Below are 288,358 nucleotides of genomic sequence, written 5' to 3'. Positions count from 1 at the left end.
TATATGTTTCTCATGTATTAAGTGCAGCCAAATTCGATTTATTCCTCACATGCACAACAATACAAAATTCTACCCACGACAATTGGACATTGCATTGTAGAATTGATCCAATCAGTTAAGTAAACACCACAACAAATGAACCAAACATTAACTGAGCACCACATTGCACAATATAACATACTCCTAATAGAAGATCAGACAGTTAACCAAACAGTTAACTACAGCCAATTGTAGCAATTGTATTTGTTTCTCATGTATTTACTACAGCCAAATTCAATTTATTCCTCACATGGTATACAATAACAGAATGCACCCACAATATTGAACATCGCATTGCAGAATTGAACTAAACAGTTAACTAAACACCACAACACAAATGAACCAAACGTTAACTAAGCACCACATTGCACAATGTATAACCAAACCAAACATGCTTGACAACTTGGAAATATAGCAATTGTATTCGTTTCTCATGTATTTTGTAAAGATAAATTCGATTTATTTCTCACATGGAAGATAATACAAAACGGCAGCCTGAAGAATTGAACATCACATTTGCAGAATTGAACCAAACAGTTAACTGAAGACGACAACTAATTAACAAAACAATTAATAAGTGAGCACCACATTGCATGACATATAGAACATATACACTAGAGCAACAGATTGCATGGTAAAATTAGATAGCACAATTCACTAGAATTTGTGAAGGAAAGGCGGGAGCAGCACAGGCAACGGGTAAACCAAGCATGCTTAACCGGCGTAGCTAGCAAATGGCAAGGTGCTCCTCCAAGATCTGGGGGTCGGCACGAATGGCAGCCATCGCGACCTCATCCGCGCGTGCGGCCGCGATTTGCTTCTCCGCTGCCAAATGCTCCTTGAGATCCTGGCTATACTACATGCACCATGGCTTAGGGCGGCACTTATTTGGTGGAGGGGTCGGTGATTTGGGTGGAAGGTGTCGCGTTCGCGCCGGCGGTCGGGGCATGTGGGATGTGGAAGGAGGAGGAGGATGGGGTCGGGTGTGGATTACTTGCCTGGATAGACGAGGCCGAGCAGCGTGAAGGAGGGTCGCCGGCGAGGAGGCAGCGACGCTGCAAGCAAGGAGTGAAGGTTTCAACTTGGAAAGTAAGGCGGAAAGAGGGGAAATGTGGCTTTTGGTAAGGGGGAGGGGCGGGGAGGTAGATATTTCCACGGAAGCCGAAAACTTGAAATCGCTTCAGCCAAAAAACTGGCGTGCAAAGTGTCATCAGACACGGTCCCTTATTCAGAACTGTGTATGTTATGTGGACATCACAAACGATTCAGATAGCTTAACCCGTGTGTGATGAGTTTGAACGTCAAAAGTTTTGGTTCGAATTTCCATGGTTAAAGTGGTCATCCACGTCATTGCATAATTTGGGTACACAAAGGAGACTACAGCACACCCACACTTCTTAATCGAGCAAGTTCAGCAATAAAACAGAGCTAGCTGACCTAAACATTACTCTAACAAATTAAAGACCGGTGCTCTTAATTAAACAAAACAAAGAGTACCACTACGGCTGGTGCTCGTCGATCTCCGCTGCCGCCTCCATGTCCAGCGCACGCCCGACGGTCTCCTAGGGAAGGGGCTCCATGGCATCCATCGCACCATACTCGACAAGCATCTCGCCATCCGCGTCCGCCATCTCTTTGGAAAAGGCCACCACGAGCTGGGTGTGGGCGGACATGATCTAGGCTTGGACGGGCTCCGTCGTCTCAAGGTATGCGGCGGAGGAACGGACGGCTGCTCGAACGCTCTCAGCGATTGCCAGCTCTTCGGCCGTGGGTTGCCGACCTTTGTCGGAGAAGCTTCATTAAATTTGTGCGGTGACCGCCAGGAGCTGGGCATGGGCGGCCTCGACATGGTCGTGGGCGGCCTCCATCAGGGCTAAGGCCGCCGCTGCGGAACGGGCAGCTGCTGTGTCGCTCTCGCAAGTTGCTATCCCTGAGGCAGATGTTGCTGCCGCCACCTAAGAAGCAACAACGGCCGTTTGGGCTGCCTTTGCCGCCCGGTCGCACATTGTGGCCGCGCTCATGCACCTTATTAGCACGCGCATGGCGGCTGCGGCCGCGCTCTCTTCGGAGTGGGCCACCGAAGTTGCCCTCACGATGCGGGTCCACGTGCCCATCTTACACCGGTGATGATTGAACAATGAAATGATATTTGGGGAGCGAGCTAGTGTGCTTGAGACGCCGGTTTTGGACTGTAGCCGACGCACCTTCTCACGTAAGCCATAGGCGTACTATACACCGACGGTGCTCCAAGATATTTTGTACTACACCTCACACAGTTGGAGATAATAAACTGTGTGGGATCTACTTGATTTGAATTACAAAATGGGGTCACAGTGGCAATGGATGCTGTTTGAATTGCCAGACCTTTTATCTGCAGTGAACATGCAACTATATGTGTGTCGTAAAAGAATTGGAATTATTCAGGGTTCGTTTGAACATTTTATACATTAAATTGGTTTTCTAGCCATTTCAGGTGCACAATTCAAAATTAAACTAAATGCACATGCTCTAGTGCATATAAATTGGTTGAAAAATCAAATATGTGCCCTTGGGTGCATGCTTAGGTCCCATGCAAGAAATGGGAATGAATTTCAAACACCAGGGCACCATTGATTGCCGGCAAAACATTGAGATGCCTGGTTTTTAAATTCTAGTAAATCCAAAACTTGTCTGAAATTCATGAAACTTGGAATACTATCATGGAGCGGCATCAACATGTCGTGGTAAGTTTTTTGTCACATTTGGGGCATGTTTGGGTATATGCTTCTCACAAACCGGAGCTTCTCACAACAAGCATGATGGTTTTCGGTAGAGAACGTCCCACCTTTGGGGACGAAACGATATCCATTGCCTCTTTGTAAGTGCATCTAGTGCCCCTTAGTGATTTTGGTGTGTTGAAGACCTATAGGTTAAGGGACTGATGCGTTTGTGAGTGTACACAGGTCTATAAGTCTATGAGGAGTTTGATATTTACAGAGAAAGTCGACCCCTAAAAATGAATGTCTTCAACTGAAGACTTTGGATTTCTGAAGACTTTGAAAGTGAAGAAATTGGTGTGACCATGAAGACTTTATATTCATACGAGGAACATGAAGCGTGAAGACTTTTGTTTTCGTAGTTTCTTTTTCTCTTTTTTGAAGTCATAGGAAACACCATACTGCTAAAGGGGGTCGAGGAAAAACTAAGGAAAAGTTTCCATGTGATGCTCATCTCAAATCCTACACCTACCAATCCCTTCAAGTGAAGCCATTGGAAATCTCATGCAGTTCAGTCAATTTCTTCAGTGACAGAGACGAAGTTCTTCTGGTCTATGAGGAATTTGTTCTGAATGAGGAGTTAGGAATTCGCCAGTGTGGATTGCCTACAAGTGAGGAACATGATAGCCCTGAGGAATTTGATAGTCAAATTTCCGACCGTTGTTGTGCTATGCGCTAGCTGTCCCAAAATATCTTATCCACCTAACGGTCATATCATGGAAGGGCATGTATGTCTTATCATGTCGGGCTGCTCCCTAGGCTATAAATAGCCGCCCCCTACAACCACTAGCTGGTTGGCTGCTTCGAGAGAAACTGACACTTGTCATTGAGAGCATCCCATCCTTCGAGGACTTTGAGCGAAAATCATCAAGTGAGGAAAACCCAAACCCAAACACCTACAAACCCAAAGTGATTGAGCATCACTGAAGAGATTGTTCCTGCGTGGATCCGATGCTTGTTACCTTTGAAGACTGTGCATCTTCCAGACGGTTAGGCGTCATGGTCTAGAGCATCCAAGAGGAAATTGTGGATCGCCGAGTGACCGAGTTTGTGAAGGTTTGGAAGTCACATGAAGACTTACCACGAGTGATTGGGCGAGGTCTGTGTGACCTTAGCTCAAGGAGAATACAGTGAGGACTGTGTTTCCTCAGGTTTAAATACCTAGCCTCTCCAACCAGACGTACAACTGTCATAGCAGTTGGAACTGGTCTACCAAATCATTGTCTTCTCCGAGCTAACTGGTTCTATTTCCTCAACCCTTCCATCTCCTCATTACTGTGTTGTGTGCTTGTTCCTATCTGTTTAGACTTTGTCAATTTCCTCAGTTCAATTTCTTCAGTCTGTTTGTCTTCATCCTGTTTTATCCTGTGCTTACGCTTTCTGTACTCTGTGTCTGTTTTCATTTCATCATGATGTCCATGTTTATGTTATGTCATGTGTGCATTTGAGTACTTATTCCACTGCAAGTAGTTCTTCGCTTAGGAATTTCCTCACCCTGAAATTCCTCAATGAAGAATTCATAAAAATTGCCTATTCACCCCCCTCTAGTCGACTTAACGCACTTTCAATTGGTATCAGAGCTTGGTACTCCCTTGTTCTGTGTGATTTTGGTTTAACCGCCTGGAGTTTTAGTTATGTCGACCGCAGGAACGAAGACTGTGTCATGCCCCATCTTTGACGGTCATAATTATCCCAAGTGGAAGGCCGTGATGAAGAAGCGACTCATGGCAATGAACAGCGAGCTATGGACCGTCACTGAGATTGGTCTTACCGATCTGTGCAAGATGGCGGAAGCTGATGACATTTGCAAGTACACTCTTCTCAACCTCACGGTGAAGGACATCATCTGCTCCTGTCTGTCTCAAAATCAGTTCAGTAACATTATGCTTCTCAGCCATGCGAAGCTTATCTGGGACCGACTCTCTGAGGTCTATGAAGGTCATAGATCTGACCGTGATCCCTGGTTTGAGGATTTCATGGTATCGCGCAAGGCTATGATTTTGAGCTAGAATCATCATCCTCTACACCGTGCCTTATGGCAAAAAGTGCCAAGGTAACTGAATGCTACCTGTCTGAGTCAAGCGATGATGAACCTGGTGACGAATTTGGACCCAGCTACACCAAACTTGCTTCCCTTTCCACTAAACAGCAAAGAGCTCTGGAAACAGTTCAAAATATGCTTAATGAGAGTGATGATATGTTGGGTGAAGAAATGGATCGCACTAAAACTTTGACTGGAAATCTTCAGAGACTTCAGTCCAAGTTTGATAATCTTCAAAGTCATCATAACACTCTCTTATCTGATCATGAGAAGCTTTCTTATGAATTTCTTCAAAGAAAGCAAGATCTTGAGTTGCTAAGGGAGAGTTATGAAGATCTTCAGAAGGAGCGTGATTCATTACTAGATCAACAAATCAGCGCTGCTCAGGAAGAATTTATTCCTCCATGTTTGAAGTGCATTGAACATGAATCTGCTAATTCTTCAACTGAATGTTCAAATGCTTCTACTGCTACAAATTCTTCACCTGTCTCTGCTATCACTAATTTCTCATCTGAGGATATTGCTAGTATCACTGACAATGCAGGGCTGAAGGAATTGTATATGACAGGTGTCGGTGTCAAAACCGGCGCATCTCGGGTAGGGGGTCCCGAACTGTGCGTCTGAGGATCGAAGGTAACAGGAGACGGGGACACGATGTTTACCTAGGTTCGGGCCCTCTTGATGGAGGTAACACCCTACTTCCTGCTTGATTATCTTGGATGAATATGGGGTTACAAGAGTTGATCTACCTCGAGATCGTAATGGCTAAACCCTAGATGTCTAGCCTGTATGATTATGATTGCCTCTACGGACTAAACCCTCCGGTTTATATAGACACCGGAGGGACCTAGGGTTTTATAGAGTCGGTTTACAGAGAAAGGAATCTTCATATCCGAACGCCAAGCTTGCCTTCCACGCAAAGGAGAGTCCCATCCGGACACGGGAAGAAGTCTTCTATGTTGTATCCTCATGGCCCATTAGTCCAGCCCACGTCACATAGCCCGGACGCCCGAGGACCCCTTAATCCAGGACTCCCTCAGTAGCCCCTGAACCAGGCTTCAATGACGATGTGCCCGGCACGCAGATTGTCTTCGGCATTGCAAGGCGGGTTCCTCCTCCGAATATTTCAAAGTAGTCCTTGAACACAGAAAACGTGTCCGGCTCTGCAAAACAGGCACCACACACAACCACAGAGAGTATAATATTTAACAAGTCCCATCTACTGACAACTTTTGTAGCGAGACCTTACGTCCCTGCCCGGTTATTATTTCGAATCGTTTTTGTTAGCTTGCCGCTCCGCGTTTCGAGTTGCGGTTTTCATTGGCACATCTTGTCGAAGCAGAGATTGTGTCCCCTTATCGCGGGATTCTCATCAACACGGGTGTGGGTAATCCAAACGCACCGTCTGCATGACCCTTGGGGAATAGGCGAGTTTTAAGGCGAGTGGGGAGACGCTTGACATTCGCGGCCTTTATAAGAGGATAAAGATCCATTCTTTCACCCACGCCTTCTGCCTCTCTACCCATCCGTTCTCGAGCTCCAACGCCCAAGCTTCCATCCTTTCCGCCCCCAAAAGCACTCCGACCATGTTCGGATCTAGAGCGCAGGGCAAGTGGATGGCCTCCTCCGTTACGGAGGAGAACATCACGGAGCTCCGTGAAGCGGGTACTTGGCCCATGAAATCGCCCACCACCTTCCGGCCAAGGGGCAGATCATCCCCACCCCGGAGCCCCACGAGAGGGTGGTATTCATCCCCCACTTCATCCGCGGGTTAGGACTTCCCCTCCACCCCTTCGTCCGCGGACTCATGTTCTACTATGGGCTAGATTTCCATGATCTAGCCCCAAACTCTTTCCTCAACATCTCGGCATTCATTGTCGTGTGCGAGGCCTTCCTCCGCATCCCACCCCACTTCGGATTATGGCTAAAAAAATTCAATGTGAAGCCGAAAGTGGTGGATGGTCAGCATGCAGAGTGCGGAGGTGCCATGGTGAGCAAACTGTCCAACGTCACATGGCCCATAGGCACCTTTGTGGAGACCTTGAAGGGGTGGCAACAACAGTGGTTCTACGTCACAGAGCCCCATGACACCATCTGGGCCGCGGCTCCCAAATTCTAGTCCGGGCCCCCAATGCGGCTTACCTCCTAGCTAGAAAAGGGCCTGGACTGGGCGTCATCGGACGAAGTGTCAGCGCTGCAGATGCGCATCAAGAGAATGGTGGACAAGAATATCAAGCTTGTCAATGTGATCCAGGTGATGCTTTTTCGCCGGATCTTTCCTTGCCAAAGCCGGACTTGCCATCTGTGGGAGTTCGATCTGTCCAAGCACCAGACCTTGGAACGATTCTTCAGCTCCATGCGCGAAGGTATCTGGAAGGTGCTTTTCAAGGCCAATCAGACATGGCCGAAGATGACCGAGGACCGCGGATATAACCTGACTCAACCAGCCAGTTCGGTAAGTTTTTCATGCTTCAAGGTGTACCTCTACCTGTGCATTCAAGGAAGATGTCTAAGCTTCTCCACTTGTCTTTTCAGGGCAGGATAAAGAAGGCGGAGCGGATTCAGTGTCCGGCTCCGCTGCCTGAAAACCCAGCTATCCCACTTCTGACGAAGATGCTTGTTCGGGCGCCATACCAGGCGCCGGAGAAGAAGGCCAAGAAGAAACACGATGACAGTCAGTTTTCGGCTTTCTCTACTGAGGTGTTTGTCCGGATGAACCAGAAACACAATCGCAGTAGTTCTCCCTTTACTACCCTAGCCGATAAGACGGAATGTAAGGTAGCAAGCACAGGAGCCAGGCAACCCAACTATTGACCAAAGACATGATTCGGAGCCGATGCATATAATGCTATATTCGGGGCGCCGATTTATACTGTAAAAAGCGCTCGGACTTGTTGCAAACGTATGGGGCGCAATAGAGCCCCTGGCGAGTTAAGTCGTACCAAAGTGTACGGGTGCCAAAAAGTAGTGAAATATAATGAAGGAATAAGCCAGTGCCACATATGTTGGGCCGCAAACTGTTTCCATTATAATCCGATTGATACATCAAAGCATATTTGTACAAGTAATGTGATAAGCAACAAGGCTATTTGACGTGCCGATACCAAGGAGAAGCTGCGTGCGGGTCCTAAAAACAGGCAAAGTGATCGTCAAGAAGATCACCTAGATATTCGGCTACATGTCTATGCAGCTTGCTTCCTTGGTATGTTTATCCTTTGAAAGGTTCGACGATCAGGCCGTCATGAGGGGCCTGTGAAAAACAAACCTGAAAAGGATAGAAAGAAAAAAGGGAAAGTATGAGTGCCCAGATAAGGTCGAACCGTAATCAAGTTATGCCTCCGTCTTTGCCCATTGTATTTTTAGTGCGTAATTATGTACGCGCGGTACGTATGCTGCAATTCAGTCAGGACTAAGACAGAGGCCGAATTGCTAGTCGAACTCCTGACGAGCTGGACTGTCGTGCTGTGGAGTAGTCCGGACTCGTTTAAAACTGTCCGGGGCTTGGCCGCCGAATTGATGTTTTGCTTGATAAGGCCGCCCTGTACTTCTGCTGCCAGGGCCACGGTGTGCTCCTCGGTACGAAGGGAGCGTTCCATGTTTCCATTGACTGTTATGACACCGCGTGGTCCGGGCATCTTAAGTTTGAGGTAGGCATAGTGTGGCATCGCATTGAAGCGAGCGAATGCGGTTCGTCCAAGCAGTGCGTGATAGCCACTGCGGAAGGGGCCGATGTCGAAGATCAAGTCTTCACTTCGGAAGTTGTCCGGCGATCCGAAGACGACTTCCAATGTGATTGAGCCCGTGCAGCGGGCCTCTACACCTGGTATTACTCCTTTGAAGGTAGTTTTTGTGGGCTTGATCCTTGATGGATCGATGCCCATCTTGCGGACTGTGTCCTGATAGAGCAGGTTAAGGCTACTACCACCGTCCATGAGGACTTGCCTGAGGTGAAATCCATCAATGATTGGGTCGAGGACCAGTAAGGCTGAGCCGCCGTGACGGATACTGGTCGGATGGTCCCTGTGATCGAAAGTGATCGGGCAGGATGACCATGGATTGAAGTTTGGGGCGACTGGCTCTATCGCATAGACGTCCCTGAGCGCACGTTTGTGCTCCCTCTTGGGGATATGGGCAACGTATATCATGTTCACCGTTTTGACTTGGGGCGGGGGGATTTCTTCTGTCCCCCTGTGTTCGGTGGACAGGGCTCCTCGTCATCGTCCTCACTTGGTGACCCCTTCTCCTTGTTCTCGGTATTTAACTTACCGACTTGTTTAAAGACCCAACAACTTCTGTTGGTATGATTGGCGGCTTTATCGGGGGTGCTGTGGATCTGACATGGTCGATCGAGTATTCGGTCCAAGATGGATGAGCTCGGATTGTTTCTTTTAAATGGCTTCTTCCGCTGACTGGACTTGGAGCCACTGAATCCGGCATTGACCGCCGTGTCATCGGTATTGTCACCGTTGTTCCGACGCTTATGCCTGTTGCGTCGGTGCTTGCCGTTGCTAGTTCTGGCTTCAGAGGTGCCAGGTTCACTTGCATTATTGCTGCTACGGGCTTGCCAACTATCTTCGCCCGCGCAAAAGCAGGTCATAAGTGCCGTGAGGGCTGCCATGGACTTCGACTTTTCCTGGCCAAGGTGCCGGGTGAGCCATTCGTCGCGAATGCTATGTTTAAAGGCCGCTAGGGCTTCGGCATCCGGATAGTCGACGATCTGGTTCTTTTTAATTAGGAACCTGGTCCAAAATTTCCTGGCCGACTCGCCGGGTTGTTGAACGATGTGACTTAAGTCATCGGCATCTGAAGGCGTCCTCCAAGTCCTCCCAGCTGCCAATGGAGTTTTCTGGCAGATTGTTTAACCAGTGCCGAGCTGGTCCTTTGAGCTTTAGCGGGAGGTATTTGATGGCATGAAGATCATCACCGCGAGCCATATGAATATGGAGAAGAAAGTCCTCAATCCATACTGCGGGATCTGTTGTTCCATCATATGATTCTATATTCATGGGTTTAAACCCTTCTGGGAATTCATGCTCCATTACTTCGTCAGTGAAGCAGAGGGGGTGTGCGGCGCCTCTATATCAGGCCAAATCACAACGCAGCTCGGATGGAGTCCGTCTGCGGTTTTCGGCCCGAGCGTGATGATGCTTGTCGCGCCCGGCTAGATAGCCGTCCTCGCGCGTGGGAGCACGCCCCCGCGATCCATAAATCGATCTGGTCTGACCTGCTCGATTCTCCAAGTCTTGTCTTAGGTCGTATGTATATCCCCAAGCTGTTATGTCTCTGCTTTTACGGCGAGGTAGTATGGGCTGGTGTTCGGCTTGATTTGCCGTTTTGTCACGGCCACGCGGTGGCCGCTCGGCCGCGTTACGTGCTGATGGTATGGGCTCTAGCGCCTCGTCGTCAAATTGAGGTAGCAGCTTATGCTTCGGGTAACTCTTGGTTGGGCGCTTGAGGCCATATTCCTCGGCTGCTAGGACATTAGTCCACCTGTCATTGAGCAGATCTTGGTCAGCTTGAAGCTGCTGCTGTTACCCTCAGGAGGTGTATCCTCAACTGGATTTTTCTCGTTATCGCCGTTACCCTCTTTGGGTGTATCCACCATGTACACGTCATACGAAGAGGTGGCCGTCCAGCCTCATGTAAACGGCGGGTTTTGGGCCTGCTCTTCTCCGGCATTGTCGTCCATACCGTCGATGTCTTCGGAGTCGTAATCGAGCATGTCAGTTAAGTCCTCGATAGTGGCTGTGAAGTGGGTGGTGGGTGGGATGTAAAATTCCCCTCTCTCAGCCCCTAGTCTGGGCTGGGCGTAGTTCAGACGTTGCCCCTCTGTAATGACGAGGGATCGCATTAAGTCTAGAGCCTCGCTTAAAGGCGAGGTTTGGCCAGGGAGAAAAGAGTCTGTGGAGTACGGTGGGAAGAGAACTCCTTGGCCGAGCTCACACAATGCTGACTCCGAGGGTTCGGAGCCAGTGTTCAGAGAAGAGTCTGGCTTCATGATGATTGCCGGTGGCGCTGCTTCCTCCGGCTCTCCCGTACCAGGCTTGATAGCCACAGAGAGTCTGGCGGGCTCAGGAATCCCGCCTTCGGACCTGGTGATGTGCTCCGGATCTAAGGCTAGAGCGGAGGTTGGGGTCGCGAACAGTTGGAAGATCAAGTCTCCTCGGATATCAGCGACATAATCCAGATTTCCAAAACTAATCTGGTGACCTGGGGCGTAGATGTCGATCTGCTCTAGATGGCCAAGCGAGTTGGCCCGCAGTGCGAAGCCGCCGAACACAAAGATCTGGCCGGGGAGAAAGATCTCCCTCAGGGCAGCATTGTTGTAGATGACTGATGGAGCCATTGAACCTTCTAGCGATGACACAACGGAACTCTCAATGAAAGCACCAATGTCGGTGTCAAAAGCGGCGGATCTTGAGTAGGGGGTCCGAACTGTGCGTCTGAGGATTGAAGGTAACAGGAGACAGGGACACGATGTTTACCCAGGTTCGGGCCCTCTTGATGGAGGTAACACCCTACTTCCTGCTTGATTATCTTGGATGAATATGGGGTTACAAGAGTTGATCTACCTCAAGATCGTAATGGCTAAACCCTAGATGTCTAGCCTGTATGATTATGATTGCCTCTACAGACTAAACCCTCCGGTTTATATAGACACTGGAGGGACCTAGGGTTGTATAGAGTCGGTTTACAGAGAAAGGAATCTTCATATCTGAACGCCAAGCTTGCCGTCCACGCAAAGGTGAGTCCCATCCGGACACGGGAAGAAGTCTTCTATCTTGTATCCTCATGGCCCATTAGTCCGGCCCACGTCACATAGCCCGGACGCCCGAGGACCCCTTAATCCAGGACTCCCTCAACGGGCATGTACAAAAGCCTCAAAGGGCATCAGGCTCTTTGTGATGTGCTTAAAAAGCAGATCCTCAACAGGAACCCTAGGAAAGAGGGTATTGCCTTTGAGAGGAAACTCAATGCTGATCGAACATACTGGAAGCCTAAGCAGTATCCCAAAACCTCATGGGTTGCTGCAAAGGGACCTCCAGTAGATCCATCTACTTTATCTGGCTTTACATGTGAAGCTTCTCATCCTTCTGATGAGTCATTTGACTCCAACTATAAGCTGTTCAAAACTCAGAATGATGAAGTATTTGCTAGATATATTGGCACTAACTGCAGGAACGGTTCTCCTATGAAGAAAATCTGGGTTCCCAAAAGGTGCCTTGAAAGTCTTCAGGTGAATGTCATCATGACACCACCTGTGAAGAATAGGAACCCCAGATCAAATTCTTCATATGGATCCAAGTCCTCACACGGACCAAATTCCTCACGTGGATCAAATTCCTCAAAAGGATCAAAATCCTCATATGAACATCATCGTGCTAACACTTCTGTTTCGCAGGGAAGAGCTAAGGGCTATGAATATGAGCATTATTCTTCTAACCATTATGTTCATAAGTCCTCGAAGAATTTCTCTTCTTATTCATATGCTTACCCTAACTCCTCTTATGTGAAACGAAGTGGACTGGCTTCTATGCCACCTTTCTCTTATGGAGCTCGTAGAATGATGAACTCTTTGCCACCCCTTCAGATGTGGGTGGTGAAGAAAAAGAACTAATATCTTATGCAGGGTCAGGTCTCCAAACGTACTTAAACGTCTGAGGAATTTGCTGGAGACCTGAATATGCTTGAAAGGACGCAAGCTAATCATGAAGAAATGAACTTTCATTTCTCACGTCCTCATACTGCTTTATCTGTTCTATTCTTGATGAAATTGATCTGATGAAACTGATGTCATATTCTTCACTGATGAAGTATATGAGTTCGTAAGTTGAACTAATTCATCTGCAGGATGATCAACCCAAAGCCACCGAGTGGGTCCTCAATAGTGGATGTACAAACCACATTACTGGTGACAAGAATCTATTGATGGATGCTCCCTTATCTCCATCACATCTGAAGCATATCACCTACGCTGACAAAGGAAAAAGCAAGGTATTGGGTCTAGGTAAGGTTGCGATCTCAAAGGATCGACACATGGACAAAGTCATGCTTGTTGAGTCCTTAGGATTCAACCTCATGTCAGTCTCAATGCTTTGTGATCTAGATATGGTTGTTATCTTTGGCAAGTCGTTGTGTTGTGATCATGGAAGCTGACCATTCCAAAGTCTTCGAAGGCTTTAGGAGAAGAGATCTGTATATTGTTGATTTCTCTACAGGACCACAACCAGCTATATGTCTACTTGCAAAAGCTTCGGAAGGCTGGCTATGGCATCGATGACTTGGTCATGCTGGTATGAGGAACTTGTACACACTCGCGAAGAAGAAGCATGTCATTGGCATTGAGAATGTCAAATTCCTCAAGGATCACTTGTGCGGAGCCTGTGAAGCTGGAAAGATGACCAAGGCCAAGCATCCAGCGAAGACCATCATGACTACCACTCGTCCATTTGAATTGCTTCACATGGATCTCTTTGGTCCTAACCATTATTCTGCATTCACCAATGAAGCATCTCTATATGGATTTGTTATTGTTGATGATTACTCTCGTTACACATGGGTACATATCGTCACTTACAAACGTGAAGTGCAGGAAGTCTTCAAACGATTTTCCTCGAGGGATTGAACCAACTTTGGTGTGAAGATCAAGCCCATCAGAAGTGACAATGGAACTGAGTTCAAGAATACTGGTCTTGATGACTATCTTGATGAACTTGGTATTACTCATGAGTTATCTGCTCCTTATACTCCTCAGCAAAATGGCGTCGTGGAGTGCAAGAACATGACTCTTGTTGAGATGGCTCGCACTATGCTTGATGAATACAAGACACCTCGTCATTTCTGCACTGAGGCAATTGATACTGCATGCCACATCATCAATAGGATGAACAGTCACCTGAGGAAATCATCAAGTTCAAGGCTACTGAAGATGTTATTCCCACCGAAGAATCTGCTGAAGAAATCATTCCAGATCATGAAGAACATCATGCTGGTGCACCTGAAGAAAATGGTTCTGAATAAAATGCTGATCCAATTCCTCGTCGCCAATCAGCTCATCCTCGTGTTGCAAATGAAGTGCAGATTGAGAAAATCATCAGCGACATTAACGCACTAGGTCCTCTCACACGCTCAAAAACTTCACATTTGTCTAACTTTTGTGGGCACTTTGCTTTCGTCTCTATCACAGAGCCCACTAAGGTAGATGAAGCATTTCTAGAGCCTAAGTGGATTCAAGCTGTGCAAGAGGAATTACATCAGTTCAAGCTCAACAACGTCTGGGAACTTGTCAAGCGACCAGACCCTCACAAGCACAATATCATCGGCACAAAGAGGATCTACCGCAACAAGCAAGATGAAAATGGCCTTGTGGTGAGGAATAAGGCACGGCTTGTAGCTCAAGGCTACACATAGGTTGAAGGAATTGATTTCGATGAAAATTTTGCACCTGTTGCTAGACTTGAGGCTATTCGCATATTACTTGCTTATGCTAACCATCATAATATCATCTTATATCAAATGGATGTGAAAAGTGCATTCCTCAATGGGAAGCTTGAGGAAGAAGTATATGTTGCTCAACCCCTAGGTTTTGAAGATCCAAAGCATCATGACAAAGTCTTCAGACTCAATAAGGCCCTCTATGGCCTCAAGCAGGCCCCTCGGGCATGGTATGATAGTTTGAAGGAATTCCTCATGAAGAAAGGCTTCAAACCCGGTTCACTTGACACAACTCTTTTCACCAAAACTTATGATGATGAACTATTCGTGTGTCAAATATATGTTGATGATATCATCTTTGGCTTACTGACCAATGTTACAGTGATGAATTTGCCTATATGATGAGTGAATAATATCAAATGTCTATGATGGGAGAATTGAAATTCTTCTTAGGTCTTCAGATTCGTCAACAGTGCAATGGCATATTCATATCTCAGGAGAAATACCTCAAGGATGTATTGAGGAAATTTGGCATGCAATATTGCAAAGGCGTCAAAATCCCTATGCCCACAAATGGCCATCTATGCACTGATGAAAATGGTATTGACTTAGATCAAAAGGTATACCGCTCCATGATTGGTTCATTATTGTATTTATGTGCATCTAGGCCGGATATTATGCTTAGTGTTTGCATGTGTGCCCGCTTTCAAGCTACACCGATGGAAACACACCATAAGGCTGTGAAGCATATTCTTCGATATCTAGCTCACACTCCAACACTTGGATTATGGTATCCCAAGGGCTCGGTTTTTCATCTCATTGGATATTCAGACTCTGACTATGTTGGTGATCGTGTGGACCGCAAGTCAACATCAGGCACATGCCATTTCCTCAGACGATCCTTAGTCTATTGGTCCTCGAAGAAACAGAACTGCGTATCACTCTCTACTGCTGAAGCTAAGTACATTTGTCAGGACCGGTTTTTCGAGATATTAATTTCCCAGAAAATGACCCTTGTGCTCACCAGCCCCAGGATTACTGTTAGCTGATGAGGCACCAACTTGATACAGAAATTCCAAGCAAAATACAAAATATGTAGTACAAGACCATTGTGGCCTCTGAGTACAACAATTGGTTTCTAGTGGTTGATGGCGGAAGCGGTTTGTGGTTCATCTGCGTCTATGGAACTCCATTTCCCACAGGAACAGCTAACCAGGTTAATTCCTATCTTCCCGAGACTGCTATCATCATTGCGTAGGTTCCGGGGCTGTCATCGCAACGCTCCTCTCCATGCAAGAAATCTGGCCAAGACAATAGCCAGGGACAAGCCAGTGAGTACTTTTGAATGTACTCGCAAACATTATGAACACGGGTACAATATAACAAAGGATAATCATGCTCCGAAATATTCTATGATCATAACGTCAGTCACGAAATAAGCAAAATCCATGATGCACGCATGCAAGTTGTTCATATAAAATATGAACATGCGATACGGGAGTAGAAATAGAATGCACCGATCGAGTGTCTGAAGCGACGCCTCGAAAGGATAATAAGATAAATCATGCCTCAGTCGGGCGTCTGAGCGACACCACATAAAGGGCTTATAAATAATAGAAATAACAAGCATGCCACAGTCGGGCGTCTGAGCGACACCACATAAAGGGCTTATGAATAATTTAAATAACAAGCATGCCACAGTCGGGCGTCTGAGCGACACCACATAAAGGGCTTATAAATAATTTAAATAACAAGCATGCCACAGTCGGGCGTCTGAGCGACACCACATAAAGGGCTTATATAAGAATAAACACAGTGAATATCCAGGAGGTAGAACCGTACCAAGGATACTCAATAATTCAAATAATGTAAATGGTTAGTCCATAATAAAAGTGATCATAATCATCATGAGTCACTAGTCATAATCAATGTTCTGGTTTAGCAGTTTTTTTTTCCGAAGACCGACACTAAGACTGATACTTGACCCATCTCAGACTGTAGTCCTTACCCATGGACACGGCTATACGAATAGGTTCAACCTCTTCAGAGGGTGTACTCTTATCCACGAGTAACGGATTTCTTTAGTCCATCGGGACTAATTCCGCCGACGGTCTTTTAATTGAAAACACACCTATCCGCACACACCAGCCTAACTTACCGGTGTCTGGAATCACCCACGACACATGTCAAGCAAAACTCTAAGTGGGGAGGCTACAACCTCGATTAGCATGGGATCACAAAATTTATAACGCGCGCAAACTAGGGAAGCCACTCCCCTCGGCTACAACCGGAAACACCCATGCCCCCGGACCAGGTGGCATGCCTACCGGATGCCTCCGGTATCTTCCACCATGGCCTCTTTGTACGGTGTGTGCTTGGAGGGGTTGACAACTTACTGAACCGTACCCTACCTGCGGCAGGGACAAGTGGTAGCACGAAACAAGTATGGGGTTTACTAGAACGAGACTCGATCTACGGTCGACTCAGGAGGTTCAAGTATTCCCTGTATGATTAGCATAACAATTATATTTCAACTAACAGACAGAATCACCGCTCATCATACCTCATCATGCTATACCGGACACACTCGTCTCGACGAGGAACTAGGGACAAGCTCGTGTCTACCCAAGACAACGACTTTCCCGGCTTCCTTCCGGTATGCATGAAAAGCTCACGAGGATGATCACTATCACCGGCATATCCATTTCTAACAGCAAAGAATCTCATTATGCACTCACGCGTATGATCGTATCGTCACATAAAATAACGAATGCTCCATGTCAAGGTGGTGTTGTAACCGTACCAAACAACACACAAAAATATTATGCCAGGGTTCAGAATGCTTGCCTTCAAGAGTATGCAAGAGGGAGTGCACTTTTTGAAAGTTTCCCTTCTTCTTCAAAATCCTATTTTATGAAAATTTAAATTAACACATAGTTTTAAAACAGTACAAAAAAGTTGTTTGGAAAATTTTCAAATAAATACTAAAATAAACTAGACAGAATTTGAGAAAGGTAGGAAAAGGAAACTCATTTGGAGTTATATTTAAAAAGTTACAGCCAGTCAAAGTTTCAGTCAAATCTGTTTTTAACAAAAATTCAGAAAAAGAAAACGGTTCGGGGAGTAATACATTTTCGAACAGGAGGAAACGTACTCTGGGTTTTACGCTTTCACTTAAAACAACGTGGGCCGGCTCGAGGTCACTGACAGTGGGTCCACGGGGCCCACTGGTCAGGTTTGACCAGTCGCCTTTCCCTCCTCTTCCTCTGCCCGAGCGGAGGCGGGACTCCGGCGATCGCCGTCGACGAACGGCGCCTCCCCGCGGGGTCCTGAGGGCGGGGATGGATCCGCCAGTCCAGGGCGGTCCTCCCGGTGGTTGCTAGGCAGGTGGGGACAGAGGGAGCTGCCGGCGGCGAGCTTCGTGGCGGAGAGGGCTTCGGGTGGATTTGGGGGCCGGGGCTATGGTGGTTCCCGATCAAGTCTGAGAGGTGGGGTGGCTCCGCAAGATCGAGGGGGTTCGGACGGTGGTGCTGGCTGGGCTAGGGAGGCTCTGCTCGCGGCGCACAGCACCTGAGCATGGCGGCGGCCGAGCTGACCGGAGGTGGGGAAGACGGCCTCTCCCCATCGATTGACGGCTATGCGGGCATCAGAGGGATGGCCTGTGGTTGCCTGGGGGTTTGGAGGAGCTCGGGGGTTCCTTTTATAGGCGGTCGAGGTCGGTTCCCGCGGCGGCCGTGGATAAGAACGCCGGCGACCGCCGTTCTGTAGCTACAGGGCGACGTGGCGGCGACGAGCGCTTGCCGACGAGTTGCGGATGAGCACGAGCTGTTCCAGGGGGTAGCTGGCGCGCACGGGTGGCTTGGGCGGCGGCGTCCATGGCAGAGGCGCACTGTGGAAGGCGGCGTGCCGCCAAGAGGGCCCTGGCGGCGGCGCTGTAGGGCGCCAGGGCGGCTTGGAGTGTTCTCGCGAGTGGGCGAGGCCGGGGCGCGGCCCTGCGGGCGAGCAAAGGCCAGGGGCGCGACGCGGCGGCTCGGCTGCGCGCGCGTGCAAAACGTGCGCTCGGGGCATGCCCAGAGCACGCACGCTACGTGCTCGACAGAAAGCCAGGGTGGGCTAGAGTGCTTGAGCGAGGTTGGCAATTAACAGGACCATGCTAGAGTTTGCAAGGGGGTTAATGGACATGGTGGTTAGGTCAGGGGATCAAGTTCACAATGCAGACTAATAATCATGCCAAATCTGTCCATGCACTCAAGGTGTTCGACAGAATGCTAAGTGCATCTAGGCAACTCTTGGAGTGGCCAAAAACTCCAGACCAGTGTCTCTTTAGATGTAGGTGGTGGTTGCAAGGTTAGTTTGGCAAAACTAGAAACTAGTTAGTGCAAGTTTTTGGGAAAACCATTTTTGGGCAGAAACTAAAGGCTATTATTGCATGGACTAAAAATACTCCAATGGGTCCAATCTCCTGGACTTAAGGGTTTGGTAGAGTGGTCAATAAGAAGGATAAATCCCAAGGCAACAAGAGTAAGATAGAATAGGGTTGCAGTACAAATCACCAAACTGGACCAGAATGAAGATGAGGATGATTTTCTCAAATTTTTCAAAGAACAACAATGGGTTTTTGCCTAAAGTTGAATTATATGCATCTACTGACATCTCCAAACACTTGGAAGAATTTTTAAAGGAATATTTAAATAGGTTGTAGTGCAAAAGTACCTACTGGACCAGATTTGAAAAGTTGATGTAGAGCTCAAAATCTCCAATAACCAAAAGATATTTTTGCATAAAAGTGATGTGGAAACATCACATGACATCCCCAAAATTTGGTGAAAATTTTCAAGAATTTTCTGAAAGGGTTGTAGTGCAAATAGAGCTCTGAGACTCATGACAAATCCCTTTTAAGGAAATAAAGCTCAGAAGAAATAATTATGCAAACAACTCCACTGATAACAGAAATGTTTTCATGAGAGGGTATATAAGTCCAATAATATTTTTTTGGAAGGTTTTCACTTGGGGTAAAAATCCACAATTATCAAAGAAAAGAGAGGTTCTGAAATCAAGAAAGAAAAAAAAACCAGAAAGTAAAAATTTTAATCTCCTGGCAAAATTTTAATTAATAAAATAAGGTCAAAATTTTGGGGTGTTACAACATTGCGGCTGGTTCGTGCCGTGCTCAATTGCTATGGATGAAGAAAACCCTCAAGGACTACGGCATCAATGTGAAGAATGTGCCACTCTATTGTGACAATAAGAGTTCCATCAAGATTGCTCATAACCCAGTTCAGCACTCGAAGACAAAGCACATTCAGATTCTTCATCATTTTCTTCGTGATCATGTGTTGAAGGGCGACATCTCTATTCAGCACGTGAAGCCTGAAGAACAGCTAGCCGATATCTTCACAAAGCCCTTGGATGAGAAGAGATTTAGCAAGTTGTGGTGTGAGCTAAATATCTTAGAATCTTCGAGTGTCCTTTGAAAAGGACACACATCCTAACATTTATGCAAAATTGATGACTTAGATGTGCAACACACGAAGTAACTGTTTTTTATTCAATCAATGAAGACTAACACTCTAAGTGTGAAGAAATTAATGAAGAATTTGATTCTTAGAGCCCTACGACAATTGTACGCGGTGTCTGAAATCAGCATTCTTATACGGTGGGGCACGCCACCAACAAAAGTTGAAAATCTTCAATTTGAGTTTTTTTATTTTGAATTTCCTCAGTTGTTCAATTTCTTCAACTTTGCATTGTCTTCACTATTTCCGTCATTGTTCTTCATTGGCTATATATATATATATATATATATATATGAGTTTATGTCCTCTGCAGCATTCACTTATTGCTATCTCTTCAAGTTGTTTTTTTAAGTGAATGTGATCGGACCCTTCCCCCTCTATGCTAAACTCAACCCAGTCTGTTCACAAATTCTTCTTGCGTTCTATTTGAAACCCGTTCAAAATCTTCACTGTGTCCTTGTCAGCTGAAGAATTTGCGAACGAAACCTTAAATATTCTAATCTGAATTTTTGGCTTTTGCCGCTCAAACCATTCCACATTCCATGATATATTATTTGATTCACCCACGATCTCACACGATCTCCACCTCTCTGTACGTGGGTGACACATGTCGCACGATTGAGAAGGGTCTGGGGCACGTTCGTCCATTTTCCTCGGGCGAGCGGTTTTTCACCTCGGCTATAAATACCCCTCACCCTCCTCAGACTGTTTTTTACTCTGCTCAACCTCACTCCCTCGCTCGAGCTCTCAAAACCTAGCGCCGCCGCTACTTCCATCGTCGCCAGTGAGGAAGAGCCTCGCTGCCTCGACCTTGTCACCGTCGTACTCGCGCCGGCCGCGGATTTCTTCACTCCGCCGCCGCCGTAGCTGTCTTCCTCTGCCAAGTTAGGGCGTGGAAGATTTGAACCGACGAGCTTCAAATCTACTATTCATAGTTCTTCGTGTTCTTCGTCAAGGGTAATTAAAAGTTACTTTTACTGCCCTTGTTGATTCCTTTGATTTCTACATATCTTCAAAAGGTGTTTATTCTTCAACCTTCACACTCTAAACACCTCACACAAACATCAGTTCTTGATCTGTTTCCCTAAGCTACATTTTTCTTCAAGATTCCTCATTTGTGTGGATTTTCAATCTATACAACTCTGGAACCTAAGTCAAAGAATGCTTAGTGAAATTCCTCAAGAGACATCTAGTCAAATTCCTCAAACTTGTTCTATTTGCAAAAACTTCTGAGAACGCATATGACCTCTCCAAATTCTTCGCACCTATACTCTGTTCACAGGTACACATGTCCGCTGCTGAATCACTAGGTTCTCAACAACTTAACTCATTTGCAGCGTTCCTCGAAGAAAAGTTGCATACCTCTTTAGAGAATTCTGTTGTTCAGATTCCTCAGCTGAAGAAAATGGCTGACGGCAAGAAACCTCAGAAGGGAGGGAAGAAACCTGAAGTCAACACTGCGTTTGAGATTCCAGATGACATCTATGTAGGGTACTGCACTCCTCCTCATGAAACGAAGAATGAGCGCGAAGTGCGCATTCAGAAGATAGAGAGGAGATGGGCCAGAGAATGGAGGGAATATTGTTATGTCACTCCAAAGTACATGAAGAAATTCGCTGTACACCCTCCATGCCCAAGACCTCCACTGGCACCTGGCCAAGAAGCTGATCCCTCAAGCATCAGACGTGGTGAAGAATTTCCCGCTAAATGGGCCAAGCGTCAAGCTAAACTGGCCAAAATGGCAAAAGAGGCAGTGAAGAAATTCAATGAAGATTCTGCTGCTGCCACTACTAAGGCCTCTACTAGCAAGCCTAAGAAGGCTATGCCCAAGAAGCCCGCTCACAAGCCCAGTGCTTCTGCTTCAATGCCCTCACGACCAAGCACCTCAGCAATGCCCTCACGACCCAGTTCTGCAAAGCCCTCACGGCCAATTCCCCAGGCTGCTTCAGTTCCTCAAGTTGCAAAGTCCTCAGCTCCTCCGGCAAAGTCCTCAGCACCTGTGCATCTTGCCTCGTGTCAAAGGACCTCACGCAAATCAATTGCCTCAGGAGCCTCTACAAGTTGTTCAGATCCTCCAAATTCCTCAACAGGCCCTACTTTGCTGAAGACCAAGGCCACTACTGGACGAGGCTCTAGACCAAGTCCTCACAAGAAGCAGGTTGACTTTCAAGTACCGTCCGGTGAAGACGAAGCTGATGATGAGGAACTTGCCGAAATCATTAGAGATAGACAGCAGAGGGCCGCTAGAGCCAAAGGAAGTGAAGTTCCTCTCTTACTAGATCCAAAATTGATCCTTGAGTACATTGATCTCTAGCACAAGGACCCCAACACACCTGTTTCTGACTTCAAGCTGACTCCTGGACAAAGTCACATGCTGATCGCCTTCATTGGCGAAGAAAAATGGAAGTTTGAGAAGGCCAGGCAGCTGAAGAAAGCTCAATACAGAAAGGAGCGCTTTCTGAAGAAAAATGTTGTCAACATGACAACTGATGAACTCATTGCTATACAAAATAAGATCAAAGGACTCAGTGAAGAATTCAACGTCTACCGCACTGATTGGCTAGGAGCCAAGGTCAGATTTGTCAAGTTGGCTAAAGGATTCACCACCAATGTTGCAGCCCCAACGCAACATGAATCTCCTCAGGCTGAAGCAACTGCTCAGCCGACTAAAGAACATACCAGCATCGCTGATGAAAATCAGGCTGCTGATGAAACTGCTAGTACCAGGGCTGATGACTCTATTCCAGTCGCTGATGAAACTGCCAGGGCAACCACTAGTGTTGCGCCTGAGGATCAAGCCAGGCCAGCTGAAGCTTCAACCACTGTGCCTGAAGAAACTGACCAAGCCAGGGCAACTGCATCAGTTGTGCCTGAAGTAACTGCACCAATTTCCTCTGCTCCTCCTGCACCCACACCAAGTCTAGTTCTTCCTTCTGCATTAGACGTGAAGAAAAGAAAGGCTGCGGAGCGAGCAGCAGTGAAGAAAAGGAAAGCATCAGCTTCATCAGATTCTTCAGCCCCAAAGAAGATGAAGACATTGACAAGCTCTTTTAAGAATCCCATTGATGCTGTTCCTGTCTCCAGTATGCCATCAAAGGAACTCGTTCCTTTTGGTGAAGATTATGAGATCCAAAGCGGATCGGATGAAGTCATTCCTTCTTCTGCTTCTTCAGAGCAGTTGGACGAAGAAATTGAAGTGGATAATATACCTTCAACTCCAGTCATCTCATCACCTATGCCTCAGTTCACAGCTGAAGAGGCGGGCATTGAAGAATTAAGTGAAGTAGATGAAGACGTGGACATTGGGAGCACCACGCCTGTGATGAATGATGACTTTTGGGAAAGTCAGCACCCCAACTCTCCTTTGTTCACGCCACTGCAACAAATCCCTCAGTCCCCAGTGCACACTAAAGTTCAAATGGGCTCTGAAGAACCTCGAACCACTCCGTCCATTCCTGAAGAAATTCCAGCCACAAGTGATGATGAAAATGCTACTGAAGAAATGAAGACCCAGGATGCAACTGAAGCTGAAACTGAAATTCCTTAGCCTGTGGTTCCTGAGAATGTGATTCCTGAGGCTGTGATGCTATTGACTGATACTCCTCAGCCCAAGCCGAAGAATCCCTTCTCTAAGAAGCAAACCTTCAAGGCTGATGACTTCTTCCACGAGCATGTGTTCTTCAGAGATTACAACCCACATGACTCTGCTCGTCTTAGAAGGAAGCGTTTTTGGACTGCCAGCCAAGCAAACTTCTATTCTTCACTGCTTTTTGATAAGGACAAAGTCTTCGACCATGAACATATTCCTCACGTGGACATGGAATCACTGCCTTGCTTCACGCCAGTCCTGAGTGTTCTTCACGATGCTAGACTACTCAACTTCTGCACAGATATATGTGATTGGAATGAAGAACTAATTCTTTAGTTCTATGCAACACTGCACATTACAGGAAATGCTGCAGATGTGAACTCTTGGGTGTTGGATTGGATGACAGAGAATACTCACTTCAAAGCACCGGCCTCTGAATTGCTTCATGCCCTGCCTGTCAGTCCTCCCCTTGAAGGTGCACGTTGTGTATATCATGAACATGAACTTACTTACCACTATATGCAAGTGTTGGTGAAGCCGCTGAAGCCGAGTCAAGCCCCAAGGACCAAATTCCTCGTGAAGGAATTGCAGTATGTGCCATGGACTGTCTATCGCATCTTGACCAAGACTTTGAGTCCAATGAAGGGCCACGACTCTAATGAAGAAGAGGTCATTGGTATCATGAAGAATCTGCTATTCAACATCATTGATGGCGTTCCTGTCAACTACCATGATTTCTTCATGAGGACTCTGGCCAATGTTGCATTATCTCCATTTGAATCGAAGCCTTATGCTCCCTAGATTATGAGATTCCTCAGATCAAGGTCTTCAATCAATTACAAGGCTAATACACTCAACCATGGCAGCTACTTACCCCCCATTGAAGTCCTCAAGCGGACATTTTCCTCAGCTGATGAAAAGGGCAAGTCCGTTGCTGTTATTGATGAAGGCATTCGTCCATTGGATGGTCAGTTCCTCAAAGCCGCATCTTACTCCACCAATGATGACTCTGCCACTCATGACTCTACCGCCAATGCTTCAAAGCAAAATCCTCAAGGCACAACTCCCAGAGTGATGACTGATCGTGAGCTTCTCCTCAGTCCTCACTAGAAGGTCGATCGCAACCACAAATGGGTTAAGCGTCAATTTGGTTCTATTCTTCACAACATGACTGCTACACACAATGCAGTGAAGAAGAACCACTTCTACCTCCATGAAGTATTCAATCACACCTGGGCTATTATGTCTCATCTTTATGGTGAAGAAGATCTGAAGCAAATAGGTTTCAAGCAGGACTTTGACTGGTCTCAACCACCAGCGAAGAAATTCAAGAAAGTCAAAGTTCCTTCCTTGGTGGCCAGCTCATATTCTTCATCGCGTGACATTGATGACATGAAGATTTGGACGACACTGCGGCAGGCCCTACTATAACAACCGACCCCAACAACGCTGGCACTCCTCCATCAACATGATATTCTTTAGGGGCGTTAGTCCTCATTTTTTGTCTCTTTTGGTCATTCGATGACAAAGGGGGAGAAATTTGAGTTAGTCTTCAAGCGGGTCTATATATGGGCGTTTTTTTGCTAAGTTACAACTCTCGTTCTTTTGAAGACTTTGTTGGATTGAGTTGTAAACTTAAACCCGATGGTGGTCTGATACTTTCACTATAATCTTCTGCATGCTATTTCCTCATATATGTTAATGCACGCATGCTGAATCACATCAGTCACAATATTTCATCATGCATTTCAAATTCTTCATATCATATGTTAAATGCCTATACGAATTACAAGATATAGGGGGAGATCTCCATGATTCTACTCTTCAAATGTGCATTGCTTCAAAAGCAAATTCCTCACTATGCACATCTTCAGGGGGAGTTCTTCTATATCTTGCAATAAAATTCCTCAATTTGTGTATTTACACTTCATATGTTTATCCCCGTTGAAAACTTAACCTATATTGTCATCAATCACCAAAAAGGGGGAGATTGTAAGTGCATCTAGTGCCCCTTAGTGATTTTGGTGTATTGAAGACCTATAGGTTAAGGGACTGATGCATTTGTGAGTGTACACATGTCTATAAGTCTATGAGGAGTTTGATATTTACAGAGAAAGTCGACCCCTAAAAATGAATGTCTTCAACTGAAGACTTTGGATTTCTGAAGACTTTCTGAAGACTTTGAAAGTGAAGAAATTGGTGTGACCATGAAGACTTGATATTCATACAAGGAACATGAAGCGTGAAGACTTTTGTTTTCATAGTTTCTTTTTCTCTTTTTGAAGTCATAGGAAACACCATACTGCTAAAGGGGGTTGAGGAAAAACTAAGGAAAAGTTTCCATGTGATGCTCATCTCAAATCCTACACCAACCAATCCCTTAGAGCGAAGCCATTGGAAATCTCATGCAGTTCAGTCAATTTCTTCAGTGACAGAGACGAAGTTCTTCTGGTCTCTGAGGAATTTGATTTGACCGAGGAGTTAGGAATTCGCCAGTGCGGATTGCCTACAAGTCAAGAACATGATAGCCCTGAGGATTTTGATAGTCAAATTTCCGACCGTTGCTGTGCTATGGGACAGCTATCTTATCCACCTAACGGTCATATCATTGAAGGGCATTTATGTCTTATCATGTCGGGCTGCTCCCTAGGCTATAAATAGCCCCCCTACTACCACTAGCTGGTTGGCTACTCCGAGAGAAACTGACACTTGTCATTGAGAGCATCCCATCCTTCGAGGACTTTGAGCGAAAATCATCAAGTGAGGAAAACCCAAACCCAAACACCTACAAACCCAAAGTGATTGAGCATCACTGAAGAGATTGATCCTGCGTGGATCCGATGCTTGTTACCTTTGAAGACTGTGCATCTTCCAGACGGTTAGGCGTCATGGTCTAGAGCATCCAAGAGGTAATGGTGGATCGCCGAGTGACCGAGTTTGTGAAGGTTTGGAAGTCACCTGAAGACTTACCACGAGTGATTGGGCGAGGTTTGTGTGACCTTAGCTCAAGGAGAATACGGTGAGGACTGTGTGTCCGGGACTGTGTGTCCTTAGGTTTAAATACCCAGCCACTCTAACCAGACGTACAACTGTCACAGCAGTTGGAACTGGTCTACCAAATCATTGTCTTCTCCGAGCTAACTAGTTCTATTTCCTCAACCCTTCCATTTCCTCATTACTATGTTGTGTGCTTGTTCGTATTTGTTTGAAGACTTTCTCAATTTCCTCAGTTCAATTTCTTCAGTCTGTTTGTCTTCATCCTGTTTTATCATGTGCTTACGCTTTCTATACTCTATGTCTGTTTTCATTTCATCATGATGTCCATGTTTATGTTATGTCATGTGTGCATCTGAGTACTTATTCCGCTGCAAGTAGTTCTTCGCTTAGGAATTTCCTCACCCTAAAATTCCTGAGTGAAGAATTCATAAAAATCTCCTATTCACCACCCTCTAGTTGACTTAACGCACTTTCACTCTTATTGCTTTCAAATTTTTTCTCGTGTCAACATAGAACAACAGGAGTGTTGTGTGAATTTTTTTGATTTTTCGGGGTTTGTTTGGACATTTTTATGCATTAACTGAGTTTTCAATGCATTTATGTGCATAATTCAAATTTGAACTACATGCAGTTGCTCCAGTGCATATAAATTGGTTGAAAAATGAAATATGTGTCCTTGGGTGCATGCTTAGTTCCCATGCAAGAAATGGGAATGAATTTCAAACACTAGGGCACCGTTGATTGCCGGCAAAACATTGAGATGCATGGTTTTTAAATTCTAGTAAATGCAAAACTCGTCTGAAATTCATGAAACTTGGCATGCTATCATGGAGCGGCATCAACATGCCGTGGTAAATTTTTGTCCCATTTGGGGCAGGTTTGGGTATATTCTTCTCACAAAACGGAGCTTCTCACAACAAGCATGATGGTTTTCGGTAGGGTACGTCCCACCTTTGGGGACGAAACGATATCCATTGCCTCTTATTGCTTTCAATTTTTTTCTCGTGTCAACATAGAACAACAGGAGTGTTGTGTGATTTTTTGTGATTTTTTGGGGTTCGTTTGGACATTTTTATGCATTAACTGAGTTTTCAATGCATTTATGTGCATAATCCAAATTTGAACTACATGCACATGCTCCGGTGCATATAAATTGGTTGAAAAATCAAATCTGTGCCCTTGGGTGCATGCTTAGTTCTCATGCAAGAAATGGGAATGAATTTCAAACACCAGGGCACCGTTGATTGCCGGCAAAACATTGATATGCCTGGTTTTTAAATTCTAGTAAATCCAAAACTCGTCTGAAATTCATGAAACTTGGCATGCTATCATGGAGCGGCATCAACTTGCCGTGGTAAATTTTTTGTCCCATTTGGGGCAGGTTTGGGTATATGCTTCTAACAAACCAGAGCTTCTCACAACAAGCATGATGGTTTTCGGTAGGGAATGTCCCACCTTTGGGGACGAAACGATATCCATTGCCTCTTATTTCTTTCAAATTTTTTCTCGTGTCAACATAGAACAGCAGGAGTGTTGTGTGAATTTTTGTGATTTTTTTGGGTTCGTTTGGACATTTTTATGCATTAACTAAGTTTTCAATGCATTTATGTGCATAATTCAAATTTGAACTACATGCACATGCTCTGGTGCATATAAATTGGTTGAAAAATCAAATCTGTGCCCTTGGGTGCATGCTTAGGTCCCATCCAAGAAATGGGAATGAATTTCAAACACCAGGGCGCCGTTGATTGCCGGCCAAACATTGAGGTGCCTGGTTTGTAAATTCTAGTAAATCCAAAACTCGTGTGAAATTCATGAAACTTGGCATGCTATCATGGAGCAGCATCAACATGCCATGGTAAATTTTTTGTCCCATTTGGGGCGGGTTTGGGTATATGCTTCTCACAAACCGGAGCTTCTCACAACAAGCATGATGGTTTTGGTGGGGAACGTCCCACCTATGGGGATGAAACGATATCCGTTGCCTCTTATTGCTTTCAAATTTTTTCTCATGTCAACATAGAACAATAGGAGTGTTGTGTGAATTTTTGTGATTTTTTGGGGTTCGTTTGGACATTTTTATGCATTAACTGAGTTTTCAATGCATTTATGTGCATAACTCAAATTTGAACTACATGCACATGCTCCAGTGCATATAAATTGGTTGAAAAATCAAATCTGTGTCCTTGGTTTCATGCTTAGGTCCCAAGCAAGAAATGGGAATGAATTTCAAACACCAGGGCATCGTTGATTGCAGGCAAAACATTGAGATGCATGGTTTTTAAATTCTAGTAAATCCAAAACTCGTCTGAAATTCATGAAACTTGGCATGCTATCATGGAGAGGCATCAACATGCCGTGGTAAATTTTTTGTCCCATTTAGGGCAGGTTTGGGTATATGCTTCTCACAAACCGGAGCTTCTCACAACAAGCATGATGGTTTTCGGTAGGGAACGTCCCGCCTTTGGGGACTAAACGATATCCATTGCCTCTTATTGCTTACAAATTTTTTTCTCGTGTCAACATAGAACAACAGGAGTGTTGTGTGAATTTTTGTGATTTTTCGGGGTTCGTTTGGACATTTTTATGCATTAACTGAGTTTTTAATGCATTTATGTGCATAATTCAAATTTGAACTACATGCAGTTGCTCCAGTGCATATAAATTGGTTGAAAAATGAAATATGTGTCCTTGGGTGCATGCTTAGTTCCCATGCAAGAAATGGGAATGAATTTCAAACACTAGGGCACCGTTGATTGCCGACAAAACATTGAGATGCATGGTTTTTAAATTCTAGTAAATCCAAAACTCATCTGAAATTCATGAAACTTGGCATGCTATCAGGGAATGGCACCCGACATGCTGTGTCATTTCTCGTGTCCATTTTGAGAGAAGGCGCACTTGAATAATGACAGCCAACAAAGGCATTTAAAAAAATAGGTGCCACTTTAATATGTCAAACGTTTGTAGAATCAAAACCGTGTGCGTTCTGTTAACCATTCACGTGACGCCGCGTGTCTTGGTTTTACTGGCTGTAGGAGGTGCCGTGCGGACAGCTGCTTGACCTTGACTGAACGGGAGGCGTGCGAGCGCCGTCCGGTGCGCAGGCTGACAGAGAGGCGTGCAAGCTATCCTCGAATGTGCAGGCTCACCAGGAAGCGTGCGAGCTGTACACTGCGCAGGCTCACTAGGAAGCGAGCCCTTTGACTTCCATGGCCGCCCGCCTTGCTCACATCCTCTCCATTAATGGCACCCAAGACGCAGTTTAATTTTCTTTTTAAATATAAAATACTCATCGCAAACATTTTAGTTAGAACACCCGTATGCAAACCGACAACTTCCCCAGGAAGCCAAGAGAAAATGTGCCGAGCAGGATTTCTGCAGCTCTTGATCGCAAACCTCTTAGATAGAACACCCGTATGCAAAGTGAGAGCAGCGCAGGATTTGTGCATCCCTTCAACGCAAACGGTTGTTTTGGATGACCCGTGTGCAACCACGTACAAACAATTTGGTAAGATTTGTCAATCCTTGTAACAGTGCGGTTTGTCAAAATATGAAGCTAAAAATGACTTACAGTATCTAATTTTGCAACTAAAATTCAGTAATTAAGCATAGATTTCATTCATAGATTATGCAGTCGTTCTTAATTTATACAAACAGTTCAACTCGACAGCTGAACCGACCAAACTTTTCCCTAATTGTTGCCAACCACGTACTGAAATAGCTAGTTCAACTATATATACTAGCTAATTTTAAGTACGTTGTATAGTTCCACCACATCTATAGTCAGATGAACTGAACAATAGTAGTACTGCGGAGGGGCTTTGTACTACTTCCGGCCGCCTCTCCTCTGCCGAGCGCGCTCAGTAAGAGGCGGAGGAGGAGGAGCCTACCGACGAGCTGGGCAACCGCAATGCGGTGCCTGCCACTGTTGCAGCTTCAGCGACGCTCACCTCGAACGCCCTCTGCCGCTCCAGACGACCCCTCTCGAAGCGGTGGTTCTCCTCGTAGATCTCCTTATTCCTTGCCTCTGAGGCGGCGTGTGCCGCGGCCACGGCGGCGGTATGGCTCTTTGCGTGCTCGACGAGGTGCTCCTCCTCCTCCCGCAGGAACTCAGTGTAGCGCGAAAGGTCGCTGACGCACGTGCGGGCATCCACCTCCGCCTCCCGCCTTCGGGCGACGGTCGCGGAGCGGGTGATGACCCCGACGGTTGATGGTGGGCTGGCAGCCACGGCAGCCGACGACGAGGTGGCGGCCACGACCACCACCTCCCGCCTTCGGGCCATGGTAGCGGAGCGGGCGATGGCCCTGGCTTTCGACGGTGGTGTGGCGGCAACGGCGGCCGGCAACAGCTGCCGACGGGCACCGGCGGCGGAGCATGTGGTGGGTGTTCCGCGCACACCCAACAGGGACGCCACGCGCACTACACTACACCGTGGACTGCGCCGCCGCAGCGGTGTAGCCTCCCAGCTGGAGCTGTCCTCTGATGACGGAGGAGTGGCTGAGCGATGACGATGGACCTGTGCCATTGGTGATTATGGGAGAAGCAGACGAGATAAGCTACAGGGAGGGAGGGGAAAATGCGACGCAGGACTCGCCGACCGTGAGGGTTTTTATAGCAGGCCGGTAAGCATTGGGATTTTGGGGGATTTCACCGAGTCGGGCAGGAAGCTTGCGCAGGAACTTGCGAGGTTGCGTGGGAACAGGCTCACCGATGATTCAGTGGCGCCACCATTTGGCCAAAAGAATGCCCCCGCGCGCCGCGCAAGCTTGCGCTGTAAGCCGTCTGCGGCAGCGGGGTGACAAGACGTGCGAGAGGAGGACGAAAGGCCACATACCCATATGGTTAATAAAAAACGTTTGCGATTTTATTACCTACTATACCACCATCCTGGTTTATAAGTATGATTTAACTAATAAAATATGAATGCATGTCGCCAAAGATTATATAGTTGGATTTGTATTTGAACATAGTTTCCAATTATATAATTTTTAGAACATGCATTAACATTTTGTTGGTTAAATTTGAGGGCAAAGTATGGCACAGAATATAAAGGAGACTATAAACTAGACGGAGGTGGTAGCACACGGCCGCTCTCTACGCAGCAACGCAACTGTCGGCCGACTTGTAGGCGACCATTTCCTGCGTGTTCAACGGCTCTATGCGTGTGGTTGCTTGCGGTTCAGGCGGCCGCGGCGTGCTCTGCTCTCGCGTCCCTCCGGGTGCTCTGCCCTCGTCCCTCCACGCGCGCTGCCAGTGTTTGGGGCCAGCGCACGATTACGCACGTTCATGTGCAAGCGGTTTCGCCGGGCGTGGTGCGATGATGCAGTTACCCGTTGCAAAAACTGCCATGCCGACGCGCCGAGAATCCACGCCGCCGGGCCCCCTTTTATTCCTGTGGCCATTTACCTTCATCTCTCGTCTCACACGACACAATAAGCACACCCACGAGGACACATACAGAGAGGACATCCAGCGGTTCCAATGGCGCTCCCGTGGCTCCAATGGTGCTCCCAGCGGCCGCCGATGACAACGGCGGGCAGTACGCATCACATAGTGGACACCCACGTGAGGGGGATGGCCCTCTCGGTGGTGTACACGAATGATCCGGTCTCGGTGGAGAGCTCCATCCAAACTATGGAGCAGTTCCTTGCCGAGGACAAGTACCGAGTGGTCGGCTTCGACCTCGAGTACACCATCGGTCATGCCGGGCACGATCCGAAGGTTGCCGTCGCCCAGTTGGGCGTGCGACATGACGTCCTCGTCTACCACTACCACCTTGCCACAAGGCATTGCTAGCATTTCTCCAGGTTTATCAACAGCTCCGACTATAGTTTCGCTACGGTGGACACCACCAACGATCTAAAAGCGCTCAAGGTTTCGGACTTGAAATGCCCGAATCTTGTCAACATCCAGTATCACTACAAGGTCTGGGGCAGCGACAAAAACAAACTGAACTCCCTGGTTGACCTCGCCTTGGCCATCATCGACCCATACTACGCGAAGATGAAGGAAAAGAGCAATAAGGACAAGAACGCCTGGCACAGTGTGTGGCATGAGAGACTGGATGAGCAACATGTCAAGTACGCGGCCATGGACGCGTACACGAGCTACGAGATGTACAGGCGGATGGTTGACATCAGGAACTGTCTTCTTCCTGACCCAGACGAGGGATCGAGCCACATAGCAGTGGCGGGAGCGTCACAAGAAGTAGATGACTAGACGATCGTTCCTCCTACTTTAGAATGCATGCAATTGTTTATTGAGGTGTGTGCGAATGATCTGTATAGCCACTTATGTAATTAGATGTTTATTTCAGTTATATATATACATGTTATTCTACTATAGACAGAGCAATTCACATGGCTTATTAGCAGCAATCGTCTGTGTTATTATTGGTCTTCGCACACATTTCTGATTACGGACCTGTTTGCCGCGTATCACACACATCTTGTTCAGTTGAACCGTTTCCATTGTGTTGCCTAATCACACACAGTTCATCCCAGTGAACCGTATGTTGTATATCGCACACGCCTTCATCTGGTTGCCCATTTCTTTTGTTCCTCCTCATCGCAAACAGTTAATTGAGCTGAACCGTATGCCCTGCATCGCACATGCAACTAAATTCTGAACCGTGTTTGATGCATCTGTCATCGCAAACATTTTGCACCTTTTTGATGGTTTTTTTACACCACCGTTTGCGATTATGGCATCGCACACAGTTTCGTCGAAGGGTCTCTGATCGTAGTGTCACGTTTGGCCCATCCTGCAGTAGTGACCAGCGTTCGGGAGCCGCAGTCGTTGCCATTGAATCCTTGAATCGATCTGAAGAACCTGACATCAAATCTCGCCATTGCGTACGCGCAATGAGAAACCCTAACCTCGCAGCTCCGAGGAGCTGGCAGGAATCTTCGCCAGAGCACCGTCTAATTCGTCCCGACGAACAAACTTGAGGAGGTTCGGAGCCCGAAAGACTGACTCGAAGAAGAAGCGCCACCATCCATCCGAGCGCCGCCCTTGTGAGAACCAAAACCCTACCTATCTAAGCTGAGGCACTAGGAATACCCTCCCTGTCACCGGCCGCCGGAGCGGCAGGCAGAGGGGAGGAGAATCCACGGGCCCTCCGGCGAAGATCGAAGGGAAGAAGGCTTTCGCTAGTCACCTTGCGAGAGTGGAAAGAAAAAGCTTCTATACTCCAAAAGAGTATTCGTACACCAAAAGAGTAATATTTACCCACCTAACAAGGAATTATTCCGTATACATACACATTTTATTTCATTCTATCTATTTAAGGATTTCACTTGGGGTTAAAAATGAATTTGCCATTTTATCTAGTTATTCTTAGAGTTTATTTTGCAAATATATAGTTGTGTTCAATACCTTTCTTGTAAGATTTTGTTATTTTTATTAAGTATTTCATGTCGAGTTTGTATGGAAACCAAATCACTATATTTTTTTATTCCAATTTTTATATTATATAATGTAGTTCTATTATTGATTCATCTAATAATAGTTTCCAGTATTACAAATGAATTTGAATCTAGCTATTTATAAATCTTGCATGGAGTTCATTATAAAATCAAAATGTTCAACTTTTATCTTATTCTGCATTTCATATATAAAGTATAGTATCCCTCTGTTTCAAAATAAATGTTGTGGTTTTATTTCAAACATTCAAATTTAAATTAAAACCATGCCACTTATTTTAGAATGGAGGAATTATTAATTTTTTGGTCTATAAAATTTATATACGACTGGATGAATGTGTGTGTTTCACCCGGTGAAAAAAAAAGAATGTGTATGTTTGAGCCTCGCTTTGTTTAGGGTGCTCCTATATGGTGCCTTCAGCGCCGGCTAGACGGACTGGAGCCCACGCACCCGTGAACTGATTGGCCCGGATTGCCTCGTTCGCTGTCCCACATCACCTGGTTCGCTCGATCGCAGTTGATTGGTTGACTCGTCAAACATTGACATGTTGATCTTAGGTATGGGAATCGTACTAGTTGGTTGTGAATTTGGGCTACTAATGTGAACATATAACAATGCCAGGCTTGTGTGTCTGGTGTGCACAACATGATCCTTATTTCTGTGTGCTCATTGTTTATAAGTTACTAGTAGCTCCTTATTTCTCTTCGCTCACTGTTTACAAGTAATCAATCACTAGCTAGCCTACTAATGCGCTCCTGTAAATTTTAGTTGCGACGCAAGATCCAAAGTTGACCGTTTTTTAATAAAAATGCCTACCTCTGAAGAAACTGACATGATGTTTTGAAGAAAATGCATGCGAATCTGAAGAAACTGCTAGCAAAAACGTTCGCAAATGCCTTATCTGCCAGCGAACGTTCATCAATTATTGCGATCCTCTATCCGACCGACTCCATCCTACGCGAATAATTTCGTAATAATTATACCTAGAAAACCTCTATGAAATATAAATCCATCAATATAGTTTTTATAGTATATGCTTTATAATATTTTAGTCAAATAGATGGTCAAAATTGGACCCAAAATATGAGGGAAAAATCTTAGCCTCACCCGACCGATCACGCGTGCCGCGTCCGCCGGCTCTGCGTCCGTTCGATCCTCTATCGATCGGACGAATGAGGGCGTCCCCGCTTCCGCGTCACGCGCGTCCGTTTTCTGAAACAGAGCCATTGTTTCAGGACAACATTTCTGCAACTCGCACTCCGTCGTCTCGTGTCTCTAGGAGGGCGACGCTTATGTATTTGGGAGGGCGGCGGGGCGACGGGGCGACCGGGCATATCCAGCGCGGTGGCGATGACAACGGGCTCGTCAGTGGCTGGCGTCGACTCCAGCAGGTATGGATCTAAGATCCCCCGTCCCCTTTCCCCCGCATTGCTGGCGATACTGTAGGCGTTCATGGCGGTTCTCCCTGGGGCATATCCAACGAGATGATGACGATGACGTGACTAGGAGGGAGACGGCTGGTTTGTTTGAGAGTGGTCGCCGGTGTAGGTAGTTCGGCGGCATTGCAGGTCGCCGGTGTAGTTAGGTTTACAGGATTTGGATGTGCTGCAGGATTATTTACAATTTTTTTGCAGATAAACATGCTTTGCCAGGGCACATTTGAGCCCCATGTGAGCAGAGTTTGTGCTTTTGCTATTTTTGTTCCAATCAATGTTAGTTTTTTGTAGATATGTTGTTCAATTTTACCGAGTTTCAGTTCGTTTTTTAGGTGTGCTTTTGCAAATTTCCTGCACTGGTTATGTCATGCAGAGTGACTTAAAGCTGCAGGAGCTCATAGTTTCTGTAGGAATCCCTGTGAGTTTTCTCTGAAGCTCATAGCTTATGATAAACTTAAAGTTGCAGGATCCCACTGTGTTAATTTTTGAATAGCTCATAGTTTATGTAGCTCATTTCTACCTTTTTTGTAGCTCATGCTTGTTAGGTCATTTTTGTCGCAGCTCATATGTTGTGAATTTTAGCTGTAGTTTTCAGCAGAGGGAATGTTGCTAGACTTGCTCATAGCTCTTTTTTTGTTGCATTTCCTGTAGCTTTTTAGAGGTTATATGTTTCTGAGTAAGGATTGTTGTAAATAGCTTTCGTTTTCTGAAATTAGGTGCTGCTTGAATTAGCCTGAATTTTGCATCATGTCTAAAATTTTCCAATAATCTTAGTACTTTTTTCATTTTCTTTTTAGATCACTAGAGATGCATGCTCATAGCATCCTGTTTTTTTCATTTTTGTCTTTTTTTCGCAGCATGCCCATCTACCAAACACGATGGTCGGCAAAGCGGCTACGCGGCATAGCCAATGCCATCAAAGGGAAGAAGAGAGATGTAATAAGCAAGTCCAGCTTCGGGGATTTGCTATAGATCTCTCCGTTGGTTCCTCCTCCTGAAGGGCTTCTTGATTTCATAGTTATGAGTATTGACACTAAGAGTCGTGTGCTCAAGTATGTAATATCTCCTCCCGCTCTTTCTCTCTGTTGCACAACACCTTTTTTTCTCACAACATCTTCTGATGTTTGTTTAATTTTTGTGAATTGCAGGATTACTGACAACAAGGAGATCCACTTTTCAAGAGACATGGTTAAGAAGATATTTAATGTACCAGTTGTTAGCAGACCGGCAGAGTTTGGGAAGAGGGGGAAAGCTGATTTCCGCGATGTTTATCTAGATGGTGAGAGGGCTCTGATAGCCGCCACATTAACTGTTATATCAAAAGTAGATGACGATGATGTTGCAACCATTGAGAGATCATGGGCATTACTGTGCCTCACATTGGTTCTAGCTCCTGGTACAGGAAACATGGTACCCCTAGAATATCTCTACACCCAACGAGATATGAGTGTGGTCCATGAGTTCGAGTGGGATGAGCACATCCTTTATGATATGATGAAAGAAGTAAAAAAATACTAGGATAAGAGGAATGAGGGTAAAGGAAAGTTTCTCATTGGTGGATATCTACCAATGCTTCCGATATAGTTCTTCATTCCCGTAACATTCAACTCATCTTTTTCGGGACAACAACCCTTTTTTTCTAGGTGCTTATGATTTCTTCTTTTTTCATTTTGCAGATAATTTACATGGACCACCTTGATGTGCCAATAGGATGCTTAGTTGATCACACCATCAACTACTCGCTGCCTAGAGCTTGTTTTGTTCAAGAAATGGACTTTTATGCTGTTGTTGCAGCTGACACCCTTGATGATGGTTTTGGGAAGCGTCCTGTAAGTTATTCAAACTGAACACACTGCTATTTTTGGTTTTATCTAGAAGAACTTTCGTCCGTTGCATTTTTCTTCATTCTTTTTGTGCATTTTTCTCTTGTTGTTGAAATGCAGTTCAGGACCAGTACATCGTACGCAGTAGTTGAGTTCATGTCATATATAGATCAGTATCATCAGGGAACTGTCAGTGGCAATTGACACAGATGAGTTACCGGAAATCATTGACGAAGTTGTCGGAGAGGCTGTTGTTGTGGACGTAACACACACATCAGATGTGCCGAATAGCTCCCACACGCAGGCAAAGGTACATCTGGGAGCAAATGCGGGTTCTCAAGGTCCACCCCACGCTGGTAGTGAGGGTACCAACAGTAGTGCAGAGCATGTGCATGAACCGCTCCAGCTTATACGGGCAGTGGTGACGATGTGTGCGGCTCTTTGGAGGAGTGGTTGCACGCATTGCCAACAATCGAGGAGCTAGAGGTTGGCTCTTTTTATTTTTCTGCATCCCTTCTTGAATGCCATGTCAAAAACAACCCCCACTAGCATCTAACGCCCCTGTTTCCATGCATTTTTGTAGCTCCCCCACATATGCAAGTCATATACAACAAGCACAAAGAGCTCCATGCTAGAGATCTCAATGCTGCATTCAGCTCATTTGGGAGGGTCTTGCAGGGCATGTACTGCAAGCATATGGGACTAATGCTGTCTGAGGCACACAAAGCTGAACGCGGGATTCACGAGCAGAGAGATGAAGGCGAACATATCACTTTTAGTGTACCAGCAGGAGTTTCTGCCGCAGGCAGGTTTCCGGAGCAGCCCGCCAGTGTACCATTGCCGAAGCAGCCCATGAATGTACCATCTCCGCAATAGCACAAGCAACCGGATGGGGCAAAGCAAAGTGATCAAGCAGCGGAAGTTGGTCAAAACAATGATGCCCCACCAAAGACGAGTGAACACACAAATGGAAATGATCAAAGCAAAGGCAATGATCAGAGCAATGACAAGGGATAAGATTTATGCAGCAAGGTAAACATCACTGAACCGAAGTACCCTCGCAGCCCAAGCTTCACATACGTGAACCTGACAAGGAGGCTAGGGACACTTGAAGATGGGCCTTCCTTTGGTTTGTTCGAACCCGGGAGTGATGATGACCTACTGTTCCAGGAAGTTCCTCAAGCTCGCACCTCCCCTGCAAGATCACCTGTTCCAGATTTGGACCCATATTTGGCGATTCGCGTGAGGAGCCCTCTCTTTGATGAATCTTCGGCTACTTCAACTGGACCAGTTTTTATGTGTCTCCCCTCGCAACATATCCCCCAATTTCCACAAGCCCTGCAGGTTTGTACTCTCATCTCCGCTAACTTTTGTGCTTTCGTCATCAAGTCATGTTTTTCTTTTTCTGCAGAAACTTTTGTCATTGCTCCAAACCATTGTTCTCATTTTCATTTGTTTGTTTCCTTCTCATTTTTGTGGGGCAGAAGCATGTGTTGATGAGACGAGAGAGGAGGTGGTGATTGAATTCAGCAGCGGGCACAACCGTGATGTGAAGAAGGAATCACTTAAGAGAGCTGCAAAATCGCCAGAAAATCCACCCAAGTTGAAGAAGATCAAGATTGATGCAACAGACGATGCGATATACAAGCAATATTGTTGCACCAATTAGCACATTAGGGACCCACCTGAAGGCGAGCCACCGTAAGTGCTTTTTTTCCTTTTTGTATCATGATTTTTTTGTTCTATCAATTTGTTTACCTCTGACCGAGCCACTATTTTTTGCAACATGCAGCCCTCCATTCATCAGGATAGGTGGTTTTGATGTTTCTTTCAAGCATTTCAGTAGCGGGATCAAAAAGCATGCACATTTGAACAATGAGGTTATGTCACTATACATTGAAAGTTTCAATATCGAGCACATGTATAGCTCAAGCAAGCCTAAAAAGTTTGCATTCTCGCCGCATACATCTGTGGGTCAACTACCTTTTTTTCCCTTTTATCACTTGAGTTTCTGCCCGCAACATTCAGTTCTAATCAATAGTTTTTGTTTTTATACAATAGACTAAGCTTGCTGTGGAGCCAGGTTCGTTTCAGACACGTTCTTGCATCAAAGATTTTGAGAGGGCCTGTGACAGGAACAACATTGCGAATTGTGATCAAGTAAAACGCCTATTCTTGCATTAAAGCTATCTTTTAGTGCAACATGATATGGGTTTCTGATTTTTTATGTTAATTTCTACAGCTCTTCTTCACCATTGTCAAGGACGGACACCGGGCAGTTGTGGTTGCAAACTTGAAGCAAAAACAATTCAATGTTTTCGATTCCAGGAGTCACGACCCTGACTATGTCAGCATTCCCGAGGAGCCACGTTGCAATCTGGTATCGGCACTGCACTCTTTTTCCATCTCTATTTAGATTGTTCTTTTTTCTTTTTGTATCATTTTTTATGTTGCGGTACCAATCAAAAGATGCCACTGTGTCATCTTTTCTTATATATGTGTCTTTTTTCTGATATCAAATGTGCAGATAGCAAACTTTAAAACTCTGGTCAGAGAACGAAACCCATGGAAGCATGGCCTTGATAAGTTCATCTGTTTCATCCTAGATGGGTATCCGCAACAATCTACAACGTATTATTTTCTTTTTCTTTCTTTTATGTGTCCATCCAGAGACCTTTACATTTGTTTTTCTTCAGGGAGCAAACCTCATATACCGTTTTTGTATTTTCTGGTGGTAGGTTAGATTGTGGGTTCTTTGTTATTCTATACATGGAGAATCTGACTGCGAGGGGGATGAAGCCATTCAACACAGTATGACCCATTCTATGCAACACTACTAGTTATATATCATGTGTATAATTTTTTTCAGGATTTGTTTATGCAACAGCAGTAGCGGACCATATTCTATTTTGCTAACACCATTTCTCCCTGCTCATCATGTGTGTGTTCTTTCTGCTTTTCTATGCTCAGGATACGAGGTCATTGCTCAATTTTCGGACCTTTGTTGCAGCAAAGCTTTTCAAGCACCCGCAAAACACTCTCAACTCGGCAGAAGAGTTCCAGGCCCTTTTGAGAAGCTCATAGACAATGTCAATTAGAAACAAGACCTTTGCTAGTTTGTTTAGGCTTTATCTCGGTCCATCTTTTTCTTGTTGTGACCGAAACAACATGTTGCTTTCTAAATCGTTTCTGTAACCGAAGATCAGCTACTTGATATTACCTATGACCCTCTCTAGTAGTCTATGGAACCCAAAACTGGGAGCATTTTGTCATGCTGGGACATGTGCCTTTTTTCTTGTCTTTTTTCTCTTGTATGATGGAGTATCATGCATGCTGAGACTACAGTGTAAAGTGGAGATAGTTGTTCAGATATGATATTGGAATGACTACCCTTTTTATCAGTCTTTTGTTTCCTGCTCACTGGTATACATTTTTTGTGAACATGGAAACCTCCCATAAATGCCCCAGTAACATCATCTTTTTTATGTCGAGTCGGAAACATGTTGGTGCCAGGTTCCACAATCAAACCATTTTTTGATTGAAGCAAATTTTTTGTGTAATACATATGGTCAACCAATGAGCTTGTATGTCTCTAGTCCAGGCACACAATAACAATCTAAGAGTTCTTTTTCTGTTTTTTTGCGTAACACAGGGTTTCAAGTTTCATGTAGAACTAAAATACATCATGTTTCATATAGAACTCGAATCACAAGTTTCATATAGAAATCGAATCACAAGTTCCATATAGAACTCGAATCATAGATTTTATATAGAACTAAAAAATAACGTATACATGTACCTCAATCACAAGTTTCATATAGAACTCGAACACATCATCAAGTTTGCAAAAAAAGAACTTATACATGTATCTCAAACACATGAATGCAGTTTCAAATGAAAAGGTTAAGTTGCGATGCTCTTGGGCATCATCAAAGGAGCTTTTTTTAGCAAGAGCTTCTACCTTGTTTCTCTCATCATTTTTTTCTAGAGGTTCACTTGCGATGATTGGGCAGTATTTGGACCATTTCCCATCACAGCTCTTAAATACACACAAGCTGGGACTACATGGCCAACCTCAGAAAAAACTGGCATATAGGGGGTGCTGCCGCAGCCTCCATTGCAGCTCTTAGGGGCCCACATGTCTGAATATTGTGACCTTTTTCGTGGCAGTGCTTATAGCGGACAGTCCTTTTTTCAACTCTCGGTTTTCTTGCTGCCGTTGGCTTCTTCTCTTGTTGTTTCGCCTTCTTTTTTATACATCATCTCGCTGCTCTACCAATGTCTTCTTTCTCTTCTCTCTTTTAGTTGGTCGACCTTTCTTTGGGACATGGGCTGGGTTTTATAGCATCTCCGAGTTAGGCTGTGGTAGGTCATCATTCAATGTTCCCGTTGTGACAACATGTGGCATTGATGGTTGACTGTTCTGCGTTGCTTGTTGTTCTGGCGGTCCTCCTCTTTTTGCCGTTGCTATGGTAGGCTCAATAACTTTTATTGCTTCATCTAATATCTTGTATGCATCATCATTGCAACATGCATCAGAGGCGAGCCATGTCAACCTTCGACACAAGGAGTTGTATTTCAGCGTGTTTGTCAAGGGGTGCCCAAAGTCCAGCAATCGCCTAGTTCTGGCAATGCTTTTTGTTGCTGCTTCAGACCACCTTTCCAACAAGTATTGTTGTGGAATAACTTGCACATTGAGGTGCACCATCACCCTTATTATGTGGGCGCAAACTAGGCCATTCATCTCAAAGTAGTGGCAACTACATTGAAACACCCCTTCATCCATCATAACACGCACAGAAAAGAGCTTTGGGTTCTCATATAAGCTTGATGCTAGATTGAACAGGAGGCCTTGCCCTTGGTACTCAGTGTCTTGGTTGATAATGTAGCCGGTAGACGCAGTCACTTGTTCTGGAACTTGCCAAAGACGTTGCGTATGTAGTACCAGCAACTTGATGCTCAATGTTGTATCTGCAACATCACAAAAGGAAGCAAAGGTCACAAAACAAATCATGACAAAACATTTTCTTGGATTTTTTGCTTCGGTATAGTGAAGCTGTTCTACCGAGAGTATAGTGGAGGAGCAGTCATTTCACCAGTGAAGCCAACATTGTCCTCACGATCAAGCACTGTTTCCAGGCACATTTCATACTGTTGCACAAACCTCCATACAGAATCAGCTGGACCAATCATTGTCTTGAAATATGAGTTGAGCCCCTCAGACCTGCTTGTCGTGCTTGTGAACGGGAAGAAATTGTTCTTGAAGTACGCTGGAGCCCACATATGTCTTGTTCACCACATGTTCCTCAAGTGTTTGTTTTCAGCAACTTCGAAACAATGAACATGTGCTGCCATGTTTCCTCAAATTCTTCAACCATTTCTGAGTTGTTGATACGAGTGTAAAACACATCTGCAAATGCCTCATCTCTGCTCAGCAACCTCCCCAACTTAGAATGCGCATTGCTAAACACATGAAACTTGCAACACCTATGGCAAGTATTTGGGAGCACCTGCTCTATAGCTGTTGCCATTGCTTGGTCCTGGTCAGTCATTATGTTCTTTGGATGCTCATTGTCCATTGCAACCATCCACGGCTCAAAGACCCACTTAAATGTTTCAATAGTCTCATCTGGCAACAAGGGACATCCGAGTGAAATGGTTTGGAGGTGCTTGTTGATACCAACTATAGGACCAAAGGGCATGTTGTATCTGTTGGTGCAGAAAGTTGTGTCAAAGAACACACAATCTTTATATTCGGGTACAACGCCCTTGCTCTCCCATCAACCCAAAAGAACTCAGTCACAGAGTTCGTGGTAGGATCTTTTTGCTTCGCAAAGAAAAACTCTGGATTCTCGGCCTTCCTCCTCTCAAAGTACTTCATTGTCATATCCATGTCTTGCGATGTTATCACTTCCCGGAGCTTTGCACGTTCATTCGCAACATCCCTCTTCACATATGGCAGTATCCTGGGGTCACCTCCATGTATCCTACCAAGGAAACTCATGCAATTTGAATTTGATAGGTTGATATCATGCAACTGAAGGAAATATGCCCTAGAGGCAATAATAAAGTTGTTATTTTATATTTCCTTATTCATGATAAATGTTTATATTCATGCTGGAATTGTATTGATCGGAAACCTAAATACATGTGTGAATACATAGACAAACATTGTGTCCCTAGTGATCCTCTACTTGACTAGCTCATTGATCAAAGATGGTTAAGGTTTCCTGACCATGGACATGAGTTGTCATTTGATAACGGGATCACATCATTAGGAGAATGATGTGATGGACACGACCCATCCGTTAGCCTAGCATATTGATCGTTCAGTTTTATTGCTATTGCTTTCTTCATGTCATATACATATTCCTTTGACTATGAGATTATGCAACCCCCGAATACCGGATGAATACCTTGTGTGCTATCAAACGTCACAACGTAACTGGGTGATTTTAAAGATTCTCTACAAGTATCTCCGAAAGTGTTTGTTGGGTTGGCATAGATCGAGATTAGGATTTGTCACTCCGAGTACCGGAGAGGTATCTTTGGGCCCTCTCGATAATGCACATCATAAGAAGCCTTGCAAGAAAAGTGACTAATGAGTTTGTTGCAGGATGATGCATTGCGGAACGAGTAAAGAGACTTGCCGGTAATGAGATTGAACTAGGTATGAAGATACCGACGATTGAATCTCGGGCAAGCATACCGATGGAAAAAGGGAATAACGTATGTTGTCATAACGGTTCGACCGATAAAGATCTTTGTAGAATATGTAGGAGCCAATATGAGCATCTAGGTTCCGCTATTGGTTATTGACCGGAGAGGTGTCTCGGTCATGTCTACATAGTTCTCGAACACGTAGGGTCCGCACGCTTAACATTCGATGACGATATTGTATTATATGAGTTATGTGATTTGGTGTCCGGATGTTGTTCGGAGTCCCGGGTGAGATCATGGACATGACGAGGAGTCTCGAAATGGTCGATAGGTAAATATTGATATATAGGATGATAGTATTCGGACACCGGAAGTGTTCCGGAGTGTATCGGGTATTTATCGGAGTACCGGGGGGCGGGGGGTTACCGGAACCCCCGGGGGAAAGATATGGGCCATAAGAGGGGGGCACACCATCCCACAAAGGGGTGGCGCCCCCTTCCATGGATGGAGGCCGAGTTGGGGAAGGGAAAGAGGGTGTTCGGCCCCCCTTTCCTTATCTCCTTCCTCTTCCCTTTCCCCCCTCAGGCAATTATGGAAGGGGGGAGGCCGAATTGGGGAGGACCCGAAGTAGGATTCCTCCTACTTGGGGTGCACCCTTGCTGCATGGGGAGGGGGCGCCTAGAACACACAACATCAATTGTTAGCCGTGTGTGGCGCCCCCCTCCACAGTTTACGCCTCCGGTCATATCTTCGTAGTACTTAGGCGAAGCCCTGCGCGGATTGATACGTCTCCAACATATCTATATTTTTTATTGTTCCATGCTGTTATATTATCAATCTTGGATTTTTATAATCATTTTATAGTCATTTTATATCATTTTTTGGTACTAACCTATTGACATATTGCCAAGTGCAGTTGTTGTTTTCTGCATGTTTTTTAGATCGCAGGAAATCAATACCAAACGGAGTCCTAATGCAACGAAACTTTACAGAGATTTTTTATGGACCAGAAGACATCTAATGGGCCAAGGCAGCGCCTGGGGGTGCTCCGAGACAAGCACAACCCAGCAGGGCATGCCAGTAGGCCCAGGCGCGCCCTGGTGGGTTGTGCCCACCTCTGGTGCCCCCCAGACCGCCTCTGCTCTATAAATACCCCAATATTCCAGAAACCCTAGGGGAGTCGACGAAAATCAATTCCAGCCGCCGCAGAGTCCAGAATCACCAGATCCAATCTAGACACCATCACGGAGGGGTTCACCACTTCCATTGGTGCCTCTCCGATGATGCGTGAGTAGTTCTTTGTAGACCTTTGGGTCCGTAGTTAGTAGCTAGATGGCTTCCTCTCTCTCGCTGAATTCTCAATACAATGGTCTCTTGGAGATCCATATGATGTAACTCTTTTTGCGGTGTGTTTGTTGGGATCGGATGAACTTTGAGTTTATGATCAGATCTATCTTTTATATCCATGAAAGTTATTTGATTTTCTTTGATCTCTTATATGCATGATTGCTTATAGCCTTGTATTTCTTCTCCGATATTTGGGTTTTGTTTGGCCAACTTGATCTATTCATCTTGCAATGGGAAGAGGTGCTTTGTAGTGGGTTCGATCTTACGGTGCTTGATCCCGGTGACAGAAGGGGAACCGGCACGTATGTATCGTTGCTACTAAGGATAAAATGATGGGGTCTATCTCTACATAGATAGATCTTGTCTACATCATGTCATCATTCTTATTGCATTACTTCGTTTCTCCATGAACTCAATACACTAGATGCATGCTGGATAGCGGTCGATGTGTGGAGTAATAGTAGTCGATGCAGGCAGGAGTCGGTCTACTAATATTGGACGTGATGCCTATGTAATGATCATTGCCTGGATATCGTCATGATTATTTGAAGTTCTATCAATTGCCCAACAGTAATTTGTTTACCCGCCGTTTGCTATTTTTCTCGAGAGAAGCCACTAGTGAAACCTACGCCCCCAGGTCTCTTCCTCATATTATTTGCCTTTGCGATCTATTTTCCTTTGCTTTTATTTTCGGATCTATTAAACCAAAAATACAAAAATACCTTGCTGCGGTTTATTGTCTTTTATTTTATTTGGCGTTCGATATATCAATCTACTACAATTTTATTCACGTCCGTTTGCCTATCTTGAGGCACTGCTACCCGAAAGGGATTGACAACCCCTTTTACACGTCGGGTTGCGAGTATTTGTTATTTGTGTGCAGAGGTTGTTTACGTTGTGTTGCTTGGTTCCCCTACTGGTTCGATAACCTTGGTCTCATAACTGAGGGAAATACCTACCGCCGCTGTGCTGCATCATCCCTTCCTCTTTGGGGAAATACCGACGTAGCTTCAAGCCGCATTAAAAGGAATTTCTAGCGTCGTTGCCGGGGAGGAACTTCAACATATACCATGTTCCTAATCACAAATCTCATCTCCTCGCAATTTACATCATTTGCCATTTGCCTCTCGTTTTCCTCTCCCGCACTTCACAAAAAATTGCCGTTTTATTCGCCCTCTTTTTCGTTTCCCGTTTTCTTGTCGGATCTGTGTTTGAGTGCAATCTTGTTGCGTAGTCATCATGACTCAAGAGAACACCAAGTTGTGTGATTTCTCAAATACCAACAAGAATGATTTTTGTAACATCCCAAAATTCTAAATTTTGGAATGTTATATTAAATAGATAGTTTTGATAGTTTGTTTGATTGTTGTGTGAATGGTTGACGGAAATTGAGTGAAATTCAAAACTTTTTGAAAGTTAAATGAGAGGGAATAAAAGGACTTTCCCAAACTTCCATTTTTGCATTTTGATCTCCATGAATTCAAATTCTTTTCAAATACAAAACCCCGGAGAGAAGATGACATGACTTCTTCCATTTATTGAAATGAAAAGGGTTTCTGAAAACATTTGAATTTCATTTGAAATATTTCAAATTCAGAAACTTTAAGCAACTCAATGATTTTCATGAGAGAAGATAAAATGACTTCTTCAAAACATATGAAATATGAGTTGGAAGTTTAAAAGGATCAAATTCAAAGTCCTTTTGGAAATTATTTTCAATTTGGAGTTATTTGGGTTTTATTCAAATTATTTTTCTCCAAAAATAAAATATATGGAAATTAGGGTAAAATGATTCCCTACATCAGAAAACTGGAGAGAAATTAATTTGAATTTATTTTGGTAATTTTAAAATGATTTTTATTGGGTATTTATTAGAGAAGAAGCACTCTTTGCTTTATTAGAATTTTTGTGGATTTTATTTGACGTTAGTAAAATGTTCAGGTTGTATAAAATCTTTTTCTGAAAATTTCGATATATTATATGCCTATACAATATTCGTATTTCTTTTGTTTTATTAGTTTTTGTTTGACTTTGTTTAAAAAAATGTTGATTAAAAAAAATTAGGCCGAAGCCGACCGAGCCAGGCCGGCCCAGCCAAGCCACTCGCCCGCGCGCGCGCGCCGCAGCAGGCCGCGGCCCGCCTCCCGGTCGTCCCCGACCCTCGGTCGGAGACCAACTCCAGCAGGCCACCGCCGCCGCTGTCGTGTCCTCGCCGGACTTCTCCACCGCCTTGCCTCACCCCTCCTCCAAGTCTTCTCCTCCTCCCCTCCTATATAAACGGAGCACCCCGGCCCCGTTTCCCTCAAAAACCGAAGCCCAGAGCCCCGCAGCTGCGCTGCGCCCTCGCCGGAGTTAGCCGCCGCACCGCTCCGCCCCGCCACTCCTAGCCCCCACCGACCCCACTAACCTCACCGCCGCGCCGCGCCGCACGCCCCAGTGCTCTCGCCCACCGCCGTGCACCAGAGCCGCCGCCGCCATCTCCTACGTCGCCGGTGAACCCCGCCGCTGCGGTATGCCTCGCCTCTCCCCCTCACCATCCGATCCACGATCTACGGCTAGGAATTAGATCAAGGTTAGTTTTTTTATTTCCGAAACATTTTTTTAGTTAATGAACGTTCATTCGTTTAGGATTGGTAGTGAACGTTTTCATTATATATGCCTCTGTAGCGAACGTTCGTTCGATAGGATTTTTCTTTTTCTTTCAATTTTCGGCCAGGGACCTATCTGTGAATTCTTTTCTTGCAGTTTAGTTCCTGATCTTCAATCTATCACACCTTTTTACTCGTTGGTCCAAATCCAACGAAACCAATGCCCACTTCTTTGTCTTGATCTCCTCTATCCATTAAAACAACTTAAACATGTTTTTGAAAGTTTTAAAATTTGAATTCAAACAGATTTGTATTTGAACTTCGTTTGATCGTAACTTGAGTTTTATAACTCCGATTTAGTTGATTCTTTTTTGCAAATCGAAGCTCTTGACCTAAACTTTCTGATAAGGCCAAATTCATATAATTTTGGTACTGTTAGAAATAGTTTTCTGTTGTAAGAGTTATTTGCTTGGTTTTGAAGTTTTCCGAATTGTTTTCTTCGTTTTTTCCGATCTTTCGAGTGATTGCTTATGTGTGATTGCTAGTGCGTGCTCACGATAGATTGACCGGAGTGTGACGAGTAGAACTATCAAGAGTTTTGAGTGCGAACCATCTTCATCAACAGTACATGAAAGTTCACACTTTGATCATATCCCTTTATACCTAGTTTTTATGCATTAGTTTCACCCTCAAAATTGCATGAGTAGGATTGATAACATGTGGTTATTGGGAAGTAGTTGATAAGGTAGGAACCTATTGCCCTGCATTCAAACCTTGGGAGTGACTTCTATGCTATGCTTATATTGCCATGCTATGCTCGTAGACGTGGATTGGGTTTGAGTGTATTCCATGCCAGATGTGATATTGTTTAATTAATGGTTCAACTTAAGGTGGCAACTTTAATACACATCTGGGTGGAGTGCTTGTGGGCACCTGGAGAATCCAGTGTTGTCCTAGGATATCCGGGAGGACCCGTGTGATCATCCTACGGCCCGCCACCTAGGCTCAAAGGGATCATAAGGTTATTCATGCTAGAAACTTCCGTGTGCAGCCACAAGCTATTATGGGCTCTAGCATAGTTGAGTATGTTGCGTGAAGCTCTTGAAGAGGTAGACTAGCAGATGTAGTGGCCTGTAGGTGGTACTGTGTATCAAGAGTAGAGAGTTAATGCTTCTGAAAGACCGTTCTCGGTCATCCGTTTCTCAAACACCCTGTAGTGCGAGAAATCCAACGGAGGAGATCGAGTCTTGTGGGGAAAAGTGCGCAAACCTCTGCAGAGTGTACAAACTAATCATGATTAGCCATGTCCCCGGTTATGGACAATCTTGAGTATCTGGTTCTTGGATTATCATGTTGATCTCAACACTCTATTTAATGAATTTGATTGGGTTAATGATTATTATTTTGGGATTGAGTTGGAGGAACCTTCTCAATATTTATCAACCAACTTTGTAGTTAAATAAAATATATTCCTTTGATGTAGGAAAAAATTGGCTTTTCGCAAAAAATATTATAACCATAGAGCTTTTCCACCAGCCATATATGCATGTAGTGATAGTTATTACTCATTATTTCACCTATGGTGTGAATTTGCCAGTACATTCAATGTACTGACCCTTTGTGGCTGCAGCATCTCATGTTGCAGGGTTTCTTACGACGAGTAAGTGATACGTTAGGGTTACGATTTCTACACTCAACTTTACCGTTCGTGTTGATGGGAATCCACAACCTTGTCGTTACTTCCGCTATTTGGATTGAGGTAATAGTATTTACGTTACTTTATACATGTGATTTGCCTCTGTTATAAATCCTCGAGTACTGTGTGTGTCCGCATACCGATCTGGGGATGACACTTAAGCACAGAGACTTGACCGTCTGAGGTCGGGTCGCTACAAGATGGTATCAGAGCACATGTTGACTGTAGGACGTGACCCTAGGAACTGGCAAGCCCATAGGAAAAGATTTTCTCTACAACTTTCTTTTCAAAAGGATCTTTTACCTCTCTTCTCTCCTGAGCTTATTCAAATATTCCCTTTTTGTGAGACTATACTCCTTTTCGCCTTTTGACCACACGAAGATTCGACTGATGAGACCACTCCAAGAAGTACAAGATATCTGACAACTAAGACCACTTCAGAATGAAGAGGATTTTTCCTAGCATTATAATGATGGAAACTACAACGGTTGAAGACTCTGAAGACTAGGAGAATTGAAGGCTCTGTAGAATTTCCAGATTTGTATGACCTAGTAAAGCTACCCTTATGGAACTTGGCAGACTATGGAAGCTATCAATATCCGAGATCAAGGTGTATCGGAGAAAGATCGGAACATGGAGCATTAGAATTCAAAGTTTTGTCAAGAAAACCCTAAGGCAGGAGATATCAACTATGGAATGATAGCTCATGGAAAGGACAAGAGCAGAAACACGGTTATCCATGATGTTATCACCCGCTTATGCTATTGCCACCGTGCTGAGTTAAGCATGCATTTCTTTGGAAGGAGTGGATGACAAGAAGGTTGATGGAGCCCCTATCAGCAAGCCGAAGTTTTAAACCTTAGTTGGTGTATCGCCAGGATCTGGAGTGTTACATCAAGAAGTTAAGATGGATCTGCATGAAGCCATATTTGACAAGGAAGCATTTCGTGAAGAACTTAGGACCTAGAAGCTGAAAGTAGCCAAGCTGGAGGAGCAAAACCTCAAGATACCGGAGATTCGTCAGGAACTAAAGAACAGTAGGACCGTGGTTCATGCCAAGGATGTTGAAACCCAGAAGTTTGGAACGCAACTCCAGAACATTAAAGGACGTCATGAGAGACTTCACGTTAACAGAGTTGATCTAGCAAAAGAACTTGAGAAGGACAAGCACGATCGGAAGAAGCCATCGGAGACATGAACAAGACTTGAAGAGTTTGGTGATTTTGAAGATTTATTGACCATTAGAAGACCAAACTCCTGTTATATACCTACGTTAGATGCGACGATTGTGAGCTGTCATTTGTTTGACGTTTTTCCGACAACCACAAAATAAAATCTGTCTTTTCAAAACCATTGTTTGCATTGTGTGTATGCTCTCTCTATCTCTCTTATCTCACCCCAAACCCATGGACCCAATAGAGGATGAATGGAGATGAGCTTTTATTTTCTAGACCAATGAGTCAATTGGAGACGGACCGATGGATTCAGAACATGGAGGGTCACATGGAGAATAACCCTATAGCCGTAAAGGATATGACCCAGCATGCTCTTCAGTGCTTTGAAAGAGGTGCTGCTACTTGGTGGAGGATGTACCAAACCATAAATGGATGGCAAGGAGTAACCACTTGGAAAGAATTTAAGTCGAATTTACCAAAGTCTCGGGTTGTGTCCCAGAAATTGAAGCCTTATAGAAGTGATATGAAGAAGCCTTGTGCATGCAAGATTTGTGGAGAAATAGGACACACCCATGAGGAACACAATGACGGATGCCCTAATTGTGAAGGAAGTCACCCAACTGAAGAATGCCCAACTAGGCAGATTACTTGTTTCTTGTGTGAATGGACTACCACTACAAAAAAAAGACACATCCGTGACATTTTGCGCCGAACGAAAAAAATTCTGTCATACATATGACACTTCTATGACGATAATTGTGACAAAACCCGGTATGATCATAGATGTGGTGGGCTCCTACTTCTATGACAAAAAATCATGACAGAAAATGGGCTTTTCGTCTTGGGCGGGCCGGAGACGCAGCTGCATGACATTCTTTGGGTTGTCCATGACGGAAAAAACCGTGGTAGAAGCGAGGGCGAGGAAAATTTCGGGGAGTTCCCGGTTATGGTGGGAGGTCGGGGGCCGAGCGATGCGCGTTTCTCTCGTACACGTATGCGTGTGTGTGCGAGGCGTTGGCTCTAAATGAACCCGAGCGAGGCGTTGGGCTCTAACTGAACCCGAGCGATTGCACTGCAGGCTACGCGTTACTGAACCCGAGCGATCGATGGATGGTTGTTAACTGAACCCGATCGAGGGATTCCTTCGCTACTGCTGCTAACTGAAGCCGATCGATACTGCCTCTAGGATGAACAGTGAGCGTTGTGGGGGGGGGGGTTGGATGAACAGTGAGCGATGGCGTTGCCTCTGGATGAACAGGACCCCGTGGTGTGGTGGAGGGCTGGATGAACAGTAGATGGTGGAGGGGTGCCCGTGGAGGGGTGGTTGAACAGGACCCCGTGGTGTGGAGGGCTGGATGAACAGTAGACGGTGGAGGGGTGCCCGTGGAGGGGTGGTTGAACAGTAGCCGGTGGAGTAGCGCGCGGTGGAGGCCTGATGAACAGGAGCCCGTGGAGGCTGGAGGAGGTCGACGGTAGCCCGTGGAGGCTGGAGGAGGTCGACGGTGGAGATGAACAGTATCCCGTGGAGTCCCGTTTTGCGGCACGCCACACTCCTCCCGATGAACAGGACCCCCGTTTCGATCGTACGAGGTCCATTTCGTCCGTTTTGCGGTACGCCACACCCCTCCCGATCAACAGGACCCCCGTTTCGACCGTAGGAGGTCCGTTTCGTCCGTTTTGCGGTACACCACACCCCTCCCGATCAACAGGACCCCCATTTGGACCGTAGGAGGTCCGTTTCCTCCGTTTTGCGGTACGCCACACCCCTCCCGATCAACAGGACCCCCGTTTCGACCGTAGGAGGTCCATTTCCACCGTTTTGCGGTACGCCACACTCCTCCCGATCAATAGGACCACCGTTTCGACCATAGGAGGTCCGTTTCCTCCGTTTCGCGGTACGCCACACCCCTCCCCATGAACACGACGCATTCCGTTGCCTCCCCATGAACACGACGACGACGCTGTTTCTCCGTTCCGACCCAGCCATGTACACGAGCCCTGGCCGTACGTATGCGCGAGTAGGCGTTCGAGACCCCGCCCGTATGTACACATACGTGGCGTTATTTTCTTTCTTGCACCCTGGCCGCTGTACGTACGTGTACATGCTACGTGCGCGCCTCTACTACGACACGTACGCGCCTCTACTACGACACGTGCGCGCCTCTACATGCACCAGTATATATGTACGTACACGTTCGCGACCAGAATGACAATGCTACGTACGCTTCGACCAGGTGGGTCCCGACTGTCAGGCACTTCCTTGCGTGCGAAGATGTAGCTGGTGGGTCCCAGCAGTCAGCTGGGCGAATCGTTTGTTTTTTGCCCGGACGCACTTCCTTGCGTGCGAAGGTGTAGCTGGTGGGTCCCAGCAGTCAGGGGGGAAATGTTTTTTTCGTGAAATATGGTGGCCCGTCCGGTGGGTCCCCGCTGTCAGGTGGAGGAATAATTATTTTGCGCGTAATAAGGAGGCACTTCCTTGCTGCGGCCCTGGACCCAGCTGTCAGCGTCTCCACGCACAGTACTCTTCCGATGGAAGTCGGTCGTTGACCACATTGACCACGCCGCGCCGAGAGCACCACGGCGGTGGACGACGGCGAGGCCTAGGAAGGGGACGACACGGAGGCAGGGAAGACTCGGCAGTTGTTTCCCACACGGAGGGGAGTACGACTGTACGAGGGTTTGCTGGTTCGTCTGCCGTTGCCGGAGAATAATAGCAGGTGTGGGTGAGTAGAGGGATGGCTAGGCCAGCGATGGGAGTACGGTGGGGCGGTGAGGCCTACGTGGCAGCATAGTCGGCCGCGGGGAGGAGGGAGCAGGCAGTCCCGCCGGCGATTGTTTGAGCGGCTGGAGCAGGAAGAGCAGAGATTGAAGAAGCACGACGGCCGTTGGATGGACATCCAACAGTCAGTGCTTGTGCGTCAACCTTTTTTAGGAAAGCCTCAAATCCGTGGAAAACAACATACAACCCATCTGCCATTATTTCTAATAATTTACAGCCCATTTGCTAATTCTTAAGGTTTTTTTGGAGCCCATATTCTTTTTGTTAGCATTACAGCCCATATTGTGGCCACGGTTAAAAAATTATATGAAATTTTGCATATTTCGGTGCGGTCCGAACTGTTTTTAATCCCAAAATTTTGACTCACATTCAAACTGATTTAAAAAATAAATGTATATCAATATAAAATCCAACAAATTCTCCACGCATAAAAATTAATGTAATTTAAAATCTTGAAATGAAAAAAAAGATATTTGAAACTAATTGCCGGTTTGATGTGTTTTAAAAATGTACAGCCCATTTCTCATTACTGATGGGCCATTTTCTCGGCCAGCCGAATGAAAGCTCTCCTCGTCTTGAAAGATTTGCAGCCCAACAGGCCTGACAAAGCGACTTACTTGGCAAATCACAAAAAAACTAGGCTGTGGCCGTGGACCCAGCTGTCAGCCTCTCCACGTACAGTACTCTTCCGATGGAAGTCGTTCCTTGACCACGTTGACCACGCCGCGCGGAGAGCACCACGGCGGTGGACGACGGCGAGGCCTAGGAAGGGGACGACGCGGAGCCGGGGAAGACGCGACAGTGGAAGCCTGCGCAGAGAGGAGTACGAGGGTTCATAGGTTCGGCTGTGGTGTGAGGCTGCCGTCGCCGCAGGGCCTGGCCAGCGGTGGGAATAGTAGGGGGTGGTGAGGCCTCTGTGGCAGCACAGCCGGCCACGGGAGGCAGGAGCATGCGGCACGACCAGCGCTGCTTTGGGCGGCTGGAGCAAGAAGACCAGAGGTTGAAGAAGCACTACGAACGTTGGATGGACATCGTACGGTCACTTGAGCTAGAATCGTTCATATTGACTAAGTTGACAAAGCCCTTTGTCCCCGTCAATTTAGTAGGCCCACAAGTCAGCCTCCCACCAAGGTGGATCCCAGCTAGCCGGGGGAGTATTCATTTTTTTGTGCGTAATAAGGAGGCACTTCCGGTGGGTCCGAGCTAACAGCGGGGGGAACGTTTTTTTCGTGAAATACGGTGGCCCGTCCGATGGGTCCCAGCAGTCAGGGGGAAATGATTTTTTTTGCAAAATACTGGTGGCCCGTCCGGTGGGTCCCCGCTGTCAGGTGGAGGAATAATCATTTTCCGCATAATAAGGAGGCACTTCCTTCCGGCTACCGTGGACCCAGCTGTCAGCCTCTCCACATACAGTACTCTTCCGATGGAAGTCGGTCGTTAACCACATTGACCATGCCGCGCCGAGAGCACCACGGCGGTGGACGACGGCGAGGCCTAGGAAGGGGACGACGCGGAGCCGGGCAAGACGCGGCAGTGGATGCCCACACGGAGAGGAGTACGAGCGTTCACTGGTTCGGCTGCGGTGTGAGGCCGTCGTCGCCGCAGAATAACAGGGGGTGTGGGTGAGTGGAGGGATGGCCTGGCCAGCGGTGGGAGTAGTAGGGGCGGTGAGGCCTCCGCGGCAGCACAGCCAGCCACGGGAGGCAGGAGCAGGCGGCACGACCGGCGCTGCTTTGGGCGGCTGGAGCAAGAAGACCGGAGGTTGAAGAAGCACAACGGCCATTGGATGGACATCGTACGGTCACTGCAGCTAGAATCGTTTATATTGACTAAGTTGACAAAGCCCTTGGTACGTCAACTTTCTTTTGAATGCATGCTGATCAACTTAGTAGGCCCACAGGTCAGCTTCCGAAACGGTGCGCCCCAGATGTCAGGGGGAGGAATCATTTTTTGGGCGGGTGAAGCTAGAATATCTGAGATTGAAGAAGAAGCACGGCATCCGTTGGATGGACATCCAACGGCCACTGCTGCTAGAACCGTGTGTTGACTATAAGTTGACAAAGCCTTGCATACGCGTCAACTCTGTTTTTTTAGGGGACGTGTCAACTTAGTAAGGCCAGAAGTGTGTGGCAGAGAACTTATCGCCCATTTGAGATTTGTAAGAATGTGTAGCCCATTTTTGAATTCTAATGGAATTTACTACAGCCCACTTACAGTTTGTTAAAAGTACAGCCCATTTCAACCAACCGTTCAAAACAGAATTCAATAAAAATTTCCCACATTTTGATGGGATCCAAAATATTTTTATCCCGAAATTTCTAGTCAGATTAAATACAATTTCAATATAAATTTATATTACGTAAAAATCCAACGAAACATTGCGCTCGCAACAATTAATGAAATTAAAATTTTCAATATCCAAAATAATATTTTATAAAGTAATCACGTGTTTGGTGCATTTTTTTATAGTTACTGCCCAGTTTTTATAATTGCAACCCATTTATTATTTCTTAAAGCCCATTTTCTTGTTAAGCCTAATGCATCCCTCCTAGGAAAGATTTGCAGCCCAGCGGGGCGGAGAATAACAACTTGACCTTGCCTGGGTATTCCTAAAAAAAAGTATAGCTGGGCTAGCCATTTTCAGCTTGAAAAAAAATTAATATCTAGGCTGGATATCTGGCCTGGGCTAGACGGGCCACAGCCCGCCCAGTTAATACCTGCAGCGATGTTTTCGTTGTTGTTCAGAGGAGAAAAATTAATATCTGGGCTAAACATCGAAAAACTCTGCAGTGCTCACACCTCAAAAACACAAATACTGCTCGAGCTGCTTGGTCCCAGCTGTCGGCCGCTTCTTGTGCAATTCTCTCGTTTATTGACTACTACATAGGTTGACAATGGTGTGGGACCGTGATGTCAGGAAACCAGGAGGAAGCAAAATAAATTATAGTTTATATATATATATATATAATAAGAAGGCACTTGCGTACGTGAGGCTATGGACCTCGTGGGTCCCCATTGTCATCCTCTCCAAGTAAAGTCATCTCCTCGCCTGCGCGCGCTTTCCGGCCGAAACAGTCAGCGCCGCCCGCCCCACTTCCCGGTGCAGGCGATTGCTCCGCCTTCAAACGACACAAGTGCCGTCCGTCCGTCCATCTGCCGCCCACATTAATGATACACGGTTGCCGAGGCGGCTACTCCGGCGCCACACGTCCGTCCCTCCGCCCGCCCACCATTGCTACATAAACTGCTGCGCTGGCCATAGCCGCAGTCATCCGCATCCGTTCCCTTTCTCCTATCCACACCACTACTGCCCACCATGGCTTCCTCGCTCTCTAGCGCTCTTCGGGACGGGCGGACGACGGACCACAAGGAGATGGCAGTCATTGCTGCCGACCGGCTGGCCGACAGGCCGCCGGAGGACGACGACGTCCCAATGGAGAACATGGTAGTCGACGATCCGGCGCCAACCCCCTCCTCCGCGCCATCCGCGCCGGTGCATTGCACCATGACCATCGGCGAGGCCCGTGCCCAATATATGGACAGGGTGAGGCAGATGCGTGAGGAGCAGTTTTGGGAGGCGCAGGCCGACGCCACCTACAACCACCATCTCCTCCAGGAGCACCTGCAGGCGGAGGAGCAGATCGCCGCGGAGCGGGCGGAGCAGGAGGCGCTGCTCGACTCTTACCGCTCCGCCCGCAAGGGCTGCCTCGAGTGCTGGCGGTACCGCATGCGGGTGGCGGAGGCTCCGGCCGCCTACAAAGAGGCTAGCAAAGAGGGCGATGAAGCGGGCGAGGCGCTGTTTGGCGAGACCGAGGACGAGGCAGAGGACAATGCCGGCTCTGACGAGTCCCCGCTCCGCTGGCGTCGATGAGGCCCTGCTCCGCCGAGGCCCCGCGGCGCCAACAACGAGGCAGAGGACACCGCTGGCTCCGCCGAGGCCCCGCCCCGCCAACAACGAGGCAGAGGACATCGCCGGCTCAGCCGAGGCCCCACCCTGCCGGCAACGTGGTGGAGGATTTCCACCGCTCAGCTGAGGCGCCGCCCGCCGGCAACGAGACAGAGGACATCACCGGCTCCGCCGAGGCCCCGCCCCGCTGCCAACGAGGCCGCGCCACACAGAAAACGAGGAAGAGTAGAACATGGTAGGTCACCGCCGCTCGGGTCCAAGTAAGGCCACCGCTGCTACCCTCCGGTTGAAGCCAAGCTAGGCGGGTTGACCGTTGACGGCCGGTTAGCTTCTTGGCGGCGACGTGGAGTCGGAGAGCTGCGCTGGAGAAGAACGCTGCTTCTACTTAACTGCTGGTGCAGTTGGCTGACTGACACGTGGGCCCAATAGGCCACATGTCAGTTACGCAACTGCACCTGCTGTTAAGTCACTGAAGGTTCTGTTCGGCTCAGCAGGACACAGGTGGGTAGCTTCGGTTAATTAATTATACCTCTAGCACACCCCTTTTTAGTTGAAGAATGTATGAAATGTAATGATATCCGGCATGTTTATATGAAATCCGACCGTGTATGAATGACTTTATTTTGATTAGTTCGAATTCCTGTATCATTGGCATTGGACGAACATGCAAAACAATACGTACTAGCATTATTCCCAGGGTGATCACCTCGTTTGCAGCAGTGTCAGATGTACTCCCTCCGGTCCTTTCTAGTCTGCATACAAGTTTTGTCTGCAGTCAAAGTATCTCTACTTTGACCAATCTTATACAAAAAGTATGCACTTTCACAATGTGCGAAGTAAAAAGGAACAGAAGGAGTACAAATAGTTTGAGTAGCTTTTTAGCGTTTCTGTACATTGCAATCAAACACACAGGCCTGGCAATTCATAGAGAACATTCAAAACAATCGATGATTATGCATCTCAGCTACTCACATGTCAGAGACAATATTTACTTCACAACTAAAGAATAAGGAAAAAATTGATCGACGCTGCTGACAGCAAAGGGCGTCCCATTCGAAAATATCAAACGCATGTCTTGCTAAAATCAATGAGCAAAATTTGACAAGGTTGTCCCATTCCAAAATATCAAATGCCTACGATTGTGGAATGGGCAGGGTTTGCCATCAGTTCGGACATTGACATGGCACCTCGTGCTAGATAAACCAGTTGTTCTTTTTGTGCAGTTCCACCAAAATCAACCAAATTCGCGCGTAGCTTGTATCATTTCGCCCTTATATGTTGCAACGCCTTGAACTTATTGGCACCTCCTTTCTTGTGGTGGAAATGAATGATTCGATGTATTCATGAACATTTTGTGCAGTTCCCATTGAAATCAAGCTGAGCACCCCTGTTTGCACAAATACAAAAAAGTGATTAGTATAAAGCAAACTGTACTATGAATTGACAGTTTCAACAGGCACATACATGGTCCATGTAGAGCACACTTTTAGAAAAATGGAACTCACCAGAAAGAATCCTAGAACAACATTGTACTCACGCATCACAGCAAAAAAATGGAGATTTGTCAGTCCTTCTGAGTTGAAGTTAGTTTGGTCTTGTGGGGAGTAATGTAACCATCCTTCAACTGCTCCTTGTGAAATATCCTTATCTTACCTCAATGGGATATTACGGTGCACATACAGATTGGAAGTCTTGTCTCCATTTGTGCAGTTCACTAAAATCAAGCAACATTATCGTACAAGTAGCACAGCATATGAAAGCACACTGCAGAATCATGTGAAAGAAGGCTAGTACTGACCTCTCATGATGCGGAATTCAAACAACTCACAAGAAGAAGATCTGAACCAAATTCGCCTTAACGGATTGGAAGTAAGATCTCCTCTTGTGCAGTTCCACTAAGATCAAGCAATCAAGCAACGTTGTTGGTGTGACATTTTGGTTGAACTGCACAAAACACTCTTAAAACAAAAGTGTTTTGTGCAGTGCAACAAAAGGTCACAATGGCAACGAGGTGAAGTAGATAACCCTGTTTACACAGAGGTGCAAAGGAAACAATTAGTGATCAATAACGGTGGATGACACAGAAGCCAACAAAAAGAAGCATCTACCTTATCTAAATGGGAAAGAAAGCAAGACAGTAGCATTTGTCAAACGGTGGCATTGATTAATATTAACATAGAGATTATATTAACAATAAAATTCGTTAAACATGTAATTTGCTTTTAACTGTGGCATTGCATCAATTTTCCAGCGGCATTATTAGAGGGTGTTTGTTTACAGGGACATTTTGGTGTAGGGACTAAAAAACTCCGTGTCAGTCCCATCTAAACCAAACAGGAGGGACTTTTAGGGACTAAAAGTGGGCATTTTGGACTAAAGAAAGAAGACCCCGAGGGAGTCTTTTTGGGACTTTTTCCAACAGTTGCCCCTGCCACGCATCGCACCTTGTCTCTATTAGTTCATTACTATGGGTAACATGGTCTTTTAGCATGTCATTTAATAACCTCTAGTCCATGTTTAGTCCCTGGAACCAAGCAGGTAGGGACTAGGGAGTTTTTAACCAAACAGGGCCTTAGATTATCAACAGCTAATGAGTTGCACGGGACAGTGGACGCACCAGCACCATGTGCATCTACCGATGTACTGTGGTCATGCACAGTCTGTTGCAACAAAGAACAAACAACCAAGGAGCATATTTGTGTTGGTCCTAGTTTTGTTATCTTTAGACACCTTTCCCTATGTGAGCGCAGCAAATCTAGTCCTGCTCAAACTCTACAGCCTTGTCCCTTCCTTTCCTTTTTGAACCACATCCTAGATTTATGCGATACAACTTTCCCCACAACTTTCCCCCATTCCTTTCCTCTTTGAACCATGTCCTAGATTCATGCTATACAAGTTTCCCCCTTCATTTACTCTTTGAACCACGTCCTAGATTCATGCTATATACAACTTTTCCCACTACTTTCCCCCACTCCTTTCCTCTTTGAACCACGTCCTAGATTCATGGTATACATGCCGCTAGAGCAATGCATGTGGAGTAAGTAAATTATACCTTAAGGTTCTTGTGGCGTGGTTCGGTGGGCGACGGGACGACGGTGAAGAAGAAGGGGTCGGAGGCCCTCCCGCGCCGCCGCTGGGTGGAAAGTGAACAGCTGCGCCGGTAGTCCCTCGCCGACGGCGACAACGTTAAGCCTCCTTCCCTTCCCGGCGGACGGATCCTGCCGGCTCTTTGAGCAGCAGTGAGGGGAGAGAGAGGCCAATGAAGTCTTGTTTAGATCTGGAGAGGGCGAGAGAGTGTGAAGAGAGTAACTACAAGCGCTGAGGCTCCAACGGGAGAGGGCGAGAGAGTGTGAAGAGTGCAACTACAAGCGCTGAGGCTCCAGCGTGTATATATATACTGGAGAGAGAGTGTGAAGCATGCAAACCCTAGAAAACATTTTGACCAGTCAAAGAATCCTCCTGGCACAAATTATGCTCAAGTGTAGTTATCGAACCCGAGACCTCAAGTTTGATGAACGATCAGGCTAACCAGCTACACAACCCTCCCGTTATGTTCAACGAGAGGGAAATAACCTTTTGTACATTCCTGCATTCGTGTGACAAGCATGCCGTGTTTTTTTTGTGTGTGTGGGAGTCATTGGGATTTCAATCATAATCGTGTCATGTGGCTTTGGTGGTAAGACTATCCACAGTGGTGCAGAAATAATGCAGCCTTAGTCACCTTACCTCTCTCCACGTAGTACGTTGGGTCCCACCAGTCAAAGGGTGAAACAAACAAATTAATAAGAAAAATTAAAAGCGCCAGCGGTGTATCTTACCTCACACATCTCGCTTCTGCTCGGGAACACTGTCCAATTGATCCCTCTGTTCGCTCACGTACTATTTTAAGTGAATCCTTATTATAACATGCACACAAATTTTGGGCACTTGTATTCGACTTAAGTCAGTGTGCCACCGTATCTTGTATACTTACTACTCCCTCCGTCTAGGTGTAATAAGTCACGTTAGAAGGTGCAACATGACCAAAGTGCGTGTGTGTGTGTGTGTGTGTGTGTTTAACAGCATGTGTGTGTTAGAGAGAGCGACAGATCGACCTACTCCTACAGAGAGATGTTGTGTAGTGTACGATTTTAGCCGCGATAGTCGGTGCATCCTCTCGTTTTCGGGCGTGTCCGGTAGGGACATGCGGACAGCTGCCACGCCCGCTCCTGACCAGCCTGGCCCACCCCAAGCCCCTCCATCGCCCACGCGCGCTTCCCGCCCGAAACGGTCAGCGCCGCTCCAAAGAATCGGTGCCGCATTCATGCCCGGGCAGAGCGGACGCGACCTCTCACTGGCGCAAGAGTGATGGTTGCTTCATCCGTCCAACTTACTGCTGGGTCTATGTGATTTGACAACTCATTGGTCTTTATTACTGAGGTGGTAGGACTGCTGGATGTCCCACGCTTTCGGCGAAAGGAGGTACTACTACTAGATTACAATTTTCTCCATTCTTACAGCGGAGGCGTGCAAGAGCAGTGAAAACACGCAGGCTTAGTGATTACATGGCCCACCTCACACTATCACCGTGCGACACCTAACTCTTTACATAGTACTCCCTCCGTTCCTAAATATTACTAGATGAGTCCCCGCGCGTTGCCGCGGAACAGTGGTATATCTCTCTGCGCAAAATTATCGATTTCATAGAACTAAAAAAACTCTATAACCGCATGACAAATGTGGTAGCCAAACTAAATAAACTCCCATCATCATTTAGGTCATCCCATGTAAGGAAAAAAGATCAGCCAACTCCTACTGCATAATGGGATTATATTTTTCTTTTTGACATGTTAATGGGACTTAAAAGCTCACTTACATGCATGCTACCGGTGCATGCTTGCATGCAGACATGTTGATGTGATTTAAAACCCACTCACATGCATGTGCCACGGTATTTCTGCATGCTTGCATGTGGCTTAGTGCGGAGCCTCTCAACGTCTAGATCAGACGGCTATTATGGAATGATTTACTTCATCTAACGGCTACATCAATTTTGATGATGTGGCTCAAGGAGAGGATAGAGAATTCCTAGTAGTGGGGGCTAGCTATTACTAGTAGATAAGTCTTTGTAGAGATTCCACTACATACGGAACAAAATGAATGAATCTACACTTAAAATGCATCTATATACATCCACATGTGGTTCATGGTGAAATCTCTACAAAGACTTATACAATTTGTACAACGGATCTACACTTAAAATGAATGAATCTACACTTTAGGAACGGAGGAAGTACTAGTATAGTACGTACTGTAATTTATCAGCGAGATAAATTTGTACAATGCTATGAAGCTTCCAGCTTCTGTTACATGTATCTTGCGTCCAAGGTTGCCCGTTGCAACATTTCATCAAATACAGAGGAGACTAACATGCATGCTATTGCATCTCAATGATTGACAGATCATAGCAAATATGTACTCCCTCCGTTCCAAAATAAGTGTCTCAACTTTGTGCAAACTTTAGTACAAAGTTGTACTACTACTAAAGTTGACACTTATTTTGGAACAGAGGCAACTAAAGAAAAAAACGATCCATGCAGTCCCTAGCCCTTGAACCGTGAACCTTGACCAGGCTTCAATTTGCTGGCAACGTTCGAGCTTCCTAATAAATGAAGTTTGCAACCTTTTGACCATCGGATCATTTTGTGCAGTTTCACCAAAATCGAGATGAGCATCCCTGTGGCAAAGAAATTGAAGAAGCGTGATTAGAATAAGATTACTGGGACTAGTTGATGAGACATAAACTCATCACAAATACAGTATGTAGAAGCCAGTAGAGGTATGTGCGGGGCAAAGAAGTAGAGAAATATCCACAGGGAGTGATGTGGGCAGCTGGAGCAGTGGTGCAAGCCGGCTGTAAAGGGAGCTGTACCTGAGGGACGTAGCACAACCTTGAGGAGGGCGGCGGGAGGCGGCAACTGCCCACGTCGCGGCAGTGAGCAAGGAACGAAGGCAACCTCACCGGCTTTGTGAGAAAGAACGGCGGGGACCCCTGATCGGGACGTGCCGACAGTGGGTTTTCGCCGTCGGCGACGGCCACCGCATCTACACTAAGCATCCACCCCTTCCCCAAGCGGACATGATCCGCCGGGATGTTAGAGATGTGGCCACAGTCGTTTTGTGCGAGAGAGTGTGAAGAGAGCAACACCAGCAAGCAACCGTGTAGGCTGGCCTGTCCTGACTATGTATATAGTGGAGCAGTTTCCTTTTCTCTCCATATGAACCTATCATATTGCGTACGTGCCACTGAAGAAAAAAAAACTTTATTTATAAATGACGCGGCACCTACTACTCGTTCTCCTATAACCTTGTGCTTGGCATCTCCAAAATATTAACCTTGCGATTGGCTCTTCGCCTCTTCGGGAAGTCGAGCAATAATGGTAGTGCAGTACATATCGTTCTGGCTATATGAGACCGAATGAATTGCTGCACGTCCACCACGTGGGCGAGGGTCGAGGGGCGAGGGAGAGTGCTACATACGGAGCAAAATGATTGAATCTACACTCTAAAATACGTCTATATACATCAGTGTTTGGAGTATGTACTAGTAGTTCATATTGAAATCTACTAAATGACATATATATTCCAAACAATATGATATAATCTCTATAACCAAGGTAGTAGGGACGAGGAGTAAACGGAGGGAGTAGTAAATTTATCTCCTCGTCCTGCGAGCCACCGCGCGCATGGGCGAGGGAGCGGGCTTAAGGCGGAGCAAGCTTCACCTCATCCTGCGAGCCACCGCGCCCGTGGGCGGGGCAGACGGCGTACTAAGAAAGCTTCTCCTTGTTCTGCGAGTTGACGGGACACATCAAAAGTACTCCAGTGTATAGAGCCTTGCCTCTAAGGTAGGCCCCACATGGTTTGCCTCTTTTTTTAACATAACACGTCAAGTCGCAATTTGTTTGTTCACCCGTGGTAGACGATCCGCCCTCCACCAAGTGGACATCCAGTACACGTGCCAAATTACCACGTGGGCTGCCTTTTTGTACAGAAATGAGCTCCACCGTGTACCGCGAGGGTGTGGTTGGGAAAGAGACGGGAGTACATGCGCCGTGCATCCACCTCTTCTCTTCGTGCACGTCCCCCACCTACGTGGGTGTGTGTGAGAGATACAAACCGCGTTCGTGAGTGTTTTTTGTTTTGGGGTGGGGGATGGGGTGGGGGGTTGATTTCGTGAATTATTTGTGGGAATATGTGTCGATGACATCTCAAACAAAATTTTGCATGCAATGTGTGTGAAATGGAGGCCTATCCATATCATACATAGAGGGTCGGGCAATCCACGAGAAGAGAGGGAGGGGTCATAGCTATCGGTAGAGTCGAAGAGAGGATCAAGTGGGTGGGTGCGAGATCGATGAAGAGAGCCATCGAAATTGTGTGTGTGTGCAAGTCAAAGATATAGGGCGACTGGCCTACCGGAATGTTAGAGGGCACATGTCAAGTTTGTGTGTGGCAGGGAGACATGACTAGAGCGCTCGATGTATCGGTGTGTGTGGGGGGAGGGGGTGGGGGAGGGGTAGGCAGAGGCCTAACTATAGAGGTAGAACGACTCATATATGTGTTGAGAAGGAGAGACCCAGCTATGTCTTGAGGGAGATCGGTCGACATCCATACATAACTGAAGGACGCGAAATATGATGGGAAAGAGAGAGAGAGAGGAGAGAGGGAGGGAGGGAGAGGGGTAGAGTGCTGGATGGGTGATGGAGTTGCTTCTCGAAGATGGTGGGAGAGGCCTACTAGACAAACTGAGGGTGGAACTGCAATGTTATCAATAAGAGTGGGGATGTGTTTCTGTGTGTGCCTGTGCGTGATAGATCTGTCGGGACGCATCCATGGATGCTGAAGGGGAACCATGTGTTTGGTAAGCAAAACTAACTAGATCGGTAGATCAATTGTTGTTTGTCGGAGGAAGAGAGAGACACAACTAATGAGGTAGATCGATTGACGTGTGGGTAAAAACGAGTTATAAGGACCTAGCTAGCTATATGTATAGCGAGAGATTGGTCGGTGTACGTCCATTTGTTAGAGGAAAATAAGGCCCAACGAGACGGATAGACAGAGAGAATGGAGCTAGGAGGTGGTGCGAGAGGCCCAACTACTAGCTAGATAGGGGGAGGAGTGTGCGGTTGTGAGATCGATTAAAAGAGGGACGAGAGTTTACACGTGTGTCTGACCGTATGAGAGTCACGAGGCAAGGACACATAAAGGAGGAGATTGAAGGTGTGTGTGTATGTTGTAGGCATGCATCGCTGGAGAGGTTTATCGATCGGTGTGTGTCGGAAAGGAGTTGTGGAGACTCTGGGAGAATGACCTAAAGAAAAAAATGAATGTGCCCGGTGGATAGAATGCCGAGGGAGGGGGAGGGCGAGGAGGGCGTGTGCATGCACGAGAGAAAGTTAGTGGTAGCTACAAAGGTTAGAGGATTGTGTGGGTGCAAGAGACTAACAAAGATCATAATTTGATATGAAAGCGGATTCATATATTTGAATAGGAGATCATAGTGTTTTAAACATTGCATGCATGAATATAGCGGTGATACACGTGCTGTGCACATGTTATACCATAATGTGATAATGCATGGCGTTTGCAACTCACAGCTAAATGCCGAACAATCTAAACCATACTATACATCAAACAATCTCACATTTTATTTGAATTTGTGATAATGTGCGGCGTTTGCAGCTTACAACTAAATATCGAACAATCTAAACAATACTATATATCGAACATTCTCACATTTTATTTGAATTTGTGGTAATGTGTGGTGTTTGCAACTCACATCTAAATACTTGTAGGCGTAGGGGGCGGGGCACCATACATAATGTGATAAACACATTATACATATGAGACATGGTTTAGATTATGAAGATCTAGCTAGAGCTAGAAATGTAATGTGATTTGAAATCAAAATAAAGTGGATTCAAAAAATCTAGTTCGAGTTCATATAGTACACATAGTTCATATGTAACTCGAGACTAATCATGTGGTGTGCTGTGAAGATAATACACAAACGATTGTTTAACTTGACAATAATGATGATTGTAGATCTTATTAAAACAGAGAAATGAATTCAAATGCTTTGACTTCACAAAAATCATTACTGTAGATCTTATTCAAATAGAGAAACAAATTCAAATTTAGTTCATATTGAAGCGGTAGTATATACGTTTGGAATGCACTAAAACGTTCATTTGAGTAGTAGGTTGCATGCATTATACACGTAGCGAAATATTTTAATTGAACATAACATGAATTCAAAGTTTTGAATGACATTTGTAGTGCGCATTGATTTGGTACAGTACACGTTAGGCTTGTCCGGAAATTTCAACCCGCGCCTTGTTAGCCCGAAATATTTAAGATATATCTTTGTCTCGTTGTGCTCCGACAACTCCCTCCATCTCAACCCGCGCCTTGCTATTCCGAAACTACAACACGCGCGAAAACTCCTACCTCCTGTGAAATCCCGACACGCGAAATGCCCGTGCTACCCCTGAACCGAAAGAACCGCCTCAAATCGGTGGGGGTACTTTCGTAACTTACCCCATATTTCTGACAAGTGCGTCTCTAAGCCATGGTTCCCCAATGCCATCCCATCCGCCCACCCATTCGTACACCGAGGCCGCGAAAACCCGCGACGAAACCCCACACCCTGCTCCGTCCGCCACCCAGCCGGAGCCTCTTCCCCGACAACGTCGTCCACAACAACACCTCGACGCCCCTCATCCACCGTACCGGATGAGGATCCGTCGTCGATCTCATCGTCCCGCCGGTTCAGCCACCCCGTCCTCCACCTCCAAGGAGCTGCCCCGACGTCCCACTCGTCTTTCACGCCACCTCCATTCCCACACCGCCGTCTTCACATGCACCACCGAAAGAGCATCATCATCACCGTTTCCTCGGATGAAGCTGCGGCCTAATCGGTGCCACCAAAGAGGTTGTACACTAATCGCTGCATTTTCTTATCGATTCAATCTCACGGTGCTGCCGGCGCTCGGTCCCGAGCCGACACGGCGTGGCTCCATCACGGCGGCGTCGCCGGCGACTTCCTCTATGGCGTCGCTCCCTCGGCGGCGACGTCCACATCAGTAGGAGCTGTTGCTGCTTTAGCTCTCGCTCGCGCTGCTGCTCTGCTCTTGCTCTCGGTCCCCTGCCTGGTCTGCTCTTGCTATTGCTCTTGCTCGCCCTGCTGCTCTCGCTCTGGCTCTTGCTTGCGATGCTGCTTCGATTTAGCTACACTTCAGTCGACTGAATCAACTTGGTCAGTCGATTTTCAGGGGGTGGGGGGGGGGGGGGGCTCGCCGGGGTGAAGGAAGAACCAGCCGCAGCGGGGAGGGGGGCTCGCCGGAGAGGTACCCCACTATCTATCTTAGGGTTCAGGATGGGGGCGGTGGTCGACGGCGGTGGCGGGGCGTTGGCGGGGCGGTGGCGTCGGGATCGCCGGAGAAAAACCTCGGCACGGGGGGGCCTAGAGGGATGGCCGGGGCGGCGGCGGACCGGCGGTGGGGAGTGTTTTCGGGGCGGGCGGGGTGGCGCACCGCCGGCCGCGGGGGGCTTCTGTTTGGCCGGTGGTGGCTGGCGGCTCAGGGGGGTGGAGGTTGAAGATGAACCGCAGGCCCTTGATTTCGTATCCAACGGCTGCAAAATCGATTGACCAGAGCTGAAAAAGTCAGTCGACCGACGTGTAGCCTCACCTTGGTAGTGCGTTCAGTTTCGACAGCAAAATTCAGTTTCGACAACAAAATTCAGTTTCGACAGTTAAGTTCAGTTTCGACAGTTAAGTTCAGTTTCGACAGTTAAGTTCAGAGATGAGCGGCTGATGTATTTTACATCTAGCACTTTGTGGTTATGTATTTTACGTCATGTATTGGAGATGCTATTAGAATTCCACTCAGGTTAACGTTGTTCGTTGTCTCTCTTGTCCTGCTTCAACCTCGGCGTCGTACAACTCACCGGAGCTGCTCCAACGACAAAACCCTCCATCACAGCGGAGCAGTACCTCGGGCTCCATCTCCAGACGCCTAAGATCTTCTTCCCCTCCTCCGACAGCAAAGTCAGCTGGAGCATCCTCACCGGCCAACCCAATCATGCTGAGATCGACATGGCTTCGCCAAAGAGGTTGTACACTTGTTGCATCTCTTTTTTACTCTACATGTTATATATACTGTCCATTGAGCACACAGATTTGTTCCTTTAGTGTCTCCTTGAAAGAAAAAATGTAGGAATTTTAATTTTCACTTGTCCTCCTTTTCAAATTCCTATTCATGAAGCACAAGACTAAGAGATAGTAGCATAATAGCATTATAACTGTACATTTTCTTGTGGTTTGACTTAATCTCACCATGCTTCTTTGCATCCTGTGATCTTCCAATTGTTGTGAATCAAACACCCAGATTGGCAGAAATCATGTGTTTTTAAATTCTCTGTGTTTGCACGTGCATTCCTATCCTATTCCTGTCTATTTCCTATCCCTGCATTGTTGGAATCCTCAAATTCAAACGAGCCCTTACAGAATTACTTCTCTTACAGATAGTTGTCAAAGAAAACCTTGCGTGGTTTGTCCCGCTCCTGCTGCGCCGTCATCCACCCCAGCTCAGCTGCTCCAACGACAGAAGGGTCCAGCACAGCAGGGATCCGGCATCCAGACTGTCTTTCGCCGCCCCAGATCTTCTTCCCCGCCGCTGGCAGCCATGAAAACTGCATTACCATCATCAACCGAGCACATGACCTCGAGGACTACACGGGTCCGCAAGAGAGGTCGCACTCTTTTGTGTCTGCTTACGTTATGCATCGCTTAATATTACATGCTACTTTATCGTCCTGTTCACCGATTAGACTCTGAGTCAGCTCCAAACTAATGGTCAAACTTGAGTTTTTAAATGGTTGTGGGGTACATATCGGGGCCGCTATCAATAGTATCTATCTACTATCTGGTTAATCTCCGGTGTCTACTATGAGTTTCATGTTGGGTGGGAAAAAAACAGTAAAGAAGCCATTATCTCTATTTTTTAACTGAAACCATTATCTGCCTGCTATTATTGGTTTTGGGTCTATCCACAGGTTGCTACCATCACTCTGGATTTCTGCATGCACTCCTTACATAATCTCACTATGTTTTATTCCTATGCATGATAGTTATTGTAAACAATGGAACTGAACATGTAGAGCAAAAGAGACGAGCCTTGCGTGGCAATAAAATTTCATGCAGACATCGCTCCATGGTAGGCGCAAAGGCAGCCCCCCTCCACGCATTTCGGATTGTAATCGAGAGGAAGATATCTGTTCTTAGGGGGATTCAGAAGGAGAAGACAACTCCTATTTACCCCCTGAGGTCTTCGCTCTAACTTGGCACGCTGATGTTGGTTATATCATGCATATGGTGTCTTGCATTGCTTACTTTATACATCAAATATGTCATCTGCTTAGTTTAGACATCCTTCGTGCGAATGCCATCTGTTTAGTTTATTCATCGTTTATGTGAATTATGCAACACCATCTTGTTTAGCCAGGCATCATATATGTGAATTTTGCAATGCCATCCTGCTTAGCCAGTCATCTTATATGTAAATTATATCAGGCCATCCTTTTTTTCCGTTACATATTACATTTGTCAAGAATGTTAGTACATTCAACTACTCTTCGTGTGCATCAGCCATTTGACACGGTGATGGCAAATTCTGGAGTGAAAACAAGGTCTTCCGAGCAGTCCATGCTATCTGACGAAGCGCATATCTCGCTGGTTACGGATAGCTCCTCAGAGGAGGATTCAGAGACAGATGACCAGTCCTATTCCCCCCGAGGTGTATGCTCTAACTTGGCAGGGTTATGTTGCTCATATCATGCGTATGGTGTCTCGCATTGCTATGTCATTTGATTAGTTTAGACATGCTTTGTGTGAATGCCACCTGTTAAGTGTCTAATTACCATATATGTGGATTATGCATTGCCATCTTGTTGCAAGACATTATATATGTGAATTATACAATGCTATCTTGTTGCAAAGGCATTATATATGTGAATTATGCAATGCCATGCTGTTTAGCCAATCATCATGTATGTGAATTATATCATGCTATCATTTTTTTGTATTACGTGTTCCATTTGTCGACAACGTTTGTATATTCAACTACTCTTCCTGTGCATCAGCCATTTGAAGCGGTGATGGAAGTATCTGGAGTGAAAACAAGGTATTCAGAGCAGACAATGCTACCTGCTGAAGCAGACATCTTGCTGGTTACAGAGAGCTCCTCAGAGGAGGATTCAGAGACTGATGACCAGTCCTATTTCCCCCTGAGGTCTATGCTCAAAACTTGGCAGGGTTATATTACCCATGTCATGCATGTTGTCTTGCATTGCTTAGTTTTTACATCATATATGGATTGCCATCTGCTTACTTGCTTACTATATAAATCATATATTTGAATTATATCATGCCATCATGTTTACATAGTACATACACATCATCTATCTGAATTATGGCATGGCAACCCATTTAATAAAGACATCATATAGTTATATCATCTCATCCTGTTTAGTGTTTACAGTCCTCATATTTTGAATTATGGCATTCTATCCATGAATGCATGTGAATTATGGCATGCCAACCTATTTAATAAACACATTATATAGTTATGTCATGTCATCCTGTTTACATAGTCTCATATTTTGAATTATGTCTTTCCATCTTTTTTAGTTAGCCATCATAATGTGAAATTGTGTCATGCTATCCTGTTTAGTTAGCCATCATATATGTGAAATTGTGTCATGCTATCCTGTTTGGTTAGACAACATAGATATGAATTATTTCATGCCCTCTTTTATTCCCCACTATCCATTGCACCTGTCTATCATACAATGTCTATACTTTCAATTACTTTTCTTGTTTATCAGCCATTTGAATTGGAGAGCGTGATGGCAGTATCTAAGGGAGTAACAACACGGTCTTCAGAAAAGATAGTGCTACCAGTTGATGCAGATAGAACCACGGTTGTACTTGCCCAAGGACCAGATCCACCACACATAACCTGGACTCTCGCAGATTGTACCCCTACCAAGTTGGACAGAGAACCAGCTACACCCCTTCTAACCCCAACCCCGGCAGATAGTAACCCAGTTCCAGTTGACACAGCATCGTCTCCACCACAGAGCACCCAAACACGAGCAGTTAGTAAGGGAACTGCAGTGCCCAAAGCACGAGGACCACCACTCCGAATCCCAACTCAACGCTTAAAAGAGAAGAAGATTTGTTCTCAGGTCCGGTTCTGTAGCTATGGTTCATACTCCTTTGCTCTTGCATTACCGTATTTACTCATACCAACTATTTTCAATTTTGAAGGATGGAATTGAAACTCCAATGGCACAACAGGTATGTTTTAAACCTGTTTCTTTAACTGGTTTGCTGTTGTAACCTGCTCTATGTTGATTTCAGTTTCAATTGAATAAACAATTATGTTCTCATGTCATGCACATTACAAGTGTTGTTATTGCTCTATAGTTACCCACACTTATATTCAGTCTATTCTGCTTTGTCTTGAACAAATATTATTTGAACTGTGTCTCTATCTTGATTTGGCAACAAAAACTAGAATGATATAGACCATAAAGTGACCATGGTACATAGATATATGTTTGTTTCATGCTGTTATCCTGTCTACTTTACTACTGAACTCATTTACCAAAATGAGTTTCATATACAACATGGTAAACATGTGATGTGTCTGCTTGTTTCTCTTTTAGAATGCGGAGAAAATATTGGAGAACAGTACCGCGTTATCCAATGGTAAAGGAAGTAATGTAGATAAGGTTCAAGATAGTGAGACATCCCTGTTAGTCTCCAAGAACGCTGATAAAAACTATCTTGACGATAGTGAGGGAACCCAAAATTCCTGTCTTGATGTAGTGTTCGAGTTACTGGCCACTACTGCTGGCACAAGCTCTTCGAACTCGCTGCCTGAATCAGTTCGTCTTCTTGAGTCTCAACTTCAAGTTGAAAGACATCGATCAGATGTGCTGTGACAGGAAGCTGAAGGACTGAGGAAGTCCCTGCAGAATTCAGATGCATATTTTCTGGTGCAACAGCAAGCACTGGAGGATTTAAGCGCCAAACTAGAGAAAGTTAATAAGCTTGCTAAGCATCTTGCCAGCATCATGGGTACCCAGGATATTGTTTCTTGAGATCTTCTGAAGTGGTTTCAGTTCTGGATTTGTTTTGCTGCGGCGTTTATTTGCGCTGGTCGCCAACTTTGACAACCAGTGTATATGATATGCTGCTTTGTTCCCTATATTTGCACTGGTGGCAAACTTTGATGCCCAGTGGATGTAATATGTGTAATAGCCGTTAGTTGCTTGCTTATTATTTCCTTGTTGTCTTGTTTATTTGTTTACTTGTAGTCATTGCAGTTCTTTTTCCGCGGTTAGCTAGTGGCTGCAATAACCTATTTTTTAAAACTAGGCCACAATAACCATGGGCTAATATTTACTGTAGTGACACTGGGCCTCCTACTGGCCGTAGAAACAGTAGGCCTTCTACGGGCCGTAGAAACAATGGGCGTTCCACGGGCCGTACAAACAATGGGCCTTCTGCGGGCCGTATCATCAATGGGCCTTATACGGGCCGTATGATCGATTGGCCAAACATGGGCCAAACAAACCGCATTATGGCCGTAAACGGGCTGGAGTTGGAATCGTCCATTCATGGGCCAACCATAACGGGCCATCGTTAATAGGCCGTATTTGATGACGCTATGAAAACGGCCCAACGTATTAACGGACCACAAACGGGCCGACTGTAACCACGGGCTGAATTTGGCCCACAAGCAGAAAATGACAGTAACGGGCCGTAAGTAAACGAATGCTGGAAATGAGCCCAAGAATAAATGGGCTCTGAGAAGGCCGAAAGATAACATGGGCTGGAAACGGCCCAACGGAATAACGGGCCGTTAATGGGTATAAAGTGATACACCGTTCATTACGGGCCAGTTTCACCACGGGGCGTTAATGGGTGTAAAGTGATACACTGTTGATTACGGGCCAGTTTCACCACAGGCCCTTAATAGACCAAGAGTTACATAGGGCCTCATATGGGCCGAAAGACGTCATGGGCCATACATGCACCAGAAGTGAAAACGGGCTGGAATCATATTGGATGGCCCAGATGACACTACTGGGCCTAATTCGGATAGGGCGTAACGGGCATTGGGTTAGCGGGCTGTAAATGGGCTATATGCGAACAGGCCGTTAACAGGCTTTCCATGGGCCGGCCCACAACCTTTTGACCAAGTCAAACGGGCCGGCCTTTTCACAGGAATGGGCCTCTATTGGGCCGTGCCACGTGTCGACGTATCATAGGCGCCTTCCGTCCAATGAGTGGATGACATCTGTCCCAACGATGAGCCGACACGTGTTTCCTCCAGCCAATGATGATTTTACACGTGGAAAATCCCCATTGGTCGGGGCTGTTAACAAGTTATCGGATCCAAAACCCGACCCGATAGCTTAACGGCGTTCCGTTACGGTGGATGCCACGTGTCGGTCACCCTTGACGAAAGCACTTCTGTGACGCGCGATTTATCGTCATGGAAGTGGACACTTCCGTGATGATAATTTTGGCAATGTCATGGAACACTTCTACGACAGCACATGTATGACTATCTTGATTCTGTCATAATTTGTCATGGATGTACATGCATGACAGAAAACGCAACCTACTGTGACCAACACGTATCATCACGGAAGTGTATTTTTTTGTAGTGTACCCACTACCCTGCTCAGTGTCACATTTACCCCTTGGTACAACGAACCATCCAACAGAAGAATGAAGCAATGAAAGAAGCCCTCAGGGAAAGTTTTGAGGAACCATTGAAGGAGGAAGTTGTTGAAGACCCCGATGGAGAAGGCCTAAACAGATTTTACTCCCATGCTTGTTATTCATGTGGAGAACAAGGACATTTATCACGGTATTGCACAAAGGAAAGCCAGGAGTACCTGGAGGACTTCCCGATGGAAGAAGTGGGGTTTGATCCACAGGAAATGGAAGTATTGATCGAAACAAAGAAATCCAGAAGGAAGAAGAGAAAATTTACAAGGAAGAACCAAATCTCTGCAGAGAAGGACCTGAGTTACATCACCTGTTTCAAGTGCAGAACCTTGGGTCACTATGCCAATATGTGCCCAGGAAAGGAGCCCAGAAACCAAGGAGTAGGCACAATCACAAATAAGCCTCGAGATTTGGCGAAAGTCATTTGTTTACGTTGCAAAGAAGTAGGACATGGGGCTAGGCAATGTCCAGAATGCAAGGAAGCATGAGCAAAGTACTTCAGAATTTTGATACTGGAGTAAGGAATGTAATAAATAGAGTAGTAAGCACTCTTAATTTCAGGAGAAGTAAATTATGTAAAGGAAATGCAGGAGATTGTAATAATTTGAGAATCAATAAAGTTATAATCGTTGGTACTGATTGGGATTTTTATGAGTTGTTACTCTATGAAGGAAGATTTTGACCATTTTCGAGGATATGAGAAATATGGTCTATGGAAGAATTGGAGCATTTTAAGGGTGGTAGTACCCTGTGAGGAAACTTGACCCTTGGAAAAGATAATGATATTCCACGGAGTGGATTTCGGACAAAATAAGCATGAGTTTTGTCTCGATACGTGGGGAATCCCAAAAGTATGAAGGGAGGAAGTACTATTGGTTATAAAGGAGGTAGAATGTCGGTAACATGAAGAAACTGTAACTCCATGATGAGTCTGAGTAATCACGTCTTAGTTTGGTGCCAATAGAAGGAAGAAAGACAGTACCATTGGATGGATTTAAGAATGCTAGGAAGTTGGAAGTTGGAGGTTGGATTAAAGAACAGTTGCCTCGAGGATGAATTCAAGGTTTGCAAGTGATGAGATGGGCCATAACCCACAGGCCCCAGGACCTGCCAAGAAGCAAGCACACTCTTGCTGAAGGAAAAACCCTGGAAGAAGTGATGATTTTAGCAACAGACGATTTTATAGGAGTAACGCAAAACCTGAGAGTTGTGAAGGAACGATAGATGTTTGTTTGGCTTGCAGAACCCATGGATTTATCCAAACTTGGTTCATCGACAAGAGAAATTCTGCAATGCTTGTGAGGATGACCGAGTGTTAGAATGCGAGATTCGCTAAACCATATACAAGGTAATGATTTGGGTGCGGGATGGATTGATCACCATACCGACTTACTCTTATTATTCGCCTTTGCTATACGGGATGGTAAATCTGAGTGACTTGCTTATAGTAGAGAGACGGCGGTATTAAACCTTGTTTGGACCTTAGAATGGTATAGCAATTTTCCCTTGTACAAGGCAGCTTTTGCCAACCGTAGGATATACGGTGAGGATCAACCAGACCCATTTCCTGCAGGAGAAACCATAAATGGTTGACCACCATGAGATATCGATAGTTGTTTAGTATTGGTGCTAGACCCGTCAGCTAAGTAGACCCAGTCATGGTATAACCTTGCCAAGATGAAAGGACAGAGGAATTGAGAAAAAGGGTTATGCCGCTACCGGAAGAGCCAGAGAAGGAATTATACTGAAGACCTGAGAAGACCGGCCCTGTCAAGAATAAGGATGGAGTATATGAGTATTGATGGGACCGTAACCATGCTTCTAAGGGTGGTAGCACCGCAGACCCCCTGTGATGATCGATGGATTTTGAGAAGACCCCGAACCTAACCTATTTCTTTCTAGCCTCTCCGAATCTCGAGGACGAGATTCATTTTAAGGGTGGTAGGTTTGTAACATCCCAAAATTCTTAATTTTGGAATGTTATAATAAATAGATAGTTTTGATTGTTTGTTTGATTGTTGTGTGATTGATTGACTGAAATTGAGTGAAATTCGAAACTTTTTGAAAGTTAAATGAGAGAGAATAAAAGGACTTTCCCAAACTTTCATTTTTGCATTTTGATCTCCAGAATTCAAATTCTTTTCAAATACAAAACCCTGGAGAGAAGATGACATGACTTCCATTTATTTAAATGAAAAGGGTTTCTGAAAACATTTGAATTTCATTTGAAATATTTCAAATTCAGAAACTATAAGCAACTCAATGATTTTCATGAGAGAAGATAAAATGACTTCTTCAAAACATATGAAATATGAGTAGGAAGTATAAAAGGATCAAATTCAAAGTCCTTTTGGAAATTATTTTCAATTTGGAGTTATTTGGGTTTTATTCAAATTATTTTTCTCCAAAAATAAAATATATGGAAATTAGGGTAAAATGATTCCCTACATCAGAAAACTAGAGAGAAATTAATTTGAATTTATTTTGGTATTTTTAAAATGATTTTTATTGGGTATTTATTAGAGCAGAAGCACTCTTTGCTTTATTTGAATTTTTGTGGATTTTATTTGACGTTAGTAAAATGTTCAGGTTGTAGAAAATCTTTTTCTGAAATTTTTGATATATTATGACTGTGTTTAAAAAAAATTTATTAAAAAAAATTAGGCCGAAGCCGACCGAGCCAGGACGGCCCAGCCAAGCCACTCGCCCCCGCGCGCGCCGCAGCAGGCTGCGGCCCAGCGGCCCACCTCCCGGTCGTCCCCGACCCTCGGTCGGAGACCAACTCCAGCACGCCACCGCCGCCACTGCCGTGTCCTCGCCGGACTTCTCCACCGCCTCGCCTCGCCCCTCCTCCAAGTCTTCTCCTCCTCCCCTCCTATATAAACGGAGCACCCCGGCCCCGTTTCCCTCAAAAATCGAAGCCCCGAGCCCCATAGCTGCGCCGCGCCCTCACCGGAGTTAGCGCCGTCGCCGGAGATCCACGCCGCCGCACCGCTCCACCCTGCCACTCCTAGCCCCCACCGACCCCACTAACCTCACCGCCGCGCCGCGCCGCACACCCCGGTGCTCTCGCCTGCCGCCGTGCACCAGAGCCGCCGCCTCGACGACGTCCGAGCCGCCGCCGCCATCTCCTGCGTCGCCGATGAACCCCGCCGCCGCGGTATGCCTCGCCTCTCCCCCTCACCATCCGATCCACGATCTACGACTAGGAATTAGATCTAGGTTAGTTTTTTTATTTCCAAAACATTTTTTTAGTTAATGGACATTCACTCGTTTAGGATTGGTAGTGAACGTTTTCATTGTATATGCCTCTGTAGCGAACGTTCGTTCGATAGGATTTTTCTTTTTCTTTTAATTTTCGGCCAGGGACCTATCTGTGAATTCTTTTCTTGCAGTTTGAAAGTTTTAAAATTTGAATTCAAACAGATTTGTTTTTGAACTTCGTTTGATCGTAACTTGAGTTTTATAACTCTGATTTAGTTGATTCTTTTTGCAAATCGAAGCTCTTGACCTAAACTTTCTGATAAGGCCAAATTCGCATAATTTTGGTACTGTTAGAAATACTTTTCTGTTGCAAGAGTTATTTGCTTGGTTTTGAAGTTTTCCAAATTGTTTTGTTCGTTCTTTCCGATCTTTGGAGTGATTGCTTATGTGTGATTGCTATTGTGTGCTCACGATAGATTGACTGGAGTGTGACGAGTAGAACTATCAAGAGTTTTGAGTGCGAACCATCTTCATCAACAGTACAGGCAAGTTCACACTTTGATCATATCCCTTTCATACCCAGTTTTTATGCATTAGTTTCACCCTCAAACATTGCATGAGTAGTATTGATAACATGTGGGTATTGGGAAGTAGTTGATGAGGTAGGAACCTATTGCCCTGCATTCAAACCTTGGGAGTGACTTCTACGCTATGCTTATATTGCCATGCTATGCTCGTAGACGTGGATTGGGTTTGAGTGTATTCCATGGCAGATGTGAGATTGTTTAATTAATGGTTCAACTTAAGGTGGCAACTTTAATACACATCTGGGTGGATTGCTTGTGGGCACCTGGAGAATCCAGTGTTGTCCTAGGATATCCCGGAGGACCCGTGTGATCATCCTACGGCCCGCCACCCAGGCTCAAAGGGATCATAAGGTTATTCATGCTAGAAACTTCCGTGTGCAGCCACAAGATATTATGGGCTCTAGCATAGTTGAGTATGTTGCGTGAAGCTCTTGAAGAGGTAGACTAGCAGATGTAGTGGGTTGTAGGTGGTACTGTCTATCCAGAGTAGAGAGTTAATGCTTCTGAAAGACTGTGTCTCGGTCATCCGTTTCTCAAACACCCTGTAGTGCGAGAAATCCAACGGAGGAGATCGAGTCTTGTGGGGAAAAGTGCATAAACCTCTGCAGAGTGTACAAACTAATCATGATTAACGGGGTCCCCGGTTATGGACAATCTTGAGTATCTGGTTCTTGGATTATCATGTTGATCTCAACACTCTATTTAATGAATTTGATTGGGTTAATGATTATTATTTTGGGATTGAGTTGGAGGAACCTTCTCAATATTTATCAACCAACTTTGTAGTTAAATAAAATATATTCCTTTGATGTAGGGAAAAATTGGCTTTTCGCAAAAACATTATAACCATAGAGCTTTTCCACCAGCCATATATGCATGTAGTGATAGTTATTACTCATTATTTCACCTATGGTGTGAATTTGCCAGTACATTCAATGTACTGACCCTTTGTGGCTGCAACGTCTCATGTTGCAGGGTTTCTTACGACGAGTAAGTGATACATTAGGGTTACGATTTCTACACTCAACTTTGCCGTTGGTGTTGATGAGAATCCACAACCTTGTCGTTACTTCCGCCATTTGGATTGAGGTAATAGTATTTACGTTACTTTATACATGTGATTTACCTCTGTTATAAATCCTCGAGTACTGTGTGTGTCAACATACCGATCCAGGGATGACACTTAAGCACAGAGACTTAACCGTCTGAGGTCGGGTCGCTACAATTTTATTGGCACTCCGATTGCTCCTCCCGCCACTAGTGCGGAGTCCCGTGATATTAATACTGCTTTGCTGAATCTTATTACGGAAGATCTATTTTCCGGTACTCCTAATGAGGATGCCACGTCCCATCTTAATACCTTCGTGGAATTATGTGATATGCAAAAGAAAAAAGATGTGGACAATGATGTGGTGAAGATGAAATTATTTCTGTTTTCTTTGCGTGATTCTGCAAAAAATTTGGTTCTCTTCTTTGCCTCGCAATAGTATCGATTCTTGGAATAAGTGCAAAGATGCTTTTATCACTAAGTATTTTCCGCCCGCAAAAATTATTTCCCTTAGAACCCAGATCATGAATTTCAAGCAACTTGAGCATGAGAATGTTGCATAATCTTGGGAAAGGATGAAAATGATGCAAAGGAAATGCCCAACTCATGGGTTGAATCTTTGGATGATCATACAAATTTTTTATGCGGGATTGAATTTTGTTTCTCGTAATCTTTTAGATTCCGCCGCTGGTGGTACTTTTATGGAAATTACTTTGGGTGAAGCCACCAAATTGCTTGATAATATTATGGCAGATTATTCACAATGGCATACCGAAAGAGCTGATACGTCTCCAACGTATCTATAATTTTTTATTGTTCCATGCTATTATATTATCTGTTTTGGATGTTTAATGGGCTTTAATATGCTCTTTTATATTATTTTTGGGACTAACCTATTAACCGAAGGCCCAGTGCTAGTTTCTGTTTTTTTGCCTATTTCGGTGTTTTGCAGAAAAGGAATACCAAACGGAATCCAAACGGAATGAAACCTTCACGATGATCTTTCTTGGAACTAACGCAATCAAGAAGACTTGGAGTTGAAGTCTGGAACTCCGCAAGGCGGCCACGAGGCAGGAGGGCGCGCCCAGGGGGTAGGCGCGCCCCCACCCTCGTGGGCCCCACGGAGCTCCACCGACGTACTTCTTTCGCCTATATATACTCTTATAACCTAAAAACACCAGGGGGAGCCACGAAACCACTTTTCCTCCGCCGCAACCTTCTGTACCCATGAGATCCCATCTTGGGGCCTTTTTCGGCGATCTGCCATAGGGGGAATCGATCACGGAGGGCTTCTACATCAACACCATAGCCTCTCCGATGAAGCGTGAGTAGTTTACCACAGACCTTCGGGTCCATAGTTATTAGCTAGATGGCTTCTTCTCTCTCTTTGGTTCTCAATACAAAGTTCTCCTCGACGTTCTTGGAGACCTATTCGATGTAATACTTTTTGCGGTGTGTTTGCCGAGATCCGATGAATTGTGGATTTATGATCAAGTTTATCTATGAATAATATTTGGTTCTTCTCTGAATTCTTATATGCATGATTTGATATCTTTGCAAGTCTCTTCGAATTATCGGTTTAGTTTGGCCTACTAGATTGATCTTTCTTGCAATGGGAGAAGTGCTTAGCTTTGGGTTCAATCTTGCGGTGTCCTTTCCCAGTGACAGTAGGGGCAGCAAGGCACATATTGTATTATTGCCATCGAGGATAAAAAGATGGGGTTTATATCATATTGCTTGAGTTTATCCCTCTACATCATGTCATCTTGCTTAATGCGTTACTCTGTTCTTATGAACTTAATACTCTAGATGCATGCTGGATAGCGGTCGATGTGTGGAGTAATAGTAGTAGATGCAGAATCGTTTTGGTCTACTTGACATGGACGTGATGCCTATATTCATGATCATTGCCTAGATATTCTCATAACTATGCGCTTTTCTATCAATTGCTCGGCAGTAGTTTGTTCTCCCACCGTAATATATGCTATCATGAGAGAAGCCACTAGTGAAACCAATGGCCCCCGGGTCTTCTTTACATCATATAAGTTTCCGATCTACGATCCTAGTTTCCTATTTATTTTACTTTGCAATCTTTACTTTCCAATCTATACAACAAAAATACCAAAATATTTACTTTACTATCTTTATTAGATCTCACTTTTGCGATTGACCGTGAAGGGATTGACAACCCCTTTTTATCGCGTTGGTTGCAAGGTTCTTGATTGTTTGTGCAAGTACTAGGTGACTTGCGTGTTATCTCCTACTGGATTGATACCTTGGTTCACAAAAACTGAGGGAAATACTTACGCTACTTTGCTGCATCACCCTTTCCTCTTCAAGGGAAAACCAACGCATGCTCAAGAGGTAGCAAGAGCTCCTACTAGTAAAAAAGTTAAGTCGGTTGAAGAAATTTCTTATTTGACTGAAAAAGTCGATGCTCTTATGAAATTGGTTTCTAGTAAAAGTGCTCCTATTGATTTCAATGATATGCCTTTGTCTACTTTGATTGAGCAAAATAGTGATGCCGTAGATGTGAATTTTATCTCTCAAAATAATTTCAAAAGGTAATTTTAATCCTAGGCCTTTTCCTAGAAATTCCTCTAATAATTATGGTAATTCCTATGGAAATCAATCTTACAATAATAATAGGAACACCTCTGATCTTGAGAATAATATTAAGGAATTTATCAATAGGCAAAATGTTTTCAACACTACCATAGAAGAAAAGTTGAATAAGATTGATGATTTGTTTAGAAGTGTTGATAGAATTTCTCATGATGTGGAAAATATCAAGATGAAATTTTTTGTGCCTAAGGTTGATGAATCAATTAAATCTCTTTATGTTTCTATGGATGAAAGTAAGAAAAGAACCGCTATGCTTAGAGCTAAAAGAGAATTTTTAGAAAAAGCATTTTCTAGTGATTACTTTCGCAAAAGTGATGAAGATCTTAAAATGATTGGTGTCTCTTCTATTGATTCCTTGTTTAGTAAAATTAAGATTGATGAAAAAGGGACTGGAGAAGAGTCAACTTTAGTTAGAAGGCGTCCCGATAATTCGGAGGGTGAAAATCTTGTTGAGAAAATTGATGAAAGTGGGTTTGAAGAGGTCAAAACTTTAACTAGTTATGTGCCCACTCTTTTGGATTACGAAGACGTTAATTATGATAGTTTCTCTTCGATTGATTGTATTTCTTTGTTGCAATCCATGATAAATTCACCCCATGCTTATGAACAAAATAAAGCTTTTACTAAACATATTGTGGATGCTATGATGAAAGCTTTTGAAGAAAAATTGGAATTAGAAGTTTCAATTCCTAGAAAATTGCATGATGAACGGGAACCTACTATCAAAGTCAAGATTAAAAATTATCAGTGTTTTGCTTTGTGTGATTTGGGTGCTAGTGTTTCTACAATTCCTAAATCTTTATATGATGTGCTTGGTCTTACCGATATGGAATCATGTTCTTTGAATTTGCACTTGGCGGATTCTACTATTAAAAAGCCTATGGGAAGAATTAATGATGTTCTTATTCTTGTAAATAGGAATTATGTTCCCATAGATTTTATTGTTCTTGATATTGATTGCAATTTATATTGTCCAATTGTTCTTGGTAGACCGTTTTTACGCACCATCGGTGCCGTGATTGATATGAAAGAAGGCAATATTAAGTTCCAATTTCCTTTGAGGAAGGGTAAGGAACACTCCCCTAGAACAAGAATTAGGCCACCTTATGAATCAATCAAGAGGGCATCTTATGGATCTCGAAACCAAGATGACAATACTTAGATCCTTGCCTTATGCCTAGCTAAGGGCGTAAAACTATAGCGCTTGTTGGGAGGCAACCCACTAAATAAAATTTATTTTTGCTTTTTGCCTTCTGTTCTTGAGTGTTTCCACAATTATGCTACTGTTATGATTGTGTATTTTGTGTTTTAATTATTGTTTGTACCAAGTAAGTCCTTTAGGATCTTCTTGGGTGATAGTTGTTTGATCTTGCTGAAAAAACAGAAACTTTTGCGCTCACGATTTTATTTTTTATTTTTCACTAGAGCGTGATAAAATGCCAATTATTTTTGCATAAGATTAATATACAAATTGCTCAATTCGTCCTAATTTTTCAGAATTTGTGGAGTTTCAGAAGTATTCGAAATAATCAGATTGCTACACAGTATTCTGTTTTTGACAGATTTTGTTTTCTTTGCGTTGTGTGCTAGTTTTGATGGCTCTATGGTTTTCTTTGATGAGTTTTTGCCATAGAAAAGTTGGAATACATTGGATATAATGCAAGAATAAAATATGAATAGGTTTCTATGGTACTTATAGCAGTAATTTGTTTTCTTATACTAACGGATCCTGATACGTCTCCGTCGTATCTACTTTTCCAAACACTTTTGCCCTTGTTTTGGACTCTAACTTGCATGATTTGAATGGAACTAACCCGGACTGACGCTGTTTTCAGCAGAATTGCCATGGTGTTATTTTCGTACAGAAATAAAAGTTCTCGGAATGACCTGAAACTTCACGGAGAATATTTTTGGAAATAATAAAAAATACTGGCGAAAGAATCAAGGCCAGGGGGCCCGCACTCTGTCCACGAGGGTGGCGGGTGCACCCCCTGCCTCGTGGGCCCCCTGGTGCTCCACCGACCTCAACTCCAACTCTATATATTCACGTTCAGGGAGAAAAAAATCAGAGAGAAGGATTCATCACGTTTTACAATACGGAGCCGCTGCCAAGCCCTAATCTCTCTCGGGAGGGCTGATCTGGAGTCCGTTCGGGGCTCCGGAGAGGGGAATCCATCGCCGTCATCATCATCAACCATCCTCCGTCACCAATTTCATGATGCTCACCGCCGTGCGTGAGTAATTCCATCGTAGGCTTGCTAGACGGTGATGGGTTGGATGAGATTTATCATGTAATCAAGTTAGTTTTCTTAGGGTTTGATCCCTAGTATCCACTATGTACTGAGATTGATGTTGCTATGACTTTGCTATGCTTAATGCTTGTCACTAGGGCCCGAGTGCCATGATTTCAGATCTGAACCTATTATGTTTTCATGAATATATGTGAGTTCTTGATCCTATCTTGCAAGTCTATAGTCACCTATTATGTGTTATGATCCGTTAACCCCAAAGTCACAATAATCGGGATCCTTACCGGTGATGACTGTAGTTTGAGGAGTTCATCTATTCACTAAGTGTTAATGCTTTGCTCCGGTACTCTATTAAAAGGAGGCCTTAATATCCCTTAGTTTCCAATAGGACCCCGCTGCCACGGGAGGGTAGGACAAAAGATGCCATGCAAGTTCTTTTCCATAAGCACGTATGACTATATTCAGAATACATGCCTACATTACATTGATGAATTGGAGCTAGTTCTGTGTCACCCTATGTTATAACTGTTGTGATCCCCTATACTTGTGGGTTATCAAGACTATTTTCTGGCGCCGTTGCCGGGGAGCATAGCTCTATTCTTTGAGTTACTTGGGATTTATATCTGCTAGTCACTATGAGGAACTTGAAAGACAAGAAAACCAAGATTTATCCCTCAACTACGAGGGGAGGTAAGGAACTGCCATCTAGGTCTGCACTTGATTCGCCTTCTGTTTTGAGTAAACTTGCGACACCAAAACCTGCTTCTACTATTAATTCTGATATGTCGCATGTTATTGATGATGCCACTTCTGCTATGCATGATACTTATGATGAAACTACTTCTATGCTTGATACTAATGTGCCACTAGGTGAATTTCTTGATGAACAACTTGCTAGAGCTAGAGAGAATGAAATTATTGATACTGATAATATTGATGAAAGTGATGATGAAGATTCTCCCCTAGATATGAATTGCCTGTTGTGCCTGAGGGTTATGTTATGGATGAAGAAACTGCTAGAGACTTTCTTGCTTGCAATGATAGAAGTGATCTTAAGAAATTATTAGCTAAGCTGAAAGAAAATTCTTTGAATGCTAGACTGAAATATGACCCTGCTTTTGCTACTTCACCTATCTTTGTTACTGATAAGGATTATGATTTCTCTGTTGATACTGAGATAATTTGTAGCGACCCGACCCGAATGGATCAAGTCTTTGTCCTTAAGTGTCATCCCTGGATCGGTATGCTGACACACACAGTACTCGAGGATTTGTAACAGAGGTAAATCACATGTATAAAATAACGTAAATACTATTACCTCAATCCAAATAGCGGAAGTAAGAAGGTTGTGGATTCCCATCAACACCAACAGCAAAGTTGAGTGTAGAAATCGTAACCCTAATGTATCACTTACTCGTCGTAAGATATCCTGCAACATGAAACGTTGCAGCCCGAAAACGGGCCAGCACATGCAATATGCTGGCAAATTCACATCATAGAGAAATGATGAACAAAGGCTATCACTACATGCATATATGGCTGGTGGAAAAGCTCTATGGTTATAATGTTTTTGCGAAAAGCCAATTTTTCCCTACAGCAAAGGATTAAATTGTATTTAACTATCATGGTGGTTGTTAAACATTGAGAATGGTTGACAGCATTCTGAATCCCAATTAAGTATCATCATCAAACCCAACAAAATTAATTAAAGTAACATGATGAGATTCACATGATAATCCAAGTACTAGATACTCAAGATGTCCATAACCGGGGACACGGCTAATCATGATTAGTTTGTACACTCTGCAGAGGTTTGCGCACTTTTTCCCACAAGACTCGATCGCCTCCGCTTGATTCTCGCACTACGTGATGTTTGAGAAACGGATGACCGAGACACAGTCTTTCAGAAGTGTTTGAACCTTACGAATGGGTAGACCGTTACACCTACTTTCCCCTACATGTGCTAGTCTACCACTATAAGAGTTCACACAACTTAGTCAACTATGCTAGAGCCCATAATAGCTTGTGGCTGCACACGGAAGTTTCTAGCATGAATAATCTCATGATCCCTTTGAACCTGGGTGGCGGTCCAAAAGAAAAACAGGCAATCCTGGAATACCTAGGTACCTCAATCCACCCAGATGTGAGTTTTAGTTGCCACCTTAAGGTTAACCACTAATTAACAATCTCACATCTGTCATGGTAACACTCAAACCCAATCCACGTCTACTAGCATAGCATAGCAATATGAACAAACGTAGAAGTAACTCCCAAGATTTGAGAACAAAACAGGTAATAGGTACTACCTCATCTACTTCCCAGTACCCACAATTTAATTAGATCATAATCATGCAATTGTTTGAGGATTGGTCTAATGCAATAAAATTGGGTAGTAAAAAGGTATGATCAAAGTGTGAACTTGCCTACAATGTTGATGAAGATGATTCGCACTCATAACTCTTGATAGTTCTACGCGTCACACTCCGTTCAATCTATCGTGAGCAAGCAATAGTAACCACACATAAGCAATCACTCAAAAGATCAGAAAGAACGAAGAAGATACTTCGGAAAACATCAAAACCAAGCAAATAACTCTTGCAACATAAAACAATTTCTAACAGTACCAAAATTAGGTGAATTTGGCCTTATCAGAAAGTTTAGGTCAAGAGCTTTGATTTGCAAAAAGAATCAACTCAAACAGAGCTACGAAACTCACATTACGATCGAACAAAGTTTGAATTCAAATCTGATCTAATTCAAATTTTAAAACTTTCAAAAACATGTTTAAGTTGTTTTATTGGATAGAGGGGATCATAACGAAGAAGTGGGCGTTGGTTTCGCTGGATTTGGATAAACGAGTAAAAAGTTATGACCGTTTGAAGAACAGGGACTAAACTGTAAATAAAATCATCACAGATAGGTCCCTGGCGAAAAACTAAAATAAAAGAAAAAGACTTAATAGCGAACGTTCGCTACAGAAACTTACGCGAAGAAAACCGTTCACTACAGGGGTTAAACCAGCGAACGTCCATTAAGTAAAACAAAATGTTTCAGAGAAAAAAACACCTCGATCTGGACCGTTGGATCCAGATCGGACGGACGAGGGCAGGTGGCGGTTACCGCGGCGATCGCCGGAGTAGGGTAGGACAACGGCGGCGGCTTCGGTGGTCGAGGAGGGCAACGGAGAGGTCGGGGAGGGGCGGCGCAACGAGGCGAGGAGGATGGCGGCGTCGACGGTGGTCCACGGTGACGGGACGGAGCGGGGCGGCGGCGGCGGGATGCGGCGCAAGGGCGGCGGCGCGAGGGGAGAGAGAGAAGGGGAAGAAGGCGGCGGGGTGCGGCTTTTAAAGGGGCTAGGGGCTGCGGCTTCCTTGGGGAAAGGGGTGGCCGTCGGCGTGGCTTGCTCGGACTCCGGCGAGTCCGGGTGGAGCACGGGCGGAGGAAGGCGGCGGCGGGATCTTGGGCCTGGGCTGGCTCGGCGGGGCCGGGCCAGTTGGCGCGTGGAATTTTTTTTGACAAACAAACAAAATAATAAATAAATAAATAAATAAAAATAATTATATAGGCATATAATATATCAAAATTTTCATAAAAAGATTTCCTACAGCATGGGCATTTTTCTTGTATTAAATAAAATCCACAAAAATTCAATTAAATCAAAGAGTGCTACTGCTCTATTAAAATCCAATAAAAATCATTTTAAAAATACCAAAATTAATTCAAATTTATTTCTCTCCAATTTTCTATTATAGGGAATCATGTTACCCTATTTTCCATGTATTTTATTTTTTGGAGAAAAATAATTTGAATAAAACCTAAATAACTCCAAATTAAAAATAATTCCCAAAAGGACTTTGAATTTGATCCTTTGAAACTCCCAACTCATATTTCATATATTATGAAGAAGTCATTTTATCTTCTCTCGTGAAAATCATTGAGTTGCATAAAGTTTTGGAATTGGAAATATTTTCAAATGAAATTCAAATATTTTCAACACCCCTTGTCATTTAAATAAATGAAAGAAGTCATGTCATCTTCTCTCTAGGGTTTTGTGGTGAAAAGAATTTGAATTTACGGAGATCATAAAAGCAAAATGAAAGTTTGGGAAAGTCCTTTTATTCCCTCTCATTTTACTTTCAAAAGTTTCAAATTTCACTCAATCAATCACACCACAATCAAACAAACAATCAAATCTATCTATTTATTATAACATTCCAAAATATAGAATTTTGGGAAGTTACAAACCTACCACCCTTAAAATGAATCTCGTCCTCGAGATTCGGAGAGGCTAGAAAGAAATAGGTTAGGTTTGGGGTCTTCTCAAAATCCATCGATCATCACACGGGGTCTGGGGTGCTACCGCCCTTAGAAACATCGTTATGGTCCCATCAGTACTCATATACTCCATCCTTATTCTTTACGGGGCCGGTCTTCTCAAACTTTCAGGAAAATTCCTTCTCTGGCTCTTTGGGTAGCGGCATAATCATTACCTCAATTCTTCGGTCCTGTTTCTTGGTAAGGTTGTTCCAAGACTGGGTCTTCATAGCTGACGGGTCTGGCGCCAAAACTAAACAACTATCGATATCTCATGGTGGTAAACGATTTATGGTTTCTCCTGTAGGAAATGGGTCCGGTTGATCCTCACCGTATAACCTACGGTTGGCAAAAACTGCCTTGTACAAGGGAAAAATACTTATACCATTCTAAGGTTTAAACAGGGTTTTGATCGTCGTCTCTCTACTATAGGTAAGTCACTCAAATTTACCATCCCACATAGCAAGGCGAATAATAAGAGTAAGTCGGTATGGTGATCAATCCATGTTGCACCCAAATCATTACCCTGTATACGGTTTAGTGAATCTCGCATTCTAACACTCGGTCATCCTCACAAGCATTGCAGAATTTCTCTTGTCGACGAACCAAGTTCGGAAAAATCCATTGATTCTGCAAGCCAAACAAACATCTATCGTTTCTTCACAACTCTCAGGTTTTGCGTTACTCCTATAAAATCGTCTGTTGATAAAATCGTAACTTCTTCCGGGGTTTTTCCTTTAGCAAGAATGTGCTTGCTTCTTGGCAGGTCCTGGGGCCTGTGGGTTATGGCCCATCTCATCACTTGTAGTCCTTGAACTTATCATCGGGCAACTGATCATTATTCCAGCTTCCAACTTCCTAGTATTCTTAAATCCATCCAATTTTACTGTCTTCCTTCCTTCTATTGGCACCAAACTAGGACATGATTACTCAGACTCATCATGGAATTTCCATTGATCCATATTTCCAACATCATACCTCCTTTATATCCAATAGTAATTCATCTCTTCATCCTCATGGGATATCCCACATACCGAGATAAAAACTTATACTTATGAAGTCCATACTCCACTTCGTGGAACATCATTATCCTTTCCAGGGTCAAGCGTCCTTACAGGGGAATATTGTCCATCTCTGCATGACACTTCTTCAACTGGGAAACATGAAACACATCATGAACTCCTGACAGTCCTTCGGGTGACTCCAACTTGTTGGCCACTTCTCCCATACGCTCCAAAACTCGGTATGGTCCTACAAATCTCGGGGCTAACTTTTCCTTAACTCCAAATCGTTTAACTCTTCGCAAAGGGGACACACGAAGACATGCTCTATCTCCAATTTCATAGACTACCTCCTTGCATTTTTTTTGTCTGCATAACTCTTCTGCCTGGACTGAGCTACCTTCAGTCTATCTCGAATCAACTTAACATTCTCTTCTGACTCCTTGATCACATTTGGTCCAAACAACTGACGGTCTCCAACTTCATCCCACATCAACGGTGTCGGGCTCCTTCTCCCATACAAAGCTTCAAAAGGGGCCATCTTCAAACTGGCTTGGTAACTGTTGTTGTATGACAACTCCGCGTAAGGTAGATTATCATCCCTACTAGATCCATAATCTAGCGCACACGCTCTCAACATGTCCTCCAGAATCTGATTGACTCTCTCGGTCTATCCATCTGTCTGCGGATGAAAGGCTGTACTGAACTCTAGCCTAGTACCCAAAGTCTGGTGCAACTGATTTCAAAACTTTGAGGTAAACTGTGTTCCTCTATCTGATACGATGGTCCTCGGAACTCCATGCAGACATACGATCCTGGTCAAATATATCTTGGCCAACTTCGCACTTGTATAGGTGGTTTTCACTGGGATAAAGTGAGCCACTTTGGTCAAGCGAATCAACTACTACCCAGATAGAATCATATCCCGATCGGGTTCTGGGAAATCCGGTAATGGAATCCATGCCAAGCTTATCCTACTTCCATTCGGGTATCGGCATAGGCTGTAGTAATCCGGCTGGCTTCTGATGCTCTGCCTTTACTCTCTGGCATACATCACCTATGACTACATACTCCGCAATAACCTTCTTCATACCAGTCCACCAAAAACGCTCCTTCAAATCCAAACACATCTTGGTGTTTCCAGGGCAAATCGAGTATGGTGAGTCATGAGCCTCCTGAAGTATTTACTTCCTGATCTTTGCATTATTGGGCACATATACACGGTCCTCGAACCATAAGGTGTCGTGCTCATCCTTACGAAAACCTTTGGCCTTTCCTTTGCTCATCCTCTCTTTTACCTCAGCAATCTCTTTGTCATTCTTCTGAGCTTCATGGATCTTTCCCAACAATGTAGACTGAACTTCCATTGCTGCAACAAAACCCTTGGGAACAATCTCCAACCGAAGTTCCCTGAGATCCTCGGCTCACTCCTTTGGCAATCCTCCGCTTATGAGGGTATTCGTCCTTGTTTTCTTTATGGTTGTGTCCTATTTCTCCACAAAGCTTGTATGCACAAGGTTTCTTCATATCCTTTCCATAAGGCCTCAATTTCTGGGACATAAGCCAAGACTTTGGCAAAGTCAACTTAAATTCTTTCCAAGTGGTTACTCCTTGCCATCCATTGATGGTTTGGTACATCCTCTACCAGGTAGTGGCACCTCTTTCAAAGCACTCAAAAGCATGCTGGGTCATATCCTTTCTGGCTATATGGTTATTCTTCATGTGATCCTCCATGTTCTGAATCCATCGGTCCATCTCCAATTGAATCATTGGTCCAAAAAAATATGGGTTCATCTCCATTCATCCTCTATTGGGTCCATGGGTTTTAGGGTGGGATAAGAGAGATCGAGAGGGATGCACACAATACAAACAATGGTTTTGAAAAGACATATTTTATTTGTGGCTGTCGGAAAAACATCAAACAAATGACAACTCACAATCGTCGCATCTAACGTAGGTATAACAGGGGTTTGGTCTTCTAAAGGTTAATAAATCTTCAAAATCGTCAAACTCTTCAAGTCTTGTTCATGTCTCCGTTGGCTTCTTCCGATCATGCTTGTCTTTCTCAAGTTCTTTTGCCAGATCATCTCTGTTGACGCGAAGTCTCTCGTTACGTCCTTTATATTTCTGGAGTTGCGTTCCAAACTTCCGGGTTTCAACATCCTTGACATGAACCATGATCCTACTGTCCTTCAGTTCCTGACGAATCTTTGATGTCTCAAGGTTTTGCTCCTCTAGCTTGGCTACTTTCAGCTTCTGGGTCCTGAGTTCTTCATGACACGCTTCCTTATCAAATATTGTTTCCTGCAGGTCCATCTTAACTTCTTGATGTAATACTCCAGATCCTGGTGATACACCGGCTAAGGTTAAAACTTCATCTTGCTGATAGGTGTTCCATCAGCCTTCTACCATCTAATCCTTCCATGCATATGCATGCTTAACTCAGCACAATGAAAATAGCATAAGCGGGTGATAACATCATGGATAGCCGTGTTTCTGCTCTTGTCATTTCCATGAGCTATCTCTCCATAGTTGATATCTCCCACCTTAGGGTTTTCTTACAAAACTTTGGATTCTTATGCTCCATGTTCCGGTCTTTCTCCAATACACCTTGTTCTCGGGTATTGACAACTTCCATAGTCTGCCAAGTTCCATAGGGGTAGCCTTCCTAGGTCATACACATCTGGGAATTCTTCAGAGCCTTCAAATCTCATAGTCTTCGGAGTCTTCAACCGTTGTAGTTACAATTATAACAATTGCTCGGTAAAACACTCTTCTTTCCAAGGTGGTCTTGGTTGTCCGATATCTTGTCCTTCTTGGAGTGGTCTCATCAGTCGAGTCTTTGTGGTCAAAAGGGGAAAGGGGTATAGTCTCACTAAAAGGGAATATTTGAATAAGCTTAGAAGAGAAGAGAGGTAAGAGATCTTTTTGAAAAGAAAGTGGTAGAGAAAAATCTTTTCCTATGGGCTTGCCAGTTTCTAGGGTCACGTCCTACAGTCAACATGTGCTCTGATACCATCTTATAGCGAGCCGACCCGAATGGATAAAGTCTCTGTGCTTAAGTGTCATCCCTGGATTGGTATGCTGACACACACAGTACTCGAGGATTTGTAACAGAGGTAAATCACATGTATAAAATAACGTAAATACTATTACCTCAATCCAAATAGCGGAAGTAACAAGGTTGTGGATTCCCATCAACACCAACGGCAAAGTTGAGTGTAGAAATCGTAACCCTAACGTATCACTTACTCGTCGTAAGATATCATGCAACATGAAACGTTGCAACCCGAAAACGGGTCAGCACATGCAATATGCTGGCAAATTCACATCATAGAGAAATGATGAACAAAGGCTATCACTACATGCATATATGGCTGGTGGAAAAGCTCTATGGTTATAATGTTTTTGCGAAAAGCCAATTTTTCCCTACAGCAAAGGATTAAATTGTATTTAACTATCATGGTGGTTGTTAAACATTGAGAATGGTTGACAGCATTCTGAATCCCAATTAAGTATCATCATCAAACCCAACAAAATTAATTAAAGTAACATGATGAGATTGACATGATAATCCAAGTACTAGATACTCAAGATGTCCATAACCGGGGACACGGCTAATCATGATTAGTTTGTACACTCTGCAGAGGTTTGCGCACTTTTTCCCACAAGACTCGATCGCCTCCGCTTGATTCTCGCACTACGTGATGTTTGAGAAACGGATGACCGAGACACAGTCTTTCAGAAGTGTTTGAACCTTACGAATGGGTAGACCGTTACACCTACTTTCCCCTACATGTGCTAGTCTACCACTATAAGAGTTCACACAACTTAGTCAACTATGCTAGAGCCCATAATAGCTTGTGGCTGCACACGGAAGTTTCTAGCATGAATAATCTCATGATCCCTTTGAACCTGGGTGGCGGTCCAAAAGAAAAACAGGCAATCCTGGAATACCTAGGTACCTCAATCCACCCAGATGTGAGTTTTAGTTGCCACCTTAAGGTTAACCACTAATTAACAATCTCACATCTGTCATGGTAACACTCAAACCCAATCCACGTCTACTAGCATAGCATAGCAATATGAACAAACGTAGAAGTAACTCCCAAGGTTTGAGAACAAAACAGGTAATAGGTACTACCTCATCTACTTCCCAGTACCCACAATTTAATTAGATCCTAATCATGCAATTGTTTGAGGATTGGTCTAATGCAATAAAACTGGGTAGTAAAAAGGTATGATCAAAGTGCGAACTTGCCTGCAATGTTGATGAAGATGATTCCCACTCATAACTCTTGGTAGTTCTACTCGTCACACTCCGTTCAATCTATCGTGAGCAAGCAATAGTAACCACACATAAGCAATCACTCAAAAGATCAGAAAGAACGAAGAAGATACTTCGGAAAACATCAAAACCAAGCAAATAACTCTTGCAACATAAAACAATTTCTAACAGGACCAAAATTAGGTGAATTTGGCCTTATCAGAAAGTTTAGGTCAAGAGCTTTGATTTGCAAAAAGAATCAACTCAAACAGAGCTACGAAACTCAAATTACGATCGAACAAAGTTTGAATTCAAATCTGATCTAATTCAAATTTTAAAACTTTCAAAAACATGTGTAAGTTGTTTTACTGGATAGAGGGGATCATAACGAAGAAGTGGGCGTTGGTTTCGCTGGATTTGGATAAACGAGTAAAAAGTTATGATCGTTTGAAGAACAGGGACTAAACTGTAAATAAAATCATCACAGATAGGTCCCTGGCGAAAAACTAAAATAAAAGAAAAAGACTTAATAGCGAACGTTCGCTACAGAAACTTACGCGAAGAAAACCGTTCACTACAGGGGTTAAACCAGCGAACGTCCATTAAGTAAAACAAAATGTTTCAGAGAAAAAAACACCTCGATCTGGACCGTTGGATCCAGATCGGACGGACGAGGGCAGGTGGCGGTTACCGCGGCGATCGCCGGAGTCGGGTAGGACGACGGCGGCGGCTTCGGTCTCGGCCGGGGCGGCGGCTCCGGTGGTCGAGGAGGGCAACGGAGAGGTCGGGTAGGGGCGGCGCGGCGAGGCGAGGAGGAAGGCTGCGTCGACGGTGGTCCACGGCGACGGGATGGAGCGGGGAGGCGGCGGTGGATCTCGTCGGCGGTGGCAGGATGCGGCGCAAGGGCGGCGGCGCGAGGGGAGAGAGAGAAGGGGAAGAAGGCGGCGGGGTGCGGCATTTAAAGGGGCCAGGGGCTGCGGCTTCCTTGGGGAAAGGGGCGGCCGGCGGCGTGGCTTGCTCGGACTCCGGCGAGTCCGGGTGGAGCACGGGAGGAAGAAGGCGGCGGCAGGATCTTGGGCCTGGGCTGGCTCGGCGGGGCCGGCCCAGTTGGCGCGTGGAATTTTTTTTTGACAAACAAACAAAATAATAAATAAAAAAATAAATAAAAAGAATTATATAGGCATATAATATATCAAAATTTTCAAAAAAAGATTTCCTACAGCATGGGCATTTTTCTAGTATTAAATAAAATCCACAAAAATTCAATTAAATCAAAGAGTGCTACTGCTCTACTAAAATCCAGTAAAAATCATTTTAAAAATACCAAAATTAATTCAAATTTATTTCTCTCCAATTTTCTATTGTAGGGAATCATGTTACCCTATTTTCCATGTATTTTATTTTTTGGAGAAAAATAATTTGAATAAAACCCAAATAACTCCAAATTAAAAATAATCCCAAAAGGACTTTGAATATGATCCTTTGAAACTCCCAACTCAGATTTCATATATTATGAAGAAGTCATTTTATCTTCTCTCGTGAAAATCATTGAGTTGCATAAAGTTTCAGAATTGGAAATATTTTCAAATGAAATTCAAATATTTTCAACACCCCTTGTCATTTGAATAAATGGAAGAAGTCATGTCATCTTCTCTCTAGGGTTTTGTGGTGAAAATGAAAGTTTGGGAAAGTCCTTTTATTCCCTCGCATTTAACTTTCAAAAGTTTCGAATTTCACTCAATCAATCACACCACAATCAAACAAACAATCAAATCTATCTATTTATTATAACATTCCAAAATTTAGAATTTTGGGATGTTACATAATTACTTTGGTTGAATCTGATCCTTTTTATGGCTATGAATCTGAAACTGTTGTGGCACATCTTACTAAATTAAATGATATAGCCACCCTGTTCATGAATGATGAGAAAACTCGCTACTATTATATTCTTAATTTATTTCCATTCTCATTAAAGGGTGATGCTAAGATATGGTTTAATTCTCTTGATCCTGGTTGTGTGCGTAGTCCCCAAGATATGATTTATTACTTCTCTGCTAAATATTTCCCCGCTCATAAGAAACAAGATGCTTTAAGGGAAATATATAACTTTGTGCAAATTGAAGAAGAGGGTCCCCCACAAGCTTGGGGGAGGCTTCTCCAGTTACTTAATGCTTTGCCTGATCATCCTCTCAAGAAAAATGAAATACTTGATATCTTTTATAATGGACTAACCGATGCTTCCAGAGACCACCTGGATAGTTGTGCTGGTTTTGTATTCAAGGAAAGAACAGTTGATCAAGCTGAATTGCTATTGAATAATATGTTGACTAATGAAAATAATTGGACACTTCCTAATCCAACTCCGAAGAAAAGGGGTATTCTATTTCTCAGTCCTGAAGATATACAAGAGGCAAAGAAATCTATGAAAGAAAAAGGTATTAAAGCTGAAGATGTTAAGAATTTACCTCCTACTGAAGAAACATGGTCTTAATTTGCCGCCGGTTGAAAAAATACATGGTCTTGATAACCCGACACGGGTAGTAAAGGTAAATTCTCTTTATAGATTCGATGAAGGTGATATTCCTCGTTATAAGTCTGCTAGCCAATGCTTAGATGAGTTTGATAATTTTATTGTTAAACAAGAGAACTTCAATGCTTATGTTGGTATACAATTGTAACGTAATGCTTATGTGATTGAACACTTGGGTGATTATATGGCTAGTGTTAAAAGTGAACTTAAACTCATTAGTAAACATGCTTCTATGGTTACCACTCAAGTAGAACAAGTACTTAAAGCTCAGAATGATTTGCTCAATGAATTAAATAATAAGAAAATGATAATGCTATTAGAGTTGTGACTAGAGGGGCTAAAATGACTCAGGAACCTTTGTATCCTGAGGGCCACCCTAAGAGAATTAAGCAAGATTCTCAGAGAACTAATGTTGATGCACCTAGTCCTTCTAGGAGGAAGAAAAATAAAAATGATAGGACTTTGCATGCTTCTAGTGAACCTGTTGTTGACACACCTGAGAATCCCAATGATATTTCTATTTCTAATGCTGAAACACAATCTGGTGATGAACACGAGCCTAGGGATAATGTTAATGATGATGTTCATGTTGATGCTCAACCTAGCAATAACAATGATGTAGAAATTGAACCTGCTGTTGATCTTGATAACCCACAATGAAAGAATCAACGTTATGATAAGACAGACTTCCTTGCTAGGAAGCATGGTAAAGAAAGAGAACCATGGGTTCAGAAACCCATGCCATTTCCTCCTAAACCATCCAAGAAAAAGGATGATGAGGATTTTGAGCGTTTTGCTGAAATGATTAGACCTATCTTTTTGCGTATGCGTTTAACTGATATGCTTAAAATGAATCCTTTTGCTTAGTACATGAAGGATATTGTTACAAATAAGAGAAAGATACCGGAAGCTGAAATTTCCACCATGCTTGCTAATTATACTTTTAAGGGTGGAATACCTAAGAAACTAGGAGATCCTGGCGTACCGACTATACCTTGCTCCATTAAAAGAAACTATAATAAAACTGCTTTATGTGATCTTGGAGCCGGTGTTAGTGTTATGCCTCTCTCTTTATATCATAGACTTGATTTGAATAAGTTGACACCTACTGAAATATCTTTGCAAATGGCCGATAAATCAACTGCTATACCTATCGGTATTTGTGAGGATGTGCCTGTTGTGGTTGCAAACATTACTATTTTAACGGACTTTGTTATTCTTGATATTCCCGAGGACGATAGTATGTCGATTATCCTTGGTAGACCCTTTTTGAATACTGCAGGGGCTGTTATTGATTGCAACAAAGGCAATGTCACTTTTCATGTTAATGGTAATGAGCATACGGTACACTTTCCGAGGAAACAACCTCAAGTCCATAGTATCAATTCTATTGGAAAAATTTCAACTATTACTATTGGAGGTTTTGAATTTCCTCTTCCTACTGTCAAGAAGAAATATGATATTCTTATTGTTGGGGATGTGCATATCCCCATTGAGGTAACCTAGTGTTATTCAAAATTTATCCGGTTCCATGCGATTCAGAAAGAGTTTGTTAGCAAGACTTGATCAACCTTGTTAGTGGATAAATATGATGGAGTCATAAAAAAAGATAGGCGCTCCCACCCCCACCCCCGCCCCGGCGATCGCCACCACCTCCGGTGATCTCTTCCCCTAGCCACCAAATTTCATTTCCTTTCCACTAGATCTCTCTGGCGCACTGAGATCTACGTTTTAATACCCACCTCTATGGGTTCTGCTGATGGATCCACCCTTGGCTTGGACTTCTCCAAGGGTCTGGTTTTTGCGGAGAAGGTTTTTCAATCTACGGGTTTTCCGGTGCACCCCATGGATGACACGGGCTTCTTCACCATGGTTATTTCTTTTGGTCGGCATGATTTTCGCTTGACTGAGGATTCGGTGGCAGCGGCGCTTGAGGCGGCCATCGGAGGTTCTGCTATTGAGTTCATGGTTTTTATGATCACGGAGAGGGTTTTTGGTTTTCACGTTTCTTGCAAGGCTGTGGCTTTAATCATCCTCAGGCTCCATTCTTTCTCTTGTGATCATTTTAAATGTTTCTTTCATCTTTGGGGAAATGGTGGCCCAAATTGGGGCCGTGAGTTCAAGCTTTGGAAATTGGAATGTGATGCCGAGTGGATCATTGTTAGCCCTTCCAAACGTCGAGCTACCCTTGGCATGTTGGCTATGCACACCAAGCCCCGTAAATCTTCGATAAAATCATCGCATGCCCCTGCCAAGAAGCTCTCGTTTTCACAGTTCCAGAATTATCCTGCTTGTCGTGGTTATCGTTATCCGGCCACGAAGACTTGCATTCAAACTGTTGAGGATGCGGGGTACACGCTTCCTGCGCATGAACGGGTGGTCATCCACCCTTCGGCGCCGGCTGAGCTCTGGTGGACGACAACTACCCCCTCCATTTCCTTTGGAACGGTTAGGGATCTTCAACCAGCTGCGAATGGGTCGCCGTCTATCTCGGGCGGAAATTTTGGCTCTCTGAATGTGGACGTGCCTTCCCATGTTGGGCCGTCTCCTTCACGGTCCACGGTCCAGGTGGAGCCGGTGCTATCTTCTGGGCTTTCCATTCCGTCTTCTCAGCAAGCAGACGAAGATTTTGACAATTTCATTACGGGCATGGTAGATGAAATTTTAACGTGTCAGATCTGCTTATCTAAGGGTCATTTTGCTGTGGCGTGCACATCTAAATTGCGTTGTACCTCTTGTCTGCGGGTGGGGCATGATAAAAAGGATTGTAACAAGTTTGCTAGTATTTTGGGTTTGGTTTGGAAACCAAAACCCGGTAACGTTGCAACTTCCGAGGATCGCTCAGCTCCCACCGAGAATATCTCTCTGACACAGCTTTTACCAAACTTGGACTCCTCTTGCACTTCCGCATTTACTGCTTCGCCTTGTTCCATCAGTCCTGGTCCCAAAACGCCTTCGACAGCGCCGCCTGCGACCCCTCCCCCACCGGACTTCTTGCCACCTAAGACCCCTCCCCCACCGGACTTCTTGTCGCCTGCTTCCAGCCCGGACTGTTCCCCTCCGATGGCTAACTTCCCCCTTGACCCCGTGCTGTATGTGCCGGCTGGCCATCACATTGTGGACGGCGGTGATGCTCGTCTGCCTCGGACCTATGTGACGCCACATACCCCACTTGTGCGCCGCCATGAGGAATTCATGCTTGCTGAGGTAATGCCCATCCCCCCTCCCGATCAGATTGGTGCTGCTAGGGAGGAAGTGGTACAGTGGTTGCAAGCCCATGGGGTATTGGTGAGGTCTGCTCAGCCTTGGATTAGATCGGTCGGTCTTTTCGAGCTTAGGGATGCTGCAGTCAGGTTTTCTCTTCTTCAGATGCCGCCCCAACCTCTAGGCAATGATCGTTTTGTGCGTTTTATGAAGGACGATGAGGGTGATTCGTTTCGAGGTGCTCAGGGTTTCCGTCAGGGTCTGCTCATGTTCTTGGGGATTCCGCTGGATCTTCGCAATGAGGAGAATATTCGGGCATCGGTCAACACATTTGGGAAATTTCAGCATTGGATTAGTGAGGATCCCTACCTCGTGCGCACTTTGGTTTTTGCGTCTTTTCCAGAAGATATTTTAGTTCCAAGAGATGTGGTGTTCATGGATTATGCTGCTTGGGGTGGTGCCCGGGTGTCTTGGACGGTGCCGCTGTATATCCTGGGGGCAAATTTTGCTAAACAGATGCCCCAGGATGAAGACTGGATGCCCATGAATGGCAATCCCCATCCCATGCCTGGTGTTCCCTTCCCGGAGATGCCACCTTTTATCCTGCCTCCATTCCCGGCCTTGGGGTGGAACGATGTGCCACCACCTCCGCCTGAACCTGCGCAAAATGAGGTGCATGAGGACAATTGGGGCAACTGGGAGGAACCTGCTGCGGAGCCTGCTGTGGAGGATCAAGAATCTGTGGTTTTGAATGCCTCGGCACAACCTAGTTCAGCCCACCAAAGCTCGGAAGATCAACCCCAGGTATCCCCTGCTCCTATCGTTCTTATTGATGGGGCTTCTCCTGTTAATTCGAATGATCAAATGGTAGCACCGGATATGGAGGATGCTAATAATTGGGCCATTGTGGTGTATCAACCTCCCCCTTTTGATGTCCGCACTCTGGAGCAGCCTGTGGTTCCGATTCCTTTTGGTCCCCCTCTGCCGCCGGAGATGATTTGGAGGCGCTCGTTTGAAAATTTGCTGACTGCTCCAATGGTGTTTGAGGTGCCTAAACCTCTGCTGTCTCAGCCCCTGTCGCCTGTCATTTTGAGCAAGAGAACCTGGGACTTTGCTTTCCAGCAGGATGCCCTTCCATTGCTGACATGGAAGGAGTCGGTATCTGCTCGACCTGTGGCTAGAGCACTTTTTGTGGATGAATCTGACAGGGTTGGGATTGTGGTTCCTCCTCCTCCTGAGCGTGCACCTGCCAGGAGGCCACGCAAAGTTTTGGCGCCTACTCCACTTGTTGAAACTTCTGTTCGTAGGTGTACCAGAAGTTCGGCCCAGCGGGATGGGTTTAAGCCCACTTTCCATGAGCTGGTTCTGCAGCCCAAGAAGAAGAAGCCCAAGGCCAAGCCCATCTCTGCTGAGAAGTCTGAAGACCCTGCATTTGGAGCTGTCCCTCCGCCTACTCCCATCAGTCACCTGCAAGCTATTGGCAAGGAGCTGGAGATTGATGCAGCTCTGCTCACGGAGGATGCACTTATGGTGGACCCCTCTGCTGCTACAACTCAAGACCCCAATGAATAGTGAACTCCAATACTGTTGGGTTTGGCGAGCCCACAAATATGCTTTATGTGTTTGGTTTTCTTTTTCTGTTCCGGGGGTATGTAATAATGCTGGTTTGGAACTCTTGTGTGCTTTTGGGCATTTGGCACTGTGTGTCATGTGCATGGGTGACTTGTTTATATTATTCCTTTATGAATAATCTCTGTAGAAACTGGAATGTTCTGTGCTGGAATGTCAGGGGTTTAAATTCTGAAGCTAGGCAACGAGCTGTTAGACAAAAGATTGATGAAAGCCACTGTGCCATTGCCTGCCTGCAAGAAACTAAATGTGCTTCATTTGATTCCCGCATGATTAAAAGTTTTTGCCCCAAGAGATTTGACAGCTTTGCTTTCTCTGGTGGAATTCTAGTTGTTTGGAATTCGTCTATATTTGGGGGGACTTTATTGCAAGTCCAACAATTTGCAGTGGTAATTGAGTTTGTTTCTAGGCACAACAATGAGCGCTGGACTCTTGTGGTGGTCTATGGACCCTGTCAGGGGGAAGCCAGGGATAATTTTGTAAACTGGTTGTATCACCTGAACATTCCTGTGGATGAGAATTGGCTGTTATTGGGGGATTTTAACTTCTTACGGTCTATGGATAACAGGAATCTACCTGGTGGTGATCTGAATGACATGTTCATCTTTAATGAGATAATTGGACACCTCGGCCTTTTAGAGTTGCCCATCAAAGGCAGGTCCTACACTTGGTCCAATATGCAGGATGATCCACTTCTTGAGCAGCTTGACTGGTTCTTCACTTCTGTTGATTGGATCTCTGATTATCCCATGACTGAGGTGCTACCTCTTGCCAGGACTGCTTCTGACCATGTGCCCTGTATGGTTACAATTAAAACCTCTATTCCCAAGTCTAATATCTTTAGGTTTGAGAACTATTGGTTGGAGTTCGAGGGTTTTATGGATTGTGTGGATTCCTCATGGCAGAAACAATCCAGAAAGGGCCATATTACTGCTAGGATAGCTGACAAATTTAAGTCCTTGAGAATGTGTCTCAAAAGGTGGCAGAAGAGCATTTCTAAACTGAGAACTCTCATTTGTAAATGCAATAGTGTTATCCTGCTCTTGGATGAGCTTGAGGAATATAGAACACTCTACAGACAGGAATCAAATTTCAGGATTGTGGTTAAATGCCATGTTGAGAAATTGCTCCATCTTCAATGTCTTTATTGGAGGAAACGATGTACTATCAGATACATCAAAGTGGGTGGTGAGAACACCAAGTTCTTTCATGCTATGGCCACGGAGAGATACCGAAGAAATTCTATTGCTAGCTTAAAACTGCATGATGGTACGGTGGTGACTGATCATTCCCAAATGGAGGGTATCATCTGGGACTGTTTCAAGAACAGAATGGGTTCTTCTAGGGGCATTAAAATGGGCTTTGATCTTTCTTCCCTTATTGAACCCGTGGTGGGACTGGATCTTCTCACTAAGCCTTTTGGGAAGGAGGAAATGGACTTGATTGTCAAGCACATGCCAGTTGATAAACCTCCAGGTCCAGATGGTTTTAATGGTCTTTTCTTCAAAAGATGCTGGCACATAATTTCTCAGGATTTCTATGAACTGGCCCAGGCTTTCTTTCTGGGTACTGCCCATCTGGAGAATATCAATGACTCTTACATAACTTTGGTGCCCAAGAAGCTCTCCCCTGAGGAGGTGGGTGACTACAGACCTATATCTTTAACAGGAATGGGTCTTAAGTTTCTGTCTAAGATGGCAGCCAATAGGTTTCAAGAGGTGATTATGCAGTGTGTTCACAAGAACCAATATGGTTTCATAAAAAGTAGAACAATTCAGGATTGTATTGGGTGGACCTTTGAGTATTTGCACTAGTGTCATCAGTCCAAGAAGCCTATTGTGATTCTAAAGTTGGATTTTGAAAAGGCTTTTGACTCCCTCGAGCATGAGGCCATTGTGCAAATTCTGAGACATAAGGGCTTTAATGAGAAGTGGATTCTTTGGATGAAGCAGCTTCTCTCCACAGGTACCTCCTCTGTTCTGCTTAATGGTGTCCCTGGTAGGAAGTTCAGGTGCAAAAAGGGTGTCAGACAGGGTGATCTAGTCTCTCCTCTCTTGTTTGTCCTAGCTGCTGATCTTCTGCAGACTGTAATTAATGACATGTTCAGAAGGGGCATTCTCCAGTTACCTATTCCTTGTCATGATCAGGATTACCCTGTAGTTCAGTATGCGGATGATACCCTTATTATCTTGCCTGCTGACAAGGATCAACTTTTAGCTCTAAAGGATATGCTCAAGATCTTCTCTGAGTCCACTGGTCTGGATGTGAACTATCATAAATCCTTTATTATTCCCATCAATGTGGACATTGCTGTCATGGCTGAATTAGCTTCTGCTTTTGGATGCCAGATTGGGAAAATGCTTTTTACCTACCTTGGGTTGCCAGTGGGAACTACAAGGCCTAAAATGCTGGATTTTATGCCCCTGGTTGATTGCATGGAGAGGAGAATGACAGCTAGTTCATCTTTTCTGAATCAGGGGGAAAGGCTGCAGTTCCTTAATTCTGCTTTGTCATCTATGCCCATCTTCTTCTTGTGCGGTTTGGCTGTCCCAGCTGGAATCCTTAAACAATTGGAAAGAATCCAGAGGCAATGTCTCTGGAGGAGGAATAGGGGTCAGCCTGCACCCTCCCTAGCTGCTTGGGACCTTATTTACAGGCCAAAAAACAGGGGAGGTCTTGGCATCCTCAACCTTGGTTCCCAGAATGTTGCACTTTTGATCAAACATGCCAATAATTTCCTTAACAGAAAGGATATTCCTTGGGTTTCTTTAATTTGGGATACTTACTACCATAATAGGGTCCCTCAGGGAACTTCTGATTGTGGATCATTCTGGTGGAAGGATATTTGCAAGGTCATGCATCATTTTAGGGAGTGTGCTTGGGTTCAGATTAATGCAGGGAACACTGCCCTCATGTGGTCAGATAACTTGCAGTTTGATGGTCAGGTGTCTAGCCTTCAGCTCAGATTTCCTAGGCTTTACTCTTATGTTAAGGACCCCTGGGTTACTGCTATGGAATTCTTGGCCTCCCAGGACATTTTCCAGCATTTCCACCTTCCTTTGTCCAGCCAGGCTTTTGATGACCTGGCTATTCTTCAGTCTTTGTTGGGTGGCCTCATTAGAGCACCTGGGTCCAAGGATATTTGGTTTTGGAAGGGAACTGCCAAGGGATACTCACCAAAGCTGTTTTACACACATACTTTTGTCTCTGCATCCTTCAACCCTTTGACAGCTTTGATCTGGAAGTCCTCGTGTACAATGAAAATCAATGTTTTTGCTTGGATGCTTATTATGGACAGGTTGAACACCAAGGACATGGTGGAGAGGAGGCATTGGCACTTGGAGGATGGAGTGAGCTGTGTCCTTTTCCCTTTGCAGACTAGGGAGACAAGAGATCATTTGTTTTTCAATTGCAACTTTAGTGTCAGAATTTGGAACTATCTGCAAATTGATTGGTCTTCTGGTGACTCCATGGCTCATTTGGTCCTTAATGCTAGCAGGAGTTTTAGGAAGCCCTTCTTCACTGAAGTGGTGTTCATTGCTTGCTGGAATATATGGATCATCAGGAATGCTAAGGTCTTCAGGCATGAGAGGGCTAGATTTAATAAATGGAGGTCTGCTTTTATACATGACATCAGCTTAATGCAATATAGAGTGAAGCTGCCTACAAAGATGATCTTCTACGCTGGATTTCATTCCTGCCACCTTGAGGACTTTTACATGTACCTTCTACCCCTTTTTTTCTACTTCTTCCCCTAGATTCTTTGATTACCTCTTGTAATCCCCCATTTTCCTATACCTGTACTGTATATATTTTCTCAATAAAGTTTTGATATGCTGTGGGGGTTTCCCCTACAGTTACCAGTAAAAAAAACCTTGTTAGTGGATTCCTTTTGATGAGCATGAGATGGATGAAGTTAGAAAGCACAACCTTCTGTACCCTCCTGTTACTTTCTGTTATTTATATTAAATAAAGCAAAAATAGCATTTTCTGTCTGTTTTCTAAATTATCCGTGCAATAAAAAATACCCCGAAAATAAAAGTTCTCCAAATGCCCTGAAATTGAAATATGATTTTTTTTCTAGAATATTTGAGAATATCTAGCACTGAGAACACATCAGGGAGAGCAAGCACCTGGCCACGAGGGTCCAGGGCGCGCCCACACCCCCTGGGCGCGCCCCCTGCCTCGTGGGCCCCTGGTGGCCCCCCTCCACTTATTCCTGTACCCACACACTTCTTCTTCCTCCCAAAAAAATCACCAACCATCTCAAGCACGAGTTCTAGCTCATCTTGCTACCATTTTCGATCTCCTTGCTCAAAGCTCCATTCACAAAAATGCTTTGGGGGATTGTTCTTCGGTATGTGACTCCTCCAATGGTCCAATTAGTTTTTGTTCTAGTGCTTTATTCATTGCAAAATTTTGCTGCTTAGGTGACCCTGTTATTGAGCTTGCATGTCAAATTTATATGGTCCCAAGTAGTTCTAATGCATGATATAGTCTCTAGGCACTTATGGGAGTAGTTGCTATCAATTTTGTTGAGTTTGGTTCACTTTTATTTGAAGTTACTAAAAATTTCAGAAATTTTCAGAAAATGATGAAGAGATTTTTGAGGGGCTCTTCGAGCCAAAGCTCGAAGGATAAACAAAGTGAAGAAGATAAGAGGCCTAAATATAATCTCCCTCGCACCGCGGAGGTTCGGCCATGTGAATGGCCTTGTGATGAGTTCTTGAGAGCAGCCGGGATTCATGATGATTTTTATGATTTGGCTGAGAATGCAGGCGTCACCGACTTCCTCCACGACCAATGCGAACAGTATCTCCTACTCACTAATATTTTCGTGCAAAATTTTCATTTCCACGCTAGGAGGTCACCACCTTCGGTGGATTTTTATTTATATGATGAGTATAAGGAGATGTCCCTCTATGATTTTTGTGCGGTTTGCAAGTTGCCCTTTACGGGCAGCGTAGAGGAACCACATCGTAACGATGTGGAAGGGTTTATTGATACAATTGCTGTAGGGGAAACGAGGAAGGTTTCTGATGCAAGAATTACTAGCATACACTTTCCTGTTCTACGTTACTTTGCAATATTTGCCAGTAGATGCTTAATTGGTCGCGGAAATTGTGGCAACCATAGTGCCCCTGATATTATTATTTTGTGCCATGCCTTGTTCCGTGATAACACTTTTAGTATGGGCGCTATTGTTGCCAAGCGGTTAAATCTGAAATGTACGAAAGGTCCCATCTTGGGAGGTATCTTCGCCTCGCGCCTAGCTGCACACTTTAACATACCTATTAGGCATTATGAGAAAGAAGAAAAGTTGCTGCCTCCTGTTTTTCTAGACTATAAGAGTATGGTAGCACATGACTTTATTGTTAAGAATAAGAAAAAGATGCTTAACTACAGACTGATATTTGATAAAGATTACTTTGAGACTATTACTTTGCCTGCTCCCTGTTTGTTTAACTTATCTTCAGGCAAGTACCTTGTTCTGCCGGAGGCCAGCCATGCCCACCGGAACCAAGCACCAGCCCCAGAACCAGAGCCGGAACCACCACTTGATCCACACCGTCAGTATGTTTACGAGTGGGATCCGGAGGAGATCGCCAATCAGTGGTACCCAGAGGCTCCATCTTAGTACGACCCCAACTACAACTTTGGATATCCGCCAGGCCAGCCATGGCCATAGACCAACTTAGGCCAACAACCTAAGCTTGGGGGAGTACGTATTTCTCACCGACATTACATTCATGTTCACACACTCATGCTAGTTGTCGGTGCTCATACTTTTTCATTGTAACATCCATGCTAGTTTATTTTCCTTTTTATGCTTTCTTCTTGTGTGTTTGATAAACCTTAAGAAAAACCAAAAAAAATTAGTTGTAGCTTCTAGCTAGTTACTTTTCATGCCTGTAGTTGTAATAATTAAAAGAAAACCCAAAAAGATTTCTCGTTCTTCTTTTGCTTGTTGGGAGCTTTCCCGTGTAAATAGTTTTATTTCTTTTCTTGCTCTTTGGGGGTTGAGAGGAGAATACCATGATGAAAATGTTGAAGTGGCTCTTATATGCATTATTGTTGATTTAACCAAGATCCCATATTAATTTGTCTTCTCCCTTGAATTAAATGCTCGCAGATTCCAGCTTAGTCCAATGCACGTGCACTATTATTATTATACACACCGTTCGGTCGTGCAAGTGAAAGGCAATAATGACGATATATGATGGACCAATTGAGATGAGAAAAGCTGGTATGAACCCGACCTCTCTTGTTTTTGTAAATATGATTAGTTCATCGTTCCTGATTCAGCCTATTATGAATGAAACATGTTTGCAATGACAATTAGATATTATAGTTGCTTATGCCATGCTTAATTTGCTAGGAGTTTATAATGGTTTACCTTGCGTGCCAACATGCTATTAAAATGGTTGTGATGTGGTATGATAGGGTGGTATCCTCCTTTGAACGATTCGAGTGACTTGACTTGCCACATGTTCACACATGTAGTTGAAAGAAAATCAACATAGCCTCCACGATATTTATGTTCATGGTGGATTATATCCTACTCACGCTTGCACTCAATGTTTATTAATTTTAATGCATGTTCATGACTGTTGTCGCTCTCTAGTTGGTCGCTTCCCAGTCTTTTTCTAGCCTTCACTTGTACTAAGCGGGAATACTGCTTGTGCATCCACTTCCATAAACCCCAAAGTTATTCCATATGAGTCCACTATACCTTCCTATATGCGGTATCTACTTGCCATTCCAAGTAAATTTGTATGTGCCAAACTCTAAACCTTCAAATGAAATTCTGTTTTGTATGCTCGAATAGCTCATGTATCAACTAGGGCCATCTGTATCTTCCATGCTAGGCGGGTTATTCTCAAGAGGAGTGGACTCCGCTCCTCACTCACGAGAAAATGGCCGGTCACCGGGATGCCCAGTCCCATGCTCTAAGCAAATCAAATCAAAATAATTGCAAACAAAACTCCCCCAGGATTGTTGTTAGTTGGACGGTACCCATTGTTTCGGACCAGCCGTGGAGTGTGCTTATTGGTGGTGGGGGAGTATAAACTTTACCATTCTGTTTGGGAACCAACTATAATGTGTGTAGCATGGAACATATCGAGATCTCTCGGTTGTTATGTTGACAATGAAAGTATGCCGCTCAAAATATTATTCATCTCTATTTCAAAAATCGAGCTCTGGCACCTCTACAAATCCCTGCTTCCCTCTGCGAAGGGCCTATCTATTTACTTTTATGTTGAGTCATCACCCTCTTATCAAAAAGCACCAGCTGGAGAGCACCGCTGTCATTTGCATCCATTACTATTAGTTTATATTGGGTATGAGTATGACTGGATCTCTTTTACCATGAATTACAATGTTTAGTCAGTCCTTGATCTTCAGAGGTGCTCTGCATTTATGTTTTGCGGTCTTAGAAAGGGCTAGTGAGATACCATCTTGTTATATCATATTATGATTGTTTTGAGAAAGTGTTGTCATCCGAGATTTATTACTATTGCTCGCTAGTTGATTATGCCATTGATATGAGTAAACATGAGACCTAAATGTTATTGTGAATATGGTTAGTTCATAATCTTTGCTGAAAACTTGAATGCTGGCTTTACATATTTACAACAACAAGAGCAAACAGAGTTTGTAAAAGTTTTTCTTTATCACTTTCAGTTTGTCAACTGAATTGCTTGAGGACAAGCAAAAGTTTAAGCTCGGGGGAGTTGATACGTCTCTGTCGTATCTACTTTTCCGAACACTTTTGCCCTTGTTTTGGACTCTAACTTGCATGATTTGAATGGAACTAACCCAGACTGACGCTGTTTTCAGCAGAATTGCCATGGTGTTATTTTTGTGTAGAAATAAAAGTTCTCGGAATGGCCTGAAACTTCACGGAGAATATTTTTGGAAATAATAAAAAATACTGGTGAAAGAATCAAGGCCAGGGGGCCCACACCCTGTCCACGAGGGTTGGGGCGCGCCCCTTGCCTCATTGGCCCCCTGGTGCTCCACCGACCTCAACTCCAACTCTATATATTCCGTTCGGGGAGAAAAAATCAGAGAGAAGGATTCATCGCGTTTTACAATACGGAGCCGCCGCCAAGTCCTAATCTCTCTCGGGAGGGCTGATCGAGAGTCCGTTCGGGGCTCCGGAGAGGGGAATCCGTCGCCGTCGTCATCATCAACCATCCTCCGTCACCAATTTCATGATGCTCACCGCCGTGCGTGAGTAATTCCATCGTAGGCTTGCTGGACGGTGATGGGTTGGATGATATTTATCATGTAATCGAGTTAGTTTTGTTAGGGTTTGATCCCTAGTGTCCACTATGTTCTGAGATTGATGTTGCTATGACTTTGCTATGCTTAATGCCTGTCACTAGGTCCCGAGTGCCATGATTTCAGATCCGAACCTATTATGTTTTCATGAATATATGTGAGTTCTTGATCCTATCTTGCAAGTCTATAGTCACCTATTATATGTTATGATCTGTTAACCCCGAAGTGACAATAATCGGGATCCTTACCGGTGATGACCGTAGTTTGTGGAGTTCATGTATTCACTAAGTGTTAATGCTTTGGTCCGGTACTCTATTAAAAGGAGGCCTTAATATCCCTTAGTTTCCAATAGGACCCCGCTGCCACAGGAGGGTAGGACAAAAGATGTCACGCAAGTTCTTTTCCATAAGCACGTATGACTATATTCGGAATACATGCCTACATTACATTGATGAATTGGAGCTAGTTCTGTGTCACCCTATGTTATAACTGTTGCGATCCCCTATACTTGTGGGTTATCAGATCCCACGAAGGTTTTGTTGAGTTTTGTGTGATAGAAGTTTTCAAGTTTTGGGTTATCTTATGATGGATGAAGGAACAAGGAGTAAGAATAGCCTAAGCTTGGGGATGCCCCGGCATCCCAAGCTATTATCCAAAAGAGAGCAAGCAACTAAGCTTGGGGATGCCCCGAGTGGCATCCCCTCTTTCTTCTAACGACCATCGGTATTTTACTTGAAGCTATATTTTTATTCGTCACATACTATGTGTTTTGCTTGGAGTGTCTTGTATGATATGAGTCTTTGCGTGTTTTATTTTGTGTTTTAAGTCTTGATTCCTTGCTGGACACACCTATTTGAGAAAGCCAAAATTATGTCATGACTTGTTAGAATTGCTCTCTATGCTTCACTTAAATTTTTATGAACTATGGATTTTCTCTAGTGCTTCACTTATATCTTTTTGATCACGATGTGCTTAGTTATTTTTGAAGAATCTCTCTTGCTTCACTTAGATTATTTTAGAGTTAGTAAATTTTTTAAGAAATTCTCTCTTGCTTCACTTAAATTAATTTGTGCGAAAGAAATATTATGCTCACGATCTTCACTTATATTTGTTTGAGCTTATCAAAAGTAAGATATGAAAGTTAGTTCCAAAGTGATAGATATCCAAGAAGGATATAATAAAAACTTTCATGAAGATCATTGGACAAAATAAACTTGATTCTTAGTAATTGTTTTGAGATATGATGATGTGATATGTGAGTCATCTTGATGAGTAATTATGCTTTAGTAAGAATATTGGTGTTAAGGTTTGTGATTCCCTATGCAAGCACGAAAGTCAATAATTATGCAATGAAATTATATCCTACTTGTGGTGCATTATTCGGTGTTAATTACGCTTAATGCTCGCTTATGAGATTATTCGTTTCTTGGTTGGTCGCTTCTCAATCTTTTGCTAGCCTTCATTTTGCACTAAGTATGATCACTACTTGTGCATCCAAAAACCTTTAAACTAGTTTTGTCACATGAGTCCACTATACCTACCTATATGCGGTATTCTTTTGCCGTTCTAAGCAAATTTGTATGTGCCATCTCTAATTTTCAAAATAAACTTCTCTTTTGTGTGCTCGTACCGCTCGCGGAGCAGTGAGGGGTGGCTAATATTTCCATGCTAGATGTGGTATTCTCACGATGAGTGTTTATTCACTTGTCATTGCACGAGAGTAAGGCAAAGATATTAGGGATGCCCAGTCCAAAAATCAAAAATGAATTTACTTTATGTTGTCAAATAATAAATTCCTTGGAAGGTGTTGGTATGGAGGGCAACCGTGGATACGGCTAGCCATGGAAAGTGAAAGTATGGTTGAAAAAGGAATAAACTTTATTTTCTGTTTGGGAACCGCCTATGATATATCTAGCATGGAAAGTGTTGGGAACTCTAAGTCATTTTCGTTGGTGGGAAGGATACACCTCCCAAAATGTTTTTATCTCTAATTTTTTCGCTTTGAGCTCTGGCACCCCTACAAATCCCTACTTCCCTCTACGAAGGGCCTTCTTTTACTTTATGCAATTTTTATTTTTTAATTTGAGTCTCCATATTCTCTTATAAAAGCACCAACTAGGAGGCAATATGATCGTACTTGAGTATTGGGTGTAGTTAATATGCGAGTATGTTTCATGAATGGATCAATGATTGAGCATGATGGGCTAGGGATAGCTTATTTTAGCGTTGATATTTTGAAAGACATGGTTGCTTGTTGATATGCTTGAGTATTTAAGTTGTCATGTCAAAACTTGACTATTGCTTTGAACAATATAAAAGTCCAAATGTCCATGCTATAAAGAAAAGAAATATGAGATGATATGTTAGGCAGCATTCCACATCAATTTTTTTGTTTTTATCACTTACCTACTCGAGGACGAGTAGGAGTTAAGCTTGGGGATGCTGATACGTCGCCAACGTATCTATAATTTTTTATTGTTCCATGCTATTATATTATCAATCTTGGATGTTTTATAATCACTTTATAGTCATTTTATATCATTTTTTGGTACTAACCTATTGACATAGTGCCAAGTGAATATTCTTGTTTTCTGCATGTTTTTAGATCGCAGGAAATCAATACCAAACGGAGTCCAAATGCAACGAAACTTTACGGAGATTTTTTATGGATGAGAAGACACCTAATGGGCCAAGGCAACGCCTGGGGGTGCTACAAGGGCAGCACAACCCACCAGGGCACGCCAGGAGGCCCAGGCGCGCCCTGGTTGATTGTGCCCACCTCGGGTGCCCCTAGACCGCCTCTTTGCTCTATAAATACCCCAATATTCCAGAAACCCTTGGGGAGTCGACGAAAATCAATTCCAGCCGCCGCAGAGTCCAGAACCACCAGATCCAATCTAGACACCATCACGGAGGGGTTCACCACTTCCATTGGTGCCACTCCGATGATGAGTGAGTAGTTCTTTGTAGACCTTCGGGTCTGTAGTTAGTAGCTAGATGGCTTCCTCTCTCTCGCTGAATTCTCAATACAATGGTCTCTTGGAGATCCATATGATGTAACTCTTTTTGCGGTGTGTTTGTTGGGATCAGATGAACTTTGAGTTTATGATCAGATCTATCTTTCTATATCCATGAAAGTTATTTGAGTTTCTTTGATATCTTCTTTGCATGATTGCTTATAGCCTCGTATTTATTCTCTGATGTTTGGGTTTTGTTTGGCCAACTTGATCTAATTATCTTGCAATGGGAAGAGGTGCTTTGTAGTGGGTTTGATCTTACGGTGCTTGATCCCAGTGACAGAAGGGGAACCAACACGTATGTATCGTTGCTACTAAGGATAAAACGATGGGGTCTATCTCTACATAGATAGATCTTGTCTACATCATATCATCATTCTTATTGCATTACTCCGTTTCTCCATGAACTCAATACACTAGATGCATGCTGGATAGTGGTCGATGTGTGGAGTAATAGTAGTAGATGCAGGCAGGAGTCGGACTATTAATCTTGGACATGATGCCTATGTAATTATCATTGCCTGGATATCATCATGATTATTTGAAGTTCTATCAATTCCCCAACAATAATTTGTTTACCCGTCGTTTGCTATTTTTCTCGAGAGAAGCCACTAGTGAAACCTACGGCCCCCGAGTCTCTTTCTCATATTATTTGCCTTTGCGATCTATTTTCCTTTGCTTTTATTTTCCGATCTATTAAACCAAAAATACAAAAATACCTTGCCGCGTTTTATTCTCATTTATTTTATTTGGCGTTCGATCTATCAATCTACTACAATTTTATTCACGTTCGTTTGCCTATCTTGAGGTGCCGCTACCCGAAAGGGACTGACAACCCCTTTTACACGTCGGGTTGCGAGTATTTGTTATTTGTGTGCAGGGGTTGTTTATGTTGTGTTGCTTGGTTCTCCTACTGGTTCGATATCCTTGGTCTCATAACTGAGGGAAATACCTGCCGCCGCTGTGCTAAATTATCCCTTCCTCTTTGGGGAAATACCGACGTGGCTTCAAGCTGTATCACGGATCACTTCACCATCACTGTCACCATGCTGTCATGCTGATGGAACTCATCTACTTCCTCGACATCTTGCTGGATCAAGAGGACGAGGGACATCATTGAGCTAAAAGTGTGCAGAACTCGAAGGTGCCGTACGTTCGGCACTTGATCGGTCGGAACTAGAAGAAGTTTGACTACATTAACCGCGTTGTCAAACGCTTCCGCTTACAGTCTACGAGTGTACGTATACACACTCTCCCCCTCTCGTTGCTATGCATCTCCTAGATAGATCTTGCTTGAGCGTAGGATTTTTTTTGAAATTGCATGCTACGTTTCCCAACAGTGGCATCCAAGCCAGGTCTATGCGTAGATGATATGAACGAGTAGAACACAAAGAGTTGTGGGCGGTGATCGTCATACTACTGACCACCAATTTCTTATTTTGATTCGGCGGTATTGTTGGATGAAGGGGCCTAGACCAACCTTACATGACCACGTTCATGAGACCGGTTCCACCGAGGGACATGCAACTAGTTTTGCATAAAGGTGGCTGGAGGGTGTTTGTTTCTCCCACTTTAGTTGAATCGAATTTGACTGCGGCCGGTCCTTGTTGAAGGTTAAAACAGCAAACTTGATAAATCACCATTGTGGTTTTGATGCGTAGGTAAGAATGGTTCTTGCTAGAAGCCCGTAGCAGCCACGTAAAACTTGTAACAACAAAGTAAAGGAAGTCTAACTTGTTTTTGCAGGGCATGTTGTGATGTGATATGGTCAAGACATGATGTGATATACGTTGTTGTATGAGATGATCACGTTTAATAAAAGTTATCAGCAACCGGCAGGAGCCTTATGGTTGTCTCTTTATTGTATGAAATGCAAACACCATGTAATTGCCTTACTTTATCATTACGCGTTAGCGATAGTTTTAGAAGCAATAGTTGGCGAGACGACCACGACACAACGATGGAGATCAATGTGTCAATCCGGTGATGATGGTGATCATGACGATGCTTTGGAGATGGAGATCAAAAGCACAAGATGTTGATGTCCATATCATGGAACATATTTTGATTGCATGTGATGTTTATCTTTTATGCATCTTATTTTGCTTAGTACGCCGGTAGCATTATAAGATGATCCCTTCACTAAATTTCAAGGTATAAGTATTCTCCCTGAGTATGCACCGTTGCAAAAGTTCGTCGTGATGAGACACCACGTGATGATCGGGTGTGATAGACTCTACGTTCAAATACAATGGGTGCAAGACAGTTTTGCACATGCGGAATACTCGGGTTAAACTTGACGAGCCTGGCATGTACAGACATGGCCTTGGAACACTGGAGACCGAAAGGTCGAACGTGAATCATATAGTAGATATGATCAAATAGAGATGTTCACCATTGATGACTACTCCATCTCACGTGATGATCGGACATGGTTTAGTTGATTTGGATCACGTATCATTTAGATGACTTGAGGGATGTCTATCTAAGTGGGAGTTCTTAAGTAATTTGATTAATTGAACATAATTTATCATGAACTTAGTCCTGATAGTTTTTGCATATCTATGTTGTAGATCAATGGCCCATGCTACCGTTCTCTTGAATTTTAATGCGTTCCTAGAGAAAGCTAAGTTGAAAGATGATGGTAGCAACTACACGAACTGGGTCCGTAACTTAAGGATTATCCTCATTGCTGAACAGAAGAATTATGTCCTTGATGCACCGCTAGGTGAAAGGCCTGCTGCAGGAGCAGATGCTGGTGTTATGAACGTCTCGCAAGCTCGATCTGATGACTACTCGATAGTTCAGTGTGCCATGCTTTACGACTAAGAATCGGGACTTCAAAGACATTTTGAATGTCATGGAGCAAATGAGATGTTCCAGGAGTTGAAGTTAATATTTCAAGCAATTGCCCAAGTTGAGAGATATGAAGTCTCTAAAAAGTTCTATAGTTGCAAGATGGAGGAGAATAGTTCTGTCAGTGAACACATACTCAGAATGTCTGGATATCATAATCACTAGACTCAGCTGGGAGTTAATCTGCCAGTTGATAGTGTTATTGACAAAGTTCTCCAATCACTGCCACCAAGCTACAAAGGCTTCGTGATGAACTATAATATGCAAGGGATGGACACTACAAAAAAAATACACTTTCGTGATGGTACGTGTTTGTCACAGTAGGTCACGTTTTCTGTCATGCATGTACATCCATGAAGAATTTATGACAGAATCAAGATAGTCATACATGTGCTGTCGTAGAACTGTCCCATGACATTACCAAAATTATCATCATGGAAGTGTCCACTTCCATGACGATAAATGGCGCGTCATGGAAGTGTTTTCATCAAGGGTAACCTACACATGGCATCCATCGTAGCGGGTCGCCGTTATGCTATCGGGTCTAGTTTTGGATCCGATAACCTGTTAATAGCCCGAACCAATGAGGATTTTCCACGTGTAAAATTCTCATTAGCGGGAGGAAACACGTGTTGGCTCACCGTTGGGACATATGTCATCCGTTCATTGGAGAGGAGGCGCCTATGATACGTCGACACGTGGCACGGCCCAACAGGGGCCCATTCCGGTGAAAAGGCTGGCCCATTTGACTAGGTCAAAAGGTAACGGGCCGGCCCACGAAACTCTATTAACGGCCTGTTCGTATATAGCCCATTTACGGCCCGCTAACTCATGGCCCATTACGGCCTATCGGAATTAAGCGCAGTAGCTTCACCCAGACCGTCCAATATGATTCCAGCCCGTTGTAACTTCCGGCCCATGTATGGACCATGATGTCTTTCAGCCCATATGAGGCCCTTTGTAACTCTTGGCCCATTAACGGCCCGTGGTGAATCTGGCCCATAATGAACAACGTACCGCTTTATACCCATTAACGGCCCATTATTCCATTGGGCTGTTTCCAACCCGTGTTATCTTTTGGCCTTCTCAGGGCCCATTTATTATTGGGGTAATTTCCAGCATTCGGTTGCTTACGTCCCATTACTGGCCCTTTCTTCTTGTGGGCCAAATTCAGCCCGTGGTTACAATCGGCCCATTTGCGGCCCATTAATCCGTTGGGCCGTTTTCATAGCGTCATCAAATACGACCGATTAACGACGACCCGTTATGGTCGGCCCATGAACGGATGATTCCAAATCTAGCCTGTTTACGGCCCATAATGCGGTCTGTTATTGGCCCATGTTTGGCTGATCGATCATATGGCCCGTAGAAGGCCCATTGATGCTACGGCCCGTAGAAGGCCCATTGATTATATGGCCCGTAGAAGGCCTATTATTTCTACGGCCCTTAGAATGCCCATTGTTTCTACGGCCCGTCGGAGGCCCATGGTAACTACAGTAAATATGTAGCCCATGGTTATTGTGGCCTAGTTTAAAAAAATAGGTTATTACGGCCACTAGCAAACTGCAGAAAAAGAACTGCACTGACTACAGCAAACAAATAAATAAGACAACTAGGAAATAAATAAGCAATCAACTTACGCTAGGCTATCACGTCTATTACACATATTACATCCACTGGGCATCAAAGTTCGCCACCAGTGCAAATATAGGGAACAAATAAAGTAGCATATCATATACACTGGTTGTCAAAGTTGGCGACCAATGCAAATAAACGCCGCAGCAAAACAAGTCCAGAACTAAAACCACTTCAGAAGAGCTCTAGAAACAATATCCTGGGTACCCATAATGCTGGCAAGATGCTTAGCAAGCTTATTAACTTTCTCTTGTTTGGTGCTTAAATCAAGTATGCATCTGAATTCTGCAGGGACTTCCTCAGTCCTTCAGCTTCCTGTCGCAGCACATCTGATCGATGTCTTTCAATTTGAAGTTGAGACTCAAGAAGACGAACTGATTCAGGTAGTGAGTTCGAAGAGCTTGTGCCAGCACTAGTGGCCAGTAACTCGAACACTACATCAAGACAGGCTTTTGGGTTCTCTCACTGTCATCAAGATAGTTTTTATCATCTTTCTCGGAGACCAACAGGGATGTCTCACTATCTTGAACCTTATCTGCATTACTTCCTTTACCATTGCATAACAAAGTACTGTTCTCCAATATTTTGTTTGCATTCTAAAAGAGAAATAAGTAGACACATCACAGGTTTACCATGTTGTATATGAAACTCATTTTGGTAAATCAGTTCAATAGTAAAGTGGACATGATAATAGCATGAAACAAACATATATCTATGTACCATGGTCACTTTATGGTCTATATCATTCTAGTTCTTGTTGCCAAATCAAGATAGAGACACAGTTCAAATAATATTTGTTCAAGACAAAGCAGAATAGACAGAATATAAGTGTGGGAAACTACAGAGCAATAACAACACTTGTAATGTGCATGACATGAGAACATAACTGTTTATTCAATTGAAATGGTAATCAATATAGAGCAAGTTACAACAGCAAAGCAGTTAAAAAACAGGTTTAAAACATACCTGTTGCGCCATTGGAGTTTCAATTCCATCCCACAAATTTGAAAATAGTTGGTATGAGTAAATACAGTGATGCAAGAGCAAAGGAGTATGAACCATAGCTACAGAACCTGACCTAAGAACAATTCTTCTTCTTCTTTAAGCGTTGAGTTGGGATTCGGAGTGGTGGTCCTCGTGCTTTGGGTACTGTAGTTTCCTTACTAACTACTCGTGTTTGGGTGCTCTATGGTGGAGATAGTGTTGTGTCAACTGGAACTGGGTTACTATCTGCTGGGGTTGGGGTTAGAAGGGGTGTAGCTCATTCTTTGTCCAACTGGGTAGCGGTAAAATCTGCGAGAGTCCGGGTTATGTGTGGTGGGGCTGATTCTTGGGCAAGTACAACTATGGTTCTATCTACATCAACTGGTAGCACTATCTTTTCTGAAGATCGTATTGTTACCCCCTTAGATACTGCCATCACCCTCTCCAATTCAAATGGCTGATAAACAAGAAAAGTAATTGAATGTACAGACATTGTATGATAGACAGGTGCAATGGATAGTGGGGAATAAAAGAGGGCATGAAATAATTCAGATTTATGTTGTCTAACCAAACAGGATAGCATGACACAGTTACACATATATGATGGCTAACTAAACAAGATAGCATGACACAATTTCACATGTATGCTGGCTAACTAAAAACGATGGAAAGACAAAGTTCAAAATATGATGACAATGTAAACAAGATGACATGATATAACTATATAATGTATTTATTAAATAGGTTGGCATGCCATAATTCACATAGATGCCGCCTATGGAAACATGATAGCATGATATCATTCACGGATAGAATGACATAATTGAAAATATGATGACTGTAAACACTAAACAGGATGAGATGATATAACTATATGATGTCTTTAGTAAATGGGTTGCCATGCCATAATTCAAATAGATGCTGTGTATGTAAACATGATGGCATGATATAATTCAAATATATGATTTATATAGTAAGCATGTAAGCAGATGGCAATCACATATATGATGTAAAAACTAAGCAATGCAAGACAACATGCATGACATGAGTAATATAACCCTGCCAAGTTTGAGCATAGACCTCACGGGGGAAATAGGACTGGTCATCAGTCTCTGAGTCCTCCTCTGAGGAGCTCTTTGTAACCAGCAGGATGTCTGCTTCAGCAGGTAGCATTGTCTGCTCTGAGTACCTTGTTTTCACTCCAGATACTTCCATCACCACTTCAAATTGGTGATGCACAGGAAGAGTAGTAGAATATACAAATGTTGTCGACAAATGGAACACGTAATATAATTCACATATATGATGATTGGCTAAACAACATGGCATTGCATAATTCACATATATAATGCCTTGCAATAAGATAGCATTGCATAATTCACATATATAATGTCTTGCAACAAGATGGCATTGCATAATTCACATATATGGTAATTAGACACTAAACAGGTGGCATTCACACAAAGCATGTCTAAACTAATCAAATGACATAGCAATGCAAGACACCATACGCACGATATGAGCAACATAACCCTGCCAAGTTAGAGCATACACCTCAGGGGGGAATAGGACTGGTCATCTGTCTCTGAATCCTCCTCTGAGGAGCTATCCGTTACCAGCGAGATATGCGCTTCGTCAGATAGCATAGTCTGCTCTGAAGACCTTGTTTTCACTCCAGAATTTTCCATCACTGTGTCAAATGGCCGATGCACACGAAGAGTAGTTGAATGTACTAACATTGTTGACAAATGTAATACGAAATAAAAAAGGATGCCCTGATATAATTCACATATAAGATGACTGGCTAAGCAGGATGGCATTGCAAAATTCACATATATGATGCCTGGCTAAACAAGATGGTGTTGCATAATTCACATAAACGATGAATAAACTAAACAGATGGCATTCGCACGAAGCATGTCTAAACTAAGCAGATGACATATTTGATGTATAAAGTAAGCAATGCAAGACACCATATGCATGATATAACCAACATTAGCATGCCAAGTTAGAGCGAAGACCTCAGGGGGTAAATAGGAGTTGTCTTCTCCTTCTGAATCCCCCTCGGAACAGATATCTTCCTCTCTATTACAATCCGAAATGCATGGAGGGGGGCTGCCTTTGCGCCTACCATGGAGCGATGTCTGCATGAAATTTTATTGCCACGCAAGGCTCGTCTCTTTTGCTCTACATGTTCAGTTCCATTGTTTACAATAACTGTCATGCATAGGAATAAAACATAGTGAGATTATGTAAGGAGTGCATGCAGAAATCTAGAGTGATGGTAGCAACCTGTGGATAGACCCAAAACCAATAATAGCAGGCAGATAATGGCTTCAGTTAAAAAATACAGATAATGGCTTCTTTACTGTTTGTTTCCCACCCAACATGAAACTCATAGTAGACACCGGAGATTAACCAGATAGAAGATAGATACTATTGATAGCGGCCCCGATATGTACCCCACAACCATTTAAAAACTCAAGTTTGACCATTAGTTTGGAGCTGACTCAGAGTCTAATCGGTGAACAGGACGATAAAGTAGCATGTAATATTAAGCGATGCATAACGTAAGCAGACACAAAAGAGTGCGACCTCTCTTGCGGACCCGTGTAGTCCTCGAGGTCATGTGCTCGGTTGATGATGGTAATGCAGTTTTCATGGCTGCCAGCGGCGGGGAAGAAGATCTGGGGCGGCGAAAGAAAGTCGGGAGGCCGGATCCCTGCTATGCTGGACCCTTCTGACGTTGGAGCAGCTGAGCTGGGGTGGACGACGGCGCAGCAGGAGCGGGACAAACCACGCAAGGTTTTCTTTGACAACTATCTATAAGAGAAGTAATTCTGTAAGGGCTCATTTGAATTGGAAGATTCCAACAATGCAGGGATAGGAAATAGACAGGAATAGGATAGGAATGCACGTGCAAAACAGAGAATTTAAAAACACATGATTTCTGCCAATCTGGGTGTTTGATTCACAACAATTGGAAGATCACAGGATGCAAAGAAGCATGGTGAGATTAAGTCAAACCACAAGAAAATGTACGGTTATAATGCAATTATGCTACTATATCTTAGTCTTGTGCTTCATGAATAGGAATTTGAAAAGGAGGACAAGTGAAAATTAAAATTCCTACGTTTTTTCTTTCAAGGAGACACTAAAGGAACAAATCCGTGTGCTCAGTGGACAGTATATATAACATGTAGAGTAAAAAAGAGATGCAACAAGTGTACAACCTCTTTGGCGAAGCCATGTCGATCTCAGCGTGATTGGGTTGGCCGGTGAGGATGCTCCGGCTGACTTTGCTGTCGGAGGAGGGGAAGAAGATCTTAGGCGTCTGGAGATGGAGCCTGAGGTACTGCTCCGCTGTGATGGAGGGTTTTGTCGTTGGAGCAGCTCCGGTGAGTTGTACGACGCCGAGGTTGAAGCAGGACAAGAGAGACAACGAACAATGTTAACCTGAGTGGAATTCTAATAGCATCTCCAATACATGACGTAAAATACATAACCACAAAGTGCTAGATGTAAAATACATCAGCTGCTCATCTCTGAACTTAACTGTCGAAACTGAACTTAACTGTTGAAACTGAATTTTGCTGTCGAAACTGAATTTTGCTGTCGAAACTGAACGCACTAGCAAGGTGAGGCTACACATCGGTCGACTGACTTTTTCATCTCTGGTCAATTGATTTTGCAGCCGTTGGATACGAAATCAAGGGCCTGCGGTTCATCTTCAACCTCCACCCCCCTGAGCCGCCAGCCACCACCGGCCAAACAGCAGCCCCCCGCCGCCCGCGGCCGGCGGTGCGCCGCCCCGCCCGCCCCGAAAACACTCCCCACCGCCGGTCCGCTGCCGCCCCGGCCATCCCTCTAGGCCCCCCTCGTGCCGAGGTTTTTCTCCGGCGATCCCCACGCCACCGCCCCGCCAACGCCCCATCACCGCCGTCGACCACCGCCCCCATCCTGAACCCTAAGATAGATAGTGGGGTACCTCTCCGTCGAGCCCCCCTCCCCGGTGCGGCTGGTTCTTCTTTCACCCCAGCGAGCCCCCCCACCCCCTGAAAATCGACTGACCCAAAAGTCGATTCAGTCGACTGAAGTGTAGCTAAATCGGAGCAGCATCGCAAGCAAGAGCAAGAGCGAGAGCAGCAGGGCGAGCAAGAGCAATAGCAAGAGCAGACCAGGCAGGGGACCGAGAGCAAGAGCAGAGCAGCAGCGCGAGCGAGAGCTAAAGCAGCAGCAGCTCCTACTGATGTGGACGTCGCCGCCGAGGGAGTGACGCCGTGGAGGAAGTCGCCGGCGATGCCGCCGTGATGGAGCCGCGCCGTGTCGGCTCGGGACCGAGCGCCGGCAGCACCGTGAAATTGAATCAATAAGAAAACGCGGCGATTAGTGTACGACCTCTTTGGTGGCACCGATTAGGCCGCAGCTTCATCCGAGGAAACGGTGATGATGATGCTCTTCCGGTGGTGCAGGTGAAGACGGTGGTGTGGGAATGGAGGTGGCGCGAAAGACGAGGGGAACGTCGGGGCAGCTCCTTGGAGGTGGAGGACGGGGTGGCTGAATCGGCGGGACGATGAGATCGATGACGGATCCTCATCCGGTACGGTGGATGAGGGGCGTCGAGGTGTTGTTGTGGACGACGTCGTCGGGGAAGAGGCTCCGGCTGGGTGGCGGACGGAGCAGGGTGTGGGGTTTCGTCGCGGGTTTTCGCGGCCTCGGTGTACGAATGGGTGGGCGGATGGGATGGCAGTGGGGAACCATGGCTTAGAGACGCGCTTGTCCGAAATGTGGGGTAAGTTACGAAAGTACCCCCACCGATTTGAGGCGGTTCTTTCAGTTCAGGGGTAGCACGGGCATTTCGCGTGTCGGGATTTCACAGGAGGTAGGAGTTTTCGCGCGCGTTGTAGTTTCGAAATAGCAAGGCGCGGGTTGAGATGGAGGGAGTTGTCGGAGCACAACGAGACAAAGATATATCTTAAATATTTCGGGCTAACAAGGCGTGGGCATAACATAAGCAGACACGAAAGAGTGCGGCCTCTCTTGCGGAGCCGTATAGTCCTCGAGGTCATCTGCTCGGTTGATGATGGTGATGCAGTTGTCATGGCTGCCGGCGGCGGGGAAGAAGATCTTAGGAAGTGAAAGACAGTCTGGAGGCCGGATCCCTGATGTGCTAGACCCTTCTGTCATTGGAGCAGCTGAGCTGGGGTGGACTACGGCGTAGAAGGAGCAGGACAAACCACACAAGGTTTTCTTTGAAAACTATCTGTAGGAGAAGTAATTCTGTAAGGGCTCGTTTGAATTGGAGGATTCTAACAACGTGGGAATAGGAAATACACAGTAATAGGATAGGAATGCACGTGCAAAACAGAGAAATTAAAAACACAGGATTTCTGCCAATCTGGATGTTTGGTTCACAAGAATTGGAAGATCACATGATGCAAAGAAGCATGGGGAGATTAAGTCAAACCACAAAAAATGTACGGTTATAATGCTAATATGCTACTATCTCTTAGTCTTGTGCTTCATGAATAGGAATTTGAAAAGTAGGACAAGTGGATATTAAAATTCCTACGATTTTTGTTTCAAGGAGACACTAAAGGAACAAATCCTACAGTTTTCCTTTGCTCCATTCCTTTGAACCAAATGCATGAATAGTAGTAGCATAGGAAACTTCCCAATTCCTATGTTTTCCCTTCAGTTTTCCTTTCAAGCACTCGCGATTCTAGTAGGCAGGCATGAGCAGGGAAAAGCCTACACTCAAAAAATGTTTCTGTGCTACTTCTACTACCTTGGACCCAGGCCACTGCCCTACTAGCTCAACTCCCAGGCTCATCTACAAATGCACAGCTCAAACACGCAGAGATAAATAATGATGGCATTCAAGAGAGTCCATCACGGATAGCTAAGTTGCCTGGTACCTCACTGCTTGTCATATAGTAGGAGAAACTAATTGTATTTCACGTTACTACGTGTGCTTAGTGGACTATATATATAACATGTAGAGTAAAAAAGCGATGCAACAAGTGTACAACCTCTTTGGCAAAGCCATGTCGATCTCAGCGTGATTGGGTTGGTCGGTGAGGATGCTCTGGCTGATTTGGCTATCGGAGGAGGGGAAGAAGATCTTAGGCATCTGGAGATGGAGCCCGGGGTACTACTCCGCTGTGATGGAGGGTTTCGTCGTTGGAGCAGCTCCGGTGAGTTGTACGACAGCGAGGCTGAAGCAGGACAAGAGAGACAATGTTAACCTGAGTGGAATTCTAATAGCATCTCCAATAGATGACGTAAAATACATAACCACAGTGCTAGATGTAAAATACATCAGCCGCTCATCCCTGAACTTAACTATCGAAACCGAATTTAACTGACGAAACTGAATTTTGTTGTCGAAACTGAATTTTACTGTCAAAACTGAATGCACTAGTAGCAGAAAAGCAGTAGCAGTAGTAGCGCGTGCGAGAGCCGGGGTAGTTGGTCGTGTCGCAGCATGTCGGGTAGCAGTTGCAGGGGCTCGAGGGAGAGCAGGATCTGCTGCTCGTGCAGCAGCAGCGCGCGCAAGAGTAGAGCAGCAGCAGCACACGCAAGAGTAGAGCAGGAGGGCAAGCAAGAGTAAGAGCGAGAGCAGCTGCGCAAGCAAGATCAAGAGCGAGAGCAGCAGCGCGAGCAAGAGCAAGAGCAAGAGCAGACCAGGCAAGTGACCGAGAGCAAGAGCAGAGCAGCAGCGCGAGCGAGAGCTAAAGCAGCACCAGCTCCTACTGATGTGGACATCCCGCCGAGGGAGCGACGCCATGGAGGAAGTGGCCGACGACGCCGCCGTGGATGGAGCCGTGCCTTGTCGGCTCGGGACCGAGCGCTGGCAGCACCGTGAGATCGAATCAAGAAGAAAATGCGGCGATTAGTGTACAACCTCTTTGGTGGTGCCGATTAGGCCTCAGCTTCATCCGAGGAAATGGTGATGATGCTGCTCTTCTGGTGGTGTTGGTGAAGACGGCGGTGTGGGAATGGAGGTGGAACAAAAGATGAGGAAAGTTAGGGCAGCTCCTTGAAGGTGGAGGACGGGGTGGGTGAACCGGCGGGACGACGAGATCGACGATAGATCCTCACCCGGTACGGTGGCTGAGGGACATCGAGGTGTTGCTGTGGATGACGTCGTCGGGGAAGAGGCTCCGGCTAGGTGGAGGGAGGAGGAGGGTGTGTGGCTTCGCGGGTTTTCGTGGCCTCGGTGTACGAATGAGTGGGAAGATGGGATGGGAGGGGGAACCATCGCTTAGGGACGCGCTTCTCCGAAATGTGGGGTAAGTTACGAGAGTACCCCCACCGATTTGAGCTAGGCGGTTCTTTCGGTTCAGGGGTATCACGGGCATTTCGCGTGACGGGATTGTCGGTGTCAAAACCGGCGGATCTCGGGTAGGGGGTCCCGAACTGTGCGTCTAGGATCGATGGTTACAGGAGACAGGGGACACGATGTTTACCCAGGTTCGGGCCCTCTCTATGGAGGTAATACCCTACTTCCTGCTTGATTGATCTTGATGAATATGAGTGTTACAAGAGTTGATCTACCACGAGATCGTAATGGCTAAACCCTAGAAGTCTAGCCTATATGACTATGGTAATGAGTCCATCCTTTCCGGACTACACCCTCCGGTTTATATAGACACCGGGGGGATCTAGGGTTACATAGAGTCGGTTACATAGGAAGGAATCTTCATAGTTGATCGCCAAGCTTGCCTTCCACTCCAAGGAGAGTCCAATCCGGACACGGGTAGAGTCTTCAGCCTTCATGTCTTCAAAGCCCACTAGTCCGGCCCATTGATAACAGGCCGGACGCCCGAGGACCCCTTAGTCCAGGACTCCCTCAGTAGCCCCTGAACCTGGCTTCAATGACGAGGAGTCCGGCGCGCAGATTGTCTTCGGCATTGCAAGGCGGGTTCCCCTTTCCGAACTCCAAGATAGTCTTCAGATGTAATGATTGTATCCGGACCTGTATACACAATTGCAGAGGATATAATATTTCACAAGTCCAATCCGCTGACAACTTTTTGGTTATATTACATCACGCCTGCTCGGTCATTATTTTTCAACCGTTAGCTAGCCCGTCGCCCCACATCTCGAGACGTGGTTTTATTGGCATGCCTTACCCAAGCGGAGATCGTGTCTTCCCTTTTTTTAAGGGATTCTTATCAGCCCGGACGTGGGTAACCCAACCGTCGCGTGGGCACAACTCCTTGGGAATAAGTAAGTTTTGAGGCCCAGGAGGAGACGTTCGATATTCGGCCTTTATATAGGGGTACAGACCCGTCTTTTTCTTTCATGCTTGCTTCCTCCTCAACACTAGCTATCTCGAGGTCCAACACCCGGGTTTCAATCGCCACAAACTCCAATCATGTCCCGATCCAGCCGTCAAAGCCGGTGGGTAGCCTCTTCTATCACGGAGGGAGATATTGCAAAGCTTCGGGCGGCGAGGTATCTGACCGCAGAAATCCATCATCGGCTTCCTGCCGAGGGGCAGGTTATTCCCACCCCAGATCTGGTGGGAGGGTCGTGTTAGTGTGCCACTTCCTCCGCGGGTTAGGGTTTGCACTTAACCCCTTCGTCCGAGGGCTCATGTTCTATTACGGGCTAGATTTTCACGATTTGGCCCCAGACTCTATTCTTCTTATCTCGGCGTTTATCGTCACGTGCGAAGCCTTCCTCCGAACTCCTCCGCACTTCGGCTTGTGGCTCAAGACCTTCGATGTGAAGCCGCAAGTGATAGCGGGGGAGCAACCTGAATGCGGTGGTGCTATAGTGAGCAAGCTTGCCAGTGCTGTTTGGCTGAAAGGATCCTTCGCCAAATCTTCTGATTTATGGCAGCAGGGGTGGTTTTATATCACCGAGCCCTGCGGCTCCAAGTGGGCAGCTGTGCCTGCATTCCGATCCAGCCCCCCAATTCAGCTTGCATCGTGGATCAATAAGGGGTTGGACTGGGGATCAACGGACGAGGTGCGAACTCTGCAAAGTCGCATCCGAAGCCTCATTGAGAGAGACATCAATATCGTCATCGTTTTTCAAGTGATGCTAGTCTGTCGGATCCTGCCGTGCTAGCGACGGCCTCTCTGCCTGTGGGAGTTCAATCCAGAAGGGCCGCGGACTCTTCAGCACTTCTTCGGCACTACGCATGAAGGAATGTGGAGATTATTATTCGGGAAACGAAGGCAATGGTCGGACACCACCGAAGATGTCGGCCTAGACTGTAATCATTCGGATACCCCGGTAAGTTCCCGTTTGCCGAATACCTCATAATCAGATACCCAGTTGCAAAATATTGACCGAATCATCCTTTTTGAGGGCTGGATAAAGAAGGTGGAACGGATTAGGTGCCCGGCTCCCCTTCCCGAAGACTCAGCTAATCCCGTGCTAACAAGGATGCTGGCCTCGGCACCATATCAGGCGCCGGCAAGGGAAGGCAAAGAGGACAGCAAAAAGAGCCGGGATGACCTTTGCTCCGGAAGTAAGTCGGATATTGAGTCCGGAGAAATCGACCTTTCCTCGCCTGAAGATAGAGGCAAAAGAGGAGTCAGCATCCCTTCTCCGAGTAGGAGGAAAAGGGCCGCCTCCGAAAGTTGGGAGGGGCGATCCCCCAAAAGGGGCAAGATGCCACCGTTGAGGGGCTTGGGTTTGGAAAGCGACGCCGTTGAACAGCTCCGACAAGGGGACAAGCCCTCGGCCAAACCGTAAGTGAACCCGTAATACTTTGATAGCGTCCCGCTCCTTTACCGTTACCAAAGATATACGCAACGCGTCCGTGCATTTTTACAGGTCGACGCAGAGTGTTTCTGGGCAATCCTCTTCTTTGGGAGGTCTCCTCCCAGAGATGATGCAGAGCAAGACGCCTCCCCAACCTCCTCACCAAATAAGGCAGACGACTCTGATGTGTCATCGCCGAGGGTTCTTCTTGATCAACAAGTTACGTAGAGGATAAAAGAGGCAGTAGCCGAAGGTGGACCTCCGACCGTCTGAGATTCTGGAGCCGATAATAAAGGCCCCGGACTGTCTGGCTCGCAGCCGACGGTGATTCTGGAGACGGGTGGACAGATTCCTTCAAAGGATGGTGGTGCTCCTAGAGCGGCTTCCGGGGACCCGGAGGCTCCGGATATATTGCGGGACATGTTGCAAAAAGCATCTGTCTCAGAAGAGCAGCGTACCTTGATGGGTACAGTGGTTGAGAAGATTTTGTCCGCGAAGAGCGGATTGAATGAAGCTTTCGTGAGCCTACTAAAAGGCTTTGAGGTTTGTGATATAATATTTTCAGCTATGTTTTATTTGCAAAGATGCACCAGTGTATAGGTAGTAGCCCCTGAGACTCGGGTTGGCTTCCACTGGGAAGCAAATCGGAGGATCAAAAATTTATTCAAGGACTTAATCTGATGAACTTGAACACAGGCTGCTTCCCCCGTGGCTACTTCCCGGACAATGGATATTGCCGAACTCCAGCAGAAGCTTGACGTAGCAGGGGATGACCTTGCGTTAATCAACATGCGTCTTGACGAGTCGCAAGGTATGTATTTGGGGCAATCCCCATACCTTTTTGCGGTATAAGCATGATGCTAAGATTTATATATGCGTGGCTGCAGATGGTGCCGCCGCCATTGAAGTACTTCGAGCGGAGCTGGCCCGAGCCAAGGAGCAGGCCCGATGTAGCAATGAAGCTGCCGAAAAGGCATCAGCTGAGTTAAAAGCCGAACAAGCTGCACGGCGCCCGGACGAGGAGAAGATATCCACGATGGCGCTTGAACTGGAAAACGAAGAGGCGAGAGAGGCGCGGTCGGAATCCAGAGCAGCCCGTGAGGACATCCGGCAAGCTGGGGAGATTGCGGCTGGGAAACCCTTTCTGCTACAGACTAAGTTCGGCGATCCGAACTATGCTCAGCTTGACCGAGTGTGGAGTTCTTCGGACGAGTTTTAGACTTGCCGAAGAGTTCTTCTGATGCGGCGCAGTATTATCAAGCGCGAGAGGGGTACGCAACAAAGAAGCTTTTCTGGTCATAGTTTGGCGCATCAAAGCGCCCTCTGTTGCTGAATGAGCAGATGTTTCAATGGGCCGAGCTTCATAGGATATCCAGCGCTGCCATGTAGAACGTCATAATCCGGTTGTGGCCAACCGAGCCTGTTCCGAATAGCTACTTCGGTTTAGTGCAAAGGCTTGTTGACGCGGTGCCGCGTATCGACGCTGTGAAGCGATCGGCGTGTATTGAGGGTGCACGGATGGCTTTTGCCCGAGTCAAGACATTCTGGGGGAAAATGAAGGCCATCGATGTTGCGGCGAAGAGTCCACCCAAGGGCAAGGACCGTCCTGAACCAGAGCATTATTTTGAAGACGTCCTGGAGGCTGCCCGCTTGATAGAGGGTCTGTGCTCGGAAAACATAATGTTCGAGTGAGGTGTAGGAGAATTGTAAAAGACCATTTTATAGTTGATCTATTTTATGTTTTCCTTGAAAGCTTGAATTCCTCCTGTGCGGCCGTTTTAATATAATCTAAAAGTTTTCCAGTCGTCGGCTTCAGCCCCCTCGTAGGAAGTACGGGGGTGTTCGGAAAAGCATTTAATCACTCTTTATCCAACGTCTTGGTCCATGAAGGAGGTGATAATGCAGCGAACCAGGCAATCGGACTATACGGCGTTAACACTTTCACTTAGCCATAGGAGTTTTATGGTGGGGCTACGACATAGCCCCTGGTATGTATGCGGCGTATGGTGCCTTACATATTTGATCTGAAAAAGATCCCTCGTGTGACACGGAGAATCGCTAAAAATTCCAATAAGTCGTCAAGTGGTTGACCAGCTCTCGCCGCATCATGACAGTCAGTTTTCGGCTTTCTCTACTGAGGTGCTCATCCTGTTTAGACCATGGCAAAATTGCAGTAGTTCTCCCTTTACTACCCTAGCCGATAGAGAGGAACGTAGGGTAGCAAGCGCAGGAGCTGGGCAACCTAACTATTGACCCAAGACAATGATTCGGAGCTGATGCATATAAGGCCAAACTTGCGACACCGAAGTACGCTGTAGAGCTGTTCGGGCTTTTGCTGGCAACTCATTTGTTCCCCTACCGATCCCCTGGCAGGTTATGCCAAGGTATATCTGTAAGACAACCATGGGAGCCGTATTCAGCGGCGAAACAACACGAATGATTAATTCGGATATTGTTTACTGGGAGTTGAGCGATATGACAATGATTACTTAATATGTATATAAAAGCCATCCTCCCGGCTATTTGACATGCTCGGGGTCGGAGGCGGAGGAACATGCATAGTATAGGCTCATAATAGAGAGTGCGGTCTACAAAAAGTAATTTTGGACCTCCTGTCGCACGTCTGTGCCGCCAGTCCTCGGCGGGGGGAATCCTTGATGGAAATAGCCCCTTAGGTGAGTGTACGGATCCGGACTCCGATAGCGCCAGATTCCAATGTTTGTCCGGTTCGTCACCTGTTTTTAAGGGATAGTGAAGGAAGAAATAAAAAGGAAATGGATAAAAAATGTTACGGGGGTGCTTGCAGGCTTGTCCGTAGTGTGCTTTTGCCAATGACCATGGTATCTTGAGTGCGTAGTGATATATGCGCGGCACAAATTTTGCAGGTGTACGAGGTGGGCGGCGGAAGCCGGACTGCTATTTTCGCTCCGGGAGTAGTTGATCCTCGGGTGGAAATTGCTTCTGGCCCCGGTATTTCGTTGGTGAACCTCTCCATTGTCCCTATCGCCTGGCAGCTTCTTCCCCTTGTGTTCGGCGTTGAGCTTGCCGGCCTGTTTAAAGACCTAGCAGTTTCTGTTAGTATGATTAGCTGGTTTATCGGGGTGGCCATGAATCTGGCAGGGTCGGTCCAATATCATGTCTAGGTTGGATGGTTCATCTCAGTTTGCCTTGAATGGCTTCTTCCGTTGACCGGGTTTGGGGTTGCTGAATCCGGCGTTGACCGCTGTGTCGCGTGATCTTTCATTATCATTGCGACTGTTGTGTTTGCTTCGTCGTGGCTTGCCGTTGTCGTCTTGGATTTCAGAAGTGCCCGGGTCGCTGGCGATGTTGCTTCTACGAGCGAGCCAGCTATCTTCTCCCACGCAAAAGCGGGTCATTAGAGCAGTAAGGGCTGTCATGGATTTAGGTCCTTCTTGTCCGAGGTGGCGTGCTAGCTATTCGTCCCGGACGCTGCGTCTGAAGGCCGCAAGTGCTTCCGCGTCCGGACAGTCGACGATTTGGTTCTTTTTTGACTAAGAACCAAGTCCAGAGCTTCCTGGCTGACTCTCCGGGCTGCTGGACACTGTGGCTTAGGTCATCGGCATCTGGTGGCCGGACATATGTTCCTTGGAAGTTGTCAAGGAAGCCTTCTTCCAAGTCTTCCCAGCTGCCTATGGAATTTTGAGGCAGGCTGTTTAGCCAGTGCCGAGCTGGCCCTTTTAGCTTTAGTGGGAGGTATTTGATGGCGTGGAGGTCATCTCCACGCGCCATATGGATGTGGAGGATAAAATCTTCTATCCATACCGCGGGATCGGTTGTTCCGTCGTATGACTCAATATTGACGGGTTTGAATCCGTCGGTGAATTTATGATCCATTACTTCATCAGTGAAGCACAGAGGGTGTGCGGCGCCTCTATGTTGGGCCACACCGCGACATAACTCCGAAGGAGCCCATTTGCGGTTTTCGTCTCGGGCGTGGCTAGGTTTGTTACGTCCGAATAGGTAGCCTTTGTCGCGTGTCAAGGCATGCCCTTGCGATCCATAGATCGATCTTGCGTGTCTTGCTCTACTATCCGAGTCCCGTCGGAGGTCGTCAGTACAGCCGTGAGCTGTGTTATTCTTGTCATTGCGGTGAGGTGGGGCGGTCTGGTATTCGGCTTGAGTTGCCTCTTTATCCAGACAGAGTTGTCGACGACCTGCCGCATTGTGTGATGATGGTACGGGCCCCAACGCCTCGTCATCAGACTGAGGTAGCGATATATGCTTCGGGTAGCTTTTGACTGGGCCACTAAGGCCATGTTCTTCAGCGGCCAGGACTTCGGTCCATCTGTCGTTGAGTAGGTCTTAGTCAGCTTGAAGCTGCTGCTGCTTATTTTTCAGGCTCCTCGCAGTAGCTATTAGCCTACGCTTGAAGCGCTCCTGCTCGAGGGGTTCTTTGGGTACGATGAAGTCTTCGTCGCCGAGGCTTACCTCGTCTTCGGAGGGCGGAAGGTAGTTGCCGTCCTCCGAATTGTCACTGGGCAGGGCCTGTTCATCGGGGCTGGCTTGCCCGTTTTCTTGTTCCACCTGTTCAGATCTTGCTCCAACAGGGTCTTCATTGTTTTTGGCGTCGTCCGGAGTACTATTTTCTCGGGTGCCAACGTTGCTGCGATGTGACTTAGAGCGGTGTTTAGGGTGCCGGTACTTTAGACTGTGTCTCAGGAGATTTATTCTCGACTGGATCTTCTCTGTCATCATCGATAGCTTTTTTAGGTGTATCAACCATGCACACGTCGTACGAAGAGGCGGCCATTCCATGTCCCGTGAATGGTGGGTCTTGGCCTTGCTCCTTATCGGCATCCTCGTCTACACCGTCGATGTCTTTGGAGCCATAATCAAGCGTGTCGGTTAAGTCCTCGACGGTGGCTACGAAGTGGGTGGCGGGTGGGAAGCACAATTCCCCATCGCCAGCCTCTAGCTCGAACCGAACACAGTTCGGCTGTGAGTCCTTCTCCAAGGACAAATTCTTTAAAGAGTCTAGCACGTCACCCAAAGGTGAGTGCTGGAAGATGACTGCGGCGCTGAATTCGAAAATCGGTAACCGATCCAGCTCAGTGTCCGCAGGCGTACATGGTCCGGAACTTATAGCCGGAGACGAGTCCGGAGTTCCGTTGACGCAAATGTTGCAGGGTGTCGAGTCTGTGTGCGGCTCCAACGCCGCGGACTCTATGGCTTTGGATGGCACGATCTGCTCCGGTTCTAAGGCTGTTGCAGCAACAGGAACCATCTCCTGGATGTGATCCGATGACAGATTTAGGCCATGTTCATCGGAGCGAGGGGGAGCGATCGTCGCGGTCTCAAATCCGTCGAAGATCAGGTCTCCGCGGACGTCCGCGACGTAGTTCAAGCTTCCGAATCTGACCTGATGGCCAGGGGCGTAGCTATCGATCTGCTCTAGATGTCCAGGCGAGTTGGCCCGCAGTACGAAGCCGTCGAGCACGAAGATCTGTCTAGGGAGGAAGGTCTCTCCTTGGACGGCGTCGCGATCAACGATTGAAGGGGCCATCGAACCTTTCGTCGACGGCACAGTGGAACTCTCAATGAAAGCACCAATGTCGGTGTCAAAACCGGCGGATCTCGGGTAGGGGGTCCCGAACTGTGCGTCTAGGATCAATGGTTACAGGAGACATGGGACATGATATTTACCCATGTTCGGGCCCTCTCTATGGAGGTAATACCCTACTTCCTGCTTGATTGATCTTGATGAATATGAGTGTTACAAGAGTTGATCCACCACGAGATCGTAATGGCTAAACCCTAGAAATGTAGCCTATATGACTATGGTAATGAGTCCATCCTTTCCGGACTACACCCTCCGGTTTATATAGACACCGGGGGGATCTAGGGTTACATAGAGTCGGTTACATGGGAAGGAATCTTCATAGTTGATCACCAAGCTTGCCTTCCACGCCAAGGAGAGTCCAATCCGGACATGGGTAGAGTCTTCGGCCTTCATGTCTTCAAAGCCCACCAGTCCAGCCCATGGATAACAGGCCGGACGCCCCAGGACCCCTTAGTCCAGGACTCCCTCAGGGATTTCGCAGGAGGTGGGAGTTTTCACGTGCCTTGTAATTTTGGGATATCAAGGCGCGGGTTGAGATGGAGGGAGTTTTTGGAGCACAAGGAGACAAAGATATATCTCAAATATTTCGAGGTAACAAGGCGCGGGTTGAAATTTCCGAACAAGCCTAACGTGTATTGTACCAAATCAATTCGCACTTCCGTCGACGGAAAAAAAAAACAAATCAATTCGCACCACACAAGAGAGTCTAGTCACGTGTACTGTACCGAATCAATTCGCACGACAAATGCCATTCAAAACACTGAATTCATGTTATGTTCAATTAAAATATTTCGCTACCTGTATAATGCATGCAACCTGCTACTCAATTGAACATTTTAGTGCATTTCAAACGTATATGCTACCGCTTCAATATGAACTAAATTTGAATTTGTTTCTCTATTTGAATAAGATCTACAATCATGATTGTTGTGAAGTCAAACTATTTGAATTTGTTTCTCTATTTTAATAAGATCTACAATCATCATTATTCTCAAGTTAAACCATCATTTGTGTATTATCTTCACAGCACACCACATGATTACTGTCGAGTTAGATATGAACTATGTGTACTATATGAACTCAAACTCGATTTTTTGAATCCACTTTATGTTGATTTCAAATCACAGTACATTTCAAGCTCTAGCTAGATCTTCATAATCTAAACCATGTCTCATATGTATAATGTGTTTATCACATAATTTATGGTGCCCCGCCCCCTACGCGTACAAGTATTTAGATGTGAGTTGCAAACGCCACACATTACCACAAATTCAAATAAAATGTGAGATTGTTCGATATATAGTATGGTTTAGATTGTTCGATATTTAGTTGTGAGCTGCAAACGCCACACATTATCACAAATTCAAATAAAATGTGAGATTGTTCGATGGATAGTATGGTTTAGATTGTTTGATATTTAGCTGTGAGTTGCAAACACCATGCATTATCACATTATGGTATAACATGTCCAAAACCACAGCACACGTATCACCGCTATATTCATGCATGCATATGTTTATAACACTATGATCTTCTATTCAAATATATGAATCCACTTTCATATCGAATTATGATCTTTGTTAGTCTCTTACACCCACACAATCCTCTAACCTTTGTAGCTAGCACTAACTTTCTCTCGTTCATGCACATGCCTCCCCGCCCTCCCCCTCCCTCAGCATTCTATCCATCGCACACATTCATTTTTTCTTTAGGTCGTTCTCCCACAGTCTCCACAACTCCTTTCCGACACACACCGATCGATAAACCTCTCCAGCAACGTTTGCCTACAACATACACACGCACCTTCCATCTCCTCCTTTCTGTGTCCATGCCTCGTGTCTCTCATACGGTCCCACACATGTGCAAACTCTCGCCCCTCTTTTCATCGTTCTCACAATCGCACACTCCTCCCCCTATCTAGCTAGTAGCTAGGCCTCTCGCACCACCTCCTAGCTCCATTCTCTCTGTCTATCCGTCTCGTTGGGCCTTATTTTCCTCTAACAAATGGATGTACACCGACCGATCTCCCGTTATACATATAGCTAGCTAGGTCGTTATAATTCATTTTCCCCATACGTCGATCGATCTACCTCATTAGTTATGTCTCTCCCTTCCTCCGAAAACAACAATTGATCTACCGATCTAGTTAGGTTTGCTTACCAAACACATGGTCCCCTTCATCATCCATGCATGCGTCCCGACACATCTATCATGCACACGCACACACAGAAACACATCCCCACTCTTTTTGATAATATTGCAGTTCTACCCTCAGTTTGTCTAGTAGGCCTCTCCCACCATCTTCGAGAAGCAACTCCATCACCCATCCAGCACTCTACCCCTCTCCCTCCCTCTCTCTCTCTCTCCTCTCTCTCTCTCTCTCTCTCTGTCCCAACCTATTTCCCGTCCTTCAATTATGTATGGATGTCAACCGATCTCCCTCAAGACATAGCTGGGTCTCTCCTTCTCAATATACGAGTCATTCTACCTATCTAGTTAGGTCTCTGCCTCCCCCCTCCCCCCCACACACACCGATACATCGAGCGCTCTAGTCATGTCTCCCTGCCACACACAAACTTGCCATGTGCCCTCTGACGTTCCAGTAGGTCAGTCGCCCTATATCTTTGACTTGCACACACACACACACAATTTCGATGGCTCTCTTCATCGATCTCACACCCACCCACTTGATCCTCTCTTTGACTCTATCGATATCTATGACCCCTCCCTCTCTTCTCGTGGACCGCCCCCTCTATATATGATATAGATAGGCCTCTATTTTTGCATGTGTCAATTTTTTTTGAGATATCATCGACACATATTCCCACAAATACATTCACGAAATCACCCTCCCCCAAAAAAAACACTCACGAACGCACACGCCATCTGTCTAGGTTTGTATCTCTCTCACACACACCCACGTAGGTGGGGGACGTGCACGAAGAGAAGAGGTGCACGTACTCTCGTCTCTTTCCCAACCGCACCTGCGCGGGTACACGGTGGAGCTCATTCCTGTACGAAAAGGCAGCCCACGTGGTAATTTGACACGTGTACTGGTTGTCCACTTGATGGAGGATCGTGTACCACGGGTGAACCAACAAATTGCGACTTGACACGTTATGTTAAAAAAGAGGCAAACCTTGTGGGGCCTACCTTAGAGGCAAGGCTCTATACACTGGAGATGCTCCATACGTATTACTTTTGATGCGTCCCATCAACTCACAGAACGAGGAGAAGCTTGCTTAGTACGCCGTCTCCCCGGCCCACGGGCGCGGTGGCTTGCAGGACGAGGTGAAGCTTGCTTACTACGCTTACGCCTGCTTGTTGGGGAATGTAGTATTTCAAAAATAATTTCCTATGATCACGCAAGATCTATCTAGGAGAAGCATAGCAACGAGCAGGGAGAGTGTGTCCATATACCCTCCTAGACCGAAAGCGGAAGCGTTTAGTAACGCGGTTGATGTAGTCGAACATCTTCGTGATCCAACCGATCCAAGTACCGAACGCACGGCACCTCCGCGATTTGCACACGTTCAACTAGGTGATGTCCCTCGAACTCTTGATCCAGTTGAGGTCGAGGGAGAGTTTTGTCAGCATGACGGCCTGGTGACAGTGATGATGAAGTTACCAGCGCAGGGCTTCGCCTAAGCACTACGACGATATGACCGAGGTGTTGAACCATGGAGGGCGCACCGCACACGGCTAAGAGATTGTCTGTTGTGTCTTTTGGGGTGCCCCTTGCCCCCGTATATAAAGGAGGGAAGGAGGAGGCCGGCCAACAAGGGGCGCGCCAGGGAGAGGGGAGTCCTACTAGGATTCCAATCCTAGTAGGATTCGGCCCCACCCTTTTTTCCTTCTACCGGAGGGGGAAAATGGGAAGGAGAGGGAGTAGGAGAAGGAAAGGGGGGTGGCGCCCCCTCCCCAAGTTCAATTCGGCCTCCTCCCTTGTGGGGGCGCAACAGCCCCTTGTGGACAGGTTAGCCTCCCTCCTATGGCCCATAAGGCCCATATCTTTCCCCGGGGGGTTCCGGTAACCTCCCGGTACTCCGGAAAAATACCCGAATCACTCGGAACCATTCTGATGTCCAAATGCAACCTTCCAATATATGAATCTTTACCTCTCGACCATTTAGAGACTCTTCGTCATGTCCGTTATCTCATCCGAGACTCCGAACAAACTTCGGTACATCAAATCACATAACTCATAATACAAATCGTCATCGAACGTTAAGCGTGCGGGCCCTACGGGTTCGAGAACTATGTAGACATGACCGAGACACATCTCCTGTCAATAACCAATACCGGAACCTGGATGCTCAAATTGGCTCCTACATATTCTACGAAGATCTTTATCGGTCAAACTGCATAACAACATACGTTGTTCCCTTTGTCATCGGTATGTTACTTGCCCGAGATTCGATCGTCGGTATCACCATAGCTAGTTCAATCTCGTTACCGGCAAGTCTCTTTACTCGTTTCGTAATGCATCATCCTGCAACTAACTCATTAGTCACATTGCTTGCAAGGCTTATATTGATGTGCATTATCGAGAGGGCCCAGAGATACCTCTCCGATACACGGAGTGACAAATCCTAATCTCGATCTATGCCAACCCGACAAACACCTTTGGAGACACCTGTAGAGCATCTTTATAATCACCCAGTTACGTTGTGAGGTTTGATAGCACACAAGGTGTTGGGGATATAACTATTGGGTATGACCCGCTGTCGGTGTCAAAACCGGCGGATCTCGGGTAGGGGGTCCCGAACTGTGTGTCTAAGGCGGATCGTAACAGGAGGCAGGGGACACAATGTTTACCCAGGTTCGGGCCCTCTTGATGGAGATAATACCCTACTTCCTGCTTGATTGATCTTGATGATATGAGTATTACAAGAGTTGATCTACCAGGAGATCGTAGAGGCTAAACCCTAGAAGCTAGCCTATGGTATGATCGTTGTTGTCCTACGGACTACACCCTTCGGTTTATATAGACACCGGAGGGGGCTAGGGTTACACAGAGTCGGTTACAAGGGAGGAGATCTACATATCCGTATTGCCAAGCTTGCCTTCCACGCCAAGGAGAGTACCATCCGGACACTGATCGAAGTCTTCAATCTTGTATCTTCATAGTCCAACAGTCCGGCCAAAGGATATAGTCCGGCTGTCCGAGGACCCCCTAATCCAGGACTCCCTCAGTAGCCCCTGAACTAGGCTTCAATGACGATGAGTCCAGCGCACAGATTGTCTTCGGCGTTGCAAGGCGGGTTCCTCCTCCGAATTCTGAATACCTGTTGAGTAGTGTCCGGCTTCCCATAAATGCTGCACTCCTTGGCTTCCGCGCCTAATAATGGATATCCTCCACGCGTCGAGCGAATGCGAGATGTCGGGGAATTTTGACAATTGCCACCCTAGCCATGTGGTTAAATCGTCTATTAAAGAGACGTGGATTCTCAGATCCAGATCACACCATCCCCCCACAGCGGGTATCCATCGGAGCGCGCCCGGAAAAAATCCATTCCAACATGGCCGGTCGTCGCAGCTCCTCCTCTCGCTCCCGTAGCCCTAAGCCCGGCAATTGGAAGAAGTGTTCCGTCCCGCACAGCCAATTAGTAGAGTTACAGACCCAGGGGTTTCTCCCTCCAGCGTATATGGTCCCCGTTCGAGCCGGGCTCGCCACCTATAACGGCGAGGAGCAAGCGAAGATCTTTCCCAGCCCATCCATGGGGGAGTGGGTATGCCTTGTCCCTTACTTATTAAGAGGGCTTGGATTTCCAATTCATCCATTCCTCCGCGGGCTCCTGGAGTTCTATGGCCTCCAGCTGCATAATTTCACTCCCGCCTCCATATTACACATTGCTGGCTATGTCGCCCTTTGCGAGCTGTTTCTGGGTTGCGAAGCTCATTTCGAGCTATGGAAGAGGCTATTCTGCCTCGTACCCCGTACACAGGAGGGGTCACTGTAACAAGTGGGCGGAGCCGAAATATGGCGCATCGCCGGGACCGGATACATGTCCGGTACTCCGAAGAAGACATCCAAGGACTGGCCTTCGGAGTGGTTTTATATGGAGGACTTCCCCCTTCCGGACCATATTGGGATGGGCCTCCCTGAGTTCGACAACGCTCCCCTGAAGAAACACCACAGCTGGCGCCCTCGGAGCCCTCAGGAGGAAGATAACGGAGAAGTCCTTTACCTGATGGGCCGGATAAAAATGCTGGCTCAATCAGGACTGACAATAATCGAGGTTATGTCAATATGTATAATGCGGGGGGTACAGCCACTTCAATATCGAGGGCATCCCATGTGGCACTTTAACGGAGAAGATGATGCCACCCGCTGCGGTCGTAAGGGACCGGACTCAGTTGCTGCTCTAGCAAAAATCCTGTCCGATTTGTACAAGGGAGAGGAAGAGGAGTTCATCCGCATTAAGCCACGGGATGGATTCTCCATGTACAACCCTCCAAGCTGGGTGAGCTGTCACTTTTTACTCCCAACCTTCCCGCATTCTTCATCATAAGTACTTACCTTGCCATTTCATGGCAGGAACTGCGAAAAGCTGTAAGGGAGGTCCACAGCCTGCCTCCACAACCGGAGGACCCTGATCGGGCCCTCGATCCCGGACTCGAAGAGGATCCGGACATATTTGTGGAGCTGATCGACAGGACATTCTATCAATTGAGCTGCGATGATGCCATGGTGGCCATCATAGCCGACTATCCTGGGCTACTCCCTGCATCGCATGTAACTAAAACCAGAGTCCCAACTTCCGAGAAGGATCCCCTTTTCTGCACTTCACCTACCGTACACATATGGTGTCTTACAGGGAAGGCCCTCGTGACGCCATGCCGAACCCGCAGTGACTCGCCAACAAGGGGCACCGAAATCGGGTAGGCTAAAAAGGAAGGCGGTCAGGACTGAGACGCCATCACCGAGGTATGATACAGAACCTCACTCCATGGTTGTCGTCTTTTAAAATATAAGAATGTCGACATTTCCTAGTAGGAAAAACGCTCGCGGGACTATATCCGGAGAGGTTGCCGATCACGCCTCCACCAGTCGGGCTCCAGGGCCGGACATAGAGGCGGAAGCTAACACGGGGCGAACGCCGGATGTTCCTCCTGGAGAGGATGCGAATAGGCTATCCGCTACAAATTCCGAAGTGGAGAGCGCTATGAATCACAGGCGTCACCGGGCCGTACTCCGTGACGGTTGTTTCTCCCGAGAGGCGTTTGATGCCTTCAACTCAGGAGACGCGTACATCCGTGCTGCTCAAAATGGTCTTGCCAGAGCCACGGACCAGTATGTAAAGGATATACGGGTAAGAAAATCTGATAATTATATATATCAGTAGCCCCTGAGACTTGAAACAGTTGAGACAACTGATTTAAGGATCATTATTTGTGCAGGTTCTTACAGAGAAGAATACCCAATTGTCTCAAGAGCTGGAAGAGTGCAAAGCCCAGCTACGGGCCACAATTACCACACTGAAGGAGTCCGAGAAGGCCCCCTCTAGTAACACTTGTCTCTATTGCAAAGAATGACAGGTACCAGATAGTATGCGGCATGCATGCAAATCTAACAATAGATTCTGCAGATGACTCCGGAGTGAATACGGAGGTCGTGATAGGGAACGAGCCGCATGCCCAATGACAGCTAAAGGCTGGTGAGCGCGTGCTTAAAAAGGTTAGGCAGGAGATAAACATCTCCAAGATGCAAATATCCAGCTGGGTGTGGAACTGAAGGATGTTCGGGCCCAGCTTGCTGACTCCATAAAGGAGAATAAGAGGCTTCGACGCGGCATTTTCAGTAAGTGCTTGAATGAACTTTTAAAGAGTTCGGCAAAGAAACCGGCTAACAGACTTATATCTACAGGTATGCTGACGGGTCGTCCAGAGGAGGAGATGCCCGGGTCCGCGGGTGATCTTCTGCCAGAACTCTCACAATTGCACGAACAAGTTCGGCAGGTGATGCAGGCATTACCCAAGCCTTGTGGCCATCCGTCTCTCCGCCAGGAGGCATGGGGGAGCTTGTAGAGAAGCTCAAGGGAGCGTGGCGACACTTCCGATTACGGAAGATATCAGCCTGCCGACAAGGTGCGAGGGAAGCCTGGGCCATGGTGAAGACGTGGTATACCAAGGCTGACCCTAACCACATGGCCGAGGTTGGACCTGTGGGGCCTGACGGGAAGGAGATCCCCGTCAGTTTGGTGTATGACCAAGTAGAAATAGCCGCAAAGTATTCTCAACAGGATTGTAGGCTAGACAGCCTGTTGGATGGTATAGAAGAAGAATTTAGTCAGTCTAAGTGACTGTGTACTTCAAGTGACATATATTGTCCCTAGCCGGATTGTAAATCATTTGTCATGGCGGACCTTTTCGCTTCGACCTCTGGACCCGATAGTCCGGAGTGTATCCGAATACCCGCTCAGTTATGTAAAAACCGGGGTACGTGTGGAAACCAGGCGTAGGGGTCATAAGTGCTTGAACAGACAAGTACCCAACTAGCTATGTTATATTACATGGATAGTAAGAAACATCTTCCAGGGAGAATAGTTCTGTTAAGGGTTCCTTTCCCTAGGTACGCATGCCCTAATGTGCATGTCCGAACTGCGAAAAGAGACGCAGGCTATAAACATCTGGGGGCATGTATTAAAATAAATAAAAGTCATCTTTTGTTCACCGACCGAGTATTCCCTTAAGAACGCTAGCTTTCGGCTTCACCCAGTTTGAGGTACACATCCGGCTAACCCGGCAGTAACAATCGCAGAGGTGCTCCCCTTATGCCCTAGCCGAATTAACGGGAACGTAGGGCATAAACACAAGAGCCAGGCAACCCAGCTTGGCCAAAACTTAAGTCATATTGATGCATATAATGGCGAAAAAGGTACATGTGGAAGAATAACACATGTGTGGGGCATAGAGCCCGGAAAATAGTTATATTAAGCTTCTGTATAAGAAGCCCCCAGGTATAATGAGTGCGGTTAGCGCGTCAAGATTGTGTAGTCAAGACACAATTTAGCCTTTTATGGCCTAGAAGAAATGGAAAAAAGAAAGAGATAAAAGACAGATAACGGATATTTAAAAAATTGACGGAGGTAAGGAGACGAACATAGATTCCGGCACTAGGCGTAGAACCTTCGGAGTCTGGCTGCATTCCATGGGTTTGGCTCGAGTCGATTGTCCGATGCATCCCGCGGACGGTACGCTCCACCGGTTAGAACTTGGTCAGTAATGAAGGGACCTTCCCATTTGGGCTTGAGCTTGTTCTTTTTCTTCTCCAGTAAGCATAGAACGAGTTCGCCAACGTTATAGGTTTTGGCCCGTACTTCTCTGCTTTGATACCTTCGAGCCTGTTGTTGATAGAATGCGGAACGGGCTTTTGCCACGTCACGCTCCTCCTCCAGGGCGTCCAAACTGTCCTGCCAATCAAGCTCGGCTTCTTTCTCTTCATACATGCGCACTCGAGTTGAGTCATGGATTATGTCGAGGGCAGTACCGCCTCTGCGCCGTACACCATAAAAACGGTGTATATCCGGTAGTGCGATTCTGCGTGGTCCGCAGCCCCCATAGTACGGAGTCGAGGTCCTCTACCCAGTATGTGTTTGATTCCTTTAAGGACCGCACTAATCTGGGTTTAATGCCGCTCATGATAAGACCATTTGCTCGCTCGACTTGACCGTTAGTTTGCGGGTGATAGACAGAAGCATAATCATGCTTGATGCCCATGTTGCTGCACCAAAGTTTTACCTCATCGGCTGTAAAGTTCGAGCTGTTGTCGGTGATGATGCTGTGGGGGACGCCATAACGGTGTACAGCCCCAGATATGAAGTCTATCACTGGTTCGGATTCAGCCGTTTTAATGGTTTGGCTTCTATCCATTTGGTGAATTTATCCACCATGACCAATAAGTATTTTTTTTCTTATGGCTTCCCCCTTTGAGGGATCTGACCATATCAAGCCCCCAGACCGCAAAGGGCCAAGTAATGGGGATTGTTTGTAGAGCGGTAGGCGGCATATGGCTTTGGTTTGCAAAGCTGGCAACCGACGTAACGTTGGACAAGGTCATGTGCGTCTGCTAGTGCCGTCGGCCAGTAGAAACCTGTACGGAAGGCCTTGCTTACAAGGGCCCGAGCTGCGGCGTGGTGGCCGCCAAGTCCAGCATGAATTTTTGCCAAAAGTTTCCGTCCTTCCTCTTCGGAGATGCACCTTTGAAGGACTCCGGTGGCGCTTTTGTTATAAAGCTCTCTCTCGTGGACCTTGTAGGCTTTAGACCGCCGCACAATGCAACGTGCCTCGTTTGGGTCCTCCGGTAGTTCCTGCCTAGTTAGGTAGGCCAGGAATGGTTCTGTCCACAGGGCGATGACAGCCATAATCACGTGGGCGGAAGGTGTTATTTCGGTGGTGGAGCCTCCGATTACGTCAGAGTGTTCGGTATCTGGTGTTGTGGCCAAGTCCGGACTATTGTTGCCGGTCTCTCCTTCCCATACCACGGATGGCTTAAACAGCCTTTCCAAGAAGATATTGGGTGGGACAGGGTCGCGCTTAGCGCCGATGCGGGCGAGGATGTCCGCCGCTTGATTGTTTTCTCGGACCACATGGTGGAAAATTCGAGCCCCTCGAACCGAGCTGACATTTTGAGGACGGCGTTGCGGTAAGCCGCCATTTTTGGATCCTTGGTGTCAAAGTCTCCATTTATCTGAGATATTGCGAGGTTCGAGTCCCCCCGCACCTCCAGGCGTTGAATGCCCATGGAGACTGCCATCCGGAGACCGTGTAACAGGGCCTCATATTCTGCCGCATTGTTGGAGTCTGTGTATAGTATTTGGAGTACGTACTGGACTGTATCTCCGGTGGGGGATGTCAGGACGACACCAGCCCCCAGACCCGCCCGCATTTTAGAGCCATCGAAGTGCATGATCCAATTGGTGTACGCGATGTATTCTTTAGGGAGTTCGGCTTCTGTCCACTCGGCGACATAATCGGCCAGTACTTGCGACTTAATGGCTCGCCGTGGTTTATATGTTATGCCGAACGGGAGGAGCTCGATAGCCCAATTAGCAATCCGGCCCGTGGCATCGCGGTTGTTTATTATGTCGTTGAGTGGTACTTCTGAGGCCACCGTAATTGAACACTCTTGAAAGTAGTGTCGTAATTTCCGGGATGCCATGAATACCGCGTATGCTATCTTTTGATAATGTGGTACCGTGATTTGCATGGAGTGAGGACAGTGGATACATAGTATACCGGCTTTTGAAGTGGGAATTTATGTCCGTCCGTCTCTCGTTCGACAACGAGCACTGCGCTTACAACTTGGTGAGTTGCCGCTATATATAACAGCATTGGTTCGCCGACATTTGGCGCGGCCAGGATTGGATTGGTGGCCAGGATGGCTTTTATTTCTTCCAATCCGGCCATGGCCGCATCCGTCCACTCGAAGTGTTTGGTGCACCGAAGAAGGCGATAAAGGGGTAGTGCCTTTTCTCCTAATCGTGAGATAAAGCGGCTTAAGGCGGCCACGCATCCAGTTAGTTTCTGAATTTGCTTGAGGTCTGTTGGGATAGCCAACTGTCACAGAGCTCGGATTTTAGCCGGATTTGCTTCGATTCCTCTACTGGAGACGATGAAGCCCAGGAGCTTTCCGGTGGGCATGCCGAAAACGCATTTTTCCGGACTGTGCTTGATGTCGTATGTTCGGAGATTGTCGAACATGAGCCTCAAGTCGTCTATTAAGGATTCGACGTCTCTGGTTTTAACGACCACATCGTCTATGTATGCCTCCACTGTTTTGCTGATCTGTTTTTCCAAGCATGTCTGAATCATGCGTTGACACGTTGCACCGGCGTTCTTGAGCCCAAAGGGCATGGTGTTAAAACAGAAGGGGCCGTATGGGGTGATAAATGCTCTTCCGGCTTGGTCGGACTCCGCCATCTTGATTTGATGGTATCCGGAGTATGCGTCGAGGAAACACAATGAGTCGTGTCCTGCAGTAGCGTCGATAATTTGATCGATGCGGGGGAGGGGGAAGGGATCCTTGGGGCAAGCCTTGTTAAGGTCCTTGAAATCGACACATAGGCGCCAGGATTTATCCTTCTTTGGTACCATCACCAGGTTTGCTAGCCAGTCCGGATGTTTTATTTCTCTAATGAATCCGGCCTCTAGTAACTTGGCTAGCTCCTCTCCCATGGCTTGTCGCTTAGGTTCAGAGAAACGCCGAAGAGTCTGCTTGACCGGCTTGAATCCCTTTAGAATGTTAAGGCTATGCTCGGCCAGCCTGCGTGGGATTCCTGGCATGTCTGAAGGATGCCAGGCGAATATGTCCCAATTCTCGCGCAGGAACTCCCGTAGTGCGGCGTCTACAGTGGGGTTTAACTGTGCCCCGATAGATGCTGTTTTTGTAGGGTCCGTTGGGTAGACTTGGAATTTGACTATTTCATCCGCTGGTTTAAAAGAGGTGGACTTGGATCTTTTGTCGAGTATCACGTCGTCCCTGTCCACTGTGGAGCGCAGCACAGTTAATTCCTCGGCTGCGAGGGCTTCGGATAATGCCTCGAGGGCCAGTGCGGCTGTTTTGTTTTCGGCGCAGAGTGCTATGTCCGGATCACTAGCTAGAGTGATGATTCCATTGGGCCCGAGCATTTTGAGCTTCATGTACCCGTAATGGGGTATGGCTTGGAAGATCGTGAATGTCTCCCGCCCTAGAAGGGCGTGGTATCCTCTACTGAACGGGGCCACTTGGAATGTGATTTCTTCGGACCTATAATTCTCCGGCGTGCCGAATACCACATCTAGTGTGATTGTCCCAACGCATCGTGGCTCCCGACTAGGGATGATTCCTCTGAAGGTCGTGCTGCTTTGCTCAATGCAGTTTCTGTCTATTTCAATTTTTTGAAGAGTCTCCTCATAGATGAGGTTTAATCCACTGCCGCTGTCCATGAGCACTTTAGTAAGCCGGAAGCCGTCCACAATTGGACTAAGGACCAAGGTGGCTGGTGCTCGGGCTGTTCGGAATTTAGGTTCATCGCTGGCATTGAAGGTGATAGCCGTGTCGCTCCATGGATTTATTGCTGCCATGTGGCAGACTTCGGCAAGGCTGCGGAGTGCTCGTTTACGCCTATTATTTGAGGTAAAGGTCTCGAAGACTGTCAATACTTTATTGTTGTTCTCCACGGGATGGTGTTCCGCGGTATTGTTAATGAGGAGATCCTCAATGCTCTTTGCCACCTGCCGGAGTACTCAACATGCTCTAAGGCTGTGCGTTGGTATGGTATCCGCTGTACTGTGAATTTTGCATGGCCCATTAAGCCATCCCTCCAATACAGTTCTACGCCGTGTAGTGGGCTTTTGCTTATTTGTAATTGGGTCGGGTGACTTACGAGAGTGCACCCTTTTAGTTCGGACTGGGGGTTTTGTCAGAGCGGCATTATCCCAAAATTTTGTTTGGGTTTTCCAGGCACTTTCCATCGCACAGTACTTCCGTACTATGGCCGCCAAGTCAGCGAAGTGTGCTATGCCACGGCGACTTATGGCGTTGAGGATTCCCTTGTCCGTGCAATTATTGCAAAAGAATGAAATTGCGTCTTCCTCGTGACAGTCCTTGACCTTGTTCATTACAAGGAGGAATCTGGCCCAATAGTGATGTACTGTCTCCTGGGGCTCTTGTCTAATGTGGGAAAGATCATTTACATCTGGGGGGTGGGTGGATTTAAGTCCGAACCTTGACCCGATCTGAGACCCACGGGCGGAGGAGTTTCCGATCTTGGCAGTTCGGGCTCCGGGATGTTGCCCAATAGGTCTGGCCCGCTGCTTGATTCTAGGTTCAGGGTTTGGGCGATGTCCTCCCGTAGACGGGTATCCGGCTCAGAGAGCTCGCGAATCCGGACATAGTTTGTCCTCAAGATAGAGGAAGAATCGCCGCATTGCTCCTCCACCACCGCTATCTGATGGGTGACCGGCGGGGAGTCAATCTCCCTTTGGTCAGGTTTAAGCCCGATCTGATCATAGTCCGTAGCGACTCCTAAAGCGGCGATGCGATCCAAGAGCTCGTTCAAAGAAGAGAGCTCTACTGGATCCAACTGCTCGGCGAGTCCCGAGCTGACGTGGAGGCTGTTTTCGATACCCCAGAAGTCATCGCCGGCGCAGCGGCCGAATAGGCGGTCATGACGAAACTGCCTAGTCGGAGAGTTTGGCCTACAGCCAGGGCTCCCCTAGAGATGATGTTGTCCTTGACAACAAGGCGAGCCATCCAGCCTTATGATGACGGCACAGTGGAACTGTCAATGGAAGCACCAATGTCGGTGTCAAAACCGGCGGATTTCGGGTAAGGGGTCCCGAATTGTGCGTCTAAGGCGGATGGTAACAGGAGGCAGGGGACACAATGTTTACCCAGGTTCGGGCCCTCTCGATGGAGGTAATACCCTACTTCCTGTTGGGGAACGTAGTAATTTCAAAAAAATTCTACGCACACGCAAGATCATGGTGATGTATAGCAACGAGAGGGGAGAGTGTTGTCCACGTACCCTCGTAGACCGAAAGCGGAAGCGTTAACACAACGCGGTTGATGTAGTCGTACGTCTTCACGATCCGACCGATCAAGTACCGAACGCACGGCACCTCCGAGTTCAGCACACGTTCAGCTCGATCACGTCCCTCGAACTGCGATCCAGCAGAGTATTGAGGGAGAGTTTCGTCAGCACGACGACGTGGTGACGATGATGATGTTCTACCGACGCAGGGCTTCGCCTAAGCACCGCTACGATATTATCGAGGTGTAATATGGTGGAGGGGAGCACCGCACACGGCTAAAAGATCGTTGATCAATTGTGTGTCGAGAGGTACCCCCTGCCCCCGTATATAAAGGAGCAAGGGGGAGGCCGCCGGCCAAGGAGGAGTCCTACTCCTACTGGGAGTAGGACTCCCCCCCTTTCCATGTTGGACTAGGAGAGGAAGGGGGAAGAGGTGGAGGGGAGGAAGGAAGGGGGGGCGCCGCCCCCCTCTCCTTGTCCTATTCGGACTGGGGGGGGAAGGGGCGCGCGGCCCTGCCCTGGCCTCCTCTCCTCTCTTCCACCTAGGCCCAATAAGGCCCATTAAGTTACCGGGGGGTTCCGGTAACCTCCCGGTACTCCAGAAAAATCCCGATTTCACCCGGAACACTTCCGATGTCCAAACATAGGCTTCCAATATATCAATCTTTATGTCTCGACAATTTCGAGACTCCTCGTCATGTCCGTGATCACATCCGGGACTCCGAACAACCTTCGGTACATCAAAACATATAAACTCATAATATAACTATCATCGTAACGTTAAGCGTGCGGACCCTACGGGTTCGAGAACTATGTAGACATGACCGAGACACCTCTCCGGTCAATAACCAATAGCAGAACCTGGATGCTCATATTGGTTCCCACATAATCTACGAAGATCTTTATCGGTCAGACCGCATAACAACATACGTTGTTCCCTTTGTCATCGGTATGTTACTTGCCCGAGATTCGATCGTCGGTATCTCGATACCTAGTTCAATCTCGTTACCGGCAAGTCTCTTTACTCGTTCCGTAATACATCATCCCGCAACTAACTCATTAGTTACAATGCTTGCGAGGCTTATAGTGATGTGCATTACCGAGTGGGCCCAGAGATACCTCTCTGACAATCGGAGTGACAAATCCTAATCTCGAAATACGCCAACCCAACAAGTACCTTTGGAGACACCTGTAGAGCACCTTTATAATCACCCAGTTACGTTGTGACGTTTGGTAGCACACAAAGTGTTCCTCTGGTAAACGGGAGTTGCATAATCTCATAGTCATAGGAACATGTATAAGTCATGAAGAAAGCAATAGCAACATACTAAACGATCGAGTGCTAAGCTAACGGAATGGGTCAAGCCAATCACATCATTCTCCTAATGATGTGATCCCGTTAATCAAATGACAACTCATGTCTATGGCTAGGAAACATAACCATCTTTGATCAAGGAGCTAGTCAAGTAGAGGCATACTAGTGACACTCTGTTTGTCTATGTATTGACACATGTATCAAGTTTCCAGTTAATACAATTCTAGCATAAATAATAAACATTTATCATGATATAAGGAAATAAATAATAACTTTATTATTGCCTCTAGGGCATATTTCCTTCAGTCTCCCACTTGCACTAGAGTCAATAATCTAGTTCACATCGCCATGTGATTTAACAGCAATAGTTCACATCACCATGTGATTAACACCCATAGTTCACATCGTCATGTGACCAACATCCAAAGGGTTTACTAGAGTCAGTAATCTAGTTCACATCGCTTATGTGATTAACACCCAAAGAGTACTAAGGTGTGATCATGTTTTGCTTGTGAGATAATTTTAGTCAACGGGTCTGTCACATTCAGATCCGTTAGTATTTTGCAAATTTCTATGTCTACAATGCTCTGCACGAGCTACTCTAGCTAATTGCTCCCTCTTTCAATATGTATCTAGACCGAGACTTAGAGTCATCTAGATTAGTGTCAAAACTTGCATCGACGTAACCCTTTACGATGAACCTTTTGTCACTTCCATAATCGAGAAACATATCCTTATTCCAGTAAGGATAATTTTGACCATTGTCCAGTGATCTACTCCTAGATCACTATTGTACTCCCTTGCCAAAATCAGTGTAGGGTATACAATAGATCTGGTACACAGCATGGCATACTTTATAGAACCTATGGCCGAGGCATAGGGAATGACTTTCATTCTTTTTCTATCTTCTGCCGTGGTCGGGCTTTGAGTCTTACTCAATTTCACACCTTGTAACACAGGCAAGAAACAATTTCTTTGACTGTTCCATTTTGAACTACTTCAAAATCTTGTTAAGGTATGTACTCATTGAAAAAACTTATCAAGCGTCTTGATCTATCTCTATAGATCTTGATGCTCAATATGTAAGCAGCTTCACCGAGGTCTTTCTTTGAAAAACTCCTTTCAAACACTCCTTTATGCTTTGCAGAATAATTCTACATTATTTCTGATTAACAAGATGTCATCCACATATACTTATCAGAAATGCTGTAGTGCTCCCACTCACTTTATTGTAAATACAGGCTTCACCGCAAGTCTGTATAAAACTATATGCTTTGATCAACTTATCAAAGCGTATATTCCAACTCCGAGATGCTTGCACCAGTCCATAGATGGATCGCTGGAGTTTGCATATTTTGTTAGCACCTTTAGGATTGACAATACCTTCTGGTTGCATCATATACAACTCTTATTTAATGAATCCATTAAGGAATGCAGTTTTGTTTATCCATTTGCCAGATTTCATAAAATGCGGCAATTGCTAACATGATTCGGACAGACTTAAGCATCGCTGCGAGTGAGAAAATCTCATCGTATTCAACACTTTGAACTTTGTCAAAAACCTTTTTCCGACAAGTCTAGCTTTGTAGATAGTAACACTACTATCAGCCTCCGTCTTCCTCTTGAAGATCCATTTATTTTTTATGGCTCGCCGATCATTGGGCAAGTCAATCAAAGTCCATACTTTGTTCTCATACTGTAACACCCCGGATGTAACTTTCCATATTTTTAACTCCAACTCTTGCCATTTTCGGCTATGTGTTATGATATTCCCTTCGTGGTCGGGTTTTTTCTTTCGTTTTGTATTTTGTTCTTGTCATGCATCTCATACCATGTCATCATGTGCATTGCATTTGCATACGTGTTCATCTCAGGCATCCGAGCATTTTCCCCGTTGTCCGTTTTGCAATCCGGCGCTCCCACCTCCTCCGGTGCACCCCTCTTGTTTTCTTTCGTGAGCGGGTGTTGAACATTCTCGGAATGGACCGAGGCTTGTCAAGTGGCCTTGGTATACCACCGGTAGACCACCGGTCAAGTTTCGTTCCATTTGGAGGTCGTTTGGTACTCCAACGGTTAACCGGGTAACCGCAGATGCCTTCTGTGTGTTGCAGCAAAACACCCTCTCTAAACAGCCCAAAACCCACCAAACTCTCTTCCATGCTCTAGGTCGTTCGATCATGATCGTGTGGGCGAAAACCGCACCTCACTTGGACTCTCCTAGCTCCCTCTACCTATAAATTAGTGTCTCTCCTGAAATCCTCCCGCAGTCCAAAACCCTAGCCCTCTCCCTCCGCGCCGGACGTGTCCGCCCGACGCCGGATGTTCCTGCGCCGCCGCCCGCACCCTCTCAGCGGCTGCCACGTGGGCCCCGCCGCCTTCCGCCGCCGCAGGCCCGCTGCCCACGGGGAGCCCGCCCGGGCCGCCCGGGCCAGATCCCGCGCCGGCGCCCGCCGCCCGTCCTCTCCGCCTTCCTCCGCCGCGGCCCCGCCGCCGCGCCCGCGCCGGCCGGCCCTGCCGCCTCACGCCGTCCACCGCGCCGCCTCGCCGCCTCCACGTCGCCGCCGCCTCGCCGCCACCGTAGCTCACCGCCGGCGCCGCCTCCGCCCCGGACCCGGGCGCCTCGCCTCCTCTCCCTCCGAAGCCGGTCGTCGTCCCCTCCCCGTCCTCAACTCTGGCCAGCTCCATCGCCGACGACCTCGGCCCGATCGGATCTGAGTTTCCCGAAGGGTTGACTTTTCCTTCTCTCCCAGAAATATTTCCAAGTCTTTTATTTTCACAATATATGTCAATGTTCATAGCATCGTAACTCTCTGCATATAGCTCCGTTTCGCGTGTGTTATATATAGAAATGTTCGCCTCGTGATGCTCTACATTTTATTACATTACACCATGTTCATTAGAGTCCATCTTGATGCCCAAATATCTGGTGCAAGAGTGCTAGTTGCTGTTATCTTCTGTTACTTAGCAGAACTTGGAGATTTGTTATTTTTGTTGCATTTAATCTGTGCATCTTATGGGCATGAGCTCTACATGTGTTTTGTTGTATGCCATGCCATCTTTACAGAGGTGTATGCCATGTATTTTTTTGATCTTTTTGGTGAATAGCACAAGCATGCAAACTAGGCTCCGTAATGTTTCTGATTTCAGAGACTTGGTGATTTCTCCAAGTCTGTCTTCTGTTATTTTGTTGCCATGTAAACTTGATGGTACAGAGCGATCCATGCATATTTTGGAGATTTTCAGTAAGGATGTTTTGTAGCTATTGTTGTAATTGATCCATTCCTGCCCTTGTTTGCAATTATGGAGTGCCATGGCATGACTCAATCTTGTTCTAATGTTGCTATAAAATATTTCTGGCAGATTGTTTACGTGTTATTCAATTTTGCCAAGCTTGTTGTAGTTGTTTCATACATGCTATGTATTTGCTCTTGCCATGGATAGCTTCATAAACATGCCATCTAGCTGTAGGTATGCTTTTTTTGTCATGTATTTCCTTGTGGTGAGTGCATCAAGCTCACCAAGATGCCTTCATATTATTGTTTCTGCCATGCTCCGTTTTCTGCCAAGTCTGAAACCTGTTAACGAAACTTGCTATGTTTACATGGTTGTCATCATATCTCCTGGTCCTTTTTGGCTTATGGTCAGTAAGGGACTTTTGTCATATGCATTTATTAGAATACTGCCATGCCTTGTTTTTCCATGTTAAGTTCCTGTAGCATGTTGATTTTGTGCTCTGAACATAGCTACCTGATGCGGTTTCAGACATGTCCAGTAATTTCACCGAGTCTGTGAACCTGTTATCTTTTGCATTTTTGCCATGCTTGTTTGAACCTCTTCTGTTGTGATCTAGCTGTATCTCAGTGTTCATCTTTTGTCAAGCATCTCCTGTAGATCTCTGCTTCATGATTTGCTGCTATGTTGGAGTGCTGTAGCATAGTTTTTTGATGTGTTTTAAGTGCTATCATGCTGTTTAACGCAGATTCGTGTCATTCTTGTTTTGCTTGCCATTTGCAAACCGTGCATCCGTTTCCGGTGATCTTTATATCGATTTCAACTGAAATCATCTCATGTTTCCAGTGGCATGCTTGGTTTGTCAAGTTACTGCCTTGTTCATCATTTTTCGTCCGGAGCACGCATGTACATCGCATATCATATCTTGCATATCATTCATGTTTTGCACCATGTTGCTTGTGCATTTTCCGTGATTGATTGTGGTTCCATTGCTTGTGTTCTTGTCTTGGGTAGAGCCGGGAGATGAGTTCGTGAACGAGGAATCTGTTGAGTACGCTTACGAGGATCAAGCTTTCGACAACTCTGAGAACCTTGCAGGCAAGATGCCATACCCTCGAAATCACTTCTATCTTTGCTTTGCTAGTTGTTCGTTCTATTGCCATGCTGCGCTACCTATCACTTTCTATATCATGCCTCCCATATTTCCATGACAGCCTCTAACCATCCTTTCCTAGCAAACTGTTGTTTGGCTAAATTACCGCTTTTGCTCAGCCCTTCTTATAGCGTTGCTAGTTGCAGGTGAAGGTGAAGTTGGTTCCATGTTGGGACATGGATATGTTGGGATATCACAATATCTCTTATTATATTAATGCATCTATATATTTGGTAAAAGGTGGAAGGCTCGGCCTTATGCCTGGTGTTTTGTTCCACTCTTGCCGCCGTAGTTTCTGTCATACCGGTATTATGTTCCTTGAGTTTGCGTTCCTTATGCGGTTCGGTGATTTATGGGACCCCCTTGACAGTTCGCCTTGAATAAAACTCCTCCAGCAAGGCCCAACTTTGGTTTTACCATTTGCCACCTAAGCCTTTTCCCCCGGGTTTTCGCAAGCCCGAGGGTCATCTTTACTTAAACCCCCGGGCCAGTGTTCCTCTGAGTGCTGGTCCAAACTAGAGCCACTTGCAGCGCCACCTTGGGGAAACTCGAGGATTGGTTTTAGTTGTACGTAGTGTTCATCCGGTGTGCCCTGAGAAAAAGATATGTGCAGCTCCTATCGGAATTTGTCGGCACATTCGGGCGGCTTTGCTGGTCTTGTTTTACCTTTGTCGTAATGTCTTGTAAACCGGGATTCCGAGACTGATCGGGTCTTTCCGGGAGAAGGTTTATCCTTCGTTGACCGTGAGAGCTTATGATGGGCTAAGTTGGGACACCCCTGTAGGGTATTATCTTTCGAAAGCCGTGCCCGCGGTTATGAGGCAGATGGGAATTTGTTAATGCCCGGTTGTAGAGATGTTGTCACTTGACTTAATTAAAATACATCAACCGCGTGTGTAGCCGTGATGGTCTCTTCTCGGCGGAGTCCGGGAGGTGAACACGTGTCGGGTGGTTGGTGCGACATATGCCAAAGGATGGCTTATCATTGTGGGAGCCAATAAAACGTCGCCGGTGCCTGGAAACGGGATGAGGCGAAGACATGCACGCCGGCGAATCTTACCCAGGTTCGGGGCTCTCCGAGGAGATAACACCCCTAGTCCTGCTCTGCGGGGTCTCCGCATGATCACTAGCTCGATAAAGAGTAGCTACAATCGCTCCTAGAGCTGTTGGGATCAAGGGAGAAGAAGAACAAGGCTAGCTCTTGCTTCTCTCTATCTATGGTGTGTGTGCTTGTGCTATCTTGGATGCGAACCCTTTGCATGGGTGCTCCGGGGGGTTTATATAGGCCTACCCCCCGGGGGTACAACGGTAATCCGGCTGGGATCTGGTCCCAGCCGTCAGTGTCTATTGCCGCCGGCTTCTCCGCCGGCTGGTGGGTCCCGCCAGCTGCCGGTTACTGGGTCGACAGGCCGGCCCCACCGCCTTGGGCTTTGTCGGCGGCTGCTTACTGTAGCCGCGCCTCTGATGATGAGGGCTTTGTCGAGGTGAGCATGGCTACAGTGGGCCGCTGCGGGGGTTATCACTGTAGCCTCACCTCGTCTTGTCTCCTTAATGGGGCTCCTGCTTCGAGGAAGGGAGTAGCCGGCTTCCGGAGGCCGGCTATACTCCTGGCCGACTAGGAACAGCCGGGCCGCCTTCACGCCTCTCTCTGGCTGAAGGGCCCCGCAGTCCTTGGGCCGTACAGGAGGGGGTCGTGGATGACGTCGTAGCTGGCGTGGCTACAGTGCCGGGCCGCACGGGAGACATCCCTCCCGTACGGCCTCCTGTAGCCATGCCCGCCTCGGGCTTCGGGGGTCGTGGGCCGCACTGCGGCCATGCCCCGTCAGGTCGTCGTTATGTAGGAGTGGTTGTGGTCTCGGCCGGCTTCTAGGAGTCGGCGTTTCTCTTGGCCGGCTTCTTGGAGTCGGTGAGGCTGGGTCGCCTTCCGGGAGTCGGCTTTGGTGGTAGTCGGCCGGGGAAGGCGGCCCAAATGCTTGGAGCGCTTGAAGGCTCAAAGGCCTGGTAAATTTTCTGAAGAGCCAGGGGTAGCCGGCTTGGCTACCCGTGGCCACATACTCCGACAGTAGTCCCCGAAGCTGATCGGGCTTCGAGGTGGAGTTGGGTTCGAGAAGCTCGAACAGCTTCCCGTCGTGACAAGCCGGCAGCTGGGAGCCGGCCTTGGTCAGGCACGTCGCCTGAGCCGAAATCTTCTGGAGTCGGAGGGCGGGAACCCGCTGGCATGCGCGCCGGGCCGCGGGCCGGCCGACGGCCGACGGCGCGCCACGTAGCCGGAAAGCCTGCCAGCCCACGCGCGAGACGGGACGTTGCCGCAGAGAGGGGGCCCGCCACGTCCGCGCCCCTGCCCAGGCGCGGATCTTTTGTATCCCGGAACCGCCCGCACGTTCCGTGCAGCAGTTTCGGCTCGCACTTATGCGTAATAAACGCGAGACGTGGGGGGAACGGGCGCAGTTAATCCCACGTCTCCCCCCCACGTCCGGCCTCTTCGGCCGCGTGAGGCTATAAGTAGGGGGAGGTGGTGGGCGGCAGACCCTCGCACGCTCCTCCTACTCCCTTCGTCTTCTCGCCTTGCTTGTTCTCGCAACAGCGCCTCGCCACCGCGCTCTTCCTCCGCACGCTCCTCCGCCGCCGTGCTAGCTTCCGCCATGCCTCCCCACATAGAGCAGCGTGGCGGGGATTGGGATGGCTCCATCGTCCACAACGACCACATCGACTTCCTCCGCGACACGCGGCGTCTGCCCAGTGCGGACAAAGTGGAGGTCCGCCTCGCGCCGGAGAAAGAAATCAGGCCGGCGCCGCGGGATGGCGTGCGGGTGGTCTTCCGCTCGCACTTCCTGCGCGGCTTCGGCTTGCCAGTGAGCGCCTTCTTCCGTACCTGGCTGGACTTCTATCAGCTCCAGCCGCACCACCTCACCCCCAACGCGGTGGTGCTGCTGTCGGCCTTCGTCACTCTGTGCAAGGGCTATCTCGGCGTCCTCCCCACCCTGGAGCTCTGGGGGGAGTTCTTCCAGTCGAAGCTGGGTACGCGCAGCCAGGGCGTGCCGGCCCACACTGGCGCCTTCATCGCGTCGCGGAGATCGGGCGCCGACAACCCCTTCCCCGTCATCACGCTGATCCAATCGGTGAAGAAGTGGCAGAAATCATACTTCTACGTGCGGAACATCGCTCCACGGGGCGACTAAGTCAACCTGCCGGCTTACGTAGCCGGCCCGCCGGCGGGGAGGCTGCCCCAGTGGTCCTTCCGGGCGGTGACGCTGTCGCAGGGAGGAAACGCCGCCATCGCCCGCCTGCGGGTGATGGTCCAGACGGAGGGCCAGACGGGGCCCGACCTCCTGGCCGCGTTCGTCATGCGCCGGGTCCTCCCGCTCCAGAGCCGGCCTCATCTGATCTGTCAGATGAGCGGCCAGCTCGACCCGAGCCGGATGTGCACCAAGGAGATGCCGCAGGCCGACGCGGCCGACATGGTGAACTACCTCGCCAACTGCCAGCTTCCCGACGACTGGCAGTTCGGCAAGGAGCCATACAGCCGCGCCAATCCTCCGCCTACGGTACGCTCCCCTTCTCTTTTTCTCTCTTTCTCTCTCAGCTTTGTCGCCGAGTTCCTCCGGGCCGACTCTAACTCAGTCGGCTCGCTCTTTTGACAGAATCCTCTACTTCGGCCGGCCAGCGGGGCGGACGTGGAGCGCCGTTTCGTCCCCGACCGGACCGAGCACGACCAGGAGGACCCCGATCTGGGGACGGTCCATATGGAGGAAGCCGCCGAGCCGGCTGGTGGCCAAGCCGGCGGCGAAGCAGGCGGCGCCGGGCTCTCGGCGACCTTCGATGATTGGCCGGACGAGGACGAAGCCGAAGTCGTCCCGCCCCACCAGCCGGCCTCCGAACGCGGCGCGGGCTCCTCCGGTGCGTAGCCTGCTCGGGGTAGAGGCCAGAAACGTCGCGCCACCCAGGGCATGTTCGGTAGCCGGACGAAGAAGCCAAGGGGTGGGGCGGCGGCCACCAGGCGGGAAGAAGCGACCGCGAAGGCGGCTCGCTTCCGCAAAGTGGTGAAGCAGCCGCAGGCTGTGTCAGCGTAAGCTTTCTTTCTTTCTGTGTATTCTCTGTCTTTCTTTTCTTGGGTGGTCTTCTGAACCTTTGTCTTCTTTTCTTTGATCAGAGCTCCACTGTCACTCGAGCGGGCGGCCGCCGGCTCCGTCATCGAGTCGCCAGGGGGCTCTGGGAGCACCACCCGCCGCATAGATCCCCGCGCCGCCCTCCTGGAGGCGACGGAAAGGAACGCGCGAGAGGTGCGGGAGGAGCAGGAAGCGCGGGAGGTGGAGGCACGGAAGGCAGCCGCCGCCCAGGCAGCTCGGGACGAGGAGGCGGCGAAGGCGCTCGCCGAGGCTGCAGCCAAGGCCCAGGCAGAGGCCGAGGCCGAAGCGGTGGCAGGGGAGGCCTTGATGGTCACCCCCCTGCGCGCCATGGCGCCCGGGGACGCGGATCCCTCGCCAGGGGGAGCCAGCGGTTCCCAGCCGGGTCTGGGCGGGAGCGGTGACGACGTCATCTTCGTGAGGGAGGCGCCGGGGCCGACTCCTCCGACTAGGGCGGCCCAAGGCGGTCAGACCGAGCCTGCGCCCGCACAGCCGGCGGAAGGCGAGCCGGCCGCGGGAACTGCGGTGGCGGTCCGGGTTCCGCCAAGCCGGCGCGTAGGGAAGGCCGCGTCGGAGCCGCAGAAAGCGGCGTCGGAGCCACGGCCGGCCGTGGGCTCCAGCTCGTCGGCCCGAGACGCGGAGGCGGCCAGCGCTACCTCCGGGTGGACGCCAGGCGGAGGGACAGCCGTAGTGAACATCGCCGCGCAAGACGTCCGGACCCGGCTCCAGGGCCAAGCCGCGACGCTGCGGCAGTTCACCGACGAATTCCTCGCCATGCGGGCTGCCATCTGGGTTAGTATTCTCATTTTCTTCTTGATTTCTCTCGTGGGGGCGCGTCAGCGCACCCACTGGGTGTAGTCCCCGAGATTCGGGCCGACTGCTGAGCAGTCGGCTCGGATCTTCCTTGATGATTTCTCGTCGTTGCTTTCGTTCTCACGTCGATCTTCTGTTCATCTTGCAGGATTATCACAACCTCCGAGCGGCCGCCTTCAACTACCAGGCTCGGGAGCTGACGCAGAAGACCGCCGATCTCACTGAAAGCCGAGGTACGTGACTTGATCTCTATCTCATGTGGGGGCGCGTCAGCGCACCCACTGGGTGTAGTCCCCGAGATTCGGGCCGACTGCTGAGCAGTCGGCTCGGATCTTCCTTGATGATTTCTCATCGTTCTTCTTCTTCTGTCTCTGCAGCGGCCAACGCCAGTCTGAGGGCACAGCTGGGGGAGTCCCAGACTGCTCTTCGTGCCAAGGACGCGGAGCTCGCCGCCTTGGTGCAGGAGCGTGACCGCCTGGTCAAGCAGCTGGCCGACCAGGAGGAAAGCCACAAGGCGGCGCTGAAGGCCGCGCAGGACCGCGAAGCCGCCCTCCAGGCCGAGTTCGAGACGGAGGTTGCCGCCTGGGACGAAGCCAGGCAGACTCTGGTCTCCGGCTATGGCCAGATTGAGGATCTGGTTGACGGTAAGTCGTCTACCCCTTCGTCCTTTCTTGCCATCTGTCATTTTGACTTGTTTTTCTGACTTGGGGTTCTTCTTTTCTTTTCTGCGCAGAGTACTTCCCCGGCTATTCCACTGCCGCCAACCAGGCCATCAAAGCTCGTCGCCAGGAGAAGAGGCGAGCCGGCTTCGAGATTTCGCCGACTGCCGGCCGCTCGCTGGAGGAGCAGCTCCTGGCGATCCAGGCTCGTATCCAGCCGGCTCACAGGCTGCTCCGCCGGCTTCAGCATGTCGGGTCGCAGGTCTTGGCCGCCCTCTGGCCCGGCCAAGCGATCCCGCGCACTCCCAGCCGGACCGCCGACTGGCTGGAGGTGGCCGTCGGGCGCTTCGAGGCTTGGAAGGCGTCAGCGGCTCGCTCCGACGCCGGGCGGGCGCTGGAGTTCGTCAAGGCCTGGTACCCAGGCCTGAATCTGGACCAGCTGGCCACCTAGCGGCAGCAAGCCGACGCGGAGCTGGAGCCGGCCCGGCCGGCCATCATTCGGCGAGCTTCGGCGATCGCCGACTACACCGACACCAACGTCTTCGCCCCCGAGGTGGACGACAATGGAGTCGCCCAGCCGGAAGATTGGTTCGGGCTGGACCCGGCGCACGGCGAGGACTCGGCGGAGGAGATCGACTCCAGCGACGAGGGCGAAGAGGAGGAGGAGGAGGGTGAAGACGTCGAGCCGGCTGGTGGAGCAGCCGGTCAGCCTGACCGCGCCTCCAGCACTACGCTGCGTGCGAGTGCGTCTCCTGTTGCGGGAGGCGGTCAAGCCGGGACCAGCTAGGCGGCCACTCCTTCAGCCGGCGAGCTGCCTTCACCGACCAACTCGGCCTTCGCGCCTTTGTCTTCTTTCTTTTGTTTCCTGTCTTGTTACTTTCGAACAATATTTTTGGTTAAGTCTGCGCAGTTCCACCCACTGGGTGTATTGAAACTCAAGTCTGTTGCCGCCTATCGGGGGCTTTTATGTATATAAGTTATGCAATCGGTCTTTCCTTATACTTTTGCTTTTTGTCCTTCTGCTTTGTTCCTTTGCCGCCCTCCCTTGGTTGCCGTCTCCCTACTCAAACAGTTGCTCTGCAATCTGTAGCCGGGGAGTGCCGGGCCGATTGGGGAGGGGGAAGTACTTTTAGCTCGGTCGGACTTAAGCTAAGTTTTTAGGAATCCGGCCAGCCGGCTGCTGTGACAGCCGGCAGGCATATATGGAGGCCGTCTTTTTGCTATATAGGTTAGTTATTCCTTAGCCGTTTTCGTGTGGGCGTCCTTTCTGTCTTCTCTCTTGCTAGTCGGACAGTCAGTTATTTGAGCTGCGACTTTCAACAAGAGAGGACTGGGGAGCCGGCGCACTACTTTGCTGACTTCGGGAAGAACTTGTAATATAGCTTAAGGCGGCCAGTCCCCGGGCCGACTAGTCGGACCCGGTGCCGGACAAGAATTCAAAATGTAATAAGACATTCATGGATATGACACTCGTCATCCATAGATAAATAAAAGGCAGTCCCCGAGTACTGTTCGGGGGGCCTGTTGGTTTGTAACTTAATACAAAAGGGGTAGCGTGATACATACTGCTTTTCAGCTGTAAAATCGTCTTAGGAGGTTTGCGTTCCATGGTCGCTCCGACTCCTTGCCGGAGTCGTCTCTCTTGCGTGCTCTTGGCTTTTGCGCGTCGATCAAGTAGTAGGAGTCGTTGCCGAGTGCCTTGCTGACGACGAAGGGGCCTTCCCAAGGGGCCGAGAGCTTGTGCTGGCCGGCTGTTCGCTGGATCAGCCGGAGCACAAGGTCGCCCTCTTGGAAGGATCTTGGCTTGACCTTGCGGTTGTAGTAGCGGCGCAGGCCTTGCTGGTAGATGGCGGACCGGCTGAGGGCTAACAGCCGGCCTTCTTCCAGTAGGTCGACGCCGTCTTCTCTTGCTTCTTTGGCTTCTTCCTCCGTGTACATGGTGAGCCGAGGCGAGTCGAACTCGATGTCCGTTGGGAGGACAGCCTCGGCACCGTACACAAGGAAGAATGGAGTGAAGCCGGTTGACTTGTTGGGTGTAGTGCGCAGACTCCAGAGGACAGCCGGCAGCTCTTCGAGCCAGCAGCCGGCCGATCGCTCCAGTGGTACAACCAGTCGGGGCTTGATGCCGGAGAGGATAAGTCCATTTGCTCGCTCGACCTGGCCGTTTGACTGCGGGTGGGCAACGGACGCTAAGTCCAGTCGGATGCCCTGTGTCGCGCAGAAACGTGCCAGCGCGCCTTTGGCGAAGTTTGTGCCGTTGTCGGTGATGATGCTGTGCGGCACGCCGTACCGAGTGGTGATGTCGGTGATGAATGTCACGGCAGTCGGCCCGTTCAGCTTCTTAATCGGCTTTGCTTCGATCCACTTTGTGAACTTGTCCACAGCAACGAGTAGATGTGTCAAGCCACCGCGGGCCGTCTTGAAAGGGCCCACCATGTCCAGTCCCCAGACGGCGAAAGGCCAGGTGAGGGGAATGGTCTTGAGGGCAGAAACCGGCAGGTGTTGTTTGGAACTGAAGACTTGACATCCTCTGCAGGTCTTGACTATTTCTTTAGCATCCTCCAAGGTAGTCGGCCAGAAGAACCCATGGCGGAAAGCCTTGGCCACGAGGGATCTTGAGGCGACGTGGTGGCCGCATTCGCCTTAGTGGATGTCTTTGAGGATTGCCACTCCTTTTTCTGGCTCGACGCAACGCTGGAAGACTCCAGTGACGCTGCGCTTCACAAGCTCCCTGTTGATTATTGTGTATGCTGCGGCTCGTCGTTGCACTAGTCTTGCTGCGATCTCATCAGTCGGCAGCTCTCTGCTGACTAGGAACTTGAGGATGGGCTGGGCCCATGAGGGAGCTGTGACTTCTTCTGCTGTTATCATGGCCACCATGACTCGGGTGGGTGGGTTGGGTGTTGCGTTGGGGTCGACCACCACTTCTTGCGTCGTTGCAGTCCCCGGGCCGACTGCTGCAGTCCCCGGGCCGGGCTCTGAGGTCCCTGGGCCGGGTGCGACTACGTCGGTTCCCGGGGCAGTCGTCGAAGTCCCCGTGCCGCCTGCGGGATTTCTTGAGCCGGATCCGGCTGTTTCTGGCGCAGGCGGTACGAAGATGGAATCCGACTCTGGAGACGGCTTGATGGACGGCTTGAGGAGGCGCTGGAGGGAGACGCCAGTCGGTATGGCTTGTCGGGTGGAGCCGATCCGTGCTAGGGCATCTGCTTGGTCGTTGTCGGCCCTTGGCACGTGAAGGAACTCGCACCCTTCGAAGTGTCCGCTCATCTGCTGGACGAGGAAGCGGTAGCTTGCCATGTTCGCGTCCTTGGCGTCCCAATCGCCAGATGATTGCTGGACCACTAAGTCGGAGTCGCCGTAGCACAGGATCCGGCGTATGCCGAGCTCTTTGGCTAGCCGGAGCCCATGTACGAGCGCCTCGTACTCGGCCACGTTGTTGGAGGCGGCGAAGTGGATCTGCAGCGTGTACTTGAGCTTGTCGCCTTTGGGAGAGGTGAGGACGATGCCGGCTCCCAAGCCGGTGCGCATCTTGGACCCGTCAAAGTGCATCCGCCAATGGGTGGAGTCGGGAGCCGGCGGTAGGTACTGGGTCTCGGCCCAGTCGATGAGGAAATCGGCCAATGCTTGCGACTTGATGGCGGTGCGGGGTTGATAGAAGATCGTGTAGGGCGCCAAGGCAATGGCCCATTTGGGCACCCGGCCAGATGCATCCCGGCTGCCTATGATCTCGGCGAGCGGGGCACTGCACACGACCGTGATGGGGTGCTCTTGGAAGTAGGGCTTCAATTTCTTGGCAGCGAAGTACACCCCATAGCACATCTTCTGGTAGTGCGGGTAGTTTTGCTTTGAGCTGGATAGTACTTCGCTGAGATAGTAGACCGGCCTCTGGACCAGCTGGGCTCGGCCTTCCTCCGGGCGCTGGACCACAACAACAGTGCTGACGACTCGGCTTGTCGCGGCGATGTAGAGGAGCATGGGCTCCTTCTCAGTTGGCGCGGCCAGGACAGGCGGAGTGGTCAACATTTTCTTCAACTCATGGAAGGCTTGGTCGGCTTGATCATTCCATTCAAAGTGAGTGGACTTCTTCATGAGTCGGTACAGGGGGAGAGCCTTCTCTCCTAGTCGGCTGATAAAACGGTTCAGGGAGGCTAAGCAGCCAGTGAACTTCTGCACATCTCGCAGCTTGGTGGGTATCTCCATCCTCTCGATGGCCTTGATCTTGACAGGGTTGCACTCAATGCCGCGTTCGGAGACCAGGAAGCCGAGCAGTTGGCCGGCTGGCACTCCGAACACGCATTTCTCGGGGTTGAGCTTGATCTGGAATCGGCGCAAGTTGGCAAATGTTTCCTTCAGGTCTTCCAGCAAGGTACCGCGCTTCTCTGTCTTCACCACAATGTCGTCTACGTAGACGTGGGCATTTCTGCCGAGTTGTTTCAAGTGACATTTCTGCATGCAACGCTGAAAAGTGGCACCGGCGTTTCTCAAGCCGAATGTCATTGTCAGGTAGCAGAAAGCTCCAAAGGGTGTGATGAAGGCATTCTTCAGGCGGTCAGCTGGGTCCAACTTGATCTGATGATACCCTGAGTATGCATCCAAAAAACACAACAGCTCGCATTCGGCTATAGAGTCTATTACTTGGTCAATCCGTGGCAAAGCAAACGGATCCTTTGGGCAGGCCTTGTTCAGACTTGTGTAGTCTATGCACATGCGCCACTTGTTATTCTTCTTCAAAACCAGAACTGGATTGGCAAGCCATTCTGGAAAGAACACTTCCATGATGAAGCCGGCTGCAAGGAGCCGGGCTATCTCTTCTCCCACGATTCTTCGCTTCTCTTCTGATAGTCGGCGGAGGGGTTGCTTGACCGGCTTCGCATCAGCTCGGACATGTAATTTGTGCTCGGCGAAATCTTTCGGGACACCCGGCATGTCCTTTGGGGACCATGCAAAGATGTCTCGATTCTCACGGAGGAAGTCGGCGAGCTCGCCTTCCTATTTACTGTCCAAGTTTGCCCCAATCACGGCGAACCTCTCCGGGTGCTCCGGGTCTAGAGGTATCTTCTTCGTCTCTTTTGCAGGCTGGAAGGAGCCCTGCGCATCACAGTCCTTGGGGTTGGGGGACAAGGTCAGCTGCTTGCCGGCCATGGCCACAACCCGTTCCAGCATCTTCTTCTCTTCCGCCACCACGAGGGACTCGGCCAGCCGGCTGCTGGCCGTGGCACACTCGATGGACTTCTTGTAGTCGCCGGCTACCGTGATGATCCCCTTCGAGCTCGGCATCTTCATCTTCAGGTAGGCATAGTGGGGCACAGCCATGAACTTGGCCAAGGCAGGTCGGCCAAGTAGTGCATGATGGGGCTCTCCAGGTCCACCACCTCGAACCATATTGCTTCCCGGCGGAAGTGATCTTTGTCTCCGAAGAGAACATCCATTTTGATCTTGCCGATTGGAGAGCAAGATAGGCCGGGTACGATACCATGGAAGACAGTGCGGCTCGGCATGAGCTGCTTTGCTTTGATGTTCAGCTTGTCCATGGTGTCGCGGTACAGTATGTTGATACTGCTTCCGCCGTCTATCAGGACGCGGGAAAATCTGGCAGCTCGCCTCTCCGTCGCAAGGGTGACGTCCAAGACCATAGCATAGGAGCCAGGCGAAGGCATCACCTCTGGGTGGTCGGCCTGGCTCCAGCTGATGAGCTTTTCCGACCAATGCATGAACTCGGCGGTGCTAGAGGCGACTGCGTTTACTTCTTGGTGTTGCCGGCGTCGGCTGCGCTTGTCGTCGACTTGACTCGTGAAGACGACGTAGGCGTCGTGCGCTTCGGGGAACTCGTCTTGGATGGCGCCGACTGCCGGCCGGGCTGCCGGCTGCTGGGGAGCTGGAGGCGGCGGGCCGGGAGGCGGAGGCGGCACTATCCCTTCGCCCTTGGTGATGCAGGTGAGCCAGTGGCATTTCCGTGTTGTATGGTTGGACGGCTTCACGCCGCTGTGGAACTTGCAGGGGGCATCGAGTGCTTGTTCGTAGGAGAAGGACGGCTGCCAGGGCGGCTGGCCTCCCTTCTTGGGAGCAGGCCGCTCTTCGGGCTGCTCGTCTTCAATGGTGGCCACCTGCCGACTGGAGGAAGTCGGCATGGGGCCCTTGCGCTTGTGGTCGTTCTGGTAGGGGCGCCGGTTTGGGTCGCCAGCCGGCGTCTTGGGAGTCGGAGCGACTACCTTCCCCGAGGCGTCCACTCGGAGCTCGGTCTTCATGGAGGAGTCGGCAGTGGCGTACTTGTCGGCGGTGATCAGCAACTCATCGAGGGTAGCCGGCTCGTCGCAGAGGAGTCGGTGCTTGAGGAGGGTGCCCTCTCGGCACCCAGCAGTGAAGTACTCGATGGCCTGGACCTCATGCATTCCCTCGCAGGAGTTGCGGAGCTCGGCCCATCGCGTGAGGTAGTCGCGGGTCGACTCGTTGGGCCCCTGGACGCAGAGGGAGAGCTGGCGAGGCTTGGGAGGCTGCTTGTAGGTGCTGGTGAAGTTGCGGACGAAAACCTCGGTGAAGTCCAGCCAGCTGTTGATGCTGTGGGGCTTGAGGCTGTTGAGCCATGTGCGCGCCGTGCCCTGCAGCATCAGGGGGACATACTTCACGGCAACGCGCCGGTTGCCGTTGGCGATGCTGACGGCTGTGGAGTAGTCGATGAGCCAATCTTCCGGCTTCACCGAGCCGTTGTACGTGGGCGTGTCTCTGGGGAGCGAGAACCCTTTGGGAAAGGGCTCGTCGCGGATGCGGGGGCCAAAGCATGGCGGGCCGACATCGACTTCTTCTTCTAGCGCCAGGGACCGAGCAAGGCGGTCGATCCTGTGGCGGACGTCACTCTCGCCGACTCCTTCTCGGCGGCCGAGTCGGTCGCCAAGAGTCGGATGTGTGATGGGCGGCGGAGTGAGGCGTCTTTCTCTTCGAGGCGGGGGAGGAGGCAGGTTTCCCTGATGTTCAAACGCCCGAGGGCGGCCTTCCGCGTCGCGCTCGATAGTGATGCGGGTCCGGCTGCGGCTGGCAGCCGGCACCTTGTCTTTCTTCTGGCGCGTGCCGCTCGCAGTCGGCGAGCGGGACGTCGCGGCGCGCTCCCGGCGCGGGGGATGGCTATCAGCTCGGGCGCCGGCTTCGTGCCGTTCTGCAGCCGTGTCGATCAGCTGCTGGATCCGTCTTGTCATGTAGGGGAGCTCATCGGCTCCCAGCCCATTGAGCTCCTCTGCCGCCGCCTGAGCGGCTCGCAGATTCTCGAGCGGGGTGGCGTAGACGGGGCGATCTGCGCCCAGCATGCTGGCAACGGCTGCGCCGCGCTTCTGGACGAAGCCGGCTCGGCTCGGGCCGCTCGGAGGCGGCGTCCCGAAGGCGGCGCAGTCGACTTCGCGCTGGTGGGCCTCGGTGAGGCGTCTCATCGAGGCTATCTTCTTGCTCTCCGTGATGAGGGCAAGACGGCGTGCCTCCAGGGTCTCGGCGTCGGCGTCGGCCAGGAGGGGGATGGAGAGGTCGTGCATCGCTGCTTGCTGAGCGTCGCGGGCGCTCCCGCCCGAGTTGGAGACGTGGCTGATGACCAGCACTTCGGTGACAGCGCTGCTGCCGCTGTCAGCTCGAGGGAGTGGGTCGTCGAAGACCACCACGTCGGAGGGGTAGGCGTCGAGCGACGCGGTGTCGGAGTCGATGAGCATCGGGTCAGTGGAGCCGACAGACTCCATGTCCGCAGCAGGCTCAATGGAGACGTGAAGTTGGTCGAGGAGGCTGACGAGGCGGCTCTCGGGGTAGTCGGTGCCTGCGTCGGACGCAGGCTCGTCGGAGATGCGAGTCTCGCCGAGCAGATCGGCGAGGCGGCTCGCTGCGCAGGCGTCGTCGACGCCTTGCAGCGTGTCGGGGCAAATGCCATCAGGCGCAGCAGGCTGGCTGCGCTCGCGGGGAAGGAAGAGGGTTCCCGTCCAGAACAGGTCTCCGGACAACGGTGCACCTGGCCCCACGGTGGGCGCCAAATGTCGGGTGGTTGGTGCGACATATGCCAAAGGATGGCTTATCATTGTGGGAGCCAATAAAACGTCGCCGGTGCCTGGAAACGGGATGAGGCGAAGACATGCACGCCGGCGAATCTTACCCAGGTTCGGGGCTCTCCGAGGAGATAACACCCCTAGTCCTGCTCTGCGGGGTCTCCGCATGATCACTAGCTCGATAAAGAGTAGCTACAATCGCTCCTAGAGCTGTTGGGATCAAGGGAGAAGAAGAACAAGGCTAGCTCTTGCTTCTCTCTATCTATGGTGTGTGTGCGTGTGCTATCTTGGATGCGAACCCTTTGCATGGGTGCTCCGGGGGGTTTATATAGGCCTACCCCCGGGGGTACAACGGTAATCCGGCTGGGATCTGGTCCCAGCCGTCAGTGTCTATTGCCGCCGGCTTCTCCGCCGGCTGCCGGGTCCCGCCGGCTGGTGGGTCCCGCCGGCTGCCGGTTACTGGGTCAACAGGCCGGCCCCACCGCCTAGGGCTTTGTCGGCGGCTGCTTACTGTAGCCGCGCCTCTGATGATGAGGGCTTTGTCGAGGTGAGCATGGCTACAGTGGGCCGCTGCGGGGGTTATCACTGTAGCCTCACCTCGTCTTGTCTCCTTAATGGGGCTCCTACTTCGAGGAAGGGAGTAGCCGGCTTCCGGAGGCCGGCTATACTCCTGGCCGACTAGGGAAAGCCGGGCCGCCTTCACGCCTCTCTCTGGCTGAAGGGGCCCGCAGTCCTTGGGCCGTACAGGAGGGGGTCGTGGATGACGTCATAGCTGGCGTGGCTACAGTGCCGGGCCGCACGGGAGACATCCCTCCTGTACGGCCTCCTGTAGCCATGCCCGCCTCGGGCTTCGGGGGTCGTGGGCCGCACTGCGGCCATGCCCCGTCAGGTCGTCGTTATGTAGGAGTGGTTGTGGTCTCGGCCGGCTTCTAGGAGTCGGCGTTTCTCTTGGCCGGCTTCTTGGAGTCGGTGAGGCTGGGTCGCCTTCCGGGAGTCGGCTTTGGTGGTAGTCGGCCGGGGAAGGCGGCCCAAATGCTTGGAGCGCTTGAAGGCTCAAAGGCCTGGTAAATTTTCTGAAGAGCCAGGGGTAGCCGGCTTGGCTACCCGTGGCCACTTACTCCGACAACACGGCTTGAGTTATGTTTGACGTAAGTAGGAGTTCAGGATCACTTCTTGGTCATTACTAGATGACGACCGTTCCGTTGCTTCTCTTCTCGCTCTCTTTTGCGTATGTTAGCCACCATATATGCTTATTGCCTGCTGCAGCTCCACCTCATTACACCATCCTTTCCTATAAGCTTAAATAGTCTTGATCTCACGGGTCTGAGATTGCTGAGTCCTCGGGACTCACAGATTCTACCAAAACAGTTGCAGGTGCGGACGATGCCAGTGCAGTTGATGAGATCGACCTCAAGTGGGAGTTCGATGAGGAAGGTGGTCGTTACTATGTGTCTTTTCCTGATGATCAGTAGTGGAGCCCAGTTGGGACGATCGGGGATCTAGCATTTGGGGTTATCTTATTTTCATTTGGATCTTGACCGTAGTCGGTCTATGTGTGTATTTTGGATGATGTATGAATTATATTTATGTACTGTGTGAAGTGGCGATTGTAAGCCAACTCTCGTTATCCCATTCTTGTTCATTACATGGGATTGTGTGAAGATGACCCTTCTTGCGACAAAACCACAATGCGGTTATGCCTCTAAGTTGTGCCTCGACACGTGGGAGATATAGCCGCATCGTGGGCGTTACACATACATGGATCCCATCTCAGATTTCATGGCCTCAAGCCATTTTGCGGAATCTGGGCTCACCATCGCTTCTTCATAGTTCGTAGGTTCATCATGGTCTAGTAACATAACTTCCAGAACAGGATTACCGTACCACTCTGGTGCGGATCTTACTCTGGTTGACCTACGAGGTTCAGTAACAACTTGATCTGAAGTTTCATGATCATCATCATTAACTTCCTCACTAATTGGTGTAGGTGTCACAGGAACCGGTTTTCCGTGATGAACTACTTTCCAATAAGCGATGAGGTACAGTTACCTCATCAAGTTCTACTTTCCTCCCACTCACTTCTTTCGAGAGAAACTCCTTCTCTAGAAAGGATCCATTCTTAGCAACGAATGTCTTGCCTTCGGATCTGTGATAGAAGGTATACCCAACTGTCTCCTTTGGGTATCCTATGAAGACACATTTCTCCGATTTGGGTTTGAGCGTATCAGGATGGAACCTTTTCACATAAGCATTGCAACCCCAAACTTTAAGAAACGACAACTTTGGTTTCTTGCCAAACCACAGTTCATAAGATGTCGTCTCAACGGATTTAGATGGTACCCTATTTAACGTGAATGCAGCTGTCTCTAATGCATAACCCCAAAACGATAGTGGTAGATCGGTAAGAGACATCATATATCGCACCATATCTAATAAAGTACGGTTACGGTGTTCGGACACACCATTACACCGTGGTGTTCCAGGTGGCGTGAGTAGTGAAACTATTTCACATTGTTTTAACTGAAGGCCAAACTCGTAACTCAAATACTCTTCTCCACGATCAGATCGTAGAAACTTTATTTTCTTGTTACGATGATTTTCCACTTCACTCTGAAATTATATGAACTTTTCAAATGCTTCAGACTTCTGTTTCATTAAGTAGATATACCCATATCTGCTCAAATCATCTGTGAAGGTCAGAAAATAATGATACCTGCTACGAGCCTCAATATTTATCGGACCACATACATCTGTATGTATGATTTCCAACAAATCTGTTGCTCTCTCCATAGTTCTGGAGAACGGCGTTTTAGTCATCTTGCCCATGAGCCACGGTTCGCAAGCATCAAGTGATTCATAATCAAGTGATTCCAAAATCCCATCAGTATGGAGTTTCTTCATGCGCTTTACACCAATATGACCTAAACGGCAGTGCCACAAATAAGTTGCACTATCATTATTAACTTTGCATCTTTTGGCTTCATTATTATGAATATGTGTATCACTACGATCGAGATCCAACAAACCATTTTATTGGGTGTATGACCATAGAAGGTTTTATTCATGTAAACAGAACAACAATTATTCTCTAATTTAAATGAATAACCGTATTGCAACAAACATGATCAAATCATATTCATGCTCAACGCAAACACCAAATAACACTTATTTAGTTTTAACACTAATCCCGAAAGTATAGGGAGTGTGCGATGATGATCATATCAATCTTGGAACTACTTCCAACACACATCGTCACCTCGCCTTTTACTAGTCTCTGTTTATTCTGCAACTACCGTTTCGAGTTACTACTCTTAGCAACTGAACCAGTATCAAATACCGATAAACACTAGTAAAGTACACATCAATAACATGTATATCCAATATACCTTTATTCACTTTGCCATCCTTCTTATCCACCAAATAGTTGGGGTAGTTCTGCTTTCAGTGACCAGTCCCTTTGAAGTAGAAGCACTTAGTCTCAGGCTTAGGACCAGACTTAGGCTTCTTCACTTGAGCAGCAACTTGCTTGCTGTTCTTCTTGAAGTTCCCCTTCTTCCCTTTGCCCTTTTCTTGAAACTAGTGGTCTCGTCAACCATCAACACTTGATGTTTTTCTTGATTTCTACCTTCGTCGATTTCAGCATCACGAAGAGCTCGGGAATTACTTTTGTCATCCCTTGCATACTATAGTTCATCACGAAGTTCTACTAACTTGGTGATGGTGACTAATTCTGTCAATCACTATTTTATCTGCAAGATTAACTCCCACTTGATTCAAGCGATTGTAGTACCCAGACAATCTGAGCACATGCTCACTGCTTGAGCTATTCTCCTCCATCTTTTAGCTATAGAACTTGTTGGAGACTTCATATCTCTCAACTCGGGTATTTGCTTGAAATATTAACTTCAACTCTTGGAACATCTCATATGGTCCATGACGTTCAAAACGTCTTTGAAGTCCCGATTCTAAGCCGTTAAGCATGGTGCACTAAACTATCAAGTAGTCATCACATTGAGCTAGCCAAACGTTCATAACGTCTGCATCTGTTCCTGCAATAGGTCTGTCACCTAGCGGTGCATCAAGGACATAATTCTTCTGTGCAGCAATGAGGATAATCCTCAGATCACGGATCCAATCCGCATCTTTGCTACCAACATCTTTCAACATAATTTTTCTCTAGGAACATATCAAAATAAACATAGGGAAGCAACAACGCGAGCTATTGATCTACAACATAATTTGCAAAATACTATCAGGACTAAGTTCATGATAAATTTAAGTTCAATTAATCATATTACTTAAGAACTCCCACTTAGATAGACATCCCTCTAATCATCTAAGTGATTACGTGATCCAAATCAACTAAACCATAACCGATCATCACGTGAAATGGAGTAGTTTTCAATGTTGAACATCACTATGTTGATCATATCTACTATATGATTCACGCTCGACCTTTCGGTCTCAGTGTTCCGAGGCCATATCTGCATATGCTAGGCTCGTCAAGTTTAACCTGAGTATTCCGCGTGTGCAACTTTTTTGCGCCCGTTGTATTTGAACGTAGAGCCTATCACACCCGATCATCACATGGTGTCTCAGCACGAAGAACTTTCGCAACGGTGCATACTCAGGGAGAACACTTTGATCTTGAAATTTTAGTGAGAGATCATCTTATAATGCTACCGTCAATCAAAGCAAGATAAGATGCATAAAAGATAAACATCACATGCAATCAATATAAGTGATATGATATGGCCATCATCATCTTGTGCTTGTGATCTCCATCTCCGAAGCACCGTCATGATCACCATCGTCACCGGCGCGACACCTTGATCTCCATCGTAGCATCGTTGTCGTCTCGCCAACTATTGCTTTTACGACTATCGCTACCGCTTAGTGATAAAGTAAAACAATTACATGGCGATTGCATTGCATACAATAAAGCGACAACCATATGGCTCCTGCCAGTTGACGATAACTCGGTTACAAAACATGATCATCTCATACAATAAAATATAGCATCATGTCTTGACCATATCACATCACAACATGCTCTGCAAAAACAAGTTAGACGTCCTCTACTTTGTTGTTGCAAGTTTTACGTGGCTGCTACGGGCTTAGCAAGAAGCGTTCTTACCTACGCATCAAAACCACAACGATAGTTTGTCAAGTTGGTGCTGTTTTAACCTTCGCAAGGACCGGGCGTAGCCACACTCGGTTCAACTAAAGTGAGAGAGACAGACACCCGCCAGTCACCTTTAAGCAACGAGTGCTCGCAATGGTGAAACCAGTCTCGCGTAAGCGTATGCGTAATGTCGGTCCGGGCCGCTTCATCTCCAATACCTCTGAACCAAAGTATGACATGCTGGTAAGCAGTATGACTTATATCGCCCACAACTCACTTGTGTTCTACTCGTGCATATAACATCAACGCATAAAACCAGGCTCTGATACCACTGATGGGGAACGTAGTAATTTCAAAAAAATTCTACGCACACGCAAGATCATGGTGATGCATAGCAACGAGAGGGGAGAGTGTTGTCCACGTACCTTTTTAGACTGAAAGCGGAAGCGTTAACACAACGCGGTTGATGTAGTCGTACGTCTTCACGATCCGACCGATCAAGTACCGAACGCACGGCACCTCCGAGTTCAGCACACGTTCAACTCGATTACGTCCCTCGAACTCCGATCCAGCCGAGTGTTGAGGGAGAGTTTCGTCAGCACGACGGCGTGGTGACGATGATGATGTTCTACCGACGTAGGGCTTCACCTAAGCACCGCTACGATATTATCAAGGTGTAATATGGTGGAGGGGAGCACCGCACACGGCTAAAAGATCGTTGATCAATTGTGTGTCGAGAGGTGCCCCCCTACCCCCGTATATAAAGGAGCAAGGGGGAGGCCGCCGGCCAAGGAGGAGAGGCGCGCCTAGGAGGAGTCCTACTCCTACCGGGAGTAGGACCCCCCCTTTCCATGTTGGACTAGGAGAGGAAGGGGGAAGAGGTGGAGGGGAGGAAGGAAGGGGGGGCGCCGCCCCCCTCTCCTTGTCCTATTCGGACTGGGGGGCAAGGGGCGCGCGGCCCTGCCCTGGCCTCCTCTCCTCTCCTCCACCTAGGCCCAATAAGGCCCATTAAGTTACCAGGGGGTTCCGGTAACCTCCCGGTACTCCGGAAAAATCCCGATTTCACCCGGAACACTTCCGATGTCCAAACATAGGCTTCCAATATATCAATCTTTATGTCTCGACCATTTCGAGACTCCTCGTCATGTCCGTGATCACATCCGGGACTCCGAACAACCTTCGGTACATCAAAACATATAAACTCATAATATAACTATCATCGTAACGTTAAGCGTGCGGACCCTACGGGTTCGAGAACTATGTAGACATGACCGAGACACCTCTCTGGTCAATAACCAATAGCGGAACCTGGATGCTCATATTGGTTCCCACATATTCTACGAAGATCTTTATCGGTCAGACCGCATAACAACATACGTTGTTCCCTTTGTCATCGGTATGTTACTTGCCTGAGATTCGATCGTCGGTATCTCGATACCTAGTTCAATCTCGTTACCGGCAAGTCTCTTTACTCGTTCCGTAATACATCATCCCGCAACTAACTCATTAGTTACAATGCTTGCAAGGCTTATAGTGATGTGCATTACCGAGTGGGCCCAGAGATACCTCTCCGACAATCGGAGTGACAAATCCTAATCTCGAAATACGCCAACCCAACAAGTACCTTTGGAGACACCTATAGAGCACCTTTATAATCACCCAGTTACGTTGTGACGTTTGGTAGCACACAAAGTGTTCCTCCGGTAAACGGGAGTTGCATAATCTCATAGTCATAGGAACATATATAAGTCATGAAGAAAGCAATAGCAACATACTAAACGATCGAGTGCTAAGCTAACGGAATGGGTCAAGTCAATCACATCATTCTCCTAATGATGTGATCCCGTTAATCAAATGACAACTCATGTCTATGGCTAGGAAACATAACCATCTTTGATCAACGAGCTAGTCAAGTAGAGGCATACTAGTGACACTCTGTTTGTCTATGTATTCACACATGTATCAAGTTTCCAGTTAATACAATTCTAGCATGAATAATAAACATTTATCATGATATAAGGAAATAAATAATAACTTTATTTATTGCCTCTAGGGCATATTTCCTTCACTTCCTGCTTGATTGATCTTGATGATATGAGTATTACAAGAGTTGATCTACCACGAGATCGTAGAGGCTAAACCCTAGAAGCTAGCCTATGGTATGATCGTTGTTGTCCTACGGACTACACCCTCCGGTTTATATAGACACCGGAGGGGGCTAGGGTTACACAGAGTCGGTTACAATGGAGGAGATCTACATATCGGTATTGCCAAGCTTGCCTTCCACGCCAAGGAGAGTTCCATCCGGACACGGGTCGAAGTCTTCAATCTTGTATCTTCATAGTCCAACAGTCCGGCCAAAGGATATAGTCCGGCTGTCGGAGGACCCCCTAATCCAGGACTCCCTCACCCGCCCGGAGGGACCGGGTTATACCCCTGGCGGTTCATAGGATGAAGCCCATGATGATATTAAGGATGGCGGTTCATGAAGGGGACTTGGTAAAGTCCTGAAGCCCGAAGGTGACTTAAAGGCCCATAGGTGTAAACCGCCATATATGTATGACTTGTATTGTAAGGCATGAGTAGTTAGTCACCGAGCCGGACACGTTGTATAAGCCGGCCGGGACTCCATGAGCCGCTGGGCGTCAACCTGTGTATATAAAGGGATGACCCAGTGGCGGTTTAGGGACAAGAGACAATAGATCGAGAACTAGGTCAAGCGTATTCGCTCCCTGGTAATCGAAACCCAAGCAATACCACCTCAAACTGAATTAGGCCTTTACCTTCACCGCTTGTGGCCGAACCAGTATAAACTCCCTATGTCCTTTGTCCCGTTTAACCCCTTTGAGATAACCTAGTTGCGATGTCTCCATGACTAAGTACTTTTGCTAGGACATCTGCCATGACAATTCCATGACAATTGGTTCCCACCATGGGGCCACCGCATGGTGGTTTCGAGTTCTTACAGGGCAGCTTTGAAGGGATCAAGGGATACGTTGTGGACCGGATGACCAAGAGTCGTCGCGGCAAGCTCTACATCGACGATGCAGGCTGGGGCCCCGAGGTCGGCTCAATCGAGTACGGGTACCAGGCCCCCTTCGGCGGAATTCACGTCTTCATCAGCAAAATCGGCGAATCAGGCCCTGAGCCGGACATCTGCACCGACATTATCGAGACGGCTCAGCGTGCACGACCCGCCCGGGTTCAACCCACCATGAAGCACGCCTTCGTTGGATTCATCCATGGGGCGGAATTTGAGGAAGGATCCATGTCTGGTGGTGAGACGGCCATCTATTCTGATGGTGAGTCATCCACGGGGAAGACTACCTCATTGTATCAACTGCAAGACGACAGGCTTGGGGGCTATTCCGATGGTGATAGTATTCCGGACCCTTATGAGCCGCCGAACCGGCTCGCGATTTTCATGGCCGGTACACAGCCAGGGCAGAATTCTACGACTGCAGCAGCAATGATTTCCGGGTCAGCAACGGCGACGGCGGCCGGGGCAGGAGGCCCTGTGCGCCCGCCGGCTCAGGTCTTGTCCAACTTATTGGACACTTTGACAACATTGTTAACAGCAGAGGTTAACCCGGCAAATCAAGCTCAGCATAACGCGGAAGTTGCAAAACTGCGAGATGAGATAGCTCAAGCCAAGGAAGATCTGGCGGCTGAGAACGCGAGGATGACCGCAGAGCGGGCTGCTCTGGATGTTCAGGCACAACGAATTCAGGCAGAGTTCTTCCGGCTCACGTTGGATCAGAATGCTTCAAACAAAGTCATGAGGAGAAGGCACCGGAGTCGTCTCCCTCCGGTTTACGAGGCGAGGAACCTCTTCAACACACCTGGTGCAGGGACCAGTGACCCGCCAGAGGTAAACCGGGTGGTAGCTGAGGGAGTCCTGGATTAAGGGGTCCTCGGGCGTCCGGCCTATATGACATGGGCCGAACTGATGGGCTATGAAGATACAAGACAGAAGACCTCTTCCCGTGTCCGGATGGGACTCTCCTTGGTGTGGATGGCAAGCTTGGCATTCGGATATGTAGATTCCTTTCTCTGTAACCGAATTTGTACGACCCTAGTCCCCTCCGGTGTCAATATAAACCGGAGGGGTTAGTCCGTAGAGGCAATCACAATCATACAGGCTAGACATCTAGGGTTTAGCCATTACGATCTCGTGGTAGATCAACTCTTGTAATCCCCATATTCATCAACATCAATCAAGCAGGAAGTAGGGTATTACCTCCATCGAGAGGGCCCGAACCTGGGTAAACATCGTGTTCCCCGTCTCCTGTTACCATCGACCCTAGACGCACAGTTCGGGACCCCATACCCGAGATCCGCCGGTTTTGACACCGACATTGGTGCTTTCATTGAGAGTTTCGCTGTGACGTCGAAGACAGGATGGATGGCTCGCCTTGTTATGAAGGACAGCATCACCTCCGAAGGAGCCCTAGCCTCAGTCCAAACCCTCCGGCTGGGCGGCTTTACCATGACTGCCCGTCCGGCGTTAAGCCGACGATGACTTCTCCGGTCATCGAAAATCGCCTCCGTGTTGACTCTGAATACTCCAAACGAATGGATCCGGTGGAGTTGTCATCTTTAAACGAACTCCTGGATCGCATCCCCACCATGGGGGTCACTACAAACTACGATCGGATTGGGCTTAAACCCGATCAGAGAAAAATCAAATCTCCACTGATCACCCATCAGATAGCGGTAGTAGAGGAGCAAAACAACAACTCTTCCTCTATGTTAAGGACGAACTATGTTCGGATTTCCGAGCTCGAAGAGCCGGATACCTGTCTGCAGAATGACACGCCCTGTCCTCCGAACCTAGAATCGGACGTTGCGCCTAAAAAATAAGTTGACATCCCAGAGCCCGAGCTATTAAGCTCGGAAGCTTTTCAGACTCCGGACCCCAAATTAGGTCAGGGCTCGGATTTAAAACCACCCACCCACCACAAGTAATATTCGCCGAACAACTCCGGTCCTCCGGATATATGCGACCTCATGTACGTATGACAGCAGTCTCAGGAAACAATCCATCACTTTTGGGCCAGATTTCTCCTTGTCAAAAACAAGATTACTGATTGCCGTGACGAGGACGCGATTTCAGTATTCCGCAATAATTGCACTGCTGAAGGAATCCTCAGCGCCATCAACCGCCGTCGCGTATTACACTTCACTGACTTGCCAAACATAATACAGAAGTACTGCGCAATGGAAAGCGCTTGGAAAAGTCAGATAGCTCGCTGGGAACCCCCGGTTTCCACTCAACCCCTCGGGCGGGCGAAAAGGGCGCACCCTCGAGCGGCACCCGGTCCCATATTAAAGAAAACTAAGCCCATTACTGGACGTGGAACCGTTCTGGAGGGATGGCTCGATAAACCATGCAAAATACACACGACGCCGGACGCCGAATCAACCCATAGCCTCAGAGCATGTTCGATACTCCGGCAAGTGGACAAGAGTGGCAACGATATCCTCACCAAAGGCACCCCCCCAGCAACACCCCCGGGAGGACGGCGACCCCAGAGTACTGACGGTCTTCGAGACTTTGGCCTCAAACAATCAGCGCAAGAGGGCACTCCGCGACCTCGCCGAAGTGTGCCAAGTCGTAGCAACAAACCCCTGGAACGACACGGCAATGCCAGTGATGAACCAAGATTCCGGTCAGTCCGGGCACCAGCCGCCTTGGTCCTCAATCCAATTGTGGATGGCTTTCGGCTCACTAAATTGCTCATGGACGGGGGCAGCGGGCTAAACCTCATCTACGAGGACACACTCAATAAAATGGAAATAGACAGGAGCCGCATCGAGCAGAGTAATACGACCTTTCGAGGAATCATTCAGGTGCGGTGCGCGGGGAAAATCACACTGGACGTGGTATTCGGCACGTCGGAGAACTACCGGTTCGAAGAAATAACCTTCCAAGAGGCCCCTTTCAATAGTGGATATCATGCCTTGTTGGGGCGAGATGCATTCTCACGCTTTCAAGCCATACCTCACTATGGGTATATGAAGCTCAAGATGCCCGGGCCCAACAGTATTATCACTCTCGCCAGTGATCCGGACATAGCCCTCCGCGCTGAAAACAAAACGGCATCCCTGGCCCTCGAGGCACTATCTGAAGCCCTCGCGGCCGAAGAGTTAACCGCACTACGCTCCATGGTGGACGGGGACGATGTAATCCTTGATAAGCAGCCCAAATCCACCTCCTTCAAACTAGCAGACGAAATAGTCAAAGTTCAAGTCCACCCAACGGGCCCCAAGAAAATAGCTTCCATCGGGGCACAGCTGGACCCAGCGATCGACGCCGCACTACGAGCGTTCCTGCGCGAGAAGTGGGACATATTCGCCTGGCACCCTTCTAATATGCCAGGAATCCCACGCAGGTTGGCCGAACACAGCCTCAATATATTGAAGGGTTATAAGCCGGTGAAGCAAACACTGCGGCGCTTTTCCGAACCCAAGTTAATCAAGGTCGGATTCATCAGAGAAATAAAACACCCGGACTGGCTAGCAAACCTGGTGATGGTACCGAAGAAGGATAAATCCTGGCGCCTGTGCGTCGATTTCAAAGACCTCAATAAGGCCTGCCCTAAGGATCCCTTCCCCTCCCCCGCATTGATCAGATTATTGATGCTACTGTAGGACACGACTCACTGTGTTTCCTCGACGCATACTCCGGATACCATCAAGTCAAAATGAAGGAATCCGATCAAGCCGCAACGGCATTCATTACCACATACGAGCCTTTCTGCTTGAACACTATGCCCTTTGGGCTTAAAAACGCCGGCGCTACCTACCAACACATGATTCAAACATGCTTGGAGAAACAAATCGGCAAGACAGTTGAAGCATATGTGGATGACGTAGTCATCAAGAGTAGGCACGTCGAGTCACTAATAGACGACTTGCGTCTCACATTCGATAACCTCCGTACATATGACATCTAGCTCAATCCGGAAAAGTGTGTTTTCGGTGTTCCTGCTGGAAAACTACTAGGCTTCATCATTTCCAATAGAGGAATTGAGGCCAATCCAGCCAAAATCCGGGCTTTGTCACAATTGGCTATACCAACAGACCTTAAACAGGTCCAAAAACTAGCCGGATGCGTGGCAGCTTTAAGCCGCTTTATCTCCAGACTAGGAGAAAAAGCATTGCCACTGTATCGCCTTCTCCGATGCACCGACGACTCCGAGTGGACGGATGTGGCAACGGCCAGACTAGAAGAAATAAAGGCTCTTTTAGCGAGTAACCCAATCCTGGCCACGCCGAGCGTCGGCGAACCAATGTTATTATACATCTCCGCAACACACCAGGTGGTGAACACAAATTTCCACTCCAGAAACCGGTATAATACATATCCACTATCCTCACACCATGCAAATCCCGGTACCCTCATTACCAAAAGATAGCATATGCGGTCTTCATGGCATCCCGGAAGCTACGACACTACTTCCAGGAGTGCTCGATCATGGTGGCTTCCGAAGTAGCACTCAATGACATAATAAATAACCGCGACGCTACGGGCCGGATTGCTAATTGGGCCATTGAGCTCCTGCCATTCGATATAACATACAAGCCATGCCGGGCCATGAAATCCCAAGTATTGGCCGACTTCGTCGCCGAATGGACAGAGGCCGAACTCCCTAAGAGTACGACACATATTCCAACTGGGTCATGTACTTCGATGGCTCTAAAATGCTGGCCGGTTTAGAAGCAGGCATCGTTTTAACGTCCCCCACGGGAGACGCAGTCCAGTATGTACTCCAAATATTATACACAGACTCCAACAACGCAGCCGAATACGAGGCCTTATTGCACGGTCTTCGGATGGCTACCTCCATGGGCATACAACGCCTGGAGGTGCGCGGGGATTCAAATCTCGCAATATCCCAAATAAATGGAGACTTCGACGCCAAGGATCTGAAGATGGCGGCCTATCCTAACGCCGTACTCAAAATATCAGCTCGGTTCGAGGGACTCGAGTTTCATCATGTGGCTCGAGAAAGAAATCAAGCGGCGGACATCCTTGTTCGCATGGGCGCCAAGCGTGGCCCCGTCCTGCCTAACATCTCTTTGGAAAGGCTCTTCAAACCATCCGTGGTGTGGCAGGATGAGAGCGGCAACTCTAGTCCGGATCCGATGACACCCCCCGATTCCGAACACAATACCAATATCATCGGGGGCTCAGCCACCGAGATAACACCATCGGCCCATCTAATAATGGCAGTAATTGCCCCATGGACCGAGCCCTTCTTGGCCTACCTTAATAGGCGAGAGCTCCTCGAGGACCAGAATGAGGCTCGCTGCATTGTTCGGCGCTCAAAAGCCTAAAAGGTCCATGACGGAGAGCTCTACAAGAAAAGTTCTACCGGAATCCTTCAAAGGTGTATCTCCATAGAAGAGGGACGACAGCTCCTGGCCGACATCCATGCTGGCCTTGGCGGTCACCACGCCGCAGCTCGGACCCTTGTAAGTAAGGCTTTCCATACAGGTTTCTTTTGGCCGACGGCCCGAGCAGATGGACAGGACCTGGTCCAACATTGTGTCGGATGCCAGCTCTTCGCCAATCAAAGCCATATGCCACCTACTGCTCTACAAACAATCCCCATTACTTGGCCTTTTGCGGTCTGGGGGCTTGATATGGTCGGACCCCTTAAAGGAGGAAGCCATAAGAAAAAATATTTGCTAGTCATGGTAGATAAATTCACCAAATGGATAGAGGCCAAACCAGTGAAAACGGCCGAAGCTGGATCCGTGATAGACTTTATATCCGGTGTCGTGCACCGTTATGGTGTCCCACATAGCATCATCACTGATAACGGCTCCAATTTCACAGCCGATGAAGTGAAATCCTGGTGTGCTAAATTGGGAAATAATCTCGATTACGCCTCGGTCTATCATCCACAAACAAACGGTCAAGTCGAACGAGCCAATGGTCTTATTATGAGCGGCATTAAGCCCAGACTAGTGCGGTCTTTGAAAGAATCAGACAAGCACTGGGTGGAGGATCTTGACTCCGTACTCTGGGGGTTGCGGACCACGCCCAATCGTACTACCGGATAGACACCATTCTTTATGGTGTACGGCGCCGAGGCCGTTTTGCCCTACGACATTATTCATGACTCACCTCGAGTGCGCATGTATGAAGAGAGAAGCCGAGTTGCACCGGCAGGACAGCCTAGATGCCTTGGAGGAGGAGCGGAACGTTGCAAAAGCCCGTTCTGCATTCTATCAACAACAGGCTCGCAGATATCAAAGCAGAGAGGTGCGGGCCAAGACTTATAATGTTGGTGAACTCGTCCTACACTTGCCAGAAAAGAAAAAGGACAAACTCAAGCCCAAGTGGGAGGGTCCCTTCATCATAGATGAAGTTCTCACCGGAGGAGCTTGCCGCCTGCGTGATGCATCGGACAATCGCTTAGAGCCAAACCCGTGGAACGCCGCCAGACTCCGAAGATTCTCTACCTAGAGCCGGACTCTTTGTTCGTTTTCTTCTCCCTTTCTCTCCATTTTTCCCTCTCTCTAATCTTTTTTTAGCTTTAAGCTCTTGTGCGGCTAAACCGCGCACCCATGACGTACACATCCTTAAATGTATACGCCCATAATGCCTGGGGGCTTCTTTTACAGAAACTTATTATTATTATCTTCTGAGCATCAAGCTCTACACATATGTGTCCTTTCCTCTTATGTACCTTTTCTTCGCCATTATATGCACCGTTATGACTTAAGTTTTGGCCAAGCTGGGTTGCCTGGCTCCTGTGCTTATGCCCTACGTTCCCGTTTGTTCGGCTAGGGCATAAAGGGAGCACCTCTGCGATTGTTACTGCCGGGTCATCCGGACGTGTACCTCAGACTGGGTGAAGCTGAAAGCTAGCATTCTTAAGGGAATATTCGGTCGGCGGACTAAAGATGTTTTACATTCATTACACTATGAACCCCCGGATGTTACTTATACTGCGAATTTTTGTTCACAGTTTGGACACGCATACCAACGCGTGTTCACCTAGGGAAAGGAACCCATAACGAAACTATTCTCCCTGGAAGATGTTTCTTACATTTAACATGTAATATAACATAGCTAGCTGGATACAACTTGTCTGTTCAAGTAAGTATGACCCCTACGCCTGGTTTCCATGCATACCCCGGTCTATATTACCGTTACGGTATTCGGAAACACTCCGCGCCTTCGGGTCCAGAGGTTGAAGCGAAAAGGTCGGCCATGACAATCGTTTTACAATCCGGCTAGGGACAAATTTGTCAATTGAAGTACATATTCACTTGGACTCAAAAATTTCTTCCTCTATGCCATCTAACAGGCTATCTAGCCTACAATCCTGTAGGGAATACTTGGCGGCTATCTTTACCTGGTCATATACCAGACTAACTGGAATTTCTTTTCCATCTGACCCGGACGGTCCGACCCGGGCCATATGATTCAGATCAAGCTTGGTGTACCGTGTTTTTACCGTAGCCCAGGCCTCTCGCGCACCTGCTCGGTAGGCCGATATCTTCCATAATCGGAAGTGCCGCCGAGCTCCTTGTAACAACTTCACAAGCTCCTCCATACTTCCTGGAGGAGGAGCGGATGGCCACAAAGCTTTGGCAATGCTCCGTATTGCTTGCCGAGCTCGCTCGTGCAGTTGGGACAGCTCTCGCAGCAGGTTGCCTTGAGAGCCGGACATTTCCTCTTCAGGACCGCCAGTCAGCATACCTGCAGACATAAATCTGTTAGATCATTTCTTTGCTGAATTACATAAAGGTAAGGTCAAAAGCATACTGAATATGCCGCCTCGTAGCCTGCTATTTTCCTTCACGGAGTTAGCCAGCTGGGCTCGAACATCTTTTAGTTATTCGCCCAGCAGGGTGTTGGAATCCTGCAGCTTGTTTTTATCATCCCTGACCCATGTTAGCACACATTCGCCCGTGGCCAGTTGTGTTTTGGCCTCTTGTTCACCCGTTTGCGTGACTTTCAGTGCCTCCTTCAGTTCATCTAATGATCCTGCCATGGGAAATACAACAGTATTAATATTGCTGGTATATGCTTATAATTTTCTCATCGGAAGGGAACATTACCAGGCGGTGCCTCCTTGGATTTCTCCAGTTCGGCAGTAGCAGCAGCTAGCTGGGTTCGACACTATTCTAGCTCTTGAGACAGCAGGTTGTTCTTCTCCGTGAGCACCTGGTTATACAATGATCCTTACATCAGTTGTATCAACTGCTTCAAGTCTCCGGGGCTACTGGTATATGATTATCATATCTGTACAATGCGTACTTACCCGCATATCTTTCAAATGCTGGTCTGTGGCTCTAGTAAGCCCATCCCGAGCAGCTCGGATGTATGCATCAGCCGACCTGAAGGCATTAAATTCCTCTTTTGTAAAGCCAGGGTCGCGAAGAGCGGCCCTCCGGCGCTGATGATTCATGGTGCTCTCCACTTCAGAATTCGTGACAGATACATCATCTGAATCCTCTATAGGAGGACAGTCCGGCGTCACTCCTGTATTAGCCCCTGTCTGTAAGGCAGGGTCCAGAACCTGGCTGGTGGAGGCACGACCGGCAAGATCCCCGGACATAGTCCGGCGAATGCTCTTCCTGACAAAACACAACGGATAATGTCACATTTCGACGTGACTGCCAAGGGGCGTATTTAAAAAGCCATACCTCTTTGATGAGGGCTCAGCAGTATTTTCATTTGCCTTCCTCTTCAAAGGCTTGCCCGGCGTGGGCGCCGCCCTGTTGTGAGTCACCTCTGGTGTAGCATGGCGTGCCGAGCGCCTCTCCTTTGGAGCACGGGATAGTGTGGTGGGTGAGGAAGAATGTGGAAACTCTTTCGGAGGAGATGTCTCCTGATTACTTACATGTGAGGCAGGAAGGAGGCCGGGATAGTCGGCCATGATGGCCACTGCTGTGCCATCATAGCTCGCCTGGTAGAATACTCCCTCCTCGAGCTCTACAAATATGTCCGGATCGTCTTCGAATCTGGGGTCAAGATCTCGGTTATGGTCCTCCGGCTGTGGAGCGGGGCTATAGATCCCCTCGATGACCTTTTGCCATTCCTGTTACAAATGGACGGTTATTGTCAATTAAAAGTGACTCAGGGAGAGGATTGAGTAAAGTGGTGGGATTAACTCACCCAACTAGGAGGATTGTACATGGAAAATCCCTCTCGGCGCTTAAGCCAAGAGAACTCCTCTTTCTCCCCTTTATACAGATCGACCAGTATTGCGGCCAGGCCAGTGAGGGAGTCCGGACCCTTTCGTCCGCAGCGTGAGGCGTCATCTTCCCCATTGTACTGCCACATAGGGAGCCCCCTGAATTGGGGTGTCTGAACCCCTCGCGCTATGGAAGTGGCCATTACCTCGACTAATGTTAGTCCGGACTGGGCGAGTGTCCTTATCTTTCCCATTTGTTGCCGGACTTCCGCACTATCCTCCTCCTCAAGACTCCGAGGGCGCCAGCTGTGGCGTTTCTTCAATGGAGCATTGGAAAATTCAGGAAGACCCATGCGGATTGGGTCGGGGAGAGCAACGTCCTCGATATAGAACCACTCTGAGGGCAACTCTTCGGATGCCTTCTTCGGTGTGCCAGATAGGTATCCAGTCCCAGCTATGCGTCATACCTCAGCGCCGCCCACCTCAAATACCGATCCTTCTTGGGTGTGAGGGACGAGGCAGAATAACTTTCTCCATAAATCAAAGTGGGCCTCACAGCCCAGGAATAGCTCGCAAAGAGCAAAAAAAACCACGATGTGTAGGATTGAGGCCGGCGTGAGGTTGTGCAGCTGGAGGCCATAATACTCCAGGAGTCCCCGGAGGAAAGGGTGGATTGGAAATCCGACGCCTCTTAACAAGTAGGGAACGAAGCACACCCGCTCCCCCCTGGTCGGATTGGGGAATTTTCTGCCAGGGCTCCGCCAGAGAAGGAGGTCAATCTTGCCCGAACAGGGAATAGATCCACGGGGGGAAGGAATCCCTGTGTTTGGAGTTTAACTAGCTGGTCGTGAGAGACAGAACATCTCTCCCAATCGCCTTTTTCAGAGCTGTAAGGGCGGGAGGAAGAACAGGGGGCGCTAGCCATGTTGGAATGGTTTCTCCTGGCAAGCTCTATGGATTTTCCGCTTGATGTGGAATGGGATCTGAGATCCAATCTCTTCAATAGAATCCTTTCTTCCATGGCTGGGGTGTTATATGCAAAAATACCCTGACTTCTCGTATTCGCTCGACACGTGGAGGCAGAAGCAATGGAGGCACAGGAGCCGAGGGGCATGACATTAAATCACAAGCCGAATACAGCTCTCCAAGTCAGGTGCTTTGAAGCAAATCGGAGGAGGAACCCGCCTTGCAAGGCCGAAGACAATCTGCGCGTCGGATACATCGTCATTGAAGCCTGGTTCGGGGGCTACTGAGGGAGTCCTGGATTAAGGGGTCCTCGGGCGTCTGGCCTATATAACATGGGCCAGACTGATGGGCTATGAAGATACAAGACAGAAGACCTCTTCCCGTGTCCGGATGGGACTCTCCTTGGCGTGGATGGCAAGCTTGGCGTTCGGATAGGTAGATTCCTTTCTCTGTAACCGACTTTGTACGACCCTAGTCCCCTCCGGTGTGTATATAAACCGGAGGGTTTAGTCCGTAGAGGCAATCACAATCATACAGGCTAGACATCTAGGGTTTAGCCATTACGATCTCGTGGTAGATCAACTCTTGTAATCCCCATATTCATCAAGATCAATCAAGCAGGAAGTAGGGTATTACCTCCATCGAGAGGGCCCGAACCTGGGTAAACATCGTGTTCCCCGTCTCCTGTTACCATCGACCCTAGACGCACAGTTCGGGACCCCCTACTCGAGATCCGCCGGTTTTGACACCGACAGTAGCCACGCCTAGGACTGGAGCGCCGGCTCAGCCACGCACAACAAATCCGCCTCATCTGAATAATACCCCACCATAATATGTGCCGATGCAACCGGGTCATTATTCTAACCCTTTGGATAATATGATCGCTGCGGCGACATGATTGGCGGCTCTCCCAGTGGAAGGCGAGTCTCCAGCTGCGATTGAAACGCAGAGGGCTAGAGAGCTTCTTCAGACAGCATTGGTACAGCAGGAGGCTTATTCTTACAGTCGTGAGAGGATTCACTCAACCCCTCGTCTGAGCCGGAGTTATAGCAGGCACATTGACTCACCAGCCGTTTCAAGCAGTGACAGACGCCGTAACCAGCCTCGTGATGGTGCTCAGGATTTGGTGGATCAGGGCAGAGCACGTCGGGAGGCTGAACTAGCGGATCAGCAGGCGGCTCATCAGCATTCTCCGGTTTACCCGACCGCTTCGGTGGAGGCACGCGTAATCTCTAGAACCTTGGGTGTGCCGTGTTTAGTACCGGCTTTGCGTAATGAGCGTTTACCCAAGTATTTCAAGGGTCCTTGTAAGGTGCCTAATTACACAGCTGACTTACCTCCTGAAGCATGGGTTGAGTGTTATGAGATGGCCATGGAGCTGCTCGATGTTAACGACGCCGCGTGTACGAAATATTTCACTATGATGTTAGATGGGACATCCCGTACTTGGTTAAAAGGGCTACCTGCCAACTCCATTGGATCATGGGCCGAGTTAAAAGCCCGGTTCATCCAGAATTTTAAAGATACGTGCAAGCAGCCTATATCAATTGTGGATTTGGACGCCTGTGTCCAAGAAGAGGGCGATTCAACAACCCATTGGGTGCGCCGGGTCTCAGCTATCCTGCACTCCTTGGATCGCATCAATGCCGGCTCAGCGGTCTTAATGTTAGAGAAGAATTGCCCTTTTATGCCCCTTAAGCAGAAGCTAGGGCGGCTCACGCACCACTGCAGTGACATGGGGGAGCTGATGGCGGCTCTGGTTAAGTATGCTGACTCTGATAGTACCAAGGACCCCGAGTCTGATGAAAAGCCGCGAAGGGGAAAGAAGAGTAGCAGCACCACAGGGTAGCAACATAAACCAGCGAGTCAGGGAGGCAACGGTAAGCGCAAAGCTTATAATAATTTGGATTTTGTGGCTAACACCAACACACAAATAATGGACAGCGTCGTAAAGGAAAGCCACCTCCTAGGATTGGGGGCTAGGTTTTGATCTTGAGCGGCAACTGAATCAACCCTGCCCGAGGCATGGTACACGGGAAAGGCCGTCCACTCACCTCTGGAAAGATTGCTTCATTATGAAGGAGTACAAAAATTCCAATCTTTTTCAAGACAATCATGGGCCGGGCGGCGGCTCAGGTTCCGGCTCTCACGGTCCAGGTTACGGTGGTGGTGGTTCTAATTCCGGTTTTCAAGGCCAAGGTAATTAGGGTGGTTACAGCCAACAGAACAATCAGGGGAATCAGCAGCAGCAATCTGGTTATTAGAGTAACCCGAAGTAGTTGAATAGTGGGCAGTACCATGTTTTCACCACAAGTTTATGCAAGCGGGATCAGAAACGCCGTTGAGCCGGTGGTACCCCGTTACTTGCGATGGTCTGAGCAGCCCATTGTGTGGAGTCGTGAGGATCACCCGCCTCGGGTTGATAATCCGGGTCACTTGGCGCTGGTGGTGGCACCTCAGGTTGGAGGATACAAATTCACCAAGGTGCTCATGGATGGAGGCAGCAGCATCAACATCCTTTATTATGAAACTTTCCGTCGCATGGGATTGACTAACAAAAATCTTAAGCCGTCGAATATTGTTTTCCATGGGGTGGTGCCTGGTAAGTCGGAGTATCCTGTAGGCAAGATTGCTTTGGAAGTGGCCTTTGGAGATGAACATGACTCCAGGGCCGAGACGCTATGATTTGAGGTAGTCAAGATTCAGAGCCCGTATCACGCTCTATTTGGACGGCCGGCTTATGCCAAGTTCATGGCACGGCCTTGTTATGTTTATTTGCAGCTCGAAATGCCGGGTCACTAGGGGACCATCACAGTGCATGGAATCCGGAAGATAGCTTTGGAGTGTGAAGAAGGTGACGCTGCTTATGCTGAGTCTGTTTGTGCAACAAAGGAGTTGAAGTTCTACAAAGATAATGTTGACCCGGCAGATAAGACATCTTTGAAAAAGCCAACTACAGAGCATGATTCGGCATTGAAGTTTAAGTCGGCAGATGCCACTAAGCTAGTTGACTTTGTTCCTGGCAATTCATCCAAGCAGTTCAGCATCAGTGCTAACCTGGATCCGAAATAGGAAAGCGCGCTCATCGAGTTCATCCGTGAGAACCGGGACATCTTTGCATGGAAACCTTCTGATATGCCAGGTGTACCGAGGGAACTCGCTGAGCAGACTCTTAATATTGATCCGAAGTTTAAGCCGGTCAAGCAATTCCTTCGTCGTTTCAGTAAAGAAAGGTGTAAGGCTATCGGTGAGGAGGTAGCCCGGCTCTTGGCGGCCGGGTTCATTGTTGAAGTTTTTCACCCTGAGTGGTTGGCTAACCCGGTGCTGGTGCTTAAGAAAAATGGCACCTAGTGCATGTGTGTGGATTATACGGACTTAAACAAAGCTTGTCCGGCTGATCACTTTGCTCTCCCCCGTATTGATCAAATTATTGATGCCACGATGGGTTGTGAGCGTCTGAGTTTTTTGGATGCTTATTCTGGTTATCATCAGATCAAGATGGCAGTTAAGGACCAGGAGAAGACAGCCTTTATCACTCCCTATGGAGCCTTCTGTTATGTGTCTATGCCCTTTGGGCTCAAGAGTGCCCAGGCGACTTACTAGCGGTGTGTGCAGAATTGTCTTCATGATCAGGTTGGGCGCAATGTTCATGCCTATGTGGATGATATTATGGTGAAATCTAGGAAGAAGGAAACCTTGATAGATGATTTAAAGGAAACCTTTGACAATCTCCGGATTTATAAGATGATGCTTAACCCGGCCAAGTGCGTTTTTGGTGTGTCAGTGGGCAAGCTCTTGGGATTTCTGGTTTCAGAACGAGGTATTGAAGCTAACCCGGAGAAGATAAAGGCTATCACCTCTCTAGCTAAGCCGGCGTGTATCAATGATGTTCAGCGTTTGGCGGGTCGTTGTCAGGACCCCGATTCCAAGTCACATCGACCTAGCCGGTAACACCTCATATCACTTTGCGGCCTCACGCACGGTATTCCCACGGGTATCGCCTTACCATGGCCCAGGACCGTTTGCGCCTTTTGGCTCACGTATATGATAGTGTCGCTAGCATCCATATGACAGAGAACCCGGGCCGACATGACTAGTCGTGAACCCAAAGTGGCGCTAACTTACGGGGACAGGCATACATGAATCAACATCGAGCATGTCAGTCAGCAGCGTGCGAATCTGGGCTGTAGCACTGGGCTAACAGGACTCCGGGAACCCAGGCTGTAGCAAGCTAGGCAGGACTCCGGATGTCACCGCGTGACATTTCCCCGAAGGGACAGACACAGGAACGAAGTGAATCACATGCCGGCGAGTCAAGTGTTCCGGAGCAGTAGTGCTGGGCTAGCAGGACTCCGATTAACCGGGCTGTAGGGGACTACTATGGCTCATGGAAGCACAAGACTACATTTCCCCATAAGAGAGGCTACCAAGGATAAACAACTAGGTTGTCGGATCCCACACATACCAAGCATTTCAATCATACACACAATATGCTCAATATGTGCAAATACAACATGGCATCACAACAAGACTCTACGACTCAGAGTATTTATTCATTAGGCTCCGAGGAGCGAGATATTACAAACATGGGTCTCATGACCCAACATTCAGAGCATACAAGTCAAAGCACATGCGGAAGCTTAACATGTCTGAGTACAGACATCTACAAATGGAAAAGGCTGAGAAGCCTGACTATCTACAAGACCCTGCCGAGGGCACAAGATCGTAGCTGAGGTATCAAGCTAAACATCGAAGTCCACACGGAACTACTAGCGAGACTAACGTCTCTTTGCAAAACATAAAATTGGCAAACGTGAGTACAAATGTACCCAGCAAGACTTACATCAGAACTAGCTACATATGCATCCGTATCAACAAAGGGGGTGGTGGAGTTTGACTGCAGCAAGCCAGCTTTGACTCGGTGGCTATCCTGAACTACGACTGCAAATAACTCTTTTGAGGTGGCGCACACGAGTTCACATATTCACCATATCAATACACCACTATGGATCCGCTCCCGTCTCCCTACAAGAAGGCCATCCATAGCACTCACGCTTATCTGGCGCATTTTAGAGTATCCACTTTCACTTGTCTATGAACTGTACAGGCAACCCAGAAGTCCTTTACCGCGGACACGGCTATTCGAATAGATGATGTTAACCCTCCAGGGGTGTACTTCTTCACACATGCTCTCACCACTTACCACCATGTACACGTCGTGTATCTCGGCAACCTTCAAGCGGAAGCCTGGCGAGGGAGTCGGCCACGACCTGACTAACCACACAAGCCTCTTGTCCAGGTTTATCGCTTATTCGAGTTCCATCCGCAAGGAGATCCGGCCGGGGTGTCGCTCACGGCCCCAAACGATGTGTACAGGGTTCCAAGCCCACCAAACGGGCGACGCTTGGCATACCCGGCCACGGTGCCTAGTCTGTCCGAAGCCCACCTGTACTGGGTGCCACTTGGTAGACTACTAACACTACCTACAAATACCAGAAACTAGTTGCAACTCCTGGACAGAGATCAAGTTGATTAATAAGTCGAGAGGGGCACTTAAGCATTCCAATGTGTGGTAGTAACTGTTCATGGTTCACAAACACAGAACTCAGTTCCCGAGGACGGCTGCAATGAGACAACCCACCATGTACTCCTACATGGCCTCTCACCGCTACCTTTACCAAATCGTGTTCACACACTTAGCTCTCAACAGTAGGACATGTTCACAACTTTCCAATTCATCCCCAATGAATCAGACCTGACACAACTCTAAGCCATAGCAGGCATGACAAACAGGCATGAATGAGTAGGCACATCAGGGCTCAAACAACTCCTACTCATGCTAGTGGGTTTCATCTATTTACTGTGGCAATGACAGGTCATGCGGAGGAAAGGGGTTCGGCTACCGCAGCATGTAACAGTTGAAACGTTGTTGTCCTAATGCAGTATTAGAGAGCAGGAGCGAGAGAGTGGGATTATATCGGAATGAACAAGGGGGTTTTGCTTGCCTGACACTTCCGAAGATAGTATAGCTCTTCATCGGTGTCATCGATCACATCGTCGAAGCAACGTCTACTCAGAGGGGACAATTACCGGCAACAGAGAGAAAACACAGTCAATGCAATGCAACAATATGATGCATGAATGTGACATGGTAATAATGTTATGATTTGCACTAATGCATCTAGCAACAATTTAAATGAAGTCCATATGGACCAAGGGTTCATATGCAAACTCCATATTTAGCATTTAAGATGCCATTATCATGTTTTCACTTATACAGTAGGTATAAGTTGGTTTAACATGCATGAAAGTAGCATAAATGGATAGATTGCATTTTTCTGATAATTTTTCATATATAATTTATTTCATTCTGAGTTACAGATTAATTTCTATGAATTTTTGAAGTTTGCAACATTTTCTGGAATTTCCTATATAAGAATAAACCAGTAAATAAGTTATTGCGTCAGCGTTGCGTCAGGGTGACGTCAGCGGTCAACGGAGACGGTTCAGGTCAACCCTGACCTGTGGGTCCTGTCTGTCAGTGGTTAATTAAACTAACTAATTTAGTTAGCGTTAAACTAACACTAATATAGTTTAGTTACTGGCCTGGGCCCACACGTCAGTGACCCAGGAAAAGTCAAACAGGGTCAAACCCCGGGTCAGCGGGGTCAAACACGCTGGCGTTGAGTCGCCGGCGAGACCACACACGGCGGAGCGCGTTAGAAATCCTCCTCCGGCGACCAAATGGCCGGCGGAGGGCATCTACCAGCTGCTGGCGAACTCGCGCATCGAGTGGTGGTGGCGGTTGGGCCCGGGGTGGCCGGGGTTGTCGCCGAAGCTCGGGTGAGCTCGGGGTCGATGCTACGGTGGCCGGGGAGGCTCGTGCGGGGCACCTACGTGCTCTACGTGGCGCGGGAAGGAAGTTGAGCACAACGGCCGGACCGCTAGGTGGCCGGAGGCTCGTCGGCGGCAGTCACAGGCGGCGGCGCGTGCGGGCGAGCAAGGTGCGGCGGCTACGGTGCACGAGAGCGAGAACGGAGAGGGGGAAACGGTTCGGTGGCTCACGGCGGTTGCATCAGGCGTCGAAGCGGCTCGGGGAAGGCCGGACGGCGACGAGTCGACGATGGGGATCCGCGGCGACCGACGATGAAGAAGAGGTCGGGGACGGCGTTTGGAGGCATCTGGCGTCGAGTGGGTCGACGGGGAGGACGAGGGCGTCGAGGCGGAGGCCATGGACACCTCGGCGAGGCGAGGGAGGTCCTGTGGCCGTGGCTACGGCGAGCGGTGGTGACGGCGGCGCTCGGGTGTGTTCGGGAGAGAGCCAGGGAAGGGGATGGGTCGAGGAGGTGAGCCAGGGGGTTCCAGGGGGGCACGTGGCGTCTCCAGCCAGCTCCAGGCGGTCGGCGGCAAGCAGGAGTAGGCGTGGCGAGCTCGGCGGTATCGCGGTGTCCCTCCTCTGCCTACTGGCAGAGGTAGGCGATGACTGGCACCAGGCCAGTGGGCTGGGCCGTGCTGGGCCGCGCCAGGTAAGCGCCATTTAAGTGCTTTCTCCGCTCTGTCTTTTCTAGATTTGTTCTATTTTCTATTTATGCAATTTTGTTTTAATTTGGTTTTTCAAACCAAATTGCTTTTAAAAATTCTGAAAAATAGTTGTGGGCACCAAATGAATTATTTCAGAGGCCCTCAAGTAAATCCAAAATTGTTGGAGCATTTAAAATATTTAAATGCCCCAATTCAAATACAATATGAGTTAATTCAAATAACCAGAATGGCCTAAAAGTATGTGCATCATTTTTGGCAGAGGTTTTCACCTTTATCAAAAATCATGCACTTTTCTAAAGGGCATTCTGGGTTCATTGAAAAGATTTAAACTTGAACCTAGTTGAATTGATTTAGTGCCAGGGCTTGGTCATCCCCAATTCAAATTTCCTTTGAATTTAAACATGATGCATGCTCATTGATGCAACTATTTACAGTCATGAATCTAGGGCTGTGACAGTCGTATTGCGGCCTTAAGCCGGTTCATAAGCTGGTTGGGTGAGAAGGCTATCCCTGTGTACCAGATGATGAAGAAGACAGATCACTTTGTCTGGAGTGATGCTGCTGATCAAGCATTTGAGGCCTTGAAGAAACAGTTGGCTGAGCCGCCGGTTCTTGCTGCTTCCATTGATAAAGAGCCTTTGTTGTTATATGTGGCTACCAATAGCAGAGCTGTCAGTGTAGCCATTGTGGTGGAAAGGAAGGAATCAGGGAAGGAGCATCCGGTTCAATGGCCGGTTTAGTACATCAGTGAGGTGCTTATTGAATCCAAACAGAGGTATCCACATTGGCAGAAACTTGTGTATGGGATTTTTATGGCTAGTTGGAAGCTTAAGCAGTATTTTTTGGGTCATCCTATCACTGTGGTTAGTTCTGCCCCTTTAGGGGATATCATTCAAAACAGAGAAGTCACAGGTCGGCTAGCCAAATGGGCCATTGAGCTTGGACCTCATGGTTTAAAGTATGTGCCTCGTACATGCATCAAGTCTCAAGCACATGTGGATTTTATCAATGATTGGACAGAGTTGCAGATGCCTGAGGAGAAGCCGGATAGCACATATTGGACTATTCACTGATGGGTCCAAGCAGTTGGAAGGCTCGGGGGCTGGAGTTGTCTTGACTTCCCCGGAAGGTGATAAATTTTCTTATGTTCTCCGGTTGATGTTCCCTTGTACTAACAATGTAGCTGAGTATGAGGCCTTACTCCATGGTCTCCAGATGGCTAAAGAGATGAACTTAAGCTGGGTGAGGTGTTTCAGTGACTCAGATCTAGTAGCTCAGCAAGTTTCTGGCACTTGGGATTCTAAAGATCCACTCATGGCGGCTTATCGTCGAGAGGTTGATGTTATTGCGGGTCACTTCAATGGTTATCAAGTTGAACATGTTGATTGTAGGAAAAATGAGGCGGCTTATGCTTTAAGCTGGTTGGGGTCTCAGCGTAAGCCGGTGCCACCTAATACTTTCCTGGATATTCTGCATAACCCTTCTGTCAAATTGCCTACAGAGGAGGATCTTGCTATTCCTGACCCGGAAGCACAATTGGTCGCGGCTCTTCATGTTATTCTTGATTGGACAGTTCCATATTTGGCTTATATGACCCGGGGCGAGTTACCTGAGGATGAAACTTTGGCCAGGCAGATAACCCGGTGGTCTAAGTCAATGACTATTGTTCATGGAGAGTTGCATCATCGCAGTGTCACAGGGGCGTTTCAACATTGTGTTTCTCCTGAAGAAGGCTGTGAGATTCTACGAGAGATTCATGAAGGAGATTGTGGTCATCATGCCGGTTCTAAATATCTCATAGCCAAGGCTTTCCGTCATGGGTTTTATTGGCTGACGACTCACGCTGATGCTGAGGATCTAGTCAGTAAATGTGATGGTTGTCAGAAGTTTTCACGACGAGCTCATGTGCCAGCTCAAGAATTGAGGATGATTCTGATTGCTTCACCATTTGCAGTCTGGGGGCTTGATATGGTAGGGCCTTTCAAGAGGTCCCCAGATAAAAAGACTCACCTTTTGGTGGCAGTTGACAAGTTTACGAAATGGTTGAAGCAGAGCCGGTTAGCAAATGTGACGTGGCGACGGCGGTTCAATTTATCAAAAAGGTGATTTTCCGTTTTGGCTTACCCCATAGTATTATAACTGATAATGGCAATAATTTATCCAAGGGTGCTATGAAAGAATTTTATCAACGTGAGCATATCCGGCTTGATGTATCATCGGTGGCTCACCCCCAGTCTAATGGTCAAGCTGAGAGAGCCAATCAAGAGATCTTGAGAGGCATCAAGCCCCGGTTATGGTTCCTTTGCAAAGGACGCTGGGTTGTTGGGTGGAGGAGTTACCCTCAGTGTTATGGAGTATCAATACTACCCCCAACAGATCTATGGGTTACACGCCTTTCTTCATGGTGTACGGAGCAGAGGCGGTTCTCCCTAGTGACATCCGTCATGACTCGCCCCGCGTGGCGGCTTATGTTGAAGCTGACAATGAAAAAGCACATCAGGATGCACTTGAGCTATTAGATGAGGAGCGTGACCTTGCGGCGGCTCGTTCGGCGATTTACCAACAAGATCTACGCTGTTATCACAGCCGCCGGGTTAAAACCAGAACCTTTCAAGAAGGTGACTTGGTGCTCCGGCTTATCCAGGATCAATCTGATATGCACAAGCTATCCCCACCTTGGGAAGGGCCCTTTGTGGTCAGCAAAATTCTGAACAATGGGTCATATTACCTTATCGATGTTCGAGACCACAAGGACTCACACACGTCGGGGGAGGAGACCCGCCGGCCATGGAATATTGCTCATCTTCAGCCTTACTATACCTGAGCCACCGGCTCTCTTGATGTACATATTTTGACAATGTATATATTATAATCAATATAATAAAGCCGGCATCCCTGATAATTAAGGGCCTCTATCATTTCATTTCTCAGAAACTGAGTCTTTATATTACTTTATATGATCACTAAAAGGCTTGATGCCGAGTTACAGGGACGAAAGAGAGTTTGTTGGACAGCACAACTCAAACATAGGTACCCGGCGAGCACAGCTCAGAAATATATCACTTGGGGGCTTCCTGCTCATCGAGCATAGCTATGACTACCCTTGTTGATCCGGCTTATACGCCTGGAATATAATGTTACTTGGGGGCTCTTTGTTCAACGGGCAAGAGTTTTTTATGACCCTTGTAACAGGCTTAAAAGCCAGGCTTGGAAGCCAGGTGTATTCACCTAAAAACCCGGGTTATCCTGCCTTTTTAAGTCTGCCACTCCGCCCAGGTAATCCTGGAATGACCCGCCGTACTTTTGACAAGTCAATCTTATATAGACCCTGAACTTCTCAAAGTTAAAACGACGATTGGATATGTGAGGTCCGGCTTATAAGGTTTGTATCAAGGTTTATCTCAGTGGCTGTGCGGCCCTTGAAAGCACTTGAGTTTTAGGCCTGGCCGCCTATGAAAGCCTTGATTTTTTGTTGTTTGGTTTGAAGATTTTTTGAGGTTCTTCTCCCGTGACATATTAATACATGGTTAAAAACCGATGAGGGCTATGATGCCTTATGGTTTATACATGAAACTACCCGGTGTTTATTAACCCGGCCTGGCTTTGGACTATAAGTCGCTAGTACATGATGATATTAAATACTTGGAAGCATTGTGCTCCAAGTTTCAGGATATTACCCCTTGCTGCACACAGCGTGGTAAAGCCAGCAGTATATGATAAACAGGGCATTATGTGCTCAATCTTTTGGGTTGTCACCCTTACTGCACCGGTATGATCAAATATCACAGGTATGATATTTTTGTTATCTATGGTTATAGTTAAACCAACCCTGGTAATGGACTTTTATAGTCACCAGCAGGTTTATGTTGGACGTTATGACCCTCCTGGCGGTAAACTGCCAGAGCAATTTTGTGCTATGTTTTTTTATGCAGAACAAAGAAATACAATCCGCCCTACATAATGATATCATATGCATAAGTGGTATATCCTCAACTGGCGGATCAACAGTGTTATGTAACACAAAACATGCACGATGGCACGGCAGATCAGAATTCAACTAAAACTATTACATGGCTCAGCGAGCCCAAATGTTTAAGTGTTTTTCAGAAGATCAAATATAGGAACCGCCCAGCGGATCAATCTTCTTGGCCTTGACGGCTTGAAGCTTCTGGATCATCCTTCACCGGTTCTTCATCCTCCGTTGTTTGGAAGTTTGGTGATGACCAATCGATGCCACACAAGGCTTGGAATTCAGCTTCATCATCTATAAGTTCAGACGGATCAACTTCAGGGGCGAAAGTATGCTTACGAATTGGGGGGATCAGGTCCATAACTTTATAAGCCGACGTGGGCATCTTCTGATTCTCCATATCATAGGCCGGTTGATATCTTGAAAGATTCGTTTCATCAGCAATCAGACTGGCCCAGGGACATATTTATTTCACGCAGGCAGAGAAGTCTTTCTTGTCAAAGGGAGTGCCATCTTCTTTCAAGCTTGGATACCCAGTAGCTAGCTTGGCCGAGTCTAGCTCTACTTGCCATGCCTTAGCCCGGCTTAACGGCACCGGCTCTTGCAGATGACCGCTTCATCTCTTCAATCCTAGCAGGCAGAACAGAAATTTTTTCAAGACATCACTCAAAAGAGTGGGTGCTTGATTAGTTGGAGAAATCGTGGCAACACGCGCTGAGTTCCAGTATATAGCTGTTCAATAAGTGTATATACGGCCTTGAGCTTCACAAGCATTTCTTGACCAAGATTGCTACTCCTAGGACCTATGTAATAATTATGGATTGATCAGAGATGGTTTTTACCATGAAAGATAAGACTCAATTTTCATGCTGGCAAAGCTACTCACCAAAAGATAGCAGAAACCATCTGGGATATACGGTGTTTTAAACCGGTAAGCTCAGTGGTCACCTCTTGAAGAGCAGCTTCCGCTTTTTCAGCCCGCTGCGTCAGAGCAGTTTTCTCTTCAGCCCAGGTGGTTCTTTCAGCATCAAAACTGGTCTTCAGTTTTTCTGTTTCAGCCAAGCTAAATTTGAATTTCGAGTCGGCTTTCTGGCTCTCAAATTCTTGATTCTCCAGCCGGGTTTTTGCATCAACCAATTGCGATTGAAGTTGAGCAGTGGCGTCCTGTACAAGCAAAGATTTGCAACCACATTCATATTCGGGTTACAGTAATATAGGTCCCAAGCCTTTTGCAAGCAACAACACTTGGCACTTGGGCGCTAATGCCTACCGAAAAATTCTTCATGCAACGTCTTATATAAATAAGTCCTAAGAACTTTGCAAGCAAGAGTACTTGGCACCTGGGGGCTAATGCATATTGCTTGCGATTCCTTACTACTTTATGATGACCCGGTTGTGCCGCAAACAACCACAGCCGGTTCATGGGGGCTACACAAGTAAGCTTTTATTTATAAACGATGGTGAAAAGTAGCGGTTCATTCATGCTGATTAAACTGGCCCTTGGGGGCTACGGATGCAATGTTAATTGTTAAAAAACCGGTTTAATTAACTCTGACGGTGAAAACCGGCCTTTGAAGGATTCTACCAAAGATGCTTTTTATACTCATGACTATTCTAAGTCTCCAGCATATTCAATCTTATCATACATAGTAGACTTGCGGGCTGACAGGATATGCATGATGTATCAAGCCGGAGTTCATACCTCATATTTTTGATGCATATGCTTCACCATGTGAATTTCAAGATCGCGGCTGGTATGCACTTGGTTGAGATAACCAAAGAGTACTTCACTGATGTTTAATTGAGAATAATTGGCAATATCAATTCTCACTTTCCGCCTTTCAATGAACTCCTCTTTGGCGGAGTGCTTGGCCAAGACAGTAGGTTGTCCCGTTTCTTTGAAGCCGGTGCCAGTGATCACAACATCATCGGCATGTGTTCCTGACGGTTTAATTGGGCTTGATGATTCAGTGCTCAGATGATTGAGGTTTGTATGGTCACTCGAGAGATCAGGAATTTCTGGTGGAACATCATGGACAGGCTCTTCGGGTTGTAGCATGGAAGTGTCAGATGCTGGAATTTGCTGTTCCGGTTCATGGACTTTGGGGTCTTCAGCCGGCTTGATCACCTTTGATTCTTGCTAGGCTTTGCTTTTCCACTGCATGGGTTATGAGAGGTCAGTACAAGTATAAGAGCATAAGGAGGTAGAGAATAAAAAGTAATTGTTGTTACCCAGGGGCAGTTTTGAAAGCCGGCAGCTGGGTCTGTGATGAGTCGCCGGAAGAAGAGCGAGAAGCCTTGTCGTGGAATTGTCACGGCAGATGTCCTCGTGCAAGGACTTAGTCGTGGAGCCATCACAGCTAGGAAGCTTAAAGGGGTTAAGCGGGATAAGGAACACAAGGGTTATACTGGTTCGGCCCCTTACGGTGAAGGTAAAAGCCTACGTCCAGTTGAGGTGGTATCACTTAGGGTTTCGATGACCAGGGAGCTTAATCGCTATGCCTGGCTATCAATCTGTTGTCTCCCGTCCTGAACCGCCGCCGGGTCGTCCCTTTATATAGAGAGGTTGACGCCCAGCGGCTCTCAGAGTCCCGGCCGGCTTATAACAGTATCCGGCTCGAACTCTTAACTACTCTTGCCTTACATTACAAGTCTTGCCATAACGGTGGTTTATCACTACGGGCCTTAAGCCGCCTCCGGGTCTTAAGCCCATTATTGATCCGCCATCCTCAAGCTTGGTACTGGGCTTCACGTGATGATCCTTATGAGTAACCCGGCCCTTCCCGGGCGGGTGACTCTAATGGTTATATCCTCAACATTAGGCCCAGATTGATTTGAACCTGTTCATGTCAATCTTCAATCCCTTTAAGAAAAAAATCTTCCAGCTTCTGCTCGTGCAAAGGTTATAACCCGCCGCGACGTCATCTTATGGATTCCTTGTAACCCGCCATGACGTCGTCTTCCATTAAATTCATTTTTTATTCTGTCATATCCCAACGGATCTTATCTCTTAATGACCATCCCGAAAATCGAGGCGTTTCTGCGGCAAGATAATCATGTCTTCCGCCTCCTCTTTTCCCGCGTCCATTTACCAGCCAGCCCTTATAAATAGGCCCGGCCCATAAGCCTTCATTCACTCCTCTCTTCCATCGTCTTCCTCCTCTGACGCCCGAGAGCTCGAGCTCCGCCGCCACCGCCGCGCCCCTTGTCTTCCTCGACCTCGGCCGCTGCATCACCCTGAACTGGTCCAGAGAAACGGCAGCCACCTCCGCATCTCATCAGTGCCAGTAAGTCCCTGCCACTCTACACAGTAGATTTGCATTAGGGTTCCGCCGTTCTTCCCCTGTTCTTCGTAGTTCATCCGAGTTCTTCATAGTTCTTCCACCGCGACCTCTTTTGATCCGGAACATAGGATAGAACTCCTGCGGTAGTGGTTTCGCACCCATTTCTAGTACTAGCAGATCCCTCTTGCTTGCAAAAAGACCTCATTAGAACTTATGAACTTCTCTGTGCCAGTTTTTAGGTCTAGAAATTTTTTCCTTTCTATACGATCGTTTGATCCAAAATAATTACTGCGATCTGTGAAACCTGTTTGTGCCACACTTAGTCAAAAATTGCATCTGTTAGCTATGGCGGCTCATATCTCCGGTTTAAAAGAGGCCATGCGCTGTGAAATTTCCGGCTCATTTATGATAGAGTTTTAAACAACTTGAATTACTCATGATGTCCACAGCGGCTTAGATAACCCGACACAATTAGCCATATATCATTAGGCCCCTTCATAAGCCGCCATCTTGAATACTGAACTGGAATCTTCCTCCGGCTTATATTTGAACCGGACATTTCCTTTTGTCATAGGCTTTCGTCTTTCATAATGCCGCTCAAGGCTCCCAAGGCACCCATTACATGCAACTGGGTGAGGTCCAATGTTACTGATGATACCTTAGATGATTTCGTGAAGACGGGTTACCTGCCTAAGAAGGAGGTCATGTCCTATCGTGCCCCTGACCCATTGGAAGAAAGACCTCAACCAAGAGATGGAGAGGTTGTGATATTTGCTGATCACATGAGCCGGGGTTTTGCACCTCCCGGCTCAAAATTCTTTAGAGATGTTCTGAACTTCTTCGATCTGCGACCTCAAGTCATTGGACCCAATTCTGTGTCGAATATTTGTAACTTTCAAGTGTTCTTTGAAGTATACCTTGGAGAAGAGCCCAGCCTACTGCTCTTTAGGGAGCTATTTTATCTGAACCGCCAGAACGAGTGTGCCAACGGGCCTAGCTTGGAACTTGGTGGAATTTCAATCCAATGACGGAGAGATTGCCTCTTTCCTTATGCTGAACCGCCAAGCCACCCAAAGGACTGGAACCAGACATGGTTCTACTGCCAGGATACTTCTCCGGCTGATGAGAACCCTCTGCCCGGCTTTCGCGCCCTGCGTCTGCAGTCAAATCACCCCCTGCCAGACAAATTATCTCAAGCTGAGCGTCAACTGCTTATCCCCACCATCAACAAGATAAAAGCTCTTCTGGGAAATGGTCTTAACGGCGTTGATCTGGTCCGGGTCTGGATTGCCTGGCGGGTGATTCCCTTGAGCCGCCGCCCCGGCTTAATGTGTGATTACACGGGCCGAAAGGATGATCCCCTGCGGCACAGCCCCAACGACTTACCTGAGGACATCGTTGACGACATGACCAAATCCCTTCTGAACGAGAGCTTAGCAGACTGCGGGAGCACAGGCTTAAGTCCCTTCTGCAAAGCTAACCCGGCTCCGGCGGTAAGCTACTGATCTGAACACTTTACCTTCCATTTTAACAATTTTCATCTTCACCTCAAGAAATCTTTGTTGTATTTTTCAGGCCAATGATAAGTTCTGGAAGGTCAAGTACGATCATGAGGCGGCTAAAAAATCCAGGAAGGCTAAGAAAGCCGCCAGGAGAGCCGCTCCCCGCAAGAAGGGGAGTAAACCTAGTGCTTCAGACCTGCTTCAGCTGGATGACACCTCCGAGTCAGAGGTAACTTTTCATTCTTATGCTCTTCTCTTGTTATTTTGTTGTTCTTAACCACCTTATCGACACTGATTATCAGCAGGAGGACACGGGAGCAAGTAACCCGGTGATTGAAGAGGTAACTATACTTTCCTCCGACTCGGAGCCCTTGCCAAGGCTGAAAGTCCGAAGAGTAACCCGGAAAGTAAGATTTTCCCATCCTTTAGCTTATCAAGATCCTCAATTTCTTTTGAAGCAACAGATTCATGAGAGCCGGAGGCAAACCCAGGCCAACAAGGATCCAGACCTCTCCTATGGCTTACCTGAAGCATCAAGGAAGCGCCGGACCGAGGTTATCTCCAACTTATATCCTTTTCATCCTTTGGCGGGCATCACACGTCAACCACTCAACTCTTCTGATTCAAACTATCAGGAAACTTCACCTTCCTCCGGTGACTCCGTGCAATCTAACTTGCCGGCCTTCAAGACTGCACCCGGGTAATGATGATCATCTTATTTTGTGCTTTATATTACTCATGTTTTTGCACTAACCTTTTGACTTTCAGAGCACAAGCAAAACTCAGCAAGAGGGCAAAGAAAAGTCACCCGGTCGAAGAACCGGTCTTGACTAAACCCACCGCCTCTGCTTCTGAGCCGCCGTCTGCACCAGACACCACCACTCCAACTGAACAACAAGCCACGGAGAGTTTTGACAACCCGGAGATCCCCAGCTCAGCTCAACCGGCCGATGACCCGGATGTGGTGATTACCCGGACCGAATATGTTGAGCCGGGGAGACCCACTGTGCTAGCCAGATGCACTGCTAAAGAAGAACTGCTGGAGCGCCGCAGGGCCAGACTGGATATCACTGACTATGCTAACTTGAGCATTGGAGACATTGTTTCTGGTTATATTAGTCAAGTGCACAACAGCCGGGACCTGGAGATTGACATGGTGAAGCAGATACAGCAAAAATCTGAGGTACAACTCTCTTGCTTACTCCATAGTCATCCTTACCATGCTAGCCCCCAAGTCTATTACTTATGATAGAATATGTTGTAGACATAATTCCGTCTTACCTTCATGAACCAGCACTATGAATAGAAACTTTCAGCATACATTAGCCCCCAACTGCCAAGTGTCTTTGCTTGCAAAGTGCTTGGGACTTTAATGTTGCATGCTAATCACTCAAACTGTAACCCAGAATTTGTACAGGCTGCTTGCAAGAAATTTGAATCGGAAATCTCTGAGCTGAAGAACCACCTGAAGACTCAGGAAACTGAGACCATGAAGGCCAATGCCAAATTTGAGTTCAGTGTTACTGCACAAGAAAAACTGAAGAAGAAATTTGAAACAGAAAGAAAGACTTGGGCCGAGGAGAAGACTGCCTTGCTCCGCCGGGCCGAACAAGCGGAGGCTGCTCTGACTGAAAGAACCGCCGAACTCTCCGGCTTAAAACGCCATGTGTCACAGATGGTCTCCGCAATCTTTGGTAAGTCATTCTGCAAGCTTTTAACAAGTTTACATTCTTCATGTCTCATAAGTCCCACCATTGCCATCAGCTCACCTGACGTTATTATGCAGGTCCCTGAAGCTCCAACCTTAATCAAAACGTGCTGACCAAGCTGAAGGCTGTTTACACCTTGGTGGAGCAACTCTACACCGGGTCACAACGTGCCTTAGCCGTTGTGGCTCTGTCCAATGAGGTTCCCACTCACCTGGTAGACGTACTCAGGCGGCTTGCCGTACTTCCTCAACGCTTCCAAGAACTGAGACGGGCTTCTGCAAGAGCCAGAGCTATAGCTTCTCTGAGCCGGGCCAAGGCGTTTCTACCGGAGCTAGACCGGGCCGACATCGCTCTTGGATACCCCAGCCTGAAGGAAGATGGTACCCCCTTTGACCAGAAAGACTTCGCCGCCTGTGTGAAGAGCGTGCGCCCGGTGGCCACCTTGATTGGGAATGACACAGACCTTACCAAGTATCAGACGGGCTATGACGCGGAGAATCAGAGGATCCCAACTCCACGCTATGAAGCAGTCAGCCTGATCCCGCCGACTCGTAAGCATACCTTCGCCCCAGAAGTTGACCCGGCCGGGTTAATTGATGATGAGGCTCAATTTGAAGCTTTGAGCGGCATTGACTGGAAATCATCAACCTTCCAGGTCATGGGAACAGCTGGAGGAGCGGAGAGGGATGAGCCGGGAACTTCAGCCCAACAAGCATCTTGATTTCTCAGGCGGCTCATGGTTACACCTTAAAACAATGCCTCACCTTTTGGACTCGGGGAGTCCTGTAATAGAGTAGGACAAACACTTAATTTTGTCGTGCCATCGTGCACGTGTAGGGTGCTGAACTCCGTTGAAGCTGCTCCTTTATATTCCTCCGGGTTATGTTCGATCATCTCCCTTTCTTAAGTTAAAGAGCTGTCTTTAATTGTCCTGCATAGAAAACAAATCACAAGTCTCTGGGCGGCTTACAGCACTAAGAGTCATATATTTTACATATAACCCGGAATATGAACCGAAGTCATCAAAGACCGACTCTCAATTACATCCTCGAGGTAACCATAATAGCATACTTGCAAGCCTTCAAGTATACTTCCGGTTTATGTAACCCAAATAATGAGGTTGAGAACTCAACTCCGGTTCACCAGCATCGATAATGCTTATTGTGTGCTATCATCATTGTTAAGCAAAGTTAAGCCGACGGAGTAAGAACCGCCCTTGCACACTGTTGATATGATCAAAAGAACTTATTGCAAACCAAAACATCAAAACTTAGGGGCTTCTGGTTCGAATACGACCAGAGAACCGTCCCAAAGGAGTTAAGCTAAGATTCGAATGCAATCATAAGCCCCCAGTGGCTTTGGCGTTGCCGATCAAGAGGGTACTGACAGCTATGTTCTCTTTGGTTCGAATACGGCCTATGTTTGAACAGGAAGCCCCCAAATGACCTTGAGAGTTGTTTAACGACGCTGATTCGAATACGATCCACATCGGTTCCCAAAGGGGGTTGAGCTATGATTCAAATATGATCAAGGAAAACTCCCCAATGAGCTCGGCAATTTGCCAATCAAGTGGGTATCGACAGCTATGTTCTCTTTGGTTCGAATACGACCTATGTTTGAACAGGAAGCCCCCAAATGATCATATTGTTAACGGCTAGATTCGAATACGATCATAAGCCGGATCCACCTCCAAGTGACCATGTAATGTTGTAATAGAAATAACAATAACACATTTGCCTTTGGAGGAGAAAAGGACAGAGGTCCTGCTTTATTATTTATCATAATATATACATGGCTATAGAAATATGTACATCATGAGAGCCGGTGGCTCAAGTGTAATAAGGCCGAAGCTGAGCTATGTTCCACGGCCGACGGGTCTCTTCCTCCGTCTTACGTGAATCTTTGTGCTCCCGAACATCGATAAGGTAGTATGACCCGTTGTGCAAGTTCTTGCTGACCACAAAGGGCCCTTCCCAAGGCGGGGATAACTTGTGTGCGTCTGTTTGATCTTGGATGAGCCGGAGCACCAGATCACCTTCCTGGAAGACTCTATACTTAACCCGGCGGCTATGATAGCGGCGCAGGTCTTGTTGGTAAATCGCCGAGCGAGCCGCTGCCACATCACGCTGTTCGTCCAACAAGTCAAGAGCATAACACGGAGGGTAACTCCTCCACCCAACAACCCGGCGTCCGTTGCAAAGGGACCAAAAGCCGGGGCTTGATGCCCTTCAAGATTTCCTGATTGGCTCTCTCAGCTTGACCATTAGATTGAGGGTGAACCACTGATGAAACATCAAGCCGAATATGCTCTCGTTGACAAAACTCTTCCATGGCACCTTTAGACAGATTGGTACCATTGTTAGTTATAATGTTGTGTGGAAAACCAAAACGAAATATCACCCTCTTCATGAACTGAACCGTTGTGGCTGCGTCACACTTACTAACTGGCTCTGCTTCAACCCACTTTGTAAACTTGTCGACCGCCACCAAGAGGTGAGTCTTCTTATCCTTGGATCTTTTAAAAGGCCAACCATATCAAGCCCCTAGACCGCAAACGGCCAAGTGATTGGAATCATCCTCAATTCTTGAGCCGGCACATGAGCCCGTCGCGAGAACCTCTGGCAACCGTCACATTTACTGACCAAATCCTTTGCATCAGCATGAGCCGTCAGCCAATAAAAACCATGACGAAAAGCCTTGGCCACAAGGGACTTTGAGCCGGCATGATGGCCACAATCCCCCTCATGAATTTCACGTAAAATTTCTTAACCTTCCTCAGGGGAAACACAACGCTGGAAAGTTCCAGTGACACTGCGACGATGCAGCTCACCATTGATAATTACCATTGACTTAGACCGCCGGGTTATTCGTCTGGCCAAAGTTTCATCCTCAGGCAATTCTCCCCGGGTCATGTAAGCCAAGTATGGCACTGTCCAGTCTGGGGTAATGTGGAGAGCCGCCACCAACTGGGCCTCTGGGTCAGGGACAGCCAAGTCTTCCTCTGTAGGCAACTTAACAGAAGGGTTATGCAAAATGTCCAAGAAAGTATTAGGCGGCACCGGCTTTCGCTGAGAGCCCAGCCGGCTTAATGCATCAGCCGCCTCGTTCTTCCTGCGATCGAGGTGCTCTACTTGGTAACCCTGAAAGTGTCCAGCAATGGCATCAACTTCGCGGCGATAAGCCGCCTTGAGAGGGTCCTTGGAATCCCACTTGCCTGACATTTGTTGAGCCACTAAATCTGAATCGCCAAAACACCTTACCCGGCTCAAGCTCATCTCCTTAGCCATCCGAAGACCATGGAGCAAGGCCTCGTACTCGGCCGCATTGTTAGTGCAGGGAAACATCAACCGTAGCACATAGCAAAACTTGTCACCTCGAGGGGAAGTTAATACAACTCCAGCCCCCGAGCCCTCCAATTGCCTAGACCCGTCGAAGTGAATAGTCCAGTATGTATTATCCGGTTTCTCTTCAGGCGCCAGCAGCTCTGTCCAATCGTTGATGAAATCCACCAATGCTTGAGATTTGATAGCAGTGCGTGGCATGTATTTCAGACCATGAGGCCCAAGTTCTATAGCCCACTTAGCCACTCTTCCCGTGGCTTCTCTGTTTTGGATGATATCTCCTAGGGGAGCAGAACTAACCACAGTAATAGGGTGACCCTGGAAATAATGCTTAAGCTTCCGGCTTGCCATGAATACCCCATAAACAAGCTTCTGCCAGTGTGGATACCATTGTTTGGACTCAATGAGTACTTCGCTGACGTAGTAAACCGGTCGCTTAACCGGATACTCCTTACCAGCTTCCTTACGCTCCACCACCACAGCCACACTGACGGCTCGTGCGTTAGCGGCGACCTACAGCAATAAGGGCTCCTTGTCAACAGGAGCAGCAAGGACTGGGGGCTCAGCCAGCTGTTTCTTCAAATCCTCAAAAGCAGCATTAGCAGCATCATTCCAGATAAAATCATCTGTTTTCTTCATCATTTGGTACAGTGGCATGGCCTTTTCACCCAAGCGGCTTATAAACCGGCTCAAAGCAGCGATGCGACCCGCCAGGCGCTGGACGTCGTTTATGCACGCCGGCTTAGCCAGAGAGGTGATTGCCTTGATCTTTTCCGGGTTAGCTTCAATGCCTCTGTGAGAAACCAGAAAACCCAAGAGCTTGCCTGCAGGAACACCAAAAACACACTTGGCCGGGTTAAGCATCATCTTGTAAACTCGGAGATTATCAAAGGTTTCTCTAAGATCATCTACCAGGGTCTCCTTCTCCCTGGATTTAACCACGATATCATCCACATAGGCATGAACATTGCGCCCAATCTGGTTATGAAGGCAATTCTGCACACAACGCTGGTAAGTCGCCTGCGCACTCTTGAGCCCAAAAGGCATAGACACATAACAGAAGGCTCCAAAGGGAGTGATGAACTCCGTCTTCTCCTGGTCCTTAACTGCCATTTTAATCTGATGGTATCCTGAATAAGCATCCAAGAAGCTTAAGCGCTCACAAGCCGCCGTAGCATCAATAATTTGATCAATACGGGGGAGAGCAAAAGGATCAGCCGGACAAGTTTTGTTTAAATCCGTGTAGTCCACACACATCCGCCAGGTGCCGTTCTTCTTGAGCACGAGCACCAGGTTAGCTAACCATTCTAGATGAAAAACATCAACAATAAACCCAGCCGCCAAGAGCCGGGCTACCTCCTCACCAATGGCTTTCCGCCTCTCCTCATTAAACCGCCGAAGGAAGTGCCTGACCGGCTTAAATTTCGGATCAATATTGAGAGTGTGCTCAGCGAGTTCTCTAGGTACACATGGCATGTCAGAAGGTTTCCATGCAAAAATGTCCTTGTTCTCACGGATGAACTCGATGAGCGCGCCTTCCTATTTCGGATCTAGATTGGCACTGATGCTGAACTGCTGAGATGAGTCACCTGGAACAAAGTCAACAAGTTTAGTCTCATCAGCTGACTTAAATTTCATTGCCGGCTCATGCTCCGTGGTTTGCTTTTTCAAAGACGTCATATCTGCCGGGTCAACATTGTCCTTGTAAAACTTCAACTCCTCTGTTGCACAAACAGATTCAGCGTAAGCCGCATCACCTTCCTCACACTCCAAGGCTATCTTTCGGCTGCCATGAACCGTAATGCTCCCATTGTGACCTGGCATCTTGAGCTACAAATACACGTAACACGGTCGTGCCATGAACTTGGCGTAAGCCGGCCGCCCAAATAAAGCATGGTACGGACTCCTTATCTTAACCACCTCAAAGGTTAGTTTTTCCGCCCTATAATTGTACTAATCTCCAAAGGCCACTTCCAGCTCGATCTTACCAACCGGATATGCTGACTTACCAGGCACCACGCCATGGAAAACAGTATTGGACTGGCTGAGGTTTTTATCAGTCAAACCCATACGATGGAAGGTCTCATAATAGAGGATGTTGATGCTGCTGCCTCCGTCCATGAGCACTTTAGTGAATTTATATCCCCCGACCTGAGGAGCCTCCACCAAGGCCAGGTGACACGGATTATCAACCCGGGGAGGATGATCTTCCCTACTCCACACAATAGGCTGCTCAGACCATCTTAAATAGCGTGGAACCGCCGGCTCAACAACATGCACAGCCCTTTTATGGAGCTTCTGCTCTCGCTTGCACAGACTGGTAGTAAATACATGATACTGCCCGCCATTGAGCTGCTTTGGATTGGTCTGGTATCCCCCCTGCTGCTGCTGCTGATGACCCTGGCCGAACTGCTGATTAAAGCCCCCTTGAACATTCTGAGAATTGGGATTTGAACCGCCGCCCGGGCCATGAAAGCCGCTGGCGCCTGAGCCGCCGCCCGGGCCACTGTTGCCATTGAAAGCATTGGAATTTTTAAAGGCCTTCATGATTGCGCAGTCCTTCCATAGATGAGTGGCCGGCTTTTCCCTAGAGCCATGCCTTGGACAAGGCTCATTCAACAACTGCTCAAGCATCGGGCCTGACCCGCCGGCACGGGGAGGTGGTCTCCCCTTACGCCGGTGGTTGTTACCCTGTGAACTGGTGTTGGCCACAAACTCCATACTGCCATCAGCCTTCCGCTTGTTACCTCCCTGGTTCGTCGGGTTATGCTGGGGGCCCTTGCCATTGCCATTCCGTTTTCCCTTCCCTGTCCTTTCATCATCCGACACGGGATCCTTGGTACTATCGGAGTTGGCGTACTTGACCAGAGCCGCCATCAGCGTACCCATATCATTGCAATCGCGCTTGAGCCGCCCGAGCTTCATCTTCAGGGGCGTAAAACGACAATTCTGCTCTAACATTAAGACTGCAGAGCCGGCATCCATCTTATCAGATGAATGTATTATCTCTTTGACCCGGCGAACCCAATGGGTTGTAGACTCACCCTCCTGCTGCTTACAGTTAGTCAAATCCACAATTAACATAGACTGCCTACAGGTATCTTTGAAGTTTTGGATGAACCGGGCTTTTAGTTCAGCCCAAGACCCGATAGAATTTGGTGGCAGTCCTTTCAACCAAGTGCGGTCAGTCCCATCTAACATCATGGTGAAGTACTTGGCCATTGCCGCTTCGCTGACCTCCAGCAACTCCATAGCCATCTCATAACTCTCGATCCATGCTCCGGGTTGCAAATCAGCCGTGTAATTAGGTACCTTCATAGGCCCCTTGAAATCCTTGGGCAGACGTTCGTTACGGATAGCCGGCACCAGACAAGGAACACCTCCGGTCCTCGTAGGTATACCCGCGTCGATGGAAGCCGTTGGATAAGCCGGGAGTGGCTGGTACGCCGTCAACTGAGCCGCCTGCTCCGCCTCTTGCCATGCTCTGTCTTGGTCCACCGCGTTAAAGGCTCCATTATGAACCGGGCCGTGGCCAGGAGGCAAGTCACGGTGTCGGACATTTCTTGAGCCGGTCGCTGAGACCATGTGCCTGCTGTAACTCGGGCTCCGGCCAGGACGAGGGGTTGAATGAATCCTGTCCCGGCTATAAGAATATGCCTCCTGTTGCGCCAAAGCCGTCTGAAGGAGTTCTCTGACCCGGCGGGTTTCAACCGCCGTCGGTGAGTCACCCTCGATTGGGAGAGCCGCCAGTCGCGCCGCCGCGGCGACCATGTTTTCCAACGGGTTGGCATAATGACCCAATGGTATTGGCACGTGCTGAGGGGGAGTAGTGTTCACCCGGGGAGGCCCCATCACTTGGGGCTGAATTGGCGTTCCAGCCCCGGGCGCCGTGATCTCTGGCGGGTTACTGGGCCCTGCACCAGGCGTGTTGAAGAGGTTTCGAGGATCGTAAACCGGAGGGAGTCGAGATTGAGAATTTTGATGCCTCCTTCTCATGATCTCATTGGACGCATTCTGATCCATAGTGAGCCGGAAAGACTGCGCTTGAATCAGCTGAGTCTGGGCGTCGAGAGCCGCCCTCTCTGCAGCCATCCTGATCCCTTCCGCCGCCAGATCCTCCTTGGCTTTTGCTAGATCCAACCTTAACTGTACCACCTCCGCGTCATGCTGAGCTTGATCCGCCGGGGCGACTGTAGCGGTTAACAGGGCCGTCATCTTGTCTGTGAGATCCATCAGCACCTGAGCCGGCGAGGGCACAAGGCTTCCTGTCCCGGCGGTGGGGTTTTGAACAGGTTGTGCGCCAGCCATGAAGATTCCAACCCGGCTCGGCGGCTCGAAGGGGTCCGGAATACTATCACCATCGGAACAACCCCTGAGCCTGCCATCTTGGAGTTGGTATAACGAGTATGTCTCCTCTGTGGATGACTCGCCGTCAGAGCGAGCGGCCGTCTCCTCACCAGATCCAGATCCTTCAGAGAGTCCTCCATGGACGCATCCCACGGAAGCATGCTTCAAGGCAGGCAGAGTCCGGGCGGGTCGTGTACGCTGAGCCGTCTCGACGAGATCGGCGCAGAGGTCCGGCTCAAGGCCCAGCTCACCAATCTTGCCAATAAAGACATGGATTCCGCCGAAGGGGACCCAGTACCCGTACTCAATTGAGCCGACGTCGGGGCCCAGTTTGCATCGTCGATGTAGAGCTTGCCGCGACGACTCTTGGTCATCCGGCCCACAGCGTATCCCTTGAGCCCCTCGAAGCTGCCCTTCAAGAACTCAAATCCACCGTGCGCTGGCCCCAAGGTGGGCGCCAACTGTCATGGAATTGTCACGGCAGATGTCCTCGTGCAAGGACTTAGTCGTGGAGCCATCGCAGCTAGGAAGCTTAAAGGGGTTAAGCGGGACAAGGAACACGAGGGTTATACGGGTTCGGCCCCTTACGGTGAAGGTAAAAGCCTACGTCCAGTTGAGGTGGTATCACTTAGGGTTTCGATGACCAGGGAGCTTAATCGCTATGCCTGGCTATCAATCTGTTGTCTCCCGTCCTGAACCGCCGCCGGGTCGTCCCTTTATATAGAGAGGTTGACGCCCAGCGGCTCTCAGAGTCCCGGCCGGCTTATAACAGTATCCGGCTCGGACTCTTAACTACTCTTGCCTTACATTACAAGTCTTGCCATAACGGCGGTTTATCACTACGGGCCTTAAGCCGCCTCCGGGTCTTAAGCCCATTATTGATCCGCCATCCTCAAGCTTGGTACTAGGCTTCACGTGATGATCCTTATGAGTAACCCGGCCCCTCCCGGGCGGGTGACTCTAATGGTTATATCCTCAACAAGCCTCCTGATAGTTTGAATCGGAAGAATTAAGTGGCTGGCGAATGAGACCCGCCAGTGGATAAAAATAGTTTAAATTTGGAAGGACCTCGTTTCGACGTTTCCGCGGAGCCGGAGTACAGGGTAAGCCGGAGGATAATCTTCACCTCCGCTGGTCCGAGTTTGTCGCCGGTTGTCGTGCTGCTGTTGCTTCAAAAGAAAGTGAGGATCCAAATGAGCTAAGGGGTGTGAAAAGCTTACTTTCTGGGTTACCCGTTGAATTTTCTGTCTTGGCAAAGGCGCTGAGTCGGAGGAAATAATAGTTACCTCTTCTTCGACCGCTTGACTGGCCCCCATGTCATCCTGATGATAATCATTGTCAATAAGATAGTTGAAAAAGGAGCCAAGGGAATCAAGGGCTACCTCCGACTTAGAACTGTCGTCCAGTTCAAGCATCTCGGAAGTAGTTAATTTCTTCTTATTCTTCTTGGCGACTTTCTTGGCGGCTTTCGTTTTGGCCCTGGCTTTCTTGGCAGCTTCGTGGTCATACTCCATGTTCCAAAAATCGGATTCAGCCTGTGAAAATCATCAAAGTTGAGTTAATGGAACATTTGAATGATAAGGTGAAGTAAGTGATTTAGAGACTCACATCTGGTGGCGGGTTAAGTTTGCAGAAAGGGTTCAGTCCCACTTTGCTGCAGCTTTCCAGGCTCTCGTTCAGAAGGGTCTTTGTCATTTCATTGACTGCATTATGAGTGATGCACACGGAGCTGTGGCGCAGTGGGTCTTTGGCACCTCCCGTGTAAGTGCACATTAAGCCGGATCGGCAGCTCAAGGGTATCATTCGCTAAGAAACCCAGCACCGAACCAAGTCAATACTGGTTAACGCATTTCCCAGTAGGGCCTTGACCTTTGCAATAGTGGGTGCAAGCTTTGCATGTTCAGCAGTGGCAAGCTTTTCGGGAAGTTGATGCTTTGGGTCGAGCCGCTGGACACGATAACCCGGCAGTGGATTTTCATTAGCCGGAGAAGTATCTTTACGATAGAACCATGTTTGGTTCCAATCTTTGGGGTGACTCGGCAGGCGAGCATAGGGGAAGATAGCATCTCTTCTTCGTTGAATTGAGACCCCGCCAAGTTCTAAGCTGGGTCCGTTAGTAAACTCGTTTTGCCGGTTCAGATAAAAATATTCCTTGAAGAGTTCAACACTGGGTTCTTCTTGAAGGTACACTTCACAGGAAACTTGAAAATTGCAAATGTTTGACATGGAATTGGGTCTGATATCTTGAGGATGGAGTTGAAAGAAGTGCAGAACGTCTCAGAAAAATTTGGATCCAGGTGGTGAGAAGCCCCGATTCATGTGATCAGTAAAAACAATGACCTCACCATCCTTTGGTTGACGTCTTTATTCGCCTGGTTTGGGGGCGCGCCAATGCATGATATTTTTTGCTGGTAAGTAGCCGATTTTGACAAAATCTTTGAGCATGTCTTCGGTAACAATAGAGGGATCCCAATTACATGAAGTGACTGTCTTCGGCATTGTGAAGGAAGAAGCCTAAAAGAAAGAAAATTTGCCGGTTTATGTTGATTCGTTAAGCCGGAGGTGAATGCTGCAGTATATATTCAGATTAGCAGCTTAAATGGGGCCTAATGACATATGACTACTTATAACTGGTGATGTAAGCCGCCATGACCATAATGGTATTTAAGATCTATCAAGAGTGAAATCTGCTAAGTGTTGGATAAATAGGTTTTACAGACTGGAGCAGCTAATTTGGATCTAACGTTGTGTGAAAAAAGAAAGTAAAATCAAAGCCTAAATATCGTAGCAGCGGAGGAACTAGCATATTGGCAAGATTTCTGCATCTAGGAAGTGTATTCAGTGATTAAGAGAAGGTACATAAACAGTTTCCGCGTATTTCAAAAGTTATTTTTGGATTGAAGAAAGGATCAAACAGAGGTATGATGAAGAACGACGACAAACTCCGAAGAACTTCAGAAAACCCTAATGGAGATCTACAGCGGAGAAAGGAGAGGTACTTACTGGATCCACTGAGCAATGGAGAGGTGCCGCAGTTTCTCTAGTCTCGTTCAGGTCGATGCAGCGGCCGGGGTCGAGGAAGACGACGAGGTCGACGGCGGCGGTGTTCAGATGCGCAGATGCGTTGTGAAAGAGAGAAAGGTTGAAGACGAGAAGGCGAAGGGGGAGAGTGAAAATGGACCCCTGGTCCTATTTATAAGGCTGGAAGGATAAGTGGCATGTGCGGGAATCGAGGAGACCAAAAATGGATACGTGACGGTGCAAACGCCTCGATTTTTGGGGGTTCAGTAAAAGTGAAGATTTATTAAGATTTTGGCCTGGTGCAATATTAATGACAGGTGACGTCATTGCGGGTTACCACAATCCCACGAGATGACGTCATGGCGGGTTACAAGATCTTGCGAGAGTAAATGAGAAAAGGATTTTTCTAAGTGTTGAAGATTGACATGAACAAATTCAAATCAACCTAGGGCCTAATGTTGGAGATATAACTATTGGGTATGACCCGCCTAGGAGGGACCGGGTTATACCCCTGGTGGTTCATAGGATGAAGCCCATGATGATATTAAGGATGGCGGTTCATGAAGGGGACTTGGTAAAGGCCTGAAGCCCGAAGGTGACATAAGGCCCATAGGTGTAAACCGCCATATATGTATGACTTTTATTGTAAGGCATGAGTAGTTAGTCACTGAGCTGGACACGTTGTATAAGATGACCGGGACTCCATGAGCCACTGGGCGTCAACCTGTGTATTGATACGAACATTTTGCATCATGCTTTTATATCGATATTTATTGCATTATGGGCTGTTATTACACATTATGTCAAAATACTTATGCCTATTCTCTCTTATTTTACAAGGTTTACATAAGGAGGGAGAATGCCGGCAGCTGGAATTCTGGGCTGGAAAAGGAGCAAATATTAGAGAACTATTCTGCACAACTCCAAAAGTCCTGAAACTCCACGAAAGTTATTTTTGGAATTAATAAAAAATACTGGAAGAAGAATCCACGTCAGGGAGCCTCCACCTATCCACGAGGGTGGGGGCGCGCCCCCCTGCCTCATGGGCCCCCTGTTGGCCCTCCGGTGCCCATCTTCTGCTATATGAAGTCTTTCGTCCGAAGAAAAATCATAAGCAAGCTTTCGGGACGAGACTCCGCCGCCACGAGTGTCAGGACCGGATTTTCGGGACATTAATTTCCCAGAAAACAGCCTTTGTGCTCACCAGCCCCAGGATTACTGTTAGCTGATGAGGCACCAACTCGATACAAGAATTCCAAGCAAAGTACAAAAATATGCAGTACAAGACCATTGTGGCCTATGAGTACAACACTTGGTTTCTAGTGGTTGATGGCGGAAGCGGTTTGTGGTACATCTGCGTCTATGGGGCTCCATTTCCCACAAGAACAGCTGACCAGGATAACTCCTATCTTCACGAGGCTGCTATCACCATTACATGGGTTCCGGGGCTGTCGTCGTAACGCTCTTCTCCACGCAAGAAATCTGGCCAAGACAATAGCCAGGGACAAGCCAGTGAGTACGTTTGAATGTACTCGCAAACATTTAGAAACACGGGTATAATATAACAAGGGGTAATCATGCTCCGAAATATTTTATGATCATAACGTCTGTCACGAATTAAACGAAACTCTGTGATGTACGCATGCAGGAAAAATATGAACATGCAATACGGGAGTAAAAATAGAATGCACTGACCGAGTGTCTGAAATGACTCCTCGAAAAGTTGCAAATAAATTAACAATGCCGCAGCCGGGCGTCTGAGCGACACCACATAAAGGGCTTATAAAGGATAAATAAATAACAAACATGCCGCAGTCGGGCGCCTGAGCGACACCACATAAAGGGCTTATAAAGGATAAATAAATAACAAACATGCCGCAGTCGGGCGTCTGAGCGACACCACATAAAGGGCTTATAAAGGATAAATAAATAACAAACATGCCGCAGTCGGGCGTCTGAGCGACACCACAAAAAGGGCCTATAAAGGGTAAATAGATAACAAACATGCCGCAGTCGGGCGTCTGAGCGACGCCACATAAAGGGCTTATAAAGGATAAATAAATAACAAACATGCCGCAGTCGGGCGTCTGAGCGACGCCACATAAAGGGCTTATATAAGAATAATCACAGTGAATATCCAGGAGGTAGAACCGTCCCAGGGATACTCAATAATTCAAACAAAGTAACTGGTTAGTCCACAATAATAATAATCATAATCCTCATGTGTCATAGGTCATAAACAAAATTCTAGTCTAGCCGTTTCTCCATCCGAAGACCGTCACTAGATTCTAGTTTAGCCGTGTCTCCATCCGAATACCGTTACTATGATCCAGTTAGCCGTGTCTCCATCCGAATACCGTTACTATGATCCAGTTAGCCGTGTCTCCATCCGAAAACCGTCACTAGACCCATCTCAGTCTGTAGTCCTTACCCATGGACATGGCTATCCAAAAGATATGACCTCTGCAGAGGGTGTACTCTTTACCCACGAGTAACGGATTTATTCAATCCATCGAGACTAATTCCGCCTACGGCCTTTTAATTGAAAACACGCCTGGCCTGCACACACCAGCTTAACTTACCGGTGTCTGGAATCACCCACGACACCTGTCAAGCAAAACTCTAAATGGGGAGGCTACAACCTCGACGTAGCATGGGATCAAATTTATATCGCGCGCTCTAAAGGGTGCCCCCCTCTCGGTCCCAACCGGAAACACCCATGCCCCCGGACCAGGTGGCATGCCTACCGGATGCATCCGGTATCTTCCACCATGGCCTCTCTGTACGGTGTGTGCCTTGGTAAGGGGTTGACAACTTACTGAACCGTACCGTACCTGCGTCAGGGACAAGTGGCAGTACAAAACAAGTAGGGGAAGTTACTAATCAAGACTTGACCTACGACCGACTCAGGCGGTCCAAGTATTCTCCGAATGATAGCATAACCAAAAATATTTCCATTGACAGACAGAATCACCGCTCATCAAAACTCATCATGCCATACCGGACACACTCGTCCCGACGAGGAACTAGGGACAAGCTCGTGTCTACCCAAGACCACGACTCTCCCGGCTTCCTACCGGTATGCATGAAAAGTTCACGAGGATGATCACTATCACAGCATATCCATTTCTAACAGTAAAGCACCTCCAATATGCACTCATGCGCGTGACTTTACCGTTACATAAAAAAATAACATATGCTCCAAGTCAAAGTGGTGTTGTAATCGTATCAAAACACCACACAAAAATGTTATGCCAGAGTTCAGAATGCTTGCCTTCAAGAGTATGCAAGGGGTGCACTTTTTGAAAGTTTTCTCTTCTCTCCATTTTCCTATTTTGAAAAATATACAAATAACAAATATCTCAAAACCAGTACAAAAAGTTGTCCCAAATATTTTTGAAATAAATCTTAAAATAAACTAGATGAAAAGAGAGGTAGGAAAAAGAATCAACTCATTTGGAGTTTTATTTTAAAAGATATAGCCAGTCAAAGTTCTGTTTTAAAATAAAACAGAAAAAGAAAACGTTTCGATACAGAATACGCTTTCGAAGCAGAGGAGACGTACTCGGGACTTATGTGCCTTCACTTAACTAGGGTGGACGGCGCGCGGGTCACTGACAGTGGGTCCAGGGGGGACCCACTGGTCAGGTTTGACTATTCCTTTCTCCCTCCTCTCCTTCTGCCCGAACAGAGCGGGACTCCGGCGATCGCTGTCGACGAACGACAGCTCCCCATAGGCATCCGAGGGCGGGGATGGCCCTGCCAAACCGGGGCGGTCCTCTCGGTGGTCGCTGGGTCGACGGTGGTGGGAGAAGTCGCCGGCGGCGAGCTCCGCGACGGAGGGGGCTACGGGAGTGAAGTGGGTTTTGGGCTCCGGTGGTTTCCGATCGAGGCTGAGGCGCTGGGCAGCTCTGCAAGAACAAGGGGAAGCGAGTGGTGGCGCTGGTTGGGCGGGAGATAGCCTGGTTGCGACGAATGTCACCGGACGGCAGCGGCGGCCGAACCAGCCGGAGGTGGGGGAGATGACCTCTTCCGGTCAATCCACTGCTTGGGGAGCTCTAGGGGGAAGGCTTGAGGTCGCCTGAGCGCTCGGAGGGGCTCGGGGTCTCCTTTTATAGGCGTTCGAGGCTGATCCCGCGGCGGTCGTGGATAAGAACGCCGGCGACAGCCATGCTGTAGCTGCAGGGCGACGTGGCGGCGACGAGCGCGTGCCGACGGGTTCCAGGATAAGCTCGAGCTGTTCACAGGGGCAGCTGGCGCGCGCGGGTGACTTGGGCGGCGCCGACCATGGCAGGCCTCGCTGCCGACGCCGGCGTGCCGCCAAAAGCTCTGCCAGCGGCGCTGTAGGGCGCCAGGGGTGGCGTGGAGAGTGGGCGAGTGTAGTGCGCGGCTCTGTAGGCGAGCCAGGGCCATGTGCGGGACGCGGCGGGGGCGGCAGTGCGACGCGGTGGCTCGGTGCGCGCGGGCGCAAAACGTGCGCTCTGGGCGCGCCCAGAGCACGCACGGGACATGCTCGATGAAATGCCAGGGCAGCCTAGAGCGCGAGAGGGAGGTTGGCACTTAACAGGACTAGGATAGGGATAGCTAGGAGCTTAGTGGACAAGGTTGCTGGGTCAGGGGATCAAGTCCACCGTGCAAACTAAAACTCATGTCAAAACTGACTGTGCACACCAAGTGTTCGACAGAATGCCAAGTGCATTTAGGCAACTCTTGGAGTGGCCAAAAACTCCAGATCAGGGTCTCCCTGGATGTAGGTGATGATGGTAAGATCATTTGGGAAAAGCCAGAAACTTGCTAGTGCAAGTTTTGCAAAACTACAGTTTTGGACAGAAAGAAAAAGGGCTCATTGCATGCACATAAAATCCTCCAATGGGACCACTCTCCTGGACTTAAGGGTTTTGCAGGGAGGGCCACAAGCAGGAAAAAGCTCATGGGCACTAGAGCAAAATAAAATAGGGTTGCAGTACAAATCACCAAACTGGACCAGAATGAAAAAGAGGTTGATTCAGTCAAATTTTTCAAAGAACAACACTGGGTTTTTGCATGAAGTTGAATTATATGCATCTACTGACATCTCTAAACACTTGGAAGAATTTTTAAAGAAATATTTAAATAGGTTGCAGTGCAAAAATGCCTACTGGACCAGATCTGCAAAGTTGATGTAGGGCTCAAAATCTCCAATAACCAAAAGATATCTTTGCATAAAAGTGATGTGGGAACATCACATGACATCCCCAAATTTTGGTGGAAATTTTAAATGCATTTGTCAAAAGGTTGCAGTGCAAAAGGGGCTCCAAATTTATGAAAGATCATTTTAAAAGAATAAAGCTCATGAAAATTAATTATGCAAATAGATCCACTGATAAAGAAATGTTTTATAGAGAGAGTGTACAAGTCCAATAATCTTTTTTTTGGAAATTTTCCACTTGAGGTAAAAACCCATAATATCAAAAGGGTAAATCCAGACAAAAATGGAAAAGTTCAATTTCCTGGCAAAATTTTGATTAATATAAAACAAGGTCAAAAAATTTGGGGTGTCACAACGAGGCGGAACCTTGGCGGAACCAATCTAGGGCTCCGGCAGAGCTGTTTTGCCGGGGACACTTCCCTCCGGGAGGGGGAAATCATCGCCATCGTCATCACCAACGCTCCTCTCATCGGGAGAGGGCAATCTCCATCAACATCTTCGCCAGCACCATCTCCTCTCAAACCCTAGTTCATCTCTTGTATCCAATTCTTGTCTCTAAGTCCGGGATTGGTACCTGTAGGTTGCTAGTAGTGTTGATTACTCCTTGTAGTTGATGCTAGTTGGTTTATTTGGTGGAAGATCATATGTTCAGATCCATTATGCATGTTAATACTCCTCTTATTATGAACATGAATATGCTTTGTGAGTAGTTACGTTTTTTCCTGAGGACATGGGAGAAGTCTTGCTATTAATAGTCATGTGAATTTGGTATTCGTTCGATATTTTGATGAGATGTATGTTGTCTCTCCTCTAGTGGTGTTATGTGAACGTCGACTACATAACACTTCACCATTATTTGGGCCTAGAGGCAGGCATTGGGAAGTAATAAGTAGATGATGGGTTGCTAGAGTGACAGAAGCTTAAACCCTTATGCGTTGCTTCGTAAGGGGCTGATTTGGATCCATATGTTTCATGCTATGGTTAGGTTTACCTTAATACTTTTGTTGTAGTTGCGGATGCTTGCAATAGAGGTTAATCATAAGTGGGATGCTTGTCCAAGTAAGGGCAGCACCCAAGCACCGGTCCACCCACATATCAAATTATCAAAGTACCGAACGCGAATCATATGAACGTGATGAAAACTAGCTTGACGATAATTCCCATGTGTCCTCGGGAGCGCTTTTCTCTATATAAGAGTTTGTCCAGGCTTGTCCTTTGCTACAAAAAGGATTGGGCCACCTTGCTGCACTTTATTTACTTTTTTTACTTGTTGCTCGTTATAAATTATCCTATCACAAAACTATCTGTTACCTATAATTTTAGTGCTTGAAGAGAATACCTTGCTGAAAACCGCTTATCATTTCCTTCTGCTCCTCGTTGGGTTCGACACTCTTACTTATCGAAAGGACTACAATAGATCCCCTATACTTGTGGGTCATCATGTATATAAAGGGATGACCAGGCAGCGGTTTAGGGACAAGAGACAACAGATCGAGAACTAGGTCAAGCGTATTCACTCCCTGGTAATAGAAACCCAAGCAATACCACCTCAAACTGGATTAGGCCTTTACCTTCACCACAAGGGGCCGAACCAGTATAAACTCCCTGTGTCCTTTGTCCCGTTTAACCCCTTTAAGCTAACCTAGTTGCGATGGCTCCACGACTAAGTCCTTTTGCTCGGACATCTGCCGTGAGAATTCCACAACACAAGGTGTTCCTCCGGTATTCGGGAGTTGCATAATCTCATAGTCATAGGAACATGTATAAGTCATGAAGAAAGCAATAGAAATAAACTAAACGATCATAGTGCTAAGCTAACGGATGGATCTTGTCCATCACATCATTCTCTAATGATGTGATCACGTTTATCAAATGACAACACATGTCTATGGCTAGGTGTAGCGACCCGACCCGAATGGTTCAAGTCTCTGTGCTTAAATGTCATCCCTGGATCGGTATGCTGACACACAGTACTCGAGGATTTATAACATAGGTAAATCACATGTGAAAAGTAACATAAATACTATTACTTCAATCCGTATACGGAAGTAACAACAAAGCTGTGGATTCCCATCCACACCAACGCGAAAGTTGAGTGTAGACAACGTAGCCCTAAAGTAACACTTACTCGTCGTAAGATTCCTGCAACATGAGACGTTGCAGCCATGTAGGTCAGTACATTGAATGTTGTCGGGGGTTGGGTGCGACATATGCCAAGGGATGGCTTATCATGTGAGGGCAAGACTGCTGCTAGAATATCCAGGGACGGGTATGCGAGTAGCACGCGCTAGTTTACCTAGGTTCGGGGCTCTCCGGAGAGATAACACCCCTACTCCTACATGTCCGAGTATATGTGGTATATCTGGTACAGAGTTGCTCCTGGAGCTGTATCTAAGCTCAGTGCCATATGCATCTAGCTTTGTATATGTCTCATACGTGGCATGCTCTAGTGGCCGGCCATGCTCATGGCTCGTGGCCGTGAGCATGTGTGTGCTCATGCGTGAGTGCATGTGAGGATGGATGGATGGATGGATGGCTATATATAGTGTGGAGCTAGCTTACTATCTAAGCGATGTGGTGGTATGGGAGCAAGGGGGTATGGTGGGGTGTCATCCTTGTCCCCTAGGTCACTTCATAAATAGTGCCGAGGGACACTGTACATGATGGCTGGGGTGACACGTGAACAGTGTCGGGTACGGCCGTCATGTCGGGGTCGCGTCAGGCTGCAGTTGACTTTGGGCAGCCGGCTGGTTGGAGGAGTCGGCAGCCAGCAGCCGGCCTGGTGGAGCAGTCGGCAGCCAGCAGCCGGCCTGGTGGAGCAGTCGGCAGCCAGCAGCCGGTAGGGGCGGCCGGGGAGTCGGCAGCCAGCAGACGGCAGGGGTGGCCGGGCAGTCGGCAGCCGGCAGCCGGCCTGGTGGAGCAGTCAGTAGCCAGCAGTCGGCCTGGTGGACCATTCAGCAGCCAGCAGCCAGCAACCGGCCGGGTAGTTGGACCGAGGGGCTTTGCTAGCCCCGATGTCTTGAATTATTGTCTGACCGTCTTCGGGGTACCCGTGGCCAATTACTCCGACAGTAGCCCCCAAGCCTCCGGGCAACTTGGCAAAGTTGGGCGGAGGTTTTTTGGCGGGTGTTCACGGAAATGACCATGCAAAAGATAAAGTTAGTCCACATAGATATATCAAATGATTGCTTTTAGTATTGCAAGTTTTAGGCGGAGGGTGCCGACTCGGTTTCGTCCGAGCCCCATTCAATCTTCTTCGTGTTCCCTCCACTTTTTGGCTTGTGATCTCGCTCGCCGGACAGCCACTCAGCGGTCTATGGCTGAGAGTGGGCCGCGAAGCGGAGTGTACAGTACTCAGACTATGGGAGCGGATTTAACTGAGCAGATACTCATAAAGGAAACGGTCGGGTCGCTCGAAGCGTTTTTCTTCCTGGACGTTTTTCGCGTGGGTGGCCTCCAGCGTTCACTCTTTCTAGCCGGGCAGCCGCTTTGCGGTCTGTGACTAAGAGTGAGCCTTTGGTACCGCGCACGCTACTAAGCTGTCTGCGGGAACAAACGTCTCAGGCCAAGCGGCCAGCCCCCGGGCCAACTCTGGCTGGCACCGGGGCTAACAGTGATGCAACTGTAATAAAATGCGGAGATAGCCCCCGAGCATCGCTCGGGGTTATCCGTGTTCTCGCGGTGAAAGAATATGCGGGTGAGGAGCTCACATTGATTTTTGTGTAGCTGAGGCGGAGGTCGTCGAAGACAGCCGGTGCGGCTCGGCGCTCGCGGAGCGCGTCGGCGCACCCGCTGGGTGTAGCCCTCGAGCCTCTAGGCGCTCGAGGAGGGTCCAGCCAGTCGGGCCTGACCGGCCAGGCGACAAGCAGAACGCGGCCGAGCCGGCCTGGCACAGCCGGCCCGGTGGCGAGGCGTCTGGCAGCGCCCTTTTTCTTCTTTCTTCTCTTCTGCCGGCTGCTGGCAGCCGGACAAAACTCTTTTTTATCTCTTGTTTTCGTTTCTTGCAATCTTTTCTGGGGGCGTGTCAGCGCACCCACTGGGTGTAGCCACCGAGATTCGGGCCGACTGCTGAGCAGTCGGGCTGGATCTCCCGGCAACTACTTTGTCTAGTTTCTCGCGGGGGCGCGTCAGCGCATCCGCTGGGTGTAGCCCCGAGGTTCGGGCCGACTGCTGAGCATTCAGGCCATATCTCCCGGCGACTACTTTGTCTTCTTCTTTTGAAGTTTGTGCTTTTTCTTCTTCAGCCGGCTGGGCAGGCGGACTCCTACACAGGAGTCGGGCTCTTTACAGCCGGCCAGGCAGTCAGTGGTCGGACGCACATCTGGCAGTCGGACGCATATTCCAGCCGGTTGCGTGCAGTCGAACGCACATCTCTCTCATTTATTATTTTCCTCTTTCTGTCCGACTCTACACGGGGAGCCGGACCCTTCTTTCCTCTGCCGGCTTGGGCAGCCAGCATCTCTCCACCCGACCCCATTTCTTTTTCTCTATATTTTTTTTGCCAGCCGGCTGTGGGCAGTCGGCTTCCCACTCTTTTTTTATTTCTTTTGCTAGCAGTTGGCCCGACTCTTCTCTTTCTCCATCTCTGCGGGGGCAGCCGGACCTTGACTTTTCTTCGTCGGCTCCACACGAGCAGCCGACGCCCACTTCTCTTTTGACGAGCAGTCGGCCACAGGAGGGGGCTGTAGCGGAGGGAAGCGGAACCGGCAGGCGGCCGGAGCGGCGTGGCCGGCTAGCGGCGAGCCGGTGACGCGGAGGGCCGGCTGGCGCGCCCATCGGGCGGACGAGATGCGGCAGCAGCGAGCGCGGAGTCTGGGGGGAGCCGACCAGCCGACGCAGGCCAGACGGCGGAGGCGACTCAGCAGCAGCCGGGGGCACGGAGGCCGGCAGCGGAGGTGGCCGGGAGCCGGCCAGCGGCGCCGGATGTGGCCAGGGTGAAGCTGGTGGAGCCGGGCGACGCGGGAGGGGGCCGAACTCGGCGCGGGAGGCCTTCGCGGTGTGGGGCGCGCGGACTTGGTGGAAGCCGGCCGGGAGGCGCGGCGCGCGGAGCTGCGAAGCGCGGACGAGGCGCCGCGGATGCAGGAGAGGCTGGCGTGGCCGACTGCGGGTGCGTGCGAGGCGGATCGACCGACTGCGGGCGGGCGTGAGGCGGAGCGGGACCCACGCGACCAGACGGCACGGGGACGAGGCGGACGGCGTGGTGGAGGCTGGAGGAGTCATTCGCGCGTGCATGCGCGGTGCGGAGGCGAGGATTGGAGCCGCAGCCGGCCCAGGCCTAGCGGGCGCACGGGCGACGCGGAGACGGCCGATGCGAGGCCGCGCGCGCGGGGGCGGAGCAGCATGACGACGCGAGGGCCGGGCGCAGGCGCAGGCGACCGCGAGGCGGAGGGGACCAGCCGGCTAGTGGCTCCGGAGCCCGGCAGAGCAGTAGGGCAGGCGGAGGACCAGGGCCGGCGCTGGTGTGGAGACGGGTAAAGCAACAGGCAGGTGCGGCAGCGGCAGCAGCTGCTGGGACGCGGTCCTGCACCGGCGCGAGCGCGGCGGCGAGGAGCAGCGCCAGCGCGGGGAGCCGACGACGGCCACGAGTGGTGGAGCGCTGCCACAGGCAGCAGCACGGGGCTGGGCGCGTGGTTGGTGATGAGCGCAGAGGCCTACGGGCGTGCAAGGCGCAGCGGCGCGGGCGGAAGACAGGTGTGCAGCAGTGCTGCTGGCGAAGGCAGCAACGGACCCAACAGAGGACACGAGCACATCGACTTCCAGGGACATGAGCGGTGACGACGTGTGCGGCGAGGAGCGTACGGTGGGTGTACACGCACCACATGGCCATTATCTGGGGCATGTACGGGGTAGTATCTGTGTAGTGGTATGGCTAATGGTTTGACCATTATTGACTAGCATCTAGCTAGCTAGCATAGATGATATATGGAGTAGCGAACGCCCGTTCCGGCCGGAGCAAAGCGCAGCATGGAGGGGAGTGGACGCGAGCGGCGCGTGGATGGCCACGGCCGACCAAAACGAGGCCTCGCGCGTGGACGGACGGTCGGCATTGCGGTGGTGGTGAAGAAGGCAAGGCCAACGGCGAGGACGCGCCGCCCCTCGCGGCCGCTTTGAGGGCGCGTCGATGTCGGGCCCCCAAACACTACCGGAGAGACGACGGCGACGCCGTGGTGATGACTAAAAATGGTCCCGCCCGGACAGCGAAACCAGCAGTAGCGCGGTAGCATAGTACCGCCCCACGGTGGGCGCCAAATATCGGGGGTTGGGTGCGACATATGCCTTGGGATGGCTTATCATGTGAGGGCAAGACTACTGCTAGACTATCCAGGGACGAGTATGCGTGTAGCACGCGCTAGTTACCTAGGTTCGGGGCTCTCCGGAGAGATAACACCCCTACTCCTATATGTCTGAGTATATGTGGTATATCTGGTACAGAGTTGCTCCTGGAGCTGTATCTAAGCTCAGTGCCATATGCATCTGGCTTTGTATATTTCTCATATGTGGCATGCTCTAGTGGCCGGCCATGCTCATGGCTTGTGGCCGTGAGCATGTGTGTGCTCATGCGTGAGTGCATGTGAGGGTGGATGGATGGATGGATGGATGGCTATATATAGTGTGGAGCTAGCTTACTATCTAAGCTATGTAGTGGTATGGGAGCAAGGGGGTATGGTGGGGTGTCATCCTTGTCCCCTGGGTCACTTCATAAATAGTGCCCAGGGACAAGGGACACTGTACATGATGGCTGGGGTGACACGTGAACAGTGTCGGGTATGGCAGTCACGTCGGGGTCTCGTCAGGCTGCAGTTGACTTCGGGCAGCCGGTTGGTTGGAGCAGTCGGCAGCCAGCAGCCGGCAGGGGTGGCCTAGCAGTCGGCAGCCAGCAGCCGGCAGGGGCGGCCGGGAAGTCGGCAGCCAGCAGCCGGCAGGGGTGGCCGAGCAGTCGGCAGCCAGCAGCCGGCCTGGTGGAGCAGTCAGCAGCCAGCAGTCGGCTTGGTGGAGCAGTCAGCAGCCAGCAGCCGGCCGGGTAGTTGGACTGAGGGGCTTTGCTAGCCCCGATGTCTTGAATTATTGTCTCGCCGTCTTTGGAGTACCCGTGGCCAATTACTCCGACAAATGTACTGGCAATTTCACACTGTAGAGCAATGCTGAATAATGGCTATCACTACATGCATATTTGGCTGGTGGAGGCTCTAAGTTTAAGTTTTGCAGAAAGCTAATTTTTTCCTACAACAAAGGAATATATTTTATTTAACTACAAAGTTTGTTGAAAATATTGAGAAGGTAACCCCAACTCAATCCCAAATTAACATTAATTACAAAACAAATTAAATAAGTAATGTGATGATATCAAATCAATAATTCAAGTACCAGATACTCAAGATGTCCATATCCGGGGACACGGCTAATCATGATTAGTTTGTACACTCTGCAGAGGTTTGCGCACTTTTCCCCACAAGACTCGATCTCCTCCGTTGGATTTCTCGCACTACATGATGTTTGAGAAACGGATGACCGAGACACAGTCTTTTCGAAGAGGTCCCCTTAACCGATAGATAGGCCGGTACACCTACAATCCCCTACATCTGCTAGCCCATCATGGAAAGGTTTCCCACAACTTACTTAACTATGCCAGAGCCCATAATGGCTTGTGGCTGCACATGGAAGTTTCTAGCATGAATAATCTTATGATCCCTTTGAGCCTGGGTGGCATTCCTTAGGGTGATCACACGGGTACTCCGGGATCCCCTTGGGCAAGCACTTGTTTCTCCAGGTGCCCGGGAAAACCACTGGGTGCTCCAGGGCGCCCCAACCAATCCACCCAGATGTGTATTAAAGTAGCCACCTTAAGTTTCCCTTAGTTAACAATAACTCTCACATCTTCCATGAAAGCTCACATACCAATCCACGTCTACGAGCATAGCATAGCGGTGTAAGCATAACGCAATAATACCCTGGGTTTGAATGCAAGACAATAGGTTCCTACCTCATCAACTACTTCCCAATACCCACATGTTATCAATTCCTACTCATGCAATGTTTGAGGGTTGAAACTAATGCATAAAAACCTGGGTATGAAAGGGTATGATCAAAGTGTGAACTTGCCTTGTACTGTTGATGAAGATGATTCGCACTCATAACTCCTGATAGTTTTACTCGTCACACTCCGTTGAATCTATCGTAAGCAAGCAATAGTATACATAAGCAGTCATGCAAAAGGATCGAAGAAAAGATCTCGGAAAACTTCGAAAACAAGCAATTAACTCTTGCAACAGAAAACAATTTCTAACAGTACCAAAATTGGGTGGATTTGGTCTTATCAGAAATTTTAGGTCAAGAGCTTCAATTTGCAAAACGAATCAACTAAATCGGAGTAACGAAACTCAAATTATGAACAAAAGAAGTTCGAATTCAAATCTGTTTGAAATCAAATTTTAAACTTTCAAAAACATGTTCAATTTGGTTATCTTGATAGAGGGGATCGTAACGAAGAAGTGGGCGTTGGTTTCATTGGATTTGGATAAACGAGTAAAAAGTACCGAAGGTTTGAAGATCAGGGGCTAAACTGTAAAAAACTAATTGCATCTAGGTCCCTGGCCGAAATTAAAATAGAAAAAGAAAAATTCTACCAAACGAACGTTCACTACAGAAAACTAACGAACGAATTCGTTTGCTGTGAAGACCTAACCAGCAAACGTTCACTAAATAGATCTAACTAAAAAGAAAACCGTTCGGTTTTAAACAAAAAACCGAACCAAAAAAATAAACCGAAAAAGACCGGCAGTTCGTGGCGGTTACCGGCGGTTCTCGGTGGTTTTCGATGGCAGCGGATTCCGGCGGCTTTCCGCGTCGGCGAGGGCGGCGCGGTGGCGAGGCGCGGCGGCGGCTGCGGCAGCTAGCAGCGCGGGGAGGCGAGCGGCAGCGGCGACAGCGGCTTGCGGCGGCGGCTCGGCTAGGCGGCGAGATGCGGCAACGAGATGCGGGGCGAGGGGCGGCGGCGTGGTATTTGAGGAGGGGGGCAAGGTGGCGTGGGGGAGGGGGCACGATGGCTCGGGAGGCGTGCCCGGGTGAGGTACGGCTGGCGGCGGTGACGGTGGCGGCGTGCTAGGCCGGCTGGGCTTCGGCCAAGTCGGTGCGAAGAGTTTCCTTTTTTAAAAATTTGACAAAAATAAAATAAATAGCAAAAATAAAAAAATATATTATATATAGCTTATTGTATATCGAAATTTTCAGAATAAGATTTCCTACAACATGAACATTTTTCTATCATCAAATAAATTCCTCAAAAATTCAAATAAAGCAAGGAGTGCTACTGGTTTATTTAAAACCCTATAAATACATTTTAAAAAATACCAAAATGCTTTCAAATTTATTTCTCTCCAATTTCTAATGTAGGGAATCATTTTAGCCTAATTTCATATATTTTATTTTTGGAGAAAAATAATTTGAATAAAAACCAAATAACTCCAAATTGAAAATAATTTCAAAAGGACTTTACATTTAACTCTTTTAAACTTCCAACTCATATTTCATATGTTTGGAAGAAGTCATTTTATCTTCTCTCATGAAAATCATTGAGATGCTTAAAGTTTCTGAATTTGAAATATTTCCAAATGGAATTCAAATCTTTTCAAAACCCTTTTCATTTATTTAAATGGAAGGAGTCATGTCATCTTCTCTCTAGGGTTTTATGATGAAAAGAATTTGAATTCATGGATATCATAAATGCAAAATGAAAGTTTGGGAAAGTCCTTTTATTCCCTCTCATTTAACTTTCATAAAGTTTCGAATTTCACTCAAGCAACCACACCACAATCTATTTATTTAATATAACATTCCAAAATTTAGAATTTTGGGATGTTACTAACCTACCACCCTTAAAATGAATCTCGCCCTCGAGATTCGGAGAGGCTAGCAAGAATTAGGTTAGGTTCGGGGGCCTTCTCAAAATCCATCAATAGTCACAGGGGGTCTGGGGTGCTACCACCCTTAGAAGCATGGTTACGGTTCCATCAAAACTCAGTTACAATATCCTTATTGTTGGCAGTGTCGGTCTTCTTAGATTCTCGGGAAAATTCCTAATCTGACTCTTCTAGTAGTGGTATAACCTTTTTCCCTCGATTCTTGTGTCCATTCATCTTGGTACGGTTCTTCTGTGACTGGGTCTTCTTATCTGATAGGTCTGGCGCCAATACTAAACAACTATCGATATCTCATGGTGGCCAACAAACAATTTGATTGGGTCCCTGCAAGAAATGGGTCTGGGTTGAACCTCATCGTATGTCCTACTGTTGGCAACAACTGCCTTGTACAAGGGGAAAAAATTCATACCATTCTAAGGTTTGAACAAGGTTTTGATCGTCCTCGCTCTACTATGGGTACGTCACTCAGATTTACCGTCCCATATAGCAAGGCGGATAATACGAGTAAGTCGGTATGGTGATTAATCCATCCCGTACCCAAATCATTACCTTGTTTATGGTTTAATGAATCTCGCATTCTAACACTCGGTCATCCTCACAAGCATTGCAGAATGTCTCTTGTCGACGAACTAAGTTCGGATAAATCCGTGGATTCTACAAGCCAAACAAACATCTATCGTTTCTTCACATCTCTCAGGTTTTGCGTTACTCCTATAAGATCATCTGTCGATAAAGGCATAACTTCTTCCACGGTTTTTCTTTCAGCAAGAGTGTGCTTGCTTCTTGGCAGGTCCTGGGGCCTGTGGGTTATGGCCCATCTCATCACTTGTAAACCTTGAACTCATCATCAGGGCAACTGATCTTTATTCCAACATCCTGCTTCCTAGCATTCTTAAATCCATCCAATTGTACTGTCTCCCTTCCTTCTATTTGTACCAAACTAAGACGTGATTACTCAGACTCATCATGGAGTTACAATTGCTCCATATTACCAACATTCTACCTCCTTTATACTCCAATAGTACTTCATCCCTTCATATTCTTGGGGTGTCCCATATATCGAGATAAAACTTATACTTATTTTGTCCGAAGTCCACTCCGTGGAATATCCTTATCTTTTCCAGGGGTCAAGGGTCCTCACAGGGTGCTACCACCCTTGAAATGCACAAATTCTTCCATAGACAATATTTCTCATATCCTCGAAAATGGTCAAAATCTTTCTTCATAGAGTAACTACTCATAAAATCCAAATCAGTACCAAGGATGCTAACTTTATTGGTTATCAAATTATTACAATCTCCTGCATTTCCATTACATGACTCAACTCAACACCTCAATATAAAAGAATTGTTCCTACTACTACTACTACTACTATATTTCTTTTGTTGCAAACTCAACTATTTAGCACAAGCCTCCTTCTCTTTGGGACAATATCTAGCAAAGTGCCCTGCCTCATTACAGCGGTAACATATTAATTCTGACAAGTCTCGAGGTTTCCTTGTGATTACATAGCCTCCTTGGGTCCTCGGCTTTCTTTTTGGGCAACCGCTGAAGTAGTGCCCTGAATCTTTACACCTGAAACATGTGATATGACTCAGGTCCTTCTTTGTAGAAATTGGTTGTTCCTGGAATCCAATCTATTTCTCTTCCTGGACTTTTTTGTTCCAATCAGGGCTTCTATTTCCTTTGGGTCATACTCTACTTCCTCTGTCAGGAATTCTACTAGATCCCCATTCAGACAATTCTGGGAGATGTGTCCTTCTTCTCCACATGAATAGCATGACTTGGTGCAGGGTTTAATTGGGTCTTCTTCGGGTGTGTCCTCCACCTCTTCCTTCATCACAAGTTCTTCTAAAATTTCCATGAGGGCTCCTTTCATTGCTTCTTTCTTCTGCTGGGTGGTTCTTTGTACCATGGGGTAAATGTGACACTGAGCAGGGTAGTGGGTAGTCCCTTCACACAAGAAACAAGTAATCTGCCTAGTTGGGCATTCTTCAGTTGGGTGACTTTCTTCACAATGAGGGCATTCATCCTTGTGTTCTTTATGGTTGTGTCCTATTTCTCCACAGAGCTTTCATGCACAAGGTTTCTTCACATTATTTCCATAAGGCTTCAATTTCTGGGACACAAGCCGAGACCTTTGCAGGGTCAACTTAAATTCTTTCCAAGAGGTTACTCCTTGCCATCCATTGATGGTTTGGTACATCCTCCACCAAGTAGCAGCACCTCTTTCAAAGCACTGAGGAGCGTGCTGGGTCATATCTTCTCCGGCTATAGTGTTATTCTTCATGTAATATTCCATATTCTGAATCCATTGGTCCTTCTCAAATTGACTTATCGGTCCCGAAAGTGTGAGTTCATCTCCATTCATCCTCTATTGGGTCCATGGGTTCTGGGGTGAGATAAGAGAGATAGAGAGGGATACACACAATACAAACAATAGTTTTGAAAAGACAGATTTTATTTTGTGGCTGTCGGAAAAACATCAAATAAATGACAGATCACAAATCTAACGTAGGTATATAACAGGGGTTTGGTCCTCTAAAGGTCAATAAATCGTCAAAGTCGCCAAATTCTTCAAGTCTTGTTCATGTCTCCGATGGCTTCTTCCGGTCGTGCTTGTCCTTCTCAAGTTCTTTTGCAAGATCATCTCTGTTGACGCGAAGTCTCTCGTGACGTCCGTTAAGAGTTGCGTACCAAACTTCTGGGTTTCAACATCCTTGGCATGAACCATGGTCCTACTGTCCTTCAGTTCCTGACGAATCTCCGGTAGCTCGAGGTTTTGCTCCTCTAGCTTGGCTACTTTCAGCTTCTAGGTCATGAGTTCTTCACGAAATGCTTCCTTGTCAAATACGGCTTCTTGCAGGTCCATCTTAAAATTCTTGTTGTAATACTCCAGATCCTGGCGATACACCAGCTAAGGTTAAAACTGCATCCTTTCCTGATAGGTGCTCCATTAGCCCTTTTGCCAACCAATCCTTCCAAACAAATGCATGCTTAACTTAGCACGGTGACAATAGCATAAGAGGGCGATAACACCAAGGTTAGCCGTGTTTATGCCCATGTTACTGCCATGAGCTTTCATTCCATAATTGATCTCTCCTGCCTTAGGGTTTTCTTGACAAAAACTTTGAGTTTTTACGCTCCATGTTCCGGTCTTTCTCCGACACACCTTGATCTTGCGTATTGACTGCTTCAATAGTCTGACAAATTCCATAAGGCTAGCTTTCCTAGGTCATACAAATCTAGGAATTCTTTAGAGCCTTGAAATTCTCCTACTCTTTGGAGTCTTCAACCATTGCAGTTTCCATTATTATAATGCATGGTAAAATCCTCTTCATTCCAAAGTGGTCTTAGCTGTCCGATATCTTGTACTTCTTGGAGTGGTCTCATCAGGTGAATCTTCGTGTGGTCAAAAGGGAAAAGGGGAATAGTCTAATTAAAAGGGAATATTTGATAAAGCTCAGAAAAGAAGAGAGGTAGAAGATCTTTTTGAAAATAAAATTTTAGAGAAAATCTTTCCTATGGGCTTGCCAGCTTTTAGGGGTCACGTCCACAGTCAACACGTGCTCTGATACCATCTTGTAGCGACCCGACCTGAATGGATATGGTCTCTGTGCTTAAGTGTCATCCCTAGATTGGTATGCTGACACACAAAGTACTCGAGGATTTATAACAGAGGTAAATCACATGTGAAAAGTAACGTAAATACTATTACCTCAATCCATATAGCGGAAGTAACAACAAAGTTGTGGATTCCCATCAACACCAACGGAAAAATTGAGTGTAGACAACGTAACCCTAACGTCACACTTACTCGTCGTAAGATTCCTGCAACATGAGACGTTGCAGCCATGTAGGTCAGTACATTGAATTTACTGGCAATTTCACACTGTAGAGCAATGCTGAATAATGGCTATCACTACATGCATATTTAGCTGGTGGAGGCTGTAAGTTTAAGTTTTGCAGAAAGCTAATTTTTCCCTACAACAAAGGAATATATTTTATTTAACTACAAAGTTTGTTGAAAATGTTGGGATGGTAACCCCAACTCAATCCCAAATTAACATTATTAACCCAAAAACTAATTAAGTAATGTGATGAGATCAAATCAATAATTCAAGTACCAGATACTCAAGGTGTCCATATCCGGGGACACGGCTAATCATGAGTAGTTTGTACACTCTGCAGAGGTTTGCGCACTTTTCCCCACAAGACTCGATCTCCTCCATTGGATTTTTCACACTACATGATGTTTGAGAAACGGATGACCGGGACACAGTCTTTCTGAAGAGGCCCCCTTAACCGGTAGATAGGCCGGTACACCTTCAATCCCCTACATCTTCTAGCCCATCATGGAAAGGTTTCCCACAACTTACTTAACTATGCCAGAGCCCATAATGGCTTGTGGCTGCACACGGAAGTTTCTAGCATGAATAATCTTATGATCGCTTTGAGCCTGGGTGGCATTCCATAGGGTGATCACATGGGTACTCCAGGATCCCCTTGGCAAGCACTGGGTTCTCCAGGTGCCCGGGCAAACCACTGGGTGCTCCAGGGCGCCCCAACCAATCTACCGAGATGTGTATTAAAGTAGCCACCTTAAGTTTCCTTTAGTTAACAATAACTCTCACATCTTCCATGAAACCTCACATACCAATCCATGTCTACGAGCTTAGCATAGCGGTGTAAGCATAACGCAATAGTACCTTGGGTTTGAATGCAAGACAATAGGTTCCTACCTCATCAACTACTTCCCAATACCCACATGTTATCAATTCCTACTCATGCAATGTTTGAGGGTTGAAACTAATGCATAAAAACTGGGTATGAAAGGGTATGATCAAAGTATGAACTTGCCTTGTACTGTTGATGAAGATGATTCACACTCATAACTCCTGATAGTTCTACTCGTCACACTCTGTTCAATCTATCGTAAGCAAGCAATAGTATACTTAAGCACTCATGCAAAAGGATCGAAGAAAAGATCTCGGAAAACTTTGAAAACAAGCAATAAACTCTTGCAACAGAAAACAATTTCTAACAGTACCAAAATTGGGTGGATTTGGTCTTGTCAGAAAGTTTTGGTCAAGAGCTTCAATTTGCAAAAAGAATCAACTACATCAGAGTAACGAAACTCAAATTATGAACAAAAGAAGTTTGAATTAAATTTGTTTGAAATCAAATTTTAAACTTGCAAAAACATGTACAAGTTGGTTAACTGGACAGAGGGGATCGTAACGAAGAAGTGGGCGTTGGTTTTGTTGGATTTGGATAAACGAGTAAAAAGTGCCGAAGGTTTGAAGATCAGGGGCTAAACTATAAAAACTAATTGCATCTAGGTCCCTGGCCGAAATTAAAACAGAAAAAGAAAATTTCTACTGAACGAACGTTCACTACATAAAACTAATGAACCAATTCATTCGCTGCGAAGACCTAACCAGCGAACGTTCACTAAATGGATCTAACTAAAAAGAAAAATGTTTGGTTTTAAACGAAAAACCGAACCAAAAAAAATAAACCGAAAAAGACCGGTGGTTTTCGCGGTTCTCGGCGGTTTTCGACGGCAGCGGAGTCCGGCGGCTTTCCGCGGCGGCAAGCATCGGCGAGGGCGGCGCGGTGGCGACAGCAGTAGCTAGCAGCGCGGGGCGGCGAGCGGCAGTGGCGCGCGGCAGCGACTCGGATAGGCGGCGAGATGCGGCGGGATGCAGCAGCGAGATGCGGGGCGAGGGGCGGCGGCGTGGTATTTAAGGAGGGGGGCAAGGTGGCGTGGGGGAGGGGGCACGGCGGCTCGGCAGGCGTGCCCGGGTGAGGTACGGCTAGCGGCGGCGATGCTCGGGACTCCGTCCCGAGCTTGGGGGCGGTGGCAGCGTGCTGGGCCAGCTGGGCTTCGGCCCAGTCGGTACGAAGAATTTCTTTTTTAAAACTCTAGCAAAAATAAAATAAATAGCAAAAATAATAAAAAATTATATATAGCTTATTATATATCAAAATTTTCAGAATAAGATTTCCTACAACATGAACATTTTTCTAGCATCAAATAAATTACTCAAAAATTTAAATAAAGCAAGGAGTGCTACTGGTTTATTCAAAACCCAATAAAAACATTTAAAAAATACCAAAATGCTTTCAAATTTATTTCTCTCCAATTTTCTAATGTAGGGAATCATTTTACCCTAACTTCATCTATTTCATTTTTGGAGAAAAATAATTTGAATAAAAACCAAATAATTCGAAATTGAAAATAATTTCAAAACGACTTTAAATTTTACTCTTTTAAACTTCCAACTTATATTTCATATGTTTTGAAGAAGTCATTTTATCTTCTCTCATGAAAATCATTGAGTTGCTGAAAGTTTCTGAATTTGAAATATTTCCAAATGGAATTCAAATCTTTTCAAAACAATTTCAAATATTTCCAAATGGAATTGAAATATTTTCAAACAGAATTCAAATATTTCCAAATGGTTTTTACGATGAAAATAATTTTAATTCATGGAGACCATAAATGTAAAATGAAAGTTTGGGAAAGTCCTTTTATTCCCTCTCATTTAACTTTCATAAAGTTTCGAATTTCACTCAATTTCACTCAAGAAACCACACCACAATAAAACAATCAATCAAAACTATTTATTTAATATAACATTCCAAAATTTAGAATTTTGGGATGTTACACTAGGAAACTTAACCATCTTTGATTAACGAGCTAGTCAAGTAGAGGCATACTTGGGACACTCTGTTTGTCTATGTATTCACACATGTACTACGTTTCCGATTAATACAATTCTAGCATGAATAATAAACATTTATCATGATATAAGGAAATATAAATAACAACTTTATTATTGCCTCTAGGGCATATTTCCTTCAGTCTCCTACTTGCACTGGATTCAATAATCTAGTTCACATCGCCATGTGATTTAACTCCAATAGTTCACATCACCATGTGATTAGTTCACATTGCCATGTGACTAATACCCAAAGGGTTTTACTAGAGTCAATAATCTAGTTCACATCACTATGTGATTAACACCCAAAGAGTACTAAGGTGTGATCATGTTTTGCTTGTGAGAGAAGCTTAGTCAATGGGTTTGTCACATTCAGAGCCGTATGTATTTTGCAAATTTTCTATGTCTACAATGCTCTGCATGGAGATACTCTAGCTAATTGCTCCCACTTTCAATATGTATCCAGATTGAGACTCAGAGTCATTCGGATCGGTGTAAAAGCTTGCATCAGCGTAACTCTTTACGACGAACTCTTCATCACCTCCATAACCGAGAAATATCTCCTTAGTCCTCTAAGGATAATTTTGACCATATCCAGTTATCTACTCCTAGATCACTATTGTACTCCCTTGCCAAACTCAGGGCAGGGTATACAATAGGTCTGGTACATAGCATGACATACTTTATAGAACCTATGGCTGAGGCATAGGGAATGACTTTCATTCTCTCTCTATCTTCTGCCGTGGTCGGGCTTTGAGTCTTACTCCACTTCACACCTTGCAACACAGGCAAGAACTCCTTCTTTGAATGTTCCATTTTGAACTATTTCAAAAATCTTGTCAAGGTATGTACTCATTGAAAAATCTTATGAAGCATCTTGATCTATCTCTATAGATCTTGATGCCCAATATGTAAGCAGCTTCACCGAGGTCTTTCTTTGAAAAAATCCTTTCAAACACTCCTTTATGCTTTCGAGAAAATTCTACATCATTTCCGATCAACAATATGTCATTCACATATACTTATCAGAAATGTTGTAGTCCTCCCACTCACTTTCTTGTAAATACAGGCTTCACCACAAGTCTGTAAAAAACTATATGCTTTGATCAACTCATCAAAGCATATATTCCAACTCCGAGATGCTTGCACCAGTCCATAGATGGATTGCTGGAGCTTTGCACACTTTGTTAGCACCTTTAGGATCGACAAAACCTTCTGGTTGCATCATATACAACTCTTCTTTAAGAAATCCATTAATGAATGCAGGTTTGACATCCATTTGCCAAATTTCATAAAATGCGGCAATTGCTAACATGATTCGGACAGACTTTTAAGCATCGATACAAGTGAGAAAATCTCATTGTAGTCAACACCTTGAACTTGTCGAAAACATTTTTTGCAACAATTCGAGCTTTGTAGATAGTAACAATACTATCAACGTCCGTCTTCCTCTTGAAGATCCATTTATTTTCTATGGTTTGCCGATCATCCGGCAAAATCCATCAAAGTCCACACTTTGTTTTCATACATGGATCCCATCTCAGATTTCATGGCCTCAAGCCATTTCGCGGAATCTTGGCTCATCATCGCTTCCTCATAGTTCGTAAGTTCATCATGGTCTAGTAACATGAATTCCAGTACAGGATTACCGTACCACTCTGGTGTGGATCATGCTCTGGTTGACCTATGAGGTTCGGTAGTAACTTGATCTGAAGTTCCATGATCAACATCATTAGCTTCCTCACTAATTGGTGTAGGTATCACTGGGACTGATTTCTGTGATGAACTACTTTCCAATTCAGGAGAAGGTACAATTACCTCATCAAGTTCTACTTTCCTCCCACTCACTTCTTTCGAGAGAAACTCCTTCTCTAGAAAGGATCCACTCTAAGCAACAAAGATCTTGCCTTCAGATCTGTGATAGAAGGTGTACCCAACAGTTTCTTTTGGATATCCTATGAAGACGCACTTCACCGATTTGGGTTTGAGCTTATCAATTTGAAACTTTTTCACATAAGCATTGCAACCCCAAACTTTAAGAAACGACAGCTTAGGTTTCTTGCTAAACCACAGTTCATACTATGTCATCTCAATGGATTTAGATGGTGCCCTATTTAATGTGAATGCAGCTGTCTCTAATGCATAACCCCAAAACGACAGTGATAAATCGGTAAGAGACATCATAAATCGCACCATATCTAATAAAGTACGGTTATGAAGTTCGGACACACCATTACGCTGTGGTGTTCCAGGTGGCGTGAGTTGTGAAACTATTCCACATTGTTTCAAATGAAGACCAAACTCGTAACTCAAATATTCGTCTCCGCGATCAGATCGTAGAAACTTTATTTTCTTGTTATGACGATTTTCCACTTCACCTGAAATTCTTTGAACTTTTCAAATGTTTCAAACTTATGTTTCATCAAGTAGATATACCCATATCTGCTCAAATCATCTGTGAAGGTCAGAAAATAACGATACCCGCCACGAGCCTCAACCCTCATCGGATCGCATACATCAGTATGTATTATTTCCAATAAGTCAGTTGCTCGCTCCATTGTTCCGGAGAACGGAGTCTTAGTCATCTTGCCCATGAGGCATGGTTCGCAAGCATCAAGTGATTCATAATCAAGTGATTCCAAAAGCCCATCAGCATGGAGTTTCTTCATGCGCTTTACACCTATAGGACCTAAACGGCAGTGCCACAAATATGTTGCACTATCATTATCAACTTTGCATCTTTTGGCATCAATATTATGAATATGTGTATTACTACGATCGAGATTCAATAAACCATTCACCTTGGGTGTATGACCACAGAAGGTTTTATTCATGTAAACAGAATAAAAATTATTCTTTGACTTAAATGAATAACCATATTGCAATAAACATGATCCAATCATATTATGCTCAATGCAAACACCAAATAACATTTATTTTAGGTTCAACACTAATCCCAAAGGTAAAGGGAGTGTGCGATGGTGATCTTCTCAACCTTGGAATCACTTCCAACACACATCGTCACCTTGCCCTCAACTAGTGTTTGTTCATTTGGTAACTCCTGTTTCGAGTTACTAATCATAGCAACTGAACCAGTATCAAATACCCAGGGGCTACTATGAACACTAGTAAAGTACACATCAATAACATGTATATCATATATACTTTTGTTCACTTTGCATCCTTCTTATCCGCCAAGTAGTTGGGGCAGTTCTGCTTCGAGTGACCATTTCCTTCGCAGTAGAAGCACTTGGTTTCAGGCTTGGGTCTAGCTTTGGGCTTCTTCATGGGAGTGGCAACTTGCTTGCCTTTCTTCCTGAAGTTCCCTTTCTTTCCCTTGCCCGTTTACTTGAAACTAGTGGTCTTGTCAACCATCAACATTTGATGCTTTTCTTGATTTCTACCTTCGTCGATTTCAGCATCACGAAGAGCAAGGGAATCGTTTTCGTCATCCCTTGCATATTATAGTTCATCACAAAGTTCCAGTAACTTGGTGATAGTGACTATAGAACTCTGTCAATCACTATTTTATCTGGAAGATTAACTCCCACTTGACTCAATCGATTGTAGTGCTCAGACCATCTGAGCACATGCTCACTGGTTGAGCTATTCTCCTCCATCTTGTAGGAAAAGTACTTGTCAGAGGTCTCATAACTCTCGACTCAGGCATGAGTCTGAAATACCAATTTCAGCTCTTGGAACATCTTATATGCTCCGTGGTGTTCAAAATGTTTTTGAAGTCCCGGTTCTAAGCCGTAAAGCATGGCGCACTAAACTATCAAGTAGTTATCATACCGAGCATGCCAAACGTTCATAACGTCTGCATCTGCTCCTGCAATAGGTCCGTCACCTAGCGGTGCATCAAGGACATAATTCTTCTATGCAGCAATGAGGGTAATCCTCAGATCACGGACCTAGTCCGCATCATTGCTACTATCATCTTTCAACATCGTTTTTCTCTAGGAACATATCAAAAATAAACGGGGAGCTACATCGCGAGCTATTGATGTATAACATAGTTATGCAAATACTACCAGGGCTAAGTTCATGATAAATTAAAGTTCAATTAATCATATTACTTAAGAACTCCCACTTAGATAGACATCCCTCTAATCATCTAAGTGATCACGTGATCCATATCGACTAAACCATGTCCGATCATCATGTGAGATGGAGAAGTTTTCAATGGTGAACATCACTATGTTGATCATATCTACTATATGATTCACGCTCGACCTTTCGGTCTCAGTGTTCCGAGGCCATATCTGCATATGCTAGGCTCGTCAAGTTTAAGCCGAGTATTCTGCGTCTGCAAAACTAGCTTGCACCAATTGTATGTGAACGTAGAGCTTATCACACCCAATCATCACGTGGTGTCTTGGCACGACGAACTGTCGCAATGGTGCGTACTCAAGGAGAACACTTATACCTTGAAATTTAGTGAGAGATCATCTTATAATGCTACCGCCATACTAAGAAAAATAAGATGCATAAAAAATAAACATCACATGCAATCAAATAAGTGATATGATATGGCCATCATCATCTTGTGCCTTTGATCTCCATCTCCAAAGCACCGTCATGATCACCATCGTCACTGGCTTGACACCTTGATCTCCATCGTAGCGTCGTTGTCGTCTCGCCAACTATTGCTTCTACGACTATCGCTACCGCTTAGTGATAAAGTAAAGCAATTTCATGGCAATTTCATTTCATACAATAAAGAGACAACCATAAGGCTCCTGCCAGTTGCCGATAACTTTTACAAAACATGATCATCTCATACAATAATTTATATATCATCACATTTTGACCATAACACATCACAGCAAGCCCTACAAAAACAAGTTAGACGTCCTCTACTTTGTTGTTGTAAGTTTTACGTGGCTGATACGGGCTTCTAGCAAGAACCGTTCTTACCTACACCTGAAAACCACAACAATTTTTTGTCAAGTGTGCTATTTTAACCTTCAACAAGGACCGGGCGTAGTCAAACTCGATTCAACTAAAGTTGGAGAAACAGACACCCACTAGCCACCTGTGTGCAAAGAACGGCGGTAGAACCAGTCTCATGAACGCGGTCATGTAATGTCGGTCTGGGATGCTTCATCCAACAATACCGCCGAATCAAAGTATGACATGCTGGTAAGTAGTATGACTCTTATCGCCCACAACTCTTTGTGTTCTACTCATGCATATAACATCTACGCATAGACCTGGCTCGGATGCCACTGTTGGGGAACGTAGTATTTCAAAAATAAATTCCTACGATCACGCAAGATCTATCTAGGAGAAGCATAGAAACGAGCGGGGAGAGAGTGTCCATGTACCCTCGTAGACCGAAAGCGAAAGCGTTTAGTAACGCGGTTGATGTAGTCAAACGTCTTCGCGATCCAACCGATCCAAGTACCGAACGCACGGCACCTCCGTGATCTGCACACGTTCAGCTCGGTGACGTCCCTCGAACTCTTGATCCAGTTGAGGCCGAGGGAGAGTTTCGTCAGCACAACGGCGTGGTGACGGTGATGATGAAGTTACCGGTGCAGGGCTTCGCCAAAGCACTACGACGATATGACCGAGGTGTTGAACCGTGGAGGGGGGCACCGCACACAGCTAAGAGATTGTCTGTTGTGTCTTTGGGGTGCCCCCTGCCCCCGTATATAAAGGAGGGGAGGAGGAGGCCGGCCAACAAGGGGCGCGCCAGGGAGAGGGGAGTCCTAGGAGGATTCGGCCCTGTTGGAAATATGCCCTAGAGGCAATAATAAAATGGTTATTATTGTATTTCCTTGTTCATGATAATTGTCTATTGTTCATGCTATAATTGTATTAACTGGAAACCATAATACATGTGTGAATACATAGACCACAACATGTCCCTAGTGAGCCTCTAGTTGACTAGCTCGTTGATCAATAGATGGTTATGGTTTCCTGACCATGGACATTGGATGTCATTGATAACGGGATCACATCATTAGGAGAATGATGTGATGGTCTAGACCCAATCCTAAGCATAGCACAAGATCGTGCAGTTCGTTTGCTAAGAGCTTTTCTAATGTCAAGTATCATTTCCTTAGACCATGAGATTGTGCAACTCCCGGATAACGTAGGAATGCTTTGGGTGTACCAAATGTGACAACGAACTGGGTCGCTATAAAGGTGCACTACAGGTATCTCCGAAAGTGTCTGTTGGGTTGGCACGAATCGAGACTGGGATTTGTCACTCCGTATGACGGAGAGTTATCTCTGGGCCCACTCAGTAATGCATCATCATAATGAGCTCAATGTGACTAATGAGTTAGCCACGGGATCATGCGTTACGGAACGAGTAAAGAGACTTGCCGGTAACGAGATAGAACAAGGTATAGGGATACTGACGATCGAATCTCGGGCAAGTAACATACCGATAGACAAAGGGAATTGTATATGGGATTGATTGAATCCCCGACATCGTGGTTCATCCGATGAGATCATCGTGGAACATGTGGAAGCCAACATGGGTATCCAGATCCCGCTGTTGGTTATTGGCCGGAGAACGTATCGGTCATGTCTGCATGGTTCCCGAACCCGTAGGGTCTACACACTTAAGGTTCGGTGACGCTAGAGTTGTTATGGGAAATAGTATGTGGTTACCGAAGGTTGTTCGGAGTCCCGGATGATATCCCGGACATGACGAGGAGCTCTGGAATGGTCCGGAGGTGAAGATTCGTATATTGGACAAAGGGTATTGGAGTCCGGAATTGTTCCGGGGGTACCAGGCTATGGCCAGGATGTCCGAAAGGGGTTTCGGAGGCCCCGACAAGCGTTGGGGGGCCTTATGGGCCAAGGGGAAGGGGCAAACCAGCCCACTAAGGGGCTGTGCACCCCTCCCAACCCCTCTCACGTAACCGGGAGAGGTGGGGGCACCACCCCTAGGGCAGCCGCCCCTCCCGGCTTGGGGGCAAGTTTCCTAGGGGGTGGGGGCGCCCAAACCCATCTAGGGTTTCCCCTGGCCGCCTCCTCCTCCTCTAGATCCATCTAGAGGGGTCGGCCCCCTCTCCCCTTCCCCTTATATATAGTGAGGGGGTGGGAGGGCAGCCGCACCCCCTTGCCTGGCGCAGCCCCCTTCCTCCTCATACATCTCCTCCTCCTCCGTAGTGCTTGGCAAAGCCCTGCCGGAGAACCACGAGCTCCATTGCCACCATGCCGTCGTGCTGCTGGAGTTCTCCCTCAACTTCTCCTCTCCCCTTGCTGGATGAAGGAGGAGACGTCCCCGGGCTGTACGTGTGTTGAACGCGGAGGCGCCGTCCGTTCGGCGCTAGATCGGATCTTCCGCGATTTGAATCGTTGCGAGTATGACTCCATCAACCGCGTTCTTGTAACACTTCCGCTTAGCGATCTTTAAGGGTATGAAGATGCACTCCCTCTCTCTCGTTGCTAGCATATCCTAGATTGATCTTGGTGACACGTAGGAAAATTTTGAATTATTGCTACGTTCCCCAACAGTGGCATCATGAGCTAGGTCTATGCGTAGATTCTATGCACGAGTAGAACACAAAGTAGTTGTGGGCGATGATTTGTTCAATTTGCTTACCGTTACTATTCTTATCTTGATTCGGCGGCATGGTGGGATGAAGCGGCCCGGACCGACCTTACACGTACACTTACGTGAGACAGGTTCCACCGACTGACATGCACTTGATGCATAAGGTGGCTAGCGGGTGTCTGTCTCTCCCACTTTAGTCGGATCGGATTCGATGAAGAGGGTCCTTATGAAGGGTAAATAGCAATTGGCATATCACCGTTGTGGCTTTTCCTTAGGTAAGAAACGTTCTTGCTAGAAACCCATAGCAGCCACGTAAAACATGCAACAACAATTAGAGGACGTCTAACTTGTTTTTGCAGGGTATGCTATGTGATGTGATATGGCCAAAAGGATGTGATGAATTATATATATGTGATGTATGAGATTGATCATGTTCTTGTAATAGGAATCACGACTTGCATGTCGATGAGTATGACAACCGGCAGGAGCCATAGGAGTTGTCTTAATTTATTGTATGACCTACGTGTCAATGAAAAACGCCATGTAATTACTTTACTTTATTGCTAACCGTTAGCCATAGTAGTAGAAGTAATAGTTGGCGAGACAACTTCATGAAGACACGATGATGGAGGTCATGATGATGGAGATCATGGTGTCATGCCGGTGACGAAGGTGATCATGCCGCGCCTCGAAGATGGAGATCCAAAGGCGCAAGATGATACTGGCCATATCATGTCACTTTATGATTTGCATGTGATGTTTGTCATGTTTACATCTTATTTGCTTAGAACGACGGTAGCATAAATAAGATGATCCCTCACTAAAATTTCAAGAGATGTGTTCCCCCTAACTATGCACCGTTGCGAAGGTTCGTTGTTTCAAAGCACCACGTGATGATCGGGTGTGATAGATTCTAACGTTTTCATACAACGGGTGTAAGCCAGATTTACACATGCGAAACACTTAGGTTGACTTGACGAGCCTAGCATGTACAGACATGGCCTCGGAACACAAGAGACCAAAAGGTCGAACATGAGTCGTATAGTAGATACGATCAACATGAAGATGTTCACCGATGATGACTAGTCCGTCTCACGTGATGATCGGACACGACCTAGTTGACTCGGATCATGTATCACATAGATGACTAGAGGGATGTCTATCTAAGTGGGAGTCCATTAAATAATCAGATGAACTTAATTATCATGAACGTAGCCAAAAGGTCTTTGCAAATTATGTCATAGCTTACGCTTTGGTTCTACTATTTAAGATATGTTCCTAGAGAAAATTTAGTTGAAAGTTGATAGTAGAAATTATGCGGACTGGGTCTGTAAACTGAGGATTATCCTCATTGCTGCACAGAAGGCTTATGTCCTTAATGCACCGCTCGGTGTGCTGAACCTCGAGCGTCGTTTGTGGATGTTGCGAACATCTGACATACACGTTTTGATGACTACGTGATAGTTCAGTGTGTAATGTTAAACGGTTTAGAATTGAGGCACCGAAGACATTTTGAAACGTCGCGGAACATATGAGATGTTCCAAGAGCTGAAATTGGGATTTTAGGCTCGTGCCCACGTCAAGAGGTGTGAGACCTCCGACAAGTTTCTTAAGCCTGCAAACTAAGGGAGAAAAGCTCAATCGTTGAGCATGTGCTCGGATTGTCTGAGTACTACAATCGCTTGAATCGAGTGGGAGTTGTCTTCCAAATGAGATAGTGATGGTTCTCCAAAGTCACTGCCACCAAGCTACTAGAGCTTCGTGATGAACTATAACATATCAGGGATAGATATGATGATCCTTGAGCTATTCGCGATGTTTGGCACCGCGAAAGTAGAAATCAAGTAGGAGCATCAATTGTTGATGGTTCGTAAAACCACTAGTTTCAAGAAGGGCAAGGGCAAGAAGGGATACTTCATGAAACGGCAAATCAGTTGCTGCTCTAGTGAAGAAACCCAAGGTAGAACCCAAACCCGAGACTAAGTGCTTCTGTAATGAGGGGAACGGTCCCTGAAGCAGAACTACCCTAGATACTTGGTAGATGAGAAGGCAGGCAAGGTCGACAGAAGTATATTGGATATACATTATATTAATGTGTACTTTACTAGTACTCCTAGTAGCACCAGGGTATTAGATACCGGTTCGGTTGCTAAGTGTTGGTAACTCGAAATAAAAGGCTACGTAATAAATGGAGACTAGCTAAAGGTGAGATGACGATATGTGTTGGAAGTGTTTCCAAGGTTGATGTGATCAAGCATCGCATGCTCCCTCTACCATCGAGATTGGTGTTAAACCTAAATAATTGTTATTTGGTGTTTGCGTTGAGCATAGACATGATTGGATTATGTTTATCGTGATACGGTTATTCATTTAAGGAGAATAATGGTTACTCTGTCTATTTGAATAATACCTTCAATGGTCTTGCACCTAAAATGAATGGTTTATTGAATCTCGATCGTAGTGATACACATGTTCAGGCCAAAAGATATAAGATAGTAATGATAGTACCACATACTTGTGGCACTGCCACTTGAGTCATATTGGTATAAAACGCATGAAGAAGCTCCATGTTGATGGATCTTTGGACTCACTCGTTTTTGAAAAGATTGAGACATGAGAACCATGTCTATTGGTATATATGCATGAAGAAACTCCATACAGATGGATCGTTTGGACTCACTTGATTTTGAATCACTTGAGACATGCAAATCATAACACATGGGCAAGATGACTGAAAGGCCTCATTTTCAGTAAGATGGAACAAGAAAGCAACTTGTTGGAAGTAATACATTTTGATGTGCGAAGTCCAATGAGTGCTGAGGCATGCAGTGGATATCGTTATGTTCTTACTTCACAGATGATTTGAGTAGATGCTGAGTGTATTTACTTGATGAAACACAAGTCTGAATTATTGAAAGGTTCAAGTAATTTCAGAGTGCAGTTGAAGATCGTCGTGACAAGAGGATAAAATGTCTATGATATGATCAGAGAGATATCTGAGTTACGAGTTTGCCACACAATTAAGACAATGTGGAAATTGTTTCACAACTAATACCGCCTGGAACACCATAGTGTGATGGTGTGTCCGAACATCATAACTGCACCCCATTGGATATGGTGCATACCATGATGTCTCGTATCAAATTACCACTATCGTTTATGGGCTAGGCATTAGAGACAACCGCATTCACTTTAAATAGGGCACCACGCAATTTCGTTGAGACAACACCGTATGAACTATGGTTTAGAGAAACCTAAGCTGTCGTTTCTTAAAAGTTTGGGGCTGCGACGCTTATGTGAAAAAGTTTCAGGCTGATAAGCTCAAACCCAAAGCGGATAAATGCATCTTCATAGAATACCCAAAACAGTTGGGTATACCTCCTATTTCAGATCTGGAAGCGAAAGTGATTGTTTCTAGAAACGGGTCCTTTCTCGAGGAAAAGTTTCTGTCGAAAGAATTGAGTGGGAGGATGGTGGAGACTTGATGAGGTTATTGAACCATCACTTCACCTAGTGTGTAGCAGGGCACAAGAAGTTGTTCCTGTGGCACCTACACCAATTGAAGTGGAAGCTTATGATAGTGATCATGAAACTTCGGATCAAGTCACTACCAAACCTCGTAGGATGACAAGGATGCGTACTACTTCAGAGTGGTATGTAATCCTGTCTTGGAAGTCATGTTGCTAGACAACAATGAACCTATGAGCTATGGAGAAATGATGGTGGGCCCAGATTCCGACGAATGGCTCGAGGCCAGAAAATCCGAGAGAGGATCCATGTATAAAAACAAAGTATAGACTTTGGAAGAACTACTTGATGGTCGTAAGGCTGTTGGGTGCAGATGGATTTTAAAAGGAAGACGGACAATGATGGTAAGTGTCACCATTAAGAAAGCTCGACTTGTCGTTAAGATGTTTTCCGACAAGTTCAAGGAGTTGACTACGATGAGATTTTCTCACTCGTAGCGATGCTAAGAGTCTGTTGGAATTATATTAGCAGTTACTGCATTATTTATGAAATCTTGCAGATAGGATGTCAAAAACCATTGTTTCCCTGACGATTTTCTTGAGGAAAGGTTGTATGTGATACAACCAGAAGGTTTTGTCAATCCTGAAAGATGCTAACAAGTATGCAAAGCTCCAGCAATCCTTCTAAGGAATGGAGTAAGCATCTCAGAGTTGGAATGTACGCTTTGATGAGATGATCAAAGATTTTGGGTTTTTACAAAGTTTATGAGAAACTTGTATTTCCAAAGAAGTGAGTGGGAGCACTATAGAATTTTTGATGAGTATATGTTGTTAACATATTGTTGATCAGAAATGATGTAGAATTTCTGGAAAGCATACAGGGTTATTTGAAAAGTGTTTTTCAATGGAAAACCTGGATTAAGCTACTTGAAAATTGAGCATCAAGATCTATAAGGATAGATAAAAAACGCTTAATAGTACTTTCAAATGAATACATACCGTGACAAGATTTTGAAGGAGTTCAAAATAGATCAGCAAAGAAGGAGTTCTTGGCTGTGTTACAAGGTGTGAGTATTGAGTAAGACTCAAGACCTGACCACGGCAGAAGAGAGAGAAAGGACGAAGGTCGTCCCCTATGCTTTAGACGTAGGCTCTACAGTATGCTATGCTGTGTACCGCACCTGAAGTGTGCCTTGCCATGAGTTAGTAAAGGGGTACAATAGTGATCCAGGAATGGATCACATGACAGCGGTCGAACTTATCCTTAGTAACTAGTGGACTAAGGAATTTTCTCGATTATGGAGGTGGTAAAAGAGTTCGTCGTAAAGGGTTACGTCGATGCAAACTTTGACACTAATCCGGATGACTCTGAGTAGTAAACTGGATTCGTATAGTAGAGCAGTTATTTGGAATAGCCCCAAGTAGCGCGTGGTACCTGCATCTACAAGATGACATAGAGATTTGTAATGCACACACGGATCTGAAAGGTTCAGACCCGTTGACTAATAACCTCTCTCACAAACGAGATATGAACAAACCCCATGGGTGTTGGATTCATTACAATCACATAGTGATGTGAACTAGATTATTGATTCTAGTGCAAGTGGGAGACTGTTGGAAATATGCCCTAGAGGCAATAATAAAATGGTTATTATTGTATTTCCTTGTTCATGATAATTGTCTATTGTTCATGCTATAATTGTATTAACTGGAAACTGTAATACATGTGTGAATACATAGACCACAACATGTCCCTAGTGAGCCTCTAGTTGACTAGCTCGTTGATCAATAGATGGTTATGGTTTCCTGACCATGGACATTGGATGTCATTGATAACGGGATCACATCATTAGGAGAATGATGTGATGGTCAAGACCCAATCCTAAGCATAGCACAAGATCGTGCAGTTCGTTTGCTAAGAGCTTTTCTAATGTCAAGTATCATTTCCTTAGACCATGAGATTGTGCAACTCCCGAATAACGTAGGAATGCTTTGGGTGTACCAAACGTCACAACGTAACTGGGTGGCTATAAAGGTGCACTACAGGTATCTCCGAAAGTGTCTGTTGGGTTGGCACGAATCGAGACTGGGATTTGTCACTCCGTATGACGGAGAGGTATCTCTGGGCCCACTCGGTAATGCATCATCATAATGAGCTCAATGTGACTAATGAGTTAGCCCCGGGATCATGCGTTACGGAACGAGTAAAGAGACTTGCCGGTAACGAGATTGAACAAGGTATAGGGATACCGACGATCGAATCTCGGGCAAGTAACATACCGATAGACAAAGGGAATTGTATACGGGATTGATTGAATCCCCGACATCATGGTTCATCTGATGAGATCATCATGGAACATGTGGGAGCCAACATGGGTATCCAGATCCCGCTGTTGGTTATTGGCCGGAGAACGTCTCGGTCATGTCTGCATGGTTCCCGAACCCGTAGGGTCTACACACTTAAGGTTCGGTGATGCTAGAGTTGTTATGGGAAATATTATGTGGTTACCGAAGGTTGCTCGGAGTCTCGGATGAGATCCCGGACATGACGAGGAGCTCCGGAATGGTCTGGAGGTGAAGATCGGTATATTGGACGAAGGGTATTGGTGTCCGGAATTGTTCCGGGGGTACCAGGCTATGGCCAGCATGTTCGAAAGGGGTTTCGGAGGCCCCGGCAAGTGTTGGGGGGCCTTATGGGCCAAGGGGAAGGGGCAAACCAGCCCACTAAGGGGCTGTGCGCTCCTCCCAACCCCTCTCACGTAACCAGGAGAGGTGGGGGCGCCACCCCTAGGGCAGCCGCCCCTCCCGGCATGGGGGCAAGTTTCCTATGGGCTGGGGGCGCCCAAACCCATCTAGGGTTTCCCCTAGCCGCCGCCTCCTCCTCTAGATCCATCTAGAGGGGCCGGCCCCCTCTCCCCTTCCCCCTATATATAGTGAGGGGGTGGGAGGGCAGCCGCACCCCCTTGCCTGGCGCAGCCCCCTTCCTCCTCATACATCTCCTTCTCCTCAGTAGTGCTTGGCGAAGCCCTGCCGGAGAACCACGAGCTCCATTGCCACCATGCCGTCGTGCTGCTGGAGTTCTCCCTCAACTTCTCCTCTCCCCTTGCTGGATCAAGAAGGAGGAGACGTCCCCGGGCTGTACGTGTGTTGAATGCGGAGGCGTCATTCGTTCGGCGCTAGATTGGATCTTCCGCGATTTGAATCGCCTCGTGTACGACTCCATCAACCGCGTTCTTGTAACGCTTTCGCTTAGCGATTGCCACGACCGGTCTTTCAATAAAATAGTTATTGAGAGACCAATCCCTTTTACGGACCAGTAAGGAAGAATTCGTTCTCACTGGTAGACAATATCTTGGTCACAGAAGAAAAATACCAGGAGTACTGAATATAATACAAGGTTGAGCGGAGACTGCCCAACAATTGATTACATGCACGCCGATAAAACAAGACGGCGGATAGGGTGGCATAACTACTAACTCACGATAATAACGGTGGTGGAAATATCACCGCGAAGCGAGTGATATAACTCCTGAAGACTACAGCTCTTCGAGCGTCGGAGTGAGGCTCGAGGAGACTTATTGCGGGTGGCGGAAGCGTATATAATACAAGTGACCAATATCCGGGATCGCGCAGGACTGACTGGGACTCCTCTAGGCGTCGGACGCGCTATCAAACTCTTCATCCAAGAGATCGCCTTCGTCAACATCTGGCCAAATCAACAAGCCAGGTGAGTACTATGAAAGTACTCGCAAGACAGTTCGGACATAAGATATAACAAATGTAAACATGAAGCGTATGAACAAATTAACTAGTCCGTTCAGACATAGAGATAGTACATACTGGGTGCCAAACGAGGGTCTGAATGACTCCTCGAGAGGAAACTGCAAGAATAGTAATACTGGTGCCAAACGAGGGTCTGAATGACTCCTCGAGAGGAAACTGCAAGAATAGTAATACTGGTGCCAAACGAGTGTCTGAATGACTCCTCGAGAGGAAACTGCAAGAATAGTAATGCCACAGTCGGGCGTCGGGGCGACACCACATAAAGGGCGTATAACAGAAAATAAAGGCAGTGCGTGCCACAGTCGGACGTTTGAGCGACGTCACATAAAGGGCTTATATTTAAAGTAAGAAACAAAAACCCGCCACAGTCGGACGTCTGCGCGACGTCACAAAAAGGGCTTATATTGTAGCTCAATAATTCAGTAGCTCGAGATTATAAATTATTACAAGTACGAGACAAATATAAGGTTAGTCCATCCACGGTAATAATAATTAAACTGGGTTTACCACTTGAGCTTGTTCACCGGGGACAAGTTTTCCACGCGGATAGATATGGATATACTGATTACACTACTTGATCATGGATACGATGACTTGGAAGAATTTGACTCTGCAGAGTTTGTACTTAACCACAGCCAACGGATTTCAGTAGTCACGGGGACTAGTTCCGTTTACGGTGTTTTGGAAGAAACACGTCTAACCAGTACACACCCATTCAACATTCCGAAGCCAGGGATCACCCTCGGCAACGTTCAAGAAAATCCTTGAGACGGGGAGGCTACAACCTCGCATAGCATGGGATCAAATTTCCATACGCGCGCTCTAAGGGGGTGCCCCCCCTCTCGGTCCCAACCGGAAACACCCATGCCCCCTGACCGGATGACTGGCTTTAATCCTAGGCCAAGGAACCATCATCCCGGCCCCTCTGTTTGGTGTGTACACGGAAAGAGGTTACCAACTTACTAAACCGCACCCTGGCAAATGAAACATGTGGCAGCACGGAGGGGAAAAGAACGATAACGTGATTCCGTCCACGTTAACGTTGGAATTCGTCGGATGACGCAATGCTGGTATGCTACAACAGTACCACCTTGCTGCCCTTCATGTCACCACATGATTAGGCCATCTCTCACCAGAGGTCATCGCGACTTTGGAAAAAGCGGGTAGTTGCCTCACAAGCAACGAGGTACTCACTGACACTCATATGCCACGCACAAACTGTCACGCAAACATGCAAAACACCTATCATATCCAAGGTTCAAACATGCTTGCCTGGTTCGGAGAAGTCGGAGTCTAGCTCGGCGAAGTTCGCGGCTCCGTCACCTCTTCCGGAACCTACGGCATAACGAAAACGGGCACTAACGTGAAAACCAATGCGTGCATAAAAATTTCTCCAAAAATTTTCCAAGTAAATCCCATAAAAAACTAGACAAAATTTTAAGACTGTCAGAAAAAGAATCACTCAAAAATCCCTTTTTATTAAAAAGTTATAAAGGTTTCTATCCAGGGACTCATCTGTAATGAAACAGAAAAGTTCCAGGGTTTAAACTGAGAAAACAGAAAACGCTTCGGAAAGAAATGCGCCAGCTAAAAAGGGAAAACGTATTTTTCCCCGAAGGCGCCAACAGAAAACGGTTCGAGGGAGAATAGGACAGACGCTGACATGGGGGTCCACATGTCAGGTTCAAAAAGCTCGCCGGCGCCCGAAGACTGCGGTGGACGCCGGCGTCGAACCACGGCGAGTCAGGAAGATCGGGGGGTACCAAGAGCTTCAGTGTGTCCTTCCGCGTCGGTGGGTGGTGGACTCGACCGACGGAGAGCACCACGTCGACGGCGACACTTTCTCCGGCGGACGGCGGTTCGGGTGATGGTGGGGAACTCCGGTGGTGAGCTGCAAACCTCGAATTGAAGCGCGGGTCAGAAGAGTGGATGCATAGGGAAGCTACTGGCAAGAGATGGGAGGCGGAGGTGCACGCATGGGGGCGAATTGAGCTGGATCCTGTGGCGGGTCGCGGCGGCCGGAGTCGAGGAAGGAGACCTCCTCGGGGCTCTTCTAGTGGCTAGGCGTGCTCTAGGTGGAGTGCAGAGGTGGTGTGGGTTCGAGTTGAAGCTCGGGGCCTCTATTTATAGGCGGATCGGGGGGGTGGCCGTGAATGGAGAATCTCCGGCGAGCGATTACGGCGAGGTAGTGGTTGAGCAGGTGGTTTGAGTGGCCAGGCAGCATCAGTGAGGTTTACTGGTGCCGTTCCACTTCTAAACTGAGTTGGTCTTGGCGTAATGGCGTCGGTCCACGGTGGGGTGGCTGCACGGGCACGTCGGCGGCAGAGAGCGCGCTCCGCGCCCAGCGGTTCACGACGAGGGTGGCAGCGCGTTCTGGGGAGTGGAAGGCTACGCGGCGAGCTCCGGTGGCTTGGGCGGTGCTGGGTGGCGCCGTCGGCGCCGCGCCTCTCTCTGGCGGCCGCAAAGCCGCCGCTGGCGTCGGTCACGGGGCGGCGCACCTCCTCCTGCTCGTCGCCGACATCCGCAAGCGTCCAGGCGCTCGTGCGGTGCAGGAACAAGGGGGAGGGGACGGGGAGCAAGGCGACATCGAGGCACTGTCGAGATCGACAACAAGTTCTGAAGAAAACGACAGTGTACTGAAACTGTTTCTGAACTTTACTGAACTTGACATTGACAATGCACTGCAGGTGTTCGACAGAATGATTTGGCAATGAGAAAAAATTTCCTGGGGCTGGGGCTTGGTGAGGTGACCACTCAATGTACCCAGAGGCTGCCTGATTTTACTTGGAATATTTGGAGAAGGATTTGAATGAATTTCACCAAATTTGACAAATCTGGTCCAAACTTGCAGCAAGTGTAGTTTGAAAAGTTTGAACTGAAGACCAGTGGATCTTCATGGATCTTGGTTGAGGGTTCAAAGGACTAGGAAGGGGAGTTGGTTTGGGGGCAAAAATCAAAGCAGAGATGGTAGCTCCTTTGTAAATCTCCAAGGGCTAGAATAGAAGACAGAAATTTATTTGATAAGATTTAAATGGAAAATAATTATATGGAGAGGTACAACTTGCTGGATTTGATGCAAAACATGATCCAAAGACGAGGGAAGGTTTAGGAGAGTGGATTTGCACTAAGGCCATGGCAAGAGGGAATTGTTGAAAGTGGTAAAGGATCATTCCAAAAGCCATAGTGCAAATTTCAAAGAGATTTTCAAAAGGCATTTTTCTCAAGTGAAAAGTATTTTTTCTTGAGTCAAAATAAAAAGGCTAGAACCTCCAAGACCAAAAGCAAGTCTTGGGTGAATCCAAAATAAAAAAACTCTTGCCATAAAAAAATATATTGAAAGGGAGGTTTCTTTGGAAGAAAAATTTAAATCACCTCCCTCAAGTCAAATAAAATCTTTTGAAAAATCCAAATAAAATTTTGGGTGTCACAACACCTACCCCCTTAGGAAAAATCTCGTCCTCGAGATTTCTGCTGATCCTCAAATAGATATGGATACTCTGCCTGGAGGAAATCTTCCCTTTCCCATGTAGCTTCATCCTCGGTGTGGTTGCTCCACTGAACCCTGAAATTTTTTGTCGTTTTCTGATGGGTCCTCCGTTCAGATTCTTCCAAAATCTTTACTGGCCTCTCTCTGTAGGTGAGGTCTGGTTGCACATCAATGTTTTCATGGGGTACCTGCTTCTCTGGGTTACTTACACATTTTCTCAGTTGAGAGACGTGGAGCACGTCATGGACGTCTGACAGCTCCTTGGGTAACTCTAGTTGGTAGGCTACCGTGCCTCTTCGTGCCTTTATACAAAATGGTCCAATAAATCTCGGGGCTAGCTTCCCTTTAATTTTGAACCGTTGCAGACCCCTCATAGGAGATACTCGGAGGTATACGGAATCACCGGGTTCAAAGCTGACCTCACGATGTTTTTGATCGTAGTAGCTCTTTTGTCGGCTCTGCGCGGTCTTGAGTCTGTCCCTGATCTGCTTAACTTTCTCCTCGGCCTCTTTAAGCATGTCTGGGCCGAAGATACGACTGTCACCTGTTTCTGACCAATTCAGTGGAGTACGACACCTCCGTCCGTACAATGCTTCAAAGGGTGCCATTTGCAAGCTGGCTTGGTAACTGTTGTTGTAAGCAAATTCGGCATACGGCAAACTCTCTTCCCAACTGGATCCATAGGTGAGCACACAGGCTCTCAGCATATCCTCTAGGATTTGGTTTACACGTTCCGTTTGTCCATCAGTCTGAGGGTGGTATGCTGTGCTGAAAGCTAGTCGCGTGCCCAGAGCTTGTTGTAGGTGATCCCAAAAATTGGAGACGAATTGTGTGCCTCGGTCGAATATTATAGTCTTTGGGACTCCATGCAAACAAACTATACGGGAGAGATAAAGTTTGGCCAGTCTTTGTGTGGAGTAGGTAGTCTTCACGGGAATGAAATGAGCAACCTTGGTTAGTCGGTCTGTGATGACCCATATGGCGTCACTTCCGCGTTGAGATCGGGGTAATCCGACAATGAAGTCCATTCCTATTTCATCCCATTTCCACTCCGGTATGCTGTTTGGCTGGAGTAGCCCTGCTGGCTTTTGATGTTCGGCCTTGATGCGCTGACATGAATCGCAACAAGCAATGAATGTGGCTATATCTCTTTTCATACCGTGCCACCAAAATCTTTCCTGAATGTCCTTGTACATTTTGTTCCTCCAGGGTGGATCGAGTATGGAGCGGTGTGGCTTTCGGTTAAGATTGGTTGCTTGAGTTCTCAATGTTAGGTACGCAAAGTCTGTCTCCGTACCATAATGTTCCTTCACTGTCTGTGACGAACTCTGAAGTCTTTCCAAGGTTCATTTTCTTCTTTATACCTTCGATGCTGGGATGTCCCTGTTGAGCCTTCTTAATTTGTTCCACCAGGGTGGGTTGTATCTCCAGTTTTGATACGGTGCCCTCAGAGACTAACATCATGTTGAGCCTAGCGAACTCTTGCTGAAACTCAGGCCTCAAGTTTTGCGGACCGTCATTGTCCGGGCTGGGGTTTCGACTAAGGGCATCGGCCACTACATTTGCTTTCCCTGGATGGTAGTGAATAGCGACATCATAGTCCTTGACCAGTTCCAACCAGCGTCGTTGGCGTAAATTTAGCTCTGGCTGTGTGAAAATATATTTGAGGCTCTTATGGTCCGTATATATTTCACAGCGATTCCCCAACAGAAAGTGCCTCCACTCCTTGAGTGCATGTATAACTGCTGCTAGCTCCAAGTCATGTGTTGGGTAATTTTCCTCATGTTTTCGCAGCTCCCTGGAGGCATATGCGACAACTTTGCCATCCTGCATTAGTACACATCCGAGACCTTTTCGGGACGCGTCACAATATACTTCAAAACTCTTGTGTATGTCTGGCACAGTTAAGACCGGTGCGGTTGTCAGTTTCTTCTTGAGTTCTTGGAAGCTTTTCTCGCATGCTTCCGTCCATACAAATTTCTTGTCTTTCTTGAGCAACTGTGTTATAGGTTTTGCCACAGTGGGGAATCCTTCAATAAATCTTCTGTAATATCCGGCCATTCCTAGGAAACTCCGCACATCTGTAACGTTGGCGGGTGGCTTCCAGTCAAGTATGGCTTTGACTTTTTCTGGGTCTACGGCCACGCCTTCTTGGTTCAATATATGGCCTAAGAAACCAACTTGTCTTAGCCAAAATTCGCACTTGCTAAATTTGGCGTACAACTGATGTTTCCTCAATTCTCCCAAAACAATTCGGAGATGCTCAGCATGCTCTTCTGGTGTCCTTGAGTATACCAAAATATCATCGATGAACACCACAACAAATTTGTCCATGAATTTCATGAACACCTTGTTCATGAGATGGACGAAATATGCGGGGGCGTTTGTTAGACCAAAAGGCATCACTGTGAACTCATATAATCCGTATCTGGAAGTGAATGCTGTCTTGGGGATATCTTCTGTCCGTACTTTCAGTTGATGATATCCCGATCTCAAATCAATTTTTGAGAATACCTTGGCTTGTGCGAGCTGGTCAAACAAATCATTTATCCGTGGCATCAGATATTTGTTTTTGATGGTGACCATATTGAGGGCTCGATAGTCTATACACAGTCTCAGTGTCCCATCCTTTTTCTTGGCGAACAACACTGGCGAACCCCAAGGTGAGGAGCTGGCTCGAATAAATCCTTTGTCCAATAATTCCTTTATCTGCTTCTTCAACTCCACCAATTCTGAGGGTGCCATTCTATAAGGCTTCTTATAGATGGGAGCGGTGCCAGGTGCTAGTTCGATGCTGAATTCTATCTCTCGGTCTGGTGGCATGCCTGGCAGTTCTTCAGGGAACACATCAGGAAACTCGCATACCACTGGAACTTTTCTCAGTTCAGAAATGTCCACTTTGTTAAGTTTTGGGTGCCGTGACCGTGGTCTTTCTTGAGCTGTAACCTTTATTGTCTTGCCATGTTGGTGGGTGAGAATCACGGTCCGATTGAAACAGTCAATGAATCCTTTGTTGGTGGTCAACCAGTCCATTCCTAAAATGACATCCAGTCCTTTACTCTCCAACACGATGAGATTTGCTTGGAATTGTAGTCCTTCGAACTGAATGACCACTCCTTGGCAGTAACCCTGAGCGATTTGCTTATTTCCGGGGGACTTGATGATCATAGATTTTTCCAAGGGAAGTATCAGAAAATCATGTTGTAAAACAAAACTCTTCGAAACGAACGAATGGGAAGCTCCAGAATCAAACAAAACCGTGGCAGGTACTGTGTTGACAGGGAACGTACCGAGCACGATGTCTGGGGCATTCTGCGCCTCTTCCCTGGTCACATGGTTCAGGTGACCCTTCTTGTGGTTGTTGTTGGGATTGAAATTGTTGCGCTTGGGGGCTGGATTGTTTCCACCATTGTTTGGCTTGGGGGCCGAGTTCCTTGGTTTTGGGCACTGTTTAGCATAGTGCCCTTCTTCACCACAAGCATAGCAGGTGACCCCTGGATGGTATGTGTACTCCTTGTCTCTGGCATGAAATTGTCTGACGGGCCTTGGATCAGCAGTCGTGGATCTCCTTGCTTCTGTCCTTGGAACCCCAGTCTTGCTTCGGTTGTTGTGAGCAAGAGTCGTCTTGTCCCTCTTTCGCTTACGGAGATCTTCCAGACTACGGCGCTCATTCTCGAAGGTAATGGCCTTGTCAACCAGAGTTTTAAAATCCGGGAAAGTGTGTACAACCAGTTGGCATTTTAGTGCTGGTGCTAGGCCGTCCAGGAATTTTTCCATCTTCTTGTTTTCTGTCATATGCTCGTCGTAGGCATAACGGGATAGCTGGGTAAACTGACCATTGTATTCTGTCACTGACATGCCTCTCTGCTTCAGTTCATCAAACTCTCTCTTCTTGATTTTTATGATGCTCCTGGGAATGTGTGCCCCACGGAAGCCTTCCTTGAACTCTTCCCAGGTGATGTTGTGTTCACTGGGATGCATGTGTAGGAAGTTTTCCCACCATGCTGCAGCTGCTCCAGTAAGGTAGTGTGGTGCATAAAGCACCTTCTCATGATCTGAAAACTGAGCAATAATCAGTTTCCTTTCAATGTCACAAAGCCAATCATCGGCTTCCAGCGGCCTATCGGTGTGAGCAAAAGTTGAAGGGCGAGTCTTCTGTAACTCAGATAACTTGGAATGTGGTTGATGGGGTTCGCGGTGGTTTCCCATATTGATGACATGATTCATCATCTCTTGGTGCTGTTGTTGGCTTTGTTCGAAGAGACGGCAGACTTGAGACAGGGCTGCTTCGCTGTCCTGTTGACTGGACTGACCCTGAGTGAAATTGTTGCTAGTCTGTGTCCCATAAACCTCTTCTGGCTGATTGGGCATGGAGCGAGTCCACGGACGAGACATTTTTCCAGTCTGGGGTATTATTTTGCAAAACCCATGAGAAAAACTGTGTAGCACAAGGAAAAACTTGCAAGGCAACAATTTAAAAGACCTCAAGGTTTTCAAGGAAACATAAGCGATTTTTCACGTAGAGGAACTGCTTAGCATATATCTTACACGCGAAAAGCAAACACACGATACAGCACTCAGGATGCGCGTACACATTCCTGACATGTTATTTAGGCTAGCGTACTCCTCCGGAAGGCAGCAAACACACCAATACAAACTAGCGCACAGATAAAACAACACATCATACAAGCAGACATAACGCGCGGCTATTCGGTGCTCTCAGTCGGAGATGGTGAAGATTTCCTTCCCCTTGCCGATGGCAAGACTTAGCGGTCCAGGAGAATCAACCTCCACCTCCTCTCTAGCTGGCTCCTGGCGCGTAACGCTGCGCTGCGGTGATGGCGCGGGAGCGACAGGTGGTAGAGCGGGTGCGGCAGGCGGTGCAGCTCTGACTGGAGTAGGAGCGATGACTCGGTCGAACTCCTCAGTGGTAGGCAGACGGCAAGCAGTGGCCAAAACGGCCGGTGCATAAGAGGCTGAAGACGAGACGAAAGTCAGAGACGGTGCCGTGTGGAGAAGCTCCTTCCTGCTGGCAGGACCGCCCCGGACTAAGTCCATGCGGGCAGGCACAAGATTGTCTACGAGGTTGTCGAAAGACTCCTCCAGAGCCTTGAGATACTCCACAACCATCTCGATGACTTCATCTTGCTCTCCCCGATGGCAGGCGAATGCATAGTGACTGGTGTATGGCACATGGCACGAGAGGTAGCGGTAGCGACGAGTCTTCATCGTAGGAAGGATGTCCCGAAGACGAGCTATCGCCTCACGGGCAGCCATCTGCATGGCATGCCTCTCCGTAGGCATGGCCCTTCCCACAAAACAGAAGTGGCAAGCTGCAGAACGTCCTCCCTTGAATTGCACCACAGCTTGGTGCATAGACACGTCGTCGCTGAGCTTGTGCTGATAGAGCGTGAACTCCGGGCGAGCTGCTGGCCCGATCGCGAGCTTGGTGATGGAGACGAGGAGCTTGACAAACCCCTCGGGCACGTTCGTGAACACTCGATTCTCACAGCTGCTGCCAGCCATCTACAAAAGTAGGCAAAAATTCTGAGTAGTCATGTCATAAATTTATGATGACCAACAGAAAATAGCTACAATTGCAAAATGCTGAAAAAGCACAAAAGACGCTAATAACCGATTAGCGATCGCACCTAGTGGCTTCCTACAGTCAGCCTGGCTCTGATACCAAGCTTGCCACGACCGGTCTTTCAATAAAATATTTATTAGACCAATCCCTTTTACGGACTAGTAAGGAAGAATTCCTTCTCACTGGTAGACAATATCTTGGTCACAGAAGAAAAATACCAGGAGTACTGAATATAGTACAAGGTTGAGCGGAGACTGCCCAACAATTTATTACATGCACGCCGATAAAACAAGACGGCGGATAGGGTGGCATAACTACTAACTCACGATAATAACGGTGGTGGAAATATCACCGCGAAGCGAGTGATATGACTCCTGAAGACTACAGCTCTTCGAGCGTCGGAGTGAGGCTCGAGGAGACTTATTGCGAGTGGCAGAAGCGTATATAATACAAGTGACCAATATCCGGGATCGCGCAGGACTGACTGGGACTCCTCTAGGCGTCGGACGCGCTATCAAACTCTTCATCCAAGAGATCGCCTTCGTCAACATCTGGCCAAATCAACAAGCCAGGTGAGTACTATGCAAGTACTCGCAAGACAGTTCGGACATAAGATATAACAAATGTAAACATGAAGCGTATGAACAAATTAACCAGTGCGTTCAGACATAGAGATAGTACATACTGGGTGCCAAACGAGGGTCTAAATGACTCCTCGAGAGGAAACTGCAAGAATAGTAATACTGGTGCCAAACGAGGGTCTGAATGACTCGTCGAGAGGAAACTGCAAGAATAGTAATACTGGTGCCAAACGAGTGTCTGGATGACTCCTCGAGAGGAAACTGCAAGAATAGTAATGCCACAGTCGGGCGTCGGGGCGACACCACATAAAGGGCTTATAACAGAAAATAAAGGCAGTGCGTGCCACAGTCGGACGTCTGAGCGACGTCACATAAAGGGCTTATATTTAAAGTAAGAAACAAAAACCCGTCACAGTCGGACGTCTGCGCGACGTCACAAAAAGGGCTTATATTGTAGCTCAATAATTCAGTAGCTCGAGATTATAAATTATTACAAGTACGAGACAAATATAAGGTTAGTCCATCCACAGTAATAATAATTAAACTGGGTTTACCACTTGAGCTTGTTCACCGGGGACAAGTTTTCCATGCGGATAGATATGGATATACTGATTACACTACTTGATCATGGATACGATGACTTGGAAGAATTTGACTCTGCAGAGTTTGTACTTAACCACAGCCAACGGATTTCAGTAGTCACGGGGACTAGTTCCGTTTACGGTGTTTTGGAAGAAACACGTCTAACCAGTACACACCCATTCACAATTCCGAAGCCAGGGATCACCCTCGGCAACGTTCAAGAAAATCCTTGAGACGGGGAGGCTACAACCTCTCGTAGCATGGGATCAAATTTCTATACGCGCGCTCTAAGGGGGTGCCCCCCCTCTCGGTCCCAACCGGAAACACCCATGCCCCCGGACTGGATGACTGGCTTTAATCCTGGGCAAAGGAACCATCATCCCGGCCCCTCTGTTTGGTGTGTACACGGAAAGAGGTTACCAAGTTACTAAACCGCACCCTGGCAAATGAAACATGTGGCAGCACGGAAGGGAAAAGAACGATAACGTGACTCCGTCCACGTTAACGTCGGAATTCGTCGGATGACGCAAGGCTGGTATGCTACAACAGTACCACCTTGCTGCCCTTCATGTCACCACATGATTAGGCCATCTCTCACCAGAGATCATCGCGACTTTGGAAAAAGCGGGTAGTTGCCTCACAAGCAACGAGGTACTCACTGACACTCATATGCCACGCACAAACTGTCACGCAAACATGCAAAACACCTATCATATCCAAGGTTCAAACATGCTTGCCTGGTTCGGAGAAGTCGGAGTCTAGCTCGGCGAAGTTCGCGGCTCCGTCACCTCTTCCAGAACCTATGGCATAACGAAAACGGGCACTAACGTGAAAACCAACGCGTGCATAAAAATTTCTCCAAAAATTTTCCAAGTAAATCCCATAAAAAACTAGACAAAATTTTAAGACTGTTAGAAAAAGAATCACTCAAACATCCCTTTTTATTAAAAAGTTATAAAGGTTTCTATCCAGGGACTCATCTGTAATGAAACAGAAAAGTTCCAGGGTTTAAACTGAGAAAACAGAAAACGCTTCGGAAAGAAATGCGCCAGCTAAAAAGGGAAAACGTATTTTGCCCGAAGGCGCCAACAGAAAACGGTTCGAGGGAGAATAGGACAGAGGCTGACATGGGGGTCCACATGTCAGGTTCAAAAAGCTCGCCGGCGCCCGAAGACTGCGGTGGACGCCGGCGTCGAACCATGGCGAGTCAGGAAGATCGGGGGGTACCAAGAGCTTCAGTGTGTCCTTCCGCGTTGGTGGGTGGTGGACTCGACCGACGGAGAGCACCACGTCGACGGCGACACTTTCTCCGGCGGACGGCGGTTCGGGTGATGGTGGGGAACTCCGGTGGTGAGCTACAAACCTTGAATTGAAGCGCGGATCAGAAGAGTGGATGCATAGGGAAGCTACTGGCAAGAGATGGGAGGCGGAGGTGCACGCACGGGGGCGAATCGAGCTGGATCCCGTGGCGGGTCGCGACGGCCGGAGTCAAGGAAGGAGACCTCCTCGGGGCTCTTCCAGTGGCTAGGCGTGCTCTAGGTGGAGTGCAGAGGTGGTGTGGGTTCGAGTTGAAGCTCGGGGCCTCTATTTATAGGCGGATCGAGGGGGTGGCCGTGAACGGAGAATCTCCGGCGAGCGATTACGGCGAGGTAGTGGTTGAGCAGGTGGTTTGAGTGGCCAGGCAGCATCAGTGAGGTTTACTGGTGCCGTTCCACTTCTAAACTGAGTTGGTCTTGGCGTAATGGCGTCGGTCCACGGTGGGGTGGCCGCACGGGCACGTCGGCGGCAGAGAGCGCGCTCCGCGCCCAGCGGTTCACGACAAGGGTGGCAGCGCGTTCTGGGGAGTGGAAGGCCACGCGGCAAGCTCCGGTGGCTTGGGCGGCGCTGGGTGGCGCCGTCGGTGCCGCGCCTCTCTCTGGCGGCCGCAAAGCCGCCGCTGGCGTCGGTCACGGGGCGGCGCACCTCCTCCTGCTCGTCGCCGACGTCCGCAAGCGTCCAGGCGCTCGTGCGGTGCAGGAACAAGGGGGAGGGGACGGGGAGCAAGGCGACATCGAGGCACTGTCGAGATCGACAACAAGTTCTGAAGAAAACGACAGTGTACTGAAACTGTTTCTGAACTTTACTGAACTTGACATTGACAATGCACTGCAGGTGTTCGACAGAATGATTTGGCAATGAGAAAAAATTTCCTGGGGCTGGGGCTTGGTGAGGTGACCACTCAATGTACCCAGAGGCTGCCTGATTTTACTTGGAATATTTGGAGAAGGATTTGAATGAATTTCACCAAATTTGACAAATCTGGTCCAAACTTGCAGCAAGTGTAGTTTGAAAAATTTGAACTGAAGACCAGTGGATCTTCATGGATCTTGGTTGAGGGTTCAAAGGACTAGGAAGGGGAGTTGGTTTGGGGGCAAAAATCAAAGCAGAGATGGTAGCTCCCTTGTAAATCTCCAAGGGCTAGAATAGAAGACAGAAATTTATTTGATAAGATTTAAATGGAAAATAATTATATGGAGAGGTACAACTTGCTGGATTTGATGCAAAACATGATCCAAAGATGAGGGAAGGTTTAGGAGAGTGGATTTGCACTAAGGCCATGGCAAGAGGGAATTGTTGAAAGTGGTAAAGGATCATTCCAAAAGCCATAGTGCAAATTTCAAAGAGATTTTCAAAAGGCATTTTTCTCATGTGAAAAGTATTTTGTCTTGAGTCAAAATAAAAAGGCAAGGACCTCCAAGACCAAAAGCAAGTCTTGGGTGAATCCAAAATAATAAAAAACAATTGCCATAAAAAAATATATTGAAAGGGAGGTTTCTTTGGAAGAAATATTTAAATCACCTCCCTCAAGTCAAATAAAATCTTTTGAAAAATCCAAATAAAATTTTGGGTGTCAGAGCGATCTTCAAGGGTATGAAGATGCACTCCCTCTCTCTCGTTGCTAGCATCTCCTAGATTGATCTTGGTGACACGTAGGAAAATTTTGAATTATTGCTACTTTCCCCAACAGGCCCCACCCTTTTTTTCCTTCTACCGGAGGGGGAAAAAGGGAAGGAGAGGGAGTAGGAGAAGGAAAGGGGGTGGCGCCCCCTCCCCAAGTACAATTCGGCCTCCTCCCTCGTGGGGGGCACACCAGCCCCTTGTGGGCAGGTTAGCGTCCCTCCTATGGCCCATAAGGCCCATATCTTTCCCCAGGGGGTTCCGGTAACCTCCTGGTACTCCGGAAAAATGCCCGAATCACTCGGAACCATTCCGATGTCCGAATGCAACCGGGAGGGCCCGGAGATACCTCTCCGATACACGGAGTGACAAATCCTAATCTCGATCTATGCCAACCCAACAAACAACTTCGGAGACACCTGTAGAGCATCTTCATAATCACCCAGTTACGTTGTGATGTTTGATAGCACAGAAGGTGTTCCTCCGGTATTCGGGAGTTGCATAATCTCATAGTCATAGGAACATGTGATCCCGTTTATCAAATGACAACACATGTCTATGGCTAGGAAACTTAATTATCTTTGATTAACGAGCTAGTCAAGTAGAGGCATACTAGGGACACTCTGTTTGTCTATGTATTCACACATGTACTAAGTTTCTGATTAATACAATTCTAGCATGAATAATAAACATTTATCATGATATAAGGAAATACAAGTAACAACTTTATTATTGCCTCTAGGGCATATTTCCTTCACCGCTCCCTCGCCCACGCGCGCGGTGGCTCGCAGGACGAGGAGAAAATCTTACTACTCCCTCCATTTACTCCTCGTCCCTACCTTGGTTAGAGAGATTATCATATTGTTTGAAATATATGTCCTTTAGTAGATTTCAATATGAACTACTAGTACATACTCCAAACACTGATGTATATAGACGTATTTTAGAGTGCAGATTCACTCATTTTGCTCTGTATGTAGTCCACATTGAAACAGACATAACAGTACGCACTCTCCCTCGCCCCTCGCCCCTCGACCCTCGCTCGATCCTCGCCCATGTGATGGATGTGCATCAGTTCATTCGGTCTCAGATAGCCAGAACGATATATACTGCAGTACCATTATTGCTCAACTTCCCGAAGAGGCGAAGATCCAAGCACAAGGTTAATATTTTGGAGATGCCAAGCGCAAGGTTTATAGGAGAACGAGTAGTAGTAGTACTAGTAGTACGTACCAGTGGTACGTACTGTATGAGGAAGAAGGCAACAAGATGTATGTTTTGCGTGACAGTCTCTTCTTACAGGACGTGCTAGACCTAGTGGACCTCATTGTTGCAACGGGAGTACTCCCTATCATAGATGGCACGATTCAGAGTGGTGGGCAGCGGGCATAATTCGGAGCTGCTTAGTCTTAAACCCCATGAAGAAGTCCCATTGAAAGGAATAGCCATCCTCTACACGTGCTCCTATGTAAAATGAGTAAATGAGACAAAAAGAGAAAGAGACAAAGTAAAAAAATCACCAGCCTTAGATCCAGCCCTATTGTATCAGTAAATGATATTTCTAAGTCGTGATTAACATGGCTATATTATTAACCATGCTACGGAGGTAGAAGCAGATTTTTATTTATTTGCGGATGTAGCAGCGGATGGATATTCAACGAGTGAAATGATGGTTGCTTCCTCGGTTAAACATAGAGAAAGGCGGGCCTCATGATTTGACGGCTTATTAGTCATTATTACTGCATATACTCTTTGCCCATATATAACTAGCAAGATGCCCGTGCAATGCACGTAACATCAAGATGCATTTTTTTACAAAACACGTGTTGTGATTGACCCATGCAGGAGTAATCCCATGTGTAAAAACTAATGATATCTCGAGAATTTTATCGGAAAAATGGTATCTCGAGAATTTCATCGAAAAATGAAAGATGAGAGATAGTGCGAGGAGGAGTGGGGCGTGGTGGTGACTGGTGGTCGGACTGGGCGGAAGCATGGGGATGGACGGCACCGGCAACGGCCACCATGCCAGATTGTTCCAGAGACTTCCTTTTTTAATTGCTCAGCAATGAGGTTGTAGGATATAAGGATGAACGAGGCAAGGCCTTATCTGTAAATGTGGAGAGAGGTGCATGTATCTTTTGTAAAAATTTCATAGTTTAATTTCTATTCGTCAGATATAGATTGGACGGTCTATATTACAAGATGGCAGGCACACCATGATCACCAACTCGGTTTTCTATAAGAGTAGAGATAACTGCGTGGTACAGTAGTGGACTATACTTTTAATAACCATGATCGAAGAGAAGAGGTGCACGCACCCACGCACATAGTACTAGTAGCACTCTTTGCGTCTTTTGCGTCTTCCCCAACCACGCACATGACACGGTGGAGCTCATTTCTGTAAGATGATGCAGCCCACGTGATAATTTGACGCGTCTAGCAGTAGTTACTCACTTATAAATAATGGAGGGTCGGGAACCACGCATGAACAGTGCCGTGTCATTTATAAATATATTTTTATCTTTAGTGGCATGTATGCAATATAAATAGGTTCATATGGAGAGAAAAGGAAACCGCTCCACTATATACATAGCCAGGACAAGCCATCCGCCCTGCCGGGGAAAGGGGTGGATGCTTTGTGTAGATGCGGTCGCCGTCGCCGACGGTGAAAACCCACTGTCGGCACATCCCGATCAAGGGTCCCCGCCGTTCTATCTCACAAAGCCGGTGAGGTTGCCTTCGTCCCTTGCTCACTGTCATGACGTGGGCAGTTGCCGCCTCCTGCCACCTTCCTCTAGGTTGAGCTACGTCCCGACATTTCTCAGGTACAACTTTCTTATAGCCGGCTTGCACCACTGCCCTAGCTGCCCACATCGCTCCATGTGGATATTTCTCTACTTATTTGCCCCGCACATACCTCTACTGGCTTCTACTGTATTTGTGATGAGTTTATATCTCATCAACTAGTCCCAGTAATCTTATTATAATCACGCTTCTTCAATTTGTTTGCCACAGGGATGCTCATCTCGATTTTGGTGAAACTACACAAAATGATCCGATGGTCAAAGGGTTGCAAACTTCATTTCTTTGGAAGCTTCAACATTGCCAGCAAATTAAAGCCTGGTTAGGGTTTACGGTTCAAGGGCTAGGGACTGCATGGATCGTTTTTTTCTTTAGCTATCTCTGTTCCAAAACAAGTGTCAACTTTAGTAGTAGTACAACTTTGTACTAAAGTTTGCATAAAGTTGAGACACTTATTATGGAACGGAGGGAGTACATATTGACTATGATCTATCAATCATTGAGATGCAATAGCATGCATGTTAGTCTCCTTTGTATTTGATGAAATGTTGCAACGGGGCAACCTTGGATGCAAGATACATGAAACAGAAGCTAGAAGCTTCATAGCATTGTACAAATTTATCTCGCTGAGAAATTACAGTACGTACTATACTACTATGTAAAGAGTTAGGTGTCGCACGGTGTCCAGAAAATATGGTGATAGTGTGAGGTGGGCCATGTAATCATTAAGCCTCTGTGTTTTCACTGCTTTCGCACTCCTCCGCTGTAAGAATGGAGAAAATTGTAATCTAGTACCTCCTTTCACTGAAGCGTGGGACATAGTCACTGCGAGATCGTATAGCTCTGTATTCATCCATTTCGACCGGTCAAAGAATCCTCCCGGCGCCTTGTCAGATCAGTTTCCTCTCTCTGTCATGCGGGTCCTACCTGTCATTGGGTGGAAGAAAGAAGTTGAACGAAAATAAAAATATGCACAGGGGCGTGGTTTGAACCCTAGACCTCAGGCTTTATACGCGCAAACAGGTTAACCAGCTACACCAACCTCCAGTTGTGATTAACTAGTGGCAAATATAGTTTTCTACCTTTAGTAGCGGCACACGCATGCAGCGCCCAGCTTGCAGTGCATGCACACACACTAGAACGGACTCAAGTCGCACGCTCGCCTGTATTGCTGCAAGTTCGTGCAGTACCTCTCCTGTTGTCCGCCGTTCCCGTTGTTGACCCTACCACCTGAGGTTGTCGACCCGTTGCTCTACCACTACGCCAAGTCCGAGCTCTCGCTGCTTGTGGCGCAACGCATATGATCTCCATCTGCGTGAGATGACATGGACATCAATGATGATTATGATGACACCCACACTAGGTCGCTCTACTCGCCTTGTGCGCACGATTGTCGTGCGGCTGCCGAAGTACGACCCTGCGGCCTCAACTTCGTCACCGGTCTCTGGTGTGTGCGTGTTGTGTGCTAACTAGTGTGTGTCTTCCCGCTGCGTGCTAGTGTGCGAGTGCATGCATGCATATTGTGTGCATGTTATAATAAGGATTCACTTAAAATAGTACGGGAGCGAATAGAGGGATCAATTGGACAGTGTTCACGAGCACTAGCGAGGTGTGTGAGGTAAGATACATCGCTGGCGTTTTTAATTTTTCTTATTAATTTGCTTGTTTCACCCTCTGACTGGTGGGACCCAACATACTACGTGGAGAGAGGTAAGGTGACTAAGGCTGCATTATTTCTGTACTACCAACACTGCTTTAAATCCCAAAAGACCTTACCACCAAAGCCACATGCCACGATTATATTTAAATCCCAATGACTCCCACGCAAAAAAAACACGGCATGCTTGTCAAACGAATGCAGGAATGTATAAAAGGTTATTTTCCTCTCATTAATCATAACGTGAGGGTGGTGTAGTTGGTTAGCCTGTTCGCTCATCAAACCTGAGGTCTCAGGTTTGATAACCGCACTTGAGCATAATTTTATTTTTGTTCGACTTCATTCCTCCACCCAATGACAGGTAGGCCCCGCATGATAGAGAGAGAAAGTGATCTGGGGCGGTGCCAGGAGGATTCTTTGACTGGTCAAAATCGATGGATACGGAGCTATACGATCTCCCAGTGACCGTATAATCACCTCATCACGTATATAATGACTGTATTGACCGTATTCTTGAGTATGGTGACGAAAGTGAACTTAGCAATTACTCTCAATACACCCTAGTTTCTTAGCACCTGCTGTAACCCTTAATACATATGGTGGAAAACTGACTTAGGTCGAATACAAGTGCCCAAAATATTTAAAATTGGAGGATGGTGCAGCCCACCTTTCCGATATTTTGACCGTGTGTGGTTCAGTTGTTGTTCACTTCGGAGGGTCGTGTACCACACGTGAATGTTAGTAAGCGCGACCGGGATGCATGCAGCGTTAATTGCGAGTTGACTCCTTCGAGCGTTAATTTTCTTCATGTATTAGCATTGCCCCCAGTATTTTTCTTCACTACGTTAAATAAAGAGTTCCGTTTCGTGTACAATTTAAAATAATTTTTATGGAGAGAAAAAGAAAAGCACTCCATCTATATACGCTGTAGCCTTGGCGCTTGTTTTCTATATACGCTGGAGCCTCATCGCTTGTAGTTGCTCTCTTCACACTCTATCACCCTCTCCAGATCTAAACAAGACTTCGTTGGCCTCTCTCTCTCCCCTCACTGCTGGTCCAAGAGCCAGCAGGATCCGTCCGCCGGGAAGGGAAGGAGGCTTAACATTGTCGCCATCGCCGAGGGAGGGAATCCACTACCAGCGCAGCTGTTCTCTTTCACCCAGCGGCGGCGCGGGAGGGCCTCCGACCCCTTCTTCCTTGTTGCCGTACATAGTGTGGGCAGATTGGCCTCTGGCCGGCCACTGAGCCACACCCCGAGAACCTTAAGGTATAATTTACTTATTCCACATGCATTGCTCTAGCTGCATGTGGGCTTTTTCCGCTTCTGCCCTCGAATCTAGGTGTTGGATCAAACAGGAAAGTAGTGGGGAAAGTTGTATAGCATGAATCTAGGATGTGTTTCAAAGAGGAAAGGGAGGGGGAAAGTAGTGGGGAAAGTTCTATAGCATGAATCTAGGATGTGGTTCAAAGAGGAAAGGAAGGGGGAAAGTAGTACAGACTGGCTATCTAGCACCTACGTTGGTCGAAAAGGGAAAACAATGACAAACGCAGTACGCACATCTGTAATGAACTGATCTTTTTGTTTTGGGGGTCAAGGCTGTAGAGTTTGAGCAGGACTAGATTTGATGCCCTCACATAGGGAAAGGTGTCTAAAGATAACAAAACTGGGACCAACACAAATATGCTCCTTGGTTGTTTGTTCTTTGTTGCAACAGACTATGCATCACCCCTTTATACATTGGTAGATGCACATGGTGCTAGTGCATCCACTGTCCCGTGCAACTCTTTAGCTGTTGTTAATCTAAGGCCCTGTTTGATTAAAAAGTCCTAGGACTTTTTTTAGTCCCAACTCAAAAGTCCCTAGTCCCTACCTGCTTGGTTCTAGGGACTAAACATGGACTAGAGGTTATTAAATGACATGCTAAAATACCATGTTACCCCTAGTAATTAACTAATAGAGATAAGGTGCGATGAGGGCCAGGGGCAACTATTGGAAAAAGTCCCAAAAAGACTCTCCCTCAGGGTCTTCTTTCTTTAGTCCCAAATGCCACTTTTAGTCCCTAAAAGTCCCTTCTGTTTGTTGGGGAATGCAGTATTTCAAAATTTTGAACTACGATCATGCAGGATCTATCTAGGAGATGCATAGCAATGAGACGGGAGAGTGTGTCCACGTACCCTTGTAGACCGAAAGCGGAAGCGTTTAGTAACGCGGTTGATGTAGTCGAACGTCCTCATGATCCAACTGATCCAAGTACCGAACATACGGCACCTACGTGTTCAGCACACGTTCAACACGATGAGGTCCCTCGAGCTCTTGATCCAGTTGAGGGCGAGGGAGACTTTTGTCCGCACGACGGTGTGGCGACGGTGATGATGAAGTTACCGGCGCGGGGCTTCGCCTAAGCACTACGACGATATGACCGAGGTGTGTAACTGTGGAGGGGGGCACCGGACACGGCTAAGAGAAGACTTGGTGTGCCTTTGGGGTGCCCCCATCTCCGTATATAAAGGGAGGAGGAGGAGGAGGCCGGCCCCCAAGGGGCGCGCCAAGTGTGGGGAGTCCTACTAGGACTCCCTAGTAGGATTCCCCTCTCCTTTTTCCTTTTCCGGAGTAGCAAAGGGGTAAACAGAGAAGAAGTAGGAGAGGGAAAGGGGGGCGCCACCCCCACCCCTTGTCCAATTCAGATTGGCAAGGGGGGGTCACCTCCTGGCCGGCCCTCTCTCTTCTCCACTAAGGCCTGTGTTGGCCCATTAACTTCCCGGGGGGTTCCGGTAACCCCCGGTACTCCGAAACTTATCAGAAACTTCCCGAAACCATTATGGTGTCCGAATGGAACCTTCCAATATATGAATCTTTACCTCTCGACCGTTTCGAGACTCCTCGTCATATCCGTGATCACATCCGGGACTCCGAACAATCTTCGGTCATCAAATCACATAACTCATAAAACAAATCGTCATCGAATGTTAAGCGTGCGGACCCTACGGGTTCGAGAACTATGTAGACATGACCGAGACACATCTCCGGTCAATAACCAATAGCGGAACCTGGATGCTCATATTGGCTCCTACATATTCTACGAAGATCTTTATCGGTCAAACCACATAACAACATACGTTGTTCCCTTTGTCATCGGTATGTTACTTGCCTGAGATTCGATCATTGGTATCATCATACCTAGTTCAATCTCGTTACCGGCAAGTCTCTTTACTCGTTCCGTAATGCATCATTCCGCAACTAACTCATTAGTCACATTGCTTGCAAGGCTTATAGTGATGTGCATTACCGAGAGGGCCCAGAGATACCTCTCCGATACACGGAGTGACAAATCCTAATCTCGATCTATGCCAACTCAACAAACACCATCGGAGACACCTGTAGAGCATCTTTATAATCACCCAGTTACGTTGTGACATTTGATAGCACACAATGTGTTCCTCTGGTATTCGGGAGTTGCATAATCTCATAGTCAGAGGAACATGTATAAGTCATCATGAAAGCAATAGCAATAAAACTAAACGATCATTTATGCTAAGCTAACGGATGGGTCTTGTCCATCACATCATTCTCTAATGATGTGATCCCGTTCATCAAATGACAACACATGTCTATGGCTAGGAAACTTAACCATCTTTGATTAACGAGCTAGTCAAGTAGAGGCATACTAGGGACACTCTGTTTGTCTATGTATTCACACATGAACTAAGTTTCCGGTTAATACAATTCTAGCATGAATAATAAACATTTATCATGATATAAGGAAATATAAATAACAACTTTATTATTGCCTCTAGGGCATATTTCCTTCAGTCTCCCACTTGCACTAGAGTCAATAATCTAGATTACATAGTAATGATTCTAACACCCATGGAGTCTTGGTGTTGATCATGTTTTGCTTGTGAGAGAGGCTTAGTCAATGGGTCTACAACATTCAGATCCGTATGTATTTTGAAAATCTCTATGTCTCCCTCCTTGACTTGATCGCGGATGGAATTGAAGCATCTCTTGATGTGTTTGGTTCTCTTGTGAAATCTGGATTCCTTCGCCAAGGCAATTGCTCCAGTATTGTCACAAAAGATTTTCATTGGACCCGATGCACTAGGTATTACACCTAGATCAGATATGAACTCCTTCATCCAGACTCCTTCATTTGCTGCTCCAAAAGTAGCTATGTACTCCGCTTCACACGTAGATCCCACCACGACGCTCTGCTTGGAACTGCACCAACTGACAACTCCACCATTCAATATAAATATGTATTCGGTTTGTGACTTAGATTCATCCGGATCAGTGTCAAAGCTTGCATCGACGTAACCATTTACGATGAGTTCTTTGTCACCTCCAAAAACGAGAAACATATCCTTAGTCCTTTTCAGGTATTTCAGGATGTTCTTGACCGCTGTCCTGTGATCCACTCCTGGATTACTTTGGTACCTCCCTGCTAAACTTATAGCAAGGCACACATCAAGTCTGGTACACATCATTGCATACATGATAGAACCTATGGCTGAGGCATAGGGAATGACTTTCATTTTCTCTCTATCTTCTGCAGTGGTCGGGCATTGAGTCTGACTCAACTTCACACCTTGTAACACAGGCATGAACCCTTTCTTTGACTGATCCATTTTGAACTTCTTCAAAATTTACCAAGGTATGTGCTTTGTGAAAGTCCAATTAAGCGTCTTGATCTATCTCTATAGATCTTGATGCCCAATATATAAGAAACTTCACCGAGGTCTTTCATTGAAAAATTCTTATTCAAGTATCCTTTTATGCTATCAAGAAATTCTGTATTATTTCCAATCAACAATATGTCATCCACATATAATATTAGAAATGCTACAGAGCTACCACTCACTCTCTTGTAAATACAGACTTCTCCAAAAGTCTGTATAAAACCATATGCTTTGATCACACTATGAAAGCATATATTCCAACTCCGAGAGGCTTGCACCAGTCGACAAATGGATCGCTGGAGCTTGCACACTTTGCTAGCACCTTTAGGATCGACAAAACCTTCTGGTTGCATCATATACAACTCTTCTTTAAGATATCGATTAAGGAATGCAGTTTTGACATCCATTTGCCAAATTTCATAATCATAAAATGTGGCAATTGCTAACATTATTCGGACAGTCTTAAGCATCGCTACGGGTGAGAAGGTCTCATCGTAGTCAACTCCTTGAACTTGTCGAAAACCTTTTGCAACAAGTCAAGCTTTGTAGACAGTAACATTACCGTCAGCGTCAGTCTTCTTCTTGAAGATCCATTTATTCTCTATGGCTTGCCGATCACCGGGCAAGTCAACCAAAGTCCACACTTTGTTCTCATACATGGATCCCATCTCAGATTTCATGGCCTCAAGCCATTTCGCGAAATCTGGGCTCATCATCGCTTCCTCATAGTTCTTAGGTTCGTCATGGTCAAGTAACATGACCTCCAGAACAGGATTACCGTACCACTCTGGTGCGGATCGTACTCTGGTCGACCAACGAGGTTCAGTAGTAACTTGATGTGAAGTTTCATGGTCATCATCATTAGCTTCCTCACTGATTGGTGTAGGAATCACTGGAACTGATTTATGTGATGAACTACTTTCCAATTCGGGAGAAGGTACAATTACCTCATCAAGTTCTACTTTCCTCCCACTCACTTCTTTCGAGAGAAACTCTTTCTCTAGAAAGGATCCATTCTTAGCAACGAATATCTTGCCTTCGGATCTGTGATAGAAGGTGTACCCAACAGTCTCCTTTGGGTATCGTATGAAGACACATTTCTCCGATTGGGGTTCGAGCTTATCAGGTTGAAGCTTTTTCACATAAGCATCGCAGCCCCAAACTTTAAGAAACGACAACTTCGGTTTCTTGCCAAACCACAGTTCATATGGTGTCGTCTCAACGGATTTAGATGGTGCCCTATTTAATGTGAATGCAGTCGTCTCTAAAGCATAACCCCAAAACGATAGCGGTAAATCAGTAAGCGACATCATAGATCGCACACAATCCAATAAAGTATGGTTATGACGTTCGGACACACCATTACGCTCTGGTGTTCCAGGTGGCGTGAGTTGCGAAACTGTTCCTCATTGTTTCAAATGAAGACCAAACTCATAACTCAGATATTCTCCTCCACGATCAGATCGTAGAAACTTTAGTTTCTTGTTACGATTATTTTCCACTTCACACTGAAATTCTTTGAACTTTTCAAATATTTCAGACTTATGTTTCCATCAAGTAGATATACCCATATCTGCTCAAATCATCTGTGAAGGTCAGAAAATAAGGATACCCGCCGCGAGCCTCAACACTCATCAGACCGCATACATCAGTATGTATTATTTCCAATAAGTCAGTTGCTCGCTCCATTGTTCCAGAGAACGGAGTTTTAGTCATCTTGCCCATGAGGCATGGTTCACAAGCATCAAGTGATTCATAATCAAGTGATTCCAAAAGCCCATCAGCATGGAGTTTCTTCATGCGCTTTACACCAATATGACTTAAACGGCAGTGCCACAAATAAGTTGCACTATCATTATTAACCTTGCATCTTTTGGCTTCAATATTATGAATATGTGTATCACTACAATCGAGATTCAACAAAAATAGACCACTCATCAAGGGTGCATGACCATAAAAGATATTACTCATATAAATAGAACAACCATTATTCTCTCATTTAAATGAATAACCGTCTCGCATCAAACAAGATCCAGACATAGTGTTCATGCTTAACGCTGGCACGAAATAACAATTATTCCAGTCTAAAACTAATCCCAATGGTAGATGCAGAGGTAGCGTGCCGATGGCGATCACATCGACTTTGGAACCATTTCCCACGTGCATCTTCACCTCGTCCTTAGCCAATCTTCGTTTAATCCGTAGCCCCTGTTTTGAGTTGCAAATATGAGCAACAGAACCAGTATCAAATACCCAGGTGCTACTATGAGCATTAGCAAGGTACACATCAATAACATGTATATCAAATATACCTTTCACTTTGCCATCCTTCTTATCCGCCAAATACTTGGGGCATGTCGAATGTGGGGTTCGGGCAAACCCTTAAGGTTCGAACACTGGGGTGCGCGCGAAGTCTTTCCCTCCTACCGATCTATTCCCTAGCTCGCTAAGATCTCACGGATGAACTCGACGAACTCGCAACACAGAAAGACACGGGATTTATACTAGTTTGGGCCACCGTTGTGGTGTAATACCCTACTCCAGTGTGGTGGTGGTGGATTGCCTCTTGGGCTGATGAAGAACAGTACAAGGGAAAGAACAGCCTCCTGAGGTTGAGGTGTTCTTGTGCTTGGTGTCTTGGCGGGTGAGAGCTAGGTGAACTGCTCGATGCCCCTACTGTGGTGGCTAGCTTCTACTTATATAGGCCCTGCTTCTCTTCCCTAATATTGAGAGGGAAGGGAGCCAACAACCGCGGGCAAATTTGAAGGGGGACAGCTAGTACAAGCTATCCTGACAAAAGTGGTCTTCGCCTGCGAAAGGTTCTGGTGGTGACACCGTCTTGGGCTCCACGATGACCTTCGCCTTGCCGTCCTCCTGGTCTTGGTCTCGTTGCACCGATATAGCAACCTTTGCCTGATGCCTCGGTACTCCTCGCCTGCGCTAGCCTCCTTAGCACCAAAGAGGAAACTAGGACGCTGCGCGCGCTGGCGCCCGCCTGGTGTCGATCGTCATGGCTCACGTCATGAGAGCCTCGCGAGGTTCACCCCACCTTGATATCTCTGCTCCTCGTGAGCCTGCCTGACTAGGCCACTCCTGAAGAGGTCTTGCGTCGCCCGCCTCGCGAGGGTCTTGGATGCCTTGTTGATGAAGATGGGCCTTACGGCCTGCTGACTTAGCCACGTCATGGGCCGCAGGCAGGCAAGTCTGTGGACCCCCGTTCCCAGAACGCCGACAGTAGCCCCCGGGCCCAAGGTGCGCTCGGGCTTGGCTTCGCAGCGAAGCCAAGGGTCAAGTACGGAGCACCGCGGGCCCCAAAAGCCTGCGGCCTTGGTTGACGCGTGGCGGTTGATTGGACGTGGGCGTCTCCGCTTCCCCACGCCACCTCAGCGACTGCACGACTTGACAAATCCCTGCGACATACAAGGAAAACCATCATTACCTGCGATCGTGGGAGGCGCCGGTTGGCCTTCTCCTGCTATAAATGGGGAGGGGGAGGAGCCCCCGTCGCCCATCTCTTCCTTGCTTGCTTGCTTCTTCTTCCTCGCTCCATTGCTTGCAGTGCCACCAATGGCGCCACGAAGGAAGTTCTCCGCCGCCAAGAAGGGAAAGGCCCCTCGCGAGGGGCCCGGCTCCCCGGCGCCCAAGCGCGGGCGCGGCCGTTCGCGCAAGCACGCCGTGTCCCCCGCCATGGCCCACTATCGAGGCGGCGGCGCGGCACGTGGAGGAGGTCGTCCTAGCCATGGCGATCCAGTTGACCAGGGGAGGCGTGCTATGGTGGCGCGGCCTCCCCGTCCGCGCTTCCATTCAGCGGAGGTGTCGCCGGAGTTTGTCGTCTGGTCGGAGAACCCGGCCGGCAACTGGCTCCAGCTTCCGCGCTTCTTCGTCGATGAACTGCCGGCCCCTGGTCCAGGTGGACTCTGGTTGTAGGCGGATGGTTGCTGCAGCAAGGCCTCTTGGGTCGCGGTCGAGACTTCCGCCGCGGGCAACGTAGCCCTGGCCCGCGGCTGGCAGTCGTTCGCCCGCGCGCGCGGCCTGGACAGGCGGTGCACCCTCCACTTCAAGTATGATGGCAGATCGACCCTCTACGTGAGGGTGTTTGGGGAAGATGGTCGCCGCGCTGGGTGCTGCCCCGAGACGAACAACGGTGAGGAGGTGCTCGGCCTTGGTGACGGTCGCGGCGAGGACGAAGGCGAGCCTGCCCTCGGCGGCGACCGTGTCTCCTCCAGCTACGGCGGCTCTTCCTCCAGTGACAGCTCCAGCAGTGGTGGCTATGACTAGCCGCCGCGCCCGCTTCGAAGGCGGCAGCGGGTCATCTCGTCGCCGTGCCTCCGTGAAGCGCGAGGAAGGATCTGGCTAGGCTCGGGGCGTCGCTAGGGGCCTGCCTCCGTGGATCGCCGCAACACCGCTTTGTTTTGCTCTTTTTTCCTGCATCAAAAAGTGAAACAAGTATGGGCCCAGATGGGCGTGTATCGAACTGTGGTTCCTTGATTATTGTACTATGCATGTTATTCCGGTGCTGTGTTGTTATTTTGCACAAAGATAACTTAACCTGGTGCGTTCAGGACGCCCTCTTCCTTACGAAGCGCTTATTTCCTCGTGAACATCTTGCCTTGGTGGCCTGCATTCGCTCAGGAACTGCACAAACTCATTAGGAAGTGCGTTAAAGGACTTGCCGTCCACCCTGGCCCTGACCTGGCGCTTTGTATCGCGGTACCCGTGGGGCACGGACTAGGAGAGGTGCGCCAGCTTTTGGGCTCGAACGAGGGTGGCTCATGAGAAGGCAGAGAGGAGAAAAATGCTCGCGAGGGCACCTGCCTAGCCCCCTCGCGAGGTATGCAAGAGAGAGAACACAAGAAAACCAGAGCCAGAAAATGCGGTAAGAGGCGAGGGAATCAAATCAGCAAGGAACACCAAAAGCAAACTTTGATTAAGAAAAAGCGAGCCAACTACGGAAAGCAAATGGAAAGCCGCGTCTGGCATCTAATCTAGTCTTCAAGTCTTCTCACCAGCGCGGAGCTAAGTGCTGCCACTAGGCATGGGCGGGAGCCCCAAGGCCTGAGGCCGGCGCTCCTGAGACTCCGGGGCGTGTACAGCCCCAACTCATTATTACGTGAGAGTGTCACGGGCGGCGATTCTTCACAGGCACCGGGCCTTCTTCACAGGCTCTAGGCCTTTCTTCACAGGCCCTGGGCCTTGCTTCATGGGTAGAACTTTCGGAGGTGCTAGATGTTCCAGGCGTTTTGGATAGGTACCCCGTCTTGTGTCTCCAGGCGCACGGCGCCAGGCCTGGAGATGTGGACGACCTTGAACGGGCCCTCCCACATTGGTGAAAGCTTATGCAGCCCTTCCCTGGAGAGGACCCGCCTCAGGACGAGGTCGCCTACCTCGAGCGTCCTGGAGCGGACGTTGCGTCAGTGGTATCGCCGCAGCGCTTGTTGGTACCTTGCCGCCCTTAACGCAGCTTCGCGACGGTGTTCCTCCCCAAGCACGAGGTCCATCCCCCGCATGGCGTCCTGCTGCGTTTTGTCGAACGCCAGGACTCGTGCGGAGCGATGTTTGACCTCGTGAGGGAGGACTGCTTCACCTCCGTAGATGAGGAAGAATTGAGTCTCGCCCGTTGGCTTGGTTGCGGTGGTGCGGATGGACCACAGCACGGACTGGAGCTCATCGTGCCAGCCCGTACCGCAGGCGTCCAGTTTCTTCTTGAAGGTCCTGGTCTTGAGGCCCCTCAGGACCTCCGCATTGGCGCATTCGGCCTAGCCATTGCTCCTGGGGTGCGCTACCGAAGCGTAGCAGATCTGCGTTCCAAGGTTAGAACATTAGGTTTTGAAACGGTTACTAGTAAACTGAGAGCCGTTATCTGTGATGATGCGGTTGGGGACCCCGAAGCGGCTCACGAGGCCCTTGATGAACTTGACAGCAGAGCCGGCTGGGATGGTACGGACGGCTTCCACTTCTGCCCACTTGGTGAACTTGTCGATGGCGACGTAGAGACAGCGGTAGCCCCCTGGCGCCCGAGGGAACGGGCCTAGGATGTCCAGCCCCCAGACCGCGAATGACCATGTGAGCGGGATGGTTTGGAGGCCCTGAGCAGGCTGATGGATTTGCTTGGCGTGGAATTGGCAAGCTTCACAGGACTTCACCAGCTCAGCTGCGTCGTTGAGTGCTGTAGGCCTGTAGAATCCACTGCGGAACACCTTGTCGACGAGGGTTCGTGACAACGATTGGTGTCCGCAGTCCCCGCCGTGTATGTCAATCAGCAACTCCCTTCCTTGATCGCTGGAGATGAAGCGCAGCGTGACGTCGTTCGGTCGTTTCCTGTATAACTCGTCGTCTTGGATATAATATGACGTGGCTTGCCGGGCCACGCGCTCCGCGTCCTCTTCCTTCTCCGGCAGCGCCTCGTGCGTCAGGTACTCCTTGAATTCCTTGGTCCAACATTCCTCCTGGGGCTCGAGCGCCAAGAGCAGCCGAGCTCCTGAGGTCGGGCCACAGGCTGGGGCTCCCGTGGCTGGAGGCTGTGGGAGCTCCTCCCGAGGCTGAGTCATGCTTGAAAGAGGTGGCGTAGCTGATGGCTTGAAGAGCCGCTCCTCAAAGACACCGGGCTCCTGCGGCTGCCGCTTGGGTGCTCTCCTGGCGATGTCGTCGGCTTCCTTGTTGGTGCCCCGGGGCACGTGCTGCAGCTCCAGGCCCGAGAACTGCTTCTCCATCTTGCGCACCTCCGCGAGGTAGGCCTCCATATGCTCGTCCCTCGGCTCGTACACCTTGTTGGAGAAGTTGACGAGGAGTTGCGAGTCACCTCTGACGGTGAGGCGCTTCACCCCTAGAGCCGCCACAGCCTTCAGGCCAGGTATGAGGCCTTCGTATTCTGCGATATTGTTGGAGACCTTCTCGCCGTGCTGAAAGCAGAGCTGCACGGCGTAGTAGAGCTTGTCCTGCGTGGGCGAGATGAGCACTGCTCCAGCCCCCACGCCCTGGTGCGCGAAGGCGCCATCGAAATACATGACCCAGCCGTCTGGAGCCTCGCTTCCCGGGGAGGTGGACCGGTGTTCTCCTTCCTCAAGCGTCGGGGCATCCGCCCATTCTGCTACAAAGTCAGCGAGCGCGGCCCCCTTGATGACCCTGGTAGTGCTGAACTCTAACTGGAATGCTTGCAACTTGATGTTCCACTCAGTGACCCTTCCGGCTGAATTAGGGCTCCTAAGTACCCTCTCCAACGGGTAGGCTGAGACGACCTTGATGGGGTGGCCCTGGAAGTAGTGTCGCAGCTTGTGTGAGGCCACCAGGAGCGCGAGCAGGAGTTTATGGGGCATGGGGTAGCGCACCCTTGCGTCCCGCAGAACGGTGCTGACGAAGTACACCGGGTGCTCGACGAGAGCAGGCACACTGTCGAGGCTCGGGACCTGTGGAGATCGGGGCATGTCCTGAGGTGGAGGGTTTCCTGAGACCTGACTGTCCTCAGGAGCTTCTGTGATGTTGCCCTGCTGAGCTTGATCTTCCACCGCTGATGCCTTTGCCACGTCTTCCTAACCCTGCGCCGCTTCAGCTCCGGCTCGACGCAGCGTGCCCTTGGCTTGGCACTCCTCCCGAACCGCCACCAGCGCCGCGCTGGCGGAGTACGGGGTGGCGGCAAAGTAGAGTACCAGAGGCTCGAGAGGCTGTGGTGCCACCATCACCGGGGGGCTGGTGAGGTATTTCTTGAGGTCTTGGAAGGCCTGGTCGGCCTCCGGGGTCCACTCGAACGGGCCCTTCTTCTTCATGAGCTTGAAGAAGGGCAAGGCGCGCTCTCCCAGTTTGGAGATGAAACACCCTAATGCAGTCACCCGCCCTGCTAGCTTCTGCATCTCTTTGATGGTCTGTGGTGGGCTCATGTCCTCGATGGCCTTGATCTTCTCTGGGTTCGCCTCGATCCCTCTGTGGGATACGAGGAAACCCAGCAGCTTGCCAGAGGGGATGCCGAATACGCACTTCTCCGGGTTAAGCCTCAAGTTCACTTGGCGCAGGCTCTTGAAGGTCTCCTCCAAGTCTTGAATCAATGTTCTCGCCTCGCGAGACTTTACCACTATGTCATCGACGTAAGCCTCTGTGTTTCTCCCGAGCTGCCGCCCCAGGGCGATGTGCATCAACCGCTGAAAGGTCGCGCCCGCGTTGCGCAGCCCGAAGGGCATGCAGGTGTAGCAATACACCCCACATGGTGTCAGGAAGGTTGTCTTCTCCACATCTTCCACCACCATCTTGATAAGATGATACCCTGAGAACGCGTCCAGGAAGCACAGCAGGTCACACTCGGCGGTGGAGTCGACAATCTGGTCGATGCGCGAGAGTGGGAATGGATCTTGGGGGCAGGCTTTGTTGAGGTTGGTGAAGTGGATGCACATCCGTTCCTTTCCGCCTTTCTTTGGTACTACGACGGGGTTTGCCAGCCATTCGGGATATCGAACTTCTCGGATGGCACCCGCCGCCTCCAGTTTGCGAGTCTCTTGGACGATGAAGGCTTGCTTTTCAGTGGACTGCCGTCTTGATCGCTGCTTCACGGGGCGTATATTGGGGCACACCCTTAGATGATGCTGGATCACCTCCCTCGGGACCCCTACCAGCTGATTAGGCTCCCACGCGAATATCTCCTTGTTCGCGCGCAAGAACCTCACCAAAGCTTCTTCTTGTCCCAGGTCGAGGCCGGCTCCTATGGTAAAGGTGGCTCCTGAAGACCCGTCCTCGTTGTGGTGTAATACCCTACTCCAGTGTGGTGGTGGTGGATTGCCTCTTGGGCTGATGAAGAACAGTACAAGGGAAAGAACAGCCTCCTGAGGTTGAGGTGTTCTTGTGCTTGGTGTCTTGGCGGGTGAGAGCTAGGTGAACTGCTCGATGCCCCTACTGTGGTGGCTAGCTTCTACTTATATAGGCCCTGGTCCTCTTCCCAAATATTGAGCGGGAAGGGAGCCAACAACGGCAGGCAAATTTGAAGGGGGGCAGCTAGTGCAAGCTATCCTGACAAAAGTGGTCTTCGCGTGCGAAAGGTTCTGGTGGTGACGCCGTCTTGGGCTCCACGATGACCTCCGCCATGTCGTCCTCCTGGCCTTGGTCTCGTTGCACCGATATAGCAACCTTTGCCTGATGCCTCGGTACTCCTCGCCTGTGCTGGCCTCCTTAGCACCAAAGAACAAGGACGCTGCGCACGCTGGCGCCCGCCTGGCGCCCGCCTGGTGTCGATCGTCATGGCTCACGTCACGAGAGCCTTGCGAGGTTCGCCCCGCCTTGATATCTCCGCTCCTCGTGAGCCTGCCTGACTAGGCCACTCCTGAAGAGGTCTTGCGTCGCCCGCCTCGCGAGGCTTGGTCCCTCGCGAGATTCTTGGATGCCTTGTTGATGAAGATGGGTCGTACAGCTTGCTAACTTAGCCACGCCGTGGGCCGTAGGCAGGCAAGTCTGGGCACCCCCATTCCCAGAACGCCGATAGGGCAGTTCTGCTTCGAGTGACCAGTCCCTTTGAAGTAGAAGCACTCAGTCTTAGGCTTAGGTCCAAACTTGGGCTTCTTCACTTGAGCAGCAACTTGCTTGCTGTTCTTCTTGAAGTTCCCTTTCTTCCCTTTACCCTTTTTCTTGAAACTAGTGGTCTTGTTAACCATCAACACTTGATGCTTCTTCTTGATTTCTACCTCCGCAGCCTTTAGCGTCGCGAAGAGCTCGGGAATTGTCTTATCCATCCCTTGAATATTATAGTTAATCATGAAGCTTTTGTAGCTTGGTGGCAGTGATTGAAGAACTTTGTCAATGACACTATCATCAGGAAGATTAACTCCCAGTTGAGTCAAGTGGTTGTGGTACCCAGACATTCTGAGTATATGTTCACTGACAGAACTATTCTCCTCCATTTTGTAGCTATAGAACTTATTGGAGACTTCATATATCTCAAATCGGGCATTTGCTTGAAATATTAACTTCAACTCCTGGAACATCTCATATGCCCCATGACGTTCAAAATGTATTTGAAGTCCCGATTCTAAGCCGTAAAGCATGGCACACTGAACTATCGAGTAGTCATCAGCTTTGCTCTGCCAGACGTTCATAACGTCCGGTGTTGTGCCTGCAGCGGGTCTTGCACCTAGCGGTGCTTCCAGGACGTAATTCTTCTGTGCAGCAATGAGGATAATCCTCAAGTTACGAACCCAGTCCGTGTAGTTGCTACCATCATCTTTCAACTTAGATTTCTCTAGGAACGCATTAAAATTCAAAGGAACGGTAGCACGGGCCATTCATCTACAACAACATAGACATGCAGAAACTATCAGGTACTAAGTTCATGATAAATTAAAGTTCAATTAATCATATTACTTAAGAACTCCCACTTAGATAGACATCCATCTAGTCATCTAAATGATCACGTGATCCAAATCAACTAAACCATGTCCGATCATCACGTGAGATGGAGTAGTTTTCAATGGTGAGCATCACTATGTTGATCATATCTACTATATGATTCACATTCGACCTTTTGGTCTCAGTGTTCTGAGGCCATATTTGCATATGCTATGCTCGTCAAGTTTAACCCAAGTATTCTGCATGTGCAAAACTGGCTTGCACCCGTTGTATGTGAACATAGAGCTTATCACACCCGATCATCATGTGGTGTCTCGGCACGACGAACTGTAACAACAGTGCATACTCAGGGAGAACACTTATACCTTGAAATTTAGTGAGGGATCATCTTATAATGCTACCGCCATACTAAGCAAAATAAGATGCATAAAGGATAAACATCACATGCAAACAAAATATGTGACATGATATGGCCATCATCATCTTGTGCCTTTGATCTCCATCTCCAAACCACCGTCATGATCTCCATCGTCACCGGCTTGACACCATGATCTCCATCGTAGCGTCGTTGTCATCTCGCCAACTTTTGCTTCCACAACTATCGCTACCGCTTAGTGATAAACTAAAGCAGTTACATGGCGATTGCATTTCATACAATAAAGCAACAACCATAAGGCTCCTGCCAGTTGCCGATAACTTTTACAAAACATGATCATCTCATACAACAATTTATATCTCATCACGTCTTGACCATATCACATCACAACATGCCCTGCAAAAACAAGTTAGACGTCCTCTACTTTGTTGGTGCAAGTTTTACGTGACTGCTACGGGCTTCTAGCAAGAACCGTTCTTACCTACGCATCAAAACCACAATGATTTTTCGTCAAGTGTGATGTTTTAATCTTCAACAAGGACCGGCCGTAGTCAAACTTGATTCAACTAAAGTTGGAGAAACAGACACCCGCTGGCCACCTGTGTGCGAAGCACGTCGGTAGAACCAGTCTCATGAACGCGGTCATGTAATGTCGGTCCAGGCCGCTTCATCCAACAATACTGCCGAATCAAAGTAAGATGTTGGTGGTAAGCAGTATGACTATTATCGCCCACAACTCTTTGTGTTCTACTCGCGCATATAACATCTATGCATAGACCTGGCACGGATGCCACTGTTGGGAACGCGGTATTTCAAAAATTTACCTACGATCACACAAGATCTATCTAGGAGATGCATAGCAATGAGACAGGAGAGTGTGTCCACGTACCCTCGTAGACCGGAAGCGGAAGCGTTTAGTAACGCGGTTGATGTAGTCGAAAATCTTCACGTACCCTCTCCTTTTTCCTTTTTCCGGAGTAGCAAAGGGAAAAGAGAGAAGAAGTAGGAGAGGGAAAGGGGGGCGCCGCCCCACCCCTTGTCCAATTCGGATTGGCAAGGGGGTGCGCGCCACCTCCTGGCCGGCCCTCTCTCTTCTCCACTAAGGCCCATGTTGGCCCGTTAACTTCCCGGGGGGTTCCGGTAACCCCTGGTACTCCGAAACGTATCCGAAACTTCCTGAAACAATTCCGGTGTCCGAATGCAACCTTCCAATATATGAATCTTTACCTCTCGACCATTTCGAGACTCCTCGTCATCTCCGTGGTCACATCCGGGACTCCGAACAATCTTTGGTCATCAAATCACATTACTCATAATACAAATCGTCATTGAACGTTAAGCGTGCAGACCCTATGGGTTCAAGAACTATGTAGACATGACCGAGACACATCTTTGGTCAATAACCAACAGCGGAACTTGGATGCTCATATTGGCTCCTTCATATTCTACGAAGATCTTTATCGGTCAAACCACGTAACAACATACGTTGTTCCCTTTGTCATCGGTATGTTACTTGCCTGAGATTCGATCTCGGTATCACCATACCTAGTTCAATCTCGTTACCTGCAAGTCTCTTTACTCGTTCTGTAATGCATCGTCCTGCAACTAACTCATTAGTCACATGGCTTGCAAGGCTTATAGTGATGTGCATTACCGAGAGGGTTCAGAGATACCTCTCCGATACACGATGTGACAAATCCTAATCTCGATCTATGCCAACTCAACAAACACTATCGGAGACACCTATAGAGCATCTTTATAATCACCTAGTTACGTTGTGATGTTTGATAGCACACAAGGTGTTCCTCCAGTATTCGGGAGTTGCATAATCTCATAGTCAGAGGAACATGTATAACTCATGATGAAAGCAATAGCAATAAAACTAAACGTTCATTTATGCTAAGCTAACGGATGAGCAAGAAAATCAAGCTCGTCAGCGTGGTCCAAGTCATGCTCTTCCGCCGGATCCTCCCGTGTCAATGGCGGGCGTTCAATTTGTGGGAGTTCGACCCGGCCAAGCACCAGACGCTACGAGAGCTCTTCGACACGACACACAAGGACGTCTGGAAGGTGCTGTTCAAGGGCGCCGAGGTACCTCCTCCCCTTACCAAGGACCGCGGACTCAACGCAAAGTGCCCTGCCAATCCGGTAAGTCGTTGATATCTCATAAGATGTTCATTTTCCCCAGCTTAACCATGTGGGGGATATAAGCTTCCACACTATTAACAGGACTGGGCAGAGACAGCGGAGCAGATCGATTGTCCAGCCCCCCTGCCCGAAGATCCAGCAGACGCTCTCCTAACGAAGATGCTGGTTCCGGCGCCTTATGAGGTGCCGGCGAAGAAGGCCAAGAAGAAGGCCACGGGGACCAGGAAGGGTCTCCGGTGCAAGGTTATATCGGACTCATCGTCCGAAAACAACGAGACGCACTCCTCCCACGAAAACGAGGAGGAGGAAGAGGAAAGTTCTCCCCCCCTGCCGGGGGAGACATGAAAAGGAAGGCCACCCCATCTGGGGAGGCCGAAGGGTCCAAGAAGGGAAGGACTCTCCTTCCGGAGTGCTCCACGACAGCCGCCTATAGCGACGACGAGTGGTTGTGGAGGGACAAGCCCCTGGCGAAGTCGTAAGTATCCAGATACCATAATAATTCTTGGTATGTTTTATTGAACTACTTCTCATCACGCCGAACATGATTATGCAGTCCGTCCCGAGCACATATCGATGTATCCTCATCGGAAGGTTCTTTGGACCCGTCGGATCTGAACAGCGATTCACTTCCGACCGCCTCCTCCCCTCGCCCTATGGACAACGTCGAAGTTTTGTCTTAAAGGGCACCGAGCTGAGGGGAGGTAGTCCTGGAGGCGCCTCAAGGCGACATTCCGGATGTTGGGCGCAAGGGGAGCAAGACTCCCATGGGCTCTGATGATGGGGGCAGCAAATTCGACCCCCAGCCGAATACTGCGCCGGAACCTCCAGTGGTTCCGGACTTTGTCAGGCAGCCCCTCGCTAAAAGGGGCAAGCCGCTTGTGCCGATGGCCTCTGTCCATCCAGAGGCATCGGACAACTTGCTGGAAGCGCTTCGCGGCACTTCCATCGACGAAGAACACCACACTATTATGAGTGCGGTGGTCAAGAAAGTTCAGTCCGCCAAGAGCGGACTGACTGAAGCCTGTGCCAGCCTCCTAACAGGCTTTGAGGTAAGTAACCAGATTATAAGAGAATGTTACCGCATAGACACTAGCCCCTGATGCTCTATTTGGCATTTGCGAAGAAAGGCCGAATAGAGGATCAAATAATAACTGCAGGAGTCTAATCGAAATATGTCTATGTGCATATGCAGGCTTCACTGCTAGCCGCTGTCGTACGTACTGCGGAGGTGGCCGCACTGAAGCGGGACCTTGAGCAGTCCAAGGAAGAGCTTGGCATTGCCAAAAGGCAGCTTGAAGAGAACAAAGGTAAGTTATACCCCGTCTGTATATTATAAAAAATTTGGTTTTAGAATAATAGGATCGTCATGAATTTTGCTAGGGGCCACGACCGAAGTGGCGACCCTGCAGAAGGCACTATCCGAGGCCGAAGACAAACCGGACAATGAGCGAATTGAGCGAGAAAAGCAAGAGGCCCGGGTGGGCGAGGTGCGGCAAGAGCTCCAGGCTCTCGTCAAAAAACACGAGTCCTTGGAGCTTGACTCTAAGACGCGAGAGTTCGAGCTTGTGAAGGCCCTCGAAAGCGCACGACATGCCAAGGCCGAAGCCCAAAAGGCCCTCCAGGAAATTGAGGCGGTTAAGAAGATAGCGGCGGGTAAGGCATTCATTATGCAAAGCAAGCATGTGAAGGAAAATTTCCTTTTACTTACCCGAGTTCGGAGCTCTCCAGGAGCGTTCGCAGATCTACCCCGCAGTGTGTCAGATGTCGCGGACTTCTACCGGGCCGAGGAGGGGAGCTCGACAGAGAAGTTGTTCTGGTCTGAGTATACTGGGACCGAACACCCCATGCCCTTGAGCGACCAGCTGAAGCAACTGGTCGAGCTCCACAAGGCGGCCGAACAGGCCATGAAGGGTCTTATAGTCCGGATGTGGTCTGGCGATCTCCTGCCTGGTAGCTACTTTGGCCTGGTGAGGCAGCTTGTGAATGCCTGCCCATGGCATGAAGTCATAAAGCGGCCCGTCTGTATCGAGGGTGCGCGCAGGGCTTTTGCCCGGGCAAAGATACACTGGGCGAAGCTGGACGCCGAGAAGCTGGTGAAGGAGGGGTCGTCGGAAGGCAAGGAGCATCGCCACCCCGAAATGTATTATAACAGTGTCCTGAAGGGTTCTCGCCTTGTGGTGGAGGAGTGTGCTAAGGATGTAATATTCGAATGAATGTACCCATGTGATACTGTAATATGAAACGAGTTCATTTACGCTATGCAACGCTTGTGAATTTAAAATATTACCTTCTGTGTGGCCGTTTATAAAATCTAAGAGTTGTCCAGTCGTTGGCTTCTGCCCCCATGTAACTAGTACTGAGGTGTTCGGGATAAACCTGAGCACTCTTTATCCCAATTTTGGGTCCTTCGAGGGAGGTGTTCAGCACAACGAACCAGGCAATCGGACTATAAGGCTTTATCACTCTCACTTAGCCATAGAAGTCTACAATTTTAAATTTTGGTGAAGCCCCTAGTATTCGGAAGGCCGAATTTGGGGCGCTATATACGCTTAAGTCGGGCAAGGCCGACTCCTCGCCCGAAGCGGAAAAAGTCTTGAAGGACTTGAGACCTCTCGAACAGCGACTAGCTCTCGCCTTATCATGACAGCCAGTTTTCGGCTTTCTCTACTGAGGTGCTCGTCCGGAAGAACCAGGACACAATCACAGTAGTTCTCCCAGCGCTTCCTTAGCCGATATTGCGGAACGTAAGGTACCAAAACATGGGAGCCGGGCAAACCCAACTATTGACCCAAGACATGATTCAGAGCTGATGCATATAATGCTATAAGTTCGGGGTGCCTCACTATCGAAAGTGTTCGGACTTCTCACGCCGTGTTATGGGGTATACTGAAGCCCCTGGCGTACTAGTCGTACCAGAATGTACGGGTGCAATTTGTCATAAATAAACAGACAAGGAAAAAGGGAAGGGTAATGCAATAATAGACTAAT

This window comes from Aegilops tauschii, chromosome 7 (assembly GCF_002575655.3).
Source record: "Aegilops tauschii subsp. strangulata cultivar AL8/78 chromosome 7, Aet v6.0, whole genome shotgun sequence".
NCBI lineage: Eukaryota > Viridiplantae > Streptophyta > Magnoliopsida > Poales > Poaceae > Aegilops > Aegilops tauschii.
Note: the sequence above shows the minus strand (reverse complement) of the source record.